Below are 284,015 nucleotides of genomic sequence, written 5' to 3'. Positions count from 1 at the left end.
TGTAATTCTCTACAAATAATTACTCATTTCTTTCTGGTGAACACCATTTTATTTTCGGACACATTTTTTGTGCCTCTTCAGGTAGACTATTACAGATTAGGACACCTCTCACAGTTGGATGCCACGTCTAAGTGCTAGCATCGTTCTTACACACACTACGTTCTGATACACAAAAGAATTAACAGAACTTTGTACTCGACAGATACGCCATCTATCGGCGTGAAGCTGTAACAGTAAATATCCATGCACATTTGGAGAATCTATAGAATGGTTGGTTTTTTATTGGTTTGTATATTCGTATTTATGTGGGATTTACTATATATATGATGGTGCCCTATTAGCACATTTATATGATATTACCATTATGTTATTCGTTGCTTAAAATACCAGCCAATATAGAGAAGATATTGTTACAATGTTGTTCGGCATTTTGTGCTAATAGGGGGTGTCCACAGGCTTCATGAAACAGGTAGCTCTCTGCAGTTTCTTTTTAATTCAGCCCCTAACAACATCGAGAGATTGATTAAGCTTAAAGGAAATATATTTGAACATCTCTTTTCTACAATCATAGTCACACCTTAACGCGCTTCCGTCCACCCACACGTTTTTATCGACTCTGATTGAAAGCATTGCAGAGGTGTGAGCAACCCGTAATGGCGTTATAAAATACATTTTTGATTGAATCGTGGTTGTACTTTTTGATAGAAAATCACACTAAATCATATGGACAGGTCAGTCACAAAATCTTAAACATTACAAGTAAGCTAAATGAAATTTAGCATATGTTTTTGACAAAAGAATTTCAAATGTTTAGCAAAATTTGGGCCTAATCATTCAAGGTCTAGAGATCCAAATGCATTATCAAATCTCTTCACTGAGCTACTATGCTTAACACAATTTTTCCATTCTTAACAGTAAATGTATTGGAGAAATTAGAAGGGAGATTATTTCTGGTGATTTTGAATCAAATTTAATCTAAATTAATGACCGCGCATTAATGGCCTCTAAATTAATGACATCATAATCTAAATTAATGACCACTCATCATCATATACAATAACGTTTTATTAGTTTGCTTTTGAAATCTACTGAGCAAGTTTTAAGCGAATAAAAGTTAAGAAATTGATAATATAAAATAACATGAAATTGCATGATATGCACAATTCCACGTATGATATAGCTGTGACGTTACAAGAAATGGTTTCATTGCAAAACAAACTGTTGGAAAGTTTGGTTAAGGAAATACTAGTCACCTTTAGCGACTAGCTTATTGCATTATACATTGCATAATACATAGCATGATGCAACTTAACAACGATATGCAAAATTCTAAGTATGACATGATTGTGACGTCACATTAAATGGTTTCATTGCAAAACGAATTGTTAGAAAGTGTGTTTGAGGAAATACTAGTCACCTTTAGCGACTAGCTTATTGCATAATACATAGCATGATGCAACTTAACAACGATATGCAAAATTCTAAGTATGACATGATTGTGACGTCACATTAAATGGTTTCATTGCAAAACGAATTGTTAGAAAGTGTGTTTGAGGAAATACTAGTCACCTTTAGCGACTAGCTTATTGCATTAGGCATTGCATAATACATAGCATGATGCAACTTAACAACGATATGCAAAATTCTAAGTATGACATGATTGTGACGTCACATTAAATGGTTTCATTGCAAAACGAATTGTTAGAAAGTGTGTTTGAGGAAATACTAGTCACCTTTAGCGACTAGCTTATTGCATTATACATTGCATAATACATAGCATGATGCAACTTAACAACGATATGCAAAATTCTAAGTATGACATGATTGTGACGTCACATTAAATGGTTTCATTGCAAAACGAATTGTTAGAAAGTGTGTTTGAGGAAATACTAGTCACCTTTAGCGACTAGCTTATTGCATTATACATTGCATAATACATAGCATGATGCAACTTAACAACGATATGCAAAATTCTAAGTATGACATGATTGTGACGTCACATTAAATGGTTTCATTGCAAAACGAATTGTTAGAAAGTGTGTTTGAGGAAATACTAGTCACCTTTAGCGACTAGCTTATTGCATTATACATTGCATAATACATAGCATGATGCAACTTAACAACGATATGCAAAATTCTAAGTATGACATGATTGTGACGTCACATTAAATGGTTTCATTGCAAAACGAATTGTTAGAAAGTGTGTTTGAGGAAATACTAGTCACCTTTAGCGACTAGCTTATTGCATTATACATTGCATAATACATAGCATGATGCAACTTAACAACGATATGCAAAATTCTAAGTATGACATGATTGTGACGTCACATTAAATGGTTTCATTGCAAAACGAATTGTTAGAAAGTGTGTTTGAGGAAATACTAGTCACCTTTAGCGACTAGCTTATTGCATTAGGCATTGCATAATTGATAGCATAAGACAAAATGCAATTGCATAATATGCAAAATTCTACTTATGATATGATTATGACGTCGTATGAAATGCTTTCATTGGAAAATGAATTGTTGGAAAAAATCATTAAGGAAATTCTAGTTACCTTTAGCTATTAGCTTATTTGCTGGATTCATCTGGCTATTAAATTACTTATATTGGAAGCATTTCTTTAAAAATTAACTTTGTTATTTGACCAGACTGAAGAATATGGATTTAATAAAAAAAAGTTTGCTACAATTACCCCGAGTAAAATAAAACTTTATATATTCTAAGAAATTAAAGATGGAGTGAAAATACTGCTTCGGTGAAATATCCAATTTTTTATTTCAATTTTAGTATTGAAAAAAGAATGCTTTTGCAGGTTTGATGGAACAATAAAAATAATTTGGATTTCATCATAACAATAAAGGCATTGTTATTGAATTACGTATCAAATTAAGTATAAAAACTGATTAAAATTAGAGAAAAATTATTATGGAAGTAAGTGATATCTTAATTTTTTTTTAATTTCAGTTTTAAGACAGCGAAAAAATTATATTTTTAAAATAATAATTTTGGAAAATAAAATGGAAAAAATAAATAAAAACTTCTTTGAATTTACAATTGGTTCATATTTGAATTAACTTTCGTAAATTAAAAATTTGAGAGTTACGCTCCATTTATCTTTAAAAGCACGAGTGAAATTTTATTTCAATACGGGAAGAAAATTGTAGATTTGTTTAAAAGTACGCAAACAAACATTAATTTCTATAAATACAAATTAACTCGCTTAACATTGTCCATGATTTATGATTGACTATGAAATCAGAACAACGAAAACAAAAAATAAAATCTTAAAAACAATGTAGAAAAATTATAGTTGATTTTATACGTTATTTGTTTTCTTGACAAATATCGTCTGAAAAACTTCAGCCGATAAAAGTTGTAATAAATAACTGAAAATGAAGGTGCGCTATAAAAAGAAAAAGAAGTAATGACATTGATTGTTTTCTATAAATACTGCAACTAAAATTGAATTATATAAAAATCATTTTTATTATTCAAAAACTGCAATGCTCATGATATGATTAATGTCACCGAATTCAAAATCATAACAACCTAAAATAAAACTAAGAAAAACGGAGTAAAAATATATAGTGTATTTTGCACATTTAATTTTTTCGTTTGCAATCAGTGAACTACAGACGAGAAAATCAGGAGAAATAAATGAAAAGAAAAAATTGTTAAAAAAAAAGACATCGATTTAAAAATAAGTTTTGATTCTTAATTTCGTAGTTTGGTAACTTGTCAGATCAATGTAGAAATTAATTTTTACCCGGCGGATCGATTGAAGACCAGGAAAAAAAAATCTTTGATCGTATCAGAAAAACAATTCATTAAAAATCAGTGAATGAAGATTGTTTGATCTTCTTTCATTTAAATTTGGGTGAAATGCTCGAATAATTATCTCAAAATGTTTGAAAATTACGCCGAAATTAAAATGAGGAAATTTTAATTTGAATTTTCAATTTGTTAGGGAAAAATGGTTAATATTTAAAAAAAAAATTTCTAAATTCAACAAAATTGTCAGAGGTATAAAACAAATATTTTAGGGCGATAATTGTTTTTCCGTTTGATGATATACTGATGTTGTTTTTTTCAATAATTAGAAAAAATATTATTGGCAGATACGGGCGAAAAGTCTTCCAAAACCACTCAAATATTAAATAATTTTTTTTGAATTATAAAATTCGGTCTTTGAGATGCATTGTGTCACTATTACTACTACCTATGTACTAAATTTCATGGCAGTAAGTACGATGGATTTGCCTAGAAATCAGATACACACACTTAAATTCTCGAACACTTTCTTTTATAAATATAGGTTCGGAGTCGTTTTGAAAATATTTTTTATGAAGTTATAAATTATTGCAAGTATTTTTTTCCATACATTTCTCTCTTTATTTAGAGGAATATTAAAAAAAATCAAGGAAAACAAATGCGAAGTATATATATTCCTCATCTGATTTCTATGTTGGTTATTTAATTTGATAGACAATATTACTTTTATATACAGTATCCTTTAAGAATGCTAATTTTTTTTTTTTTTTTTTACATTTAAAGCACTACAAAAATATAACAACATTTCTCAGACAAAAGATAAGAATTTCACTTTCATTTTCTACTCGATTCACCTATATTATTTAAGCAACAAGAATAAGATATTTTATATAGCATGTCGGAAATTGATTTTAGCCTTTAATTGACGTTTTTGTTTTTTCTTAACATAATAAGATAGTTAATAAAATTATACTAGCCATGAACAGTACAGATTTAATTTTATCACTATACTAACAAATTATTGAGTTGCGAAAATATTAGAATGAAACGTTGTTTTTTTAATGAATATCCAATTTTATAAATATGGTACATCAGAGAATGAGTTAAAAATTGATTACAAAATATTTTCTTTATAATCGTGATTGTAAATTTGTACGAACCTAATAAATAATTTTGATTAAAAGGTTTTTAAAAACCAAGGTTTATTCGTTCATAATTTTAAAATCCCTTTTAAAATTTTAAATCCATTTTCCTTCCAAACCACGCCACTAACACTAGATGGCACCACTAACACCACTAAAAATAAAAATAATAATCTTTAATTCTTAAAGTTTAATTATGTTACTTGCTTAACGAATAATTGAGTAGTGAAGATACTAGAAAAATATATTATTTTCTTAAAGAATGCACAGTTTTACAAATCTAAAAATCATTAATTAAAAATTGACAAAGAAAGCATATCTCTGCAATATAAAAAGAGTTAAGTTGGATTAAACTGAATAAAATAATTTTATACTGAATAAAATAATTGAATACTGAATAAAATAATAATTGAATACTGAATAAAATAATAATTGAATACTGAATAAAATAATTTTTGAAAGTACTCTTTTTTTCATATACTAATTAAGTTTCCTTTTTTAATTTTCTTATTCATTTTCCCCAAAACCATTCTTATTCCTTTTCCCCAAAACCATTCTTATTCCTTTTCCCCAAAACCATTCTGATTCATTTTCCCCAAAACCAGAGCTAGATAATGACATGGATTCAGATTAATTGGTTGATTTTAATACAGATACAGATTAATTGATATCATTTGAATTTATTAATTAAAATTTAACTTGATTATTGATTTTCTGATAATAAAATTCCGAAAATATTTAAATTTAATAGCTATCGATTTAAATTTAAAAAATTTCAAAATTCTACTAAATAAGCTAACGAATTATAAATCTATTAAAATATTTAATCCTTAAAATATGAAACAAGACAAGTTAAATAAAATGTTTAGAGAGAACTCGTCACAATCGCCATTGGTACTGTTTTCTTGAAAGAACTTTTATAACTGCCGAATGACGCTTATGTTCATCACTCATTCTTTGGTCCATATGCAAAATATATTCTTTGAAACTTATCTCTTAAATTTATTCCTAAAATCACGCTTTTTTACGTAAATGGGAATCCGAAGAGTTATCATTGACATGATGTGATAAATTTTTTGAAATCCGTGGGAACATATTTGAGTCTTATCGTAATTCCCATAAGGAAACCATCTGCTATTTTTTAAATCAGAAATTTCTCGCAAGGATATTTAAATTTATTTCAACTTCTTATTTATCCAGATCCACCGGCTTGCAAGGTAGGGGCACTACTTTATTTTTCTTCGTAATGGACTTTTCTTTCGTATATTAATCTGAATATCAACGATAAAACAAAATTCATTTACATTAATGATAACAAAAATTGTTTGTTCGTTATCATTTGAGATAAGATTCTACTTATTCAGAAGTTTTGTAATTAAATACTTTTATTTGATTTATATATATATTTTTTTATGTTTACAAGATAGAAATTTTGTAAACCATTTTTTTATTCCATTTCTTATGTAATAAAATTCTGATTTTTTTATGACGATAGCATATAATGAATATTTTAAAACTCTGAACTATCAATTAATTTATTAATTTAATTAAAAAATGATTTCACAAAGGTAGTGGCATATAGAATTTAATTTCAGAAATGTTAATTTTAATTCCATAATATTTGTAACTATTAATTATGAAACATATTAAACGTTCAGTTTAACGTATTAATGTTGTAATTAACTAAAAATAAGTAAAAGAAACTATATCGGAAATTTGATATAAATGGAAGAATAATTTATGATACTATAAAAGTTATTTTTGTTTTATTTTATTTTTAGTAGTTTGGGTGAAAGAACATCAAATTCTCATTTAATTCTTAATTATTAAAAATTCTAATTAAAAGATTCAAAAAATTTACTCCGCGTGATTCAAATTTTCATTTAATTCCTATTTAATTGAATTTCTAATTAAAAGTTTCAAAAAATCTCTCCTTGGTACACATTCTCATTCTCCAAAGCACACTTGTGTTAAATTTTGCCTAATACTTAATAGGTCTGTTGTAACAATCTCTGAAACAAAAACATAGATAGAGAGAGAAAGAGAAACTATGAACTTGAATAAAAATTAAAATCTCATATAGATCTCAAAGAAAATGGATATAACTATATATATATATATATATATATTTGCCAACAATCGTATCTTGCCCCTACAGTCTTTTCCAGATTATTAAAGTTTCGATATATATGTTACCTGCAAAGTATATGCAAGCAATACAGCTTAATATTACCAGCAAACTCTGAAATCCGGCTTTGTACAGAATTCTTAGACATTGTATATAATGCCTAAAATTAACGGTCAATGTATGAAACGATTCATATCAGATATTACCTAGACATTTTATAGAATGCCAAATGAGAAATCACAAAGTATGAAATACATCTGAGGTTCGAAAATAAATTAGGGAAAAAAATTCCCCTCTGCTTCTTTGAAAACTGTGAGAGTTCCTATTTCTGACATTGACAAGGGGTGAGGTGATTTGCCCAATATATTGGTAGTTGTAATGAATATGACAGGGAATAGTTTCTACAGATTTGAAACTTCTGAAAGAATTTTTATACAAATATATGCGAGATTACAATTCATTTTATGCCCTAAGAACTTCTTAGAATTGAAGATATTCCTGACAACGAAATCCAACGGATATTTGCAGTTGCTCAGTCCAGTGGAAGAGGCCAAGGATTCGTTAAATGTATGTGTAAAAATAAGTGTCAAAATATGAAATGCCTTTGCTTCAAAAATGTAATGAAATGTAATTCAAAATGTTATTCAAACTTACCATGTTGCAACAAGTAGGTTAATTTAAAATCCTTATTTTTTATATGAAAATTTTGTTTCCCTTAATAAGAAAGGTAAAAATTTTGTCTTGTAAAATTTTCATTTTTCTTTATATATTTTGAATAAATTTTTTAATGGCACTCTCATCATTTTTTTTTCAGAATAATATTTCTATTTTTGAGGATTACACGCTATGTACATAATAACCTTATCAGGACCTTTTTTCATACTTAGCCTAAGTAGCATTTATCATTCTTATGAATGCCTAGGCATTATATACAATGCCTAGCGAAAGTATGTAACAGTTCTCATAATTCATATTTTTCCTAAAAACATCCGACATTATATACAATGCCTAGGCATTCTATAGAATGTCGGCGTTTTATACTTTGACGGTAACATATCCAATAATTTTCAATTTGGTAAATATGACACAGCGTACAGGAATAACATTCTAAATACTGAAGCGATAATGGGTTGTGCAAGAATAGAACCTGGGACCTTGTGGTTAGCAGTCCAGTAACTAAACCATTATACCAAAACGATCGTTCGGGTAGATGTGTTGTTAACTGGCTTATATGCTATTCACCAAAAACTCTCCCTCCAGTGAGTCGGAGGTGAGACGAACGATATGGATGTTGAGTGGTGATGTACTGACTAGCTGTTGTCTAAATGGGCCTGTACCCTATTTGAGTAGCGCCAAGTGTTATGGCGAGCGTTTTGAGGGTGCTGATGCGCCAAGTGTGTCTAGCGACTTTGGGTTGCTGTGTCAAGTGAGTCTGACGACTTTGGTTGCGCGTAGATGGCGCCACAGCAGCTGTACGAAGGGTGAAGGTTCATTGCCCGAGGTCACCAATGAAGCGATAATGGGATGCGCAAGAATTTGGAACCTGGGACCTTGTGGTTAGCAGCCCAGTAACTAAACCATTATACCAAAACGATCGTTCGGGTAGAAGAGTTGTTAACTGGCTTATATGTTATTCATCACAATACATTATTTTCGCATTAATCTTAATAGAAGGACAAATCTGATCTTTGATCTCTTATTACTCATCAACGTCATTTTGACAACTTTTATTTAACAAAGCAACACATATTCAGAAATAAAAAAAACATGCGTTTGATTTGAAAAAAATTATGATCATTGGACAATGGAATAATAAAAATGCAAAAACGATTCATCCATTCTTTCCAGGTATTTTATTTCTGCCACAATGACCACAAAAACCTGTACTGTCCTTCTGCTGTTCCTGGGTTTGATCCTACCAGCTCTTTCAGACAAATGCCCAGACCCTGACAGGTTACCATCCACTTGTCAATGTGAAGAAGACTTCGTAGAAGATGATGTGGATGTCGAAATCTCATGCAGCGGTTCTTCCATTCAGGAATTGAGGGATGCCCTTCGTCTCATGGATAAGAACAGCAGGCTTGAAGTCCAGCTTGACGATATGATCCTGGGTACCCTGCCAGCGGATATTTTCAATGGATGGAATGTGGTTAAACTGGACATCTCTCATTGCGAGCTGGATACTCTTAAATCACAAGGAAGATTGGATTTGCAGGGTTTGGAAGATAAATTAGAAGTAAGATGGATAAAAATTAAAATTATTAGTTTGTTTTTTATTGAGTTTTCGACTTTATGTTAATAATGTAAAGGAAAGCGCTTTGAAATACTTATACTGAACCTATAGTTTGCTCATTCTCAATACTAATAAAAGTACGAGGGGGATATTAATATACAAATTTCCGAATTCTATCCTTCTTTTGAGAGATTTATCTCTCGATTGATGCAGAAAAAAATTCTGCCATGATAAGACCTGGTAGGTACAGATTTCCTGACAATAATTTTGGTTACAAGAGAGATCATACGATTTCTGATGGAATGAACAAGTCTCGAACAACAATGTGGAAAATACAGAATGGAACTAAATGGCATATTTTTTCCATGGACTGCTTAATTCAGTTATATTAATATCCAGCTTTGAGAAAAATCGATTGCTATTTTGTGACAGACTTCATAATTTTGTTTGTTATCATGTGATGGGAAGTATACTTGGCCTAGTACCCTTTCTCTCCAAATCTCCTACAAAATTGACGAAAAAACTATTTCTCAAACCATTTAAATAAAACATCAATTATTGATTACTAGTACGGATTGGTTTGGTTATATTAACATCCCGTTTGAAGCAACACTAGGGCTATTTTGGGACGGACCTTGTCATTTTGAACCGCGGTCAGATGACGAGGACGACACCTGAGCTGGCAGCCCCCTCTCCACACCACACCAGCGGGAGGACATTTGGTCAGGACGGATTTAACGTGCAACAGACCCCCTTACACGACGATTCTTCGGTGGAATCGGGTCACGAATCTGAAACCCTCTGGTTCCGAAGCCGAGAACTTACCACCAGGCCACCGCAGCCCACCTTTCTTGTTACCTTTATAATTTTTAAATAAGTGAATAAAGGTTAGGGATTTTTTAATCACCACAAAGCCTTATATAAGTTAGTTTCCAAAAGAAATGAGATGCAAATAATTTGCATTTTTCACCAGGTCACCGCGGCCCTGCTAGTACGGAGGATAATACAGTTGTACAACAATTGTAGTTTAATAGGTAATAGATGAATATGAGAAATGGATCATTAGAGAAGCTTGATAGTACAGTTTTACAGCAGCTGTAGTTTAATAGGAGACAGATGAATATGAGAAATGGATCTTTAGAGAAGCTTGAACTGTCCGGTTACAAAATAGAGATCTTAATGTGAAAAAGCAACGAAGTATTTTATAGGTTCAAATATAGATAAATGTGCAACTTAGACTATATCAAAAGTCTAACACAGTTATGCTAGAACCTCTTTATTATTATAGCTGAAATAAAAACATTAAGTTACATGTGATTAAACTCGGATTAGCAAAATAATGCCTGTTAAATAGCAATCTGTTTATATCAAGTAAGAGTGTAGAAAATACTCAGGCATGGATATTTTATACATATTACAAAATATATTTTATGATTTGTGTAATGACGTAAAATCAGTACGTTTTATGACGTATCAATGACGTTTTATCAATAAAAAATATCTGGTAAAAAAAAGCATACCATAATAAAAAAAATCACAACTTCAAATTAAAGGAGCGGTGATATTTTTTATATATAGAATTACTAAACAGGAAAGAAAACCGAAACAAAAACAAAAACGATACATTTTTCAAAAAAAAAACGAAAATTTTAAAATTATTTATCATAGCTTAAATTTAAAGTTAAAAATTAACTGTAATAGTCATACAATTTTAAAATATTCAGATATTTTATTAAAAGATGGTTTAACCCTTTAAAGGGCCATTTTTTTCTAGTCATGAATAATATTAGAATAAGAAAAGGGATTCATTTAGCTTATTAGATCAATTTAATTTGAATAATTAATTAATTAGGTTAATTAAAAATTAAGTAACAAATCAAGGCACATCATTTTGTGTAAGATAAAGAACTGAAGCCTCTAAGTTTCTGTCTTTCTAAAAAAAATTGTCAGAACTGATGCCAACCTACATAAATTCATACAAAGATTGATATAATATTAAATATGGGAAAACAATCCTTATCTTTAAACCTTAATTTTCAAAATATATTTTCACGCCTATATATTTTGGGTTGGGAAACAAAAACCCCACAACTGAAATATATCTTTTATTTCTAAAAAAAAAAAAAAAAATCTATAATCTATGAATTTCTATTTTATGAAATTTTGAGCCTATTTATTAAAAAAAATTTTTTTAGATCTGATATCATAAGTATTTAAAACCATGTTCCCTATCCTTATCCAATCTCTATCTGCAGTAATTTTATTTCCCTCTTAACACTGGATGCCTTCTTTCTTTACTCTGTTCCAGGTATTAGTTATAACTGCCAGTTTATCGGAAGAGAACGGGCCAAATGAAATCATTGTCAACCATTTTAGGCGTCTGAGGGAGCTGGACTTGTCCTTCAATGCCATTGAGGAAATACATGATAACTGGTTTAGTGTGGCTCCACCTTCTTTGACTCATCTGACCTTGTCCAATAACGGAATCGTGAAACTTGGCGACCGGGCCTTTGAGAATCTTAACAATCTGGAATTTTTGGGGTTACATGGAAACAGATTTGGTCCTATCAAAAGAAGTATGCTACCAAAATATGCCATTCGTCTAGAAGAGCTGGAATTTGAGTAAGTTTTGTACTGAAATTAAAAGGCGAGTCAAAAAGAATACCCTGGTTTCAAAGCTTTACTAAGCAACTGTATTGCATTAAAAATTAAGTTCGTCAAAAGGTAATATTATCATGTGAGAACATGGTGTTGTTTAGATTAGAGGTTTTTGAAACCTCAAAATACACAAGCAGAAATAAATGTTTAGCTTTTAAGGTTATTAGAAAATGATTTATCGCCAACAAAATGTTACAACTTGGTGCGAATGTCCGCCGTGTACACGACTCTCCTGCCTGGCCAATAAAGGGAAGAGTCGTAATAAGTTATCGCTTGAAGAAGCACAGAGAAGAAAATGGGAATGAACGTGAAAAAGTGAAGCAGTAGAGAGAATAATATATATATATATATATATATATATATATATATATATATATATATATATAAATTCTAATTTCCATTTAATTAATTTCCAAGATTTTATCTTAATTTAGCCCATCGTAACTTCATTCTGAAATAGTCTCTTATTTCGTGATTCAATTGCATTTTCGGTTTAATTAATCCCTTTGTAAAAATAATGCACCATCAGGACTACGTATCAAATTAAAGTGATACTTTCGTTGCCCTTGTCAGAGGTCAAAACATGTATTCCATCTGCGCATGGTCGGAAATCCTATATTAAGACTAGTGATCATTTGTTTCGCACTCTTCTTTACTTCTGCTTTTGTGCAGCGCTGCGTCTGCTTGTAAATAAATAGCTTTCCCGAAATGGATATTAAAGAGAGAAGAAAACGAAATTAAAAATACAACGTGTCGTCTATGACTTCAAACCTGCATTCTGCTTCAACCAAAATAATGTTACACACACACACACACACACACACACACACACACACACACACACACACACACACACACACACACACACACACACACACACACACACACACACACACACTCACACACACACATATATATATATAGGTTGAAGCAGGGAGCTCAGAGTAGAGAAGTTTGTTTTGATTTTGATCACCTTGCACATATTAACGTTAAAGCTTAATTAACGAAAGCTGTTTGGGCAGATTACTTAGATAATCTGCACTTTAGCTGTAACATATATACTAAAATATTTATCATATAAACTATTTCTAAGCAGAAAATGCTTTTCATTTATAAATCAAATTTCAACGATTTTTATTCGCGAGAACATTTTAGTTCCCTTAGAGATTCGCACAACAAAGATGTATTATTTAGCTTACTTCTTTAACTAAAACACAAACTAATTAAACTTTTAACTAAAACAATTAAAATTATATGATCCTGCACTTCAGGGTGATAAATTGTAATTATTATTTTCTTATTCTTTGCAAGAACACAATTAATATTCTTCTGAAGGATTGTCATTACCATAACGCTTTTGACACATAACTTGCCCATCTAAATAAAATAAGCATATTGCCTTGTTCATTAAGTTATGCTATGAAGACAAATTTCTGAAAATATTAAAATATCAAGTGAGTATATAAATTTTTAACCTCATGTATTAAAGCACAGTAAGAATGCCTTGACAGATGCTTTTAAGACGAGGTGTAATTTATTTTACTTCCTGGTGCTAAAACATTCACAGTACATGGGCATTTCCCTTAGAATATCCAAGTTTTAATCATCTGTCATTGCTATAAAAGGTTTTTAATACTATTACAATTTTTATACATAGTTTGTCTGTCTAAATAAAATAACCACATCCTCTCATCCATGAGGTTACACCATGAACAAAATTCCAATGATATGAAACGCCAAGAAAATATATAATAACATGATATGACCTCTGACATCTTTAAACTTCTACTTTAGTTACAAATTGAATCTACGACTTGAACATTTAAAGCAAGCACCACTGACTCTACAATACCTATTGATTGATTACAGTAATGAACTGACAATTCTTTGATCTGCTGCTTTTGCATTTGGATCAAACAGTACAATTTTTCCGAATCGTAACCTACTCTTTTCTCTTTAGCAACAACGACTTCACAAGTGTACCAGATGACCTGTTTACCAGTATGCCGGCCTTAAAGGAACTCTCTCTTAGGACAAATCGAATAACGCACTTGCAAGAGCAGGCCTTCAAACCAATTTGGGAGCAGCTTGGCGTTTTCGATGTTAGAGGTGAATATTTTGAATAATTCAAGTAAAGAATTGTCGAAGTGACCATAATACATATGTAACGCTTTGGGTTTTTCTTAACACTTTTGATCAAAACGAATTAGAATTTTTTTATTTCTAAGCAGTTACAGTACCTCGTATAACTGAGTTTGATTATCATATGCAACGTTAGTAGGGTATAATAAGAATTGTTGCTCAAAACTATTATTAAAATCTGTCAGTGTGAGAACAAACGGAAGACTTCGCAAGTATTTAAAAAAGGAATGCAAACATCTTTAAAGTTAAATTGCTTTTTAGGTAGATACTTAAAAAATTTAGTTTAGTAAGTGGAGCAATATTGAGAATTTTGAAGGAATTCGTGGCATTGAATTAATTTTACAATCCATTTGTTCTAAACTATAAAATGCATATTAGGAAAAAAAAGCCGTAATAGTTATCAAAATTTCGAAAAAATTGAAATAACAAACAAACAGAACAATGAAATTAATTAACAAATTGATAATAGTTTTGACTTTTATCTTGGAAACCAACACTTTGAAAATTCACCATTAAATTTTAACACCAGGGGGCACCTCGAAATGAGGATGAGATGTTTCCGGCATGGTGGTTGGATCTCGCCACCCTGGAGGGTACACTAATAGGTGGGGGATCTGACTCCTCCCATTGATGACGGGACGTACTTCCTTCGGGGAGGGTTGTACATTGGCCGGTGACGGCCCTTTGGACTCAACCACAGTTCCCGCCAATGTTGCTGTTGCGGCGTTCCGGTCATTCAGTTTTATGGTTTAAATCCGTGTGCCTTCGTGGCGGGTTGGAGAGTTAGATGGTTGACTTACCATTAAATTGTGGTGCAAAGGATATTATTTTTTCTCTCAATGAGATTCAGAATTTCCTCTTTTATGATAACACTTTTTCCAAATTGTTGTAGATTTAGTCCAAATAGTTAATGTTATTAGAAGTATACGAAGTTAATTGAAGTATACTTTGATCATCAAAAAAATTTGAATTCTAAATTTGGACAAACACCTTTCAAATTTCTTTGAATTCGAAAAACAGAATTCTGTAATTCTGTTTTGTATGTTGCTCAGCTCTTGTATGTTGCTTTGTGAGCACTATAATTCAAAAACACCTTGAGTTATATTAGTAACTGACAAATGTTTTCTGGTTTATAACGCAGTCAAAATTATTTTTGTGTGGTTCTTTTCTATGCGATTTTTAGAGATAGATGAATGCTAACGATATTAGTAGTATAAAACCTTTGTAATGTTTTCTGTCAGTGTACATATGTACATCGATAAAAGTAGAAGTTATACAAAATATTGCCACATTGAAACAAGGCAGTCGTCTCTCCATGGCCGAATGTTCACAGCACTGATCTCATAATCAAGAGGTCGTAAGTTCGAATCCCGCCAGAGACAATGCTATTCACAGTCTGTGTAAATATTTGATTTTATGTTTTCCTTTATTTCATGTTCCAGAAGATTCTGGACCTTTCTTTAGTTCACCAGACAAGTGTTCTGGACTTTTCTTACTGTCTCCAGAAAAGTATTCTGGAACTTTCCCTGTTAGTACAAAAGCAGAAGATCTGTCAGTCACTGTGTTCAGAGTTGAGTTAATACATTGGTTTAGTTCTACATCTTGTATGGGTGTCATTGAGTTCCACACTAGACATTTTTTGGTGGAGGTGCCGGGTACTATTCCAGTCAGCATGGAAACGGATTTACGAAGAAGCGATCGCCTTAAAGGCCTTCAACCAGAATTTGGACTTTATAATCCACCACCCAGAAAGACAAGGAAAATGTCTGTGAATCAGGAAACGAAACTGGTCATCCTGACACCAGCACAGCCACAATACATGAATCCATCTGCATTTAAATGATACGTGGGACAGAACCCAAACAAATACATATTGCGTCAGCTAATATCGATATTTTCCAAAGTAAAATAAATAATGCATTCTATCAATATGTTATCTCTAATATCTTCAAGTGATGAAATCGATTTTGAACCAGATCATCATATGAAGATGCGTGTCTACATTATGTTATCTTCATCTTCAGAATTGAATTATGTGCATTTCGAAAATTTCTCCATATTTAAAATCATAAATTAATTTTTCTAAAAAATGTTTTCATTCAATTAATTGTTTTATTTGAAAAACATTTTCTTGCTATTTCTTAAATCTTTGACTTGTTTTCTAGAGACAGGAATTTTATTCGGTCTCTCTCTACTTAATATTTTTTTTTCTTAAAATGTGTAAATAATTATTTGTTATAGCTATACATGAAGTTTATGAATATTCTTTTATGCTGTTTCTTTTATACCACACAAAAGTAGGTTTAATTATATAGATTTAATACTTTCATATAAAATTACGTTTGGTCTTAAGAAAATGTAATCACCCGACAAAATAGAATGAACGGAATCATAATAAACAAGAACAATTGAAATCAATGTATTTTAAGTTTTTGATAATTTATGCAATTCATAAACGTTGTTAAGTAATTGCAGAGTTGTCCGAAAAATTATATATTGGAAGCGGAAATGTTTTCATGTTTTTTCTTGAAAATGTTAACTTTGATACGATTGAATTTATTCAATTTTCATTCGAGATTTTCTGTAGTATAATCTTCTACAATTATAATAGTATATTTAGTTTTAAATCTCCAAATATTTCTTATTAATTATATAAGGCTAATTTTTTAATTCTTTTTTTTTCTTACTATTAGCTTTGTAAAATATTTTGAGAATCTAAACGAAATCATGTTGTTTACCAAATTTGAAAGGATTAATTAAAAAAAAGATTTGAATTCTAATTCAAGCAAATGTAAGAAAATATTTTATGAATTTCTTATCTTAATTAATTCAAGCATGTTTTCTTTTACAATAGGCAACCCTCTTGAATGTGATTCCACAACTGAGTGGATGTTCAGAGCTAAAACTGATGCTTATATTCTCGGAAGATGCGAAGGTCCTCGAGGCAGAGAAGGTATGGACTTAAAGGACTTCATCCGAAACAGAGGACAGTGATCACTATTCCTTCTGAATGCGAATTTTATTATTTTCTAATAAATCAAAAAATGTTTGCTTGGTGATGCAGATTCCTTTATTCACTTTTTATTTTCTCGTGTATGAACAGTACAAAAAGAAAATAGTAATTGTGAAAAAAATTCGAAATCGAAATTTTAATGAATCTTTACCTTTGAGACTAATTCTAGTTAAAAAAACACATGTTTTGAATTATATCTGTCTGTCCGTAAACAGGATAATGCAAAATTTCTTTCAGCTTTTTTGGATGAAATGTGTCATATTTATACCTAATACACAGATTTCCATCAAATTTTGAACACGTCTATCTGTCCGACACCTACAAAATGTAAATAGCTGGATAGATTAAAAAAAGTACACAGAATCATCGTTTGTATTAAAGATCCCGAACAATTTTTGGAACCAATTTCACCAGAGTATTGATTGACTTGCGTGCTGGTCTTTGCTTGCATATAAACGCAAAAATTCAATTTAGTCAAATAAAATTTGGTTCGAAATTTTAGCATCTAAATTGTCAAATTTATTATATTTTGCACGAAATTTGTTAAAAGGTTGGCTGGTCGTCGGTCTGTATAATCTGATGAATGCAAACACGATAGCTTAAAAATGCACGGAACCAAGGAATCATAATGAATGAAATGTTGCAACTATAATTGTTCTATGTCAGATTTTGGTTCCAGTCCATCTTTAATAAAGTGTTCCAAAATACATATTCCAGTTTTTGATGCTTGTGCGTAAACTATATGTCGCTAATAATATCGCTAAAATTCGCAAAAAAGAATCATTAAAATTTGCAAAAAATATCGCTAAAATTCGAAAGCTAAATTCAATAAAAACGCTATATTCATGTCAAAGTTGCATTTTTTTTAACCATTCATCTCCAATGACATTCAGTTATGCACAAGTTTTATGTTCTTTGTTATATTATATACTATACTCTCATGTGTCAGACTCTGAAAATAAAAATCTGAACACTGGTATCATTTCTTGGCATTGCTGAAGGTCCACAATTTTATGTGAAAAGAAGGGGATGTTATAGAAATATGATTATATATTGGCAATAGAAAATATCTATCACATTTCACGAAAGATATGCAGTTAAAGTACAAAGCCGGCTTTCTTTATTATCTTACAAAATATGTTAATATATAGCTAAAAAAGGTTAATATATTTGAAAATGCTTATATTCTATAGCCATCATGAGAAACAAGCAAATTATTGTTGCTCAAAATTAAAATTTCATTAAACTGAAAGTTTTCAGTTTTATCAAAAAAAAAAAATGTGTTAATGGTTTATAATTATGCTTTTTATGCTCAATTTTCATTAAACTGATATTTTTTATTTCATTGAGCAAATAATTTGTGAATTTGAAATATTTATGTTTTCTGTAAATATAGCTTACTAGATAAAATAATCATCATTTCAAGTGAAAATCTAGTCCTAAAGTGGGCTCCTGATAGTATATATGAAAATAAAAGAAATATTTCAGAACATCTATACTTATAATAAAGCTCAATGAGACTGTGTGTGTGTATGTGTGTTTATGTGTTGGCGCTCTACAGGACAGATCGTTTGACCTACAGCTACCAAATTTGGTGCATGTATAACTTGGAGATCGGGAATGTGCATCTCGGAGCCCTTTTTTTTGAATTTTTAATTAGAATTTTAATTAATTAAAAATTAAGCAAAATTTTGCCACTTTTCCGCTATAACTTACGAAAATATTACAGCACAAAATTGATTTTTACATCACGTTGAAGATAAAAAAAATAATCTTTTCAATTATACTTACATTTTAACCATCTAATTAAATTTCTGTTTTTAAGGAATTTTTAAAAAATCTATACTACTATTATTAATGTGAAAGTTTGGATGGATGGATGGATGTTTGTTACTCAATCATGCCAGAACGGCTGAACGGAATTGGAGTAAATTTGACACAGAGATAGATTATAGTCTGGAATAGGACATAGACTACTATTTATCCTGGTTAATTGAGTAGTTAATTTTTTATTAAGTAAAAATTACTTTACCGCCAAAAAACTTTTCATTTCCCACCGCCAAATGAGTAAGCCTTCAATTTTCCCCCCACACTAATGAGGTTAGGCTCAGCATATTTTCGACAGATTATTTCAAACGATTCTGTTTGTTTTCTTAATGTTTGATTCATTTAAAAGTAAACATTGTTAATTAATCGATCTGTTCATGATGAGTCCGAGAAAATTTTGTTGAAAAATTCTTGAGATATTACATAAATTAAGAAAGATATTCTTTAGGGCCCATAATGTTTAATTGGTCAGGGACTCTGTTTTCGATACTCATACTTAAAAAAAAATGCTTTGTTTCAGTAAAAAATGTTCTTATATTAATTGCAGTTAAATTACTTCCACTTTCATTTATAGCATTAATTCTATGGCAGCTAACAGAGAGAGATACATATTACGTTATGGTTGAAGACCTTTATAATATTATGAGTGAATTATATGACTATCAAAATTTGAAGCTTTAAAATATTTTGATGAAGAAGTTATTAAAATAGGAATTACAAAAAATATTTAATTATTAAAATTTTAACATTGCATTAAGATTGGCGAACTGGTTGTTCGCCAAAGGCAGCTATTGTTCAGTAAATACAGTGGCCACAAATTAAAGAAGATTCGAAAATTGAAATTTAAGATCATTGAAAGGAGGCGTAACAAACCTTTAATGGGTCTTTTTTTTTCTAAAATAAATGCTGAAATATTGACACTGGTGTAAAGATTTGATGCAAAGAATTAATAGTGCATAACTGTCTGTCTATTTTGAAAATTGTTGACTATTTCATCTCCAATATCTCATGGCAATATTGCTCCAAAAGCCACTGTAATCTTGTAATTAAATTCTTTCATGTTCCTCTTCAAAAAAATATTAGAATTAAAAAAATTTGAAGACTGGTTCAGCTATAAATATACTTAAACGGTCTAATAATTTTCAGACTTAATTTTGATGCAAACTGAATTCTTAGCAAAAATGAACAATCATTCACAAGTAAATATAACACTGCAAAAAATTTAACTTCGTATCAAGACGTTTCTGATCTGGTCAGATAATTTTCAATACAGTTTATAAAATTTTGATAAAAAGTATTGATATATAGTTTTTACTGAAAAAAATATATTTAGATATTTGTAAATATTTATAAAAAGAATCTGTTAGGGAATTTCATTTTAATTTCACAGTTTTTTAAAAATTTTAATTTGAATAATTTTCAAAAGAACTTACCCTGCAATCTATCAAATTATTTCCGGCATCTACAATACATGTTTCTTGAATAGTTCCTAAAATTTCTAAAATCTTCCTATATGTATTTATAAAGACTTCACTCCAGTTACAGACTGCATTAAAAATGAAAAATGGAAACTCCAATAATAAAATTTATTAGTGAAAATTAATGACTTGATTATTAAAAAACATATCAAATATTTAATAAGTCAATATAAATATAAATATAATCAACATTAATCAGAAAACATTAAAAAGACATAAAAAATTATAACTTGTTAAAAATTATAAGTAACAAAGATAAAAAAAAAGCATTATAAAGATTTAAAATGACAAGACATTTAAACGTTAAACGAATTTTACCTTAAAAAAAAACTTAAAATTTAATTATGGATTCAAAGGTTGAATATAAGCTATCTTAAAAATATTTCAACTTAGAAACCTGAATATAATGAATGCTAAAATAATAAAGCAATGCTAAAATAATCCTAAATTCAACTAAAATGTTGAATTCAAAAATTCAGTCCTAAAAATCTTTAAAATACACATTAAGAATTAAATGTTACAAACATTATATAAATGTTTTTAAAAAAACACGACATATCAAATAATCAAAGTATTTTAAGGCTATATTTAGTGGCTATATTTTATACAATTTATATAAAAAGAATTTGTCAACATAATTAAATTTGGCAGACATCTTTTCAAATAAATCCTTGACTCTAAACTTTCTGGCCGAGAAAGCAAGACATATAGAGATTAGAGATTTTTGATTTTTATAATCATCATTTGAACTTAATAAGTTTAACGAAGCACAGTTTTCTAAAAAAAATCGCGTAACATCCAAACGACACATATGTTCATCACTATCATCCTTTGATCAATCTTTTTAAGATAGTATTCTAAGCTCTTTCTTTCATAAATGAAAATCAGAAGACATATCATTGAAATGATCAGAGGAATTCTCTTAAATCCGTAGGATCATGTTTAGTTCTTATCTAAATTCCCATAAGGGAACCATTTGCAATTTTTTAAATCAGAAATTTTCCACAAGGTTAATTACATTTATTTCGACTTCTTATCTATCGAGATCCATCAGATTTGTCAATATTCTCTTTATAAAATTCATGTACAATAAGGAGGGTAGTTCTTGAACGGATGACAGATATTTTATTAGTAGGCACTAATGAATGCGGATGATTTTGATACTATATGAGGAGATACGTAGGTAATAGTTCTATACATTTGGTATCAAATTATTAAGGCTATAATTTACCACAGCACATTTGTGAAGATTTGTTAATAAGGAATTTCCAATCAGATGGATTGGCATTAGCCAATTCTTCTGCAATGTTGAAAATAAAGCGCCATGTACTTTATTTATTACAAGTAGTCACATTTAGAATCTTCCGTTTCCAAAATTGAGATTTAATTTGTCGCGATTCTGTTTATAAAATTCATGTACAATAAGGATGGCGATTCTTGAACGGATGACAATCTTATTAGTAAGAACTAATGAATGTGGATAATTCTGATATTATAAGAGGAGATACACTGACAATAGCTCTGTACGTTTGGTTTCAAATGATTAAGGCTTCAGTTTACCATACATTAGCGTAATTTTCTAAATAAGGAGTTTCCGATCAAATAAATTGCCGTTGGAGAGACCTTCTACAATGCGGACAATAAAATGCCTTGAGCTGAATCAATTACAAGTATACTGACACAATGTTGAGATTTTACAAAAAATGTACAAAAAAAAAAATGTATCTTCTATAATTTAAAAAAATTTTTGTATTCATTTTTGAAATGCAGTTTTAAAAATTGTCTTCGTAGATTCTAATAAAGGTGGATAATTCTGATATTATACGACGATATACTGGCAGTAGTTATGTACATGTGGTTTTGATTGATTGTGATACTACAGCACATTAGTGAACATTTTTTAAATAAGGAGTTCCCAATCAGATAAATTTGCATTAAAGAAGCCTTCTATAATGCGGAAAAAAGTGCCTTAAGCTGAATCAATTACAATTATACTGACACAATGTTGGGATTTTACAAAAAATGTACAAAAAAATGTATCTTCTATAATTTAAAAAAATTTTTGTATTCATTTTTGAAATGCAGTTTTAAAAATTGTCTTCGTAGATTCTAATAAAAGTAGATAATTCTGATATTATACGACGATATACTGGCAATAGTTATGTACATGTGGTTTTGATTGATTATGATACTACAGCACATTAGTGAACATTTTTTAAATAAGGAGTTCCCAATCAGATAAATTTGCATTAAAGAAGCCTTCTATAATGCGGAAAAAAGTGCCTTAAGCTGAATCAATTACAAGTATACTGACACAATGTTGGGATTTTACAAAAAATGTACAAAAAAATGTATCTTCTATAATTTAAAAAATTTTTTGTATTCATTTTTGAAATGCAGTTTTAAAAATTGTCTTCGTAGATTCTAATAAAAGTAGATAATTCTGATATTATACGACGATATACTGGCAATAGTTATGTACATGTGGTTTTGATTGATTATGATACTACAGCACATTAGTGAACATTTTTTAAATAAGGAGTTCCCAATCAGATAAATTTGCATTAAAGAAGCCTTCTATAATGCGGAAAAAAGTGACTTAAGCTGAATCAATTACAAGTATACTGACACAATGTTGGGATTTTACAAAAAATGTACAAAAAAAAATGTATCTTCTATAATTTAAAAAAATTTTTGTATTCATTTTTGAAATGTAGTTTTAAAAATTGTCTTCGTAGATTCTAATAAAAGTAGATAATTCTGATATTATACGACGATATACTGGCAATAGTTATGTACATGTGGTTTTGATTGATTGTGATACTACAGCACATTAGTGAACAATTTTTAAATAAGGAGTTCCCAATCAGATAAATTTGCATTAGAGAGATCTTCTGCAATGCGGAAAAAAGTGCCTTAAGCTGAATCAATTACAAGTATACTGACACAATGTTAGGATTTTACAAAAAATGTACAAAAAAAAAAGTATCTTCTATAATTTAAAAAAAATTTTGTATTCATTTTTGAAATGCAGTTTTAAAAATTGTCATCGTAGATTCTAATAAAAGTAGATAATTCTGATATTATACGACGATATACTGGCAATAGTTATGTACATGTGGTTTTGATTGATTGTGATACTACAGCACATTAGTGAAAATTTTTTAAATAAGGAGTTCCCAATCAGATATATTTGCATTAAAGAAGCCTTCTATAATGCGGAAAAAAGTGCCTTAAGCTGAATCAATTACAAGTATACTGACACAATGTTGGGATTTTACAAAAAATGTACAAAAAAAATGTATCTTCTATAATTTAAAAAAATTTTTGTATTCATTTTTGAAATGCAGTTTTAAAAATTGTCTTCGTAGATTCTAATAAAAGTAGATAATTCTGATATTATACGACGATATACTGGCAATAGTTATGTACATGTGGTTTTGATTGATTATGATACTACAGCACATTAGTGAACATTTTTTAAATAAGGAGTTCCCAATCAGATAAATTTGCATTAAAGAAGCCTTCTATAATGCGGAAAAAAGTGCCTTAAGCTGAATCAATTACAAGTATACTGACACAATGTTGGGATTTTACAAAAAATGTACAAAAAAAATGTATCTTCTATAATTTTAAAAAATTTTTGTATTCATTTTTGAAATGCAGTTTTAAAAATTGTCTTCGTAGATTCTAATAAAAGTAGATAATTCTGAAATTATACGACGATATACTGGCAATAGTTATGTACATGTGGTTTTGATTGATTATGATACTACAGCACATTAGTGAACATTTTTTAAATAAAGAGTTCCCAATCAGATAAATTTGCATTAAAGAAGCCTTCTATAATGCGGAAAAAAGTGCCTTAAGCTGAATCAATTACAAGTATACTGACACAATGTTGGGATTTTACAAAAAATGTACAAAAAAAAATGTATCTTCTATAATTTAAAAAACTTTTTGTATTCATTTTTGAAATGCAGTTTTAAAAATTGTCTTCGTAGATTCTAATAAAGGTGGATAATTCTGATATTATACGACGATATACTGCAATAGTTATGTACATGTGGTTTTGATTGATTGTGATACTACAGCACATTAGTGAACATTTTTTAAATAAGGAGTTCCCAATCAGATAAATTTGCATTAAAGAAGCCTTCTATAATGCGGAAAAAAGTGCCTTAAACTGAATCAATTACAAGTATACTGACACAATGTTGGGATTTTACAAAAAATGTACAAAAAAAATGTCTCTTCTATAATTTAAAAAATTTTTGTATTCATTTTTGAAATGCAGTTTTAAAAATTGTCTTCGTAGATTCTAATAAAAGTAGATAATTCTGATATTATACGACGATATACTGGCAATAGTTATGTACATGTGGTTTTGATTGATTGTGATACTACAGCACATTAGTGAACATTTTTTAAATAAGGAGTTCCCAATCAGATAAATTTGCATTAGAGAGATCTTCTGCAATGCGGAAAAAAGTGCCTTAAGCTGAATCAATTACAAGTATACTGACACAATGTTGGGATTTTACAAAAAATGTACAAAAAAAATGTATCTTCTATAATTTAAAAAAATTTTTGTATTCATTTTTGAAATGCAGTTTTAAAAATTGTCTTCGTAGATTCTAATAAAAGTAGATAATTCTGATATTATACGACGATATACTGGCAATAATTATGTACATGTGGTTTTTATTGATTATGATACTACAGCACATTAGTGAACATTTTTTAAATAAGGAGTTCCCAATCAGATAAATTTGCATTAAAGAAGCCTTCTATAATGCGGAAAAAAGTGCCTTAAGCTGAATCAATTACAAGTATACTGACACAATGTTGGGATTTTACAAAAAATGTACAAAAAAAAATGTATCTTCTATAATTTAAAAAAAATTTTGTATTCATTTTTGAAATGCAGTTCTTCGTATTGCATTGTCTTCGTAGATTCTAATAAAAGTAGATAATTCTGATATTATATGACGATATACTGGCAATAGTTATGTACATGTGGTTTTGATTGATTATGATACTACAGCACATTAGTGAACATTTTTTAAATAAGGAGTTCCCAATCAGATAAATTTGCATTAAAGAAGTCTTCTATAATGCGGAAAAAAGTGCCTTAAACTGAATCAATTACAAGTATACTGACACAATGTTGGGATTTTACAAAAAATGTACAAAAAAAATGTCTCTTCTATAATTTAAAAAATTTTTGTATTCATTTTTGAAATGCAGTTTTAAAAATTGTCTTCGTAGATTCTAATAAAAGTAGATAATTCTGATATTATACGACGATATACTGGCAATAGTTATGTACATGTGGTTTTGATTGATTGTGATACTACAGCACATTAGTGAAAATTTTTTAAATAAGGAGTTCCCAATCAGATAAATTTGCATTAAAGAAGCCTTCTATAATGCGGAAAAAAGTGCCTTAAGCTGAATCAATTACAAGTATACTGACACAATGTTGGGATTTTACAAAAAAGGTACAAAAAAAATGTATCTTCTATAATTTAAAAAAATTTTTGTATTCATTTTTGAAATGCAGTTTTAAAAATTGTCTTCGTAGATTCTAATAAAAGTAGATAATTCTGATATTATACGACGATATACTGGCAATAGTTATGTACATGTGGTTTTGATTGATTATGATACTACAGCACATTAGTGAACATTTTTTAAATAAGGAGTTCCCAATCAGATAAATTTGCATTAGAGAGATCTTCTGCAATGCGGAAAAAAGTGCCTTAAGCTGAATCAATTACAAGTATACTGACACAATGTTGGGATTTTACAAAAAATGTACAAAAAAAATGTATCTTCTATAATTTAAAAAAATTTTTGTATTCATTTTTGAAATGCAGTTTTAAAAATTGTCTTCGTAGATTCTAATAAAAGTAGATAATTCTGATATTATACGACGATACACTGGCAATAGTTATGTACATGTGGTTTTGATTGATTATGATACTACAGCACATTAGTGAACATTTTTTAAATAAGGAGTTCCCAATCAGATAAATTTGCATTAAAGAAGCCTTCTATAAAGCGGAAAAAAGTGCCTTAAGCTGAATCAATTACAAGTATACTGACACAATGTTGGGATTTTACAAAAAATGTACAAAAAAAAATGTATCTTCTATAATTTTAAAAAATTTTTGTATTCATTTTTGAAATGCAGTTTTAAAAATTGTCTTCGTAGATTCTAATAAAGGTGGATAATTCTAATATTATACGACGATATACTGGCAATAGTTATGTACATGTGGTTTTGATTGATTGTGATACTACAGCACATTAGTGAACATTTTTTAAATAAGGAGTTCCCAATCAGATAAATTTGCATTAGAGAGATCTTCTGCAATGCGGAAAAAAGTGCCTTAAGCTGAATCAATTACAAGTATACTGACACAATGTTGGGATTTTACAAAAAATGTACAAAAAAAATGTATCTTCTATAATTTTAAAAAATTTTTGTATTCATTTTTGAAATGCAGTTTTAAAAATTGTCTTCGTAGATTCTAATAAAAGTAGATAATTCTGAAATTATACGACGATATACTGGCAATAGTTATGTACATGTGGTTTTGATTGATTATGATACTACAGCACATTAGTGAACATTTTTTAAATAAGGAGTTCCCAATCAGATAAATTTGCATTAAAGAAGCCTTCTATAATGCGGAAAAAAGTGCCTTAAGCTGAATCAATTACAAGTATACTGACACAATGTTGGGATTTTACAAAAAATGTACAAAAAAAAATGTATCTTCTATAATTTAAAAAACTTTTTGTATTCATTTTTGAAATGCAGTTTTAAAAATTGTCTTCGTAGATTCTAATAAAGGTGGATAATTCTGATATTATACGACGATATACTGCAATAGTTATGTACATGTGGTTTTGATTGATTGTGATACTACAGCACATTAGTGAACATTTTTTAAATAAGGAGTTCCCAATCAGATAAATTGGCATTAGTGAGATCTTCTGCAATACGGAAAATAAAATGTCTTAACTTAAATTTATTATAAATATACTAACACAATGTTGAAATTTTACAAAAATATTTACAAAAAGAATTGCCTTTCTAAAATTTAACAAATTTAAATTTCTATACATCAATCATACAATACATCAAAATACTATCAACAACATCGAGAGATTGATTAAGCTTAAAGGAAATATATTTGAACATCTCTTTTCTACAATCATAGTCACACCTTAACGCGCTTCCGTCCACCCACACGTTTTTATCGACTCTGATTGAAAGCATTGCAGAGGTGTGAGCAACCAGTAATAGCGTTATAAAATACATTTTTGATTGAATCGTGGTTGCACTTTTCGATAGAAAATCACACTAAATCTTATGGACAGGTCAGTCACAAAATCTTAAACCCTACAAGTAAGCTAAATGAAATTTAGCATATGTTTTTGACAAAAGAATTTCAAATGTTTAGCAAAATTTGGGCCTAATCATTCAAGAATTAGAGATCCAAATGCGTTATTAAATCTTTTCACTGAACTATTATGATTAACTCAATTTTTCCATACTTAACAATAAACGTATTGGAGAAATTAGAAGGGAGATTATTTCTGGTGATTTTGAATCAAATTTAATCCAAAATAATGACCGCTCATTGATAGAGACAAATCATCATATACAATAATGTTTTATGAATTTTCTTTTGAAATCTACTGAGCAAGTTTTAAGTAAATAAAAGTTAAGAAATTGATAACATAAAATAACATGCAATTGCATGATATGCAAAATTCCACGTATGATATAGCTGTGACGTTACATGAAATGGTTTCATTGCAAAACAAATTGTTGTAAAGTGTGTTTAAGGAAATTTTACTCACCTTTGGCGACTAGCTTATTGCATTAGACATTGCATAATTGATAGAATAATGCAACTTAATAATGATATGCAAAATTCTAAGTATGATATGATGGTGACATCACATTAAATGGCTTCATTGCAAAACGAATTGTTGGAAAGTGTCATTAAGGAAATACTTGTTACCTTTAGTGACTAGCTTATTGCATTAGACATTGCATAAATCATAGCATAATGCAACTTAATAATGATATGCAAGATTCTGCATATGATATGACTGTGACGTCACATGAAATGGTTTCATTGCAAAACAAATTGTTGGAAAGTGTCATTAAGGAAATACTTGTTACCTGTAGTGACTAGCTTATTGCATTAGACATTGCATAATTCATAGCATAATGCAACTTAATAATGATATGCAAGATTCTGCATATGATATAGCTGTGACGTCACATTAAATGGTCTCATTGCAAAACGAATTGTTGGAAAGTGTCATTAAGGAAATACTTGTTACCTTTAGCGACTAGCTTATTGCATTAGGCATTGCATAATTGATAGTATAAGACAAGATGCAAATGTATTATATGCACAATTCTACTTATGATATGACTATGACGTCACATGAAAAGCTTTCATTGCAAAATGAATTGTTGGAAAAAAATCATTAAGGAAATTATAATTACCTTTAGCTATTAGTTTATTTGCTGGATTCATCTGGCTATTAAATTACTAATATTGGATGCATTTCTTTAAAAATTAACTTTGTTATTTGACCAGACTGAAGAATATAGATTTAATAAAAAAAAAGTTTGCTACAATTACCCCGAGTAAAATAAAACTTTATATATTCTAAGAAATTAAAGATGGAGTGAAAATACTGCTTCGGTGAAATATCCAATTTTTTATTTCAATTTTAGTATTGGAAAAAAGAACGCTTTTGAAATAATAAAAATAATTTGGATTTCATCATAACAATAAAAATATTGTTGTCGAATTACGTATCAAATTAAGTATAAAAACTGATTAAAATTAGAGAAAAATTATTATGAAAGCAAGTAATACCTTATTTTTTTAATTTCAGTTTTAAGACAATGAAAAAAAATTATATTTATAAAATAATAATTTTGGAAGATAAAATAGAAAAAAAAAAAAAAAAGAAAAAAGAAAAAAAAAAACTTCTTTGATTTTACTATTGACTTATATTTGAATTAACTTTTGTAAATTTAAAAGTTGAGAATGATGTTCCATTTATCTTTAAAAACGCGAGTCAAATTTTATTTCAATACCTGAAAGAAAATTGTAGATTTGTTTAAAAGCACGCAAACAAACATTAATTCCTATAAATACAAATTAACTCGCTCAACATTTTCCGTGATTTATGATTGACTGTGAAATCAGAACAACGAAAATAAAAAAATAAAATCTTAAAAAGAATGTAGAAAAATTATTGTTGATTTTATACTATGATATCGTCTGATAAACTTCAGACGATAAAAGTTGTAACAAATAACTGAAAATGAAGGTGCACTATAAAAAGAAAAAGAAGTTATGAAATTGATTGTTTTCTATAAATACCGCAACTAAAATTGAATTATATAAAAATCATTTTTATGATTCAAAAATTGCAATGCTCATGATATGATTAATGTCATAGAATTCAAAATCATAATAACCTAAAATAAAACTAAGAAAACGGAGTAAGAATATATAGTGTATTTTGCGCATTTAATTTTTTCGTTTGCAATCAGTGAACTACAGACGAGAAAATCTGGAGAATTAAATGAAAAGAAAAAATTGTTAAAAGAAAAGACATCGATTTAAAAATAATTTTTATGATTCTTAATTTCGTAGTTTGGTAACTTGTCAAATCAACGTAGAAATTAATTTTTTCCCGGTGGTTAGATCGAAGACGGGGAAAAAAAAAAATCTTTGATCGCATCAGAAAAACAATTCATTAAAAATCAGTCAATAAAGATTATTTGATCTTTTTTTTCATTTGAATTTGGGAGAAATGCTCGAATAATAATCTCAAAATGTTTGAAAATTATGCCGAAATTAAAAAGTCGTATGAGGAAATTTCAATTTCAATTTTTAATTTGTTAGGGAAAAGAAGTTATTATTTAAAAATTTTTCTAAATTCAGCAAAATTGTCAGAGGTACAAAATAAAATAAAATTAGGGCGATAATTGTATGATGTACTGATGTCTTTTTTTACAATAATTAGAAAAAATATTACGTGCAGATATGGGCGAAATATCTTCCAAAACAACTCAAATATTGAATAAATTTTTTTGAATTATAAAATTCGATCTTTGAAATGCATTGAGTCACTATTATTGCTACCTGTGTACTAAATTTCATGGTAGTACGTACAATAGATTTGCCTAGAAATCGAATACACGCACTTAAGTTCTCTAACACTTTCTTTTATAAATATGGGTTCGAAGTCGTTTTGAAAATATTTTTCATGAAATTATAAATTATTGCGCTTACTTTTTTCCCCCGTACATTTTTCTCTTTATTTAGAGGAATATTTAAAAAAAAATCAAGGAAAAGAAATGCGAAGTTTATGTATTCCTCATCTGATTTCTATGTAGGTTATTTAATTCAATAGACAATATTACTTTTATATACAGTATACTTTACGAATGCTAATTAATTTTTTTCTTTAATTTGAAACACTAGAAAAATATAAATTAACATTTCTCAGACAAAAGATAAGAATTTTACTTTCATTTTCTTCTATTCCACACCATTAATCTCTATTATTTAAGCAACAAAAATGAGATATTTTATACAGCATGTAGGAAATTGATTTCAGCCTTTAATTGACGTTTTTGCTTTTTCTTAACATAATAAGATCGTTAATAAAATTATACTAGCCATGAACAGTACAGATTTAATTTTATCACTATATTAACAAATTATTGAGTTGCGAAAATATTACAATGAAGCGTTGTTTTTTTTAAATGAATATCCAATTTTATAAATATGGTACATCAGAGAATGAGTTTAAAATTGATTAAAAAATATTTTCTTTACAATCATGAATTGCAAAAACGAACCTAATAAATAATTTTGATTAAAAGGTTTTAAAAACCGAGATTTCTTCGCTCATAATTTTAAAATCCCCTTTAAAATTTTTAAATTCATTTTCCTTCCAAACCAACTGGTAGATGGCGCCACTAACGCCACTAAAAATAAAAATAATAATCTTTTACTCTAAAGGTTTAATTATGTTACTTGGTTAACGAGTAATTGAGTAGTGAAGATACTATAAAGATATGTTATTTTCTTAAAGAATGCACAGTTTTATAAATCTAGAAATCATTAATTAAAAATTGACAAAGAAAGTACATCTCTGCAATATAAAACGAGTTAAGATGGATTAAACAGCCTAAAATAATTTTGATTAAAAAATTTTAAAAAGTACTCTCTTATTTTATGTACTAATTAAGTTTCCTTTCTAAATTTTCTGATTCCCCAAAACTAATGCTAGATGATGACATGGATTCAGATTCATTGATTAATTTTAATACAGATACAGATTATTCGATATCATTTTAATTGATTAATTAAAATTTAATTTGATTATTGATTTCCTGATAATAGAATTCGGGAAATATTAAAATTTAATAGCTATCAAGTAGTGAAAATTTAAAAAATTTCAAAATTCTACTAAATAAGCTAACGAATTATAAATCGATTAAAATATTTAATCCTTAAAATATGAAACAAGACAAGTTAAATAAAATGTTTAGAGAGAACTCGTCACAATCGCCATTGGTACTGTTTTCTTGAAATAACTTTTATAACTACCGAATGACGGTTATGTTCATCACTTTCATTCTTTGATCCATATGCAAAATATATTCTTTGAAACTTATCTCTTAGATTTATTCCTAAAATCGAATTCTAAGCTCTTTTTTACGTAAATGGGAATCCGAAGAGTTATCATTGACATGATGTGATAAATTTTTTGAAATCCGTGGGAACATATTTGAGTCTTATCGTAATTCCCATAAGGAAACCATCTGCTACTTTTTTAAATCAGAAATTTCTCACAAGGATATTTAAATTTATTTCAGCTTCTTATTTATCCAGATCCACCGGCTTGCAAGGTAGGGGCACAACTTTATTTTTCTTCGCAATGGACTTTTTCTTTCGTATATTAATCTGAATATCAACGATAAAACAAAATTCATTTGCATTAATGATAACAAAAATCATTTGTTCGTTATCATTTGAGATAAGATTCTACTTATTCAGAAGTTTTGTAATTAAATACTTTTATTTGATTTATATATATATTTTTTTATGTTTACAAGATAGAAATTTTGTAAACCATTTTTTTTTTATTCCATTTCTTATGTAATAAAATTCTGATTTTTTTATGACGATAGCATATAATGAATATTTTAAAACTCTTAACTATTAATTATTTTATTAATTTAATTAAAAAATTGATTTCACAAAGGTTGAGAAATGTTAATTCTTAAATTCCATAATAATTGTAACTATTATTTATGAAACGTATTAAACGTTCAGTTTAACTTATCAATGTTGTAATTAATTAAAAATAAATAAAAGAAACTATATCGGAAATTTGATATAAATAGAAGAATAATTTATGATATTGTAAAAGTTATTTTTGTTTTATTTTATTTTTAGTAGTTTGGGTGAAAGAACATCAAATTCTCATTTAATTCTTAATTATTAAAAATTCTAATTAAAATATTCAAAAATTTACTCCGTGGTGATTCAAATTTTCATTTAATTGTTATTTAATTGAATTTCTAATTAAAAGTTTCAAAAAATCTCTCCGTGGTGCACATTCTTACTCTCCAAAGCACTCTTGTGTTAAATTTCGCTTAATATTTAATAGGTCTGTCTTAACAATCTCTGAAACAAAAACATAGATAGAGAGAGAAAGAGAAACTATGAACTTGAATAAAAATTAAAATCTCATATAGATCTCAAAGAAAATGGATATAACTATATATATATATATATATATTGCCAACAATCGTATCTTGCCCTTACAGTCTTTTCCTTATTATTAAAGTTTCGATATATATGTTACCTGCAAAGTATATGCAAGCAATACAGCTTAATATTACCAGCAAACTCTGAAATCCGGCTTTGTACAGAATTCTTAGACATTGTATATAATGCCTAAAATTAACGGTCAATGTATGAAACGATTCATATCAGATATTACCTAGACATTTTATAGAATGCCAAATGAGAAATCACAAAGTATGAAATACATCTGAGGTTCGAAAATGAATAAGGGAAAAAAAATGCCCCCTCTGCTTCTTTGAAAACTGTGAGAGTTCCTATTTCTGACATTGACAAGGAGTGAGGTGATTTGCCCAATATATTGGTAGTTGTAATGAGTATGACAGGGAATAGTTTCTACAGATTTGAAACTTCTGAAAGAATTTTTATACAAATATATGCGAGATTACAATTCATTTTATGCCCTAAGAACTTCTTAGAATTGAAGATATTCCTGACAACGAAATTCCAACGGATATTTGCAGTTGCTCAGTCCAGTGGAAGAGGCCAAGGATTCGTTAAAACTAAAAAAAAACTAAGTGTCAAAATATGAAATGCCTTTGCTTGAAAAATGTAATGAAATGTAATTCAAAATGTTATTCAAACTTACCATGTTGCAACAAGTAGGTTAATTTAAAATCCTTATTTTTTATATGAAAATTTTGTTTCCCTTAATAAGAAAGGTAAAAATTTTGTCTCGTAAAATTTTCATTTTTCTTTATATATTTTGAATAAATTTTTTAATGGCACTCTCATCATTTTTTTTTCAGAATAATATTTCTATTTTTGAGGATTACACGCTATGTACATAATAACCTTATCAGGACCTTTTTTCATACTTAGCCTAAGTAGCATTTGTCATTCTTATGAATGCATAGGTATTATATACAATGCCTAGCGAAAGTATGTAACAGTTCTCATAATTCATACTTTTCCTAAAAACATCCGACATTGTATACAATGCCTAGGCATTCTATAGAATGTCGGCGTTTTATACTTTGACGGTAACATATCCAATAATTTTCAATTCGGTAAATATGATACAGAGTACAGGAAAAGCATTCTAAATACATTATTTTCGCATTAATCTTAATAAAAGGACTAATCTGACTTTTTATCTCTTATTACTCATCAACGTCATTTTGGCAACTTTTATTTAACAAAGCAACACATAATCTTAAATAAAGTCAGTCATCTAACTCTACGACACGCCACGAAGGCACACGGATTTAAACCATAAAAACTGAATGACCGCAACAGCAACATGTGGTTGAGTCCTAAGGGCAGTCACCGGCCACTGTACAACCCTCCCCGAAGGAAGTACGTCCCATCATCGATGGGAGGAGTTAGATCCCCCGCTTATTAGTGTACCTCCAGGGTGGTGAGATCCAACCACCACGCCGGAAGCATCTCATCCTCATTTCATGGTGCCCTCCGGGGGGATATATTCCAAAATAAAAAAAATAAAAAAATGCGTTTGATTTGAAAAAAAAAATTATGATCATTGGACGATGGAATAATAAAAATGCAAAAACGATTCATCCATTCTTTCCAGGTATTTTATTTCTGCCACAATGACCACAAAAACCTGTACTGTCCTTCTGCTGTTCCTGGGTTTGATCCTACCAGCTCTTTCAGACAAATGCCCAGACCCTGACAGGTTACCGTCCACTTGTCAATGTGAAGAAGACTTCGTAGAAGATGATGTGGATGTCGAAATCTCCTGCAGCGGTTCTTCCATTCAGGAATTGAGGGATGCCCTACGCCTCATGGATAAGAACAGCAGGCTTGAAGTCCAGCTTGACGATATGATCCTTGGTACCCTGCCAGCGGATATTTTCAATGGATGGAATGTGGTTAAACTGGACATCTCTCATTGCGAGCTGGATACTCTTAAATCACAAGGAAGATTGGATTTGCAGGGTTTGGAAGATAAATTAGAAGTAAGATAGATAACAATTAAAATTATTAGTTTGTTTTTTATTGAATTTTAGACTTTATGTTAATGTAAAGTAAAGCGCTTTGAAATACTTATACTGAACCTATAGTTTGCTCTTTCTCAATGCTAATAAAAGTACGAGGAGTATATTAATATACAAAATTCCGAATTCTATCCTTCTTTTGAGGGATTTATCTCTCGATTGATGCAGAAAAAGATTCTGCCATGATAAGACCATGTAGGTACAGATTTCCTGACAATAATTTTGGTTACAAGAGAGATCATACGATTTCTGATGGAATGAACAAGTCTCGAACAACAATGTGGAAAATACAGAATGGAACTAAATGGCATATTTTTTCCATGGACTGCTTAATTCAGTTATATTAATGTCCCGCTTTGAGAAAAATCGATTGCTATTTTGTGACAGACTTCATAATTTTGTTTGTTATCATATGATGGGAAGTATACTTGGCCTAGTACCCTTTCTCTCCAAATCTCCTACAAAATTGACGAAAAAACTATTTCTCAAACCATTTAAATAAAACATCAATTATTGATTACTAGTACGGATTGGTTTGGTTATATTAACATCCCGTTTGAAGCAACACTAGGGCTATTTTGGGACCGGCCTCACAATTTTGAACCGCGGTCAGATGACGAGGACGACACCTGAGCTGGTGCCCCCTCTCCACACCACACCACACCACACCAGCGGGAGGACGTTTGGTCATGACGGATTTAACGTGCAACAGACCCCCTTACACGAAGGTTCTTCGGTGGAATCGGGTCACGAATCTGAAACCCTCCGGTTCCGAAGCCGAGACCTTACCACCAGGCCACCGCGGCCCTGCTAGTACAGAGGATAATACAGTTGTACAACATTTGTAGTTTAATAGGTAATAGATAAATATGAGAAATGGATCATTAGAGAAGCTTGATAGTACAGTTGTACAGCAGCTGTAGTTTAATAGGAGACAGATGAATATGAGAAATGGATCTTTAGAGAAGCTTCAACTGTCCGGTTACAAAATAGAGATCTTAATGTGAAATAGCAACGAAGTATTTTCTAGGTTCAAATATAGATAAATGTGTAACTTAAACTATATCAAAAGTCTAACCCAGTTATGTTCCTTATGCTAGAACCTCCTTATTATTATAACTGAAATTAAAACATTAAGTTACATGTAATTAAACTCGGATTAGCAAAATAATGTCTGTTAAATAGCAATAGCTGTTTATATCAAGTAAGAGTGTAGAAAGGGCATGGATATTTTATACATATTGCAAAATATATTTTATGATTTGTGTAATGACGTAAAAGTTTTATCAATAAAAAATGTCTGGTAAAAAAAGCATACCTTAATAATAAAAAAAAATCACAACTTCAAATTAAAGGAGCGGTGATATTTTTTATACATAGAATTACTAAACAGGAAAGAAAACCGAATCAAAAACCAAAACAATACATTTTTCATAAAAACGAAAATTTTAAAATTATTTATCATTGCTTAAATTTAAAGTTAAAAATTAACTGTAATAGTCATACAATTTTAAAATATTCAGATATTTTATTAAAAAGATGGTTTAACCCTTTAAAGGGCCATTTTTTTCTAGTCATGTTAAAATAATATTAGAATAAGAAAAGGGATTCATTTATCTTATTAGATCAATTTAATTTGAATAATTAATTAATTAGGTTAATTAATAATTAAGTAACAAATCAAGGCACATCATTTTGTGTAAGATAAAGAACTGAAGCCTCTAAGTTTCTGTCTTTCTAAAAAAATTTGTCAGAACTGATGCCAACCTACATAAATTCATACAAAGATTTATATAATATTAAATATGGGAAAACAATCCTTATCTTTAAACCTTAATTTTCAAAAATGATAGAAAAATCCAAAATAAAATATTTGTTGCAGGAATGAAAATGATTTTTAGTTTCGTTAAAATAATTAGATGCCTCATTGCAAAATATATTTTCGCACCTATATATTTTGGGTTGGGAAACAAAAACCCCACAACTGAAAAGTTAAAATGAAGTTTTGATTCAAGCGATTAAGAAATAACTATTTTAAGATAGCAGAAAAATTTAAATTATCACGCACACACATACCACACACGCATATATATATATATATCTTTTATTTCTAAAAAAAATCTATAATCTATGAATTTCAAATTGATGAAATTTTGAACCTATTTATTAAAAAAAGAATTTTTTAGATCGGATATCATAAGTATTTAAAACCATGTTCCCTATCCTTATCCAATCTCTATCTGCAGTAATTTTATTTCCCTCTTAAAACTGGATGCCTTCTTTCTTTACTCTATTTCAGGTATTAGTTATAACTGCCAGTTTATCGGAAGAGAACGGGCCAAATGAAATCATTGTCAACCATTTTAGGCGTCTGAGGGAGCTGGACTTGTCCTTCAATGCCATTGAGGAAATACATGATAACTGGTTTAGTGTGGCTCCACCTTCTTTGACTCATCTGACCTTGTCCAATAACGGAATCGTGAAACTTGGCGACCGGGCCTTTGAAAACCTCAACAATCTAGAATTTTTGGGATTACATGGAAACAGATTTGGCGCTATCAAAAGAAGTATGCTACCAAAATATGCCATTCGTCTAGAAGAACTGGAATTTGAGTAAGTTTTGAACTGAAATTAAAAGGCGAGATAAAAAGAATGTCCTGGTTTCAAAGCTTTACGAAGCAACTGTATTGCATTAAAAATTAAGTACTTCAAAAGCTGTTATTATCATGTGAGAACATGGTGTTGTTTAGATTAGGGGTTTTTGAAACCTCAAAATACACAAACAGAAAAGCGGCGATTTATCGCTTTTGATGAATCAATTTTTAGTTTTTAAGGTTATTAGAAAATGATTTAGAAGGGTGCCGCATTTGGAGACTTATCGTCAACAAAATGTTTACAACTTGGAGCGAATGTCCGCCGTGTACACGACTCTCCCGCCTGCCAATAAAGGGAAGGGTCGTAAGAAGTTATCGCTTGAAGAAGCACAGAGAAGAAAATGGGAATGAACACGAAAAAGCGAGGCAGTAGAGAAAATTATACATATATGCAATGATATTTTAATTCTAATTTCAATTTCATTAATTTCCAAGATTTTATCTTAATTTAGCCCATCGTAACTTCATTCTGAAATATTCTCTTATTTCGTGATCCAATTCCACTTTCGGTTTAATATTTCCCTTTGTAAAAATAATGCACGGTTAGAACTAAGTATCAAATGAAAGTGATACTTTCGTTGCCTTTGTCAGAGGTCAAAACATGTATTCCATCTGCACGTGGCCGGAAATCCTATGTTATATAAGACTAGTGATAATTTGTTTCGTTGTCTTCTTTACTTCTGCTTTTGTGACGCTCTACGTCTGCTTGTAAATAAATTGCTTTCCCGAGATGGATATTAAAGAGAGAATAAAACGAAATTAAAAATACAACGTCTCGTTTATGTCTTCAAACATGCACTCTGCTTCAACCAAAATAATGTTACATATATATATACTTTAGCCTCTACACTGAGTAGTTCGCTATATAGAGAGCTCAGAGTAGAGGAGTTTGCTTTAATTTTGATCACCTTGGACATATTAACGTTAAAGCTTAATTAACAAAAGCTGTTTGGGCAGATTACCTAGATATTCTGCAGATTAATTGATTTGCACTTTAGCTGTAACATATATACTAAAATATTTATCATATATACTATTTCCAAGTAGAAAATGCTTTTCATTTATAAATCAAATTTTAACGATTTTTATTGTCGAGAAAATTTTAGTTCCCTTACAGAATCGCACAACAAAGATGTATCATTTAGCTTACTTCTTTAACTAAAACGCAAACTAATTAAACTTTTAACTAAAACAATTAAAATTATATGATCCTGCCCTTCAGGGTGATAAATTTTAATTATTTTTTTTTTCTTATTCTTTGCAAAAACACAATTGATATTCTTGTGAAGGATTGTCATTACCATAACGCTTTTAATACATGACTTGCCCATCTAAATAAAATAAGCATGCTGCCTCGTTCATTAGGTTATGCTATGAAGACAAATTTCTGAAAATATTGAAATATCAAGTGAGTATATGAATTTTCAACCTCATATATTATGGCACAGTAAGAATGCCTTGACAGATACTTTTAAGACAAGGAGGTGCAATTTATTTTACTTCCTGGTTGTAAAACATTCACAGTACATGGGCATTTCCCTTAGAATATCCAAGTCTTAATCATCTGTCATTGTTGTAAAAGACTTAATACTATTACAATTTTTATACATAGTTTGTCTGTCTAAATAAAATAACCATATCCTCTCATCCATGAGGTTACACCATGAACAAAATTCCAATGGTATGAAACGCCAAGAAAATATATAATAACATGATATGACCTCTGACATCTTTAAACTTCTACTTTAGTTACAAATTGAATTTACGACTTGAACATTTAAAGCAAGCACCACTGACTCTACAATACCTGTTGATTGATTACAGTAATGTATTGACAATTCTTTGATCTGCTGCTTTTCCATTTGGATCAAATAGTACAATTTTTCCGAATCGTAACCTACTCTTTTCTCTTTTAGCAACAACGACTTTACAAGTGTACCAGATGACCTATTTACCGGTATGGCGGCCTTAAAGGAACTCTCTCTTAGGACAAATCGAATAACACACTTGCAAGAGCAGGCCTTCAAACCAATTTGGGGACAGCTTGGAGTTTTCGATGTTAGAGGTGAATATTCTGAATAATTCAAGTAAAGAATTATCGAAGTGACCATAATACATATGTAAAACGCTTTGGATTTTTCTTAACACTTTTGATCAAAATGAATTAGAATTTATTTATTTCTGAACAGTTACAGTACATCGTATAACTGGGTTTGATTATCATATGCAACGTCCAGTAGTGGATAATAAGAATTGGTGCGCCGGCGCCCTGGCATAGGGGTAGCGCGTCTTCCTCGTGATCTGGGTGTCCCGGGTTCGAGTCCCGGTTTGGGCATGATTGTTATTCCGTTATTCTGTCTGTGAATGTGCCCTCTTGTAAAAAGGAGTTGTGCAAGCGAATGAGTGATGTGTGAGTAGCAAAGTCGTGTTCTTGGCCCTAGTCGGCTCTACTATAAAAATATGAGACGCCCCCCGCACCAGCTTAAATCGCTGTCTTCGTAACAGCGGGCTTGTCCATGACAAGTGCCATAAGAAACAACAACAAATTGTTGCTCAAAACTATTATTAAAATCTCCCAGTGTGAGAACAAACAGAAGGCTTCGCAGGCATTTAAAAGAGGAATGTAATGCAAATATCTTTAAAATTAAACTGCTTTTTAGGAAGACATTTAAAAAATTTAGTTTAGTAAATGGAGGAATATTGAGAATTTTGAAAGAATTTGTGACATTGAATTAGTTTTACAATCCATTTGTTCTAAACTATAAAATGCATATTAGAAAGAAAAAAAAAAGCCGTGTTAGTTATCAAAATTTCGAAAGAATTGAAATAGCAAACAAACAAAACAATGAAATTAATTAACAAATTGATAATAGTTTTGACTTTTATCTTGGAAATTAACACTTTGAAAATTTATCATTAAATTTTGGTACAAAGAATATTATTTTTTTCCTCACTGAGATTCAGAATTTCCTCTTTTATGATAACGCTTTTTCCAAATTGTTGTAGATTTAGTCCAAATAGTTAATGTTAATAGAAGTATTCAAAGATAAAATACTTTGATCATCAAAAAAATTTGAATTCTAAATTTGGACAAATACCTTTCAAATTTCTTTGAATCCGAAAAACAGAATTCTGTAATTCTGTCTTGCATGTTTCTCAGCCGATTTATGAGCACTATAATCCAAAAACACCTTGAGTTATAGTATTATCTGCCAAATGTTTTCTGGTTTATAAACATAGTCAAAATTATTTTTGTGTGGTCCTTTTCTATGCGATTTTTAGAGATAGATGAATGTTAACGATATTTGTAGTATAAAACCTTTGTAATGTTTCCTGTCAGTGTACATATGTACAATGATAAAAGTAGAAGTTATACAAAATATGTACATATTGCTTCAGCTAATATCGATATTTTTCAAAGTAAAATAAATAATGCATTCTATCAATAAGTTATCTCTAATATCTTCAAGTGATGAAATCGATTTTGAACCAGATCATCATATGAAGATGCGCATCTTGAACTATGGCAAGCAGTATTGAATTATGTGCATTTGGAAAATTTCTCCATGTTTAAAATGATAAATTAATTGTTCTAAAAAATGTTTTCATGTTTGATTCAATTAATTGTTTTGTTTGAAAAGCATTTTCTTACTATTTCGTAAATCTTTGACTTGTTTTCTAGAGAGAGGAATTTTATTTGGTCTCTCTCTACTTAATTTTTTTTCTTAAAATGTGTAAATAATTATTTGTTATAGCTATACATGAAGTTTATGAATATTCTTTTATGCTGTTTCTTTTATATGGTTCAGAGCTACCACACAAAAATAGGTTTAATTATATAGATTTAATACTTTCATAGAAAATTACGTTAGGTCTTAAGAAAATGTAATCGCCTGCCAAAATACAATGAACGGAATCATAATAAACAAGAACCATTGAAATCAATGTATTTTAAGTTTTTGATAATTTATGCAATTCATAAACGTTGTTAAGTAATTGCAGAATTGTCCTAAAAATTATATATTGGAAATGGAAATTTTTCATGTTTTTTCTTGAAAATGTCGTTAACTTTGATATGATTGAATTTGATCAATTTTCATTCGAGATTTTCTGTAGTATAATTTTCTACAATTATAATAGTATATTTAGTTTCAAATCTCCTAATGTTTCTTATTAATTATATAAGGCTAATTTTTTAATTCTTTTTTCCTTACTAATAGCTTTGTAAAATATTTTAAGAATCTAAACGAAATCATGTAGTTTAACAAATTTGAAAGGAATAATTAAAATAAGAACATTTGAATTCTAATTCAAGCAAATATAAGCAAATATTTATTGAATTTCTTATCTTAATTAATTCAAGCATGTTTTCTTTTACAATAGGCAACCCTCTTGAATGTGATTCCACAACTGAGTGGATGTTCAGAGCTAAAACTGATGCTTATATTCTCGGAAGATGCGAAGGTCCTCGGGGCAGAGAAGGTATGGACTTAAAGGACTTCATCCAAAACAGAGGGCAGTGATCACTATTCCTACTGAATGCGAATTTTATTATTTTCTAATAAATCAAAAAATATTTGCTTGGTGATGTAGATTCCTTTATTCATTTTTTTTTTTATTTTCTCGTGTACGAACAGTACAAAAAAAAAAAAATAGTAATTGTGAAAAAAATTCGAAATCGAAATTTTAATGAATCTTTACCTTTCAGACTCCTTCTAGTTCAAAAAACACATGTTTGGAATTATATCTGTCTGTCCGTAAACAGGATAAGGCAAAATTCCTTTCAGCTATATGGATGAAATGTGTCATATTTATACCAAATACGCAGATTTTCTTCAAATTTTGAAAACGTCTGTCTGTCCGATACCTACAAAACGTAAATAGCTGGATAGATTAAATAAAGTACACAGAATCATCGTTTGTATTAAAGATCCTGAACAATTTTTGGAACCAAATTCACCAGAGTGTTGATTGATTTTCATGCAGCACCTTTGCGTGCACATAAACGCAAAATATCAATTTAGTCAAATAAAATTTCTTCAAAATTTTAGCATCTAAATTGTCGAATTTATTATAATTTGCTAAAGGGTTGTTAATTTGCTAAATTTAATTGGCTAAAGGGTTGGCTGATCGTCCGTCTGTTTAATCTGATGTATGCAAACACGATAACTTAAAAAGCACGGAACCAAGGAATCATAATGAATGAAATGTTGTGACTACAATTGTTCTATGTCAGATTTTGGTTCCAATCCGTCTTGAATAAAGTCTTCCCAAATACATATTCCATTTTTTGATGCTTGTGCATGAACTATATGTCGCTAATAATATCGCTAACATTCGCAAAAAAAATCACTAAAATTCCCAAAAAATATCGCTAAAATTCGCAAAAAAAAAAATCATTAAATTCCCAAAAAATATCGCTAAAATTTGCAAGCTAAATTCTATAAAAACGCTATATTCATTTCAAAGTTGCAATTTTTTTTAACCATTTATCTCCAATGACATGCAGTTATTACACAAGTTTTATGTTCTTTGTTATACTATATATTATACTCTCATGTGTGAGACTCTGAAAATAAAAATCTGAACACTAGTATCATTCTGGGCATTGCTGAAGATCCCCAATTTTATGTGAAAAGAAGGGGATGTTATAGAAATATGATTATATATTTGCAATAGAAAATATCTATCACATTTCACGAAAGATATGCAGTTAAAGTACAAAGCCGGCTTTCTTTATTATCTTACAAAATATGTTAATATATAGCTAAAAAAAGTTAATATATTTGAAAATGTTTATATTCTAAAGCCATCATGAGAAATAAGCAAATTATTGTTGCTCAAAATTAAAATTTCATTAAACTGAAATTTTTCAGTTTTATCAAAAAAAATGTGTTAATGGTTTATAATTATGCTTTTTATGCTTAATTTTCATTAAACTGATATTTTTTATTTCATTGAGAAAATAATTTGTGAATTTGAAATATTTATGTTTTTTGTAAAGATAGCTTACTAGATAAAATAATCATCATTTCAAGTGAAAATCTAGTCCAAAAGAGGGGTGCCTGTGATAATATATATGCAAATAAAAGAAATATTTCAGAACATCTATACTTATAGTAAAGCTCAATGTGTGTGCGTGTGTGTGTATGTGTTTATGTGTTGTCGCTCTACAGGACAGATCATTTTAGCTACAGCTATCAAATTTGGCGCATGCATACCTTGGAGGTCGGGAATGTGCACCTGGGGTCCCTTTTTTGAAATTTTAATTATTAATTAAAAACTAACTTTCTCAGCAAAAAAAATCTTCATTTCCCCACCGCCAAATGAGTAAGGCTTCAGCATTTTTTCCCCACTCTAATGAGACTTAAGCTTAACATTTTTCGACCGATTATTTCAAACGATTCTGTTTATTTTCTTAATGTTTAATGCATTTAAAATTAAATATCGTTAATGAATCAATCTTTCAGATTCATTCTGAAGTACTTTTGAATTAAAATAAAACAGAATAAAGGAAATTAAAAATGTCTAATCTGCATAGCTTTACCCCAACTGGCGTAGAAAAATTCACGCACTTGCGTCACCATAACTGGCGTTGAAAATTCACGCATGCACATTGTGTTCTGGTTGTTGACAACTATTTTCAACGGAAGCGAACTTGATTTCAATTATTTTTAGGTTAGTTGTATGCTTTTGTAGTCAAATTTTATTTATGTTAGTTTAAGTTCATCGTTTTTTAAGTAATTTTTTTTTCACCTGTTTTCGATCGATTATTTTAAACGATTCTGTTTATTTTCTTAGTGTTTATTGCATTTAAAATGAAACATTGTTAATGAATCGACCTGCTCATGATGAATCCGAAAAAATTTTATTGACAAATTCTTGAGATATTATATAAATTTAGAAAGATATTCTTTAGTGCCCATAAGGTTTAAATGCTAATGTTAAGGTTAAATAAGGTCTGTTTTCAGTAATCATATTACAAAAAAAAAAATGCTTTGTTTCAATAAAAAATATTATTATATTAATCGCAGATTAATCCTTTCCACTTTAATTTAAAGCATAAATTCTACGGGAGCTAAGAGAAAATTAGAGAGAAACAGATTACGTTATGACTGAAGGCCTTTATAATATTATGAGTGAATTGAAATTTGAAGTTTTAAAATATTTTAATAAAGAAGCTATTAAAGTAAGAATTACATAAAATATTTAATTATTAAAATTTTAACTAGCATTAAGATTGGCGAATCGGTTTGTCGCCAAAGGTGGCTATTGTTCAATAAATCAGTGGCCTCAAAATAAAGAAGATTCAAAAATTAAAATTTAAGATCATTGAAAGAGGCATAACAAACCTTTAATGGGTCTTTTTTTCTAAAATAAATGCTGAAATATTGACACTGGTGTAAAGATTTGCTGCAAAAAATTAATGGTGCATAACTGTCTGTTTATTTTAAAAATTGCTGACTGTTTCATCTCCAATGGATTCTCATGGCAATATCGCTCCAAAAGCCACTGTAATATCGTAATTAAATTCTTTCAAGACCCTCTTCAAAAAAATATTAGATTTAAAAAATTTGAAGACTGGTTCAGCTATAAACATACTTGAATGGTCTAATAATTTTCAGACTTAATTTTGATGTAAACAGAATTCCTTGCAAAAACGAAGAATCATTCACAAATAAATATAACACTGAAAGAAACTTAAATTCATATCAAGACTTTTCTGATCTGGTAAGATAATTTTTTCTGTTCAGATAATTTTCAATACTGTTTATAAAATTTTGATAAAAAGTATTGATATATAGTTCTTATTGAAAAAATGTATTTAGATAATTGTAAATATTTATAAAAAGAATCTGTTAGGGAATTTAATTTTAATTTTACAGTTTTTAAAATTTTAATTTGAATCATTTTTAAAAGAATTTACCCTTCAATCTATCAAATTATTTCCGGCATCTACAATACATGTTTCTTGAATAGTTCCTAAAACTTCTAAAATCTTCCTATATGTATTTATAAAAGATATTGCGCACTTTACTCCAGTTACAGACTACATTAAAAATGAAAAACAAAAACTCGAATAATAAAATTTATAAATGAAAATTAATGGCAATATTATTATAAAACATATAAAATATTTAATAAGTCAGTATAAATATAAATATAATAAGCCTTAATCAGAAAACATTAAAAAGACATAAAAAATTATAAGTTATTAAAAATTATAAGTAACAAAAATTTAAAAAAAAACATTATAAAGATTTAAAATGACAAGACAGACATTTAAACGTTAAACGTATTTTACCTAAGAAAACCTTAAAATTTAATTATGGACTCAAAGGTTGAATATAAGCTATCTTAAAAATATTTCAGAAAGCTGAATATAATGAATGAATATAATGAATTCAGAAAGCTGAACAATAAATCAATGCTAAAATAATCCTAAAAGCTGAATATAATGAATGCTAAAACAATAAATCAATACTAAAATAATCCTAAAAGCTGAATATAATGAATGCTAAAACAATAAATCAATGCTAAAATAATCCAAAAAGCTGAATATAATGAATACTAAAACAATAAATCAATGCTAAAATAATCCTAAATTCGACTAAAATGCTGAATTCAAACGTTCAGACCTAAAAATCTTTAAAATACACACTAAGAATTAAATGTTACAAACATATAAATGTTATAAAAAAACACTACATATCGAATAATCAAAGTGGTTTAGGATTATATTTAGTGGCTATATTTTATACAATTTATATAAAAAGAATTTGTCCACATAATTAAATATTTCAGACATGTTTTCAAATAAATCCTTTACTCTAAACTTTCTGGCCGAGAAAGCAGACATATATAGATTATAGATTTTTCATTTTTATAGTCATCATTTGAATTTAATGATAAGTTTAACGAAGCACAGTTTTCTAAAATGGATCGTCGCAACATCCAAATAACACTTATGTTCATCACTATCATCCTTTGATTAATCTTTTTAAGATAGTATTCTAAGCTCTTTCTTTCATAAATGAAAATCAAAAGAGATATCACTGAAATGATCAGATGAATTCTCTTAAATCCGTAGGATCATATTTAGTTCTTATCTTAATTCCCATAAGGGAAAAATTTGCAATTTTTTAAGTCAGAAATTTCCCACAAAGTTAATTACATATATTTCGACTTCTTATTTAACCAGATCCATCAGATTGGTCACTATTCTCTTTATAAAATTCATGTACAATAAGGGGGGTGGTTCTTGAACGGATGCCAGATATTTTATTAGTAGGCACTAATGAATGCGGATGATTTTGATATTATATGAGGAGATGCATAGGTGATTCATGTACAATAAGGGGGGTGGTTCTTGAACGGATGACAGATATTTTATTAGTAGGCACTAATGAATGCGGATGATTTTGATATTATATGAGGAGATGCATAGGTGATTCATGTACAATAAGGGTGGTGGTTCTTGAACGGATGACAGATATTTTATTAGTAGGCACTAATGAATGCGGATGATTTTGATATTATATGAGGAGATGCATAGGTGATTCATGTACAATAAGGGGGGTGGTTCTTGAACGGATGACAGATATTTTATTAGTAGGCACTAATGAATGCGGATGATTTTTATATTATATTAGGAGATACACTGGTAATAGTTCTGTACGTTTGGTTTCAAATTATTAAGGCTATAATTTACCACAGCGCATTTGTGAAGATTTGTTAATAAAGAGTTTCCAATCAGATGGATTGGCATTAGACAATTCTTCTACAATGCTGAAAATAAAGTGCCGTGGACATTATTTATTACTAGCCGCCTTTGGCGACCAGCCGGTTCGCCAATCTTAATGTTCGTTAAAATTGTAATAATTAAATATTTTATGCAATTCCTACTTTAATAACTTCTTCGTCAAAATATTTTAAAACTTCAAATTTTGATAGTCATATAATTCAATAATGTTATAAAGGCCTTCAGTCATAACGTAATATGTATCTCTCTAATTTTCTGTTAGCTCCCGTAGAATTTATGCTTTAAATAAAAGTGGAAAGGATTAATCTGCGATTAATATAATAATATTTTTTACTGAAACAAAGCATTTTTTTATAATATGATTACTGAAAACAGAGTCACTGAGCGTTTAAACTTTATGGGCATTAAAAATATATATATTAATTTATGTAATATCTCAAGAATTTGTCAACAAATCTTTCTCAGATTCATCATAAGCAGATCGATTAATCAACAATGTTTAATTTTAAATGCATCAAACACTAAGAAAATAAATAGAATCGTTTAAAATAAACGGTCAAAAACAAGTTAAAATAAACTACTTAAAAAACGATGTACTTAAAACTATAAGCATATACAAAAAATATATAACTAACATAAATACAATTTAATTACAAAAGCACACAACTAACCTAAAAATAATTTAAATCAATTCCGAATCCGTTGAATCCGTTGTCAACAATCAGAACACAATGCGCATGCGTGAATTTTCAAAGCCAGTTACGGTAACGCAAATGCGTGAATTTTTCTACTTCAGTTGGGGTAACGCTATGCAGATTATAAATTTTTAATTTCCTTTATTTTGTTTTATTTTAATTCAAAAGTACTTCAGAATTAATATGAAAGATCGATTAATTAATAATGTTTAATTTTAAATGCATCAAACATTAAGAAAATCAACAGAATCGTTTGAAATAATCGACCGAAAAATGTTAACCCTAGCCTCATCAGTGTGGAAAAAAAAACTGAAGCCTTATTCATTTGGCGGTGGGGAAAATGAAAAGATTTTTTGGCAGGAGAATCAGTTTTTAATTAATAATTAAAATTCTAATTAAAAATTCAAAAAAGGGACCCCAGGTGCACATTCCCGACCTCTAAGGTATACATGTGCCAAATTTGGTAGCTGTAGGTCAAATGGCCTGGCCTGAAGGGCGCCAACACACACACACACACACACACACACACACACACACGTTGAGCTTTATATAAGCATAGACAAGTATTATAAGTAGTCGAATTTAGAATCGTCTGGTTCCAAAATTGAGATTTAATTTGTCTCGATTATCTTTATAAAATTCATGTACAATAAGGAGGATGGCGATTCTTGAACGGATGACAGATATCTTATTAGTAAGAACTAATGAATGTGGATAATTCTGATATTATAAGAGGAGATACACTGACAATAGTTCTGTACGTTTGGTTTCAAATGATTAAGGCTTCAGTTTACCATATATTAGCGTAATTTTCTAAATAAGGAGTTTCCGATCAAATAAATTGCCATTGGAGAGACCTTCTACAATGCGGACAATAAAATGCCTTCAGCTGAATTAATTACAAGTATACTGACACAATGTTGAAATTTTGCAAAAAATTCACAAAAAAAAAAAATGTTTTTTTTCTATAATTTAACAAATGCAATTTTAAAAATTGTCTTCGTAGATTCTAATAAAGGTGGATATTTTTGATATTATACGACGATATACTGGCAATAGTTATGTACATGTGGTTTTGAATGATTGTGATACTACAGCACATGAGTGAAAAGTTTCTAAATAAGGAGTTTCCAATCAGATAAATTGGCATTAGTGAGATCTTCTGCAATACGGAAAATAAAATGTCTTAACTTAAATTTATTATAAATATACTAACACAATGTTGAAATTTTACAAAAATATTTACAAAAAGAATTGCCTTTCTAAAATTTAACAAATTTAAATTTCTATACATCAATGAAATGCAATTTCAGAAATGTCATATTTAAGTTAAAATATCTTATAGCTTCACAGAAAATATTCTAAATGCAAGAAGAAGAAAAAATCTTTTGAATAAATATTTGTTCAGAGAACATTCATTTACAAAAACCGTTATTTTTTTTCTTATACATTATAACTGCTTATTAATAGTTAACTCTGTTTACTATTATAAGCAGAATAATTATCTAATTTTTATTAAACTGTGTTTTGAACTTTAATACTTGAAATGATAGTTAGAACTTTTATCAATGTAACGTAACGTTTTAAATTCATTATCAGAGGAAGAGATTATCAATTTATTTTGTACTCATCTATGATATTTCTGAGCTGATATCTTGACAAACACTTGTTTTTGTAATTGAGATATCTTTAACATATTTAGTTTAATCATGCTTTTTAAAAATTTCGTATCATCAGCTTAGTAGATCTGGGTAAGTATTTTTTAAATGGCAGATTTCATTTGAAAAAAATGCCTTAGTTTATTGCTGTTTTATAATATTATATTGATATTTTAAGAAACTAGATTTCTATTAATTACTAACCTTTAAATGCCTAGATTCAAATTTGATACCAGACTTTTAAATCAAACTGTACACTTGCGATTGATTTGTTTTTAATATTTGACTGTATATAAGTTACCATTGCATAATGTTCTTTTGAACAAAAGTTTAAAAAATAAACGTCAGTTTTCACAATTGTTCAAATAACATGACATTTTGTTTTCCCGCCGTTTTAAAAAAGTAACATATTTGTAGAAAAATTAGTAGAATAAATCTTTGAAATATTTCATTTTTCTGAAAAATAAAAGTCCTTTTGAGGCAGGTGAGTATCTTATTTTTGTTATAATATTATTTTTAGCAAGGGCCTATTGCCCTTGAAGAACTGATACCTGCTTTTTTTCGAAATAAATATTTAAAATATGTATTGTGATTTTTAAAATTATTTTTTCCTTTATCCTTTTCTTTTACTCGGCTACTGCAATGAACACATGGATATTTTTTAAAACTTACTTTGGAAAACCAGACTTCTAAGGGTTAAAGTAGATTATTTAGATATTTAATATATCATTATTATTATTGAGTATTATAAGATTATTAATTAGCTTCTTCCATACATTTTTAGTATTATGTTGCAACTTGATTTGTATAATTAAATTAGTTATAAGTTAGACTATAATTAGTAAATTTCGTTGGAATCCAATTTTATATATTATAAAATGTATAATATACTAAGTTTGAAAACAACAATCATCAGAATATTACAAATTAAAGTTTTTAAATATTTCATATAAATATGCTTCATTATATTCAATAGAATTCAACTAAGTGTAAAAATGCATTGTAAAAATTTTCCATTAAAAATTTTTTTAATAAAATGTTTGTCTACTGTCATATCCAACTAGTCACCTAATACCAATCAACTCTTATAAACTATATTTAACCATATTAAATGAAAGTAATAATTTATATCATATTTTTACAAACTATGTGCACAAAGTGGCTTAATTAATTGGTGAAATCATTCTAGTCGTTGTATCTGGAAACTGCAAAATATATATTTTGTGGTATTTCTTTAAAATTAAAGGTAGAAGGAACCAGGTATTCATTAAAGACACATTTAAACGCCATAAACTTTCAAGTGAAATAAAAATTGGTGAAAATTGTATAGGAGTCGAGGATGACGAACTTTGTAATGACTTTTTTCGCTAGAAAATATACAATGAAATAGAAATTTAGAGAGTTCTATTTAAAATTGGTATGTCTTTGTGTGAAAGTCTGATGATTACTGTTGATATATCGAGACGTCACGAGCAACTAAATAAAATAAAAATTGGCGAAAATGGTACAGTGGTTAGTGCTTCAAAAATCTGTAGCAATTTTTCCCGTACAAAGTGTACAGTGAATTTGTGTTTTTGAGATTTTTCTGGAAAACAGGTGGGGAGTCGGCGACCATTGACGATATATTTAGATAGCATAAGTATTCGTATGAAATAAAAATTAACTACATCTGATCCCTGGTTAGAACTGAAAGATTGTTTTTTTTTGTTTCCTTATTTATTTTATAAATATACATGCATAGATTAAGGGTTTACAATATTTAGATCTTAACTTGTTATAAAAATAGTTAAATAATTAAATAAAAACGTGCAGTTAAAATAGTATCTATACTATTATGCAGTTAAAATAGTATCTATGCAGTTAAAATAGTATCTATACTATTATGCAGTTAAAATAGTATCTATGCAGTTAAAATAGTATCTATGCAGTTAAAATAGTATCTATACTATTATGCAGTTAAAATAGTATCTATGCAGTTAAAATAGTATCTATACTTTAATTTTTAAATTACACTAGAGAATTCTTCCCTCAACTTCCTGGTGAAAAGATATCGTACGTTTTATGTTTCGGGTCGTAATATAATGAAGTCAATTCCACATGTATTTAATAATTCTTTCTTTTGCACGATTGGGTCCAAAGTTAGAGGCATATCTATAATTTCTGAGTTAAGGTTATAAGTTAAACAAATTTCGGTTTTCTAGCTCATTATATTTTTGACTTATGGCAGTTTAATTTTTGTTCAAGATCTGATACAAGTGTAGATTGTAACAAAGAAAAATCATTCGTTTAGCCAGTTAATTGTGGTCTTGTGTTTTAGTGTAGACATAGATCTAGTAATAGTCTAAATGGTGGATGTTGATGAATTTTTGTTGAATATTTGCCAATTTTTTGAGATTTCAAAGAAATTCTGCAACTATAGAAATAAAATTATATTTCATTTATTTAGGCTCATTACGTTAATTTTTTTTCTATTGTGTTTGCATACACATTGACAGAACTTTATCTGCCTGCTGACGGTTTTCACTCCAAATCGGACATAAATTTAAAACTTTTAATATAAAGGCGGCATGCTAAATTTCTCTTTTCTACGAGTTCCATTTTTGCATTAATATTTACATAGACGATCTTTAAAACATGCAATTAACCATTCGTTGGATTTTTCTAAAACTTAATGCAGATCCTCATTCTGGACTTTAAAATTACAATCAAATTGTATCTCTCTTGTTATTTGAACTTTTGAGTTACCATGTTCACATGGATACAGGCGAACGAACAGACAGATTTCCTAAAACGGGGATTTTTCCCAAACTTGGGAGAAGGTTTCAAATATAATGAAAAGGCCTCATATAAAAATTCATGCTTGCCGTCTGTTGTATTTTGGGGTTATCGTGACCAAAAAACGTCAAAAAATGATTCAAAAAATTATCTTATTTTTTACACTCAAGGAGGTTTAACACATGTTGATTCATCAAAATCTTGTGATGAAAGTTTTTGACTTTTATAACACTTTTAGTTAGTACAATTTGTATATGGGAAAGTAAAAATGATGTACTAATAACAAAAATTTTTGTTGATGGTTTGTATATTTGATTGCTGCTTGTTGTATTTTGGGGTTATTATGATTAAGAACGTCAAAAAGTTATTCGAAAACTTATCTTTTTTTTTCGCAGTCATGGATGTCTAACATATGTTGATTCATCAAAATCTCGATTTGACCTTTTTGACGCTTATAATACTTTTGATTTGTGTATTTTGTGTACGAGAAATTAAAAATTCTATACTAATATGAAAAATTTTATTGATAGCTTTTATATTTGATTGCAACTTGAATTTTGGAGTTATTGTGATCAAAAATCGACAAAATATGACTCGGAAAAATTATGTTATTTTTGCACTCAAGGATAACTAACATGCGTTGATTCAGAAAATTTTTGAAGTGAAATTTTTGACGTTTATAATATTTTTAATTTGCACACTCTATATACAAGAAAGTAAAAATGCTATACTAATAATAAGAAAGCATTTTATTCATAGCTTGAACATTTGATTGCCGCTTGTTGTATTTTGGGGTTATCGTGATCAAAAACCGTCGGAAAATGAATCGAAAGTATAACTTTTTTTTCTTACATTTAGTGAAATCTAACGCGTGATGATTCTTCAAAATTTCTAAGTGACATTCTTTACTTTTATAATGCTTTTAATTGGCACCTTATGTACACGAAAAAGTAAAACTGCTGTGCTAATAACAAAAATGCTTGTTGACGGTTTGTATATTTCAACTAATATTTTAATATGAAATTTTTCTTCAAATACTGTAGGAATTTTCTTCCAAGAGATATGGGCATAAAAATAGATTTGCTATTTCTTTTATCGATTTATCTCATCCATTTAAGTATGTCTGCTACATACCCGGATGGTAGCAAACTACCACTTTCTTGTCAATGTCACGATTTCATTCGAGAAGATATTAGCGTGATCAACAACAAAATTAAAAATTATCTTTTTTTTTATTACGTGAACATGATGCTGGTTTGGTTAGGGGATTTTGAAGCTCGAAATCGCTTAGACAATGAATAAAGCATAAATGGTAATTTTCATCATTATCTTTGAATCGCATATATTTTTTACCTGCTTTTACCAGTATTGCGTTATTATTATGTATGCTTCTTTGAAAATAGATGCGTTTTTAAAAGGTTGACCTGCCTTTACCAGTATTGCATTATTATTATGCATGCTTCTTTGACAGCAGATGCGTTTTTAAAAGGTTGACATAAAACTATGGCATCATAGCTGTTATTTCATCTCAAAATCGGTCGAGCTCCAAAACTTTGTTTGCCAGCTAGAAAAATTGAAAATAAAAGTTTAAAAAAATTATCATTTTATATATATATATAAACATTGAGAGAAGAGAGAGAGAGAGGCCGATAGAGACGTCTCGTGATTGTTTCAAACCGGTTTAAACTGGTTAATGACAAATTAATTAAGACAAATAATGTCTGAAAAAGTAATAATGTTCTCACACGATAACTTGAAATTTGCGATCGTAGATTCACTCTTAAAAAAGTTTAATAAGAATTCATCCATCAAAATCTCGAAATGACAATTTTTATATTTATGATACTTTTAATTGGTACACTTTGTATACGAGATAGTAAAAATGTTGTACTAGTAACACACATTTTTGTTGATGGATTATATATTTGTTGTTGTATTTTGGGGTTATCGCGATCAAAAATCCTCAAAAAATAATTCAAAAAATTTTCCTTTTTTTTGCATTAAATGATGTCTAACACGTGTTGATTCATCAAAATCTCGAGATGGTATTTTTAAAGGTTAAATACTTTCTCTTATCTCAGTACTCTAATTGGTACACGTAGCATATGCGAAAGTAAAAATGCTGCACTAACAAAAAGTTTTGATGATGGCTTGTATATTTTGGCTAATAATTTAATATAAAACTTTTCTTTAAATATTTTAGACATTTTCATCCAAGAAATATGGGCATAAAAAGCGGTTCCTTACTTCTTTTATCACTCAATCTTATCCATAAAAGTATGTCTGCTACATGCCCGGATAGTAGCAAACTGCCATTTTCTTGTCAATGCTTCGACTTCATTGGTAGTGGTGTAGAGATAGAGATTGCATGCAGTGGCGCTTCTGTGGAAGAGCTGATTGAAGCACTACAGTTTATTGACTCCAGTGCCAGATTGCAAGTTCAGCTAAATAGTATGAGCCTGCAAACGCTACCATCCAGAATCTTCGCTGAATGGAACTTGGTCAAGCTTGAGATTGCTGAGTGCGATCTGGTCAGTCTGGTGGAACAAGGAGAAGTGGCGCTGTCCGGCTTGGAGAATACTTTGGAAGTAAGTATGGGTTTACGAAAATCTTTTTTGAACAAAACTTCAATAGTAATTGATAATCTCTCGTACAGAAATGATCATTTTTTGCAATTATATTTAGCTACGAATGCCTTCATTCATTCATGAAATGATATCAAACTTTTGAACGACAGTGAGTAAAAAGATAAAGATATAGTATCAGTTAGGTGTTTTAAAATAATTAAATTTATTGCAATCATATTAGATATTTGTATACATAGTCACAGAACTCTTATAAAAGGAAACGGTTTAGATTTCCATTTAACCCTAAACAAAATTTTAACCATAGAGGTTGCGTTGTATGTTCACCGCATTGTTCAGATTGATTTGTCATAGATTACCGTACCGTGGCAATTTTAGTAAGAGAAACTTATTTCGTTACTAATGTTAAATCTCAAATGAAATTTTTAAAAATTTTTACGAGTATGGACATTAGATTTCAACAGAATCTTAGCAGATAATTGTTTTGAAATGCTAAAAACGCTGTTTGAAACAGTGATTAATATGGAACTTCCATATGCTATTTGGTAACTTTTTCAATATATATTTTCTGACATAAAAGTTTAGAAAACGTTATAAAAGAACTAGCAATAATCAATTTGAAGATTTATTTAAAGGAGTTTTATTGCACGAATTATGCAAAGAAATAGTATTGTACAAAAACGACCCTTGGAGATGTCCTTTAGAGTTTCGCTAATCCGAAGAAGGAAAAAAAAAATTAGAAATAAATCTATTTATTTTTCAGTGAGTATAATATATAATAACAATAAAGAAAAATTTATGCATATGTTTGTTTTCATTGATCTGCTAGCAAAGTAATTGATCAGGTGCTACCAAATTTGTAACAAATATATTTTGCAAGATAAGAACGTGCGCCTTTGAATGATTTTTATAAATTTGTAATTAAATATTTAATTGTATACAAATGAAGCAGAATTTTTAGGTTTCTCTGCAATAATTCACGAGAATATTAATGCGATAAATTGTTTTTTACAGTGTTTAAAAAAAAATTTTTAAATAATATCCATTAAATTGCCATGAAAATTTTTCTAAGATTTGACAATTTTTAAAAATGTTTTCAGCCTAATTTTAAAGAATACATTTCATTGTTGCAATGAAATTCAAACCTTTTTTGGTATTGTTTATCAAAAATTCAAACACATGCTTTTCTTCCAATATTAAAATCTAAAGAAAGAAAATCCCGTTTATTATATGTGCAGTTTACATGAGGAATAATAAAGAGAAGTAACAGTTCAGAAAAAGACACACTTGCGATTAAAAGATATTTCCCTGCCAGTTAATTTTTTAATGTAACTAAGATGTCAATATATTTGTCTTCATTAAAGGATTCATTTACACAGTAGAACAAAAATGTGTAAGAAGTATTAAAATATGGGTTTTTAGATCAATCACAATCTGATGCTTAAAAATACTTTAACCCTTTCTAGGGCCGTGGGAAGTATGCTTCCCACCAAATCTATCAATCTTTGTTTGAAATTACGTAGGTTGGCATAAGTTCTGACAAATTTTTTTTAAGTCAGAAACTTAGATGCTTCAGTTCTTTATCTCAGACAAAATGATGTGTCTTGATTTGTTACTTAATTATTAATTAATCAAATTAAATTTATCTAATAAGCTAAATGAATCCCTTTTCTTATTCTAATTCCAAGCCTAAAAATATTTTAACATAATATGACTAGAAAAAAAATGGCCCTTTAAAGGGTTAATGAAATAAGCATGTGTATCAAGTTATGCATAAAATATTTATGGGAAAATTTGTTAAAAATATAATTTATATTTCCACTGAAACATTGATTGTCAAAGACGGCTAGTAATTCAGAAATACAAACAACTTGACCGATGAAAGGCAATCTACACAACAGAAATATAGATCTCTTTTGATTTTGGGTGAAATCCATGAATGGAAAGATTATTTGTTTTTTCAGCCCATAGCATATAAACATGATAACAATTCACTGAGTTGGATTAATGGATTTTGATAAGAGGCTTTATCATAATAATTGTAGATAAATTGCATTGTATTTCTATAATTGTATTTTCGATCAAATGTGCCCGCGATTTGTCCTTATTCGTGTATATGTGATTATGTGTTATTATATATAAATTGTTATTATTATACAAACATGTAAAATTATGTTTGTATAAATATATGATATAGTTTCATAATAAATTTTAATTAACTTTCTGATGCAATAGGGTTTTGCCGCATTGAAAAGAGGCAATCGACTCTCCGAATGATCATAATGACACTGATCTCATAATCAAGAGATCGTAAGGTCGAATCCCGCTAGAGACAGTGCGATTCACATTTGTGTAAATATTCAATTCCTTCATCTTATGTTTTCCTTTATTTCATGTTCCAGAAGATTCTGGACCTTTCTTTAATTTACCAAATAAGTGTTCCGGACTTTTATTACTGTCTCCAGAAAAGTAGTCTGGAACTTTCCCTGCTAGTATAAAAGCAGAAAATCTGTCATTCACTGTGTTCTGAGTTCAGAGTTGAGTTAATAAATTGGTTTAGCTCTACTTCTTGTGTGTGTTATTGAGTTTTTAGCGGATTGCGATGCGCGAGGATAGAACCTGGGATCTTGTGGTTCGCAGTCCAGTAACATGATCATGATACCAAAATAATAGCTCGGGTAACAGAGCAGTTAACTGGCTTATATGCTATTCACTACAGACTCTCCCTCCAGTGAGGCGGAGGTGAGACGAACGATTGCGTGTTCAAATCACGTCCAGGTCACCAATTTAGCGGATTGTGATGCGCGAGGATAGAACCTGGGACTAGGGATTGCAATACCGGTATATAGGGATACCGAATACCGGTATTTTGAGCCATTCGTACAATTTCGTAATACCGGTATTCACAAGTTTAAATACCGGTTTTTCGGTATTTACTATACATTTTTAAAATTGTCTCCACTATATGTTCAGAGATCGCCAACATAGCAAAATAGTATACGTTTTTGTTTTTATGTCCCCATAACGGGCGAAATTAATTAGCTAATTAATGGTTTAATTAATTGCTTCAATCTAAATTAGCGAAACATGGATTACCCCTGAAAGAAAATATTGTATCCATAACGACTGATGGAGCAACAATTATGAAAAAAGTTGGAAAGTTGATTGGTGCAAATCAGCAGTTATGCTATGAACATGGAATTCAATTAAGAGTAATAGATGTGTTATACTGAAAAAAATAAAAAAAACAGAACAATCCAAATATTGTGGATATAGAAATTTCGGATTCCAACTTTGAAAAGAGTAAGAGTGAGAGTGATATTGACAATGAAGATAATGACAATGTAATTGTTGAAGATATTGCTAATGAGGATGAAATATTAACCTATCAAAAATTGCTTCCTATAATTTATAAAGTTCGAAAAATTTTTAAGATATTTAAACGTTTCCCTATAAAAAGGATATATTACTAAAATATATACTAACTGAAAATAAAACAGAATATATGTTAATATTAGATTCTAAAACACGTTGGAACAGTTTACTCCTAATGATGGGACGATTTTTGAAACTGGGAAATCCAATCAAAAAAAGCAATCGACTTAAACCTGTAAATTAATTTTTCAGATAGTGAATTCGGCTTAATATCCAGAACTATATCAGCTCGACTTCCAATAAAACTGACTATTGAGGCATTATGTCGGAGAGATTTGAATTTATTAACAGCTAATGCAACAATAAATTTCATGTTGCAGTCACTGAAAGAACAGCACACATCACTATCTGAAGAATTATATATTACATTGAAAAATCTCACAGAAGAAAGGCATACCGAAATAGAAAATGTCTTATGGTATTTACATAATTATAATGATTTTAAAAATGAAAATGAAAAAGAAGAAAAGAAAATAACCAATTCAAATCTGATTAAGTTTAGAGTAAATTTTCTTAAAATTGTTTACCCACAAACCTATCCATATTCGGAAGAATTCGGTTCAATTATCGAAGATTATGATGTCACTACTGTCGATAGTGAAAAGGAATTATCTCTTGAACAAAAATTAAAATTAGCAATAAATAAAAAAAATTCAACTAACCAAAATACAATACAGAAATCAGCTATATCCAAAACCATCCGACGAGAAATCGATTTATTTGAAGATGAGGCATTTTGAGGTAAATACTTGGGAAAAGTATATCGCGCATTGCTAACAGTACCACCAACTGCCGTAGATGCCGAAAGAGCGTTTTCGACAGCTGGTAATTTTTACACAAAATTACTTTTCAGGCTTAATGACAGTACAATTGATGCATTATGTTTTTTAAGATCACATTTCAAAAATTTGTAAAAGTACCACAGACAGAATAGTAATTTACACTTTTTTGTGATTTAAATAAATAAGAGGTTTCTTTACTTTTTTTGTGATTATATACTGTTATAATTTATAAATTACAAATTATTTTTGTGATATTTACATTCTCTTACAAAACTGGCAAATAAAACAAAGAAACACCTGTGTTTTCTTTCTTTTCTAAAATCTCTAATACCGGTATTAAAACCGGTATCCCGGTATTAAGATTTAAAAAATACCGAATACCGGTATTGAAATTTTGGTCCGGTATTGCAATCCCTACCTGGGACCTTGTGGTTCGCAGTCCAGTAACATGACCATGATACCAAAACAATTGCTCGGGTAGTAGAGCTGTTAACTGGCTTATATGCTATTCACCATAAGTTCTACACTAAAGTACCTACGTGATAATAAATTTTAATTAACTTTCTGATGCAATAGGGTTTTTAAATTTTCCATTACTGTGTATTTATTTTGATTTTCATTATTTCCATATTTCGAGAAATTATCAATCTTTTGATTGTTTTTTTTAAATTGATTACATATTAAAAATTCCTATTTGGAAAAAAAATGGAGGAAAAATTAGCTGAGAATTCCCATATATTTCTAATAATTAATTATAAAATATCTGGAAGACTGAAAAGCAGGAAATAATGATGTTATCTGTCAAATATGTGTATAAATTTGTGCAATTGAGAGTTTCTCATAAACAATATGATAATTAAAGATTTCAACATTTAATTTAGTAAATCTCTTAAATCACTTTAATTTTATTCCAAAAAAATTTGACCAGTGAATTAGAGAGACATTAAGTTTGTCATTAAATTATTCTTTTAATGATAAACTATGGTATATATTAAAAACCAAACTACAGCAATTAATAAAACTAAAAAGTTTTTAAAAGTTCACTTAGTTTACTAAAAAGAGAAAAAAATGTATAAAAATTTCCATCAAAAATATGAATTCAAAGCGGAACTGTAAAAACGTGAGGAGTTGAAACTAATAATATTAAGAAATTCACATCTGAAACATTAAAAATACATGATAATGTGTATAAAATCCTGATATACAGAGAATACGTTTCATGCTCGTGCAATTTTGTTGTAATTTTTGTGAGAAAATTGTATTCTACTTTTAAAAATATTATTAAAAGCATGCTTTTAGAAAATTGTTTTCATTATTTTCTTACCAATTTAAGTAGTTAGTGATATTTCACAGGAGCTGATAATATCATCAAGTTTCACTGAAACTGATCAGCCTAGTAAACTTGATCTGAGCCATCTACGTCGGTTGAGAGAGCTGGACCTGTCCTTCAATGCCATCACAGAACTTAGCAATGACTGGTTCTCTCGAGGTCCGGACACACTAAGCGATCTTGTTTTGTCCAACAATGGCATCGAGAAGCTGGGGGACTGGGCCTTCGCAAATCTGATCAACATCCGGCTGCTGTGGTTGGACGGAAATAGATTTGGACCCATCAAGAGAAGTATGTTGCCAAATCCAGCCCTATGGCTAGAGAATCTGCAGCTGGAGTAAGTACGCTGAGAAAGTGAGATGATAAAAGTAAATTTAACTAATATATTTAAATATTTGAAGACAAGCATATGAAATGATTTATAATTTAGCTAACAAACAGCTTTAGCTAAATGCTGAAACTCAGCTGCACTGGCTCGTAGAGACCAATAAATCCTCTGATTGGAGATTCCACGTATTCTTAATTACCCTTGATTTGTCTTTGTGCCTCCTAATTCTTCTGTTAGATGTGTAATTTAAATAAATATAAATCATTTTATAAGAACTTGTAATGTCACACACACACATCAAATTTCTGATTGTATTAAATTGGCAGGGAAATCATATGGCAGGCAAAACAATGGATAATTTGTCTCAAAATCATCTTTTTTGAACAAAATTGAGCAAAATTAGCAAATTTTTATTTCACCCTTTAAAGGGCCATTTTTTTCTAGTCATATTATGTTAAAATATTTTTAATCTTGAAATTAGAATAAGAAAAAGGATTCATTTAGCTTATTAGATAAATTTAATTTGATTCATTAATTAATTTGGTTAATTAATAATTAAGTATCAAATCAAGACACATCATTTTGTGTAAAATAAAGAACTAAAGCATCTAAGTTTCTGTCTTTCTAAAAGAATTTGTCAGAACTTATGCCAACCTACATAAATTCATACAAAGAATAATAAATTTGGTGGGAAGAATATTTCCCACGACCCTAGAAAGGGTTAACAAGAATTCTTTTGTTGTCTTTTTACACAAAATTTGTGTTCAGATGTGATATCTTTAACGTTATTCCACTTTTAAATTTTACATAATGTTTTTGTCCTTAACTTATTTTAAGAAAGTTACAAATTTGAAAAAGGTGTAAGGTTATAAGCACAATTTTTTGGCATTTGGAAACATGAGGAAATATTTTGGTTTTCTAGAAATGTTTTCTTATCTATGCCACATTTTTCTAATTTTAGATATTGTTTAAAAATTCAACATTTCCTAATTTCAAAAATATGAGTTATAGAAAGCTGATCCAGAATTCTCAATCGAAAACCACATTTGCCTTGAAATCTAAATCGACACTTATCATGGAGGGTTGATAAAATTTATATCAGTATTGTATTCGGTTATCATATCATCATATCAATACTGACGTTTTTTGATAGTTTTTTTAAACGCCCTTCAATTATGCTCTCAGATGATCATTAAATAAAATTAAGAGCATGCCATTAAATTTTAAGTAAAAATTTGGAATTTAAGCAGCTGATAAAATTGAAGAAGAAAATTTATTTATGCTTAGAATAACTGAATATTTATTATTAAAGATTTTTTTTTCAAAATTACGTTTTTCAACTAATATATATATTTTTCAATTATTGCAACATAATTGCAGACTGCAATTATGTTTTATATCATATCACATCACCATATAAAGGGTTGAGTCAAGTGGTTATTTTCCTAAATATTGCGCTTAGAGACATGTTTTCGGTTATAAAAGGTTATTAAATAAGGCGGATAATAGTGTGGAAACATTTTGTCTTATGTGTAGGTTTAAATTAAATAGTTAAAAGAATTAAGTTTTTATATAATCCATAGTGTAAATGTGTCAGTTAGTAAAATACTTCTCTTATTTTCTTCTATGCGCACATTAAGTCTCATACTTCTATGAATATAAGTTTCTAAGACATATTTATTTTAAAATTTAGAAGGGCTTATTACAAATTTAGCTGGAAACATTTGTTGCATTTGAATTACTATGTAAACATTTATTATATCAAAATTTGTGAAATAGCACATTTAAGATATCTTAGAAAAGTCGCGGAATACCGAAAAAGAAAAGAAATATTTTTGCTTGCAACTTGTACTCATCATATTAAGCTTTCCAAAAAAATTAAGGATCTGTCAATAATAAATCGTTTTGAAATTTTTATACTGTATGCAATCATAATATCGTCCTAGTTGCAAAAGAAACTTAATTTCGTTTTTTAAATTTCCAGAATCGTTCTGGAAAATGTATTTACCGAACGGTTACAAATTGAAAAATTACAGGGATCTTACTCTCCAGAGGATGACGAAGTTTTAAACAAGTGACACAAAAATTGACATTTTGGCTTAATTATTATTCAAGTTGCTGTAATACTAACATATGAAGAATAAGTTTAAAACTCATCATTAGAAAAACAACAGTGTGTAGAACACTTCATCATAATTACTGCCATCCATACATCATTCATGGACTCCATAGTTGCAATTAGATCATGATCAATGCCTAGAATTTGACAATTGGGCCTGACTTCAGATGGAATAAAATCTTTCTTTTCTCAAAAATGCAATTCTAAAAGTAGAACATTCCTTTAATCGGGATGGATCGATCAGTCATCAAAGCAATCGCAACAAGCAATCACGAAAAAAGTCCTCATTAGTAGCAATTTTCTACAAATTTGAGGTATGACATTTTTTAGAGACTGCACAACAATATGTTGAATGGCAATATATTCTGTTAGTTTCGAGTGGCACTACGTCTGATATTTCGCTTTTGGTGCATATATTTCGCTACAGATATACTAATAGATTTCTTCAAATGTGGTTAATATATAGCCCTCTCTCTGATCATACGTTAGCTGCAAATCAGTGATTGGATGCCAAATTCCTTGATTAGATTGGTTTACAAAGACCTACTAATTTCTAACTACATCACCTGACATGACCCCTGTAAACTTTTATTTATGGGGTTTCTTGTGTTTTTCTTTGTATAATAATTCTTCTGGAGATGGAACAAATTTTTGTCAGTAAATTTAAGTAGCCTGTCCTGTTATCAAAAGTGTTGAACTGAATTACGTATACGAAAATGCGGTTGGAAGAATACAACTTTGTATAGGTGAGGAAAGTGTTCATTTTGAACAAGTTTATTAAAGTGTTTCAATGAGCAGTTCATTTGACTATTTTTCAAAATTTAATGAAAGTTAATAATCGCATCATTAAGCAATGATTCCAGGCTTTTAATAAGCTTTTGTGATATATATATTATCCCTGAAATAGGCAAAGAAAGAACTCGCTCAAAAGTTTGTTAAAGATATGGAAAAATGGATTAAATGCACTAACTGAGTCATTTTTTTAAAATGGGGTAAGTCCATATCTGACAAAAAGTTTGTTGCTTATAAAACTGAATGCAATTTGCTATGAGCATTTTATCTATCAATAGTTCCAAAAAAATACTTCAACATTTTAAACATTTTGGCAATATAAATTTATGTAATTAATAAAATCACAAATATAATTGGGTAAATGAAGGCGTATTAAGAAATATAGTATCATATCAGAATCTAATCTTATTGCTCAAAATATACAAAATTGATCAGAAAATAATACTATTTAAGAAGACATATAGCAAAATAAAATTCAAAATTAGAGATCAGCTCAGTTATATTAATGTACCGTTTTAAAATAACTCTAGAATTTCTTGGGAGGGATCTCTTAATTTTTAACCGCGGTCAAATGACGAGGACGACACCTGAATTCAAAATTGAAGAAGTAGCCTTTTATTTACAGCGCCTCAAGGTCATGACATCTTACTTGTTTACAGTTATTTGTTTGTCTTTTAACACTCCCTACTCTCCCTTTTGAAAATGAAGTACCAGATTATGGATATTATAAAGTAATTATTTTTCTTTAGCGAATATTCATTTTAACTATCCTCTGTTTCAGCAATAATGCCTTCAGTTTTGTGCCTGATGATATGTTTTCAAAAATGCCTGCTCTGACAGATATATCTTTGGCAAATAATGGCCTCCTCCATCTTCCAGAAACTACCTACGAAATTATTTGGTCCCAACTAATGACCTTCGATATTAGAGGTAAGGTTAAGATAGAAATATTTTTTTCATCAGTGCTCATTCTTACTTTTTCGTGTCAGACTTTATTTTCGTTTTACTTTGAAATAGCCGTCATCTTGGCATAGGGAGTAGCGCGTCTTCTTCGTGATCTGGGCGTCCCGGGTTCGATTCCCGGTTCGGGCGTGATTGTTCTTCTGTGTCCTATTTATGAGTTGTGTGATTGTGCCCCCACGTAAAAAGAAGTTGTGTAAGTGAATGTGATGAATGAAGCAGCGAAGTCGTACTCTTGTCTCTAGTTGGCGCTACTGAAAAAACAAGAGACGCTCACTCGGCTTAAATTGCTGACGGATAACTGTCAACGGGCTTGTAAAATGCCACAAGTAGCAACAACTTTAAGATAATTTTATTCCAACATCATTAAGATATTTTTTATCTTCAATTCATTCATTTAAGATATTTCTATTCTAATTGATATTCGAATATGTAATGTAAAATAAAAAAAATCGTTTTGAATAATAAATAAATAAATTTTATCAAATTTAATTTCATATAGACAAGGAATAAATGCAACATTCAGTTCAATTAATTTAAGCATTAAAGAAAATAAAAAAAAAGTACCTTTCAACATTCATTTTGTCAGAATTTTCTGAAGCTAGTGTATACAGTTATTGACACATTTCTAAATAAAGACAATTTCTTTTTATATCAGCGCTAACTGCCTTTGGCGGCCACTTGGTTTACTGAAATATTGATTATGCTTAATTTCAATCAAGACTCTTACGCATAATATAACATTCGTGGTTCATTTAATAAAGTGATTCAAATTTTCTTTTAAGTTAAAGTCTTCATTTAAGATATCTTATCTTGTTACTTTTCACCAAGTTCTATTCTAAAATTTATGAATAAATCCTCCTCCCTGCATATGTATTTGTAGGCGTATTGGCATAGACCTTTGACTTCCAATAATCCTATAAAAAAAGACAACAGTGTTAAATCACAAGATCTAGTAGGCCAATTCTCGCATTTTCGATCTGTGGCCGCCAGACTTTTATTATTTTTGAAATATCGTTCAACAATGAAAACACATTGTTCTATCGTATAAGCTCCATTTTTATTAATCCTAAACTATCAGCTGCCAAATGGTTTTTTTATTTCCACCATTCGTGCAGTTAGTGTTGCCAACACTTTACTGCACGAATGGTGGAAAATTCAAACCTTCGTTAATTTTGAGACACTCTTTATAATAATTTATTAATTACTCATCAGATATTTTTTACCTGTATACTTCAACCATCCTCCAATCATCCTTTAACCCTCCAGTTGTTACATAGCCCTGATTTAAGGACTTCTCATATTGCAGGAAACCCCATCGAATGCGATTCCCATATTGAATGGATTATTGAGGCTGAGAGTGACGTGGAAGTCTCTGGTACATGCTACGGTCCTCTAGGAAGAAGCGGGATGGATTTGGGAGAGCTCATAGAAAAAAGAAGACAACATTTCTGATTTAAAGGAATCCAGTACAAATCTTCATTTGTGTTTTTTTAAACAATGCTTATTGTTTCTACATTGAACAAGCAAGTTGAGTGTTTCCAGTTCAATGAAAAGAATAATACAGTTTATTCATTTATTTATTTTTGAAGAAATTGTATTTCATCTACATTTCAGGCATTTATTAAAAACATTTAAAATAACTCGCATTTTCTATTTCACTTTTTTTCATTTCAACATAATTGGCAATATGATGTTTTGAGAAAAAAATAGAAAAATTTAATCCATTATTAACTAACTAAATATTGTCAAGCAAAAACGAGTTTCAACAAAAGTAATTGGATAATAGTTTATTATTATTTTATTCAAATTTTATTATTTTATTTTATTCCCTCGAATTGATCACAACAATTTTTTGTGTGTGATATAACAAAATTTCTACAAATATAATAAAATTTACAACTTTATTTGTGCAAAAAGTATTTAATTACATTAGTCAACTTACTCATATTTAGAACAAACGTCGGTGATAGTATAAAATGGCAGATTAATAAATATGCATAACCGCACCAGGATTAGATTATCTAATAAGTGAATAAGTCAATTGTCCATGTAGTTTCGGAGTTCGCAAAACCTCATAAAGTATTGTACTATTTTAATTTTGTGCTTGCATAGGAGTTTGCCGAAGACATTCAAATGAAATTCAAGTAATATTTAAACTTCAGATAATTATTTTATAATGTTTTTTTTTTTTAATTCCATTGCAGGTCAGAGTGGTCAAATATTTTTTTAATTGATTGTTAAGTTTATCCGTATTGCGAAATTTGTATTTGTATTAAGTTTTAAGATAGTTTTTTTTCTTAAAATTAACATTATGTTTAAAACAAAATTAATTATTACGGTAGGCACTAAAGCCAGTATTCGAGAGCTGCCTCAAAATTAAATGTTTCATTGTTTCATTTTCGTAACATTTATTGACTACAAACATAACTGCGACAGCGTTTGACAATAAATATTACAACTATGTTAAGCATTCCCATAATATTTGATGATTTTATATTATATTAAAATGAAGAAAAATGTTTTAGGTAGAGAAAGGAGGTCTTAGAAATTGTATTGCCGTTCTACAAAATTTAATCATGTCCTGAAAATTCCATTAATTAAAAAGTTTTCAGCAGTAAAAATAATTAAATTAATTTACAATTCTGCACAAGAATCTTTAATTTGTGAATAAAATGACAGTAAAAGTCAATTTGAAACTCCATAATTACTGTGAAATTGTATTTATTCATGAGTGTATACACAATGCTTAATCCAACTTTACAAAGAAATAATTTAGTTTCTTGTTTACAAATCAGATGGCAGCACGAGCTCATTTGAAAAACTTCAGAATGTGCTGATGGCTAAATTTTTTTTAGAAAGTTCTGCCCCTTCCTGTGCTGAAAAAATGAGAAGAAAAAGCTATAATTTTTACACAGTCAAAAATGTATTGATGTCTATTAAAAAAAAGAGATCGTATATTCTGAAAATAATAACTTTCTAAGAAATATTTTTTTTAAAGAAATGTTGTCAATAAAGGAAATGACCGATTAACAGCGAAAGATTTCGAACTATAGAAATGACAAGAGCATTTTAAAAAGATGCAAACATTTTGGGATTAATTCTAAAATTAACCATACAGAACCATTTTTGTTCATACATACAATACCAAGCACTCAGTCCTCCAATTCTCAGTTAAAGAAAATGCCGATATTTTTGGATAAGTATAAATAGAATTCCTATTCAGTTTTTACTAGCCGCCTTTGACGACCTTCTGGCACGCTAGGACTATTGGTCATGTTTAATTTTATTTAAATATAATCGTATTATGCAAGATTCTCTACAAAATACAGAGACGTCGTAGCCGATAAAATCAACTAAAACCTTTAAAAGTTTTATACATGTATCATTCAATTGGCTGCCTTCAATATTTAGTAAAAATTGCCAAGTTATCTTTTCCAGTAATGTAATTTCAATTTCTGATTCTGCACGTAAACTGTGCAAATATAAAGCAGAACTTTCCCCTTGGCTTTCAATGATAGGAGACAAAAAGCACGTGAATAAATAATGAAAAAAATGAAAACGCTTCGGATTTCAGTGCAACAATGGAATCTATTGTAGAAAATTATGCACAAAAAATTGTCAAAATTCAGAAAAATAATGCAGGGTCACTAAATTAATATCATTAAAAAATTTAAAATTTTACCAATTGTTAAATATTAATAGTTTTAAATTTTAAAATAGTGCAAAATCAGATATTTTCGGGGCTTACCTCGATAAAACATAAAAATCTGGCTGTATTCCAAAGATACCTATAATAAATTAAGAAGATCTAGGGCAGTCCTGTAGAGCTCTAAAAAACATACTCTCAGAGATACAGAAGAACACATACATTCTTCTTTAATATTATTAGAGATAGTAACAGTATACGAAAAAACTTAATTATAAGAAATGAACAGTCAAGAAATTATAATTATCTTCAGTATCAATTCACGTGAATATACAATTTGACATTTAGTGTTGATTTATTAGATAATGATACGGAAAGAACATTCAGTGACGTTAAGAAGGGGCCTCGATAATTTCCGTATAAATCTCATCTGTCAATTCATGAGAAAATTCAATTTCGAATGTGATATTTATCCAATTACTAATGGTGTACGAAAAATATTTAATGATGTAATAAAGAATGAATAATGATGTATTCTTAGCTCTTTCACGGGGCCGGCCGTTGACGACATTTTTTTGATAATATTGCATTTGTGAAGGACAGGGAAACAAAGAGCGAAGAAAAACTCACTACCTCGGACAGATTTGACCTACATTTTGTGGGTGAAAATATTCTTTTATTAGAGTTCGGTGCCTATCAAATAAGAAATTTTGTGATTTTCGAAAATGATAGTCTTTTAGAAATAATAAAACGATCTCATTGTATATTAACTAGTTAATATACTATTAGAAATAGTAATCCCATCCCAAATAGTAATATGAAGTCCCAGTATCAAGAAGATATTAAATTAGAGATATCGTTTAGATATCGGAGCAATGGTAAAGCCATTGTCCAAGTAATATATTTGTTTCATCAAAGTTGTTCGTTCATCACTTTGTCCTGTATAGGTCCTATAATATTTTGTTGAGTTAAGTTCCGTGGTTAGTTCTTGGTTAGACATATCAACAAAAGTTCGTGATAACTGTCGTTGTCATTGGGTTTGTCGTCCAAAACTGTTCCATTCGTGCTCAATGGGAGAAAGATCTGACGATCCAGCCGACCCAAACAACATGTCGACACTGTCGTGACTTTGAGTGATAGCAATGCTAAGGGAGCAGGCGTTATTCTGCTGGCAAATGTTCCCTATAATGATGATCAAAATTAGTCATTAATTGATCACCTTTCAGATGCGCAAACATGTCTTGCAAATTTCCTTTAATCAGTACTATGTTTTCTTTATGATGGTATTTTAATTTCCCCAGTAAAACTCTGCAGTGTGTAAAGAGATCTGGACACAGACAATTATTGGTACAAAACGAAAAACATTTGGGTGATAACAATGTTAAGGGAGCAAACGTTATTCTGCTGGCAAATGTTCCCTATAATGATGATCAAAATTAGTCATTAATTGATCACCTTTCAGATGCGCAAACATGTCTTGCAAATTTCCTTTAATCAGTACAATGTTTTCTTTATGATGGTATTTTAATTTCCCCAGTGTAAATCTTCAGTATGTAAAGAGATCTGAATATAGACAATTATTTGTACAAAACGAAAAACATTATTAAAAATATATTATTACTTATGATGATTACATCGATAGATGTATATTCATTCATTTCGGAAAATAGCTGCCAAATTTTAGCAGGTCTTGTGGCAAAAGGTAGGAAACACTCTGTGCATGCAAACGATTTTCAATAAATTTATTAAGGCCCAATAACTGAGAATATTTGTAGCGCCTTTTTCAGAATTCCTGTGTTTGTTTCACATTCCCAAAGTTATCCTTTATATATCATTGTGACCCAGTGATAATCCTTTGAGTATCTTTGTATCGACAACATAATCAGCAACGGTGCGATTGAAAGTATGTGATATCGAGAAGTGGTTAAGATGGGGCTCATTTTTTTTATCTTAAAAGTAAAATTCTAGTAATGACTAAATACTAACGTAATTCTAAAACCTGGAATCAGATCCCCTAATTCCGTGATGACTGGCATTTTACCAATTCTGGTACACTATAATACTGATAAGTAGATTATCATTGAAAACCATTGTACGAAATTCTTTCGAGCCATGAGTTCACAGGGTTTGCAATATTTTGTATTTATTTGAAAAAATAAAATTTTTCAGTTTAAACTCTCTTTCTCTAAACCGGGATTGAAAATTATTACATTATATTTAAAAATTCAGCATATATATCTAAGGAGGGAAGAAATATTGTACCGCTGAAAATAATTATTTGTTTAATGAAGCACTTACTTTTAAATTAAAATTGTTCTCAAAAATATCCTTATATTATTATTTTTTGCTGGCAGGGTTGGTTTTTATTATTTTACCATATGCTTAGTCGGAAAGAAGCCAAAGTATTTATTTTACTACTTTATAAATGTGGTTGAAACAAGTTAATTACGCCAAAAAATAGTAATTGAATTTCTAAATCAAATTCAAAAGCTACATAATTTTATTTCGTTGTTTATTAATACAATTTTTAAAAGACAAAAATTCAAAATGAAATTTTTATCTGATTATATTTTATGCTACCATGAAAATGTATTTTCTTTGTCATATAAGTAATACTTCTGTCAGTTTCATTAAATAAGTTGCAAATATTTTGATAGCGATAGATTGCACGTAATATAGAGATTGCAGTGTATCACAGAATTCACTGCCAAAATTATAGGGAGAGACAATACATACCGAATCTAACCATATTCAATGAAAACCATGTGCACAAAACAAACACACAAGACAGCTTCAGATTACTGCATTTTCTTATAACAGTTTTTTCTTTTTTTCAAAATAACAGTTACTCCTCATTTGCTTAAATATGAATACCACATAACAACTCGTGTTACTCGACGATTGATGGGATAGATTACATTTTTCTGGATCAAAACCGTCATCTTTACCCTTCTGACACATGCCCAACAGCAGGACAAAGCATCCCTTATTCTCTATCGCATATTCTTGTGCTTTTCTGCCGTTTGCACCTTATCTGCATTTGCTGAAGTAAAGCGAGAATCGCAACACCTCTTCAACTATTTCTGAAGAAGCGAAAGGGTACAAAGGTCGTCTCTGTTAGTCGAAATGGAGTCTTTCCAACAGGATCCATCTGTGCCATGGCAGGGTACCAACAGTGGCATATTCAACACAGCTGTCCTAATCAGCTTTTAATACCGGGAATATAGTTCGGTGACATGGCAGGAACCGGTAATCCAGAATTTTAAGACTTGACTGGAAACTTTTTGCTTTGTTGGGATTGAAATTTTGCGTGATGATATGCCAAGAATAAGCAATACAGATTTGTCAGATCAGAATTTGTAGAGTCAGGAATATAGTATAGAGAATGGTAGGAATCGGTAATTCAGAATTTTAAGAAGTCAATGAACATTTTTCGCTTTGTTGGGGTTGGGATTTTGTGCGATGATATACCAAGAATAAGCAATACAGATTTGTCAGATCAAAATTTGTGGAGTGAGGAATGTAGTATAAAAATATGGTAGGAATCGGTAATTCAGAATTTTAAGAAGTCACTGAACATTTTTCGCTTTGTTGGGATTGGGATTTTGTGCGATGATATACCAAGAATAAGCAATACAGATTTGTCAGATCAAAATTTGTGGAGTGAGGAATATAGTATAAAAATATGGTAGGAATCGGTAATTCAGAATTTTAAGAAGTCACTGAACATTTTTCGCTTTGTTGGGATTGGGATTTTGTGCGATGATATACCAAGAATAAGCAATACAGATTTGTCAGATCAAAATTTGTGGAGTGAGGAATATAGTATAAAAATATGGTAGGAATCGGTAATTCAGAATTTTAAGAAGTCACTGAACATTTTTCGCTTTGTTGGGATTGGGATTTTGTGCGATGATATACCAAGAATAAACAATACAGATTTTTCAGATCAAAATTTGTGGAGTGAGGAATATAGTATAAAAATATGGTAGGAATCGGTAATTCAGAATTTTAAGAAGTCACTGAACATTTTTCGCTTTGTTGGGATTGGGATTTTGTGCGATGATATACCAAGAATAAGCAATACAGATTTGTCAGATCAAAATTTGTGGAGTGAGGAATATAGTATAAAAATATGGTAGGAATCGGTAATTCAGAATTTTAAGAAGTCACTGAACATTTTTCGCTTTGTTGGGATTGGGATTTTGTGCGATGATATACCAAGAATAAACAATACAGATTTGTCAGATCAAAATTTGTGGAGCGAGGAATATAGTATAAAAATATGGTAGGAATCGGTAATTCAGAATTTTAAGAAGTCACTGAACATTTTTCGCTTTGTTGGGATTGAAATTTTGTGCCATGATATACCACAAATAAGCAATACAGATTTTTCAGATCATATTTTGTAGAGCCTAGTTTATAGCACAGTAATATGATAGGAATTGGTAGTGCAAAATTTTAAGACCATGCTTTAAGTATTCAGATTTGTTGAATCTCAGTAATATAAAAGAAATCAGTGATGCAGAATTTTATGAAAATACTTAACGTTTTTCACTTCACAATTCCTGTAAATTTTGATAGAATCAGTAATCAAGTCAATATTGAAAAGTTTAGATTTTGATGTACCTGCACTTTTACACAATGATATAAATAGAATTGGTAATCCTGATTGGTAAGACCTGACTTATCGAATGCGAAAAACTTTCTCTTTGTTGGAATTGGAATTTTGTGCGATAATATGCCATGAATGAGCAAAACATATTTTTTTTTAGCCTATTCTTTGTAGAATCTAGAACGTAATACTGTGATACGGTAGAAATCGGTAATACAGAATTTTAATACCATGTTTAGAAAATTCAGCTTTGTTGAATCTCGTGATATAAAAGGAATAAGTGGTTCCAAATTTTAAGACAATACATAATATTTTCCACTTCAATATTCCGGCAATTTTGCCTGACAGAATCAGTTATCCAATTCCAAGTCAATATTGAAAAAATTTTTCTTTGATGCGCCAGCACATTTGTACATTGATATAAATAGAATCAGTAATCCAGAACTTTAAAATCTTACTGAAAAATGTCTGATTTGCTACACCTGGTATACCATCCGATTACATGTCAGGAATCAATTATCCAGAATTTGTAAATAATGCTGAACATTTGAATATCTGCTATGCCAGGAATTTTATACCAGAATAAAATTATAAGAACAGGTAAAAAGCAGCCGGCTTCCTGGCTTAGGGGCGACGCGTCTTCTCGTGATCTTAGCGTCCCGGGTTCGTGGCTGGTTCGGGATTGGTTGTTCTCCTTTCATTCATCTCTGTTTTAATGTTCATAGCTGTGGTGGCCTGGTGGTAAGGTCTCGTTTCTGGAACAGAAGGCATACAGTTCGAGACCTGCTTCCACCGAAGAACCATCATGTAATCGGTTCTGGTATATGTTAAACTCGTCGGGACCAAATATCCTCCCACTAGTGTGATGCGGAAGCTTAGAAAGGGGGAGCCAGCTCAGGTATCGTCCTCGTCCTCTGACTGCGGTTCAAAATTCAGTCCCTAAATAGCCCTAATGTTGTTTTAAAATGTATCGTAAATATAACTAACTGTAGTGTTGTTTCTAATGGCACTTGTCATAGACAAGCCCACTTATTTTACAAGTCAGTGGTTTTAAGCCAAGGGTACGTCTCTTATTTTTTCAGCAGCGCCATCTAGGGCCAAGAGTACGACTTAGCTACACACATGTCACAACTCTTTTTACGAGGCGGACTTCATTCATGCATTTCATTCACTGATTGTAATTTAGACCTGAATTTAGAGGTTATTTTATGGCCATACTGTATTATTAAATACTACTAGGAAGTAAAAAACATTTCTTTCAATTACGCATATCCCACTGTAGTAATTTACAATGGGCCACTGCTACTGACATCCTATTATTTGATTTTGATAAACCATTATTCCTAACTACATGCTATAAAAGTTTAAACAAATCTCGCAGTCGCCTACTATTCCTGAGGATGTTGAATTCATATTTTATCTCAAATAAATAAAGGTTTATCTGTCAGTCAATAGCGGTGTCGCCAACTGGAATAAGCCATTCTTGCTCTATTAAACCATAAAAAATAATAAAGAATTTAAAAACTTTTTTTTGGTAAATGATCCTCGATACAAACTTCCTTATGATTTTTTTTTCTTTCGAATTTAGAGGAGCATGTCATTTGCAAATATAAAGGGATAAAAAAAAATTACTGTAATAATTATTTGTTTGATAAGTTGAATAAGACTTTATAAAAGAAAAGTCCTTTTAAGATATAGGAGAAAATGAAAAAATAATTATAATTTTGAAATCTCTTTCAGTAAATTGCAAGATGTGAGAAAATAATTCATATCACTTTAAAAAATTATTTATGAAAAAGAATGCAAGCAAAAATATTTATCTTAATTACATAAAATTTTCGAAAACTAACATGTAAATAGCTCATGGAATTCATATGCACTGTAATATAATATAAAGAAATGAATTTTAATAGATGAGTTTATTAATATGAGGCCAAGTTTAAAGTTTTTTCATTTCTATTTAAATATTTCTTTATTATTTCTTTTCTTTGTATATTTCTTTTAGAAATATTGAAATATTTCTTTTTTATTTTGTTTATCATAAAATTGGGAGCTTTTTTTCTGTACTTTACGCAATTAAATTTTCATAAATATTTTGAGAAATCAGTTTGAGAAAGTCCAGTATTCTTTCACAAATACACAAATTTCTTTATGGACTATTTTTACATATGTCAAAATATAATTTCTAAGGTCAAAATAAAAGAGCGATATAAATGAAAAACAATCTCATTTCTGCTTGAAAATGAAAAATGAAATAAAATATCGATATGCATAACAAAAAAACATAAAAAAAATGCGTTTCCAATACACGTTAAAAATTTGATACATTTAGTCATCAAAAATCAGTGTATTGGATGTATGTGTATTGGATTTACATGTACAATGTGAAAATTATTTGAGAGGGCCGATACAATAAACGATAATCATCCACTTTACTTAGAGTAACATAATTTGATAAATCAGCCGAAATTTAAGTACTCAATAGATGTAATGCTTTAATAACACTAATACATTCAAGAAAAGAATGTCCCGTTACTTTTACCTGTCTGGCCGATCCATTCGAAGGATTTCTTCATCGAAAAAGAAAATGTCCACTAGCTGAGCATGAAGTGGCCTGGGGTTATCATCCGTGAAAATGAGTTCATTTCTGATTATTACAGCTTAAGAGACTACAATAGGTCTGAAGATCTCATCCGTATATCGCTGATTCCTGATAATGCACAGATTGGTACAGCCATTGATTGAAATATCGATCCGACCATTACTCCATCTCTGCTAAATCGGTCACTTTCATACATAAATGCAAGATTATTCCGAGTACTAGGATGCCCCCAGATGAGAATCGGTCTATTGTCAGGTTACCCTAGGAGAGCACACTGCTTCACTTATTTCATCCCCATCTGGGATGTTCTTGGGCTCACATTTATGGGCAACTCTGCGATCCCCAGCCAACAAAATATAAACAATACCCCTGTGAGTATACAAACCCACATAATGGATTCGGTGGCGAAAGGTTTGATTCGAAATTTTGATACAGTCGTTGGCACAATTAATTAACTCTGTGAATCAGTTTTTCGATTGGTAAAAAATCTGTCCCTTTAAGCCATTTCCATCAATGCCAATTTTGTGAAGATGAAACAATGAATAAAAAAGTTACAGAGGTGTACCATTTTTTGTTCTGTAGCAGCAGTTCTTTGAAGCCACTGCAATCCAGTGGTGTTCATAGTGTGGTTTTCACTGACCGTTATTGTTAAATACTGATCATCATTTTGTGTTACTGCAGGTTGTGACCTTGCCCTGATGTTCGGCGAACATTTCTAGTTTCCAAAAGCCGATTTCAAAATCTGAAAATGAGACTTTGAGAAACTTCTAATGCTTCCGCTGCAGAAAAATACATTTGAAGGACATGTAAAAGATATTTGTCTTTTTAGACTACCAATTCAGCTAGGTCATGTTAATGAAATATTATATTCGTTTTTGCAAAACATTCGATAATCCATAATTCCCACTCCTACAATAGAAAAACGGAGGGTTACTTTTCACTCCTTCTCAAAAATACATAGTTTGCTATATCACAGATGAAATTTGAATACTGCAAACTTTGTAAATACTATAATTTTCCTTTCCAGCCTCTTCTACTTCATTTTTATTTTTAAAAAAAGCTATCGATTATAAAGTTGTTTCTTACCAAACTGTACCTCCTAACTGTATCTAAACGGTATCCCCTAACTGTTTTGAGCAGTGTAAAGATTGGAAAAATTAAAGCAATATTTTGGGCTGGAGACTAATCCTTCTTTTCCCTAATTATATTAAATATATAGATATCGTCATCTATATATAATTATAATTATTTAATAATTAATAAAATAATTCATATTAGCATATTGAAAATTTATATACCTTTTATCCCTCCTTTTTAGATATATATAAAATATTTTTTAAATTGCATTACATATTAAAATATTAAAGCCAAACTGGAAGGAAACAATGGAGAGAAAAGGAATTATTTTCGTCATAAACATTAATTTTAAAATAAAAAGTGAAAATAAAATATTCAAAACCTTTAAATTATGACTATTTTTTTATTTATTGTCATTAATTTCATTTAAAATATAAATCAAAATAAATGTAAGAAACTAAATAAACAAACATTCTCGATAAAACGATAATCCTTCTTTTAAGCAAAGTCAAAATGATAAGCATTTTTTCCCCCATTATAGCATGATTTTGGTTTAATAATTTTCTTTTGAAATATTATTCGAAATCATTTCCCAAAATACAGGATACTAACTTTTCGCTTTATGCCATCTAATTATTTTTTAATATACTATTGAGCAGGATGTTTCTACTGTTTCTCATATATACATAGTATAGAGAAAGAATTATAATTATCAAAACCTTCAAACTCGAGATTTTTGACAAATCTCCCTGTTTTTGACCTCTCTGAGTTTGAAAACACATTTTTTAACATTATTATTCGTCAATGTCTGTCTGTCTGTGAGTACGATAAATCAAAAACACATTGAACTGGACAGCTGAAATTTAGTATATGGAATTCGACCAGATTTTCATCAAATTTTGAGCAAAATCCTTTCGCAGAAAATTTGTCTATCTCATTGCTCTTGTACAAATGAAGTCGATAACTCCAAAACATAGATACCTTGCATAGAATTGACGAATAATAATTACGAAATATAGATCATTGGCGTGATATACGATTGATGTGATCATAGGCGAAATATAGTTCATTGGCATGTTTTTACATAATCTGGCTTGTGATTTTTGGCGACTTTTTTTTTTAATGAATCGTATTTTGGAATCGTAAAATCGCGTATGTATTTTGGAAGTTTTTTCCGGAACAATTATTGTAATTACGGGATCACAAATGAAATTTAATTTATTTAAGTCATTGCGTTCCATGCATATGAAAGACCATTAGATGATGCAATTCCAGTCAGATATAATTCAAAATTTATACAAATCAACAGTATTTTAAGCCAGTATACCAAATTTTATCTATCTAACTTATTATATTTTGTAATTATCATGTTCACTCCTATTCGGACAGCCGGACAGTTAAATTTCCTCTGCTTAGAGATTTCGTTCAAAATTCGTGAGAAATTGCAAATTTAGAGGAAACGCCATAACACGAATTTCATACATCTAGCTCACAGATAAATATAATTCCAAAGCGTGCTTTTCGAACACAGTGAGGTCTGGAATGTGAATCTCAAGCTCGGTATTTTGATATTAACAATAGTTTTTTGTATACTTTGTAGACGAGAAAATAAAAATTGATGAAAGATCCTCTGCAAAATCTAAATAAGTATTTTTTTATAAATATAACAATTATAAAAGTAACCTTTTGCATGTCATTAATCATTTGTGAAATATTACTTAAATACAACTCTCTAGTAAGCGGAGTGCAATAAAAATAGCGTAAATCAATTGTCGCCATCTCCCATTACTCTCTTTAAGTGCTGTTGCGTCTGATGTGTTCTAGTTGCCTGCATGGTACATCGATTATTATTATTATTTTTTCAAAAAATGATTATTTTCTACACAACTTCCTGAAAATACAGTGGACAAATTTACTTCAGTTGCGAGAGTAGGTGTAAGGGTCGCCCACGGAACCCTCTTCAGGACTCTTGAAGAAGGGCCATGCCGTCTGAAGAGCCATGACATTCTGCCAGACAGACCAAATTACCGCCCAATAAGAACGGACTGGCAGCAAGCCACGGTTGATTCTCGCAGACAGCGCGTCTTTTTTCGCAGCCAAGGTTAACAGATATTAATAATAAACACCCCCTGAAAAAAATTCATTAAAGCACTGTATCGTTTTGAGATTACACCATTAAACGTCTGCCATTTCCGTAATTTGTTCAAGCTACATTCAACTTGGTGGGAACAGCTGGAAAGGTTTGTCCACATCAGACTGCCAAAAGTGCAAGAGCGAATTTTTCTTTCTTTTTTTCTGCTTGACAAAATGATATTTAGAGTGAGCTTATTTTTCATTTTAGGGTTGTTTGTTGCTCAAGTCGTTTAGGTTGGAGACATATACTTTATCTTGTCAAAAATGTTTTCTTTAAAAATATTAATTTTAATGTTGATTAACTGCAAGTGTAATCTTGGAATAATATTTATATTAATAAAAGTAATATGAAATATATCTTTCTTGATATTAAAGAATAGAATTTGAATAAGGTGTTACATATCTTTTTGGTTAAATATCATATATTTGTCTTCGTCAAGCTACCAAAGTGACAACCTCGATTTTTGATCTATTTTCTTCTCTGTGTGATAAAATGATATTCAAAATAAACTTTTCTTTTTCTTTTTAAAATTTTCTTAAAATTCGTTTGTTGGTGGAAATATAAAGATTATTTTGACGAAAAAATATTGAAAATTAATAAATCTTTTGAGAATTTAGTTTTAGTTAATTACAGATACAATATTTAAGATATATTTTTATTGATAGTAAAAATTTTTTGAAATTTCTTACTATTCTATATTGTATAAAATTTGCTCATTGAATTTATAATTCACGACGCTTATTTTTGAAAGAAAAGTTTTTCCTCATCTAGCCTCACCAATTTCTTCACCTATTAAATAATTATTTGATACTTTTATTATATGTTCTAAAAGTATAAGTTATGATTTAAAAAATTTGTCTTATAGTAACAAAAACAGTTTTATTTAATGTTCACCATAAATGCACACTAAAGGTCACCATTTGCCACTGTATGTCAGAAATAATGATATTTAGCAAAGATTTCGAGCTACTAGAATGTTGCCATACACCAGAGTATATCGACACTTGCCAGATATCACTTTATTACAGTAATACACAGACATTCACCATTATATCAACATTTTCCAGAAATCATTTTTTCACAATAACGTATTAAAAATCATCGGAGTATGTCGACATTTACCATAAATCTTTTTTTTTTACAATAACGTATTGACATTCATCGACGTATTTCGACATTTACCAGAAATCATTTTATCACAATGTGTCGATCACCTGGGGAACCAAATGATCGTTACAGATCAAATTAAAAAGCTTCAAAAAGTAGAAACACGTTTAATTTCACATTTAGAATAAAGTGTTACAGAACGCCTGCAGCAGAGTGCGGCTCAAGCCCATAATAAACCACATAACAGCCGTTGCCAAGAACATAATACAAATTGAACATTAAATTGGTTGCCAGATACAATGTCATACATTTAAATGATGATAATAAAAACACACAGAGACAACACAGAGAAAACAAAAACACACGAGAACAGAACTAATAAAATAAATACAATTATAATTAAAATTACAAATACATCCAACAATCGACGTATATCGATATTTAACAAATATAATTTTTATCACAACCTGTAGATAACAACTTATATTCAGTAAAATAAGCGTTCGAAGCCACAATTTTTGATCACGAATCTGAGAATCCACTACCGCCTTTCCGGGACCAATAAATAGCATATGAAATAACACATATTGGTTTTTATTCTTAATCAATAAAATAAATCGTTAAATCAATAAACAATAATACATACTTTATAAACTAGAATGACCCATTTAAAAACTGCTTGTAAACTTTATATAGTAACAAAAAAATCTCGTTACTGTTATATATTCATTATTCTTGTACAAGAATTAGAAATATACGATTTATATAAATTCCTCTATTTTCTTATTAATGATTTTCCTCCTATCTTAACATTTACATGAGTGTTAAATAATAGTAAAAATGAATAAATAAAAATCAGATAATAATAATCAACTCATTCTTATATTTCGTTTTCAATGAACGTCGAGTCTCTACAAGTCTTGATGTTTGATTATATTTTCAGTTTAATAGTTCAATTTTTTCTTAATTGGTTTTCTTATACATTTTCTATATTCTGATACAGAATTCCATAATCATTTGAATAAAGTAGTCTTCAAATGTTTTTTTTTGCTGAGATTTTTTTTCCATCAGAAATTCAAAACGATATTTGTGACAGTAAAACAAGTATCCTATGATCCATGTTTTGTCATATGTAAACACACTGCTCGATTCGTTTCCTCTTCCTTTTAGTCGAAAAACATATAAATCAGTAACCGTCGCCTGATAAAGCAAAAAGCTTTTGGCAATAAGAGCACAGCCATAAAGTAAACGCAAAGTATTTCCCACACAACCCCTCTGTTAGAAGAAACCCTTGACTCCATAAGACAATTCGTGTTGACTGTGATATACAATACGTTATTTGTTTTTTAAAACCTGCAACAACTGTATTTTCTTTTTTAAACTGTATTTTGAAATTGAATACAGCTGTTAAATGATGTACACAGTTTTGGTTGATGAAATTTTGTGTTGGATACAAAATTGTTGAAATAATAAATTTTTGTATGTAAAATCCGAAAATTATTAGACAAAACCTGGTAACGAATATTTTCTGAGTTGAATTATTTTTACTTTTGTAGCACAATAGCCAAATTTCGTGAATTAATATTCGTATAAGAAATCAACACCGATATTAAAAAATACCATCCTGAATAAAGTTTTAAAAACATATTAATCAAATACTATCTATTTTCATAATCTTCATTTTACGCAAATCTTCATTTTACGCATGCGTTAATCAATTTTGATTTCACCATAATAATTATAACATTAAAAATAGAGGAAGGGGCACTCATATTTTATGACACAATGCATAGAAATGTTCACAAGTTCCGAATTAAAACAAAATAGTACAGTCCGAAAACAAAATCAAAATCGAAGTCGAAAAAGAATAATCAAGAGAACCAGTGGGGGGGGTGTTGCCACAGGTGAAATACTTTCTAATAAATGAGATAACCGAGAGAACGCCAAGTATGGACTGACATACAATAGTACGAAACTTTGGTGTGAATACTTTGTGTGAATTGGTGTACTTTGGTGTGAATTGGCGTACTTTGGTGTGAATTGGTGTACTTTGGTGTGAATTTAACGCTTATACTGAATCTATCGTATCATCCGTAGCAAGTGTGTGTGTGTGTGTCTGTGTTTCTAGAATGCGATTAATAGTATCCGAAAATCAAATTTGTGTTTCAGGCGGGTGTTAGTCCGGACCGATTGAAATAAAAATTTATCCAGACGTTAAATCTGTGTTCCGAATTTTATCTATCTAGCTCTTTTCATTTTGTGGTTATCTCTCGAACAGCTGGACAAACTATTTCGGAATGGATTTTGCTCAAAATTTGATAGAAATGTACAAAATTAGTGCAAAAACTGCATTTTAGACAGAAATTTCATTCGATGAGCCCAAAGCGGTTTTGAGTATTTGTCACAGACAGTCTGAAGAAAGCACATTTTCAAAAAATGTGTTTTTCGAACTCAGGAGGTCTGAAACGTGAAGATTCTTTAAAATTTTGGAATACGAATTTTTTGAAGATTACAATACTTTCTCTATACTACTTATACGAGAAAATAAAAAGGAGCCTAACATGATTTTCCAGAAAAGCGCCCATCTTATTCACTGCACATAACCACTCTGATGAATAGATCCGTCCAAAAATAATAGGTGTACTTTTCCAGAAAGAATGTTCTTATAATAATATTATGATTTTTTTAAAAATAAACACCATAATATTTAAATGAAGGAGTAATGAGATTAATCGCTGCCAACTTCAGAGAATAAATGATTTTTTATAAATTGACAAATTCTGTATAATGATTTCCATTAGTTATTATTTTTTCTATTTGTTTTTGATAAATATAACATACATAATTAAACACAGCTGTAGTTTATTGTCGTAAATTAATTAGTTGTAGTTTTAAGTTAGATACATGCAAAAAATGAAAAAAAAAATTAAACTATTTTCATATTTTTAATGTAATTTTAAATAAATTCCTTTTAATTATCATAGATTCAATTCCATTTTTTAAAAATTCATATTTGCATTTTGCTGGCGAGGCAAATTTTTAGCTGGAAGTGGTGTACAGAAAGTTTTTTCCTATTATATACATATAGCGATTGAAAAAAAAATTTAAGCTGTTCTGCACAATTTCAAAAGGTAGGAGCACTTTTTTAGAATATCTAAAATGCCGGGTCTTCCTAAATGGTATTCCGTAAAAGAAAATATAATTACTTGCTCTCCTATTTCAACCAGAATTTTTTTAAATAATAATTAAGTACCTTCAACTGAAGATAAGCTAGGCAGCATCAGGCCAGTGAACCTATTTCTATGAAATTTTGACAAAGAATGGGAAAATGAATCATGTTTTTTATAAACCTAAATTATATTCTTAAAGTTTTAAATGGATCACTGCTCGATTCCTTAAACCTTATTTACTTATTTATTTATATGTCTGTATTTTTAGAACAGGGCTATTTAAACTTTTTGCTCTAATGACTTGAAGATGGAAATTTTTTAAAAACATTAATTTAACCTACAAGAATTGGGTCGTAACTCAAGCTATAGAAAAATAAATATCAAATATTAAAAAATAATTAATTATAAACAAATATAAACTGAACATAAAATCAAGGATAAATTTTATTTCATGTTTTAGATCAAAATGAATGAAAAAAAAATTGAAGAATATAATAAAGGAAGACCTTAAAATAGTCTTGGACTATCTCATTGAAAGTAATAAACCTTCTGAAATTTTATAAAGAAAATAATTTTATATTGCCATCTAGAATATAAAAACATTTCTAAATTCTTTTGAAGTACCGCTTTGATCTTCGCTTATATCTTCACAGTAACCGATTCTCGCTTCTATTATTTGCATGTAAATTTTACCTCATTAATATTAGCCAAAGTACATTCTTTTGTCAAATTTGTGTTACTAGAAGACGCGTTTCAGTGAAAATTTCCAATTTGTAATTTTAAACTATTTAGAAAATTTTCGGAATGAAATACACAAGCACACAAATAATTTCCACGATATCTATTACACGACAAAATCAATAACCTAAGACATCCGAATTCAAGCATAAGCGGCGCGAGTGGTCCCCCAGAACTTTCTCTCATACACTTCAAATAAAAATATTATCTTAGAAGTATGTTTTGCAAAACATTGACATACAATAGTTACAAAATGTTAACCTTTGAAGTGAATTTAGCTATTTTACTGAATCTATAGTGTAATCTTTGGCAAGTTTTACATGATAGATTCTGTAAAATTACTAAATTCACTTCAAAGGTTAATATTTGATAAGTTTTTTGGTTTCCCTGGTTTGCGATTAATAGTACCTGAAAATCGAATTTGAGTTTTAGACGTATTTTTCTCTACCAACTGAAGCAAAAATTAGACAAAAAAATACACTTAGAGCCCCAAAACCCAACTTCAAATCTGATATCTTTAAGCCACTATAGTATTGAGTTATCGCGTTTACATGTTCCCGCCGCAACAGCAACACTGGCGAGAACTATGGTAGAGTCCTAAGGGCCATCACCGGCCACGGTACATCCCTTCCAGAAGGAAGTACGTCCCGTCATTGTCAGATCCTCCACCTATTTGTGTACCCTTCAGAGTGGCGAGATCCAACCACCATGCCAGAAGCATCTCATCCTCATTTCGAGGTGCCCCCCGGGGGTTACTCTGGAGATGTAAAATAGCTCTTTTCGTTTCGTAACTTTTGGGGTAACTTATAGTCGAACAGCCGCACAGACAAACTTCTTCTTATCGGATTTTTCTTACAATTTGATAGAAATCTAAAAATTTCGTATAAAGACAGTATACCAAATTTCATCTGTCTAGTTTAAAACTTTTTAAAGTTATATTTGTCACAGACAGACGGATATTTTCCAGAAATGTGTATTTTGAATTCAGTGAAGGCTAACACGTGGAGATTCGTCAAAATCTCAATTTGAATTTTGTGACGATTGCACAAAAAACATACTACGTATACGAGAAAATAAAAATAGTAAAATGTTTGATTAGAATAATACAAATACTCTCTTAACAATGATAGTTTTTCCTTTTTAATTATACTCTATATGATTATAGGTATTAAAGTCAAAATTGAGTGATTTTGTATTGCTATATCGTTATTTACATCTAAATAACCTTTTGTATGAAGTTTGTATGATGTTTCAAAATTATTAGTACTTTTGGCTCAGGCAAATTCATATTTGACAAGTTATGGAACATATAAAATTTAAAATTGATTAATGATTATTTATGGCAAATATCATTATCCGTATCTAGATATATTGACCGGAATTTAAGACATGTTATTGATTATTTATGATACAACAATCGTTATTCGTATGAGTATGAGGTCATTCGCAAGTCATGATGGCCGGAAATTTGACAGTTTCTAAATCTGCTCTAGGCGCTTTCAGGCACTCGTTTGCTTATTTTAGGTCGCGTTTTTGCAAGGGACAATCAGGAAAAAGGAAATTGTTCAATCAGAATAGGAAAATATAAATCAAATTCTGACAACGATGTTACGATTTACGGGGAAATGGTCGGAGAAGAGAGGGAAGGGATATTGATGCAAGGACGATGTACCATACACAGCTTCTGAGTTCAAATGTTTTGAACGAAATTCAGCTGACTCAATGGCAACTGGAAAATTTGAATCATTCAAAATTCGAATTATGATAAACTGGTTCTAAAAAAATAAAATAACAGGAAGAAATGGCACTTTTTAAAGCTAAAAGTGTTAGATGTTTTTAATATGTACAATTCTAACAGTTAATTAAATAATTTTTATTTTTTAATTTCACTTGAGGCAGGAACAATGTATTAGAAGCACCTTCAGAGTTTCATTCTACTGAGATTCAAATGATTCAAGAGAAACTTGGTTCATTAGAAATGGGAGGAACTTCATTACAAATTAAATTTATTCAAAAAAGAAAAAAAACTAGAACTGCAAAAAACTGGATCTAAAGATCAGAATAGAAAGAGAAAGTGATAATATTTAAACAAAAAAATTGCAAAGGTTTATTTTGAATTATTAATTAATTGATTAATTTTTCTTTAATCATCAGCATTTTAGCATAGATAATAAAAAAGATAAGCGATAAGGATTTCAAAAATTAAGTAACTAATAATTTAACTTTAAGAATTCAATCGCTTTAACAATAATAATGATAATTCATTTAAAAAATAAAACTATTAAATTGATTACTGGATATTAATTTCAATAAACCAAAAAATGAACAATAACATGAAATGTATGATATTTTGAAAGCTAATATTGTGAAGCAAAATTATAAAATAAAATGAACAATTCACATATCATGCGCTAAAAATGTGTTTAAAAAATATAATCTTTTTTTTTAATTGATAACATTGCCATAGGAAATAAAATAGACACGGTGGATAAAAGATGGAAGATGGAACGTATTTAACTACAAGAAGCTATTCAGAAATAAAAAGAAAGGAATTTCTTATAATTTTATATTTCTTATAATTTTTTATTTTTCTTATATTTTATATATAATTATTTTACTTTTTTAAAACATTTTTCTTATAACTTATATGATTATTTTTTCTTATAATTTATTCATTATAATATTTCTTATAATTTCCTATATTTTCTTATAATTATACTCTTAAATTATTTAATTATTTCTTATAATTTATTTATATAATTTTTATTTTCTATTAATTATATTTTATATTTCTTATAATTTATACTTCTAAGGGGGATTAAAATAAAGTGGGATTATATCACTTTGTTAATGGCAAATTTATAAAATTAAAAAAAAAATCGAACAATCGAAAAATTTGAATTACCAAAAGAATATTATTGTAGCGGTTACATAATTCTACTACCTTCTCTTTTCATGCAACAGATGGCATTACCTTACTAACATCAAGGTCTATTTCTCATGATCCTTCTTGGGTGTTATTATTAGACTGTATTCTAAGTGAGTATCGTGTATTTTCGTGTTTGTTTTGCCTTGTGAAATTCGGAACTTAGAAATAACTGTTCCTGAAACTCGTCTATTATTTTCATTTACCTCATAGTGAAATTATAAAGAATCTCATTCCTCTACATTATCAATTTATCCCGATTCCATGCAATATATAATGTAGAAATTTAAAATTTTTAAAATAAAATTTTATGGCTTATCGAATTTTATTTAATATTCAAACGAATTTAAATTAACTTCTTCCTCCTCTGTATAAAAAACTATCAGACATTCTAATTTAATGAAACTGTTAGATCTCAAATTCGGAGAATGTGATTGACCAATCAGGTGATTTTATTTACTCAATCGAATCCTTTGATAATTTAAATTGTGTTCATCTCTCCTTAAAATCCCTTAGTTCATTCTTTAGTGGGAGATTAGACACTTCGAGACATCCCCCGATAAAGGCAATCTCCCTTTGTGGAAAGATAACAAAGCTGCTTTAGAAACACGTACCCCTAACCCCCCCCCCCCCAATCGGAGGAATGACACATTTCCTGCCCTTTGTGAGAGGGGAGATACCGAAGATTCGAGGGGAGTCAATAACGCTTCCGCTGATAAAAATCAGTTTTGCGTGGGCGGAGGAGTTTTTTTACAAATTCTGATGGATTGTATTTCTTCTCATGCAAATTATCCAAGAAGCCCTACAATTTCCTTTGTTCAACTGTCCCGTCTTGCGTATGATAAGAAGATAGTTATCTTAAGATGAATGTGTATAAGGGTTTTGTTGTATATGTTTCTATGATAAGTTTTGACAAGTTTTTTTTTATTATTATTATTTATACAGATATATAATTTTGCATTGACATGGTCTCGTATATTTTTGAATTTTCATATACGAAATATAAAAACAGGAAAAACTGCAACCTGTCAAAAAACATTCCAACACGAGATTTTGACAAATCTCGGCGTTTCAGACCTGCCAGCATCCGAAAAATACATTTTTGAAATTATGTCCATCTGTCTGTGAACATGATATCTCAAAAACTCTTTGAATGAGAATGAAATTGGTGTATGATCTCGACTCTAAATTTGTATATTTTTATCAACTTTTGAATGAAATCTCTGCGGAGGATTCAGTTATCCGAATGTAATATAACACGATGACTACAAAATGAAAAGAGTTAGATAAATATCAAAAATTGTACAGATTTAAATCTAGAGGGTAGGTATGCATCAGATTTGAAACCAAATGCTTCAAGGTGTTAACCACCTGTCGGTCTGTGTTTTCACAAGCTTGTAAGCACAATAACTCAAAAATGCAATGATTTAAATTTAATTTGGTATGTGATTTTATGACTATAACTGTAGCTCTAAGTCAAAATTTAGTATGTGATTTTATGACTATAACTGTAGCTCTAAGTCAAAATTTAGTATGTGATTTTATGACTATAACTGTAGCTCTAAGTCAAAATTTAGTATGTGATTTTATGACTATAACTGTAGCTCTAAGTCAAAATTTAGTATGTGATTTTATGACTATAACTGTAGCTCTAAGTCAAAATTTAGTATGTGATTTTATGACTATAACTGTAGCTCTAAGTCAAAATTTAGTATGTGATTTTATGACTATAACTGTAGCTCTAAGTCAAAATTTAGTATGTGATTTTATGACTATAACTGTAGCTCTAAGTCAAAATTTAGTATGTGATTTTATGACTATAACTGTAGCTCTAAGTCAAAATTTAGTATGTGATTTTATGACTATAACTGTAGCTCTAAGTCAAAATTTAGTATGTGATTTTATGACTATAACTGTAGCTCTAAGTCAAAATTTAGTATGTGATTTTATGACTATAACTGTAGCTCTAAGTCAAAATTTAGTATGTGATTTTATGACTATAACTGTAGCTCTAAGTCAAAATTTAGTATGTGATTTTATGACTATAACTGTAGCTCTAAGTCAAAATTTAGTATGGGATTTTATGACTATAACTGTAGCTCTAAGTCAAAATTTAGTATGGGATTTTATGACTATAACTGTAGCTCTAAGTCAAAATTTAGTATGGGATTTTATGACTATAACTGTAGCTCTAAGTCAAAATTTAGTATGGGATTTTATGACTATAACTGTAGCTCTAAGTCAAAATTTAGTATGTGATTTTATGACTATAACTGTAGCTCTAAGTCAAAATTTAGTATGTGATTTTATGACTATAACTGTAGCTCTAAGTCAAAATTTAGTATGTGATTTTATGACTATAACTGTAGCTCTAAGTCAAAATTTAGTATGTGATTTTATGACTATAACTGTAGCTCTAAGTCAAAATTTAGTATGTGATTTTATGACTATAACTGTAGCTCTAAGTCAAAATTTAGTATGTGATTTTATGACTATAACTGTAGCTCTAAGTCAAAATTTAGTATGTGATTTTATGACTATAACTGTAGCTCTAAGTCAAAATTTAGTATGGGATTTTATGACTATAACTGTAGCTCTAAGTCAAAATTTAGTATGGGATTTTATGACTATAACTGTAGCTCTAAGTCAAAATTTAGTATGGGATTTTATGACTATAACTGTAGCTCTAAGTCAAAATTTAGTATGGGATTTTATGACTATAACTGTAGCTCTAAGTCAAAATTTAGTATGTGATTTTATGACTATAACTGTAGCTCTAAGTCAAAATTTAGTATGGGATTTTATGACTATAACTGTAGCTCTAAGTCAAAATTTAGTATGGGATTTTATGACTATAACTGTAGCTCTAAGTCAAAATTTAGTATGTGATTTTATGACTATAACTGTAGCTCTAAGTCAAAATTTAGTATGTGATTTTATGACTATAACTGTAGCTCTAAGTCAAAATTTAGTATGTGATTTTATGACTATAACTGTAGCTCTAAGTCAAAATTTAGTATGTGATTTTATGACTATAACTGTAGCTCTAAGTCAAAATTTAGTATGTGATTTTATGACTATAACTGTAGCTCTAAGTCAAAATTTAGTATGTGATTTTATGACTATAACTGTAGCTCTAAGTCAAAATTTAGTATGTGATTTTATGACTATAACTGTAGCTCTAAGTCAAAATTTAGTATGTGATTTTATGACTATAACTGTAGCTCTAAGTCAAAATTTAGTATGTGATTTTATGACTATAACTGTAGCTCTAAGTCAAAATTTAGTATGTGATTTTATGACTATAACTGTAGCTCTAAGTCAAAATTTAGTATGTGATTTTATGACTATAACTGTAGCTCTAAGTCAAAATTTAGTATGTGATTTTATGACTATAACTGTAGCTCTAAGTCAAAATTTAGTATGTGATTTTATGACTATAACTGTAGCTCTAAGTCAAAATTTAGTATGTGATTTTATGACTATAACTGTAGCTCTAAGTCAAAATTTAGTATGTGATTTTATGACTATAACTGTAGCTCTAAGTCAAAATTTAGTATGGGATTTTATGACTATAACTGTAGCTCTAAGTCAAAATTTAGTATGTGATTTTATGACTATAACTGTAGCTCTAAGTCAAAATTTAGTATGTGATTTTATGACTATAACTGTAGCTCTAAGTCAAAATTTAGTATGTGATTTTATGACTATAACTGTAGCTCTAAGTCAAAATTTAGTATGTGATTTTATGACTATAACTGTAGCTCTAAGTCAAAATTTAGTATGTGATTTTATGACTATAACTGTAGCTCTAAGTCAAAATTTAGTATGGGATTTTATGACTATAACTGTAGCTCTAAGTCAAAATTTAGTATGGGATTTTATGACTATAACTGTAGCTCTAAGTCAAAATTTAGTATGTGATTTTATGACTATAACTGTAGCTCTAAGTCAAAATTTAGTATGGGATTTTATGACTATAACTGTAGCTCTAAGTCAAAATTTAGTATGGGATTTTATGACTATAACTGTAGCTCTAAGTCAAAATTTAGTATGTGATTTTATGACTATAACTGTAGCTCTAAGTCAAAATTTAGTATGTGATTTTATGACTATAACTGTAGCTCTAAGTCAAAATTTAGTATGTGATTTTATGACTATAACTGTAGCTCTAAGTCAAAATTTAGTATGTGATTTTATGACTATAACTGTAGCTCTAAGTCAAAATTTAGTATGTGATTTTATGACTATAACTGTAGCTCTAAGTCAAAATTTAGTATGTGATTTTATGACTATAACTGTAGCTCTAAGTCAAAATTTAGTATGGGATTTTATGACTATAACTGTAGCTCTAAGTCAAAATTTAGTATGGGATTTTATGACTATAACTGTAGCTCTAAGTCAAAATTTAGTATGTGATTTTATGACTATAACTGTAGCTCTAAGTCAAAATTTAGTATGGGATTTTATGACTATAACTGTAGCTCTAAGTCAAAATTTAGTATGTGATTTTATGACTATAACTGTAGCTCTAAGTCAAAATTTAGTATGTGATTTTATGACTATAACTGTAGCTCTAAGTCAAAATTTAGTATGTGATTTTATGACTATAACTGTAGCTCTAAGTCAAAATTTAGTATGTGATTTTATGACTATAACTGTAGCTCTAAGTCAAAATTTAGTATGTGATTTTATGACTATAACTGTAGCTCTAAGTCAAAATTTAGTATGTGATTTTATGACTATAACTGTAGCTCTAAGTCAAAATTTAGTATGTGATTTTATGACTATAACTGTAGCTCTAAGTCAAAATTTAGTATGTGATTTTATGACTATAACTGTAGCTCTAAGTCAAAATTTAGTATGTGATTTTATGACTATAACTGTAGCTCTAAGTCAAAATTTAGTATGTGATTTTATGACTATAACTGTAGCTCTAAGTCAAAATTTAGTATGTGATTTTATGACTATAACTGTAGCTCTAAGTCAAAATTTAGTATGTGATTTTATGACTATAACTGTAGCTCTAAGTCAAAATTTAGTATGTGATTTTATGACTATAACTGTAGCTCTAAGTCAAAATTTAGTATGTGATTTTATGACTATAACTGTAGCTCTAAGTCAAAATTTAGTATGTGATTTTATGACTATAACTGTAGCTCTAAGTCAAAATTTAGTATGTGATTTTATGACTATAACTGTAGCTCTAAGTCAAAATTTAGTATGTGATTTTATGACTATAACTGTAGCTCTAAGTCAAAATTTAGTATGTGATTTTATGACTATAACTGTAGCTCTAAGTCAAAATTTAGTATGTGATTTTATGACTATAACTGTAGCTCTAAGTCAAAATTTAGTATGTGATTTTATGACTATAACTGTAGCTCTAAGTCAAAATTTAGTATGTGATTTTATGACTATAACTGTAGCTCTAAGTCAAAATTTAGTATGTGATTTTATGACTATAACTGTAGCTCTAAGTCAAAATTTAGTATGGGATTTTATGACTATAACTGTAGCTCTAAGTCAAAATTTAGTATGTGATTTTATGACTATAACTGTAGCTCTAAGTCAAAATTTAGTATGTGATTTTATGACTATAACTGTAGCTCTAAGTCAAAATTTAGTATGTGATTTTATGACTATAACTGTAGCTCTAAGTCAAAATTTAGTATGTGATTTTATGACTATAACTGTAGCTCTAAGTCAAAATTTAGTATGTGATTTTATGACTATAACTGTAGCTCTAAGTCAAAATTTAGTATGTGATTTTATGACTATAACTGTAGCTCTAAGTCAAAATTTAGTATGGGATTTTATGACTATAACTGTAGCTCTAAGTCAAAATTTAGTATGGGATTTTATGACTATAACTGTAGCTCTAAGTCAAAATTTAGTATGTGATTTTATGACTATAACTGTAGCTCTAAGTCAAAATTTAGTATGGGATTTTATGACTATAACTGTAGCTCTAAGTCAAAATTTAGTATGTGATTTTATGACTATAACTGTAGCTCTAAGTCAAAATTTAGTATGTGATTTTATGACTATAACTGTAGCTCTAAGTCAAAATTTAGTATGTGATTTTATGACTATAACTGTAGCTCTAAGTCAAAATTTAGTATGTGATTTTATGACTATAACTGTAGCTCTAAGTCAAAATTTAGTATGTGATTTTATGACTATAACTGTAGCTCTAAGTCAAAATTTAGTATGTGATTTTATGACTATAACTGTAGCTCTAAGTCAAAATTTAGTATGTGATTTTATGACTATAACTGTAGCTCTAAGTCAAAATTTAGTATGTGATTTTATGACTATAACTGTAGCTCTAAGTCAAAATTTAGTATGGGATTTTATGACTATAACTGTAGCTCTAAGTCAAAATTTAGTATGTGATTTTATGACTATAACTGTAGCTCTAAGTCAAAATTTAGTATGTGATTTTATGACTATAACTGTAGCTCTAAGTCAAAATTTAGTATGTGATTTTATGACTATAACTGTAGCTCTAAGTCAAAATTTAGTATGTGATTTTATGACTATAACTGTAGCTCTAAGTCAAAATTTAGTATGTGATTTTATGACTATAACTGTAGCTCTAAGTCAAAATTTAGTATGTGATTTTATGACTATAACTGTAGCTCTAAGTCAAAATTTAGTATGTGATTTTATGACTATAACTGTAGCTCTAAGTCAAAATTTAGTATGTGATTTTATGACTATAACTGTAGCTCTAAGTCAAAATTTAGTATGTGATTTTATGACTATAACTGTAGCTCTAAGTCAAAATTTAGTATGTGATTTTATGACTATAACTGTAGCTCTAAGTCAAAATTTAGTATGTGATTTTATGACTATAACTGTAGCTCTAAGTCAAAATTTAGTATGTGATTTTATGACTATAACTGTAGCTCTAAGTCAAAATTTAGTATGTGATTTTATGACTATAACTGTAGCTCTAAGTCAAAATTTAGTATGGGATTTTATGACTATAACTGTAGCTCTAAGTCAAAATTTAGTATGGGATTTTATGACTATAACTGTAGCTCTAAGTCAAAATTTAGTATGTGATTTTATGACTATAACTGTAGCTCTAAGTCAAAATTTAGTATGTGATTTTATGACTATAACTGTAGCTCTAAGTCAAAATTTAGTTTCAATAGGCTGGTCAGAAAAATGATATCCAAAATCCATATACGATTTTCGGATACTTGTGTATTAACAGCATCGCAGCGAAGTAATCGCCACACGCTCTGTCGTAACTATTGTTCGCCAATGGTATGCAGTTAATAATATACAAATATATTTATTAGACTGCATGCGATATAATTATTAGACAAATATATAACAACTATACAAATATATTTATTAGACAGTAGAATTTCGGAGTTCTATATAGTTGTACATTCCCAATGAAGAACAATATTTCAATGCTTAGTTGTAAATTAAAGAAAAATTGATAAAAAGATCCCATAATAATGAATTAAGAAATAAATTAGGGACTGAAAAATAGAAAATAAAATGAATTAAAAAATAGATTTCAAAACCTCTATTCTAATTAGCATACTAAAATGCAAAATATAATTTTATTTATCAAAAATCTTGAAATCGGAGCGACCCTGAATCTTTACGAGAAGAAAATTAAGCAGATATGGACATGAAAGGAAGCAAAATTCTGAAACTTCATTAAAAATTAAATTTAACATTCAAATTACTCACATTAAGCACATTTTTAATGTGAGTAAAAATGCTATTAGAGTATTTCTATCAGAAATTTCTCGCTTTTCCTATTTTTGTTTTGGCATTCCAATTTTTGATACATAAAGTTGTTTTCTACTTGGTAGTCTTGATATAAATAAAAGTCGCTGTGGTTATGCATGTGTGTAAGTTATGATATCTCTTAATTTAATTTAAATCCTTATTAATTTTCTAATCCCCCCCTTAATTTAGAACGCATTAACTTCATTTTAAGATATTTTCTTATTTCCTGATCCAATTCCCACTTTTAATAATTACTTAAAGCGTGCTCTAGAAGATAGCCGACTACAGCATGTTCTCAAGCTCCGATTGAAGGGATAAAAATCCCTAATTCTTAAAACATTCTTTTAAAAATACCAAAGATTCCTTTTCGCAAGTTGACACGTGTCAAAGAAATCCTTATCTATATCTCACAGCAAAATTACAGAAGGAAAAAAAATTCTGTTTCTTTTGCTCTTGTGTGGCAATGTAGATTGACGCATTTTGTCTCTTTTTCCTTGTATATAATATGCATTACGTGATGAAATAAATCGAAGTTAAAATTTCAAAAGTTTCTTTTAATCGGTCATTAAACTTTTAACATATGTATATATATATATATATATATATATATATATATATATATATATATATATATATATATATATATGAAATGTATTATTTATCTGAAATAATCGGAACAAATAATCTTAAAAGAAATATTCTAATATATTTTAAAATCAAACTTTTATCTTTCATTCCCCTTTTCAGGTTATGAGAAATTAGTCAATATTTTAACTTTCTTGCACAAAAACGTCGGGGGAAAATAATAATTTTAAAAAATTACATCATCATAAAACGAAAATTTTAACCTTTCAACAATACTCATTTCATTGTTGTACCATTTTTCTTTCAATTTTTATTAATTCTTAGAAAAACTAACGCAGATGATATTAAAATAAGAAAATTTGTAAATAAGTCCCTCTTTGCTAAATAAAAATAATATTTTGAACCAAACTATAATGACTATTGTTTAAAATTTACTTTTTATTTCAATATATATATATATATATATATATATATATATATATATATATATATATATATATATATCTTAAAACGTGATTTGCATATTATGAATTTTATACAAATCAGTTTCCATATTAAAAACATTATATACGTAAAAGTGTGTTAAGTCCAGATATATCAGCTAGAATATAAATAGAAATTCTTATTACAAAAACTATTTTTCATTTTTATTATTTTGTATTTTTTAATGTTTAATTAAAGTTATTTTCAATATTTCAGAGAATTTTCGAATAAAAAGGACTTTTCGATTTTTTATTAGATTTATTATTTAAAACTTACTTTTAATATTATTGAATTAAGTTTTAATTCAGAGATCCGTTCATGAAATTAGATAATAGTTTCTAGCTATTTGTAACAGATATATGCACCCGGATCTATTATATTTCAGCATCTGAGTGAAACATGGAACAATTAATTCTTGCATCAAAATTTTTGGAAAAACTGATGAATCATATTGTAGGCGGTTGTGGTGTTCTAATTTCTTCTCTGTATGAATCATTCTTTGAGGGGGAAAAAATGTCCAAAACATCCTTATTGGATTTTTTCTCCCAACAATTTTGTTGCTCTTGCGTTTCGCTTTCGCTCACCAATGGAGATAACGATTTATAAATATAGCATTTTTTTAGACTCGAGGAACGGCCACAAAATAATCTCTTTTCTGGTGTCTGCCAAAGAGACCTGACGAGCTATTAAAGAGGAACCACTTCTTGAAGAAGGTAGTTCGCTGCTTTTTTTTAGCTTCTGTTAGCCAAGGTCTCCACTAATGTTCCTCTCCTTTTCGACGGAAGTGCCATTTTTGAATCCATCACCGACATCATTTACGATAATGTCGTTTTTTAAAGTGGGTAAGTCTAAATTATCTCTTGCATGGAGTCGCTGGAGTGCAAGGATCGAAATAGTAATCTCAATTTTTCTAATGCATACAATAATTCTAATGTAATAAACAGGAAATTGGATTATGGTGTGAAGTATGTGTTTGGATTTGAAATAATTTTTGGACCGTGACGTCGATTTCGAGGCTTTATATGTGTCTAAAATGACTCTTACTTTTTTTTTTTGTCATTCTGCGATTCTAGTCTCTGTGGTTGAACTACAGGGCAAGGAGAGAAATAGATTTTCAATCTCCAAACATAAGAACGAGGGCAAGAAAAAAAAATTATGGACCCATATTCACTTTTAGTTATCTAAATATAATAGATTAACGAAAATTAATAATAAGTTCTGATTGGCATTTACTTTTGGTATACAATGTCCAACATACCATTTACAGTTTTATGCCATGTCCTGAGTATCTTTTTTATTTGCGTACCATGTCCTATAAGCCACTTACCATTAATACCACATATCCTAGTTGTATTTACCTCCCATGTCCTGGTATTTGCTATTGCTATATTTTGTCCTGGATGTATTTACCTATGCTGTGCTGTGCCCTCTGTCTCTTACCATTACTGCATCATGTCATGGGTGCATTTATTTCGGCGATATCATGTCCTGGATACATTTTTTTGCATTATGTCATCTCCTCGGAGCATTTACCTTTGATATACCATGTCCCAGGTACCATTTACCACTACTGTATCATATCCTAGATGAGTTAACTTTCGTATATCATGTCCTGAATGCATTTACCTTTGCTATATCATTTACATTTACATTTGCTATACCGTGATTTAAGAACTACTTAATGTTACTACGTTATATCGGAAGGGCATTTCTTATATCACATTCTGAGCGATTCATCTTCGTGTACCTAATAATGACTGGGGGAGAAAATATATTATGACAACTGCGACACAATCTAATTATGACAATGCAACGCTTTTCAACAATCACTACAGAAGCAGTTTACTCTTTCATCTGTTCCTCAAAATGTCATGTAATCTTATAGGAATGCAATATATATAACGAAATTCGTAACTATTTTAATGTTATTTGCATCCAATGATGGGTATTTCGGTGCTTTGCAAACGTCCAAAATGAGCGCTTTATTACCATTTGAGATTATAACAAAGGCCGTCATTCAGTTGCGGACTTATGAGAGACGGGGCTGATATAGACTGTGTGTGTCTATTTACTTTATTGTGTCTATTTACTTTTTAAATCAGGTGATATTATGTACTTTTTGCAATTTACCAGTCCTTTGACAATGATGGCAACAAGGAGCGGAAGCATCCCGTTATGGTAATCCATGAGTCACTTGTTGACATTAGAATATTATCACCACATCAGCAGTTGTCACAGCTAGACGCAAGATCGCTAAAGGGAGCCAACAGGAAGTAATTATGGTTAATTTATTTTGAGTATGTATGATTCTCAGGATTTCGAGTTAAGGAGCAAATCTCCTGAGTGTATTTTTCCCTTCGTATCTCTCGTATACTAACATAGTATGGAAGATTTTGAACTTTATAATATGAATTTTAGATGTTCTTAATTACTTTGGATGAAACCAAAACTCGGTGCAGACCTTTAATGACAAAATAGAACGCTGTATTTCATCTATATCAATGAGTTTTTATGTTATAACGTTCAAACCTCACGAATAGACACACAGATAGACAATCAATTAAATGTTTGACTTGTTCTAAAATTTCACACAGCTCTACAATTCTGATGATAAAATCATTCGCTAAATTGAAGCCATCCGGCTATTTGCGTTTTTAAGTTAACGTCTTCACATGGTTATGGGGAACGAAAAGAAAACTTTCTGCAAGCAAATTTCTTTCAAAATTTGGTAGGAATCGCAAAATGTAAATAAAATATCACATATCAATTTCTTTAATCTTCGTCGATATGATCTTCAATAAAGAAAATGTCATATCAACTTCCTGTCTGTAGTTTGCTGTATTTTTTTAATTTCTCTGTTTATGGATCGACAAATAGAATTCCAAATGTAATTCCAAATATGTGTGTTTTGAATTCATGGTTATCAGCAGCACAAAAATTAGCTCGTCGAATTTTTCAACAATTTCAATACTGTTACTTTGTATACGTCGGACACAATAAAGAAAAAAAAAATCGGTACATTTAAATTCATTCGTTTTTGTAGTCGCTGGCATAAGAGTCCAGGCCACTGCACCGCTGCAGCCTATTTTACCTCTGAAATGAACTAAGTAAAAACAGCACTAAAGCGTGGGGCTCTTTTTGGGTTGCTCCAGTGAGGCATAACTAGTAAGACTAGCTAACGAGATATATCCAAAGCAAAACATCTTTGATTCAGCAGCTCCTTTGAACAATCTGAAACATTATGTAGTAGCATAAATAAATGCAAATTTTGTATAAAAAAGTAATGTCACCTCTAAAAATAGCCTTAATGCTCCATTTGGAACCAAAAATATGAGATAGGATCATATTTTTAGAAAATAATAACTTTAAACGAGCAATTCTTGTATATATATAAATTTATTTCGCGTATTTCGGAAACAGCCCTACGATTTGGATCATGTTTTATATTTAGATAAGATTTGGTTTTTAAGTTTATCTGTATAGGTGTATTTCCTGAAGAAACGCGATTTTAAAAACACACACACACACACAAAAAAAAAAAAAACATTTTTTTATAACTATTAGAGCCTTTTCTCTCTCTGCTCTCATGCTGTGTCATGTAACGCCATCTCGTAAATTTTTGTGGTATTTGCATTGTGTTAAGACCCGATTTCACCATGGTAAAACTGAGTGTAAATTCAAAAATATGTAATAATAGATAAACTATAAAATGAATATTCTAAAATAGCAGATTGTTTCGAATCGCAAGTTAAACTAAGTGCATTTTTTATTTAAAGTTCATATGCAAGTAAGATTAAAAAATATTCAAATTTATCAATATGTTTTCTTCAAAAACAAAGAATTTTACAAAAAAAAAAAAAAATGTCAATTGAAGCTGGTCTTTTAGGTACTGATAGTTATAAGATAAAAAGATACATTGCGACTAAAAAAATGAGAATTGGTTGCATGGTCGATTTAAGGATCTATGTTTATCCTTACTGAGCCAAACATATTTTTACACAAGCAAACGCAGAAATTTGATCCAGTAACCACAGGGGGAAAAAACTAGATACAGTACACTCCCGATTATCCGCGGAATTGGGTGGCGCGGCCGCCGCGGATAACAAAAATCGCGGATAATCCGAAAAAAGCAAAAAAAAAAAAAAAAAAAAAAAAAAAAACGGGTATAACAAAAAAGAAAACAGTCATTCCAACTTTGAAAAATCGTTTTATGTACAATAAAACGTAAAATAAACAGCAGGAAATGTTTAACTAACGCTTAATATTTTAGTATATCACTTAAAACTAACCTAAAATGCATTTTGTTAATGAAAACAGAAAAGTGCTTTGTATTTACGAGAGGCGTCAAGGATACACAGAAAAATTAATACATATGTACTATTTTAATACTGTAATGTATTATGTAATTACAAAAGCATAACTGTAAAACTGCAACTTTTTGAAAAAATCAGTCAAAAAAAAAAAAAAAACTTTGTGCGGCAGGCGCGGATAATCGGGAGTCTGCTGTACTGACTAAGCGATTTTCAAACAATGGATAATTAATGTACCACAACAGAATGAACTGGAATCCTCCATAACAACTCGGTGAAATGTTCATTAGTTATTGCTCAAAAACAAATAAACATGCTGGGAAACTTAAAATTTAAACCGCACTTGAAGTCAAAATTGTGGGACCAGACTTCTATAAGTTCTATCCGTATGAAAGGAAATCTAACGATTACATTAAAAAAAAAAATATTTCTCATTTTAAGTTGAATTCATATACTTCTAAAAAGAATTTTTAATCCCTTGCTCGGATATAATTTCTGGATTTATTATTATTATTAGATCCTATATATTAAATATACAAATTGAAATAACTAAAATTATCCAAAAAAAAGTAAATGGAAAATCTACAGTTATGCTTATTTCATATGCTGGAATTGAATCAGTTGACCAAAGTTTTGATAGAATAATTATAAAGCTGAAAATTATTATAAATCAGAAACCAAAATAAGAATTGGAATTCTTTCACACTCTACATCTATCCTTTGTTTACTAAATTTATTTGTAATTCAATATTATTTCATCCACGTTGTTAATCCTTATTATTTCTTCAATTATATTTTACAAAAAGAATAAAGTTCAAAGTAATACATTTTTGCATCGACAAAGAAAATATTAACTCTTTGTTTAAGAGCGTCTTCGTTTATTTTGTTCACCTACCAGAAATCTTTTTCTCAAATATAACATTTCATTAGAATTTTTGTTTCCGTGTTAGCTTTTTAATTTCAGCAAACTGTAAAATACGCTGAATATATTATCTGTTATTAACTATTTATATTTTGGATTTTGTCTGATTTTTTACATGGTTTTCTATGCGAACTGAAATCTGCTATTTGCATTATCTTTCTTTTTTCTAATAAAGCTTAAGCTGAAATATCTACAGTCTTATTGACTGAAAGGCTTTATTGATCGTATGTAGATTTTTGAAAGAAGTTCGACAATTATAAGATAAAATACAAAAAAAGGTTTATAAGAGCATGTCTATACCTATCTTTCCGACTTTCCCGGATATCTTGTCATAAAGGTGTTATCTCCTCTCTTCTGCATAAAACTGAGCACCTTTAATTTTATTTAATTTATTTAATCCATTAGTAATAATATAAGATTAGCATAAAATTTAGATCAAAGAAAAAAAATTTCATAATATGCATAAAGTCTAATGGATATAGAGCCATATATTGGTCTATCAAAACAAATAATGAAACATTATTTAAATTAGAAGAATTTGTAGATTTCGGGTGTTGAGTTTAAACCATTATTACTTTTAAAACCTTACGTTTTGAATAAAATATAAATATTTTTAAACTAGCATTCCATTTGCATTACAAAATTACTTCAAATCCTGGTTTTGAAACCACATCCGTATCATTTTTCACCTTGGTCAAGGAATTTCACAATAAAAAAATGAAACATAGAGTAAAATTTGACAGTTGCAAATGCTCCACTGAACATTTTATAACAAATGAATCACTAATGATGGGAGGAACGATATTTTTCCTTACTCTTCAAACACCTGAAGCTAATTTGAAACTTTTCCGCCTTTTTAAAAGTTCATTTGTAAGAATTATAATATACTTGTTTAGTAGCATTGCTTAGAAACATCGAAATTCCCCAAAATTGTTTTTAAGCATTTCTTATCCACAACAGCCTATTTCAGTTTGTTTGAGCCGCAGAAGTGGAAAGGATTTCAAAATGAATATCGCTAAACCTCGAAAATATTTTTTCAAATGATCTGAAACCATAACAAGGAATTCATCTGTTTGTTGGCATTCTACAAGCCAAACTTAAGGTACTAAAAGGTACCAAATGGTCTTAAAGTACTTAAGGTTCGACTTAAAAGTACCAATTGGTCTTAAGATCTAAGGTACTTAAGGTTCAATTTAAAGGTAACAAAAGGTCTTAAGACTTAAGGCACTTAAGGTTAGACTTAAAGGTATCAAATGGTCTTAAGGTACTTAATGTTCATACCAAACTTAACATAAAAATATTTTGGGAATGAATAATACAAATGATATTTTAAAAGCTAACTAAAATTTTAATTAATGAAAAATTAAATGATACTTATAGTGCATTTTAATTATAGTGATTTTGAGTCTAAATTTCGGGGAAATTTTTTTAAATAACTTTTTGCATGATTTTCAAAAATACTTTTCAATAACTTTTTGCATGATTTTCAAAAATACTTTTCAATACTACTATTGCAATACTTTTTATTGTTTTATTTAAACCATTTTCATTATTTCATCATACATTTAAAAGCATGATTTTCTTCCCTTTTTTAAAGTTAAGAATGAAAGTTAAACTTATTTTTTACGAAGTTCAATTAGGGTTTAGAAAGTACAGTTATAATAACGCGAAAGATATGCATTTAGAAGACAGATTATCAGGACAACTTCGTTTTCAGTGATACTGTGATACCATGGGACCATCTGCTCGACGGAAGAACAAATTTAAAGCCATTAAAATTACAAAATTTAAATGTCTATTACAAATTGATGCTTGAAAATACTTTATTGCAAGAATAAGGAACACCATGCATGTTAATATATTTAATTGAAGTTACATAAAACTATTCTATAACTAGAAACCAGGCTAACCAGCTGGTAAATTAGACGAACACTAATAATCTATGAGTAATGAAAAACTAAATAAACATCATCCACTATTAATAAATTTAAAACATTTTTTTTTATGTTTTGAAAAGAAAGATAATGAAAAAATTCTGAGGATTGTAACCTGACTCGGTGAAAGAAAAGTACACTTATTGCCATAAAGAAAAATGTATTCAACATGCGGGGAAATACAAATATTTTCCATAAAATCCATTCCGATTCTGCTTCTTTTTTTCATCTCTATCTTTTATTCTAATCTTTTAAATCCTCTAACCAGTTATTTTTAATATTTCAAATTTAGCATCAAATGTTAAATATGTAAAATGTTTGAATGTTTAGATTCAATCCTTTTTAAAGAGTTTTAATCAAATTAAAAGCGTTCTACAAGATTTGCTTCTTTTCGGTTGAAACAAAACCTTTACATTCCTTTCAATGTTTAGATTCAACGCTTTTTAAAGACTTTTAATCAAATTAAAAGCGCTCTACAAGATTCACTTCTTTCCGGTTGAAACAAAACCTTTACATTTTTCTGTATTTTTTTAAACAATAGCTTTCTAATTTATCTTAAACTTCTCCCATAAAAATTCCCCTAAGACAAACAAAAAGCGTTCGCCAAGAAAGAATGCTTGTTTTATCTTATCGCATCCATCATCGTTTAAAATGCGTAAAATTTTTAAGATTTTTGTGTGTCATAGACATTTTAAAACAAACAACGATAGCTCGATTAGCGTTTACATATCAGTTTTCAATCCGTAATATATACCAAATGATGCTTATATACTAAATCAAACTGCATTTAACAAGTCTTTATGATATATTTGCTTGAGATGCCAGAAGTCTCTGAAAAACTGAATTACCGAATAATAACAGACCCATAATAATAATTACCATTACAGACAGAAAATTACCATTAATGAATTACCATTAATTTCTTATCAATAATCTCAAATTTTGTCGTAAGTATTCAATCTTAAAATGAATAGATCGTATTAAGAGGAATTCAAAAAATTGTTTGTATTAATTCTTTAAAAGTTAGCATTGAAAAATTTTTTCATAGTTTTTAGTATAAGCAAACAACGGCTATCCTTATGGCTTAGGAATAAAGAGACCAGGAATCCTGGGTTGGCTAGCTATATAAGTTTTGGATTTTTCCCGAATTTTAATTAAATATTCTGAATAATTCAGATTCTTTCTTGAAATTGAGTATATCATATTAAAAGTTATAACAATTTTAGTTATAATATATGTTTAAAAGATAGCTTGTAAAATTTTTTCCTTCTCAACTTTCATTTGACTTAAAAAACGGCAAGGAATAAAGTGAACTTTCCAGATTAGGCAGATATATTGTTCTAGATTGATCTGATTTTTTCCTTCCTTTTTTTATAATAAATAGTAAATATTAAATATATTTTTATAAAAGATGACGATTTAATTAAAGCAAATAACTTCTGAAAAATTCCAGTATTAAAGTAACTATGCATAGAACATGGTCACCCTAAAATAAATAGTGTGAATTGCTTTAAAAAAACGTAGTAATAAAATATAATCTTATTATTTCTTCCTGTCCGCCTTTTTTTTTTTTTTTTACTTTCTATAGTTTAATTTTTTTATTTGAATAATTTATTTTATTCAAATTCTTAAAGCCTCCGAATCTATAATGCATATGCCTTCCCACTCCCTCCCTCCCCCACTCATAAGGCAGAAAAATATTTCTGCGATTTGTGCATTTGGCACATTGTCACTAGTGGCAGATTTTGTACTAGACAGCCATGAACACTTGGTCTAAGAAGGGCCGAAGGCAAATAAAAAAATATAAATAGCCTAGCTACTAAGTAAATTTATGATAAATATGAGTTTGATAAATTATAAAATATTAGGACTACAATGTTTATTTATGAGAGATTACTAAAATTGTCATTAAATAAAGTTTAATTAATTACATACTCATAATATATTGGAATATGAATTTTCATTCAATTGATTATACTATATTTTCCTTGCAAAGTTCTGCAAAATAATAAATTCTGAATCTATATTTATTTGAAGATGATTATTTCTTTATATTAAAAATAAATAAATAAATAAAATTTTAATCCATATATGTTTGAAGTCCATTATTTCTTTATAATCTAACATAGTAATTAGCTGTTTTGATTTGCAAGTAAGAGAATTATTGACTAATAATTATAACTGATACTTATTTCAAGAACTTTATAATATTTTAATACATTTTTTTTATATATACATATTTTTAAAAATGATAATTAAAAGCATTGACCTGTTCACAAAATTACTAAATTAAAAAATTAGACTGAAGCATCTCATTAACATAACTACATCATTAGGTTGAAAATTTGCTGAAATGTGTAATAAATTGACGAGTTATTACGAAGGGCTTCACATACAGTGTACACCTTAAGCGTAATATCTAAATTCTCCTATGAGCGTCCGAATTTAAAACTCAGAAATTTTGAGCACTTACGCTTATCTGATAAACGGATGTAATATTCAATACAATAAATACAAATTGACAGATAATGGAAATAACGCCATAGCACTCTTGTATTTGCATACCTTCTTAGCTCCGAAGGTGGGGGAATACCGCGAGTGTCAACAAAGTTTTCCAAGAAAAATCTCTCCTTATAGCTTCCGGTACTTCCTACTGCGTAACTAGAATCCTTATCAGACGTTGACGGATTAAAGGGTAAACAAACTCTCTTTAGGAAAGAATTACAAGCATACGTAATTTATACTTGCAAATACGGAAATGTCAGTGATTTTGTATGAATGTGGCAAGTGTCACTCTTGTCCTGTGTGCTATATTTGCAAGCGTCTAACTAATGTTTGCAAATAAAGTAATATCTTTTATTGATATGGAATAGGTGCAACTATTGTTCAAGATGCTATCTCAATACAAAAGTTTCAGAATAGTATACTCTTATATTAATTGGAAATTAATAAAAAAAAAACTAATGTTTGTTTCGGAATCAAAACAGAAAACAAACATTCCATAAAACGTAAAATAAAAGTGCAAAGAAATTGCAAAAGAAGTGCAAAAAAATTCAAAATATTTTGATATTAGTGATTTAAAATGCAAAATTCTGGAAGAAAAGCGATTAAAACTCGTATACTGAATTCAGTGCCTTTAATTCTTCTACGAAACTGACACTATCTCTGTGTTATCCATTAATAAAATCTTCATACTAAAAGATTGAACTCAAAATGAAAGAGGGTAGAAAACGCAAAATAATCAAAACGCTATTTTGATATTAATGATTTAAATAACAAAATTCTGGAAGACAGGCGATTGAAATTCTTATGCTAATTTAAGTGCCACTAATTCATCTACGAAACTGGGATGTCTCTTTTATCCGTTAATTAAATCTACGATTTTGACGATTTTAAATAATTATTGCTTCCTTTTTCATTTCTGAGTTTAAACAACCTACAAACATTCCCTATATTCCCTTTTAGCAAATAAAAATTAGATGATGAATGTTGCTCCTTTAACCCTTACAGAAGCAGGTCTGTTTTTTGACATAAATGTGCCTAATTTTAAAAACTAAATTATAAACAATATATTTTTTTAACCTTTTTCCTTTGTCATCATTTGTTGCTGAGTTTTTTTAATTCATTAGAAAACAGCCAACATTACAGTCGAAGACAGTGGCAATGTACGTTGTATGAAAAAAAATTAAAAATGATTGTAACATAAAAATTTAATGAAGCATAGCTATATAATATTCGGACATTTTTGTATTTATCAACTATTATTATTTATTTAAAGTTACATTATGAAATAATTGTGTTGTTATCTAATGCATTTGCATTATTTTACCATTTATTCTTTATTAGAGAAAAATTACACAATTTTGCTTTTTTTTTTTTTTTTTTTTTTTTACTTCTAGGGCAAAATTTTTTGTGTGACAACATGCTTAATACAATTAACAGGAGAAAATCTATTATTCAATAACAGGTAGAAGAAAATTTAAAGGAGAAAACACAGAAAAAGCTAAGTACTCAATAACAGATGGGAGAAAATTTTATCGGAAAACAACAGAAAAAAATTACATATTCAATAATAATTGGAAGAAGGAAAAGGAAAGCACATATGAAAAATTCTAGTAAATATCTGAAAAAATGCAATTATTTCTCACATGCAGACAGTTTAAGATATAAAGTAAAAAAATGTGATTAAAAAAAACTTTTATGAATCAATACTTGAGTATATTAAAACGGGAGGAACTACATAGGATGAAAAATTCAAAGGCCAAGAAATAAAGATATTTAAAATGACTGTTATCAAAAGTACAACAATGATGGTGCAAATTAAGAGATTATTTACAATGATTAGTTCATCGAATACTATAGGTTTGCGCATTTAGCTTCGTATTGCTGTTTAAAATCCCATCATACAGTCTACCAATTGGTATAATCCATTGAGTAATAACAAGGAAATTTCCCATTGAAAAAAACTCAAACCAAGTCAGTGTAGCGGTCAAGACAGAACTTAAAATGGAAACAATTATTGCACTCTGTCGTGACTGTCGTATTAAATATTCATATGTCAGTTTTGAGTAAGCGTCAACATGCTTCCTATACATCATGCTCTCTGTTATATTCAAAAAACAGGCTTTTGACTTGACAACCAAATTCATTTTAAAGTTTAATCCCTTAACTCAGATGAACTTCAACCACCGGAGATTTTTACAGACAGTTTATTTTATTTGAATTAACATCACAATGATGACAGTGAAGAAAGCAGTTGACTGGAAGATGAGTGCGGTTATTGTTAAGTTGTGGTATGATGTTGTGACAAAGACAAACTGAATAAGCGCAAAAATCTTCTGAGCTATTGTTAAATCAAGAAGATTCGTTAATGGAAGTGTAGAATTGAATGCAGGAACATGCATGAAGCTTGTTGTATTCGCAATACATCAATTCATTTTGTTCCAATTTGATACGATTATGCTTTGTTCAATAAGAGTAGTTTACTTATGCAAATATATTTAAATAAAATAACCAATCAAATGCGACATTATCGTTATATATTTCTATTATATTTTTATTAAAATAAAATCTTTGGAAGTATAATATAATATTTTTTGTTATTCAGATGCCTAAACTATAAAATAATACCCTCTAAGTCTGTTCAGAAAAATTCATGACATGATGTTACCTATTTTATCGTTGCTATTTCATTCAATAATACAATGTTGTAAACTATTTACTATCAAATTTTGAATAATATACGCAACCGAAAAATAGTTCAAGGAAGTGCGATGATGGTTTTAGACCTAATGTCATACCTGTTTTCAGGTGTGTAAATACATGAAATATATTTTATCTAATGCATTCAAATATTTAGCCTAAATCGGCAATAGAAGATAAACAATATTAAGAACAACGCTTTTTTAAATTATAATAATGTGAAAACATTTTTTTTACGAAATGGCGAAGTTTTAGAATGATTTCTGATGAGCTAATTTTGGTTTATAATGTTTTTCTTTTTAATTTTTTATTAAAAATTTTTTGAAGTACAATTTAAAGAATTTAAGGCACAAGAAAAAGATTTGCATAAGGGTAGGATGTCATTATTCATAAAAATATTAATTCGCGATAACCATCCAAGCTCTAGAAATAGCCTCAAATTTTTGGCATGGTTTATATACAAGTCGCAGTTATTGAGCGGTTGGTCAGAGCAGCGCCAAGGAACTGCCTTCGATAACAAGAAGTAAGCCTTTCCGTCCTCATTGTCTATTCTTATTTTGATTTTTCGAAAATTATTTAAATTAAATTAACTATTTACAAATATATTAACGATTTATAATATGAACATAATTATTATGCTGCTTATCTTTTATGGACATCTTTAAATATATCCCAATTATTTGAATTATGATTTAACTTTTAACAGAAAAATAATTATAAATATAAATGCACTACTCTAATTTTTTCAAACTTATTTAATTTAAATTAACTATTTACATTTAATTTAACATACTATTCATTACTAAGCACAGGTATTTGGACTTCAGAAAATTTTAACTACCTACATTATGTTGAATTCAATAAAGGATGATATGCTACTCTCATATCATAGCAAAATCCATGAAGTACTGACATATCTGTTCAGAATTTCTGGAAAAACTATAGTTGTAAGCCTGAAGAATTTAAAAGTATAGTTGAGGTTCCATACCTGCTAAATATGCCAACTTTATTTAAAAATGCCGTTTAATTTTTGCTGATTATTCGTAATGCGACTATTTTTTCTAATGGTATTCAAAAGAATACGAAGGACATAGTTCTGACAACAAACAGTAAGAATCAGCTAAAGACTTAAATTAAAAAATCTATAATTATTAATAAAATTAATAAAATTATTTTAATTAATTTCAGAAAATAATACATAATGGTGTAATGGTGAAAAAAAAACTGAAAAATTGATAATAAAATAATTTGGTAAAAAAGGTTTACTTTTTTCTTCTTGTTTTTAGCAAATTTATCGTTTGGATTCTTGCTCGTATTTCGTTTCGGTATTCGTATGTATATACCATCTTGATGTTAAAATAATGGTTTCTGTTTGTAAAAAAAAAAAAAAAAAAAAAAAAAAAAACATTGTTTTCCTAACCTTTGTTTGGATCCGGACGATCATTAAATTTTGGACCATCTGCCAGCGCATCCAATGGCTTAACACCTGCTTTCCACTATTTCCTTTTGAATATTAAAAAGCCAGAAACGTTTGCATATGTATTTATTTAATAAATAATCGGCTGCTCTATTTTCGTGACAGAATTTTGCTTCGTTAAATTAAAAATCCAAATTTTTTTAGTGATTTTAAGATGACATTAGCAATTTGAACTAAGCAGCATCGTTAAAGTTATATTCAAAATTATTTTACCATTTACAAATTAATTTCTTATTATAATTAAAATATCAGGTGAATGAAAATTTCTTTTCCTATAAAAATGAATAAACTAAATTAAAATTATTTTTAAATCTTTAATTTAATTTAAATAATTTTGAAAAAGAAAGCGCAACGGATAACAGAACTTGATGGCAATGATGATTGCCCAACTCACAACAGCAACAGCTGACTAGTATATCAAGTCACATTAAAGTGCTTGAAGGCTATTTTCTCTGATTAGAATTTTGATGAATGAAATGAATATCAGAAAGGCATACATAATACCGTTATACAAAATCTCATCCCGAATTCAGTTTTCTAACTAGCGTCCCAATGTTGTTAGTCTCATTTATTTTTTTTCTTTAAAACATAAATAAATAAGTTCACTTTCAACCATCTAAATTCAAAAGAAATTATCTAAAATATCTAAATTTTTGGCTCAAAAAAGGAAGATGTATGTGATGTAATGGAAACAGTGTAGTGAGAGAGTTTCTATTTGTGAGTGAGTTTCTATTTTAATTGATAAAAGTCAACTTTTGGAGATGAATTCAGAATCGAATTTAAGTTTATAGAGAGAAAATGCAAGGTTTCCCATCCCCAGAGAAAAATTAATAAGATGGAGCAACAACTGAATCTTTTACAGTTTCCATTTCAAAGCATTCCATTATTATTTTTCTTTAAACTTCAAACCTTATACCACTTAAGAAAAACTTCAAATGATATATCTACTCATAACATAAAATGTTTTCATTCTTGAAATCTCATAGATTTCACTTTATAATTTAAATTCTCCTTTGCCATTTCCAAGGTTTTATGCTAGATATCTTTTGAAAAATTTATTAACTTAATAATAAATTTATTTATTATTTTAAATTTATTTAAAAAAATTTCATAAACTTTTATTTTAAATTTTTATCATTTAGATAAAAACTTATTTTAGACTATACGAGTTTTATTACATGTCTGACACAATACGTTAAAGAATGGTTCTCACCCCAATAAACCACTAAACAATCCAAAATCGAATACAAATTTACAATTAAAAAGATCATTTAAAATGCTAAATACTAAGTAACGCCTGTTGCATTTTTGTGTTATTAAATTCACATAAAGACGAAGGCACTGACAGATGTACTCCTGAAGTTTGCTAGAGTTATGAATTTTTGTAGAAAGACTGCATTTCAAATTTCTTTTGTCATAAACATGCACAGTTTCTGAGTTGTAGTGTTAAAAGTTACCAAGATAAAATTCCCAAAGCGCACTTCTCTGGTTAATTCAAGTCTAAAAGTTGCGGATATATAAAAATTTCAATGTTGAAAATGTTTTGAAGAATACAATATTTTCTTTTCCAATATCTTGCGTGCAAAAAAAGGACTTTACACTTGTTCTTTTTTTTTTTTTTTTGAATGATTATAATTTTGTTTCATTAGTGATACTAGATATATCACATCATTTTTGAACTCGTAGCACAGAGTTACTAAAATAATTTTAAAAATTTAAGTCAAATTAGTAATTAAATTAAACAGCAGCAAACACATACACGTTTTAGTTGCGCAGAAATACTTAATGAACACAGTAAGAACGGCATGATAGAATAGAAAAATAATGTCAGGCTCAACCTTTATCTTAAAGAATAAAAACTGACATTTCGAAATTGGGTAGAGCTGGCATTTGAAAATTGGGCCCATACAGGCAGGACTTTAGTACAAAGAAACAAGTGTAATCCATGATACATTCTTATGAACAATGTTAATGGCCGGTTTCTTCGAAACGGAGTTACAATAGCGAATTCAACTAGTAGGGTGACAACACCCATGTGGAGAGGTGAACCTCTGCTGGGAGATGAGCGAATCTGAAGACCAAACATGACGTTCCAAAAAAAGCAAAAGAATCTCTTAAAATCTGTGCCCTTGGTTCTTTCTGCCCCTTTTAATTGCTGTTTGGTTGGAAGCACCCCTCGCGCAGGGAGAGGCGCACGTGGTCTTTCCCCCCTCCCACCCAATCGTATCTCATCTCTCCGACAGCGCGTTCCGTTGACAGAAAAAAACTCCGGTAGACATCTATGACTCCGCAGTGATAGGCATCTATCAGCAATCAGGGTTGCCGGATTTTGAACTTTATCTTCTTTTTGGTGAAATTTGAAATATTTCTTTCCATTCCAAATGAATTAGAGATCTAGTGTATTATAGAACGTTGAAAATGAAAAGAGATCTAGTGTATTATAGAACGTTGAAAATGAAAAGAGATCTAGTGTATTATAGAACGTTGAAAATGAAAAGAGATCTAGTGTATTATAGAACGTTAAAAATGAAAATACAAGTTCATTAGATTAAAGATTTTCTAAATGTTTATCGATACATAATATGCCCACGTATGATTATTTAAAATGAATCACAAACGGTGGCAGATGAAAGAAAAAAAATATTTTATTATCAGTCATAAAAGATTTTTAAAAATTATTTAGAATTCCGGAAAAATATAAGTAATCCGATTTTAACACACTTTTAGCTGTAATCTAAATGGAACAAAAAATCATGCTCCATTTTTACTTGGCTATTTAGTAACAACACATTGCTATTCGAAATTATATGGTTCTAAAATTCCTTAACTTAATATTACACAATGTATGCTAATAGTGATACAACAATTAATTTTGAATTTCGTTATTTTCGGCAAATAAAAAATCACCTCGAGAAAGGGTAACACTTGTTTACTTTTTAGCAAAATTTCCTGGAGGTTGCAGATAAGATAATTTGATTTTAAATATTGAATTTAAAAGATACGAACTCTGGTCAGTTTTTAAAAGACAGATTTTTTTTTCTTTAAACCATATTTTGTTTTAAAATAGTGTTGATCAATTTAATATAGAATAATGGATAGTAAATTCAAATTCATTTTTTGAAAAACAAAAATATTAAATATGTGAAGTACATAATTTTTTTCAATATCAGAATCTTTTCGGATTTAATTTTTAATTATTAAAAGAAAATTTTTTTTATTCCTAAAATTTCGAATTTTTAAATTAGTGGGAGTAGCCTTCACACAATTTTTTCGTATATTCTCTAATATAGGTGTTTCCCCTCTCCTACCATAAAATTAATGACCTTGTATAAAATTAATGACCTTGTACTAAAATTAATGACCTATACTGAATTGTAGCAAAGATCAATGAGCTGAAATGTGCTTTTTTTTTTTGCGTTGATTTCTTATATTTTCACTTTAGGGTACAGTTGAAAGTTATTTTTATTATTTTCTTTCATCAATTTTTTAAAATTTGTATATGGTAAAACATTTTTTTTCTATTAATAGGCCTTTATTTGCTTCTATCTGTTTTTAAAGTTACTGAATTTCATCAATTTATCTAGTTGCATTTTCAATTTTATCTTTCTCACACAACGACTTTGGAACGACTTAATTCCAAATTTTTCGATCTGAAGAAGACCACAATTCTTCGATGTCGAATCTTTAGATGATTACAACATTTGCTTTTCTATTATTTTTTATACAAGGAATTTAAAATTTCATTTAATAATATTTAAACTTGACCCTTTTTCCATTGTTGTGATCAAGATTTTGAAATTAGGTTTATTTTTCCATGTCGAGTACACTTCCGTATAAAATATGCACTTCACAAATTTGATATTTTATTGCCATTAAAATAAAATTTTAAGTTCAGAATAAGCAATGGCGGGAAAATGGAAGAATGTTTCCATTTTAAAATACTGCAGCTTTTACCTGAGATATAATTGTTTATATAAAGATGAAGGCAGAAAAATTAGAGAAATGCAAAGCATAATGAAGAACAATATAAACTTTTGAAATAATGTAAATGATATGCCTAACAAATTTTTTGTAACTCATAATAGCAAGGAACCAACTAGTCGCCAAAGGCGATTAGTATATAATATAAACTTACAATGCAATTATCAAAATAAAACTTCCGCTTTCATATAAAATTATACACATTGAATTGCAGCATTCGTGGAATAATTTAGTTTTCAAAATTAGAACTTTGCCTTTAATGAAACATGGCTATTTCAATAATAGAATAACAAAATATCCATCTTGTTATAATAAGAATAGAAAAGAATTTATTTTATAATTATATAAATAACGAAGAATTCAACTTAATATCAAAAATTATAAAAGATTCAACTTGCAAATATAAAAATAAAGAATTCAAATGTAACCAAGAAATTCGATTTGTTAAAAACATCGGATAACTTATCGTTACAATGTAAACAACAAATAAAAATAAACTACATTTAAATTAATGTTGTCAGCTTAAGAATTAAAACAAATAAAAATAAACTACATTTAAATTAATGTTGTCAGCTTAAGAATTAAAACAAGCTATAATATTAATTCATGTTTCTTTTCTGAAGTAGACGATACTTCAACTGAAAAAGAATTATTATGTAAGATTGAAGTTCAGATTACAAAGCGAAAAAATAAAATAATAAAACATTGAATAATAAAGCAAACAGAAAAGAAAACGAATATGCAAATGTTAAGACGAATTTTTGTTGCTGCCATCTAGTGATCGTATGGGAAGTTTTTAAATATCAATTTAAAAATTCAATTAATTGGATATGAATAATTTGTTTCCGTGGATTTCTTTTAAATATTCAAGCTTCTTTCTATTTAATATTTAATAAAACTCTAGCAAAGATCATTTTTAAAAAGTGGAATAATTTGTTTAAATAAAAGATTAGAGCTAAGCTATGAGCAAAATTCAATTTAAATGGATTTCGAAGATATATTTTTCAAGTAAATTAAAATAATCCCAAACAAAAATTTTACAATTGAAAGATTTCTATTAACTAGTGCTTTACCTAGAACTGAAATTAGACAATTAGTAGATTTAATCTAATAAATTTAATGAAAACATCTTTTGAAAATATGCTATTGGATATCTTTTTTAACTTTTTGATGATTTATTTATAGATAAAATATTATAAAACTGAGCAATATTTTTTTTTCAGAAATCCACTAGTAGTTTTCAACCACTAATACAGAATAAAAATTAAATTAAATTTATCTATAAATTCATAACTAAATTCTGAATGTATTAAAATTCCCCTACTATGCAGAAGCATAAAAATTTCGAAACCAGCATGTCTAGAAACGAGTGAAAATTCAATTTTAAATTTTCGTCTTCATAAACATTAATTAAATACAATTAAATAAAAATGTGAAATAATATGCTAATTTTTAATGTAATCTTAATCGTTTGAAAAGACATGGAATAACAACATCAACAGAAATAAGGAATTAAATTTTGAAAATGCATATAATGTGTCTGCTGGTAATATTTATATGCTATCTATATCTATTCTATTCTTATAATAAAGACTTGATTGCTGAACAACTCTGATTTCTGTACTCATATTTGAAAGAAAAATGCTTGGTTTCAGTAAAAAAATGTTCTTTTATATTAATTGCAGTTTAATCATTTCCACTTTAACTTAAAATTGATATTTTACTGGAACTGATAGAAAATTAGAGAAATACATAGCACATTATGGCTTAAGATCTTTATAATAGTATGAGTGAATTATATAACTATCAACATTTGAAGCTTAAAAATATTTTGACAAAGAACTATTAAAATACAAGTTATATATAATATTTAATTGAAAATTTTAATGTGTATTAAGATTAGCTAACCGGCTGGTCGCCAAAGGCGGCTAGTCAACAATAAAAAATTAAGAAAAACATCTAGAGCTCTTAAGATTCCGAAATAAAGATTCTAGGCGAAGAAGAAGAGGGGAATAAAAGTTCATTGCTCATTTTATTTTCAAAAAAACCTGCTTTCTTGTACCTGACAAAGAAGAATAATGTTTACTTTAGATTCCAATTTCGGTCATTATTATAAAAAGCGAGCATACCTCTCAATTTCCTCGTTTCTCAACAAATGCAATCAATCCAGGAGACTTTCTGCATTATTTCAAATCTTCACAAGTGCAACAGCAATAATAATAATAATAAAACCTCTGAAGTTGATTATACGCAATTTTGAAAAAACTATTCTAGGTTGGTTGATGTTGTGTTGTTGTTGGCAAACTAAGAAATGTTCTTGAACTTATTCGCTTTTGTAAATTTGACAATCATTTTATTTTTAGTGAAGTAATAAATATATCAGTGACCTAAATAGGCTGTATATTGTATGCTTTGAATTTAAGTTACCATTTTAAATGTATTTTTTATAGTTAAGACGTTTAAAATCTGGATTTGATATGCGGATAAAAGTTTTTTTATTAAAGCGAAAAAGCAATCTCCTGCGTGAAAGTAGTCATTTTATCCTATAATAAAAGATTGACTCACATAATGAACAATCTTCATAAACAAGACGCATTCAAAAATTTAAAAAAAAAAAATCGAAAGTTTTTATCATAGTTTTTAATGAGATCCAAGTTAATGTTACATTCCACCATATTTTACATTTATTAAAATTCATTTAAAAATGCTGTTTTTCTTTCATAAATATTCTTTTATATCTATTTAGCAACCACTTGTGACTTCTTTCTTTTTTTTTTTTTTTTGTATGATCTAAAAGACATTTTTTTTTTTTTTTTTTTTGAAAAGCCATTAACTTTTTAGAAAGCTAAAATTATCTTTAGACATGAAATTTTGCTAAATGTAAAATTTTCAATTATTTAAAGGTTGAATTAATTTTTCCAATTACATAACTACTGTTTGTGTGATGTCGTCAAGAATAACAGATGCATCTTTACCTCCAAAGGTTTAAATTGAATATGAATTAGTATCATGAAAATTAAGAATATTTTATTCTATATAACAGTATTTTTTTTTATAATTCCTTAAATTAAAAACTGACAATTCTCGTAACATTTGCAGTATAAATTATTTAAACAATTACTATCTCCATAATTTCTATTTAAATTCGATTTATAAATTAAACTCAAAGTCAACTACATAAATTATTCCAAAAAAAATTCTGAAAACCTAAATACCAATAAAAAAATTAAAATTAATTAATTTTTACCCTATACTTGATTCAAACAAAAACTATCTCCATCATTTTATATTCAAATTGGGTATTAAATTAAACATAGCTTTGATAACACGAAAATGAACTGTTTCTTAATCATCCATTTATTTGCATCCAAAGGACATGAAACGCCTTATTTATGCAATTTAATGCAAATTTAGAAAAAAATGTTTGAATAATATAGGATAAACTATTATGATTTATGATTTATAAGCACAGGAGGCATGCTATACAGTGACAGACTTTAAAAAAAGAAAGGAAAAAGACATTTTTAACCTCTAATTCGAGACATCGTAGTACGCTATTATTTTAGGTTTGATTAATCTACCTTTATTTCACTTTTAAAAACTTAAGCTTGATAATAGCAACGGTAATATGAGCATAAAAAATTATTTAATATCACTTCATAGCTCATACGTATAAATGCCTTTACTAAAACTATAAGAAGAACCATTGTAAATTATTCTTAAAATATTTTTTTAAAAAAATTATTGATTAGGGAAAAAATTTGTATCGATTAAAATAAAATAAATGAAAAGTTTGTTTTATTTTTCTCCCCATTTTAAAGTGGCGTAAAAATGGGTTTTGTGTTATAGCAGTCTCCGTAGTTACTTAGACAAAAGGTATTTTGCTACTATTTTACATTTGACTACAACTATTTTAGGCTAATTAACTTTAAATTAGGTTAAACTTACAACTATTTTAGGTTTGATTCATCTATTTTTATTTGACTTTCAAAACTTAGTCGATAATATTGCAACGGCAATATGAGCACAAAAATTGTATTTAATATTACTTCAATGTTCGTTCGTATAAATGTCGTTAACTGAAACTGTAAGAAACATTGTTGTAAATTATACTTAAAATATTTTTTAAAAATTATTAAATTTAGAGAAAAAATTGCATGGATTAAAATTAAAATTCTTTGGAAAACTTTTTTTTTTTTGTATTTTAAAGTGGCATAAAAATGGGTAATGTGTTATAATATTTCCAGTAGCTATTAAAATAAAACTTAAAGATTTTTATTTATTTTTAATTAAGAAACTAATTAAAAAATATCAAAATGTCTTTTTTGGTAAGTAAAACATTTTATACATTGGTAAGTAAAACATTTTTACATTGGTAAGTAAAACATTTTTACATTGTAAAACATTTTATACTATTTTTATCCACTCATGTCACAGCAAAAATGTCGTTTGGCACACATTAATTGCAATACATCAATGATTTATATTATGTTAGATAATTTCGAACGCAAAACATAAACATTTTAACTATGTCTTTTTACATATTTTAACAAGTTTTCAACAACTTGATTTCATTATTATTTTTAAAAACAGAATTTCGAAATTAACTGTTAAATGAGCTGAATTCTGAAATAATTTGTACTACTATGGTTTGGATGACTTTAAAATATTTTAAGTACTTAATTATCCTTCCAGTCCTAAATTTCATTTAGTTTTCATTTGATATAAATGCGCCATCTAGTAGTAAATTTGGAAAAAAAAAGCTCTATTAATTACTAAATTTCGTAATAAGGATATGAAGTAATAATTAAGAAATATATTAGCGATTAAAATGTAGATTAAATGTATAAAAATAAGGAATTTTTAAGTATGTTTCTATTAGCATATTAAAATGTAGAAAAGAATTTTTTTTAAATCTAAAGTTTGGAGGTCAACAAAAATTATCATAAATAACAAAATATTTGAGCAATTATTACATATTAAAATATAATATGAATGTGAATAAAATGTTAATATATTTAGAATATTTCTACTGCATTTTTAATTTTTCTGTATTTTGAATTTTTTTCCGTTTTTTTTTTCCATTTTTGATAAAGTAATTTGTTTTTTTAGAAGACTCTTAAAATTATTTGTTTCACCTTTCTTATTTTTTTTTATTATTTTAATACATAAAACTCAAATAAATTTTTTCAAGACAAAATTCAAATCAAAACTAGCTTACTTTCAATTACTTACCTTTTTCAAACCCATTTCGATTTAAAATATATTAAAAAAAGAAATAAATTTTCTTCAATCCCAAGAGCACTTGCCAATAGGAAAATGAATTATATGAAAAAAAATTATTACTAGTTAATTAAAATTATTAGTTTTTTAGCTAATTAAGGTTATTAGTTATTTTTAATCGATTATTAGGTATTCTAGATTATTAGTTAATTCTTAGATAATTTTGTACTAGATTTGTGCTTAATTCTCAGTAGTACTAATAACTGATTATTCTGAAGTATTTGTGCACTTGATGTAAATACTGATTACATCAGATGGGATAGTTTAGTATGGGATGATTATAGTTAAAAATCTCGAGCAATAGTTAATCTTCTGCTAAAGGAATGTAGGAATCCTTCAGTAAACATAGTTATAAACTTTATCAGAGACGTCTACAGATTTAAATAGTGCAAATATCCAAGAACTCAGGTAAGAAAACCTTCAGATAATCTCTAACATATGACTGGAAATGGTTCATCTATTTCTATTGAATAGATTGTGGAATTTTACATAAATATGGATAAAATTCTTTCAATTCAAATGTTTTATTTAATCATTGAAGCAAACTTTATATTGCAGTACAGCAAATAAAGTACAACATAAGTACGAAGATGTTCGGATAATAATGAACACAGTGCAAAATACTTTTCTTGAATGACTTGATAACATTAAACAAATATGGACACAGGACGCTTAGATGAATGAGTAGATCATGTGGAACTATCTCTTTGTAAAGCATCTTTCCGTGAGGCAATGGTTTTTCTTTCTAAGATGTTCAGATAATCATTGACAATGAAGGACTTGATAATAGGCCATGAATAGACTTTATAATTTTAAACAAATATAGAGAACAGGGCATAATTTTGTTCAGACGTATGAATCAGTTATGAAGATGAAACTCTGCTTTTCCCTATGTAATGGTTTCTGCTTTCTTTCAAAGATGTTTAGATTATTGTTTACGATACAGGAAGTGGTCAATCTAGCTCTTTTGAACAGAATCAGAAATTTAAGGCTCAAATGGATAAGCCAAAAATTTAGATCGAATATTCAGACCTATGCACTTTGCTATAATACGTTATTCTGTATACTGGATAATTCCTATTGAATACTGTATTCATATTGATATTGTAATAGGGATACTGTACTATTGGATTCTGTATTCCTATTGATATTGCAATATGGATACTGTACTATTGAATACTCTATTCCTATTGTAACATGGATACTATGTCATTGGATACTGTATTCCTATTGATATTGTAATATGGATACTATGTCATTGGATACTGTATTCCTATTGATATTGTAATATGGATACTATGTCATTGGATACTGTATTCCTATTGATATTGTAATATGGATACTATGTCATTGGATACTGTATTCCTATTGATATTGTAATATGGATACTATGTCATTGGATACTGTATTCCTATTGATATTGTAATATGGATACTATGTCATTGGATACTGTATTCCTATTGATATTGTAATATGGATACTATGTCATTGGATACTGTATTCCTATTGATATTGTAATATGGATACTATGTCATTGGATACTGTATTCCTATTGATATTGTAATATGGATACTATGTCATTGGATACTGTATTCCTATTGATATTGTAATATGGATACTGTATTCCTATTGATATTGTAATATGGATACTGTATTCCAGTTGTAATATGGATACTGTAAAACTAGATACTGTATTCCAGTTGTAATATGGATACTGTAAAACTAGATACTGTATCCCAGTTGTAATATGGATACTGTATTCCAGTTGTAATATGGATACTGTACCACTGCATACTGTTTTCCAGTTGTAATATGGATAATGCACCACTGGCTACTGTTTTCCAGTTGTAATATGGATAATGTACCACTGACTACTGTATTCCAGTTGTAATATGGATACTGCACCACTCGATACTGTATTCCTATTGATATTGTAATATGGATACTGTAGATACTGTACTATAGGAAACTTTAATTTCTATTGACTTTCAAAGTAGTTTTAATTTTTAGATCAAAATTCCGTTTGAGTTGGATGGGTAAATCTATAATAAAGAATATTTATTGTGAATTATCGATTTCTACGAACTATTACAAAACACTTGAATTGCACAATTATTACAAAATTGGATTGACTTACACGATTATCACGAAAACATGTGCATAGTAAAATAAGCAAAATCGAATATTAAAAATATACCTTCAAATACTTAAAAATCAAAATAAATCATTCTAAAGATGTAAAAATCGAAACAATGACAGATCCATGATAGTATACGAAGTAATATACATTAAGATATAGTAAAATCTTAGCATGGTGATGGAAGCTTATTAAAGAATTATAATATACTAAAATTTTAAGAAAACTGAAATGGAAAATATGAGAAACTTTTGAATGCAAATCAATCTAATTATGATAAGGCAAAAGATGAACTAAGATCAGGAGCAAAGCAAGATGTGAAAAAAGAACATTGAACAATTTAAGATTGAAAATATAAATATGGATTTCTGCACCAGCAGATTTTGATGGTTTAAGCTTATGCTGAAAGAAGATATTTAGATAACAAATGGACAGAAGAGCATTAAAATTAATTATAAATAATCAGCAAGTAAGAAATTTTTTGGTTTCTCAAAATCTTTGGTTGGCTTATCAAGAACTGAAGTATAACTACAATGTTCAGATTTTTTTGAACTTTGCTCTTAGATTTGTAGAATAACATAAGATCAAAAACAAGCGAAGACAGTCGTTGTTGCAAGCATGAGACAGAGTAACAAAATATTTTAATAAACATTTTTAGATTAATTTTTAAAATCCTTTGCTATACACAACAACAAATAAATAACTTCATTATTCGACATCTTACATAGATATACGATCTCCTAAAATAACATCGAATATATTTGGATTCAATTTAAAATAAGCGCAAATTTTCAAATGGATTTAATAGCGTTCCGGTGTTGCTCAGATTTGAAGTCAAAATTGAGTGAATCTGGCATGTTTGAATTTTGCAAAAGTTTGTCAGCCAAGTTCGGAACATTAAAAAAATAAGCACATGAAAGTATCTCCGTGTTTGAAAATGCATGATACATCACACATTAAATTGGAGTTTGAACGCCAAGTTTGGAATATTAGATAATAAGCATACGAAATTATTTTCATAGTTGAAAATGCATGCAACATCACGCTTTACATTGGAGTTGAGCAATTATTTTCATTCATGAAAATAGCAGCTCACAATAATTACTCACATTTCTTTCGTTTATGAAAGAAATTAAATCTTCTGTCTGTCCCAGAATTATAAGCATTCACTTTCAATGAGTTTTCTTGGATCTGGATAGGATGTTCCTGGAAGTAAGAAAGTCTTAAAGTTATTGGAAAGAAAAAATCAGCGTTGTTCTTGTATTTCTTTTTTACGTTATATTTTCAAAACAAACCAACGTTTCCATAAAAATAAAATTAGGTTGTTTTTTTCGTTAGTGGATTACATAAACTTAACTTTTAAACTAATAATTATACAATACCACAGATCAAAAAGACCTTATTTATTTGGCCAATGCCATTTGAATTTCGCGATCTTTCTTGTTCTAGAACCTTGTATACTTCGCTATTTGCGGTGAGATATCAGTCGACAGAACTTCATTTTATATATAATGTCCATAGTCTGTAGCTCTCGGCTCTGCCCTTTTGATTTGAGTCATTACTGAATGCGAGATTTCTACTTCTGTTTTGACATCTAGCAGTTGAGACAGGTTTCTTTTATGTTTAAATTGACTAATTTATCGATATGCGAATAAACCTAAATATGAATAAATAGCAAAGATCAATGAGCTGAGGTTTGCAATTTTTGTTATTTTATATTAATGCTGGTTCATGATATTCAATCTTCATGGACCAAATTGAAGATTTTTGCCAACATTTTCGATCAGTGCATTTTTTTTTTTTAAAAGTTTGTATTCGGTATCGCATTTTTTAAAATTAGTGAATCACTATTTATTTTAATCTGATTTTAGTGATGAGTTTTGGTTAAGTATTTGTGAATATTATGGATAGAGAAGATCTCATTGCGAAGACGATATTTCTGATGCTATTATACGTATATTTACGTCTAAAGTGTACTTCGAATAATATATTTCTCTTTTTTTTATTTTTTAAATACTCTATTATGTGCATGAGATTTCTTACTACAACTTTTACAATCAGACCTGAGATGTTTTACTTACAATCAGACCTGAGATGTTTTACTTACAATCAGACCTGAGATATCGTTAACAAAATAACAGCTCGTTTGGAAGGATCCATCTTCTAGTATAGACTATGGTGAGTACACAAAATGTTAATGCGTTTTTTTTTTTTTATTATTATTATTTTAAGCTAAATAGGGAAAGAGAAAAAAATGCATGCCCTATGTGTCTTTCTCTTTGAAGATGTACTGTTTCAATTTGGTTTGGTTAGTAATTTTCTAGCGCAAGAGCTAGCACGTCGTTTATGATGTTCAAATCAAGTATTTACTTTTCTTCCATATAAAATAAATTCAAGGAATTCCAAGGAGTTTTTAAAAATTTCAGAGCAACATTATTAAAAATAATTCTTAGTAAAAGAAGGAAAAAAAATCAGAAATTCAGTGTTAAAGGTTGGACATATTTAAATAAGGGATTAATGTCCTATAGATTTTAAAATGGCAAAATAAAGAATATGTGGATCTTTACCAATCAACATAGGAAATGTTTCTATTGTTGTCTCGAAGTGAAACAAGTTTTGAACATTTTAAAAAAAGGCATTCAAAGAGGATTTGAAATACTCATATCCCTCAATTACATTGTGAATATATTAGTATTAGGTTTACAAGTATTGAAAATATTGATGAGAAATCCTTCTGTGTATAGTTCGTAGGCGAGTCAATACCTTGTTTTAATATCGCTTGTATACAATGAAATTCAATCTTCTTTCATAGGTTGAGTAGTATCTAATTTGTTTTGAATATCAAGACTCCATTGATTTTGTGAATTCAAGTAAAACAAAAGATTTTAAATGTTTTTCCAGATCTCTTAATGGAACGCATATTTTTAGAACTTTAGAACTATTTGATTGTTTCAAATGCTTCAGTAACAGAATTGTAAACAGTGATATCTATTTCTACTATTGTAAACAGTTGTAAATTGTAAACAAATTCCACGTGTTTTTGTTTTTTTTTTTGTGCTAGTTTTTTGTCGCTTATTCTCTGTATGAAAACCATGTGACGTAAGTATAAAACATGGTATTAACTGCATTGTTACTTGTCTTTATGACCAAATAATAACACACAATAATTAGAGAAAATGTCAAATTGCTCGAGTTGAAATTCGAGTATCCTAACAGTTTGCAGATCTGAATAATTATACAGAGAAATAATTTTCACAATTAAGAAATATTAAAACATAGAATTTTACAATATTTAAAACGAATCGCTGCAATATAGAGATTGAAATTTGGGACTATTTGAAAATTCTTCAATTTAAAGTAGTTTCTGCGATTCTTACCAGAGAGAAACAAGCGACTAAAATTTAAATTTTATAGGACTGTAGTAAAAATTATGTTTGTTCAAAAATTCCAATTTATAAAAAGTGGAACTTGCAAATATACGTCAAAGGAAAAAGTTAATTTTTGAACTAACGATGGCAGTAAATATTTATTGTATAAAAATTTGATTAAATAATACAAAATTTTAAAAAAATAATTGCTATTTTTTATAAGTAAAATGATAATAATTATAGTTAAAATATTTAAAAAATATCTTAGAAATAATAATTTTAGTTGAATATCTAAATAATAATTATAATTAAATGCATAATTTTAATCAGTGTGCAATTATTATAATGTTTATAATTTATAATAAAGCATATTATAAATGTTACAATAAGTGCTTTTAAGCATACAATGATCATGTGGATGATTAAATAATCATCCACATTAATAAAATATAAATAATAAGCAATACAATTTCGAAACAAAAAAGAAAATTCTCATCTAAGGAGTTCTAAGATTTAAAAAAAAACTGAATTTATGTATTTAATACATTGTGTAACAAATCGAATGAATTAAGGACATAAAAAATAATTTACTTAAAATTACTGAGAATTCAAGAGACTGACAAAATCAATTCAGGAATATTTTTCTATTCTACTGTTAGTTTTGATTCGCATTAATTTAATTAAGTTCGATTTATAGATAATACATTGGCATGTTACTCAAAAATTTAAAAAAAAAAACGAATTAAAAACATTTGAATTTGTCAAACTCGCCTGCATATAAAAGATTTAATTAACGAACAACAATTTTTATCACGCAATAAAAACAGTTTTACAATTAAAAAATCATTTCTATTAATCCTTTCTGTAACACTTCAGACGCAATTCATTAAATGAAAAGTGCCGTCATATCTTAAGTTCAGTTATCCTTTTCGCTGTAATTATTGTGTAAAGAGCCGTCTCCATTTGGCGAGCGAATATTGGCATCGCTTGGCGCGAGACAGCAACCCTCTTTGAAAGCGAGCGCGGCGCGCAACCCAAACAGATGTCGCTGAGTCGCGGAGACACGCATCCTGCAACTAGGACTTCCTAATTAAGAAAGAGAGGCATGTGCCGACAAGAGAAAGGATAACTTTCCTCCGACAACAACCGCACATATTTACGTCTGCAGAATGTTTGCATGTGAGTAGCAACTTATTTTACCTTACTCATTATTTATAATAATGTGCTTTTTCAATTAAACAAATTAAATTTATGAAACTTTTTATATGAAGTCAGTAAACTTTCACTTTAAATTTTTTACTAATGGGAAAACATTTTTTACTTCCAAAAATAAAAAGATAAATAAAATCGGGAAGTCTTCGGTTACAATAATTACTTGAAAATGAAATCTGATTTACAATATTTATTCAGTTAAATTTTAAGGAAATATATCTGAATAAATACTGTAAATCGAATTTAATACAATATTTTCAATTAGAATGTATTTTTTAAATGATTTTTTTGGTTAAAGATGCTGGATTTGAAAATAGATTACGCGAACCTTAGTTTCAGACTTTTATAGTTTTGAAAGCTTTTATTTTCGTGAATCCTCATTCATTTTACATTAAAAAATAGATGCAATTAAAGAAATATCATGAATTCTCCGATATGAAATAGCTTTATAAATGTTAATAGTTTGGCCAAATTCATGATATATCTATTCTCTTTTTTAAAAAAATGAAGCACTAGAGGATTTTATCAAGCATTTATATAGGAAGTAACATATATAGATTTTTAAAACATATGCAAAATTATTACTTTATAACAATCCTATATATTCATTTCATTTTATTAAATGTTCATAAATAAATAAATAAGGAAAATTTATTTTTCTGTAATATCTGTTTGGGTTTACGCTTTCTGAAATTGTACTAATGTGTTGGAGTACAAAGGGATTGTGATATTCCGTTCTCTGATAATTGCGTAAAAACAATAAGAGGCTTACTCTTATTTTCCATAGTCCTGTAATCAAACATTTTCAGTTTTATAATTTTTAATTGATTGAAACATTTTAATTTTGTGAAATGGAAATATCATTTTTATGATCACATAGTATACTTTGAAGGGGATAAACATTTTTGCTTAATCTGATATTCAAATATTAAAAGACAGCAATTCGCTCTACAGAAAGTGTTTCTGAAACATTTAAATTTATTTTTTGCTTACATTACGTATCATAAGATATACATATTTATTTTTCACATTACGTACAATAATTATTTGTAGATAGATCACATTGTTATGTTTTACGAACAAAAGTTAATACTTGTCGGAAAAAAAAATCAGCATTGAAAAATAAAAGAATTAAGAATTGTCATTTAGTACTGTTGTCGATCATATAGTAAGGCAATCATGTACAAGAGCAGTTAGTTTCCCTTAGTAGTGGGAAACTTACTGCCGGAAATAGTAGTGGCCATCTATTATCTATCACTTTTAAGGAACCATGATTCTACTACAAATACACCGAGGTCAAAGAAACTTACTAAGAACAGAGCTTCTGCGATTAACTTTGAAGTAGTTAAAGGAGATTTAACTCATTGCCTACCGTATAAAGGGTTGATTGCCGTATCAAAATAAAGGCTAAATTACAAAGTTATTTAGTTTGCTATATTTGCAAAAGATAATTGTAAAAGTAGGGATTACTATATTAAAATTCTTATTTCACAGCAATTCAGTACTTAAAATTTTTTTTTAATACAATTCGAAAAAAAAAAAAAATATCGCAACGGAAAAAAAGAGCAAAAAGCATAAAGTGTAACATTAAACATTAGATGAATTATGACGGCTATGGCCACCGGCTAAAATGCGAGAGCCGTTATTACTAAGATAAGTAACAGTTTCCATTTGGGATTATCAAGTTAAAAAAAAAAAAAAAAACAGTATTACAAACAGTGCAATGCGAAAGTCAATGAAATGGAAAATAATAAGATTTTACATTATAATTCAAATTTAATTATTAAATTATTATTCTAATTTTTCAAATTTAATTGGAAAAAAAGGCAAAATTTAAGTTAAAAAAACTATTGCATAATATAAAATATATTGCTATCTCCATTGCTATAATGTACAAGTTGCCTCTGGTAAAAGGAATTACAGTTTACATCCAGGATCATTAAATTTGTAAAAATAACATTACAAATCAACAAATGCGAAAATCAATCAAATAAAAAATCTTATTATTTTCAATTGAATATTAATTAAATTATTCAAATTTAATTGGAAAACTGAAAATTTAAGTCTTATGGAAAAGATTATTGCAAATCGTAGAATATGTTATAGCATTCCAGCAACTCAAAAGCACGAGTCGCCTCTACTAAGAGGAATTAAAATTATAGTTTCCATTTTGAATCATCAAGTTCGAAGAAATAACATTACAAACTATCTAATGCGAAACTCAATAAAAAAAAATCTTATTATTTACTATTTAATATTAATTAAATTATTCAAATTTGATTGGAAATTGCAAAATTGAAGTTAAGGAAAAAAGATTATGCACACCGTAGAATATGTTATGTCACCCCTACAACTATGAAGCACAAGTCGCCTCTACTAAGAGGATTAAAGTTTAAAGTTACAGTTTCCATTTGGAGTCGTCAAGTTCGTAAAAATAACATTACAAACCGTCGAATGCAAAAATGAATCAAATAAAAAATCGAATCATTTACTATTGAATATTAATAAAATTGTTCAAAGTTAATTGGAAAAATGCAAAATTAAGTTTAATGGAAAAAAATTATTGCTTGTTGTGGAATACGTTATGGAAGCCCATACGTACGAGTCATCTCTACTAAAAGGAATTAAAGTTACAGTTTCCGTTTGGAGTCATCAAGTTTGGAAAAATAACATTACAGATCATCGAAGTATGTGAAATTCAATAAAATAAAAAATCTTATTGCTCACTATTAAATATTAATTAAATTGTTCAAATTTAATTGAAGATGTGCAAAATTTAAGTGAAGTGTCGTTAATTGTTGCACACTGTATAATATGTTATGGCAGCCTCATATTTGCGAGTCACCTCTACTAAAAGGAATTAAAGTTGTAGTTTCCATTTGGAGTCACCAAGTTCGTAAAAATAACATTACAAACTGTAGAATGCGAAACTCAATAAAATGAAAATTTGTATAATTTTCTAATAAATATAAATTAAATTATTTGTATAAGTAAAATTTTTTTAATATTTAAGTTAAATGGAAAATATTATTACACGCTGTCATGGCACCCCCATAGCTATAAAGTACGAGTTGCCTCTATCACGAGGAATTAAAGTTCCAGTTTCCATTTGAAGTCATCAAGTTTTTAAAAATAACATTACAGATCTTCGAAAGTAAAGGTCAAACTGTAAGACTCACTCAGAAAAATAAATAACTTTTCCCAGCAAAACCGAACTGATAAATCTGAGTAAACCAACGAATAAGTTCATCCCTGTTCTTTATCATTCTGGCGGACGTCCTTGGTTGTAAATAGTAGATGAATGAATTTCTCGTATGTAAATGTTTCGATTTCATCTTTTAAAAGTAGATCGTCTTATCTTTGAGCATTTTCTTGAAACTCTTATCTGGATCAAATTACGCCACTTAGTCTTGGCATTTCCTTTTCGGACATGTTCAAGAAATGTCTTTTCATCAGCAATTTTGTTATCACTCGTCGGTGATTTTTTTTTCCTGGATTTTCAAATCTATGTTGAAGTGCTACTCTGTTAGGATATTCTTTAGTTCTTATAAATTCAAAATAAATAAATCAAAGTTAAGAATTTGAAAATGATTTTCTTGATACAAAAATAGAAGATAAATTCTATTTTTAAGTCGAAAATATGCATGTGGAATAAATTAGCTTCGTGTGTAGTCACGTTTTTTTATACATTTTCGTTCATTACAGAGACATTGATTTAATCTTTAAAAATAATAATGAAATTTCATATGTTAGAACTTCCTGCGTCCGAAAATTATATTTAAAATTTTTTCCTGCATATTTTTTAACTCGATAACTTAAAACTGTTAGAAACCATAAGTGTGGGATTTAATATTTGCCAGCACACCAACACTGTTGATTTGTTTCAAATTTTGAATATAATCTACCAAAGAAATATCTGTCTGTCCGTGTATGTGTGTGCATGTGATCACAGAAAAAAGAAAGAAAAAAAAAAAAATCTGGGAAGACAAATTTCAGGAATTTATTATCAAAATTCAGAACAGCAAGCATTTATGAATTGAATCAGTCGGTAAGTCGAAAGTGTAATGATACAGACATTCTGTGGTGTATTTTTTGCATTTGATATCATCTGGTTATAATTTATGCATCATTTAGAAATACAATTGTTGAAAAAGGTTTCATACAAATTAGTAAGTAAGGTTTCATACGCCGGCGTCCTGGCCAAGAGATATCGCGTCTTTCCCGTGATCTGGGGGTCCCGGGTTCGAGTCCTGGTTCGGTCATGGTGTTTCTCTGTATTCTATCTGTGAGGTGCGTGACTGAGCCCCCGTGTGAAAAGGGGTTGTGCAAGCGAGTGTGTGCATGTTTCTTCTTCATATGAGCTAGAAGTCAGACTTCTGCCCTCGGGTACTCAGGTGTCTTTACCCTCAGAAGCTACTGTGCAAAAACTTGGCTTAAAATAGTCACACGACAAAAAGAAAAAAAAAAAGGTTTCATACAAATTAGCTAAGTAATTATTTAATCTTGAGAGGGATTTGTTAAATTTTCAATGTGCGTTTCAAAATATATTAAATCCAAAATGAAGCGTCAGATTTCATCAGTTTGGTCGAAAATTGAGTCCCTCTGTTTGTCCTCTGGATGGAACTACAATGTACTGCTAGCTTTAATACATTATCTTTACTTCCTATCCGTGAATTTTCTAGGCATTATCGACTGCTTTCTTATACAATATCATAGTATAACAACGTAACAAATTATAATGAAATATTATTGAAAAATATTTTAAATAGATAAAACTTATTTCAGAAAATTTTAAGAAGAGAAAGAGAGATTACCGTAAAAAGTATAAAAGAGAAGGTACCTATTCGTCAAAAAAAAAAAAAGAAAAAAAAAAAAAAAAAAAGATTTTGACGACTTTCAAAACTTTTCTGAACCTGAAAAAAAGCCCATCATCATTTGTGAAATTATGTCCCTCAATCAGTCTACGGAGGTGATAACTCAAAACTGTAACCAGCCAGATAGATGAAATGTGTCATATGATTTTATCACCAAATAATTAAGGCTACGCCAATTCTGTTAAATCAATTCATCAAAAAAAAAAAAAAAATAGCAATCGTTCAGTTATCTTATTTGATAGCGAAAACCACAAAATGTGACCAGTTTCACGAAAGTAATTCGGCATGTGGTCTTGACATCCCAAATTATAGAATGCCAAATTTTGAACCAATCGATTAAATCATTTATGCATAAAAGGTGATCTTACCAACGCTTTGAATTCAATTATGTGAACATACCAATAACTCGATGGGAGATAGTAGTGTGCAGTAATTTATAGACGTGTACCATTTTGAATCCAGTCGATGAAACAAATGATGTATAAAATGCGAGCTCAGTTTTTTTTTTTTTTTTTTTTTTTTTTTTTTTTTTTTACCACAGTACGAAATTTATTTCTGTAAGTATACCAGAAACTTGAGGGTAGATAGTATTCAGCAATTGGGTACAAAAGTGGCCCTTTACCTTTACGGATATGGTCGTAAATTTGCTATCTAACCCATTGTAGGATCAACTTTCGTTTATGGACGTCGATCAGGAGCTTTCTACACACTGTCGTTAAAATGAACAGACATCAAAGAACCCCGGAAAACCACAAACGAGGGGATAGAGAGCAAAATGCTCCGAACCTGGGTCGGAATGGGGCTTAATAACCCTTCATCTTTCTGAATCCCACTCCTAAGGTAGTCTCAAGATCCTTTTAGTCTCAAGATCCTGAAATGAACAATATACACTAACTTTGAACCCAGTAGTTGGAAGACCTGAATATAAAATGCCAATTCTTTTTCTCCACGCTAGGAATTTAATTGTATAAATACAGCAGAAAAACGAAATGAGATAGTAATATGAGTGTTCTGTAGATATGTATATAAATTTTGAACCGATTTGTTGAAAGAGATGAGTATAAAATTCTGACTCGGTTTTCTTCCATAGGAAATTTAACTCTTTAATATACCAGAAAAACAAAGGGAAATAATAGTTATTATGAGAATTCTTCCAAAAATGCCAAGATTATTATTGTTCGTTATCTCAAAAATAGCGAACAGAAGTAGGGCGAGCAAGAACGTGGCAACACACACACACACACACACACACACACACACAAAAAAAAAAAAATAGAATTCCACTTGGATTATGAAAAATTGATACATACTAAATACCAAATTTCAAACTTAATCCGTCAAAGCCAAGAGATATAAAATGCGAATTCAATGATTTTCTAAATCATATTATGAAATTCAATTTTGTTTATATACCGGAAAGCCAATTGAGGAATGCATTAGCTGAACCTATTAAACAGTTTTAATAAATAATCATAATCCAAGTAGAATTCTAATTTTTTTCGTTGCCACGTTCTAACTCGCCCTACTTCTGTTCGCTATTTTTGAGATAACGAACAATAATATTCTTGGCATTGTAGAGAGAATTCTCGTAATAACTATAGAGACGAGGGCGGGCGAAAAGCATCTGTCTCCCACTTTTCGGTGCTGGAAATCTTCCTGCAAAATGTCTCTTCCGATTGAAGATGACACTTAGCATTCGGGTTCGCGTACATATTGTTACGCAAGACCAAGATGTCTCGGTCCCGCAGACAGTATTTTACGCCTGCTGGTTTCCGTGTTTATGCAAACGAAACAATGCTCTTTCTGTAAGCAAACAGATTATTTGCTTCTTTCGCTAGCTCAAAGATGAAGGTCTTCCGTTTTTTACAAATTTTTAAGTGTGAAAATGAATGCGAAAGTGAGTATATTTAGCTTCTGATTTTTTGAAAGTTTAATTTTGTAAACGATTCTTAAATTATCGATTACAATTCATATTATCTCTGCCAGATTTTATTTCTGTTTATGGTATATCTTGCTATTAGGTGGCCCTAACCACAAAAATCGAAGCTATACATTAATTGAAAATAGGAAGTATTCATCGGATGCGATAGATTAGGGATGCCACAACAATAGGAGGATTTCTTTGAAGCAAATTTCTCATTTGTTCATTGGATTTCCGTGCGAATTTACGCTGTAACTTAGACGTGCCACATCAATAAAAAATATTTCATTAATTAAATACATTATACGTTAATTGAAAATATGATGTATTCATCGAATTTGATAGATTAGGAATGCCCCCAAAATAGGAGAATTTCTATAAAGCAAATTTGTCCTTTGTTCATCGGATTTCCATGCGACTTTACGCAATCCTTTTTAGGTGCCACAACAATAAAAAATATTCCATCAAATGAATTTGTTATCTTTTCCATTTGGCGACTCAATACGTTTGTGTAAGGGCGTCACAAAAATAGGACGCCTTCTATCATGTTCATCTGATTTTTGTTTGACGACCCTGTAATGTCAACTAGAGAGGTTACAACAATGAAGAATCCGACCACCAAATTGTCATGAGATCGTCGGACCACTATTAGACGATCAAAAGCGAGCATTAAGGGATAATCGTTTAAACAAAACTGTTATGTGTTCGTTGGATATCCATTTCCCATCATAAATACCTAATTGCATACCGAGTTACATACTTATGTACATTTACAATTATGGTTCAATACACATTGTATTGAACTATAACTATAAATGTATCATGAGTTATGTCACTTAATTATAGTCACTTAAAACGCTGGTTAGTAATTATTAACTACATTTTTTTTCTTTTTATACATTTAAAATGTTTTGTTAATTAAAAATTATCAAATTTGTTTGTATTGTGGTAAGTTATGTTTAGCTGTGTATGACAATAAGCATTGATAAAGGGAAAGTAAATTTTCTTTGCATAAGGGATCCATGAATTTTTCCTTGCATAAGAGTGTCAGCTATCCTTGCATCTTTCCCTCATTTACAGGATGATTCAAAAGTCTGTAGCAAACTAAAAAAAGAATAATTATTTTGTAAATGAAGATATAAGACGCAGTCTACACTGAAAGGATTGATATTTTTTTTTCTTTCCATGGTTTACAATTAAAATCATAAGACAGTACTGGAATAGTCAGATGAAGAATCTCGCTTTATCCCAGCAATAAGCTACATTTTTTTGCTGCTTTTTTATTCTATCATAATATTATTCACTTTATTTAAATTACCTACAATGTGATAAGAGACTTTTCAGATAAACTCCATAAGGGGAGCAAAACTTTAATGATTTAGCAGTTCAACTATTGTATCTTACCGCTCACGGAAGAAAAACATATTTTCTGATACAGCATCTGTTAACCTGTAAGGAAATATTTATAATCATGTGCAAGAAGGGCGCATCAAATATTACGTTGCAACACGATAAATGCAATAAATATGAGTGTTGCAGAATGAAAGAATTTATATTGTGTAGAAACGCGGTTAATGCATTTAGAACGAATGTTGCAAGATGAATACATTAAGCATATATGTTATACATATATTTTCTGATACAGCATCTGTTAAGCCTGTAAGAAAATATTTATAATCATGTGCAAGAAGAACGCATCAAATATTACGTTGCAACACGGTAAATGCAACAAGTATGAATGTTGCAGAATGAAAGAATTTATATTGTGTAGAAACGCGGTTAATGCATTTAGAACGAATGTTGCAAGATGAATACATTAAGCATATATGTTATACATATATTTTCTGATACAGCATCTGTTAAGCCTGTAAGAAAATATTTATAATCATGTGCAAGAAGGGCGCATCAAATATTACGTTGCAACACGATAAATGCAATAAATATGAGTGTTGCAGAATGAAAGAATTTATATTGTGTAGAAACGCGGTTAATGCATTTAGAACGAATGTTGCAAGATGAATACATTAAGCATATATGTTATACATATATTTTCTGATACAGCATCTGTTAAGCCTGTAAGAAAATATTTATAATCATGTGCAAGAAGAACGCATCAAATATTACGTTGCAACACGGTAAATGCAACAAGTATGAATGTTGCAGAATGAAAGAATTTATATTGTGTAGAAACGCGGTTAATGCATTTAGAACGAATGTTGCAAGATGAATACATTAAGCATATATGTTATACATATATTTTCTGATACAGCATCTGTTAAGCCTGTAAGAAAATATTTATAATCATGTGCAAGAAGAACGCATCAAATATTACGTTGCAACACGGTAAATGCAACAAGTATGAATGTTGCAGAATGAAAGAATTTATATTGTGTAGAAACGTGGTTAATGCATTTAGAACGAATGTTGCAAGATGAATACATTAAGCATATATGTTATACATATATTTTCTGATACAGCATCTGTTAAGCCTGTAAGAAAATATTTATAATCATGTGCAAGAAGGGCGCATCAAATATTACGTTGCAACACGATAAATGCAATAAATATGAGTGTTGCGGAATGAAAGAATTTATATTGTGTAGATGCATTGGTTAATGCATTTAGAACGAATGTTGCAAGATGAATACATTAAGCATATATGTTATACATATATTTTCTGATACAGCATCTGTTAAGCCTGTAAGAAAATATTTATAATCACGTGCAAGAATGACGCATCAAATATTACGTTGCAACACGATAAATGCAATAAATATGAGTGTTGCGGAATGAAAGAATTTATATTGTGTAGAAACGCGGTTAATGCATTTAGAACGAATGTTGCAAGATGAATACATTAAGCATATATACATATATTAATATATGTATATACGTTAAGCATATATTAATCATGAATACTGCAAGATGAAAACATTAAAAAGAAAGTAGCATGATAGGCGCATTAAATATGTACGCTGCAATACGATAGATGAATGCAATTAATTAATTAAATAATAATTTTCTTTATTTAAATATAAGTAAATATTAAAGACACTGATTAAATTTTTTACAATGCTGCTTTAATGAGGATGTTGTTTCGAATGATTTTTGATTTATGTTTTTGACTGTGCATTGAAAATTGTCGATTATTTTTCTTTATTTCTCCGAGAAATAACATTTAAAATGCATGATTTTTTTTTTTATTTCAAGTTAACATAATATCCAGAAATTTTGCATTTTAATGATAAAGCAAAATCTATATCTGATATGTAAAGGGGAAAAGTAATCTCGAATATAAAAAAACACATTATAAAAACAGTTAAATGAAGTGTTTTTATATCACTCATTTCAGACACTTGATCTACTAATGAAAAAGAAATTTAATTTACCTTTTAATTAAAAGTGACTGAAACTTGTCTAGTTTTTTTAGCGTTAACCCATTTGCATCGGGAACAATAATGAAAATTAATGCCCCACATCACCATCATGTGATTAATAGGCTTTAATAATAATAATTAGTGCCAATGAGTGAATATAAATGTATATCATGTTATGACTAGAAAAGTGAAACAATATGTTGCTTGAAATAATATGCGTGGATATGAAAAGTTTTGAATGCAAATGGGTTAAATTTGTCGTTCCCAATTATTTTTATTATTTATTTATTTTTTCCTTATTTCAAGAGTCAACAGTTTCTAATAATGATTTAGGCTTATTCTCATTACATACGTTAAAAGTGGTATATGCGAACTTAAGTTTATTAAAACATAAATATTTTAACTGTGAAAACCATGAGATAAGATTTAACATTCTAACTCATAATTTATTTGAATTGAATCATTTAAAAAATATAATAAAATTTTTAGCATTTTGAAAATACATGTTGTTGAAATCGTTACTCCCTATATATGTAACGGTCTTTTGCACTTAAAGGATTATATCTTGTGATTTGAAAAATAATTATTCATTAAAAAAGTATTTTTTAATATATATATATATATATATATATATATATATATATATATATAGTATTTCCACCTTTTTTTTTTTAATCTAAATAATGCTATACTAGCTCTGTAAAATTGTTTTAATCCGCACTTTCACACGCTCCAATTGAATGTAAAAATATCTTTCAAGCTAAGCAATTTTTTTAAAAGATACTTATATTTCCCTTTCCTAAATAATACGTGTCAAAGAATTTCTATCAGAAACTCATAACATAAAATCACTGGGGAAAAATATTTCGCTCTCTTATGGCTCTTTTGCATTTGTATCGTGATGTGAACGGGCATCAGTTTCATCATCGCTTCTATCTTATACATAATTTTTGCCTCCCGGGAGGGGGCATCATTATTTGTTTTGGCATTGTTTCATTATTATTTATGCGTTTTTACAATTATATCCCTGATCTAGTATTTTAATAAATGAATTTTTTAAGAAACATTTTTATAATTTTACCATTTGATTGGCGCAGCATAGCCAAATATGGCTCTTGCGCCAGAATCCCCCACAAAACCAAACCAGACCCGGGAGGGAATAAAGTGAAGTTTAAGCGTAACATTTTTCCTCGATTTTAATAAAATTGATAATGAATTCAGTTTTCATTTATTCTATTTTTATTTCCAAGAAAAGTTTGTTTCTTTAACTTTAAATCTTTCAAAATCAATTTTAAATCCAATTTGGGATAATTCTTTTTATTATTACAATGAAATTCAAATAATTCATTCATCTGCTTTTGCCAATGTTAATGCTGTGATTTTAAAAATTCGATTTTCTTTCGCATTTAATTTCAAAGCAGAGTTTTCGCTTTTCTTTTGACAACTTAGCGGTTTTATATTAGCCTTATTTTTGTCTTTTGCGTGATATATAAATTGTTACTCACAAAAATGCAACTACTGATGCAGTCAAGATAGCGGAATTGAACCTAAAACATTATTAAACCATGACGTTCAAAACTATAGATTCAAAATTTAAATTTTAAATCAGAATTAGAATTAACTAAAATGAAACATATTTACTGAAATAAAATTATTAAAAAAAATTTAGTTGTATAAAATGCACCAAATTTCGATCATTTTAAATGTGTTTCAAGTTTAAATAACTATATATATATATATATATATATATATATATATATATATATATATATATATATTGAAATCTTTCTCTGTTTTCAGTCATAAATTACTGCAAAAGAATTCTAAAGAGATAAATAATATAATGAATATGTTAAAACAAAAATACAAATATTTGATTCCACCTGAATTTACAAATTAGTGGTCTGAAACAACAACAATAGGTGCATACTGTTATTATATCACTAGCGTAAAAAAACAAATCTTTATTTTCATTTGAAGCTAGACTAATGTTTGGATATCCTCTCAAAGACGATATATGGATCAAAATTATTTAAGATTTGAAAATTCAGCAAAAAATAGTACCAAATTATCAACTACCCTCGTATTATTAAAGAAAGAATAAATGAATGCGAACCATTAAATACTTACTTCTCTGTATGTTTTTATAAATAAAAGTATAAACAAAAGCAATTTATTTCGTTAAAAATGTTTTTATCAGCATAAAGTCATTACAGTCTAGTATGCTACTGACAATCTCACAAATAATAGATAAGGAGGGGAAAAAACATTCTAAATGACTCACTGTTGCTTCTTCCCAGTTTTTGGGTATATACAAAAAGGAAAGAAAAATATATAATAAATCCTCAGTTTAGGGAAAAAAGGCGATATATAATATTTTTTTGTCGCCAAAACATCGTCATTTTTCGGGCCAAATCTTGCTTATCCTCTCGATCGTCGTAAATTTGAGAAGCCCTTTTTTTTTTCCCTCTGGCGCTTATTTATCTGTTTGCTTCTGCCAGGACAAGGGCCAGCCTTGTTCGTCGACAGACCAAAGGTCGGCCCCGTGGGGGGATGGATTCGGAAATCTGGCCAACATCTGAGCATACGGTGAATTCCTTTGGCACATAGCTCCGCTGTCTACTGCAGTTTCGTTGAATTCCAAAGTACATTCTTGAAGTTTGGCTGTAAAATAACTTTTTCTGTGGGAAAGAAATCTGCCAATTGTTAAATATCATGCCAAATGCGTTTTAGAATTCTCCTTATTTTTACTCATAAGTTAAAGTCTTTGCTTAAAAGTAAACAGCCATAAAATATTAAAATTAAAATGCTACCATATATAGTTATATCAAAAAATATCCCCGATTAGTAAAACATACAAAAAAGAAAAGAAAATACAAAAAATAGTAATGATCAAATACTAATACAGAGAAAGTAATACAAAGCACATTAATAATACAAAATAAATACAATTTGCTCGTGTAAATAATTTCATAACCTTGATACATACAAGAAATTCATTTGAAATTCAGTTAAATATTCATTTCAAATTTATATGATAACAATAAGTCATATTATAATCAAATACACTGATATAAGCAGTAATTCAGTACAGTTAAATATTTATCATAATTCTGTATGCGAACAATAAATCATTAAATAATTAATTGTATATATATATAAGATTATTATGATACAAAAGTTAAAAGATATTAACTTGCATCAGAACCACATCTTCCCCAAAGACATTAAGTCTCTGGTGAACATTCTTGCAATCCCTTAATCATAATAATTTTTTCTGGCTATAATATATTTAACAATTTTTTTAATTCAAAGAGTACCATAATTCGTTGGAAATATTTAATTCTTATATCTTTGACCATACTATATTCATAGACGTAGTGGGTAACTATACCCTTATGACGTCTTCATAAGGGTACAGTTATACGTAACTGGTAACGTCAGGTAACAGTTATACATAAGTTATACATAAGGTATATGTATATAAGCTATACATAATTTATACATAAGGTATATGTACATAAGCTATACATAAGTTATACATAAGGTATATGTACATAAGCTATACATAAGGTATATGTACATAAGCTATACATAAGTTATACATAAGGTATATGTACATAAGCTATACATAAGTTATACATAAGGTATATGTACATAAGCTATACATAAGTTATACATAAGGTATATGTACATAAGCTATACATAAGTTATACATAAGGTATATGTACATAAGCTATACATAAGGTATATGTACATAAGGTATTATATATAAGGTCAGTATAACTCCAGACAGACAGACGCGCTTCGCATTGAGGAATATTTACAATTTGAAGTTAAGACCTGACATTAAAATATAATGCGTTTAGCTTATTTATTTTAAATTGAAAAAAAAAATTATCCAAGAAATTTAAAATGTGTAAATTTATCAGTAATGTGATGGTCAAATTTCTTGAAGGTTCGAATATCTTTTCTTTGCATTGTATTCAAGATAAAAACAAGATCAATAGTCCATGGCATGATAATTAACTATCAAACAACGGTTGTTAAATGGAACAAGGATTTCTAAAATATGAATAATATCTACATTTTGATGTTAAGATCTAACACTAAAATATAATTCCTTTAGCTTATTTATTTTAAATCGACAAATATATCTTTTTTTTTTACCCAAGAAATTTAAAATATGAAAATTTATCGAAATGTGATTGTCAAATATCTTGAAGATTCGAACATCTTCTTTTTGCCTTGTATCCAAGATAGTAACAAGGCTGATGGCCCAATAAATGATGGTTAATTATCAAGTAACAGTTGTTAAATGGAACAAGGAACAAGGATTTCATAAATATGTAAGATGTCTACAGTTTGATGTTAAGATCTAACACTAAAATATAATTCTTTTAGCTTATTTATTTAAAATCGACAAAGATATCTTTTTTTTTTATCCAAGAAATTTAAAGTATGTAAATTTATCGAAATGGGATAGTCAAATATCTCGAAGATACGAACATCTTCTTTTTGCCTTGTATCCATGATAGTAACAAAGCTGATGGCCCAATAAATGATGGTTAATTATCAAGTAACAGTTGTTAAATGGAACAAGGAACAAGGATTTCTAAAATATGTAAGATGTCTACAGTTTGATGTTAAGGCCTAACACTAAAATATAATTCGTTTAGTTCCTTTATTTCAAATAGAAAAACTATCTTTTTTTTATCCAAGAAATTTAAAATATGTAAATTTATCGATAATGTGATGGTCAGATTTCTTAAAGGTTCGAATACCTTTTCTTTGCATTGTATCCAAGATAGTAACAAGGCTGATGGTCCATGGAATGATGGTTAACTATCAAACAATGGCTGTTAAATGGAACAAGGTCTTCTGCAACAGAGCAATTTTATGTCATTGCTTTAACCACAACCATAACATCGCATTTTACCTTCCAAAAATATAATTATTTAAAACATTCAAAATAAAATATAGAGAAAAAAAATTGCCATCAAATCTTGATCCTCGTTGCCAACCTGTTCGTGGCGTCCCAACAACAACGGAAATGCAAACGGAGAACTTGAAAGCATAATCGTTTTTAATTTAGAACGGGAAAAAACGAGACCGCTAAAGAAAGGGGGAAAACAAGTGGAAAGTGAATTCCATTTTCATCTATCCTCATTATGTTTTCAAACATAAGAAGTCGAATACAATTGGAAAAGAAACTTTTTTCTTTTCTTCGTCTTGTGCCGCGAATCATTAAGTGCTTAGGACGGATCGCTTGATGACTTGTCATTAAAAGTTCTTTAACTTTCTCTCCCTCTCTGTGTTTTCACTTGGGTCAATACACTTTTTGCTTTATCTATTTAGTCAAGTACGATAAAAGCCTGTAGATATTTTTGTATCCAGCGAAATTGTGGATTGAAATTTATGTCTATTTTTCTTTGATTTTATTGTAGGCCATCATGCTCTTTTTTTTTATCGTATCCATTTTGTTGGTTACTCTAAAGTCTATATTTTTCGTATCCAACGAAATTACAGAAAAACATTTATGTCTAAATCGCTCTGTTTTCATTCGAGGTCAATACACTTTTTGCTTTATTTTGTTTGGAAGTATAAAGGGTTTTTTTTCTGCAAAGAAATTTTGGAGAATGTTTTACGTATATTTATTTTATTATACGAAGCTTTATTGTTATATCTTGTAAATTTTAATCGCTAAATGCAGTAACTGTATCTGAACAATATGCAATTTCTGAGAATCTCTGAGAAGTCTCTGAGAGTGAGACCCTACCTTAGGAAATTAAACTTTTCTCTAACATTAATTATAAAAATGCTTTGCTATTTTTATTTATCTGTATTTTCTCTTATATGAAGTGTAGATGAAGTATAGTAATCGTCAAAAAATTCGAATTCCTTTAAATATTTTTGTATTCCGCAAAACTGTGGATTGAAATTTATGTCTACTTCTCACTGATTTTACTGTAGGTCATCATGCTTTTTTTTTTTGGCCATATCCATTTTGTTGGTTACGCTAATGTCTGTATTTTTCGTTTTCAACTAAATTATAGAGAAAGATATCGCTCTGTTTTTATTTGAGGTCAATACCCGTTTTGTTTTATTCAATTTGTTAGGTACGATAAAATCTTTCTTCTGTGTAGAGAACTTTTGGAGAATGTTTTGCGTATACTTATTTTATTATTAGAAAATATATTGCTATATCTTGTAAATTTTAATAGCTAAATGCAGTAACTGCAATTGATGTAACTAAAAAATATGAGATCCCCTGAGAAATATTTAGAGTGAGATCCTATCTTAGGAAATGAAACTTCTCTCTAATACTAATTATAAAAGTAAATAGCTAATTTTTTTCTACTTTCTCGTGTTCGAAGTAAAAAGGGAGTATTATAATCATTAAAAAAAAATAGAATTCATTATTTTGACGAAATTCCACGTTTCAGACCCCCTCCACCCCCCCAAAAACATTTTTAGTATCATTTCACTTTATTGTTGTACACAATAACTTATAAATTCTTTGAACTGGGAGAATGAAATTTGGCATATGGACTTACAACCGAATTTGTAGATTTTTATCAAATTTTGAATGAAATACACTCGATGAAAGCTTGCTTATTTGTCTGCCTGCCTGTTCGAGTACAAGAGAACTCGGTAACTAAAAACTCAAAAAACTAAATAGATAAAATTTGATACACATATTAAATCTCTAAAATATAGATGTAGGGTCGTATTCCCAATCGAAAGAAGACTACACGTTTGTCTTTTCCATATTTGAATAGACGAACACAGGACTACACGAGCATTAAGCAAAAGAACAAAAGTATAGGGTTGGTTGCAGTTTAGGGGGACATAGAATGGCTGTTATCCCTCAACTTCGACGCTCACACTCTCCCGCTCCAAGCGTCTCCTCTCTGCCGTTTTCCTCGCTTCCCCGTCTAGAACACTACTGCCATCTGCAGGCGAGGGTGCGAGAGTAGCCTAGCGGCTCATACTACATAGATTCCTATCAAATTTTGAATCAAATCAAATTTTAAATTGTGGTTGGGGTCTCTTGGTCTATACTTTCGCGGGAATGTAAACGCAATAACTCATAAACACAATGACTTAAATCAATGATATTCTGCGTGTGATCTTGTGACTAGAATTATCATTCTGCGCCAAATTTTAGTTTCAGTCGGTGAGCAACAAGGCGTCCAAAATATCTATTTGTATGTTAGATTTTCTTTTTTTAAATGCTAGAATCACACCAAGCATTTATATTTCAAACATTTAACTATCGTTCATCAAGGTCATTCTCGGAATTACCTAAGCTCCATGATTTCATAATCAAAGAAGTTATTGGAAATTATTGGTGATTATACAATAAAGTTTCCGAGAGACCACTCCGGCTGATTTTTTTCAGACATAGGTAAATACTTTTTGTTGCCATTTGGGTGATTTAAAAGGTTCTTGTAATTAAGAAAGAGTAGAGACATGAATTATTCATTTTATTTTCATTTTTTTTTATAAATTAGCGATATTTTACAATTGATTTAAAATTGTTTATTTTGAGCTTTCACGTCATTATGATTGCTTCTGAATTTTTCGAAAGCAAATGTTTGAGCGAAAGCATGTTCAAATAATAGTAAGGACAAATTATACAAAATCCTCAGGTTGTATTTTATTAATTTTAGTTTAATTATGAAAAAATCCCTTTTTTTTTGTCTTGAAAACAGGAATGCTCTAAAATAACATTGAAGCAGTACACTGCCAGACAAATTTTTTATAGCTTCCGGTATGGTGGTTGGTTCTCGATACTTTTATAGGTACAGAAATAGTATGGAATTGGCTACCCGCTTATAGATGACAGAACTTGTCTCCTACTGGAGAGGTTGTATTGTGGCCGGTGATCCCCTTATGATTCAACCATTGTCGTGGTATTCCGGTTATTCAGATTTATCCAAATACTTTCGGAAGGAGTGCAATAATCTTTTGTGATTACCTAACACTGATTATATAAGGCTGGTAGAAGGTTGTAATTTAATTTTTGTGATACAGCATTGATTTTATTCATTATTTACTTATTTTTCAAACATATAGTGTTGGCTAGTAATAATATCAACCTGCCTATACAACTGTAACTTCTAGAGTTGGGAAGCGGTAAGATTTTGGTCATTTGGTATTTTACCAATTCTGCTACCCTAAAGTTATATCATCAACTTGAGAATTTGTCATTAAAATATCCGTCACTCTCTGCTGAATTTTGGATACTCAATCTATGCCATTGGATGTGATAAGAGTCTAGACTTTTCTATATCCAACGAAACATTTTAGAACAATTTTCGTAAGTTAATAATTATATTTTGGAGGGATAATTTCTGTTATCATGTATAAATATACAACAGTATTTCTAATCGTTCTTTTAAAGAAGAAGATGATGACTTTGTTTTGTAGATCCGTTTATGATCTTTACAGAAAATCCTTTTCAGAGTTCTTTTTTTAATCCTTTACAGAGAAAATCAAAATTATATTCGCACTTTTTTAAAACAAGAAAAAAGAACACCATTATCAAGAACGATAAAAAAAAAAAGAAGAAAAGAAAAGAAAAGAAGAAAAAAAAAAAGAAAAGAAAGAAAGAAAGATAAATGAGAAATATCAGAGAGATGTCTGCATATTGTTCAAAATTATTACGCAAAAATAATTTAGAGAAACATTCTAAAATGAAAAATCCTATGAAACCTTTTCAATTATTTAAATTCGTTTTACCGAATAATGCCTTTGGCACTTCAACTCCCTCCTAGTTTTTCCTGCTTTTCCCGATTGTACCAATTGTTTTCTAGAATATTAATGGAATAATTTTTAGTGGTAAGATACTTAAGACAGACAATCGAAAAAGCTCTGCCGATATAAAAGTGTAAAAAAATAAAGCATGGAAGCACCAAAACATGTAAGTTTTAAGATTTCCTTTACATAAATGATTTGCATTTAGATCCGTTTTTGTACGAAGTGAAACCTTCAGCATTTTTGTTGGTGAATTTGTGAGGTTGAGACCTCTTTTCTAAGTAGAACAGCTTAGCTCATTCTTTAGCGTACTTGCCAAGTTTCCGAAGTGCAAGATTTATCACTTACTTTTAAATTTGGGATTTAAATGCATTATTGAATCCTCAAATTCCATTTTGTGACCTATATAATGTTAGAAGCATGTTCGAACTTATTTTGGTTATGAAACATTTTCAAAAAACCTTATATTCTATTTTCATCATATTAAAAAAGTAACATGGCTAGATAAGCCCACAACATTTCTTTAAAATGAAAACTTTTAATTGTCAATTAGTTTTTACGATTTCACATTACGGTTAATCCTTTTTTTAAGTAAATTTAAGTTTAAAATTATCTTATTTTTAATGACAAACCTGATTTTCAGGATGTTATTTTAATCATTCAGTGTTCATGTGAAATCTTTTATAAAATAGTAATTTAAACCATATAATATTGTCTCATTCTTGGGTGAACATCTTTCAATTAGATATATATAATATTGTATACATATATATGTACAATAATTCAATTTGATACATATACAACAATATTACATGTATTAGAAACATCAGTTTCTTTAGAAAGAATGAATATCTTTCAATTTGATATGTATAATATTGTATACATATACATTCAGTAATTCAATTATATCATTCAGTTTGATAAATATATATACAATATTATATGTATTAGAAATTTGATACATATAATATTGTCTCGCACTTGGGTGAACATCTTCCAATTCATTTTCCTTTTTAAAATGTTGATGCTTCATATAGCGAGTACTTTGTAACAATGACATTTAGATTAAAACAAATGCGAGATTTGTTTTCATTTTTAATTATTTAAAAGACAATGTGCTAAATTTGAAAATATATATTGTTGGTTACTTAAATCTCGCTATTGAAATTACATTATAGCTTCTTTTTGTGAAAAAAATAACTGGCCATTTTTTTGAACGAAAAAAAAACTCTTTTTTTTATGTATGCATGTAGTATGTCCAATCAGTGGTGCAGCACATGCATAAATATTTTCAATGATTGTCTTTCTTTTTCGCTTTTTTTCCTTCTCTCTCATTGATTCCGCTTACGCAGTTTTTCTCATTTTATTCTTTTTTTTCCATTTGTTTGGAATGAAAGAACCTTCATCACTTATTTATTGGCGCTTTAACTTTTTTTCTCATTTATATTCCGAAGAGCAATGTCTTTACCCTAGCTGGAAATGATTCAGTTCTCGATGTAGCTCGCGAAAGGACATATAAAAAATCTTTAAAATTCTGCATTTTAACGAAATTTTTAATTTTTTTTTTTTAATTTTAGTTCCATGTTTGTCATGTCGTATTTTCCGAAGATTTATTTTTGCTCACAGACACCATCTACTTCCACATTTTTTACAAATTCGAAAAATCATAGCTTGTAAAAGTGCAACTATTTCAGTAAATTTTGAAATTATAAATATGGACTATATAGAATATTATTTTTCCTCTTTCAAATATATATTTCTTTCTGTAGATTTTAACTAGCATTTTAACACACAGATAACTACAACAAAATAATTACTTTAACGTTATTACAGCAGTTGAAACATTAGTAAAATTGCATTACTTTAGCTAAAGTGAAAGTAAATGAAATGATAATTAACGTAAGAATAAAAAGTGACGTACTCACAAGCTTGCTTAAAACGTAAGTTTTGAAGCACCTGCCTCCTTTAGTTACCAGCTTGTTCATCTAGATTATTTACTTTTTAGGCTGTAAATGATTATATGGAAAGTATTTTTTTTAGTAATAAACTTAATATGACTAAAAATATAAATTCAATTGTATCAGTTTACTAAAAATTAAAAAGTGTACACATTATGAAATAAAATCTGAAGTGAAAATCCTATGAAGGACAAAAGAACGCGATCAAATATTTTGATGGGTTAGTTTGAATTCGGCTGTAACAATTAAAAACATTATGTATCAAATTGAACTAAGCAATCTTATTAAATTTAAGAGAAAAAAAAAAAGGAATGTGTGACCTGTTGGATAAAACGACATGGTGCTTCATGCCGGCGACCTGGTATAAGGGTAGTGCGTCTTCCCCATGATCTGGGCGTCCCGGGTTCGAATCCCGGTTCGGGCATGGTTGCTCTTCTTCTGTGTTCTACCTGTGAATGTGCCTCTTTGTAAAAAATGGGTTGTGAATGTGACGCATGAAATAATGAAATCGTACTCTGGGCCTTAATTGGCGCTACTGAAAAAAAAAGAGACGCTCACTCCACTTAAATCGCTGACAGATAAACAGCAACAAAAGAAAAATTTGAAATTGAAATGAAACTGATTTCATTAAATAGGTAATTCTTACTTTTTCATATACGTAATGTAGAAAAAATGTTGTAATCGTCAGAAAATTCGACCTAAAGATTTGGAAAATACAAGGATAATCGAAACCCGGAATTCAAAGATCTGTAAAATAGATAACTGAAAATACTTTAAGCTTGATGGATGAAATTTGGTATACGGTCTTTACACCAAATTTATAGATTTCTATCTAATTTTGAAAAACATATGTTCAAAAGAAGTCTGTTTGTCCGGCTGTTCGAATATAAATTAACACGATAACTACAAAACGAAGAGAGCTAGATAGATAAGATTCGGTACATAGATTTAGCATTTATAATGTAGAAAACTATTAATTTTTGAGCCAAATCAACAAGGGGTGGACCGTATATCGATCTGTATTTTCAGAAACACATGAGCGTGATAACTCAGAATCACAATGACTTAATATATCAAATTTGTTCCGTGATTTTTTTAACTGCAAGTGTAATTTTGTGTTAAATTTTTGTTTCAATCGGTCTGTAAAAACGTGTCTAAAATACAAATTCGTCTTTTGAAAACTATTAACCGCAATCCGGGGATTAATCATTTAAAAATTCGCCAAGATTACACGATGGATTCAGTAAAAAAGCTAAATAACTATTTACGTCAATACCATGTAAAGCTTTCTTTGGGATAATACCTTTATTAGAGAGTGTTCGAGAAAGTTTCAGGGAGACAACTTTTGCTGGCTTTAAATATTAACATGATGCAAAGACAACTTTTGTTACTGGCTTTAAATATTAACATGATGCAAAGACAACTTTTGTTGCTGGCTTTAAATATTAACATGATGCAAAGACAACTTTTGTTACTGGCTTTAAATATTAACATGATGCAAAGACAACTTTTGTTACTGGCTTTAAATATTAACATGATGCAAAGACAACTTTTGTTACTGGCTTTAAATATTAACATGATGAAAAGACAACTTTTGTTAGATTTTTGTAATTGTTTTGGAAGATATGAACATCAATTTCCACAGCGGTTACCTTTCTATTGGCGGTCAAGCCTATTTTTGCGCTTGATTAAATTTTGTTTGAAGCTTATTTCTGGATTTCGTTTACAGCTTGTTACCTCTAACCAAAATGGACTTACATAAACATAGTGTTTTATAACATAATTTTTTTGTCCCCATTTTATCAGCTATTTTGCAGTAATTCAGTCAGAAAGCAAGTATTTACACCCTTTTTAAATTCAAAGGTTATTTAGTTGAATAAATGGTTTTTAAAGGGATATAAATTTAGAACGGTTACGGAGATGTACATCAACTAAGTCGAGTGTTTTTACATAAAATGAGCGAATCCAACACTTAACGTGACGACGAATCTGAAGAATCAGATCTTTGTCTAGATTTGAGTCGGAAGAGTTTTATTTCCCTCTCTCTTTCTCCAGCATCTGGGAGGTCCTGCTAATTACATCAGAAAAAAAGTGTGAGAAAAAATGTTGGGGTTTGTTTTATTGCAGGTAAAGCCCACTCCACGCTCCATTGCTGCTTTCCCGTCCTTTCATTTGGCGCCTGTTTTGCAGTGAATGAGCTTTAAATGCGAATTTGGAGGCAAAGAATAGATTTCAGAGAATAATTTTGATTGTCAACAACACCCCTCAGACAGCTAATGCGGCTGTCGAATGTGTAAAAGTCTATTGTATCTTTCAGGAGAAGGCAGAGATCCAAGCCAGTGTCATTTACTAGGAATTAGAGCTTCATTTAATTCTTGGCGGTTGTAAAATGTTTTGTTGATGTTCCCGGAAAAGATCTTGCGATCGTTTTTTTTATTTTCTTTGTCTTACTTTACAGGGTTTGTAATACTTTTTCTTTTTTAAGAACTTGAATTATTGATGGCTTCTGATTTTTCTTTGTTGAAATTTGCAAGTTGGGTATTTTAGGTATGACTCAAATGGGTGGTGAACCTTTTCAAAGAATTGAAAAGAAATGTTAGAAACATCGCATTTTGACTTCTACACATGAATCAAACTGAACATGCATGACATTAAACGCATATTATCGGATACAGTTCCCACTTTCAGGTACCTGGAAAAAATCTTGCAATCTTTTTTACTTTCTTTGTTTTACATTTACAAGCTTAGTAATGTGATTTTTTTCTTTCTTAAGTACTTAAATTATTGATGGTTTCTCATTTCCCTTTGTTTAAAAAAGAATTTGCAAGTTTGGTATTTTAGGTGTGACTCAGATGGGTTGGGAACCTCTTCGAAGAATTGAAAAGGAATCTTAAAAACGAAACATATTTGACTTCTTCACATAAATCAAACTGAACATGCATGCAATTAAACGCATGCTATCGAATATAGCTCTCACGATTCTAGTTCCTGGAAAAGACATTGTATAAGACTTCGCTTTGCATTTCTTAGGTGTTTATGGGATGATTAGATGGGCTGGAGTTGTTTTCATAAAATATAAAAGGAATTTTAAAAACTAAGCATTTTACTTCTCATAAAACAAATTTTACGAGCATGATGTTAAGTGTATGCTATCGAAATTACAATTCCCATTTTTAGTTTCTCTTATAATAAGTCGAAAACTTAAAAAACAAAGAAACTTTGCTTTGCATTTTTTCGCTTTAGTACTTCTTTTATCGGTAGTTAAGATTTTCTTCATTAAAAAAATATCAGATTAGCTATTTTAAAAAGATCCACATAGTATTTTTGATTACATCTCAAGAACCAAATTATGCTTATTTAAATGATGTCGAAACTAAAATTTTGAAGTTTTAAGTTCTGGGGGAAAAATATGGATTATCTAATTTTTTTTTTAATATTTTGGTTATATTATGGCCAGTTTTGAAGAAAAGATAACGATTATTTTGAGATAGCTTCGTAATTTTAAATTGGAGTAAGATGACAAAGGCGATAACTGAGCTAATTTAATCAAACATGCTGTGTTAGAAGTCCGCAAAAATATTCTCCTCACTGATAGCCTTTAATCACCTTTGGTTGGTTGGTTGGCTGATGGAGTTTATTGGCGCAAGAACCATTTTTGATTAAACTGCGCCAAACATACGGTAAGATTTAATCCTATTTTAAAAGTTTAAAAAAAATTTCTAAATTGCATCATTTGCCTGAACTTGTCAAGCTGTAAAATCTATAAAGAGTAATAGAATGGTAAAACGGAATCTAAGAGTTATTTAAGAATCAAATCGAAAAGTAAAAGCCAATCATTTTTAAAAAAGGTAAAAAGGTGGGGATGGGGAACTTTATGAAGAATCTTTTAATTTGATTTGAGGAGAGTATATTAGTATTTTGGTATTGTATTAGTTGAGATAAAAGGATATTGACAGCAGGAAAGGAGAAAAAATATACAGTGTTCTTACAACTACTGCCACAAACTTGGTATCTAGATTTAATAGGCCATATGCTACAAGATAGCGATTACAGCGATACCTAGCAGCAAACAATAGAGTTAGTGTTCCTCTCTTAAAAATGTACAAAATAGAGAAAAAAATCATTTATAAAATTGTAGAGCTTATTCAATTTTATACGACATGACAGCCTGAACGTAAAAATGCTAAAAATAAAACGTGTTAAAGACACCCTTGTTTAGTTGCGGTTTCCAGCACTTTAGTGCTGGAAAATCGCTAGAAATAAAAATAGAACAATTAGTTTTTCAGCAGATACTTTTACTTTCGGTGTTCTAAATACTCTACACCACCGGTCCACGTTTATTATTAAAAAAAATAATGTTATTTTTCCTGTTGTCTCGAATCACCATACAATGCTGTAACCGATCTCATTATATAGCGCATGAGCACTTTACTCTATCAAGACATCAAGTTTGTGGTAATAGTTGTCGTCGTTGTCAAGTTAATGAGGAATAAAAAGATTTTAATGAACACTCTGCATATGATAATATTACTGTACAAATAAAACCACTGGCATCGTTGGATTAAGTTAATATGTATTGCTTGGGATAGTATTAATTTTTATTTTCTCTTAAATTTTAAAGAAATAATTCATTTTATAGTTTACTAACTTAAAAAAAAAACCTAACCTCTGATACCTGATTCATTTGTAATTAATTTCTCGTATACATGGTGTAGAGGAAGTATAGTGATCGTCAAAAAATTCAAAATCAAGATTCTGACTGATCTCCGCGTTTAAGACTTCCATGAGCTCGAAAAACACATTTTTGGAAAATGTCTGTCTGTCTGTGACAAAGATAACTCAGAAACACTTTGAGCTAGACGTCTGAAATTTGGTATATGGTCTTTACACCAAATTTGAAAATTTCTATCAAAATTTGCACAAAATCTCTTATGAGGAAATTAATCTATCTGACTGTTCTAATATATTTTAACATTCTGCTATAACAATTACAAAACGAAGAGAGCTAGATAGGTAAGATTCAGTACACAGATTTATGATCTATAATGTAGACACATGTTAAATTTTGAGCAAAATCCAATATTAGGTTGATTGTCTGTCTGTCTGAACTTTCAGGAACATGTAAATAGGATAATTCGAAACACTATGAAAATATATCAATTTTGGTATGGTATTTTATGACTACAAATGCAGTTTTATATCAAATCTTTGTTCCAATCGATTGAGGAAAACGTGTCTAAAGCGCAAATTCGAATTGTCGGTTACTATTAACCGCATGCCAGGAATTAATCCCCAAAAAACTCATCAAGGATGACACGATAGATTCAATAAAAATACCGAATTCACGTCAAAAGCAAATATTTTGTAATTATTGTTACATGCAAGGCTTTCTTTGGCATGACAATTTAATTAGAGAACATGCGAGTTTTGGGAAAACCGCTTGTTACCGGTTTTTTTTTTTTTTAAATTTCTTATTAGCAAAAAATGAAGTTGACAAAGGAAATAAGGTACAGAATTTTCCAATTCATTTACGTGTTTAAGCTTATTCATGCGAAATATCGCAGTATCTAACTGTCAACATACTTGGACAATTCTGGTCAGTAAACTCATTAAATCTCATAACTGTCCTTTTTGCCCAACTATTATCTCTATTATTATCTTGAGTTGACAGATGAGATTCCTAACTCAACTTTGATAAGATGAACTTCTCTCAGTAAATAAGAAAAATAAACAAAAAAAAAAAAAATGGACTGAAAGTTGATAGCAAAAAAAGAGGGAAAAAAAACTTTGTCAAGTATTTTATAACATATTTTGAGAAATCATCCTTCATACAAAGAAAAAAAATATATATGTATCAAAATAGCAGATATCGTGAGGACAAGAGTTTACATAAGAGTTTCTCAATATCTAAGAAATATGAAAATAAATGAGGATTAGATTTTAAGTAAGTATTTATCAAAATTTGAAAAAAATAACAGTAGGAAGTAGATGACTCTATTTAGGAATAATCAAATGTTATGTTGTTGAGTCTACGCAAGTCCAAAATTAAAATACCAAGATGGATTAGAAATAGTTTATTTCATTTGCTATCACTTTAAAGGATGACACTTTTATATATAGTTATAATAAATAATATATCACATTAAAAACAATCAGTCAGTTTCTAAAGAGGTTTTCATTTTTTTTTTTACTTAAGAATTCCTGTTTATTTATAAAATGATTCTAAAATCAAATTTATGTTATGACAGTGCATGAAATAAAAACATTCCAACTCCATTAAATCAACATGAATGGAAATTAATTATTTTTAATAATTTATATAAAATGACTTTCTTTTCTGGTGAATAATGAAATTGAAGTGAATCTATTTTTTTTTTCAACTTGGAACTTTTAAATTAATTTAATTTTCAGATATTATTTTTGAAAAAGATTGGAATAATAGAAATTGTTCTGGTATGCAGTAATGGAAAAATGTCAAAATCCACCAAACCAAGTTGTATAAGAAGGGTGAAAATGATAAAGTAGATTAGATTATTTTGTCCGAAATATCATAGTTGGATGTAACTGTCTAGTCTTCATCTAATGTTACTCTATTGTTGCACAGTATGCACAACGAATTTTACATCATGAAATTTATGAAAAGAATAGCAGACTATATCATAATCCTGCAAATATACGAGATAGTAAATATTCCATTTTCAAATTAATGAACAAAGCAAACGATTTTTGTTTTTCTATAACGTTAACGTTGATATATATAAGCGAATGAAAAATTTATTTCGCCAATAAAATTGTTTCTAACTTTATTATAACAATAAAAAAATGCACTGCAAATTTTGTGCAATGTTAATTTTGAAAAAAAAAAAAAATATTAAAAATAAAAAAAAAAGTTTCACACAAAATGAAACCATATCAATGGAAAACTAGATTTTTATATTTTAAAATAGAACAAAAATGCTTTCGCTGCTACAAAATGTCATAGATTTATTTAAAAATCAATTAAATAGTTTTGAAAATAATTTATGCAGCAAAAGCACTATCTATTTCAATAAAAAATGCTTAATTTGGTCATCAATAACAAAGTTTCATGGAAGTGAAGATGTATATTTAAATAAATACACGGAAGTGAAGATGTTAAAGTAACGCTGCTTGAATGATTTCGATGTCATTCAGAAGCACATACGACGGCAATCACTGGAATTGAAGTATTTTATAGTTTCCTACATAATATCGGCTTGATAATAAATAATAAAGGTATAATGCCCCTCCTTTAGCATAAAATTGTGGAAATTCACAAATTAGGTCGCGAATTTCTTGCATGCCATTGGCTAAAAATACTTATGAAATACAGATCTTTTGCGTGAATCCAGCATTTTTATTAAAAATAGTATGCGATCTTTTTTTGGCGATTAATCCCTCATACGCAGTTACTTCACAAATATATATATATATATATATATATATATATATATATATATATATATATATATATATATATATATATATATATATATATATATATATATATATATATATATATATATATATATAAATTCTAATTTCAATTTAATTAATTTCCAAGATTTTATCTTAATTTAGCCATCGTAACTTCATTCTAAAATATTCTCTTATTTCGTGATCCAATTCCACTTTCTGTTTAATTAGTCCCTTTGTAAAAATAATGCGCCATCAGCACTACGTATCAAATGAAAGTGATACTTTCTATGCCCTTGAAAAGGTGTCAAAGATCACCACGTGTATTGAATTGGCGCATGGCCAAAAATCCTATGTTATATAAGACTAGTGATCATTTGTTCATCCCTTTTTTCTTTTTTACTTCTGCTTTCGTGCCGCACTGCGCCTTCTTGTAAATAATCATGTTTGTCACTCGGAAGAGAATAAAAAATTAAAGATACAAAGTCTCTTCACCGCTTGTTAAACACTGCTTCAACCAATATAATGTTATATATATATATATATTGACTGAAATCAAAATTTGACATAGAACTCTAACTATAGTGTAACAAAAATACATATCAGTACAACAGTACAATACAATATCAGTCATTGAATTTTTTGAGTTTTGTGTTTATATACATGCGAAAGTATAGACTAATAGACGGTCAAAATTTGACTGATTTGGTTCAAAATTTCACGAATATCTACACCTTAAATTTAAAAGCTATAAACCAAATTTATTAATTTCTTTTTTGAATTTTTGCTTTTACATGCAAGCAGAAGTACAGACCGATAGGTAGTCAACGACTTGACGGATGTGGATGACAATTTGTTATGGACTACATTTCAGACGCTTAACTTGATCATAGCCAGCCAGACAGATTTCATCTGAATAAATTTCGATTGAAATTTAATAAAAATCTATAGATTTGATGTTAAGATCATATACTAAATTTCATTCACCTAGCTCAAAGTGTCATTGAGTTACCGTGCTCATAGACAAACGGACATAATTAAAAAAAATGTATATTTCAGATTCAGGGAAATCTGAAACTTGGAAATTCGTCCAGTTCTCGCATTCAGGTTTCTTGACGATTACAATACTTCATATGCGAGATAGTAAAAAATGAAATAAAATTTAAAATATTTAATAAATTCTACAATTGGCATTAGGTTAATACGAATTCATTGTTTCTTAGGCTCAATCTAAGCCTTTATCATTATTAGTAATAATTTCTTTTTGCTTATTTTTGCCTGGGTCTTATGTTATATGGGACAGATAAAAATAGAAATACGAATCTAGGTAAAAATACCTAAGCACCTCTGGTCTATGTCATAGACTTCGATTCTATGGATGATAACGATATAAAAATAGATTGAATAGATAGAAAATTACAAAAATGGAACAGAACATTAATTAAAACTGCTTCCCTTCAAAATTAAAGATTCATAAAATAAATTTATATAATTTTTTTCAATAAAATGCATGAAGTGTTGACACCATTAACTAGCACACTAGGTGACATTGAACTGACGTCACTATTTTGCTTTTGTATCGAATGATCAGTAATGAATTGTCGTTTGTTTGTGGTAATATTACCGTGATGTTTTCAACAGTGCGTGAGTGTTGGCAGCTTTCTTGCGGTTATTTAAAATTGTCTTTTGAAGGCGCTGTATTAGTGAACGCGTGCGAGATATGCGACCTTGAAAAGATGGATAGGTCAGAGGGAAGAAACTGTTCCGTTTCTATTGTTAGTGCCTCTTGCCTTCATCATTCACTAACAAGAGCGCCTCTCCTACCTTTTCATTACAAGCTGGCAAAGGTTCCGATTGCACACCTTATCTGATGCGGAGATCGGAATTCCGGAAGACAGATCTAACTATGTTAACGAGTAATTGAATACAAGGTCCCTAAATATCCTGAGGAATATTTTAGTAAATGCCTTGTTAAATAGAGAGACTCAGGTCTTTAACGGCTATCTTAGAAATTTTTTAATTCAAAGATATATATCCCATGTTAAACTTGCGAGAAGTAGAGATTGGTATTCTGAGAGATATATTTAATGAGTATAATAATAAATAATTGAATACGAATTCACTGAATATTCTGAGGAATATTTTAGTAAATATCGTGTTAAATAGAGAGACTTAAATGGTAAATATCTTCAGAAATTTTATTTCAAAGATACATTTCCTTTGTTAATTTTTTCGAATTCGGAAAAGTAGAAATTGATATACTGAGAGATATATATAGCAATTATAATAATAAGTAATTGAATAGGAAATCCTTAAATATCCTGAGGAATATTTTAAGAAACATGTTGGTAAATAGAAAGATTTGAGTCTTTAATGATTATCTATTTTCGAAAATTTTAATGCAAAGACATTTTTTATATTTCATATGTTAAGGTTTCCCATCTCAGGAGAAGTAGGGATTAGTATTTCGAGATATATATCTAACCCTTATAATGACAAATATTTGTATACGAATGACCTAAATATCCTGAGGAAAATTGTAGAAAATATTTTGTTAAATAGAGAACTTTAAATCTTATGGCTGACTATGTGCGAAATTTTTATTTCAAAGACACATTTTTTAAGTTAACATTTTTGAATTCTGAAAAAATATAGATTGGTATTCTAAGAGATATATCTAGCCATTATAATAATAAGCAATTGAATCCGAAATCCCTAAATATTCTTAGTAAACATCTTGTTAAATAGAGAGACTCAAGTCTTTAACGACTATCTTCGAAAATTTTAATTCAAAGATATATCTCCCATATTAAAGTTTTCTAACTTGCGTGAAGTAGAGATGAAAGATATATCTAACCATTATAATAATAAATACTTGAATACAAACTCCCTAAATATCCTGAGGAATATTTTAAATATCTTGTCCAAAAGAGAGATTTAAGTATTTAACGATATCTGTCTTCGGAAATATTAATTTGAAGATACATTTTTTTTGTTAAAGTTTTCGAATTTGCGAGAAGTAGAGATTGATATTCTAAAGATATATCCGGCCATTGTAATAATAAGTAGTTGTATCCGAATATACTGAGGAATATTTTAGAAAATATTGTTTGAAAGGAATTTAGAAGAATTTGTTTGAAAGGAAGACTTGAGTCTTTAACGATTATCTATCTTCGAAAATTTTAATTCAAAGATATATTTCATATGTTAAATTTTCCCATCCCGAGAGAAGTAATTGGTATTTTGAGAGACATATATAATCATTATAATAATAAATAATTTAATACAAATTTCCCTAAGTATCCTGAGGAATATTTTAGTAAATATCTTGTTAAATAGAGAAGCATGAATCGATCCTTGAAAATTTTAATTCAAACATATATTTCCTATGTTAAGGTTTTACAGTTCGCAAGTACGTATTTTTATTTTGAGAAATATGGCTAATTACTATAATAATAAATAATTGAATTAAAACCCTCTAAATATCCCAAGGATTACTTTAGCAAATAATTCTTAAATAGAAAGACTTAAGTCTTTAACTGTTATCCTATGTTCGGAATTTTTAATTCATCGATACATTTTCTATGTTAAAGTTTGGTATTCTGTGAAGTAATTTTATATGAAATCTAATATACTGAGAAATATTTTAGAAAATGTTTTATTAAATAGAAAAAATTAACTTTCTACTCACATTCTGCCTTTAAAAATTTTGATTCAAAGATATTTTTCTTAACTTAAAAGTCTCTCAAAAAGCAGAGATATGAATTCTGGAAGATAGATCTATCCATGTTAACGAATAAATGAATGCAAGCATTCTAAATCTCCAGTTGAATATTTTACTAATTTTTTTTAAATGGAGATATTTATCTTATGTTATCTTTCTTAACATAACTTTTCCAGAAAGACAGACCGCAATTCTGGAAGATGTATTTATCCATTTTGTAATGAGTATTTGATTTTAATTCCCCTGAATATTCATAGAATATTGTAGTATTTAAAATAGAGACAGAGGCTTGATCCTATGTTTAAAAAGCCTCTCTCTAAACGAAATTTATCATTAAGTTCTATGTCAAATTTTAGTTTCAGTATGGTAGGGGGGGGGGCGTTCAGAATGCGCATGCTGTTTCGATAACCTGTGTATTAACCGTTGAAAATGATTAATTGCTAAAAGAATTGAGGAAGATTGCATGACAGATGTATTGAAGATGGTAGGTTGACACCAAAGATAAGTCTTATCACTGACTCTCCGACCTGCCCGAAGGCACACGGATAAATAATACTGAATGACCGGACCGTCGTAACAGCTATAGGGCCATCACCGGCCATGGTACAACCCTTCCCGAAGGAAGTATGTCCCGTCATCGATGGGAAGAGCTAGATCCCCCACCTTTTTGTGTATCCTCCAGGGTGGCGAGATCCAACCTCCATACCGGAAGCATCTCCGGTATGGAGGTTCATTTCGCACCTCATTTCGAGGTGCCCCCTCGGGCGCTTTGACACCAAAGATAAATAATTTATAACTATTGTATGGCAAAGCATTCGCGACCTTATCCAAGGACCACAATTTTATGCGGGGGAGGGAAAACAACACCTTTATTAAAAAGTACAAGAGAAAGCTTGGGAAGATTGTTTTGTTTTTTGCTATCCTATTTATGAAAAAAAAAAATTTCCTTCCGCAAATCAGCATTAACATGTGAAAAAAAAAAATAGAACAACAAAAGTTTATTTAACGTTAAACAAGAATGCTTAAATAAATACTTGTTTTTACATTCAAAAACTGTTTCATGTTTCGAGTTTTCATTTAAGAAGCAGGCAGATATTCTTCCTTTTCACTGATTTTTTTTTTCAAATTTCGATGTTAATATCAAATGCAAAAATTTTTTCTGTCTTGTTCGTTGAATATTTTTATTATTTTGTTCGCATACACCTGGATAGACAAGCAGTCCATTTTTTTGAAGGATAGAGTCCGACAAATATCTTCAATTACAATGTAAGGACAATGTGTCTAATTTTTATCAGTATATCTTAATGTCTTTGAATGCAGGCACAGATAGATGGTATTTTCTTTGCGAGATTTGATCCAACAGATATAGAAACGGACTTATTATATCAGGATCAAAAATCAATTTTTATATCTCATTTTTAAGTCAGTTTGCAAGTTCACATACAAACAAACATAATTCCATGATTGTTTTCATTTTTTGATTTGGAAAGGTCTAAAAAAGAAAGATTTATCAAAATTGCAAAGTCAAATAATTTGATGATCACCATATTTTCATTCTTCATTATATGCGAAAAAGGAAGAAGTGGAAGTGATCATCCCGAAGCATTCTCTCATATTCTCCAATAAAGATTTTGTATATCGTTCGAATATGTAATTTGAATTGGAATTTATTATAAAAGCAGCATCAAGTGACCAAATCTAGTGACCATTGAAACCAAAATCTGAAACGGAACTACAGTTGTTGTCAAATATACGAATTTTATATATTTAACGAATGTAAAAACCAAAAATGGTCAATTTGACAGATTTGGTTCAAAATTTAATAAGAATCTAGAATATATATTTAATGTAAAACATACATACCAAATTTTATCTACCGAGATCTTTGCGTTTTGTATTTATCGAGTTCACTTGTACTTGAATAGCCAGACAGACTTCCTGTGAATGAAGTTGGATCGACATTTAATAGAAATCTAAAAATATGGTTGTAAATCCATTTACCAAATTTCATCTGTTCTAATTCAAAGGGTTTTTGAGTTATGACAGACAGATAGGCATAAAACCAAAAATGTATTTTTCGGACTGAAAGCTTTTGAAAAACGCATTCTAAGTGTTTTTTAGTTATGATAGATAAACAAACGTAAAAACAAAAATGTGTTTTTGAGTTATGGTAGATAGACAGACGTAAAAACAAAAATGTATTTTTGAGTTATGATAGATAGACAGACGTAAAAACAAAAATGCATTTTTGAGTTATGATAGATAGACAGACATAAAAACAAAAATGCATTTTTGAGTTATGGTAGATAGACAAACGAAAAGACAAAAATGTATTTTTGAGTTATGATAGACAGACGTTAAAAACAAAAATGTAGTTTTGAGCTATGATATATAGACAGACATAAAAACAAAATGTGTTTGTCGAACTGAGAGTAGCCGAAAAATATATCCGAAGATTTTTTGAGTTATGACAGATAGGCAGACACAAAGCAAAAATGCATTTTTTGAAATTAGAGCGTTCGAAAAACATATTTGCATGAAACGTAAAGATTCATCAAAAAATCCATGCTCGAAATTTTTACAATCAAAATACTTTCTTTCTTTATATTTATTTATATATATATACGGGAAAGAAGAAGAAAAAAAGATTTTTTTTTAGTCTTTAGAAATTAAAAAAAAAATTTTCTTTGAAAGCTCCGAGTTTCATTTATCATTTTTTTTTATAAATGAAAACTGAAACATTTTATTCAATTCCGGGACAGATACAAAACATCTGAGCAATATCTACAAATCCAGGACGTCTTGCCCCTTTAAATAAACAATTTCTCAGAAAATATTTTTTTAGAAATAAAAAATATTCTTCCTTTAAAAACAAATCAAATTGGAAAGCTCTGAATTTCAGTGATCAATTTTTTAAACTTGAAAGTTGGTGCATTTCATTCAATCTCGTCACAAACACAAGGCATCTGAGAAATATCTGCCAATCCAGTGGGTCTTGTCACTTTACACGAGTACTTCGTGGTTTGTCAAAGTTCAGGAACGAAATTGAGTTACATTTTTGGCGAGCGAAAGTTCACGAGGGGTGGTCTTCACGCTTTCGAAGAAACGAGTTCATTTAAGCAAACTAAAGCCTCTCTTGGCAGGTGGGTGTATTGAAAAGAGCCACTCGGAAGGGTAGGGACTGAAAGGGTGATTGATGAAGGTGGAGGACAGTCTATTGAAAGCAAAATTCCTCGGGACGAAGTGACTCAGTAACATATGCAACTATTTCAAGTTGGAATCGTCAGTCACTTCACACATTTCGTTTTATTCAGGGTTTTATGTGAGTGTACGTCGTTGAGCTGTTGTTACAAATTGTTAGCGATGTTGTTGCTTATTTTCAGCTAAGAAATACTTTAAAAAGTTGTGGTAAGTGCTATATCTTTTATAATAACAATGAAATGCCCGTTCCCTCATTATTTACATAAATTATGTAGTGTGTATACCATATTTTAATATGCATATTGAACCAATCATTTAACCAAAAATTGTTCTTGGGACATAGGAGGAAGATTCGTTCATTAGCAGTATTATAAAGATTTACAAAAAAAAAGGTACTTTTTAAAAAGCTCTTGTGGTAATTGCTATGCTTTTTATACTAATAATGGAGTGTCAGATGCCTCTTTAATATAAATATTTACAAAGAAGTGTTAAAAAGTCCTTGTCATTTTATTGTGATTTTTATATTAAAAATGTAGTATCTGATGCCTCTTTGTTTGCATAAATATTATAGTGTGAATACTTTATTTTAACGTGCATGAAGAACTCCAACGTGTCAAAAATTGGTCTTGAAGAAATAAAAAGAATTCTTGTAAATGAAAAGTATTATAAATATTTACAAAAAAAAGTACTTTTTAAATAGTGCTTGTGGTAACTGCTATACTTTTTATACTAATAAAATAGAGTGCCAGATGTCTTTTTAATATAAATATTTACAAAGAAGTGTTAAAAAATGTTTGTATTGCTACAATTTTATACTAATAATGGAGTATCTGAGGACTCTTTATTTACATAAATATTGTAATATTTACAAAGAAGTGTTAAAAAATGTTTGTATTGCTACAATTTTATACTAATAATGGAGTATCTGAGGACTCTTTATTTACATAAATATTGTAATATGATTACTTTATTTTATATGCATAAAGAATCCCTTTTCACCAAAAATTGATCTCGGAAATTGTACATGAACGGAAATTGTACGGAAATTGTACATGAAATTACTTGTACATGAACAGTGTTATAAATATTTGCAACAAAAGTGTTTGTGTTAATTGCTATACCCTTTATACTAATAATGGAGTGTCAAATGCCTCTTTATTATAGATATTTGGAAAAAAGTGCTAAAAAGTGCTTGTGATGTTCTACCTTTTATATTACTAATGGAGTATCTGATGCCTCTTTGCTTGCATAAGTGTTGTAGTGCGAATAATTTATTTTAATGTGCATAAAAAAACTCCAATTGGCCAAAAATTGGTCTTGGAGGAAATAAGAGGAACACTTGTACATGAACAGTAAATATTTACAAAAAAAAAAAAAAAAAAAAAAAAAAACTGCTAAAAATTGCTTATGATAATTGTTATACCTTTTATACTAATAATAGAGTGTCAGATGCCTTTTTATTAAAAATATTTACAAAAAAGTACTAAAAAACGCCTATGCCTTTTATTAATAATGGAACGTCTGATGCCTTTTTATTATTTATACAATATTTATTATTCAAATAAATATTGTATTATAATTGACTTATTTTAATGTACATAAAAAACCTTTTCTCCAAACATTTCTTTCGAAAATAAGTGGAATACTTATACATAAAGAGTATTATAAATATTTATAAAAAAAATTATCTAAATTCCTCGGAGTTCAAATTTTTGTAACTTGTAACACCACAAACGAGGGAATTCAGGAAGCTAATAATTATTAATACTTGTATCTGGGTGAAGAAATAATGTTCATCTTACCCATCTTAACAAACGGACTGTAACCCAGAAGCACTGTTGATCAAGACGCATCTAAAGATTACGATACTGTTATTGTTCTGATTTCAAACCAAAATATTTAATTATGATTTTAAATATATTTTAAAATGATATGATATGACAATGCAATTATACAATTATCGATGTTGCTGTTGTTGTTTCTTATTGCACTTGCCACGGACAAGCCCTCTGTTACGAAGGCAGCGATTTAAGCCGGAGGGTGAGCGTCTCTTGTTTTTATAGTAGCGCGAACTAGAGCCAAGAGTACGACTTTGCTACTCACGCATCACTCCTTTGCTTGCACATCCCCTTTTTACAGGAGGGCACATTCACACATCTCACAGAAAGAACAACGGAAGAACAACCATGCCCAAATCGGGACTCGAACCCGGGACACCCAGATCACCCCTATGCCAGGACACCGGCCAATTATCGATTTTGTAATATTATATGAATATGCATATTTGTTCAGTATTCATTCAGTCAACTTACAGATACATTTATATCTATAATATAACAATAAAAAATTATGTGATTAAGTAATAGGAGAGTGGAAGCTGGCTTGCGTAATCATAATTTAAAATTTTCGATTTTCATAATTGTGAGATGTTAATCAGCAAACAGGTGATTTTTTTTCTTCTACACAATTTGTTTCAATATGTAAATATTTTAGTTGGATCATAGGCTAAAACTTGTAGAAACTTCAAAGCAATAAACAAATGAGCCAGATTGTTTAAATGTGATTTTGAAGATACACACATTAATCAGTTCTCAAATAACAGTATTTCTTATTGTAGCTGTTTTTTATCAGGTTTATCTACTTTCAGTTGGGCCGGCGAATTACTGATAAATTCATCAAACTTGTTTAAAGACTTAATTTGAATATTTTACAAAAATTATTTTTCTATCCTGTCTAACGATTCAACTAGTTAATAACTTTTTTATGAAGAAAAAACTATTTTTTATCCATGATTGGTGTAATTTAAGTCAGCAAAAAATATGTGAAATTGTATTTGTAATGCGCTTTTTCTTCTCACTCGTAAGGAAATCTATTTCATTGGGAATTAATAAAAACCGGTGTTGCTTTCAATGCATTTTATGAAACTGATATGTATATATGTTGTTTGTTTTGAAATCAGCTCTCACTGATTTCAAAATAACAGTTAGGGAAAACATAAACAGAATGCATTCTGCATTTGCTTTTCTACCTTTATCATTTCGTATAACATTTGCGTTTAGACTTCTTGATACTATTCGCTTTGATTTATGAAACAAAAGAAAATTTCTAAAAACTACAATTTTATAAACTCGTTCTATCTTTAAATGGATCATCAAATGACAACTACAGTATTTTGTGCCTTTAAAAATTTGCATCAAGAAAACAATCAATATATTTTAAAAGAAATAAATAACATTTAAAATCTGAACTTATTTAAACCTGCTTTTCAAAATAATGCTCGTCAACTGGCCATTGGGGAAATATAAACAAAAATAAAGAAAGTGAAGTTCATTCTTAAAAGACACAATTATTGCAATCGTATCAGATGGGAGTTATTTCCACCTTGTCAAAGCATCTGGGGAAATTCCATGACCGCCATAGAGACAGTACGATGGTAGGACTTAAAGTTAATTCTCAATAGGCTTCTCCGTCTATCGTGCAAACTTTCTGATTAGAAATACGTCCCGTCATTGGGGTGAAGGTAATTCGACACCACAACAATTTTATATCCGATAGGAAAACGAGAACCAACAACTGAACCTTAACTTTCTCATTCATATATGAGTTCCTCTTGTGGAAGTGATTGCAATTTTACAGAGTATTTCAAAAGGTATTTTGATAGGTATAAAGAAACGTCATTTTTTTTTGCCAGATGATGAGGCACAAATGTTTAGGCTATTGTTACAGCTGTGTCTTTATAAGTGGATCAAGTAAAAGAAAAAGATATACCAGATAAAGCATATTCCCATATTTAAAAGAATAAAAATTTTAGTAATTCGAAAACCAGTTGAGGGAATAACAACATCCCAGCATGTATAGGTTCAGACGACAATTTTTCTGGATACTTCCTTTAAATACTCTAAAAGTTTGTTGCTCTTACGGCGTTCTATTGACCTCTGTATCAGCCAAACTACACATAACTTGATGTATTGTTTGTTGCTGATATTGCGTTGAATTTGCCACTATGTCACTTAGACTACGTATACCTGTATTTTTATTCACTGTGTTTTTGTGCCTATTAAATTTATATTTCATTAAACCTGCATTGAACAATTTACAAGGGGTGTTCAAATGAAAAGGTACGAAACGACACTGTGGGTATAAATGAAGACTTTATTCAAAGTATACATCATAGGCCTGAGAACAACGATCCTATTGATTAACGAGCCGAAGGACGCCTTGTTCCTAGAATTCCTGTAGCCGTGACGAGACATAGTCCTTCACAACGTCCTTGAGTTCGCCGTCCGAGTTGAAACGCGTCCCTTTCAGATGTTTTTTCAGAACCATTAACTCCGATGTGTACTGTGAGACACTTCGAAGACTACGCAGGTCCATCAAGAACAAAAGACCGGGATTACTCACGGAGGGTGTAGTTCTGCTCCATGATAATGCGCATCCACACGTCTCCGGGGTCACATACGCGGAACTGGCCGAGTAGGAACTGGCCAAGTGGGAGCAGATGGACCATCTGCCCTACAGCCCGGACATGTCGCCCGGCGATTTTCATGTGTTTGGTCCCCTGAAAAAACATTTGAAAGGGAAGCGCTTCAACTCGCATGGCGAACTCAAGGAAGCTGTGAAGGACTGGGACTCGTCACGGCCACAGGAATTGTGGGAACAAGGATTTCTTCGGCTCGTTAATCAATGGGATCGTTGTACTCAGGCCTAGGGTTTATACTTTGAATAAAGTCTTCATTTATGCGCACACTATCGTTTCGTACCTTTTCATTTGAACACCCCTTCTATATTTTTTAAATTCAATTTTACTTTTAATTAATTTTGTGGTAACCTGCCACAATAATCCCTAATAAGGGGGGGGGAAATCTAGGGGCGTCTTCCCTATCAGATGGGGAATTCAGTCAATCTAGATTAAAACATGGCTGATTTAATATGTAATTGATTAATTTTAAATTGACCTTATGTATCCTTATGTTTATGACCTTATGTTTAATCCTTGTCGTCCAGTGTTTAAAATGTTTCCGATGAAATGAAGCAATTGAAAGGTAAAAGGATTGATTATTTGATTCAAGCTACAAAAGAAAGGTGTATTTGATAGAAATTCACTATTAAACTGTTCCCTGTAGCGATCGCTCTTAGCGTTTGAAAACCTTTTCACTATGGTAAAAAAGACTTGTTTCTTTGAACGACCTTTTGACCTGTAGATTCTTTTTTTTCTCCCTTTTTGCAAGCCTTTTTTTATATATCCTCCCCCCCCCCCCCTCCTAGTCCCATGTGTTCGTAGTTAATACGAGTTGCGGTGGGTGGTTGTTAGGTTAGAGCATTTTTTTTATGATTGTTTATTCGATGCCTTTCAAACATCAACAAGCAGGACAGGACAAATGTAGATTTGGACCACTTTAAAAAAAAAATCAAAATAGCAATAAATTAAATAAGTGATTATTTTCCTATTTTTTTTATCGGACTTTTTAAAAATAATATAAAACTTAGAATTGATGGCTTTTTAAATTGACAGGAATATATATATACTGTCAATTAATTTTTCCAATTTGATTCACAGTAAGAGAAAATTTATGACGTCACATATCATGTTTTTAAGCATCTTGCATTATTAAGCTTTATTTGAGACGAGATATTTTTGTTTCAATTTTTTTCCAGCAGGTTTGTTTCATAGAATTTCATAAAATAGAATATCTAATGTATGGTAATAATCTGAGTACCGTTGAAAAGTTTTTTTTTCTTTTCATTTTAAAGTCATTTAAAAACAATTTTTATACAATGCTAACCTTCCGAATTATTGAAAAAAAAATCCGTGAAAATTACGATTAAATTTTTATTTATTAAATATCTAATTAAAATTATCTTTAGATTAAAATTAAAGATATCTTTTTTTTTAACATCGATTCCTAAAAACAATCTATGCTTGAAATGTCTTAGCTCTAGTTCTAGCTATCTACACAAAAGAGCATTGAAAACTATGGCTTGCCATTTAATATCACGAAATTTATTTATTCAAAATTTTAAAAAATGTCTTAAAATCAATTATAAGAACCACAATTCACAAATTTTAATAAAAAAATGTAATGTTTTTATTTGTTTTAATTGCCGTATATTTTACCATGTGATATCTTTGATAAAATATCATTCATTGTTTATTTAATTTTTTAACTAACAAAATAAAATAAACTGTTGATATTTACTGGAAAGATCTGCAAGAGATCTCAGATCTAATTTCTCTTATTCTCGCACAATATATCAAAATTTGAATTTAGATTCGTAGTATAATTGTTAGAATAGTGTATGTACTTTAGGCTTCTTCTATTTAATCAAACATAACCACAATTTGAAACAGATAAACAATTTCTATCAAGACAATGTACCAAAACTCATTTAAATAGCTTGTTGTTTGGTTTCTTTTTTTCCGGCTACCTCTCTTTCTCCCCATTTCCCCCCGTTTTCATGTAAACGAAAAAACGGACCAATTGAAAGCCAAGCCAGTGCCAAATTTGGTCCGAAATTTGAAATAAACCATAATTCTGAAGGCAAACTTATATACAAAATTAATCTGTTGTGCTTTTTTAGTTTTCTGTTCTCAGACAATCACTCTGTTGGGATAGTGCCGAAATTTTGAGAGGTTGGGGTGCCAGCTCAGGTGTCGTTCTCATGATCTGACCGTGGTTCAAAATTACGAGGGCAGTCCCAAAATAGCCCTAATGTTACTTTAAAACGGGAAATTAATATAACTTAACTAAACTAACTCAAACATAATTCCAAATTTATATTTTTCGAATTCAGAATGGTCTAAAAAAGATTATTAAAAAAAAAAAAAAATTGAGATCGAATTTTTATACACTTACAATATTTCATCCTGTATTCCTCGTATGTGAGATTATAATATATAAATATAGAAATTTACAAGTGCAGTTCCTTGCTCATCATTGAACAAAAGAAGGAAAAATTTTCCTATTTCATTCTATATAGCCATATTGACTGCACGCACCAATTTTATTGTCACGTTTTTCCACTGCACAAATTTGCAAAAGCTTTAAAAAGCTAGAAAAACCCCATTTAGCATGTTAACCTTGTTGTGAAAGACAATACTTTCCGGCAGTTCAACAAATGAAATACCTTTCAAGTTAGTTTAGTTTAGAGAAACGTGTTGACATTAAACTACTCATTTTAACGAAAATATTGCCGCTTCGTGACGCTGAAAGCTAAAATGACTTTAAAATACAAAAAGAAAATGAAAAAAAAAAAAAAAAAAATTGCTTGAGACCTCCAGACTAAGTCTCGGCAAAACCAACTAGTATAAAACAATTTCGCGCGATAATAACAACAACAAAAAAAAGTGTCCTAGAAACTTCACTGTTTTAAAAAAAAAAATCGGACCAAATGACGTGTAATCCGATCCTAAAACAGCCCAATAACCTTTATTTCCCTCTTTCGGCCTTAAAACAATGAATCAACAAAATGAGCCAGAGATCCATTCAGCACCAACTGCGTCGTGGCCCGAGATGACAAATTGGTTCTTCAAGTTCAAGGACTTGTTTGGTCTCGTGTTAAGAAAGATCTCAGACGAATTACGTGTAAAAAAAAATGAGTCCGTCCTGACCAACAAAGGGATTAAACTCAATGTCATTTTTTTTTTAAAGAAAGATCCCCCTTTTTTTTTCTGTTATTTTTTCATTCATTGTAATGGTTTCTTAAACCGCCCACACAAAGGGCTTCCGTTTTAGTAGAATCTTCAGAATCAGATTGTGTTCTATTGCGCTTTCTCAGATGTATTGTTTTCCTTTTTTGTCTAGATGAGGGAAATAAGTTTTCTTCTTTTTTTCTCTCTCTCTCTCTCTTTTTTCCCCCCTTCTTCTTTTCTGTCTTAAAAAAGATGTGGGTGACTATTTTTTTGGTGCAATTTTAATGCGTTCCTCGTGAGATGTTTTGATCAACTGGTAAGACCACTTTTGATTCCTACTTTCTTGTAATCGAAGAACACAAAAATAAAGCATTATGATTGTTAAAAAAATCTTTTTTTAGTGTTTCTTTGTTTGAGACCTTCTAATTCTGGCAAAATTATTTTTGGAATAATATCTGTAACGTAAAAATTCAGTAAGCTGGATGAATGACTATTATTAACCCTTTCTGGGGCCATGGGAAGTATAATTCTCGCCAAATTCATCAATCTTTGTATGAAGTTATGCCAGTTGGCATACATCATCAATAAAATATTTCAATAAAGCAGAAACATAGATGTTCCAGCTTCTTATCTCAAACAAAATGATGCAACTTGATTTGTCATATAGTAATTAATTAACGAAAATAATTAATGAATCAAATTACATTTATTAGTTAAATTGAATGAATTCCTTTTTTTTAAGTCTATCTGAATTATGAAATTATTTTAAAGTACCATTATTAGACTAAAATGGCCCTTTAAAGGGTTAAAATCAAAATTTTACACTTCTATAAATTTTAGAGAAAATCCATTTTTTGGAAATCTTTCCGACTCTATGTGTACATTCGTATGAATATATCTAAAAAAAGTAACAATCTATTTAGATGAAATTTGGCATGTGGTATTGTCGCCCGAAATGTCGTTTTGCCACCAGAACTATATCAAAAATTTGAACCAACTTTATCTAAAGCTCTCTGTGGTGTAGGGAGGGATGCAATAACTGAAAGATGCAATAGAATATTTAAATGAATTTCGGTATGTGGTCTAGATACAAAAGTTATTAATTTATCATTTTAAATTTTGGATCGGTTTAATCAAACAATTGAAATTTAAAATGCATACTTTTTTTTAATATTCTGAAAAACTAACAAAAACACTACGCACTATTGTGTCACTTTTTTGTGGCACACTTTCCACTTCACACTATTGTGGAATTAAATGAAAATTTTAAACAAGAAAACTCCAGAATTTTTATCTTTATATTAGCATTTTATTTTATGTTGTTAACTATAAACACATATGAAAAATAAAATGCATGCTATTTATAAAGAATTTCAGTTACAAATAAAATATAAAATAATTCAAATAAATGAATAAGTGCTGCATTTTTATACAATCATGTAATTTTTTTTTTCATTGTTACTAATTTTAATACGATGATATTTTTAAAGATGGTATATTTGCAGCAAATTGCTTGATGTTAAAATCTGACATTAGTAAAAAATATAGTAATTAAAAAAAAATAAAAATTGGTAATTTAAAAAAATTAAAAATTAATTAAAAATATAGTGATTAAAAAACGAAAAAGGTGCGCTCCTTTTTTTTAAATGCAACTATATGATTTACAGTTGTCTATCTGTCATTTTGTCTATCCAAGCATATGTGAATACGAGAATTCTGAAATACAATAACTTAGACAAGTAAAATTTGGTACTTGGTCTTATCAAAAATTTAGCTTTATAAAATTTTGGATCTCATTAGATAAAATACTTTCAAAATATATATTCGGTTTTTATTTTCTCATACACCGAGTATAGAAAGAGAAACTATCGTAATCGTTAAAAAAATTAGAGCTCTAGATTTTGATTTTCCACTGCTCAGACCTCCCTGAATAAGGAAAACACCTTTTAGAATTTATGTCCTTCTATATGACTGTAAACACGATAGCTCAAAAATGTCTTGAGCTAGAATTTGGAATAAGTCTTGAGAATTTGATATCTTGATAATTTGGTATATGAACTTTACAGCAAATTTATAGCTATTTAATACACCCCCGAAATTTGGAATGCATCAAATTTGTTTCTATCAAATTTTGAGCGAAATCCATTCGGAAGAAGTATGTTTATTTGTCTGACTGTAAACACGATAACACAAAAATACCTTGAGCTAGACGGATGGAATTTGGCATATGGACTTTACACTAAATTTGTAGTTATTGAATAGACCACCAAATTTGGAATACTCCAAATTTGTTTATCAAAATTTGAGCTACATCCATTCAGAGGAAGTATATTTGTTTAGCTGTCCGAATACAAGTGAATACCGTAAATACAGGGTGATTCATAATGAATGGGACAAAAAGAAAACATGATTGTGAACGTTGTCATTAATATATTTAGAAAATTCAAATTTACCTCAAAGCACGACAAATTTACACAACAAATGTCTACATGGTAATCAAGCTCCTGCCACACTTGTGAAAGCATATCCCCTGTGATGGAGTTCAACACTGCAATTATCCACTGCTTCAGTTCCTCTAAGTCCTCAGAAAGTGGGGGCAAAAACACCTTGTCTTTAACGAAATCCCAGAGGAAAAAAAATCACAGGGCGTTAGATCTGGTGATCTCGGCGGCCAATGAAGACATGTCAAATCCTATGGCCCAGCATGGCCAATCCAGCGATGGGGTAGACGTTCGTTCAGGAACTCACGTACGTTGTTATTCCAATGTGGGGGAGCACCATATTGCTGCAAAATGAAATCAGGAACAGCATCTTCCAGCTGGAGGAGCAACTACTCTGAGAGCATGTCTTGGTAAATGTCTCCATTAATCGATTTTTCAGCAAAGAAAAATGGACCAAAAACACAACTGTTTGATAAAGCGCAGTAAACGTTCACCTTGGGAGAATCGTGCTGATGTTCAAATGATACATGGGCATTTTCCGTGCCCCAAAATCGCAAATTATGGCGATTAACTTTGCCACATAAGTGGAACGTGGTTTCATCGGTAAACACCAGTGTGTTCTCGAAACCATTCACGTCGAGCTTTTCTTGAAATTTCACACAGAAGTTCTTACGCAACGGTTTGTCAGTAGGTTTTAAAGCCTGGACCATCTGATATCTGTACGGCTTGAATTGGAGACGCTTCCGCAAAACACGCCACACCGTTGTCTGAGGGACAGCCAGTTCTGCACCTGCACGTCGCATTGATTTTGAGGGACTCCGTAAAAATGAATCACGTATTTTTTCAACCACTTCGGGTTTTGTTTCTTTTCGTCCTGGGCTTTTGTTATTGCATAAGCAGCCGGTATCCTGGAACTGCTTCACCCACCTGCTTATGTTATGCTGATGTGGGGGCTCTTTACAAAATTTCGTGCGAAAATGTCTTTGCACAACAATTACTGAGGAGGTTTTGGCATATTCGAAAACGCATTACGCTTTCTTCTGCATGGACGACATTTTGTTTAACAGTGGCTCTAGCGGCGAATTCGTCATTCGATGATTTTTCCCTGTTGCCAAATAAAACTTGTATAATTGTAGTTACAGAATAAATTTGTTTCGGCTGAATAAATCCATTACGGCAGTCACACTGCGCTATTCTTTTAGGCCCATTCATTACGAATCACCCGGTACAAAATGTTAGAGAGATAGATAACATTTGGCACACTGGTTTATCATCTATTATGTAAATGTTTTTAAAATTTAGAACAAAATCCGACAAGGATTGACCGTTTGTCAGTCTGTATTTTCATATAGATCTAACTACGATAACACACTTAAATGAATGAAGCTTTATATGTTGAAGTGACTGCAATTAATGGCTGCAATGAGCCGGAAAGAACCGCGCAAATAATATATACTATATAGTTGATATCTTTATTAACGGGCATGACAGAAAGTTTCGGAGAGACTTTTTCTCATAGTAAATAAGAAACTGGAGGTGATAATATTTCTGCAGATACTTTCTCTTTTTTAAGAAAGATATGGTTGATTTTTTTGAAAAATAATTTTAGTCTAACATTATTCTATCTAGTCATTCCATCGTGGAATGTTTTCGTAAAAGTAAACTGGTGAGACAGCTTTTCACTTTTTCTCATTATATAAAACTTTCGTGATTTCTCCATTAAATTTGATGATTCTAGAAGATGAAAAATAAATAAACATCTCTAGAACTTTCAAGCTGTTCGTCACCTTCGCATTAAAAAGTTTTTAACATAAAAAAATATTTAGATTCGTTTGTGAAAATTTGACGTTCATGTGCGCATAATTTTGTAGTTGGAGAATTTGATTTATCAGAGGTAACGAAAAACGTTTGTTAAAAAATAAAGATTAAAATCTGTATTAAGAGATTTTTACTATACAAAATAGAATAATTTTTTATAATTGTTAATATTTACATGAGGTTGATCAATAAAATCTAATTTAAATAGCTATAAATGTATTCACTTTAACTGATTTGGAACTATGCATCTGATGTTTTGAATGATTGAGTTATTAATTGCAAAAATTATTCTGCATGCAAGTTAACCCTTTAAAGAGCCGTTTTTTTCCAGTCATATTATGTTAAAATATTTTTAGGCTTGAAATCAGAATAAGAAAAGGGATTCATTTAGCTTATTAGATAAATTTAATTTGGTTAATTAATAATTAAGTAGCAAATCAAGACACATCATTTTCTCTGAGATAAAGAACTGAAGCATCTAAGTTTCTGATTAACTAAAAAAAAATTGTCAGAACTTATGCCAACATACATAATTTCCTACAAAGATTGATAAATTTGGTGGGAAGCATACTTCCCACGGCCCTAGAAAGGATTAAACTTGTTTTTACTTTCTCGTATATGTAGTATAAAGAAATTATATAGTAATCGCAATAAATTCGAAATAGAGATTTTGACGAATCTCCACGTTTTAGATCTCCCTGAGTTCGAAAAACACACTTTTGTAAAATGTTCGTCTGTCTGTAAGAAAGATAATCCAAAAACGTTTTGGGCTAGACGATTGAAATTTGGTATACATCAAATTTGCAGATTTATATCAACTTTTGAACAAAATCTATTCAGAGGAAGTTCGGCTATTCGAATAAAAGTAAATACAATAATTACAAAATAAAGATCTAGAGAGATAAGATTTGGTACACATATTTAACATCTATAGTGTAGACACCTGTCAAATTTTGAGCCAAATCCAAATATGGGTGGACGTTCTGTCTGTCTGTACTTTTAGAAATAAGTAAACGCGATAATTCAGAAACGCATTGAATTAAATATATGAAATTTCGTATGAGAATTTGAGACTATAAGTGCAGTTTTGTGTCAAATTTTTGTATCAATCCGTTGAGAAAAAATGTCTAAAATACAAATTCAATTTTTGGATATTATTAATGCATGCCAGGTATAATTCGTCAAAAAACACGCCAAGGTTGACACACTAGATTCAATGAATTCAAGCCAAAAGTTAATAATAACAATTACCCATCACCATGTAAAGCGTTCTCTGGTATGAGAAATTTATTAGAGAGTATGCAAGAAAGTTTTTAGGAGACTACTCCCGCTAGTTTAAATAAAAAAAGAAAAAGATTAGCTGGGAATAATTTTTTTTTTTTAAGTGGAATAAATATTCATTAGATTTGCTTTTAGTTTTAATGTTTCTCATTAGAATCCCTAATCCTGTTTACTGCAGTCTCATCTGGAATCTTTATTTTAAAAACAAATTCTGAATTCCAGAAGGAATACAAACTAAGTATACGAGTTATTTGCATTTGAGAGATAACCATCTTTATTCACTTGACATAACTTCAGCTTATCTAAGTAAAGATTTTGGCATTTCTAGTTTAAAAACTCAACATTATCTTTCGTATGTTCTGTTTTTTATAAAATCTAAAGTTATTATTAAAATGATGCATTGCAATGAAATATTAAATAATAGTTTGCTATACCAAACAGAAGATTTAGAGTCAACAGCTTGTTTGAGAACGAGTTTAGCAGATTTAATTGTGTTGTTAAATTATATAAATTCTATCACCTGTTCAACAAGTTTTTTACAGACCTTGATATTTTAAATATGACATTTGGTGTTTTTAAAATTAACTGTTTATGACTCTTAAGTTCCTAATGTATGTATCAAAGTATTTTTGGACTGAATGTATTCGAATTCTAATGTTCCAATGTGCCATTTGATGTTTTTAAAATTGATTGTATTCAGCTTTTGAATTCCTAGTATTTTCAGATTGATTATATACATCTTTTGACTTCTTTATGTGTGTTTATTGTTTCTGAGGTTGAAAATATTTATCTTTTAAAGCTCTTATACATTTTTTAAATGTTTTTAGGCTATGGACTTCACAACTGCTAGCTTTTGGTATATTTTTTAAATAATTTTAGATTATTTGTATTAGCTTATAAAACATCTTAATATGTTTTATAATTTTTTATAACATTATTTTATCTATTTAACATTATATTATTACTTATAACATTTGTTTTTATCTGTGTTTCATGTTCTCTTCCTTTTGAACTCTGTAACTGAAGTTTTTTTCTGTGGTATGTATTTTCTTTTTAAACAGCTAGAGATTTTTCTGTTGTATACATTTTCTTTTTAAATAAATAATAATGGAATCGTTATAATAATGGAATTTCCCAATATAATTTACTTTATCTGCATTAAAAGATAACAGCAAATAAGAACATTACGGTTATTTAGAAATTAGAACAGAATTATTTAGGATACTTTTTAACTGAAGTAATATCAATAACTTTATGCAAATTTTTATTCTTCATGTTATATTATAAAGAGAAAAAAAATAATTTATTAACTGAAGCCGATTAAAAACTATTGCAGATCCGCATTCATCATATTATAGTCTAATTTGAATTTGACTGAAACCAAAATTTTACACAGAACTGTAAAGAAGTCACAAGATCACATAAGAAATTTAATTTAAATCATCGCATTTTTGAGTCCTCATGTTTTCAATGTATTTTCTGTCTGTGAAAGTACATATGGATATAGGGTTAACTTTTTGCGGAATTTAATTCAAAATTTGATAAAAATCTGTACTTTAGATGAAAAAATTGTGACCTAAATATCCTTTAGCCAATTTGTTAGGTTTTGAATCATCGCGTTTCCATGTATACAAAAATAAGAAACAGATAAATGGTCGACCCTTAGATGAATTTAGTTCTAAATTTGATAAGGATCTCCTATATAGATTCTTAATATGTGTACCAAATTTTATCTATCTGCCCCTTATATTTTATAGTAATCGTATTCAACTATATTCAAAGAGATTGACAGACTTTCTCTGAATGGATTTCGTTCAAAGTTTTTAGGAATCTATAAATTTGGTGTAAAAATTATATTTTGAATTTTATTTTCTAGCACGAAATGTTTTTGAATTATCGTTTTCTTAAAGAGATAGTGACTGATGGACATCATAAGAAAACCATATTTTTTGGGAGGTCTGAAAAGTAAAGAACTGTCAAAATCTCGAGTTCGAATTTTTGATGATAATAATACTTTATTTTTCTGTATTTCATGTATGAGAAAATATTAGAAAAAAAATCTGATGTAATATTTAAAAATTATCAGATAAAAAGACAAATGTGGACAACCTTAATTTCAACTGCAGAAATCTCCATTGTTCCGTTATTGTATTTCCGTATAGGAAGTATTTTTTTCCCACCATTAGTAACAAGATAAAAGTGTAACAATTTTGAAATTATATGCAATTAGGTTAATTCACCAGATAACCTAAACAATTCTAGATTGTTATTCCATACGTTCGGAGAAACTATTAAATGTATTGAATTTTTATTTTGAATAAAATGATCCTAGTATTACTTTTGAGAAAATTAGTCATTAACAAAATTAAAAATAAAATAATTATCTTTAATTTTTAGGAAATTATCTTAAATATCACTTCTTTTTCCTAGACTTCTGTGAATAGAAACTGGCTCGATCTAATATTTTAAATAATATAGCTAACGTGTAATATTACTTCCTGTTTGATTTGTCCCGTGGCGCCCTCTATAACTTTAATTTACATAATCATGTTCATTCAAATCTAATGACTGTCTGGGATTTTTATTGTCTTTTGCGTTTGAAAATGCCGGTTGATACTTCTGAAGAAAAATAAACCATAATAAATTTCATCGTTATGTTGGAATTGTTATGCGTTTTTCTGAACCCCTGAAACTGGTGAAATGACAAATGAATCATCAAACTGAAGAATTATTTTTTACAGTAGAACAGTGCAATCTCTAACTTGCATTTTTTCCATATTGATACAGTAGAACGATAAAAAAAACTTCAATTGCAGGTTTTTGAATTTTTATCTAGACTCTCATTTCTCCAATTTAGGAAAAAATATCTTGGTTTAAATTACAAAAATTTGGATATTTTACTTAATTGCAAAGTTGCTTTATTTTCAAAGAAAATTTTAAATATATTAAATTTTAAGTTTTTGTGCGATACAGTACACTGCCGATTATCCGCGGAATTGGGTGGCGCGGCCGCCGCGGATGACAAAAATCGTGGATAATCCGAAAAAAGCTAAAAACGGGTATAGCAAAAGAGAAAACATTCATTCCAACTTTGAAAAATTGTTTTATGTACAATAAAACGTAAAATAAACAGCAGGAAATGTTTAACTAATGCTTAATATTTTAGTATATCACTCAAAACTAACCTAAAATGCATTTTGTTAATGAAAACAGAAAAGTGCTTTGTACTTACGAGAGGCGCCAAGGATACACAGAAAAATTAATACATATGTACTTTTTAATACTGTAATGTATTATGTAATTACAAAAGCATATCTGTAAAACTGCACCTTTTTGAAGAAATTAGTCATTTGTGTTAACTTCTTGCTTTGGAAGCAAAAAAAAAAAAAAAAAAACTTAGTGCGGCAGGCGCGGATAATCGGGAGTCTACTGTATATAGAGTGAAATAAAAAACGAATAATTTTAAACCATCAGATAGCTTTTTTTTATATATATATAATTACCAGACGCTTTTTGGCTACCAATTGGTCCATCATCTGTATATTTAAAATAATTGGAAAAACTTTCTAACGTAAAGAATTGATCAATTTTTATTTGAAATGAAAACTCACGACCTCTAGAAAACGTCATGAAACGTCACCCGTCTTTCCCACCTCAAATTTTGAGAGAGAGTGTGAAATAAACAGAGACCCAATTTCAACAATTGAATCGATTTCGCCAATTTTTCAAACGCAGCTAAAGTATCATAGTGATCTACCAATATTAAGCAGTTAAAATTTAAAATAATAATTATTTGATAAGCTGTATTTTATCAATATTCGTTGACATAATTATATTAATATCATTAGTATGGTTGCCGAAGACGGTTAATGTTAATAAGATTAATTTATTGAAGTCAGTCAATTTTAATAAATCACATCTAAACAAACAAAAGTTTAATAAAATTAATCATAATATTTGTAAAAGTTGCACCATAATGATGGACCATTCTGGTTGGTAACTGCAATTAAAAATGGTGAAGCTGAAAATTCATAGGAAACTGGCAAAATCGTTCCACTTATTGGGAATGAGGATTCTGTCAAAGTTCTGAGATATCTTTCATGATGGAGAGGAAGAGTGTAGATGACCAATGACAATGTATCGGGGGATAATGATTTTTCTTATAAAACTAAAACTATGGAAATCAATTCGCTGTTGAATTCCGTCATAAGATTACTCCAAGGAAAATATATTACGAAATTGTGTTCTTTAAATCTCCCTTAAAAATGCAGGATGGATGAAAGCAGTCAATCCTTGATGGCATATCTAGAAGTTATAAATTTTCATTTGGAACAAAAACTGGCGAAAACGAACCAATAATTGCGGGTGGGGCGATTGATTCATTGATTTTTCCTTACTATTTTAATTATGTAGATGGTCTATTTTTAGAGTTGAAATTGGTTTCAGAAAGAAAATTCATTTCTATTATTAGAAGAAATCAATTTTATTTCTATTAATTTGATTGCTTAATTAATATAACAAGACTCTTAATTATAATTTGACATAAGAAATTGAAACTTTCAAAAAATTTATTTAGTCGAAGTTACTGAAAAATTTAGAAAGATTTTTCACTGTTTTCTTTCCAATTTTAGGTGTTCACATATTACTAATTCATTTCAGTTATAATAATTATTATTACTTGACAATTAATTAGGTTGTGCTAACTACCTTATTTGGCTAAAATGTTTATTAATTTTTTTAATAATTTGTGAAATTATTGAGGGTATTTATTACCTATAATAAGAGGTGGTAAAATAATGTGCCACGGATATTCAGGAATTGATAAATATTGTGGTAAATACACTTTCTCCGACCGTGTAAGGGTTAATCCAATAAAATGTTCCAAGGAGTAACATTTATTTTGAAAGTATTTAAGTGATGGAGCATAAAAGGAGTGTTGTTATTACAAGAAAAAAAAAAGAAAGGAAACAAAATTGACATGTCTTATTAATAAAAGATAAATGAAGATAATGAAGACAGGAAGTTAGAAAGTTCAAAAATGTCGCGAAACCCTTCAATTAAATATAAAAGTAAGTAGGTAGTTTCAGTTGAAACTGAAAAAAAAACCTGTACATAAAAGTGAAGCACTTCAGTTATAAATAAAAAAATAATAAATTGAATGTTTTCATTTAAGGATGAAAGATTAATTTGCTCGGTAAAAAAAAAAAAAAAAAAAAAAAAAAAAAAAAATCCCTTTTGGCTTTATAAAATAAATACCCAATTAAGAATTTCATAAACCAGATGGTAAGCCGTTGACAGCTTGATCATATCACAACTTAAATACCTTCTCCCCTTTCTAAATTAAAACATTTCTGGTTAGTTATTAAACAATTAGCTGAATATGCGAGACGATTTCTTTATTAGCATCTTAATATTCTCTGATCCGTATCTTAATTTAAATTTATGCTACTGTTGTGCCACAAGCGGAACCGCAAAGACATAATATTATCTTCTCATTACATAAGTAGTTATTTATGCGATAAAATTTTTCGTTTGGCTTAAAAAAAACATTTTTGCCGAAAGTTCCGACAGAAATATTTAGATACGGGTTATCAAGATATCGTTTGCCGCGTTAAATGCATATCTTTATAGCGAGATGTTTTTCTCGCTTGGAACAATTTTGTTTACTTTTTAATTCGATAAGATATAGATGATTAATCAAATGATCTTTTTTTTTAATCAAAAGAAACTGTGTATATTAATGTCTCGGAAAACTAATCTGATTCATTATCTAAACCTAACTTATTAACAAGTTAAGCCAATTTGCTTTCATTATTACTTTTTTTATAAACTGGATTTGTTTCATATTCCTACGCTTATTAATGTTTCACTTTTTTTTTTCTGATGCGTTAGATTTTTGAAATTTAATATAATTATATGATCCCTGTTACAATGCAATATTTTAATAATTTTAGAATTTAATTGTTAATTAGTTGCTGAGATTTGACTAAAGTTTGATTTCAAATGAATGGCATCATCTCGTAGCGAACTTAAGAAATATTATTTACAAAATTTCATAATAAATACAACAAGAATGAAGACTAATGAATTGAAATGCCGTAAATAGTACGTTTACATAATTTAACAATTTAAATAGAAATACGAATTTAAATATCTGAAAACAATTTTATAGAAGAATTTCAAACTCCGAATAGAATTTAAGGTTGGGTTGAAAAACAGGGATTATCATGCATTTTAGTTTTTTTTATTGTTAAAAAATAAAATTTTCCAGTTCAAAATATTACAATATATGTATAGTCTAGGTGTATAAACATTATTATGTTAAAATTATTTTCTTTCTTTTATTAATAATTTTTAACATTTTTCACAAAATATTATTTTGGATATGCTTGCTTCTTTGCGACATTCCGTTCCTTCAATCAAAACTTTTGCAAAAGCAAGTTAATATACTTGGCGTTATTTTGGGGTTTAAAAAACTTTTAACGATAATATTTTTAATGCAAAAATGAATTTTATTTAAAAAATTATAATGTTTATAATTTTACTCCATGCATATATATTCAAATAAAAGAGGAATTTAAAAAAATAGTATTAGAGTAGTTCAAATCTTAATATTGCCTAGTATAGGAATATCTGAGAATTTTCTTATTTCAAAATTATCTGCCTTAAATTTTTAAAAGAATTAATAACTGAATAAAAATTTGCATAAAAATAAAAACTGATATCACTAGAAAGGTAAAATTTTTAATTTTCTGATGATTTTAATTTTTTTCGAAATAATTTCATTTGAAGTTCCTTATGAGAAATATAAAAATATTAGTGGATTTCTCATAGCTTGAAACGGCATCTGTCGACGAGCATCCACTTCATTTATTTCCAAGGGCTTTGTGTTTCTTGCCTCTGAACGTCTGACCTAGTCTTGGTTTTAGGCATTGTGAAATCATTACTTTGAATCAAATTCGAAGTTGATAAAAGAAATGTATTACAAAAAACAGAAAATAAAAAATAGCGGTAGAATAGTTTAAAGTGAAATTATTTCAATCTGTTTAATTTTTTAAAAAAATGATTGCAACCGAATAAAATATTGTGTAGTAAGAAAATTAATATTATTGAAATTTTTATATGGTATTAAATTTTTTTATAAATATATTTGATTCGAAATTAATGCTGAAAAACTCTCTAAAAATAATATTAATTTCTAATTGAATATTTAATAAATTTTTACCCTTTGAAAAGTTGACGATATTCTTTCTATTATACTAAAAACTAAATATGCAGTTTCGTTGAAATCGACCCATTTGATTAGGAAGAAATGTGTAGCATATATACATACATAAACATAAGGACTTTAATTTATATTAAGATTTGAACATGTAGGCTTAAATATTTGAGAATAATTTTCTTTTCAATAACTTTCGATTTTATTAACGTGGTAAATATATATTCATGATTTACACGAATCAGCTTGTTGACTGAATTGATCGTGACATCAATTCACGTGACATCAAAATATTAGTTCAGTTCCTCGTTTTTTCTTGAATACCCATATTCCCGAGGATAAATATTTCATCCGTCTGCGTCCCGCAGCTAGAATGTGCCTGTCCAGTTTGATGGATAGGGTTTTAGCCTGCACAATAGCGGACACGCCTTCTCCGCTCACTTGACATACTCTCTCCACGTTAAACTGTCAATTAATTCTGGTTTACATAATCTCTGTCACTATCGTTTCGCCTCGCGTGGCTCGCTATGCCGTGGAACTTTACGCCAGTGGAAGAATGCTTTACTTTTTTTTACGTCATTATCCTGTTAAGGCTACTGGGAACAAATCGGTGTAAAACAAAGAGAAAAAAAAAACATTTTTTTTTTTCTTCTTCGTCTACTCTGTAAATTTTTGACTAGTTTCAAGTATGTGGACGGGGACATATTAACCCTTTCACTGTCATTTACGAGAGATCCAGTAGGAAACTGCAGTCAAATTAAGAGTCTATAAAATTTCTCTGGCAGTGAATGGGTTAACTTATTTCAAAACGCTCTCTAATTACCAGCGGAAGTGGCCACCACAAAACTTTCTTGCATATCTTCTAATAAAGGTGTTATTCAAGACAACGCTTTGCATGATATTTCGTAATTTATAATAATTACGAAATATTAACCTTTTTGCGTGAGTTTTGCGTTTTTAATGAATCTATCGTGTGATCCTTGGCGAGTGTTTTGGCGATTAATCCCTGGCATCGAATAATAGCATCCGAAAATTGAACTTAGGTTTTAGGTACGTTTTTACCAAACGACTTTTTCCCAAATTTGACTCGGAATGACATTTATTGCCACAAACCAATTTGATAAATTTTTACTTTCGCGTTATTGCGTTAAGATAATTCTGAAAGTACAGACCGATAGACGGCCACCCCCTTGTTGGATTTGGCTCAAAATTTAATAGATGTCTGCACAATAAATGTTAAATTTGTGTATCGAATTTTATCCATCTAGCTCTCTTTGTTTTGTAGTTGTACAGCTGGACAGACAGATTTCCCCTGAACTGTTTTTTTTTCAAAATTTAATAGAATTCTATAAATTTGGTGTAAAGACCATATACCAAATTTCGTCTAGTAGCTCAAAGATTTCTTGAATTATCTTTATCAAAGACTGATGGACTGACAGACAGATGAGCGGAAATTCTGACGGACGGACGAACAGATAGACATTTAAAAAATATGTTTTTCGAATTTAGAGAGGTCTGAAACATGGAGATTAGTTAAAATCTCGAGCTCAAATGTTTTGGATTATTACAATACTTTTCTATATTTCGTATACAAGAATCTAAAAACATTAAAAAAAATCTATCTTTTTACTTTCTTTTATGTGAAATATAAAGAAAATAATGTAACTGTCGGAAAATTCGAACTTGTGGTTTTTATGAGCCAAAATGGGTTAATGAGTTTGACTTGTATAAATGATTTTTTATATATGATTGTATAAATGATATATAAATTATATATTATTGTATTGCCGCATTGAAAAGCAACAGTCGGCTCTCCATGCCCGAATGGTCATAGCACTGGTCTCTTAATGAAGAGATCATAAGTTCGAGTCCCGCGAGAGACAATGCGATTCACAGTCTGTGTAAATATTTAATTCCTTGTTTTTATGTTTTCCTTTATTTCATGTTCCAGTAGATTCTGGACCTTTCTTTAGTTTACCAGACAAGTGTTCAGGACTTTTCTTACTGTCTCCAGAAAAGTCTTCTGGAACTTTCCCTGCCAGTATAAAAGCAAAAGATCTGTCAGTCACTGTGTTCTAAGTTCAGAGTTAAGTTAATAAATTGGTTTGGCTCTACTTCTCGTGTGTATCATTGAGTTCCACACTAGAGTACCTACGTGACAGTATAATGAGTTTGACTTGTATAAATGATATTTTATATATGATCTTGTGAAAGATTGTATTTCTGTATCAAATTCTGGTTTCAATCAGTCAAAAAAGGTGCTCTAAAAGCTCTTATTTTGGAGTGTCATATTTTTATAAAAATTGTCTTTGATAATTAATGTCTAACTATTTTACAAGGTTTACATATAATGCTAATATTTAAAAAATAAAAAGTCATAATTCTTATTATATCAGTATCGAAATATTCTTCAAAAGGCATTACTTGCTTGTCTCATATCAAATGATTCACTTCAAGTGATTAATTAATGTTCATTCATTACTTTGCTTTGATTAATGCAATTTAAAAGCATTTAAAGTACCATAAAATTATATTTAAAGTATGCTGCCCCAATAAGCAACTATCGAAGAAGATTTAGTTCATTGTTTGTCGAGTTATGTGTTGCCTACTTTCTGACATTTCTCAAAGGGAGCTTCCAAAATTAAAAGTCTTAGATTCTTGAGTTGTTTCCATTAGGAAAATGATAGTTCTTTGTTAGAAAGTCTTCAGATATATATCAATTTCATTTAACCTGGTGTGCAATCAAATTAGAATTTAAAAATTTATTTTTGTTTATCAACTCCCAAATAGTGTTACCTAACTACTGGCTTGCAAACAATGCCATCATTTCAAATACTACATTTCCCTATTCTTTTTATATCTCAGACTGTTTGCGAGTTTTATGAAATGAAAAATGTTTCAAAACTCGCAGCCTGTTAGATACATACGCAATGACTCACTTCAAATGTCAAAAACAGCGTTACACCCCTTTTTGTGTTTCAAAAAAATTAAGCATATTTGAAATGTTTTCAAATTTATATTTAAAATATGTAGACTCATTAATTAACGTTGAAATATATACTACCAGCTTACTGGCTTAAGCGCAATGGCAGCTTTTCAAATTAAAAATTCTGAATTCTTCAAATGTCTCCACTAGGAAAAGGATCATACTTCACAAAACATACATCAACTTCACATACTCTGGAGTACAATCAAAAATTTACATTAAAAAAATGCATTTCAATTTATTAACGTCTAAACTGAGTTACCTAATTTCTGGCTTGCACACAATGCCATCATTACGGAAATAAAAATCCACCATTCTTATTATGTCTGAGACCGAAAAATCCTTCAAAATCCACAGTCTGTTGGACGCGTACCCAATGACTCGCTTCAGGTGACAAATCAGTGTTCCACCCCCTTCCTTCCCGTGTCATTAACGGAGGGAGGGACAAAATTTGCCTTCCCCCCGACAAAGATTAATTTAATTAAGAAGCAAGCCATCCATCATCCTCGACTGAAGCGCTTGCGCAAGGAGGTTGTCACCGCGCGCAAGGAATATTTTTCTAGGAAGGAGAACTCGGTCGGGAGGAGTGATGACAATGTTGGGTTTTTGTCGACCCGACTCGACAACACGCACATTCCGACAGCATATAAGTAACAATGGAGCCATGACACGTGGGTAATATATAACTAGTCGAAAAATAAAAGTTAGTTTTTTTTTATGTAACTTTTAGAAAGAACATTTGTAGGTCATCGGAGACACGTTTGATAGGTTCTTGTTCCGGATTTGTTCTTTTTTTTTATGTATATAATGCAATGGCAACGTGGTATTATTGTGGATACTGAGGAGAGTTTTGAGTTGTTCATAATGCTTTAACAACTTAATTTTTATAAATTTTTTTTCATAAAAAATGACACGAAATTCTGACAGTAAATAGCAGTAGTATTTGTTACTACCTACTGTCTTGATAGTGCTTTTTGATTTATGGGCAAATTAAAAATACTTTGTTTATATATATATGTGACTTTATGCTTCTCATAAGTAAGAGTTTATTAAATTCCATAAATTTTTGGCTTCATAGATTTAAAAAAAACGTGATTTTTCGAAATTTTGTAACAGATATTTTTAAAAATATATGTTTTTACGTTGCCATATATATTTCGAGCTAGGTCATTCAAAATTTATTTAAAAAATCAACCATTAATCAAATTAAAAAAAAAATTATTAAAGAGAATAGAAATTCAAACTTATCGCTTATTGTTTTTCTGGAAATATCTAGCTGAGAAGAGTCAGAATTTACAAACTCTGAATTTGTACCCCATCGAGGAGTTTCCATAATTGTTTGATTATTTTCAATACATTTTTGTATGTTAGTTATTTTGTTCAAGTTCAGTATAACCATTTGAAAAACAAAACATAAAACTACTGAATTTCAAATGGAAATTGATTAAATTAAATCATATACACAATAAGGAAATGGAAATAAAGATTTATTAATTTTTTATTAATTAATATGAGGGGGCCGCTATCAGGTAGATTAAAAAACTTTATTTTCTTAGTTTTAAATAAATAAGGAATCAAAAAGAAACTGGAAATCTATGAAATTATAAAATATTAAGATAATATTAATATTTTATCAATTATAATTGATCAAGTATTTATCATTTCAATTATGTTAATTTAGTATTAGAATATTTATAAAATGGAATATCTGCTACAACAATATTGCTTATAAACATGGATGACAGACAATTTGAAATCGTGACAGATAAATAAAAACAAATATATATTCAAAAAGTTAATAAAATCATATCATTAAGATATTAAACATGTGCATTCAAAAAGATACCTCATAATATGCACTGCTTTGAGCCTCAAAATATTTGATTACATTACTAAGTATAATTGATCAGATTTCTATATTTTTCATTATGTTCATTTATTTATTAGATAATTAATAAAACTGAAATCTGCTAACTTATTGTGTGCAACATATATGCTGGGAGTCTGGAATCATAATTGATGAATAATAACAAGCACATACCTATATATATATGAATTATATTAATATCATTTTTAATAAATCCTATTATATTATTAAAATATCAAAAATATTATTCTAAATATTAAAATAAAAATCATATGCTGAAATTATATAGTAAATCTACTATCTTTTTCAAAGAGAGGTCCAGCCTAGAATACAAAATACTAAAATTCTCCAATTGATTACTCGCATTAGATTCATAATTCACATCATTTTTATTTTAAGTCGTTTTTACTTTTACATAACACCAATTAAAAGAAATAACAGAACAGCAACCAATGATTTTCCGGTCTCCGGTCAGACTTAAAAAAAAAAAATCTGACAATCAGTCTCAAATAAAGCTGTAATGAGATTTCTTACTGATTATCAGTAAATAAGACACGGAAGAAACTATTTCGCGAGGTTAGGTTCTGAAGAAAAATCGAGCTCTTGACTAATTAGTCTGGCTTGGGGAAAAAAAAAAAAGGACATATGTCAGTTAACAATCTTTTTTCGTGTACTTTTCACTTGAATTTTGTTTATTATTTGGGTCTCTGATGGGATCCTTGGTCGTACAAAGAGAGAAACCCTCACCGAAAGCTGTTCTGTTCTCATTTACTGAGGCTTAAGGTCGTTCGGTGTTTCCTGGCATCAGACTTAATTTAATTTCCGCGCTCTTTCTCACTTTCAGCGACAACAAAGAAATCCGGAGAGCAGAATCTCGCCACGGTAATTCTAAACGAAAATGGCGACTTGACAGTTTGAGGTCTTCAGAGTGTTTTTCTTTTCGCCGCTTTTTTTTTCTTTCCCACCCCTCTAGACCTCGCACCGGGCTTTCAACAGTCGGTGTCGCAATTGATTTCGGTAACAGCCTGATACGTTACCATGCCATGATACCTTTGTTCAAAAAACGGTATAAAGGCGATGAGTACGTGTTTATTTTATATAAAAGAGCCTTCTGTGGATTGATTTCACAAGTCACTCAGAAAACTTAACAAGTGGTTTATATAAGTTCATGAGCCGAAAAGAAAATAACACAAATCCGACATCTGAGAACATTCTTCTGTTTAGGTCATGGAATTATATTTGAATTCTTGATTCTTTTAAAGTAATGTTCCGCAAACTTTTCCACTCTGAGCCCAATTTAATAATAATTACATTCCAGCTCCCCAATTTTGAAAGGTATAATTTTTTTTCTCGATGAAAATGGGGAATCAAAACGGATTCTTCAGTTAATTTGTCTAATATCGTTGAATTACATTACAGAAGCAGTTTAGTGTCATCATTGATTACAGTAACACCTTGATACGTTACCATGCCGTGATACCTTTCTTCAAAAAATTGTATCTAGGTGATTAGTATGTGCATATTTTATATAAAGAGCTCTCTGTGGATCGATTTCACAAGTCTCTCTCACTTACAAAAAACTTAACAAGTGGTTTATATAAGATGAAAAGTAAATAGTATAAATTTGATGTATGAGAACATTCTTCTGTTTAGGTCATATAACTATATTTAAATTCTGGATTCTTTTAGAGCAATCTTCCTCAAATTTTTTCCACTCAGTCCCCAATTTAATAAGATTTATATTACAAGTCCCCAACTTTGAATGAAATGCTTTTTCTCGACGAAAATGATGAATCAAAGCTGCTTCCTCAGCTACATTTATTTGATAATGTTGAATTGTATTACAGAAGCAGTCCAATTTCGTAACTGATACGTTACTATGCCATGATACCTTTATTCAAAAAAGTGTATCAAGGCAATGAATATTTGTTTATTATATATAAAAGAGCTTTCTGTGGATCGATTTCACAAGTCTCTCTCACATCGATTTCACAAGCCACTCTTCTGTTTAGATCATAAGACTAAATTTGTTTATTTTATATAAAAGAGCTTTCTGTGGATCGATTTCACAAGTCTCTCTCACATCGATTTCACAAGCCACTCTTCTGTTTAGATCATAAGACTAAATTTGTTTATTTTATATAAAAAAGCTTTCTGTGGATCGATTTCATAAGTCTCTCTCACTTACATAAATAAGAAAATTCTTCTGTTTAGTTCATGAAGCTATATTTGAAGTTTTAATTCTTCTCAAGCAACATTTTATAAACATTTTCCACTCGGACTCCAATTTAATAACATTTACATTCCAGATCTTCAACTATGAAAGATATCTTTTTATCGCGCCGAAAATGATGAATCAAGACAGATTCCTCAGCTTCATTTGTTTGATAATGTTGAATTACATTACTGAAGTAGTCGCTATCACTATTATGTGTGATCATAAGTTTTGACTAATAACTAATGACTTGGAATCAATGTCCGTAGTTTAAATAGTCTTGATGTAAAGAATTATTTAAAGGCTATATTTTTTACCTTCTTCGTTACATGGTAACCATACATAGCTACACTGTCCCGTCTAATTAAAGACATTCGGATTAAATTTGAATTATCAGACCGCCACGTCAGCATCGGTGGGAACTAAGGTTGAGACCTAAGGCCATCACCAGCCACGGAACCACCTTTCCCGTGGGAAATACGTTCGATCTCGATTGTAGCTAGTACCCACCAGGTTAGGGAGAACCCATCACTATACCGGAAGCTTCTAATCCTCACTTCTGAGGTGCCTTCCGGTGAGAGTAATTTCGAAGTAAAGAGGAAATTAGTTACAAGGTAGAGAGTTCGTTAAGAAGTAGAGAGTTAGTTAAGAAGTAAAGAGGAAATTAGTAACGAAGTAGAGAGTTCGTTAAGAAGTAAAGAGGAAATTAGTAACGTAGTAGAGAATTAGTTAAGAAGTAAAGAGGAAATTAGTAACGAAGTAGATAATTAGTTAAGAAGAAATTAGTTAGTAGAAGAGAATTAGTTAGTAACGAAATAGAGAATTAGTTAAGAAGTAAAGAGGAAATTAGTAACGAAGTAGAGAATTAGTTAGTAACGAAATAGAGAATTAGTTAAGAAGTAAAGAGGAAATTAGTAACGAAGTAGAGAATTAGTTAAGAAGTAAAGAGGAAATTAGTAACGTAGTAGAGAATTAGTTAAGAAGTAAAGAGGAAATTAGTAACGTAGTAGAGAGTTAGTTAAGAAGTAAAGAGGAAATTAGTAACGAGATAAAGAGTTAGTTACGAAGTAAAATTCGAATTCGAGATTTTGATGAATCTACGTTTTAGACCTCACTGTTTTTGAAAAGGCAATTTTGACATTTTTCCTGTCTATCTGTGACAAATCAAAATCTTTACATATTTCTTTAGCTTTTTAAATTCCTGAATTTCTAATAATTTCCACATGTAATTCAGAATTGATTACTGAAAAATTGAATAGTCTTAACAGCGGAACTCTTTTATCAGAATTATGATTTAGTTAATTTATATGAATATTTTATATATTTTGAAAGAATTGTTTTTATTTAAGAGATGCAAACTTTGATAATCTAGGGAAAAAATTTTAATACCTTATCTGAAACTTCAAATCAAGAGACGATGATTGATGATGAAGAAATTAGGATTATTGTTTTATATAGTTAGAATAGGTTAATTGAATTCATCATTTGAGCGAATCAATCCTAAATTCAGAATAAACTAGAATTAAAATTCTGCACAAATATAACCTTAGTGGATTCAACAATAATAAATCATGTTTGTCGATGAGTTAATTGATTATTATTTTTGTAAGAAGAAAAAAAAAAATCAGATTCCCACTCAAGTTGAATTTTGATTATTTATTAGAAAAATAGCAGTTAGATTAAATGTTAAGCAGTGATTCTACTTTTAAATTATAGCTATTTTTTAAGTAACGTTATGTAGAACAAGCAAGATTTTAAAGACTTTATGTTTATAAAAATTAGTTTGAACAGTTTAAACTTATAATATCAATATATTCGTTTAAGGTGTAATATGTTATTAGCTGAGAATAATTACAAAATATAGATCTTTTACATGAATCTAGCATTTTCCTTGAATCTATCGTGTTAATATGTAATTTGGACGACATTTTGCATCCGATTATAAACAAAATTAAATACGCAAGGTTAGTTATAGTCTAAAAGTCAAATATCGAATTTCATCGATTTAAGTCCTTCTGTTTACGATTTATTGCGTTTACATGCATGTAAAAATACAGACCGACAGATGATCTATCTTTTGACAGATTTAATGCAGAATTTGAGAAGAAGCTATATTTTACTGAACCTGTGTACCAAATTTTATCTAACTAGCTCTTTATCTTTTGTAGTTATCGAGAACTCACTTGTCCTTAAACAGCCAGGCAGACAGAATTTTCTCTGAATGGATTTTGTTTAAAATCTGATAGAAATCTACAAATTTGGTTTGGATACCAAATTTCATCCATCTAGCTTAAAACGTTTTTTTAGGTAAGGCCTTAGACAGACGAACATAATACCAAAAATATGTTTTATGAACTCAGGCAGGTGTGAAAAACTGAAATTTAGCAAAATCTCGAGTTAGAAATTTTTATTTATTATAACACGTTTCTTATATTTCGCATGGGAAAGTAAAAATAGCAACCATTACTGCTAACAATGATAATATTGTTAATAAATAAAATGGAATACTTATTAATTGACCTACAATGCTCCACTTTATATACTATAAGTTGAATTTAATTCTTATATAATTATTTAGCTAATAACATTTTTTTTTTCATTTATATATTCGGGAATTTTCGTTCTTTATATGAAAAATAAATAAGTAATTAGAATTCATTTAAACTCGAAAAACATTTTTGAAAGATAAGCTCAGAAATGTTGAAATAGATATTTTGATGAGAAATTTTGCTTTTTTTCGAAACTTTTTATACCGCACCCCGTTTTGTTTGATATTTTCCTTCATTTCTGCAGGATTTTCCACATATCAATTCTATAAAATTCATGCCCGTTGTTATTGCAAAATAACAAACATTTAATTTCTCTGCATATTCAATTGTTTAATTGCATTTAAAAGCGCACAAGCAGAAATTTGAATACTGAAACTTCCACTAGAATAATTGACTGTTAAAATAAATTGACCTAATTTTAACATTCCATCGTGCATTTCTTTTCACTTAAGTCAAGCAAATTAATTACAGAAAGGATTCAACTGAATTAAAACCAAGGCACTTTTTGATATATTTCCTGCTTTTCGATAAATATTTAATTTTTCATCAGATTTTGAAATAGTTAATTATTTTCCGAGTACAAAAATATTTGATGGATTTAGAGGTTAAAGCTTGCGTTAGGTATAATTATCGTTCTATGCATTAATTAAAACAGTCAACAAATAGCAAAGAATGTTGTTTACCTTGTGCAATCCATCATATATTATTTTTTATTGATTATTATTAGCAGGCATATTTTGATGGCGCATTTCAAAAACTTTAAGCAAAACTATGGAGCTTAATTTATTCGAACTGGAAAATTTAATTTATCCAAACATTCGAATTGATACTAAAATGAAAGAAAATGCCAGTTTTTTTGTTAAAAATTTCTGTGGACATTAATGTATAAATTTTTAATAAATAATACATAACAAATGCTATTTATCAATAAATTTCCACCGAATGTGTTATTTAAGAATATATATATATCTATATCTATTATTATTAAGATTATTTAAGAATATATCTATCTATCTATATATATATATATATATATATATATATGTGTGTGTGTGTGTGTTGGCTCTAAGCAAGACTTCGAAAAATCAAATTACGTATACATATATAATTTGGAGGATAGAAATTGGCTTAAAGATTTTTTAGATTTTAATTTATTGAAAATTAAGTAAAATTTTGAGAATTTTTTCCACCATAACTTCCGTGAATATAACAGTGCAAAAACTGTTTTTACATCATCTTAAAATTTGTTAACTTTCGAACTATACCAGTTTTGTAGCCTTATAATTTTTAATCTATTTTTAATTATTTAAAAAAGTATTTTTAAGTTTATTTTACAGTATATTTCATTTTTGACATGAAATTCATATTAATTTCATTATAGCACAAATATTTCATCGTGAATTTTTCTTTCGTGGCTTTCTTTCGCAAATAAACTTTAGGTTAAAGAGCAATTAACGACATAGGTAAAGACTATGGTAAGACATAATAGATAATAGATATAGGTAAGACATAATAGAGACATAGGTGTTGTAAAGCTAAACATTGTTGTAAGACAAACAATTAATAATATTTTGAAATTTTGTTGCACTTACGAACAAAATTCATCTGAAAAAATAATTGAAAATTTTTTAAATGTTTAAATTTTAAGTGACTAATTAAAATGAGTTAATTGGGTTTGAGTTGAGTTTTGCCGTATTTAGTGTAAGAATCAAACAGCATAAGATTTCTGAAACAGAGCGAGCTTCATGTCTAACAAAATTTGAAATTTAAAAGTACTTTACAGAGTGAGTCATTAAAACCAAACTGCTTAAAATATTTTATTGAAGTCTTTAATAAAACATTTTTAGCCAACCAATTGGTCACCAAAGACGGTGAATCTTAACCCTTTCACTACTGACCCTCCTCAACCAGCGTTGCAAATTCTATTTTGTGGAGCCAGTTTAACTATTTCAAACAAGGTTTGCAGGTTGTAAAGTGAGTACAACTTTGTTGATGACTCGTTTTACATCCTGTATTAATCATTTGAAACAAGAACCAACATAGAATTTCCACTGCCTATTGGCCGTGTCAGTTGTGATAGAGTTAAATATGGCGAAACACTAAATAATAAATAATTCTATTAATTAATAAATAATTCTGATTAAAAATAATATTGATAATCAGATACATAAAAAATTTACATATTAATAAATATTGCATGTGGTGGAACAATAAGCACTTTGAATAAAATGATAATAATTAAAAATAATATGAATAAAAAAGTATATAAAATCATAATTCATAAGAACAAACTTTTAATAAATAAATGGCATACAACATTTTGAATACAACAATTGCACGACAAAACTTTAAAATATTCACTGCAATTAACATCTAACATTTTCAAAGCTTTTTTAGAAAAATGGGAATTGAGAAAAAAAATAATGAGAAACTTTCAGAAAAAAATTAGATACTTTCAGTGTTACATAATAACTGCAGGCCTTATTTTTATGGGCTTGTTTTATGGCAAAATATTTCTATCCAGATAGTTGCTCTGAATCTTAATAATGTGTCCGTCTTACAAGCAGTGGGCGTTTGAGATAAATTTAAAAATGAGCTCAACTATGTAACACGAAACAACTTATCTTTGGTTTTTTGAATACTATATTTTTGTAAATTATAATTACGTGTAAAATATGTTTTTTTTAAATTTAAAGAACAACTCTACTTTGTAAACTATTTATATTGCAATAATTAATTTTAAAATTATATAACTCTTTGAAAAATTCGGATTATTAAAAAATTCGCAAGAGAAAATGTTAGGTATACTTTTATTTATAATTATTAGGAGTTTCAATAAATAATACATAATTAATAAATTAATAATAATTGATTTGATGAAATAACAATTATTATAATTAATTTTAAAAAAAAAACCTTAAATAACAAAACTTAAAACTCAATACAATTTCAAAATAATCAATAAATATTGTACATATATGATATGCTAACTTATATAACTTATATGGCATAAAAATCGCTCTTTTTACTTATTGGCGAATGGCAACAATCAAGTATAAGTCAATCTCCGTACTTTAGATTGCTTCGTTGAACGTGTTTATAGCTGCTGCCTTTCGTTCAACGCTTTACGTAGTAATTAATAGAGCTGTAAAATATTATTGGAAATGCTTGGGAGGAGACTCGTGTGTTACCAAAAATTTCATTCAATCAGAGAAAAGAAGGTGTATGAGAACACAGCGGCAGAAATAAGTGTGTGTCAAACAAATAGTTTAATCGTGCGCAATAATAATCTTAACCACCGCCTGATAAGCTGACCTGCCTATCTTCCAAACAATTATCTCAAAAAAATTTTTTTTTTAATTCTAAAAAAAAAAAACCTAAAAATTATCTTTTTAATTATATCAATTTCATTTTCTTTCATTTTTCTTAAATTTAATTTTATATACAATCAATAATTATGTTTTTAAGGTTATGATGAAATACTAATTCATCTAATCAAAAATTCCATTGCTTGTTTTTGTCAGTCGTTAATCTTGAAGCAGGTTTTTTGCTTCCATTTTTATTTTGTATGATTGCACTTCTTAATTTGCATGCTTAGTAATTTGTAGAAAACTGATTCAATAAATACATATTTTCAATCGCATCAATTAGGTGAATTTTTTTAAAAAAAATCTATAATAAATTAATCTTTTAACAGCCTAAACAAAAATAAATAATCTGGATAAACAAGCTGATCACCAAAGACAGCTAGGTTTAATAAATAAGCTAATTATAACCATAAGAAAAAGTTGATAATTTCAATAAGTAAGTAATTTTGATTAACAAACATAATATAGCAATTCGAAAATAGTTGTACACTATAACTTAAATTCATGTGAATGTTCAAAATGTTTTTAAAAGGGCACATTCGAATCAAGCAAGCTCGATTGAGTAAGAATTTGTCCGTAATTTTTTGAGAAATTAAATATATTTCAATGTTACTGGAGCAGATTTCCTTTTCGATTATCGGAATAATTTATGTAACATGCCCAAAATATTTTTAAAAGATGACTACATTTTATAGCATTAAATTAATATGAAATTTAAAGACCAGAGAAAAAAATTCTAAATATCGAAGTATTCTACTTAAAAACATCCGAACTAAGCAAGCTCTGATGAATAAAAAGTTTTCCGTAATTTTTTGGGAACTAGATATATATCACCATTACTTTTCGATTACTGGTGTCCAAATAATATAGTTAATAGGTAGTATGTAGTTTAAAAATTTTAATTAAGTCGATAATACTGAATTCATTTGGAACTTAAAATTTGGATTTGTTTTAAGTTCATTTGAAAATTAATTTGAAATTCCAAGAAAGTACAGAGGGTAAGGAACTAAGAAAGATCTTGTATCCTCTTTTGGAATTCCGCCTCGAGACCTTGCAGGTGCAAAATAACAAAATTGGAATAACTTAAAAGTTGAAATAAACTCCTAAAAAGGCAAATATTCATCTCACGATTACAAACTTGTTAAGGTAGGAGGAGGTTGACAAAATTTAAATCTTGGCATCTCTTCCTCTGCCTTCATTTGTGTGACGTGTCTTCAGATGACAGAAATTGTTGATGTTGAGATAAAGGAAGTTTTACAGGAAACACGAAAGATAAATTTATTTTTATTCATTGCTGTTAGATGTAAACTGATATTTAAGAAAAAACGATTATTATACAACATTTTTTCACTTTCATGTCAAAATATCGTATGTCTGCTGAATTTGCCAAAACATTTCATTATTTGTATTTGTATAGAATTGTATTTGTATATAAAATTTTGTATAGATTAATACAATTAGTACAAATTTTGTATGTTTTTAAACTGTTATATGTGATTATTATACGTTGTCAGAAAATATTACATGCCGCTGGTATTCCTGCTGTTATAATAAAATTTCGTATGGTTCGCTGTGTTTTTAACAAACGACCTTATGATATAACTGTGAAGATATATCATCGTGGAACTGGATCATTTATATTAAAGCAGATTCCGTAAGGAAAAATACGAAAGTAAAAATGGAAGTAAAATTTTAAAAAATGGGAAAAGATTAAAAAAAAACTGAAATCTGTTATCGCAGATTTCAAGTTATCATATGAGATAACTTGTTTTTTTAAGTCATATAGTATCAATCAGACAGAAAAACATGATGTTTCCACATGACTCATATTTCGCAATCACCAACATTTAAAAAAGCGATGGTTTTTGACCATCTCAAAACCGTTCGAGCTAATTTTTAAAAGCTAAATTATATATATATATATTGTCTAGACTAAGGAAATATCGATTTTCATATGGATATTTAAGCGAATACTGGAGAATTTTTCAAATAAGATATGTTATATAATTCGCTGAACATTTTAAAGTGTAGGTTGGACTGCAGTGATGATCGCGTGGAATACTAATGGAATCACGGAAACATATACATGGCCTTCTTTTATTCATCTTCTAAAAAAGCTAAAATGATCCAGCATTTTGTCTTGGTTTTAAAAAAAGTTCTCACATTGCCCATTTCGATACTTTTAAGTAAACAGTTTGTATTCAACAATTAAAAAAATCATAAGTTAGATTTAATTCTTGAAAATCATATGGCCCCCTACTTTAAATTTACTGTAAATAAAGTATGGTTATGTAATTTTTTGAGAATAATAACATTTTAACAAAAATTCAATTGAATGTTATTAATTTCTATTATGTGTGTATGTTTGACGGTATGATTCAAATATGAGATGAAGTGACCATACATCCCACCTTTGTACTTCCTCTCTCATTTCGTTCCAATTTACTCCCCTCCCTCATTTCAATTAATAGCAAGAGTGTTTCGAATTGAAAGCTGTTTAATCCATTCACTTGTAGCTAAGCCACCAAACTGATAAGCTAAATATAAAACAGTAATAAAACATTTTCATAAGTTGTAAAGTCATTTTTGAGATGAAATTTTATTAATGTTAACCAACTTGTTAGAACGGAGTGAAGCTAAAAAGAATATTTGTTCTATGATTCTTGCAATATTCTTGGATATGATTATTTTCCCATGTATGTACACTTGCTCTATATCACTTTTTGAATCTTTGTTTTGACTTGACCTTTCCCATTTCCGATATATTTTTAGAGTTTCGAGTTGAAATCCAGTAACTGCTCTAATGAGCCAAATATGAAACAGTAGGAAATCATTTTCATAAATCGTGAAGCCATTTTTGAATTAAATTGCTCTTATGCTTGTTATTCAACTTTTAAAAACATTGTTAAGCCACCAAATAATATGTTTGTTCCATGTTTCTAACAATAGATATCATTAAAGTTCCCGTATCTGTATACTTGCACTATATTATGTCATAAAATAATGGAGCATCCCATTTTTGCATATATACTCTCGCTTTTTGATTGTTTGATCTGTTTTTATTTTCGCTTCTTCCCATTTCCAAAATATTTAGAGCGTTTCTAGTTGAAATCCAGTAAAGCTAGCCACTTGCAGTTAAGCAAGCACATTAATGAGCCAACTATAAATCAGTAAGAAATCATTTTCACAAGTCATAAAATCATTTTTGAGTTGAAATGTTGTTAATGTTAGTCAAATTGATAGAGTGATGTTAAGCCAAAAAGAGTATTTGTTCTATGATTTTAGTAATTATTTTGGATATGATTCATTTAAATTAAGCACTCTTATTTGTACACTTGCAATATATTATGTCATAAAGTAACGGGACACACTGTCTCTGCACATCTAATCTCTCTTTTTCATTGTTTGTCCTGACTTGATCTTCCCATTTCTTAATATCTAGAGCGTTTCGAGTTAAAATCCAGTAAAGTTAGTCACTTGTAGTTAAGTAATTGCTCTGATGAGCCAAATATATAATAAAAATAAGAAATCATTTTCAAAGTCGTAAAATCCTTTTTGAGCTAAAAGTTATTAATGTTAGCCAACTTGTTAGTGGTTTCGAGTAAAAAAGAATATTTGTTCCATGCATGTTCCTAGTAATTCACTTGCTGGCGTCCTGGTATAGGGGTAGTACGATCTGGGCGTCCTGGGTTCAAGTCCTGGTTCGGGCTTGGTTGTTCTTCATCTGTTCTATCTGTTCTATGTGTGAATGTGCCCCCCACCCTGCAAAAAGGGGTTGTGCAAGCTAAGACGTACTTTTGGCCCTAGTTGGCTCTACTAAAACAAAAGACGTTCTCTTGTCTTAAAATCGCCAACTTCGTCAGCTAGCTTGTCCATAGCAAGTGCCATTATAAACAAAAACCGTAATTCTCTTGGATATGTTTAATTTTTCTTATATTTACACTTGCTTTATATTCAGATTATGTCATAAAATAGCGGGACACACCTTCTTTGCATATCTACTCTCATTTTCTGCTTGTTTGCCTTTACTTGACTCTTCATCTAATTTGACTCTCCCCTATTCCCATTTCCTAAATATTTAGAGCGTTTCGAATTGAAATCCAATGAAGCTGGTCATTTGCAATTAAATAACTGCTCTAATTAGCCAAATATGAAACAATCAGAATTCATTTTCCTAAGCCATGAAGTTATTTTTTGAGTTGACTGGTTGTTATTATTGTTAGTCAACTGGTTTGAACATTGCCAAGAAAGGCCAAAAGCCAAAAAAGTGTTTGTTTCATGCTTCTAGCAATGAGATTAGATATCATCAATTTGCTTTCATGCACATTTGCGTTTTGTTATGTCATAAAGTAACGGCCATCCCATCTTTGCATATCTATTTACTCTCGCTTTTTAAATGTTTGTCCTGACTTGACTCTCCCTTCTTACCATTTCTTAAACATCTAGGACATTTTGAGTTGAAATCCAGTCAGTTTGGTCACTTGTAATTAAGTAACTGCTCTGATGAACCAAATGTAAAACAATAAGAAATCAGTATTACGAGTCCTGGAGAAATTTTTCATCCAATTTGTTTTTCAAGTAGAAAAAGTAATTATTCTATCTTACAGCAATGCCCCTGGATATCCTTTTTCGCTGTCTGTATACTTACCGTAAATTTAAACTATGTCATAAAATAATATACATTTCATCTTTGCATATTTACTCTCACTTTTTCATAACTTGTCCTTTCTTGCTTACCCCCCCCCCAAATATCTAGAGCATCCCGAATTGAAATCTAATAAATCTAGTCACTTGTAGTTAAATAACACCACTAACGAGCGAAATATAAAATAATAAGAAATCAGTCTCACAGGTCGTAAAGCCATTTCTCATCCAACTTGTTAGAGGGATGGAAAGTTAGAAAGAGGAAATCGTGCCATACTTGCTTAAGCGTGAGCCGACTGTAATCCATTGTTTTATTATGCAAAAGAACCATTAATAATTCAGTGATTAGTGTTCCGAGAGAAAAATTACCCGATTACTTCTTTGTGCTCTTGTAAAGTAGGATAATTTGGCTGGAAACAACTATTTCGATGACAGTTTGAAAAGTTATCAGGTTTTAATCGCCACTTAGGGAAAAAAGAGAACAAGTACTCATGTGTTATAACTTTTGGGCGAATTGTTATTCTTTTTAATCCTGTTTCTAAGAATTCTCTAAAAAAGAAGATTCAAATCTTTTCCAGTAAACGAGAGCACGAAGTGTATGCGTATACATATGCATGTCTTCTAAAATCTGCAAGATGTCTGAAGAAGTCTGGTTTTAAATCTGATAAAGCAATCTGTTATTGTTAATCTTACACAAATTGTTAAAGGGTATTATTAATTTTATAGAAGTTTTAGGATAAAAAATCAAGTTGTTTTTATAATAAATTTTAGTCCTAATTTATTCAATTTATGTAAATATCTGAACAACATTAGTTTACTTATTAAATTTTGAACTGCTAAATGGTGTCCCAAAATTTACGCAAGATTTGAATTTGCATCATTCATGTAGTAAAGTGTTGGCAACCCAAAAAATCATTTGACAGCTAATAGTTTAGAATCAGTAAAAATTGAATGTTGAACGATAGAACAACATGTTAACGTAAGATAAGAATTAAATAAAAAACACAGTTTTTTTCCTTTAAATTGTTATATTTTTATTGAATCGTAAAGTGCACAGGATAGGGTTATGTATGGAATAAGACATAGCGCAAATCGCTTCCACGGCTTTACTGGCACATACACGCATTTTTGTAGAAATTTTCCATGACTTTTTGCATTTAGTTTAGTTTAGTTAGTTTAGTTATATTAACGTCCCGTTGTAAAGCAACACTAGGGCTATTTTGGGACGGACCTCGTAATTTTGAACTGCGGTCAGATGACGAGGACGACATCTGAGCTGGCACCCCCTCCATGCCTTTTTGCATAAATATGGCTGAATATCGTTGATGCAGAGTTGAATTTCCACCTTTAATGCACGCATGCTTGTGGGATTGTTGGCATAGACATTTTACTTCAAACAATCCCATAAAAAGAAATTCAATGGTGTTAAATCACATGATCTAGAGGGGCAATTCTCAAATTTTCGAACTGTGACCGCCAGACTTTCATTATTTTTGAAATGTTCTTCAAAAATGAAAACACGTTGTTCTATCGTGTAACGCTCAATTTTTACAAACCATAAACTATCAGCTAGCAAATGTTTTTTTTAAAATAGGATTGTTAACAACTTACTGCACGAATGATGGCAAATTCAAATCTTTCGTTAATTTTGGGACACCCTTTAGAAAGAAAAAAGTGAGGTGTTCATAACTTAATAGTTGAAGTCTATTAAGTTTAAAATAGTTTTTAAATTTTGATTTACCTCTAAAATACTTTTTAGCTTTTCAATTTAAATTATCAATCTGAAGATTTTGAGGGCAATAAATGTCCACTTTACAGGAAATAATTGAAGCAAATGAAATATTTATCATTTGCACCAATGCGTGCTTCAAATAGGCTAGAATTCGATTGCACATATATAAGTTCTCAACAGAATGCTAAAAAGTATATAATAAATTTTAAACTAAATTTTTATTTTTAGTTTAATATTTTCCTATTGGTTACAAGAATCAAATGTTTATCGATTTGCAATGAATGTTTCATATTAATTAGAATTACTTAGAATTATACATTCTTTAAATACTTTGCTGAGTATTGAAAAGAATATAACAAATTGTGTACCAAATTTTTCATTTGACCAAATATTTTTAAATTAGTAACTGAATGCATAATGAATTCTTTCTAAATAAATGAATAGTTAATTCTTTCTAATTTAGAAACAAATATTTATTAATAATTTAATGTCTTAGTACCAATTAAACCGGTTTCTAAATACTTTTAGACATAAGAGATAAAAACATAATTGATTATTTCTCATTTCTATAAACAGCTTATCAGCGCCTCTTTGGTTGCATAGTTAATGGCAATCTTCGCATAACGAGGTTGTTAATGGCCTAAGAACTACCATTTTATGTGAATCTGTCTGACAAATGGAGAAATAATGTAAAAAAAGTTGTTGATTTTAAAAAATGCAAATGGATCTTATTATTAAGAGATGTGTTTTGAATGAGGCAACATTTATTAAAGATATGATACTTTGCTCTCTACATAATTAAATATCGTTTGTTATAATGCATTATTAACTCAAAACTTTGTCTTTCGCCATCCGCTGAGCCTTGATTACTTTCGGTAATTTTTGCCAAATCTTTGCTAGTTAAAATAGTTTGCTTTAACAGAAAGATATTTATAAATTTTATTATTAGATGATAAAAGTTAATTAAAAAATTTTCACAAACTCCACTATTTTTACAGAGACAGAATTTGATTTAGAGAAAAAATAATAGCAATATCTCGGTTAGATCTAAGACTTTTTAAAAACAATATTTTGATATGAGTTGCTCTGACATAATCAAAGAATTAAGAATTTTAAGTTTATTTCATTCAATTATATTCGTAAATAAAGCTTTTATATTGTAATAAAATATTATTGATGAAGTCTGATGCTTCGAATGAACTTGCCTCATTTTAATCAGTTTCGCTGTGTCAGGTTTTATCTCCATTCACGTTATAACCGTGCGCTGTATTTATTTTTAACTAGCCGCCTTTGGCGACCAGCCGGTTCGCCAATCTTAATGCTCGTTAAAATTTTAATAATTAAATATTTTATGCAATTCCAACTTTAATAGATTCTTCAGCAAAATATTTTAAAACTTCAAATTTTGATAGTCATATAATTCACTCATAATATTATAAAGGCCTTCAGTCATAACGTGATATGTATCTCTCTAATTTTCTGTTACCCCTCGTAGAATTTATGCTTTAAATTCAAGTGTAAAGGATTAATCTGCAATTAATATAATAATATTTTTTACTGAAACAAAGCATTTTTTTTAATAATATGATTACTGATAATAGAGTCACTGAGCGTTTAAACTTTATGGACACTAAAGAATATCTTTCTTAATTTATATAATATCTCAAGAATTTGTCAACAAAATTTTCTCAGATTCATCATGAACGGATCGATTCATTAACAATGTTTCATTTTAAATGCATCAAACACTAAGAAAATAAAATGAATCGTTTAAAATAATCGGTCTAAAACAGGTTTAAAAAAACTACTTAAAAAACGATGTACTTAAAACTATAAGCATATACAAAAAATATATATAACTAACATAAATACAATTTAATTAAAAAAAAGCATGCAACTAACCTAAAAATAATTTAAATCATTGAAAACAGGTTTAAAAAATCACTTAAAAAACGATGTACTTAAAACTATAAGCATATACAAAAAATATTTAACTAACATAAATACAATTTACTTACAAAAGCATGCAACTAACCTAAAAATAATTTAAATCGTCCGTTCATAACGGTTGTCATGGCAACAATCAGAACACAGTGCGCATGCGTGAATTTTCTTCGCCAGTTACGTTGACACAAATGCGTGAATTTTTCTACGCCAGTTGGGGTAACGCTATGCAGATTTTACATTTTTAATTTCCTTTATTCTGTGTTTTTTTAATTCAAAAGTACTTCAGAATGAATCTGAAACATGGATTAATTAAAAATGTTTAATTTTAAATGCATCAAACATTAAGAAAATAAACAGAATCGTTTGAAATAATCCGCTGAAAAATATTAACCCTAGCCTCATTACTGTTGGGAGAAAATAAAACGGAAGCCTTAGTCTTTTGGCGGTGGAGAAAATGGAAGATTTTTTTGGCGGAAAAGTTGGCGGTGGGAAAAATGGAAGATTTTTTTGGCGGGAAAGTTAGTTTTTAATTAATAATTAAAATTCTAATTAAAAATTCGAAAAAAGGAACCCCAGGTGCACATTCCCGACCTCCAAGGTATACATGTACCAAATTTGGTAGCTGTAGGTCAAACGGTCTGGCCTGTAGAGCGCCAACACACACACACACACACACACACATTGAGCTTTATTATAAGTATAGATATAGATTAACAGCATAGTTCAATGACCCTTTTATGTGAAATGATTATGTAAAATAAACAGCGAATTATACGAAAGTGAATGTTATTTCATCAAAATTAAAGCATATGTTGGCATATTTGACACACAACACACACAAAAATGTACCTTAGATTTTAGCTCTTGGTTTTTAAATAGGTTTCTTTGAGCTGTTTTTAGAGTATCGAAATTTTCTTTGATTCGTTATATTATTTTATTGAAAAAATATTTAAAATGCAAATAATACTTTGATTTAAAGCAACGAAATATATTTAACTTGCATTCTATTGCAATTCGTTGCTCATAACATCCATATATAAAACCAGCGGAATAGTCTTCCCGAGATTTTCTCGCATAATCTGCGAGAATCTGTTTGTTGTTTCTTACGGCTCTTGCCACAGACAAGCCCGCTGTTGCGAAGACAGCGATTTAAACCGGAGGGGGAGCGTCTCTTGTTTTTATAGTAGCGCCAACTAAGGCCAAGAGTACGACTTTGCTACTCTCGCATCACTCATTCGTTTGCACAACCCCTTTTTACAGGAGGGCACATTCACACTTTTCACAGATAGAACAACGGAAGAACAACCATGCCCAAACCAGGTCTCGAACCCCGGACGCCAAGATCACGGGGAAGACGGGCTACCCCTATGACAGGAGGCCGGCTACGATAATCGTTATCTCCCTGCCTCTGCATAAAATTGTGGACTTTGCCAAATCCAAGAATGGTATTGGTGAACGATAGTTACGAATTATATTGTAGATCTTTGGCATGAATCTAGCAGTTTTTATTATATTTATGACGAGAATATGCATTTTGGACGTCTTTTTACTGAGCGATTAGCACCAAATTTGGCATAAAACTGCAATAGTAGTTATAAGATAGCATACCAAATTTCAATAACTTCAGTCATGCGTCGCGTTTATGAGTTATTGCGTTTGCATGCATGTACAGACGATAGATAGTCAACCATTTGATGGCTTTGGTTCAAAATTTGATCAGTACGTATATTGTAGATGCTAAATCTGTACCAAATTTTATCCATCTACTCTTTGTATTTTGTAGTTACCACGTTCACTAGCACTCGAACAGCCAAACAGACAGATTTCTTATGAATGTATTGTGGCGTGTTGGATTGAGCGAGGATAGAACCAGGGACCTTGCAGCCCAGGAACATGACCACAATACAAAAGCAATTGCTCGTGTACCGAAGCTGTTAACTGACTTATAAGCTTTCACCACAGTATCATTCAGAATTTGATAAAAATCTACAAATTTTGTTTAAAGTACGTGTAACAAATTTCATTTGTCTAACTTAAAGCGCTTTGGAGTTATCTTTGTCATAGAAAGTCAAACATGATGTGCTTTTTGGACAGGGAGGTATAAAATGTAAAGATTTGTTGAAATCTCGAGTTCGAATTTCTTGACGATGACAATACTTCCTGCATACTTAACATACGAAACAGTAAAATCGGAGATTTGATTGAATTTCTTTTATACAAATTTGCAATTTTTTTCCTGTCTGGATGAAATTTTGCTCACATGTTTTCATGACAAGAACGTGTCAAGACATGCTATTCCTCTCCGAAATCAGAAAATAAATAAAAATATGTGTAAAGATTAAACGAGTTTTGGTGTTTTCCTGCTATATCTTCCAAAAAAAATTTGCTTCACAAAAATTTATTTAAAAAATAATTTTTGTGAAGGATAAAATTTCGTGTGTGGGCTAACAACTTAATTTGTAGATTTCCATCCATTCCCAGGAAGTCTATCTGATTGTTCGGATACAAATGAACTTGATGACTACAAAATGCAAAGAGATATATAGATGAAATTTGGCACATAGCTTTGGCATCTAAAATGTAGATTCTTATCAAATCTTGAACCAAATCTGTCTAATGTTTAGCCAACTGTTTATCTGTACTTTCACATGCAAGCAAACGCAATTATCCATAAACGCAATGGTTTAAATCCATGAATGCTATATGTATCTTGTATATGCTATTTTGGTATCTTGTATATACTGTCTTGGTATCTTGTATATGCTATCTTGGTATCTTGTATATGCTATCTTGTAATACTATCTTATGCTATCTTGGTATCTTGTATATGCTATCTTGTAATACTATCTTATGCTATCTTGGTATCTTGTATATACTATCTTGGTATCTTGTTATGCTATCTTGGTATCTTGTATATGCTATCTTGGTATCTTGTATATGCTATCTTGTATCTTGTATATGCTATCTTGGTATCTTGTATATGCTATCTTGTAATACTATCTTATGCTATCTTGGTATCTTGTATATGCTATCTTGTAATACTATCTTATGCTATCTTGGTATCTTGTTTATACTATCTTGGTATCTTGTTATGCTATCTTGATATCTTGTATATACTATTTTGGTATCTTGTATATACTGTCTTGGTATCTTGTATATGCTATCTTGGTATCTTGTATATGCTATCTTGGTATCTTGTATATGCTATCTTGGTATCTTGTATATGCTATCTTGTAATACTATCTTATGCTATCTTGGTATCTTGTATATACTATCTTGGTATCTTGTTATGCTATCTTGGTATCTTGTATATGCTATCTTGGTATCTTGTATATGCTATCTTGTAATACTATCTTATGCTATCTTGGTATCTTGTATATGCTATCTTGTAATACTATCTTATGCTATCTTGGTATCTTGTTTATACTATCTTGGTATCTTGTTATGCTATCTTGATATCTTGTATATACTATCTTGGTATCTTGTATATGCTATCTTGTAATACTATCTTATGCTATCTTGGTATCTTGTATATACTATCTTGTAATACTATCTTATGCTATCTTGGTATCTTGTATATACTATCTTGGTATCTTGTATATGCTATCTTGTAATACTATCTTATGCTATCTTGGTATCTTGTATATACTATCTTGTAATACTATCTTATGCTATCTTGGTATCTTGTATATACTATCTTGTAATACTATCTTATGCTATCTTGGTATCTTGTATATACTATCTTGGTATCTTGTATATGCTATCTTGTAATACTATCTTATGCTATCTTGGTATCTTGTATATACTATCTTGTAATACTATCTTATGCTATCTTGGTATCTTGTATATACTATCTTGTAATACTATCTTATGCTATCTTGTGAATACAATTGTAGTTCTGTCAAATTTTGGATTTAATCAGTCAAAAAAGGCAACAAAATTCATATTCGCTTGATAGATTTAAGAAAAATTGCTATATTGCCGTAAAAGTCCTATATTTCGAACTATCATTCGCAAGTTCCTTGTAAGACATGACTTTATCCAGGTACAAACAAGGCAAGAGCCGGCGTCCTGGCATAGGGGTAGCGCGTCTCCTCGTGATCTGGGCGTCTCTGATGCGTGAGTAGCAAAGTCGTACTCTTGGCCCTAGTTGGCGCTACTTATAAAAACAAGAAATGCTCCCCCTCCTTAAATTGCTGTCTTCGTAACAGCGGGCTTGTCCGAGGCAAGTGCCATTAGAAACAACAACAACAATGCAAGAAGAAGTGTATATAAAGGTTATTGGAGAATATTCAAGAATGTTTCGGAGTGACCACTTCCGGTGACTCTATATAATATTCTTGTATTAAATATGTATCATACTTTCTTCCACTATTTATATTAGTTGATGAATGTTATAGAAAGCACGTGAGCAGTTGTTATCATTCTTTTCAAGCAACAAGAAATAAAGCTTTCTAGGATCCAGTGTGAGTGCAAAACGCCCATGTCAAACTGGAATTTTTTCTCGAAAGAATCACTACTGTTACCTAATCACTGTTTTGAAAAGAACCCCGTGTCATTTATGAAATCATAATTACTACTTACAGCCCAAAACAAAGGATTTCTTTCATTTATCTAGATTCTCTTCTCTTCTATTGACTTGGGAGGTACAACATCTTCTCTGTGGCAACCCAGGGAAAATTCCAAAAGACAGTTAATCCTTTTTTTATGGTTTAAATGAACCTTATTTTATTGTTTCGGAGAGCAGAAAATTATGACTTAATCACTTTATTCTTGTAATAGTAAAAGATTATTTCATGAATTTTGATATTTTTATGATAATAATTTTATGGTACCATATTATATGTAAGTTGCATGACGCGGAAATCGTTAACAGAATCAATGTTCCGTTTTATCTATGTTAAAAATTCAGCAAATAATGACCTTTTGTATAGCAAATATTCATTAAGAATACGTTTTTTTTTCAAAACTTTAATTGTTTTTTTAATAAATAAAAATTAAATTGAAATGCCAATTAACCAAAACCAGTTTAATTACATTTTAAAATTCCAAAAATGAACTTTTCTGTGAACTCCAAATTTGACTTTTCATGTGTAAGTTGTACTTTATTTTTAAGAAATTATTTGAGATTAATTTTAAACAATTGTAGCAATAATTTTAGCTATAATGAATTTGAAGTTTTATTCAATTATAAATAGATTTAAATAATAGCGGTTAGTATTTAAAATTTAATTCACCTTCTCCGGAAATATGTCAGTGACTCACACTGGACTCAGCATGCAACTATCGTTATGAAAAAGATATATAAATAAGACTTATATGCAATTGCTTTTAATCATTTCTAATAAAAAAATAAAAGTTTATTACCAATGTTTCAAAGTAATCCACTATTGGTTTCCGTTTGCTATTTATTCCGTTCTGATACTTGGTTTGGATGAATATCGTTGAATAGTCAAATGTCTTGCTATGATTTCGTTTACGTGACATTTTTAATAACATTTGTTTGGCGCATTATAGCCATATTTGGCTCTTGCGCCATTAAATCTCAAAATACCAAATACCAAAATACCTATGATTTCGTTCTGTTATTTGGTTTGGGTACATATCGTTGAATAGTCAAATGCCCATGCTATGATTTAATTCTGACACTTGGTTTGGGTGCACATAGTTGAACAGTCAAATGTCTTGCTATGATTTCGTTCTGGTATTTGGTTTGGGTACATATCGTTGAATAGCCAAATGCCCATGCTATGATTTAGTTCTGACACTTGGTTTGGGTGCACATAGTTGAACAGTCAAATGTCTTGCTATGATTCCGTTCTGGTACTTGGTTTGGCTGTGTGTGTTGATTTGGGTATATAACGTTGAACAGTCAAATGCTTACTATGATTCCATTCTGATGATTGGTTTAGGCGTATATGTTGGTTTGGATACATATCTTTGAACAAATACAAAATTATTATTTTGCCATGATTCAAAATTATTATCTTGCTATTTATACTAAATTATTGTCTTGCTATGATTCCGTTCTGATACTTGATTTAGGTGTATATGCTGTTTTGGGTACATATCGTAGAACAGTCAAATGTCTTGCTATGATTCCGTTCTGATGCTTGAATTAGGTGTATATGTTGGTTTGGGTACATATCGTCGAGCAGTCAAATGTCTTGCTATGATTCCGTTCTGATACTTGGTTTGGGTACATATCGTTGGAACAGTCAAATACCATGCTATGATTCCATTCTGATACTTGGGTTGGGCATATATGTTGATTTGGGTACATATCGTTGAATTGTTAATGTCATTGCCTTAATAATTCACCTTTCTATCAAAAACATATGATAACTAATGAATTTATATACCGTAGTTGATACTAACTGATTGAAACAATTGATGTCGGTTTGAAAACTCAAAACTGTTTGAATGACATTACCTTGTTGAGTATTCCTTTCATTCTGAACATAAATTCCAAATGAGCTCAAATAAAATGCCGATTAAGGAAGCGTTTGAGACATAATATAACTGGCATAATTGTATGAATACTGATTTTTTTCTGAAAAAAAATCCTCGTATACAAAGTTATTGTGATTCGAGTGAATTATTCAAGCAATATATATATTTTTTAAATTTTATATGAGATACATTTCACTTCATTTCAAGATGTAATCTAACTGACACTGAATGAATTTGCCAATATATGCATATATTCTGTTCATAAAAATCAGTAATTTCTTCCTCAAATTTAGAAAGTTTGTTAATTTACAAGCGTCCAACAACTTTTAGTTTTTCTAGAAAAGCACTTCTTTGTGATAAATTTTCAGAAATAGTGATTATTAACTATTGAGAACTCGTATATAATTTTAAATCATTTTCATTATTTTCAGACATAATTACAGAGGCTTAACAATCTAAAATGTAGTCAGTTGTGAATGTAATTACTGTTCGATGGAAAATTAGCGGGAAAAACTTACTTGAAGAATTATTATGGACTTATACTAACATAGGATTCTATTGTTTGATGGTATAAATAAGCCCTTTCTTTTGATCTGATGATGGATATATTTCCTCATTCGAACAAAGTTTAAGATTTGAATAATTCTGTGCAAACAGTGATATTTTTTCTTTCATGGTGCACGCATCGAAGGAAAATAAAAATCAACAATTTTTTGAACTAATAATTGAAAGGCTGTTGTTTATGTTTAAGTCATTCTAAAATGTGTTTTCCCATGTTTGGGCTTTTTATAATTCCATTGTCCATTCAGTGAAAGTGCTAGTACGACTGTTTTCTCATCCATGCTGGCCTTGAAGAATAGGGCGGTTTTCAAAGTAACAACGAATTCTTTGGTTAATGAATCATGTGTTTACTGAAATTTCTGCATATTTGTTCATTTTTTTTCACTTATTCAATTGTTCTTGTCCTTCAAATTTAATTTATGTCATGTTTAATTCTGTAATTTTTTCTTCCTTCTCTTAATTTGTCGTTGTTGTCAATTACGGTCGTTAAAGGATACGGTAATTTGTCGTTAAAGGATAATTTGTGAAAATTATTTTTAGTGATTTGCAGTCACCTATGTGAATTAATAAAAAATAGCAATTAAGAAACATATATTATAGAAGCGTAGAGTTAGATGAATTATATCCATTTGGGTTTACACTAGGGCAGATAGAAAATCAAATGATGTGATTCTGTGGTCACATAATGTGCACTATAATAGAGTGCTGGTGTTTTACTCTACAATTTTTCTATAACATTAGTATAAAAGATTCTTCTTGATCAAATATAATGGATATTAAAGTGAGATTTTTGATAGAAATCATTGTTCAGCATATGTTTCTTAAATGGTTTTATAGAGTTTCTGCCATCAAATTATTGTCGCCGCATTGATAAATGATGATAAAAAAAAACTGTGACCAGATAATGTATAATGTTCAAACCGTAACCACAAAATATGCAATTTTTGATCACATAATGTGCAATTTAATGTGTAATACCTGAACCACAATGGCCACAATTTATGAATTGTAACCGTATAATGCCGTATCCGTATATTTTTTGTAACTGTATAACAGTAACCGAACCGTATATTTTTGCAATAAATCGCAATAAAATCTAGATGTAACAAGTACTAATGTGAAATCTTCAGTAACAGGCTGTTCTTGGTATTCTCAAATGGTGGTTTAAATGAATTTCTGCCATCAAATCATCATTTTTTTGGCAGGCTGATATGATAAATATGATAAGCGTATGATGACAGATATGATAAACAGAACTGTGATTCATAATGTTTAAATTTGACCACATAATGTGCTATTCTTCAACTAATATCTTATAATGCGAAAATTTTACTTTATTACCATAAAATTTAAAACACAATAGAAAATTGGTATCATACTCTCTTATTATCCACCGCGCACCCATCAATGTGAAAATATGACTTCGATTAGTTTATTGGACACTCTAATGGACAAAGAACAAAATTCCTAATAAATGCCTAATAGATTCCTAGTAAATGTCTGCTAGGCGTAGATTTTCTAAAGTAAATAACAGAGAAGCATTTTAAGCTTCTCATAAAAAAAAATGAATGCTAAGTCTTTTTATATTATTCGGTCTGTTAATAATGTGGAGTGTAAAATAGCTACACAAAGCTAGTGGATAATATAAAGAAAGACATATTTCAAAATGTATTGTTATTCCATATTTATTAGAAAATAACACAATAAAAACGTTTATAGTATATTAATATGCAAAAAGAAATAGAGGGTATATTAATTCCTTGAAAATAATCCTTTTCCTACTTCCTCTCAGTGTACATTAATTAAAAAGTAATTTGAAGTGAGGCTTTGCGAGAGTTTTTCTGAATAACATTACCATAAGAAGAAAAATATCCCAAATTAATAATAATAATAATAAAAAAAATCTTTCAAGAATTTGGGGGGAAAATGATTCGTTTAATAAAATGAGTCTTTTTTTTAAAGGAGAATTTGTTCTAATTGCAACAGCGATTTCATATATTTTGTTAGAGAACCGTAAAAACATTGTTACTTCTTTCTTTAATCTGATTCTTCAATATTTAAAACTATTTTTATTTCTAAAATTTTCATTGAAGCCCTAACTAAGCATTTCATTGAAAGCTGAGAAATAACCTTCCATAAAAAATTTTTTATAAGGCTCATACACAACATCGTTGAAAACATTCTAGGAAAAATCGTGCATGTCAAGAATAACAACTTTTGGAATAGAACATGAAGTTATAAACGGATACTTCAATGTGTGATTGATGATTGATTACCATGAACTAAGTAAAGTAAAGAATACAATTGATAAGTTATATAATTCAGGATTAATGATATACTATTTGACAGTATCACAAATGCACGATTCTATGAATAACAACACCCAAAATATACACATCTTTCCGAGCAATAAGCCCTTTGAGACCTTAAGTTACTCTAAAAAGTTGTCGTTGCATCTGCTATTTTTGCTTTGATGTTAAAGAATATACTATTAAAGTTTTTTTTTCTGTTTTATTTTTAAAAACGAATAATACATCATTTCATTCGAATGTTATCAGAATGAAGTACTTATTATTTGCCAGTAGTAGATATTTCTTATTATCCTTATCTGTTTATAATAATTATAAAAAATTGTATGAACTAAAGAGGTTTGATTTCATTGCCACTTTTAACGTTAATACTTATGTAATTGTATTTTTGCAATGTTGTGGATTTGTATTCCTTCAATTATGTGTTGAATATTTCTTTAACTATGTGTTGTACACTTTATATTTGCATATTTTTCATTCATGTAATTCACTTCAAAATACCTTTTGTTGTGGTCACTTTTTTGCGTGTGTTATTCATGATTTATAATATAAAGTTTATAAATAATTATATTTATAAAGTTTTATTTTTTTGTCTTGATATGTACGGTCATTCTTAGAAGTATTTCGGGGGAGCTTCGAAACACCCTGTAAATAATTCATGCCTTAATTGCCTACTGTATTTTTCTAAATATATGCCTGGAGGAAAAGTTGAAGTAATTGTTGAAAAATTGTGTTTTAATAATCAATCATATGGTATTTAACTGAACTGAAAAAAACTAATTGTAAAATTTTCATAAATGTTTTTTAACCCTTTCTAAGGCCGTGGTAAGTATGCTTCCCACCAAATTTATCAATCTTTGTATGAAATTATTTAGATTGGCATAAGTTCTGACAAATTTTTTTAGAAAGTCAGAAACTTAGATGCTTCAGTTCTTTATCTCACACAAAATGATGTGTCTTGGTTTGTCACTTAATTATTAATTAACCAAATTAATTAATTAATCAAATTAAATTTATCTAATAAGATAAATGAATCCCTTTTCTTATTCTAATTTCAAGCCTAAAAATATTTTAACATAATATGACCAGAAAAAAATGGCCCTTTAAAGGGTTAACAAATGTTGAGCAGTTAAAGATGTAACACCCCCACAGAATCTTAATTTCAAGTTACTCGATTCTTTAGGTGAATAATAATTGATTAATTAATAAATAATATCTTATTGAATATTTGGGTAAATCGATTAGTTTAAAATATGATTGGTAATAAATAAATTAATGATGGTAAATTCTGAAACTTTTGATCTTATTTTTGTAAAAAAATTAATAGAAAGCTTATGACATAAAACTTTTGCTTTAAATAGGTAAATAAAAAAAAAATTCTATAATTTTCAAAATTAAGAAAATTTATCTAGAGAAAAACTATTTGCTAAACATATGAAATTTGACCCCAAATTAATTGTATGTTTGACACTATCTAATGTCCACAATTCAATCAGGTAGCCACTAAATTTAAAAACAAAAAGATTATTCGGAACGAAAGATAATGGTCCTGAGTCTATAATTAAAGAGTCAACCTTTACCTTTATGTCCGAGACCTTTCAATTGCACAGCCGACCTACAATGATCTGGATTGCGCAATTCACACAAAACAAATACAAAAGGAAGGTTATTGAATACTAAAGAGATAGTTCAAGTCAAAATCACAGATGTCTTATCTTGCGCTTTAAAGCGAAATTTGTTCTACAGAGTTTTAATTTAAAAAACATATTGTTTATAGGAACGGGTTTGAAAATAAAGAAGTTTTTCAACAACTAAATATTATCATTGATTATAGAATCTAGCGCAACATTTACTTTGTGCGAAATTAACTCGTTTAGTGTTCTGAAACGAAACAAATGTGTAAATTGTTGCTCTATTTCGTGTTGCGATTCTTTGTAGTTTTGAATTAGCATTAAGGTTGAATTTATATGTATCGTGATTACATTCTTGACCTCATGGTCAATATTCAGGTCTCGAATTCAAAACCAATTTTATATTCTGTTACAAAGTCTCCTTTTTGAAAATTGTATGTTACCACACTTTTAGTTTTCACCTGTTGAAATGTGAAAATGTTTGAAACATTCGAATTTAAAATCTTTTTTATTTCCAAAAATTATTAGAATTTAACAATACTGCTTTTCGGATTCGTGTCGATATTATTCATTTATTGTCGTGGCAGCGATATAAAGAATATATCTAGAAAATAATCGGGCCAATGCTTTTAAACTCCTTTAAATTTATTTTGATAATTTTGATATTATTTTCCATCTGGCTTTCTTCTCTAACCACTTGATACGAATTTTTCATTCTTCAAATCAGTGCTTCACATCAATTCCTAATACAGCTGTTTCTTCCAAAAATTAATAGCTGTTTATTTCAAATAGCTATTAGCTGCAGTTAATAGTTGCAAATAGCTGTTAGTTAGTAGCTGTTTTTTCCAAAAATGATTGGAATTAAACAATATTGCTTTCCGAATTCGTGGCGATATGTTTATTTATTATCTTGACGACGATATAGAAAGTGTACCTACAAAATAATCGGCTAATGCTTTTAAACTCTTTTTTAATTTATTTTACTTACTTATTTATTTATTTTTACAATTTTGATATTATTTTCAATCTAGCTTTCTTCTTTAACCGCTTGATACAAATTTTTCATTCTTCAAGTCAGTGCGTCACATCAATTTCTGGTATAACTGTTTTTTCCAAAAAAATAATACCTATTTTTTTCCAAATAGCTGTTAGCTGTAATTAGTAGCTGCTAGTTAGTAGCTTTTTTCCCCAAAAAATTATTGGAATTAAACGATACTGCTTTTCGGAATAGTGGCGATATATGCTTTTGTTATCTTACCGATGATATAAAAAGTGTATTTAGAAAATAATCGGACTAATGCTTTTAAAGTCTTTTTTTTTATTTCATTTTTTTATTTTTTTACTATTTTGATATTATTATTTTCAATGCAGCTTTATCTCTTTTTCTTACCACTTGATACGAATTTTTCATTGTATAAATTAATGCTTCACGTCAATCCCTGATAATCAAGTCAATCCTTGAAATTTACACCATCTTTCCGATTTTGTATTCGAACGATTTCACTTCATCATGTATAAAGCTAGGTGCAATTTACAGATAACTTGCAAGTCTATAAACCTTATCATATTAAAGAAGGACCATACATTCAGTCATAATTTAAATTCTTTTTCTTAGATAATCGCTGGGGGAAACAAGTGGAAAGATTATTTTCTACATTTCAAACCTATGCCTATAATGAAGTACACATATCTTATTCAGACAATGTTAGAGATTTCTGTCATCAAATATCTGTTCTTTCTTCCAATATTTCTCCTAAAGACTGATCGAATAATCAATCTGTCAATCTCTTTCTATATAATCAAAAAATAATTTCAGTCACCCTTTGAGGGTAATATTTTCATACATGAAACGATCCATATTTTCTTAAAAATGATCAAGACAAAAATCTTCACACTGTCCCTAGATATGATAATTGAGTCTCCAGTATCTAATATAAACTCATTATCGATCGTGATAATTTTAACAAAATATTACAATACCCAGAAAATTTTTAAAAAATGATGGAAAATATTTCTAGCCTTTTATCAACAGTTTGAAGATTCTTTGAACTGTTGTTGGCTGTTGTTCTCTTATGCCAAAGATGGATAGTAAAGGAGCATAGCAGTCAATCACAATAAGTCCCGGTTATTCGGCTTAATTCTGTGCTAAGGGGACGATTGACTGTAATTAAGAAAAGTATACGGAATATGATAATTCGTATTGCAAAATGACGGATGTATTACTTGATTAGCATAGTGCGTACTACCTTTTATGCACTTAGAGTTATTGTATAAATCAGCTGGATTTTGTTATTACTAATAGAATAGATACGAGGAAAGATGTAAAATTCTTGCTATATCATCTCGCGGAATATTAACTACTGTAGGTATATATCATCGTCTGATGCATTACTTTTATTTAAAGAATAAAGCTAGAGTATCTTCAGTGTAAACAATTATTGAATTCGATTTAGGTAAAATATCGTTTGCTATAAATATATGAATAGGAATAGAAAAAACACCAACTAAATAAAAAGACAAACCAATAACAACAAAAAATATATATCAAATAAAATCGCAAATACTGTTTAAAGGTGCTAAAAGAATTTGTTGAATAAATGGTAAATTAGCAAAATAAGCCTTTTTCAAGGGAAAAATAAACTACTCAATAATAACATACAAGATTTCGCGTATATCGAACTGTTTACTATGCATCTTATGTGTGGTGAATATTGCATGAGACTGAAATAGGCTGAAAGAGGCACATGAAATGCACATGGAAATGTCGAGATAGCATGTTATTCAATGCTACGTGAATACTATACATGCATGTGTGCTTTCAATGTGTGCATAAATTTTTTACCATCTCTCGACATGCTCTTGTTCTATGTGTATGACATGTGCTAAATGAGATTTAAATAGTTTTTAACTGTTTGGTGGAGGCTTGATGTTCTTGTTTTAAGTACTGCCTTAAAAGATGTATAATGCTCCTGATGCACTTCTGCAACTCTATGCTTTTTATGACTTTTTTTTTCTTCTACATACGACATGCTCTTTTAATTTGGCGAAGTTATTTTGTATCACCCCGCAGAGTATTTTCTTACAGCATTATCATGAACAATTCATTATGTATCTTAAATGATATTAGTTATCCGATCAATGCTTCTTGAATTCTATACATGTATGTGTGCTTTCGTCAATATTTTTTTTTATTAGTCTCTTGATATGATCTAGTTCTATGTGTATGACATGTGCTTAAAAGAGATCTAAATAATTTTTGATGGTTTGGTTGAGGCTTGATGTCCTTGTTTTAAATATTGCTTTAAAAGACCTATAACGCTTCAGATACATTTTTCAACTCTATGTTCTTCGACGATTTTTTCCCCTCTACAAATGACATGTCTTTTTAATTTTTCGACGTTATTTTGTATCACCCTGCAGATTATTTCCTTACAGCATCATCACGAACAATTCCTCATGTATCTTAAATGTCATTAGTCATCCGAACATAAAAGTTCTTTAATAAATTCACCTTTGGCGAAGCCTGCCAAACCGGAGCAGTTAGTTATGCAAAAACACCTGCGGACATTTATTCTTAGCACAGGGCGCTTCCTCAACTATTTCTTTGGATATCTTTAGATAAAAGTTATTAGGTGATGAAGGTGAGAACTGTTAAAATGTTCAACGTGTTGCAATCCCAGAGGAATGTGTTATTTTTTTCCTGGAAGAATGTTGCTTTTCTGGGATAGGAAATGCTTTTCTTATCTGATCGTTATGATTCTCTACTTCTGAGTTATTTGAACTCAACCCTTCTTTCTCACTCACGTTTCGCTCGAAAACATGAATGAATACGTCATCACTGAGCTGTCTTTTCCGCGGTGCACCACCCCTCCCCTTCGATGATATCGTCTGCGCTGAGAGAACGCTTTCCGTTGAGGGGGTGGATCAACTCTATTTTTAGAAGAGGGAGACCTTGCAACACTCTGTAATACATTCGGAAGTTTTTTTTTTTTTTGTGTGTGTGTGTGTGTGTGTGTGTGTGTGTGTATTAAGTGCCGTTTTCCCTCGTCGATTTGACTTCGGTAAAAATATCTTCAGAGGAACGAAAAGTTTAGAGTTTATGAGGTACAAATGCGTTTCACGGAGAATGTTTTTGAAAAATGAGGACGTTCCTTTTTCGAAAAGAACATTCATCTCGTATGTTTTTTTGTCCAATGAAAATTTCCAACTAACTCTTGAATTATTACTTCTTGAGCGTATCAAGGCAGAAATTTTTTCAAAAGTCAAAGAGTGTAATTGTTATAAAAAGCTGGCGTGATATTTCAATGTACTGATCAGTCAAACAAACTTTCTGGATTTAGCATTTAATTATTTAAGCATTTAATTATATTTCTGTATCATAATTTCACAATTCGCTATGCTTAAATCCTCAGCGCTGAAACATATCTGTTTTTAGAAACATATTAATCAACTTGGAGACTTAATATCGGTCGATGAATTTTTAAGATCTTTTTTATGCAGTAACAATAATACACTGTAATATATTCGGAAGGCGTGTTTTCTTATTTTTTATTATTATTATTATTAAAGATTAAGTACCATTTCCCTCGTCGATTTAACTTCGGTAAAAAAAAAAAATATCAGAGCATAACAAGTCAAAGAGTGCACTTGTTATAAAAAGTTGGCGCAGCATTTCAACGCACTGATCAGTCAAACAAATTTTTAGGGACATTTTAATTATTTTCTGTATTTTATTTTCTAAATTCGCTGTGCTTAAACCACCTGCGCTCCAACATATCTGCTTTTAGAAATATATTAGTCAACTTGAAGGCTTAGTATTGATCAAGGAAATTTTTAAAACCTATTTTTTATGTAGTAACAATAATATTCTGTAATATTTTCGAAAGTTTTTTTTTTTTTTGAAGATTAAGTGCCACTTCCCTCGTCGATTTAACATGGATAAAAAAAAAAAGAAAAAGAAAAGAAAAAAGGAGGAGGAGCGAAAAGTTTATGAGGTTTTACGGAGGATATTTTCGAACATTTCTAGATGCCCATTCCTCTTGTAAATTTTTTGACTCCCAAAAAAAATGTCAACTTCACTTTTAAATTATTGCTTTTAGGATGTATCAAAATAGAAATCTTTCGAAAAGTCAAAAAGTTTACTTGTTATAAAAAGTTGGTGCAGTATTTCAACGCACTGATCAGTCAAATATGTTTATAAAATAAAATATTTATAGGAGGAGTTATTACTGACAAATATTTTGGAACATTTTAATTATTTTCTATATCATTTTTACTCAATTCGCTGTACTTAAACCATTTGAGCTCAAACATATCTGCTTTTAGAAACATATTAGTCAGCTTACAGACTTAATATTTGCCTAAGAATTCTTTTTTATGTGCTAACAATATTACTCTGTAATATATTAGAAGGCCTTTTTTTTTTTTTTTTTTTTTTTTGAAGAAATTAAGTTCTATTTTCCTTGTCTATTTAACATGGGTAAAGAAAAAAAAAGAGTAGCGAAAAGTTCATGAGGCTTTACGGAGGATATTTTTGAGTTCTTCTAGATACCCACTCCTCCTGTAAGTTTTTTGACTCCCCAAAAAAATTTCAACTTCACTTTTAAATTATTGTGTCATATCTTGCAATATTTTTCAATTCATTTGCTAACGTGATCTATCTCCAAACATCTCTGTTAAAACATATTAGCAAACTATGATTTGATATTCATCAACATGCTTTTCTCACATCTTTTCATGCAGTTCTAGGAATTTTCTGTAACACATTCAGAAGTTTTTTGAGGCTTAATTGCCATTTCCTTCAACGATTTGACTCAGTTAAAAGAAAATTTGAGAGAAACAAACAAGTTTAAACTTTATGAGGTTCCACGGAGGATGTTTTTGAAAAATGAGAGTATCCCTTTTCCGAGACATACATTCATCTTGTATGTTTTCTTTCCAAAGAAAATTTTAACAGCCATTTTTGAATTATTGTTTTTAGGGTGTGTTTAAACTAAATTAGTTTCGGTCAAAGACCACATTTATTATAAAAAGTTGGCACAATATTTTAAAATAAACATAAGTTAAAGCGAATTTTTAGAAACATTTGAATTATTTGCCGTGTCTATTTTAGCAGAGCTAGACAATTGTCTGTTTTTATATTATTTAACTCAAAATATATCGGAATTATTATTCAACTTTAAGACTTTTCTGACTCGTCAAATTTTTCTCGTGTCTATGCATGCAGCTATTTCTATTTAAAAATTAGGAAAACTAGAGTTTATATTTTCTTGTAAAAAATACATCCGTTTTCTGACGAATATGATGTTCTCTCTATTCTGTTCTTATGTTTTTCCATTTCAGATTTCTAATCCATTATTGAATTATTATTTACAAAGCGCAACAACTAGCAAATATAACAAGTGGCAAGTGAAAACTGGTACAATATCACAAAGAAAAAATCCTCCAAAGGAAGTTTTAGAGCAATTTGAATTATTTGCTGCATTACTTTTTAAAAAGGTTCAACAAACCATTGTTTTTATATAGAGCTTATAAACTACTTATAAATGCCCCGAGAGTCAATATTTGAGACTGCTATGGAGTAAAAACTCGAGTGAATTTATATTTTTAAACCAAAATACATCTAAGCGATGAAAAAATAACACAATATCTCTAGCATCTTTTACCCTGATGGTGATTAAGACCGAAAAGGTCATGTTATGTCAAAGACGCAACTTCCCGTTTTTATACTATTGACAGTCTTATGGGATACACATTTCTGTCTATTGAAGCTCAGTTTCGCTGTAGAAAAGATACTATATCTGTGTCCTATAAATAAAAATCTTGAATTTTAATATCAAAAGTTTATTCATTGGATATCCTATAGTTGAAATCAAATGGAAAACGAGCTGCGAAATGTTTGCCAAATGGAGAATCAATCTCATTATCGAAGAATCTAAGCTCATGTGTTTTCCAGAACATTCTGCCATCACAGTATCAAGATTATGACATTAAAGAATGTTTTTAGTTTTTAAAACAATAGATTATTCATTTTACAGTCTTATGAAATTCAGTATTTGCTTTCATTCTTTACAAGAATCAACTGAAAAAGGAGTTGTGAAAGGTTTACCAAATAGTAAATCTGTCTTATTGATGAACAATCTAAGCTCATGTATTTTCCAGAATATTCTGTCATGACTGTATTAAGATTACGACATGAATGATTTGTTTTAGTTTTTAAAATATCATTTTATTAATTTTACAGTTTTCAGAACGTCAGTATTTGTTTTCATTCTTTGCAAGAATCAAATGGGGAAAGAGTTGAGAAATGTATACCAAATAGTGAATCAGTCTTATTGACGAAGAATCTAAACTTATGTGTTTCCCAGAACATTCTGTCATCATAGTATTAAGATCATGGCATAAATAAATTATTTTAATTTTTAAAATATCTGATTATTAATTTTTTAGTTTTACGAAATTCAGTATTTGCTTTCATTCTTTGTAAAAAAAAAAAAAAAAAAGATTGTTATGGAATTAAATTTAAAAAAAAAAATTGGAATTTGATCCTGTAAGATAAATGGAAGGGCGACTTTAATGGAAAACTTCCTTTTGTCTGTCTTAAACACCCGACAACTACCGAATTTTCTTAAGAGTCTGGGCTTGAGCATTTAATGAAGGTAATGAAATGTAAATTTTTCGGTCGTGATTTTCTTGCGTCAACCAAAAACGCGAATCACTTAGCGGCCATCCAGCTAACGATGATGAATGGTCATTCGATCCGAGCTCGCCTACGCCTGCCTCTTATTTGTCGTTCAATCACCAAAATGCAAACATTCCCGAATTTCAGAAACTTGTACAGAATGTGGAAGATGGATCACATAAGAGTGAAGTGTTTTCTCGATGCATGTGACTGGTACCAATCCCGCGTGTCCTGTGGATGACGGATAGATGCTAGCAAATTGCTTCAAGTACCTGCTTAATATTTATAGGATCGCTCTTAAACTTTTTTTCTTATTCCATATCAAGATTAAATGAGGTATATAAAAAATTCTTCGCGAACCAGTAGACGAGGCTTGGTTCCTTTTTATCTACACGAAGATTTGTAAAATGCTCGTAAATCTTAACATGTTTAGTGCTTTTTCTGGTTAAGCAACCTTTCCTTCGATGTCCAATTTCATTGATACATTGATGGCTCTAGATCTGTAGAAGTTTGAGATAAGGACGCAATGTCATACTTCCGGTTAGTTTTCTTGCACATATTTATGACAATTTGTACCCTGCATTGTTTTAAAGTGCTTTTTCGTCAAACAATTGTTTAAGGTTCCGATTCGATGTCCAATTTCATCGATGCATTCATGGCTCTAAATCTGTGCAAGTTTGAGATAAGGACGCAATGTCATACTTCTGGATCGTTTTCTTGCACATATTTATGACAATGTGTATCCTGCATTGTTTTAAAGTGCTTTTTCCTCAAGCAATTGTTTAAGGTTCCGGTTCGATGTCCAATTTCATCGATGCATTGATGGCTCTAGATCTGTAGAAGTTTGAGATAAGGGCTCAATGTCATACTTCTGGATAGTTCTCTTGCATATATTTATGACAGTTTGTACCCTGCATTGTTTTAAAGTGCTTTTTTGTCAAACAATTGTTTAAGGTTCCGGTTCGATGTCCAATTTCATCGATGCATTGATGGCTCTAAATCTGTGCAAGTTTGAGATAAGGAGGCAAGCAAAGCTGTGCTTTCTCATCAATCAGTTGTCTGCGATTCTAATTCCAGTATAGTTCAATAATATTCATTAAAAAAATTTGGGGGTAGCAAAAAATATTTAGATGACCCCCAAATTATTTATAATTTATTATTATATATATAATTATTTAATTTGTATATCATCAGTCAACAGTGAATGGTGTGACCTGAACAAAAAAATATATTCTCAGTTCTCGGTGAAGAACGCGGCTTGGTTAAAAAGTGTAATAAAAATCATCGTTGATTGAAGTAGTATTGACAAAAACCATGCTATCAGTTCCTGATTACTGATATTTCCGGAACAAAAAATATACTGCCAGTCATAAGCGACTGATGAGGTTTGGACTAAAAATATACTGTCAGTCACTGGTATCTGACTCGGTCCGGTCGGAAAGGCTACTCAAAGTCGATGATTGACCTGGAGCGTAATATGTTAAATAAGAACAATTAAGCATTGTTAGAATAATATAAGAACTACATGTATTAAATGTAAGGATATCGGTTCAACTAATTAGGAATGACAGCTATATATATATATATATATATATATATATATATATATATATATATATATATATATAAACTTAAGGTTGAGACATTTTCCTTTATTTTGAAAAAGTCATTGGAAAATGAAAATCGCCAACTCGCACTGTTAACTATTTCATTGAGGTGAATATCCAAATTACAAACTCGCCAAGATTTTTTCTTCTAGCTACAGGTACTTCTAGCTTCGTTACTAAATGTAATCAAACTTAGTTGTGAAAACAAATCTTTCATATTTCGCCATTTTTGTCACAGGAAAGCAAACTTTTCTTTTTCACATACGAAGTTTACAGAGAGAAATTATTGTAATCGTCAACATATTCGAATTTGTGATTTTGAAGAATGTCTTAAGTTTCAGGCTTCTCTTAGTCCGAAAAACATATTTTTAGAGCTATATCTGTCTGTCTGTGAACATGGGAACTAAAAACAATTTGGGTTAGACGAATGATTTTCAGTATATGGTCTTTACATCAAATCTGTAAATTTCTACTAATTTTGTACGAAATAAATTTTTAATTTTTCAAGTAATTTTGAACAAAATCCCTTGAGAGTTTGTCTGAACGGCTTTCAAAATGGAAATAAACATGGTATCCGCGAAATTCAATGAACTGATAGATGATTTTTAGTACAAAGTTTTAGCATTTTAAATGTAGATCCATATAAATTTTCTATCCAAATCTGTCGAAAAGTTGATAATTAGGCGTTCTGTACTTTCATATGCATGTAAACATAATAACCCAAAAAAGCAATGCCTCAAATAAATGGAATTTGGTATACGATCTTATAATTCTGTATAAAATTTTAGTTTCAATCGGATGGAAAAACAAATCAAGTCCAAAATACAATTTGATCTTCTCATAATGGTTAATCGCCAGAGACAGAAGGCTAAATCTGGTGAAAACGTTAAATTCACGTCGAAGTTCGATCTTTTGTAACCATATCCAGACCATTAATTCAGGACTATCGGTTTTCTTTATAATATTATGAAGTACACAACCCTAATATTTGAAAATGATAATCTGGGAACTCGAAGACTTCATGGTCTCGCACAATATCCACAACTTTACTACCCAATTCTAATAAGGTGATAATACCATTACTAGAAAACGCACGAGGAAGTTTCGTGGAGACAATTACCCAGTAATTTTTAATGTTAGTAGGCCAAATATATTTTTTTAATTATGATTGATAGGACCATGAGATTGTAAATAAAGTCAGAATTCATTCATTGACACAAATAATTTAAAACATGATAAAGAATTTTTTCATTTAATGTATTTTTCCAGTAGAAATATACGCGCGTCTCTAATTGTTGAAAAAAATAATTAAAATTAAAAATTGGGCCATGATTAAAGTAGGGACTTTGCTTGTCTCATGAAATTTTATTAACAATTTCAATATAATACAGGGTGTCCCAAAAAATGTATACACACTTTAAATAATTGTAAATTTGGGATTTATTATAATTCAAATAATTTTCAACATGTAAAAGATTCTACAAATATCATTCTATTGTCTTGCTATCGCATGTTCTCGAACTGATGTCCGTTCTGCTCCAGACACTGCTGACAACGCGAAACGATGGAATAGCACACATGATGGAACAATTCCCTTGGGATATTCGTACATTCATGTTCAATGGTGCCCTCAATTGAACAACTGTTGCAGGTTTATGGACGTCTTGAACAGTTCCATCAGCTTCAAACATCTCTAATTCGAGTGATGGTAACTCGTGTAGGTGGTTCCCTCTTATATTGTCTTTGCACTTCTACTGCATTTTCATACTTCCAGTAGCATTTTAGAATAAATTTCCTTTCTTCAAATTCAAGTCTGTCTGCCATCACTCGGTTCAATGGGTTCAGTCCGTAAAGAAAGAAGAAATAACTTAGTTATCAGCTGCTAAAATGTGTATACATTTTTTTGGGACAACCTGTATTTAAACAGATAGTGATAATTATTTTTAAACATCTGCGCATGTATAAAGCATAACATTTCATTAGTTGTATGTGTAAATTTTAAAATTAGAGATAGCGCAAAAAAAGCTTATAATTTAAGAATATATATATATGCTATTATTTAATCTTAAAAACAGCAATATACTTTTTTTATATTTTCGCAGATTCGTGGGAAAGATGTTCTTATTAGATTATTATTTTTAAAAAATAATAAACTGGTCGTTTTTTTATTTATATCGAAACATCAACATGATAATCAGTCAAGCTTAACTCAAGATAAAAAGATTATTTGTGAAAGAATTTTAATCTCATTTAATTACTATTCCTTTTCCACTTATTTTTTCGAATTTAAAAGAACTGGAACAAGAAACAACGAATAAATAGATTTGAATATTTAAAAGCGAAAATTATTTTTGAAAGATCGGAGAAGTAAATTCTATGATATTACAATTAGCGCAATTCCAAGCTAAAAACTCCATTCTTTTCCCCATTCTTTTTACGATAAATGTGTTGATAAATGCCGTCGAAAGGACTTTTATTTAAGTTGATAAATGGCATAATAGAAAGGCAAAATGATCAGCCGAGTTGATAAAAACTTAAATTTTCATGAACCGGTAACAGAATAAACGGAATCCAAAGTTACAAGTCTTTATCTCTTTTATTTAAAACCCATTAATCCAGGTAGATTATCGAGATAAGGCAAAATACCTCATTCTCAGCAAATGACCGGTCCACTTTGAGTCCATTTATCACCGTCGGCAGCATAAAGGGCTATTCATTACCATTGTCCAGCCAGGGCGTGTCGATTCCCCCCTCCTTTGATCAACAGGTCATCACAACAAGCCTCCTTTCAAAAAATCAACACTGTGACATAAAACGACAAAACAGAACCTATTTCTGATACCGCGTAATGCGACTAATTACATTATTTTGGACTATTAATCAAAACTAGAAGTAAAAGCAATCATAATATTATTCGTACAAATCTTGAATCGGGTCACAACTGGGGTTGACCGCGTTTTTGGGAGGGAAGAAAGGGGTGTGCGAACGTGACGTCACTGGAACAATAAAGTGCGCGAGTTTTCTAACGTTTTTTTTTTCCCATCTTGTTTCTTGCGGCGGCTTTTTGGGGTTAGCCCTGACCCCAAAGGGAAAATGTTGCCGCCACGACTTTAACCGCGATTTGAGGATTTGCATTCTTAAAAAAAAGAAAAAAGAGATTCGGACAAGGAGAAGGTTTGTTTCATTGTTTTCCAGTGTTTTTTCTTCTTCTTCTTTCCAGAATCAGAGGTAACTGAACGAGTTGTGATGTGCCTTCCGATATTAAAGCATCGTAAATTAACTTCCTAATCTTACTAGCCCTACTTACGTGATTTATGTTCGGATTGAGGTTTTTGAGAGTGAGTAGAAGCACAATGAGTTCACAGTTCTGGAACCGATTCATGAGATGAGCGAGTTGCCTAATCCTGATTGAGGAGGAAACGCTAATGAAACATATGTGGGCTACCAATATCGATATGCATAGATTCAATGGAGCAGCTTTAACAAATATCTTTGAACACGGTCATTTGCGTGAGCGATTCTAACCTTCAAAAGACAAATTGTTTGAGAGTTCAAATTTTATTTTTATGGCCGAGTTGTTACGCATTTTTCAATCTACTAATTGCCATTTCAACTTATTAAAATAAATTAATTACCAGAACTGCAATTTTTTTATGCATTGTGGATTTCATAGTAAACGCATTTTCATGTGAAAAAAAAAATAATCTTGATGTCAAAATTTCATGTTAGCGTGAGATTATTTTCAAACAGCAACTTCTTGCGCTAGTCCCTGAATTTGGAAGAGTCAGAAATTTTGGTGCTTTTGGACAGAGCTCGAATCTGTAATATTATTTTCTGTTTTATTTTTCTTGCTTGTTTCGTACTTTGTTCTGGTCTTTAAGGACTAATCCTGCAATGATTAGCGTACTGAGTAAAACCCGTGAATCAAAAACTCATGGACAGAACAGTTCAAAAAGTTTGATTCATCAAAGAACCTGAACAGTTCAAAAAGTTTGATTCATCAAAGGACCTGCACAGTTCAAACAGTTTGATTCATCAAAGAACCTGAACAGTTCAAAAAGTTTGATTCATCAAGGAACCTGAACAGTTCAAAAAGTTTGATTCATCAAGGAACCTGAACCGTTCAAAAAGTTTGATTCATCAAGGAACCTGAACAGTTCAAAAAATTTGATTCATCAAAGGAACTGGAACATCTAATTAATATCTGATATAGAAATCTGACTTCGCTGCAAAATAGGAATGCAGTTTATTTTCCCACCCCCAGAAAATTTCTAATAGTTAATCCGATCTCAGCGCACATGACAATCCTACATCAACTCAAGTCCTATAACCACACCTAGCTTAACTCTCACGGCCTTTTTATTAAATTACAGCCAGTTACCCCATTACCCCAGAACTAAACCGTATAAACAGGAATTATTGTGACTGGCGGTTGTGCTCATTAACTATCCAAATTTTTGCATAAGAAAACAACTACCAACAAAAGTTTAAAGAATCTTCAGACCGTTGGTGAAAGGCTAGAAATCTTTTCCATCATTTCTTTTAATATGTTTAAATTCCCAGAGTATTGTAATATTTTATTAAAATTACTATCCATATTAATTTCCTCTGATCTCTTTGAGTTCGATACATTATGTTATGTGATGCTGGACAGAGCCTATTTCCCAACCTACACATGTGTTGTCTTGCATCCTTCCGAATCTGTAGAAGTATTCTGGAAATCTTCCTTGTCCCGATATAATTTGCACTATCATCGGGTGAAATATTCTTTTTATAATTTTTCTTTCCAGTATGAATTCGTATGTTATGCGTCCTTTGCTCGACATTATCCATCTATCCTGCCACTACATAGTCATATCTCTTCTATCTTATGCCCAATGATGGATAAATTGGATTTATTTTTTAAAGTTTTGAATTATACAGGAAATAAAAGCAGCAATATATATACATATATTGTTGTTTTATTTAAAGGTCGGAAATGTATGAAAATTATAATATTTTGAAACTTATCGCGCTGCCTAACATTACAATATATAATTTCAATTAAATAAAGTTATTTTATTTTAGCTCTTTGATACTCTTTTGTTATGAAAATTTCATAGTCTTTCGTCGATTCGAAATAAAAACTAATTTTGTAATTTCGTATCCTACAAAGGTTAAAGTTATGAATCAGCATAAATGAGTGGTTTGCTCTGTCTTCCACATTTTTCCACTATAGCATGCACGAATGCTTTCAGCTTGTTTTCCCAAGGTTTCGAAAACAACAGATTTTTACAATACCTTGCATTAACATAAAAATTGATGTTAAAAATTATTACGGAAAGCCTATTGTTTTATTTAAAAGCAATTTGATTCACACGAAACATGGCTTTTTATGATTTCTCTTATGGTAACGATATTAAGTAGATAGAAATACCAATCATTAAACATTTTTACATATTTAAAAGAGTTACTGAAGTTTTATCAGTTGTAAAAATATGAGCACTTATTGCCACGCTTTTTTTTGGACAGCATTTTTAATAAAACTGTATCCCCCCCTTTTTTTGTACAAAAATGTCAAATTTGGAAATCTGAATTCCACTTATTCGTTTCTTCTTTTAATTTGTAAGTAGTTCCTTGAAATGATTTCATAAACTCAAAAGAAAATTAATCATATTCAGGTAAAGAGAAAAAAGGAAAATGTTATAGATTTCTACTACTATACTTGATTATTGAATGAAATACAAGTTTATGATATAAGCTCGTACTCATTTTATTTTTGTACAATTAATTTGTAAACTTGATATCAACAAATTAAAATAAAATTACATCTTTAAGGGAAAAAAAAAGACAAGTAATTATCGTAGAACTAAAAAAAAAAAAAAAATGTGAAATTACAAAGATAAGCTTAAAAATTAATTTCATTTAATTGAAGTCTTCCTATGAGCTTAAAAATAAAATATCTTTAAAAATATTAACTTTTTCTCGAAAAAAAATTCATTAACAAAATCTTAACAGGAAATTAAATCATTTAAAATGTTTGCTGATCAGTGGCACTGAAATGAGGGAAAAAATAAAATTATTAGAGATATCTACTGCTTTACTTGAATATTGGATGAAATACGATTTTATGATATGAACTCAAGGTTTTCATTTTTTATACTACCAATTCATAAAATAAACTTGACATCAACAAATTAAAATTAAAATCCACATTAAAGAAGAAAAATGATTATCGTAGAATTAAAAAAACAAATAAATAAAGCGAAATTACAACGATAAGTTTAAAAATTAATTTCATTTAATTGAAGTCTCATTATAGGTTTAAAAATAAAAATCTCTGAAAATATTAATTTTTTTAGAAAAAAAAATTTATTGTCAAAACCTAAATATGAAATAAATTCATCTGAAATGTTTACTGACAAAGCAAAAGTAATTTATAAATATTCTGCTAATTAAAAATACTATTTATGATACTTAAAATTTCTGGACACTATCAGCAGGATGAACTAGAATTATACAATACAGAGTAATAATTTACTACTAATGAAATAATATATGCATATATTCAGGCATATTCGTGTTTTTATATTATGTTATTAAAAGCTAATTCTCAGCAGCAATGGGAAGCTAATTTTAGACATATAGCAAACATCAGCCAATTAGGAAATGCCCTCAATGTTTGATAACTTTTCGTTTACAAACACTACCGATATATTTTATCTGGCCGGACGGTTCATCAAAGAGATTTGACAGAAAAAAAAAATAAAGCAAACATAAAAGAGTCTTAGTTGGCGTTCCATATCTGGCAATTCATCGCCAATGTATAATGAATAGAGCGGACTGAATAAAAACAAATCTCTCGCCTCAGACGAGTTGGCTGGCGTTGCAGAAAAACAAAATCAAAACTTTAAAGTAGAATCTGAAGGGGTAAAATTATAACAGAAGTCACAGAGGTCGTGTTTTAAAAGCTCGTTTTTTTCTTTTTTATATTTCTACTTTCTGTGCTTGCGTATGGTGTGAAGTCAGAATTTTTATCTGCTGGTGCATTTCTTTGCTTTTGTTTTGGGCGGGTGTAAATGTCAGAGCGACAAATTTCCGCGGGTTTCATCAGTGCTTCCGGATTGGCTTGAGAAAATGCAGCCTTGTCAACCCAAAACGTAAGATTTAGGGACGTTGTTACTGCCACGAAAGAGGATCTACTTAATACGGGTAAACAAAGTGAGGCTGTCAGATTTCGGGGTTTCCATCTTTTGCTGAGAAAAAGTGTTTCTTAAAACTTCAAGTAGTTTAGTATTCTTATCGCACTTTTGGGAAGCGAATTTTTTTCAGTAGTTGTTTTTTCATAGTTGGAGAAGTGTAAAAATAGATGTATCCTTAACCCTTTTATAATTTTTAATTTAACAAATAAATCTTCACTTTCATCTTTTAAAAACAAGCACTTAAATATTTTTTTTTCATTTTTAAACTCGAATGGATTTAAATAGGTTCGATAAATGTGTTTCTTATTTAATGTAAATAAACAATTTCTACTTTTTAAAGTTTTATTTTTAGAGACAAAAGATGTTTGATTAGATGTTTATGAGATATAAGAGTTAATTCTATATTTCTTACATTTCGAGTATACTTTATTCTTTTCGTGTTTTTGCATTACAAATTTAATCCTTTTTAATTTATTAGAAAAAATATTTATATATAGTATTGAGTAAAAACTTTTAATTTTGTGAAAAATTCAGCTTCTTCTTTTAAAAGCTTTATTGTAAAATTTTGATTATTTTGTAGTTAATAGTTTTTTTTTTATTTGCAAGAAGTTAATTTTACATATATTATTTTAAACTGATTTCTTTTTATAGTCGTAGAAAATAATCAGTTCCTGATAAGAGATGCGCTAAAACTTTGTTAGCCATCATCGTTACGAATTGAACTTGAAAAAGAAACAAATTCGCAGATTCCTTAGTTGATTTTGTTGATATTCAAAAAATAAAAAATTCTATCATTTTTATAATAATCTTCAACATTTAGACTTTTACCAACTATAATTTTTTCCTATTAAATTCGATTTTTTATTAAAAAATATTAAATCACATTTTATTATAAAAGTGGAATGTAAGATAGAGGATCACCATAAAGAACTCTCCCTATATGGAGATTCTAGTTTACAACTGAATGATAATGATGGATGAAACTGATTAATGAAAGCAAATGAAAGCAAATTTCATACACATACTGCGGAAGATATGTGGATATGAATTCGGCAATATATATAAATATATATGTAATGATATTTTAATATCTAATTTAATCTAAATTAATTTCCTAAATTTTTGCCTACTTCGACCTATGTCGGGGTGATTCTAAAGTGCTCTCTTGTTTCCTGATACCATTTCACGTATGAAGCTGTGTAAAAAATTACTGCGCAATCATTTCTATGTCTCAAGTGAAAATGATACTTTCGGTGTCCTTGTCAAAGATCATCATGTGTATTGAATTGGCGCGTGGCCGGAAATCCCATGTTATATAAGACTAGTAATCATTTGGTTCGCCCTTCTTTCTTCTTTACTTCTGCTTTTGTGTCGCGCTGCGCCTTCTTGTAAATAATCATGCCTGCCTCCTGAGAGAGAATAAAACAAAATTAAAAAATACAAAGACTCTTCACTGCTTATCAAACCTGCATTCTGCTTCAAACAAAATAATATTACACACACACACACACACACACACACACACACACACATATATATATATATATATATATATATAATATCTTCTACACAAAGATTAAAATGTAAGCTTAAGGTCGATAAGTAAAAGAAATTTTTTGTCAGTTTCATACTGCGTGTCATTCCTTTTTGAATGTGCATTTTTTACCATTCGAACTTAAATGAAATTTTGCATAATTCAATTTTCTGGTTCTGATAGAGCTGAGTAATATTCTAACGGCGACTGTTGTTATTTTTTTTATTAAATTTTTTTCCTCGATTTTTTTTTTTTTTTTGAAATTTGTCAATCCATGGCTTTCATTATCTTTATATAAAATTTGGTTCATTTCAATCATTAATTTTAGCTACAAATGCTTCCAAGCATAGAAAATTATTTTATGACCGCATGTATTTTCACCATAAATTATCTTTAACTATTAGCTTTGCTAAATATGCAAATCATTTTAAATAAAATTAATAATACTTTATTTTGATAAATTTATATTTATTTGAAGTATCTTTATATATATTTCATGTGCAATGAATTTTCTTTCTATTTCAGTTCCGTCGACAACGACCATGCTGTTGGCAATTCTTTTCCAACTTCTCCTGATCTGTGGTTACTCTTCCGCCAAAGGGCCGCCAGAATCATATAGATCCTTGTATCCCAAATACAATCATGAGATATATTACAATACAATGGTTCCAGAGGATACCGAAGTGGATGTCATTCTTAGAAAGAATCATCCACAAAAGTAAGAAAATTCTCCATATCACACAGCTGGATCACCGTTTCATGTTATTTTGTTTAAATATATTTTGCTATGAATCCAGTACTGCAACAAGGAACTGGCAATCAAAGTGCAGGGACACAAGAATGGTTATTAATAAAATTTAACTACTAGATTGCTATTAACAGCTGCGTAAATAATATAATCCAATCAGAAAAAAGATTTCAGTGGAAGATTAAAAATTAAAGCTGAATTAAAAATCTTTCAGAAAACATATTCATTTTTCTATTAATTGATTTCAGCGATATGTTAAATTTTTTTGATAAAAACTGTTAGAAAATTCAATTAATTCTATAGAAATAATTATAATTATATATAAAAAATAATTTTGCTAATTTTTGATTTCCTTGTCAGATTTACAAAGAAATTAAAGCATAATCAACATATAATTCTAAATTTGGAAATCCATTCTTGGTAGATCTGGTGTAATATTAAACAGTATTTTAATATGAGAAATCAATCATTCAAATTCATATCACTATATATTTAAAAAAAAATGTAGGAGATATCTTTGTTTTATGGAAATTTAACGAAACAATGGGTAACCACTTTTTTACTTTCTCGTATATGCAGAGTATATTTCTCGTATATGCTATACTTTCTCTATAGTGATAGTAAAAAAAAATAAAAAAAATTCGAATTCGAGAATTTGACGAATCTTCACGTTTCAGACCTCCATGTGTTCGAAAAACACATTTCTGGAAAATGTCTGTGACAAAGATAACTCAAAACTGCTTTGAGCTAGATTGTTTAAATTTGGTATACGGTCTTTGGCAAATTTCTATCAAATTTTAAGTAAAATCCCTTCTGAAGAGCTTCATCTGTCCGGCTGTTCGAATATAATTTAACACGATAATTACAAAACGAAGAGAGCTAGATCGATAAAATACAGTACACAGATGTAACATCTATAATGTAGACTCCTGTCAAGTTTTGAGTCAAGTTAAATAAAGGCTTGTCTGTATGTCAGTCTGTACTTTGAGAAACAAGTAAACGCGATAACTCAAAAACAAGATGACTTAAATACATCAAATTTGATATGGGATCTTGTGGCTGTGTGTTCAGTTTTGTATCAAATATTTGTTTCCATCGGTTAAGGAAAATGTGTCTAAAACACAAATTCGATTTTTGTATACAATTAACCTTATGCCATAATATCGCCAAATAACTCCCTAAAGATGACACGATAGTTTGAGTAAAAATGTTAAAGTCACGCCAAAAGTTAATATTTCGTAACTATTGTGCGATAATGCCATCTAAGGCGGTCTCTGGCATGACAAGTTTATTAAAGAGTATGCGAGAAAGTTTTGGGGAGACTACTCAGGCTGGTTTTAATTAGATTTTACTAGATGATAGTATTGTCTTTATTTTACTCATAATTCAACCTTTTCTGCTCAAAAATTTATTTATTTATTAATTCATTGTCAAATTTAGCCCTTTTTTTTTCCAATTATTCTCGCCTATAAGTTTTAATCTCACAAACAAAATTAAGAGGGGAATTCGCAAAATTAAGAGGGGCCCTGGTGGTACGGTCTCGATTCTTGAGCCGTAGGGTTTCAGGTTCGAGACCAAAGAGCCGTCGTGTAAGGGGGTCCGTTGCTGTAATTCCACTGGTGTGGAGAGAGGGGTGCCAGCTCAGGTGTCGTCCTCGTAATCTGACCACGGTTCAAAATTACGAGGTCCGTCCCAAAAAAGTCCTAGTGTTGCTCTACAACGGGACGTTAATATAACTAAACTAAGCTCGCGAAATTAAGAAAGAGTGGGAAAATGCTTTCCCATTGTCAGATGTTATGTAAAATTTCCATGAACTACTATGTGGGGTCGTTAAGAGATTCAGTAAAAAGTTCAAATTAGTGCAACAGTTATTTATTTACAGGTTTCCTTATACACAAATGATTTACTTACAAGATTTTGGAATAATTTTAAGATAGATGTAAGAGTATGCAGTATATGCCGTCGTCTGACCTGAATTGAGTCATAGAGCCACAAGGCTTCAGAGGGTGCTGTCTCTGACGTCATCAGTCAGTTATGGTTAGTATTAAAACAGTGGCTACAACTGTGAATTTCTTGCAAATATCTAACAAAAAAAGTTAACCGAGATCCGTTTCCGTCAATGTAGAATTGTAGACTTTTCGGAGACTACGATTCTTGTAACAAATAGACAGTACTGCCATTATTCTTCACTATATTTTCACCCACAAAGTCAGCATTTTATGTGGTTCAGTGGCGTCAGATCTCCTCTTGAAAGAATTTTCTTTGTATTATCTGTTTTACGGAAATGAATTGAAAAATGAAATGCATTTTTTTCCTCGCATATCTGTATTCGTCTAAAAATTTCCATTCCGAGATTTTGATAAATCTTCAACATTTTTAAATCTCTCTGAGATCAAATAAGTCATTTTTACTTTCTCGCAAACGTAGAACAGAGAAAGTATAGTTATTGTCCAAAAATTTGACTCGAAATTGTGACATTGTGACTCGAAATTGTGACCAATCTCCACGTTTCAGATCTCCCTGAGATCAAAAAACATATTTTTGGAAAATATCTGTCTGTCCATGTCAAATATAACTCAAAAGTGCTTTGAGCTAGACAGTTAAAGGTTGGTATGTGATCTTTATACCAAATTTGCAGATTTCTATCTATTTTTCAGTAATATCTGTTCATAAGAAGTTCGTCTGCCTGGCTGTCCGAATATAAGTTAAAACTTTAACTACAAAACGAAAAGAGTTAATTGGACACAATTCGATACACAGTTTTAGTATCTATGGAATAGACACCTAACAAAGTTTTAGCTAAATCCATCCAGCGATTGACTGTCTATCGGTCTGTACTTTCAGAAGCGCGCAAACGCAATAATTCAAAAGCGCTGTGAATTCAAAAGCACTTAAATATATTAAATCTGGTATGGGATTTTGTGACTTTTATGTCAAATTTTTGTTACAATCGGTTGAAAAAAAACGTGTCTATGACAAAATTCGATTTTTGGATACTATTAACACTTTCTAGGGATTGATCTACAAATAACTCGCCAAGGATGGCAGGACAGATATAGTAAAAATGCATAATCCTTTCAAAAGTTAATGTTTCCTAACAATTGTGCGCCATTGCCATGTGAAGTTTCCCTAATATGGCGAGTTTATTAGAGTGTATAAAAGAAAATTTTGGGAATAATATTCAAGCTGGTTAGAAGTATATCCATCTGTATGTAAACGTAATCAATGAAGCTGTATTAACAAAATTACGTATGCAGTCTTAATACTACAGTTGTAGATTTCCGTATAATTTTGGGTAGTTTATTAGAGTGTATAAAAGAAAATTTTGTGAAGAACATTCACGTTGGTTAGAATTATATCCATCTGTATGTAAACGTAATCAACGAAACTTTATTAACAAAATTACGTATATTGTCTTAACACTACATTTGCAGATTTCCTTATAATTTTGGACCTTTTCTTAGAAGTTTGTCCGTTCGTTTATATGTGATCATGACAATCGAAGAACGTAATGATTTAGATCAATTTAATTCGGATCACTACTGAAATTTTGTATCAAAATATGAACCAAATCTGTCAACTAGTTGACTTTCTGTTTGGAATACTTTTTATTGTACGTATGTATGTATCCAATAATTCGGAAAAAAATCGGGCTAGAATGATTAATTTTAATAAGCGAAATATACGCTATAATTGTTGATTTATGTCAGTTTTATGTGAGATAGGTCTAAAGAAAGAAGAACTGTTTCAGAATGCAAACGCATCCCTTTGGACACGAAAATACAATACAATGTACAAGTAAATTAGAAGGCTGGAGATAGAGGGGCGGATGTCAGACTAGGCAGCTGCCAAAGACCTCTAGACTAAGAAGGAACATCAAGCAGGTCATTTAAAGAGATATTATTTGTCTAGTTTACAAATGAATTTGTAAAAAATTTAAACTCTATTTATTATTAGGATATTATTAACACTTTATCTAATGTGAACTATCATATTCTTATCTTTTTACTTCATTCATTTTATAATTTGTATATTTATAAGAACCGAGTAACCTGCTTAAATAATACTATGTATGACATGTACAAATGTGTATGTCTCGCAGACATAAGTCATAATAAATCAATAATAAGATATTCATTTTTACAAAATTAAAAAATTAATTCAAAATAAATATTAAATGCGTATTGAATTAAATATTTGGTAATTTATTAAACTAAACTGACTTATTGAAAGAGAACCTCGTAATGTGTCTGCATAAGGTTGCAAAATGTGACTGAAGAGGAAACTCTTGGGATGGTTTTCAACACATTTCTTTTTAAACTCTTTTATTTAACTTCGTATGTTTCATGTAAAAAAGGGGTGGAATTTTTTTAATTATTTTTTCCCTCACGTCATGGCATAGAATTGTACCTAGAGTACCGAGCTCTAGTACAATCAAAATTAGTAGTTCCCGATTGTTATAGAATATTTTGATAACAGTTGATCTCTCAAGCTATCAAATAAAATATTAATTTACCTAAAATATAATTTTAAAAATACCTTCTTGAAATTAAATTAAGAAGTTAATTTTTAGAATTCATAATATTTGCAAGCTTTCAGTTTGAAAGATGTTAAAGACTAAGTAGAAAATAATAATAAATATAATTTTAAAATACTTAAATCGATGCATTAAAAAGGAAAAATATTTTTATGAGAAATTTGGAAATTAAAACAAAAATTGCAATAACTTGGCGCATAAAGCAAAAAAAAAAAAAAAAAAAAAAATGAATTCTGATGCCACAACAAATGCTGAAAAATACTGAACAATCATTGTATTAAAATTATAATGCAACATGATTGCTTGATTAACTTGAAGCTTCAATTAATTTTAACTTCAATTAATTTGAAGCCCTATTTATCTGTCCCACGCGCTTTTAAAACTTTGTTTCGATTTCTTGATTTTCAATAAAAAGTTTTTTTTTCTTCTTTTTAATACATTAATGAAAAAGTTTTTTCATTTATACATTTATTCTTTTAGTTTATGGCAAGCCGTAAAAGTAGAGAGTCGAGACTGCATGCTCCAAGAATACAGGCACAGGGAAGGTGCACAAAAATGAATTAATGAAGTTTATATTAAATCAGTATGATCTACTGCCAAATAAATAAAAGAATTATGTTATTATATTTCCGTGATTGCTTAAAATTTTGGAATAAATATAAAACCTTTTAGAAACAAACGAGCGATTTGTATTTTATTTCCATCTATGTTCATAGTAGAACAAATAAACATGGATGAAATAAAATACAATTCTAGAATTATATAAACATAGATATATAGTATATAATTCGCATACATGTAATAAATATATGGAATATTATGAACATAGATGTAATAAACATATAAAATATTATGAACATAGATGCAATAAATATATTTATTTGCATCTATGTTTATAACATTCTTTGGAATTTATTTCGGAATTAATTTTCAAATTTATATAATCATGATTAAACTTTTTTGCAGTAGTAAAAATGCTAATCTATGTAAAAAGAGGTAGAGATAAAAGATGAAGAAAATTATTTGGATATTATAATAAAGGATGAACAATTAAAAAGAATGTAACGTGTACGATGAAGATACTGTTCTGGCATTTTTTTTGGTGGGGGGGGGACGCAGAATCACCTCGATTTGACCCTGAGTTTTTATTCCTTCACTATTTTACTTTGAAACTTCATTTGCACATTTTGCTATGCCATCGCACAAAACGATCAAATGCATATTTCTAATGCAAGTGCTAAGCATAGTTTATTATATCCACTTTTATATTCATATCTCTACCATATTTCTCATTGAACTTAAGTGGGTAGTAAAAAAAAAGTCTGAAAAAACTTGATGCATGACTAATTTTCATAAGGTTCATCTGTTGCCTTGCTGACATAAATTAATGTTTTATTTACAAACAAGTGTCAACGTTAGTGTTTACTTCTTTCTGAGCAAACACAGAGTTCTTGTCTGTCAAAATTATTTACTTATTTTTTATAGGTTTTTTTTTTTTGTATAATCATAAAAAAAAAAAAAAAAAAAAAAAAACTTTTTACTATATTTTTTAATCTTTGAAGTGTTTACAATTTCCCAAATTGGATAATAAAGGATTTCGAATTAAAAAAATCCTCAATTTTTAATAACATGAAAAAAAGAAATGATTGCAGCAAAAAATTTCGAAATTATATTTTTCAGAAATGAATCCTTATTTAAACTTGATTCATGCGAAATTCTTTTTTGTTGTTTATAATGGCACTTGCCATGGACAAAATCGGTGACGAAGCAATTTTAAGCCAAGGGAGCGTCTCTTATTTTAGTAGCGCCAACTTGGTCCAAGAGTACGTCTCAGCTACTGACTCATTACATTCGCTTGCACAACCCCTTTTTATACAGGGGCACATTCACACATATCAGAGATAGAACAGATGAAGAACAACCTTGCCCGAACCTAGGACACCCAGATCACGGACCCAGACACGCTACCCCTATGCCAGGACGCCGGCGCGAAATTCTTTAATTCTTACAAGCGAATTAACTTAGGGTTATAGCTACAGAACTAACTTAATTCATAATTGTAATTCAATTCGTAATTCGCATTACGTAATTGATAAGTGCATAAAACCAGTGGCGTATTTAGGTATTTTGAAGTCCTCTTAGGCATCGTATCTTATGTAACCTGCAAATTGAAGAACTAGGGTTAGTTAATTATTTTTATTAGTAACTTCGTGAAATTGTAAGTTTTTTATTTATTTGTTTATTATTAATCACGACTCAGCGGTATTCACGTTTGAACAAAATTATATTTAAGCAGATACTTACTTTTTTATATTTGCAGTAATAACTAAATGAACATATTGAAAGTATTGAACGTATTAATTAAATGAAGGTATTGAACATTTTCATATTCGATCTGTATGTGGTCCTCTCTCAAGTCAGCTACCGTAGGCAGTAAGTAGCATAGTCTGCCCAATCGTAAATTTGCTATTTCCTAATAGACTCTACGTTATAAACGCATACGCATTCTCACCATTTAAACGTGTACTACCTCTTATTATAACTGCTTAAATGAGAACGAGAAAAAAGAAAAATATATGAATAAATAGAAATATTTCCTAGGAAAAATGATTTTAAAAAATGGCGTTTTCTTCTTTTAAAAAATTACAAAAAAATTCAACTATTTTTTTTTGGTGAAAAAAATACTTTAAATGATGATATTCTTAATTAGAAAACTTTACAAATTATGAAATATTCGTTTTTGTGACTGCATAGTTGAATTGCAATTCAGAAACATTTTTAGATAATTATTTCACTTAGAATTGTTTCAGGAATTATAAAATACTCGCACATTTATGCCATTTTTATCCTAAAGTATAGTTTTTATGCATATGTAATCTTTACAAATAATAAGATAAAATATGTGTATGTAAATTTGTTGGTCCTTTAACAGTACATCCAAGTGAGTAACAGTAGATCCAAGTGAGTTGGCTTCTCACTTGGATCTATTGATTTGATATAAATATACTTTGGAGGATTAAAATGTGCATATTCATGCGATTAAAAAATTTAATTTAAATTTAATTTAATTTAAAATTAAGTAGGATTTTGGTATTTTTCCTCTTTTTTGATTGATCTGATATGAATTTAATAGATATTTACGTTTTTAATGTTAAATCTGTTTACTAAATATTATTTCAGTTCACTTGTACTCTTACAACAAGACAATTAAACTTCCTCTGATTGGATTTAGTTCAAAATTTGATAGAAATATATAAATTTGTTTTAAAGTCAATATACCAATTCTCATTCATCTAACTCAATGCGTTTTTGACCTATCGTGTTCTCAGACAGACAATCATAGTACCAAAAATGTATATTTTGTGTTCAAAGAGTTTTGAAATTTGGAGATTCGTCAAATCTCGAATTCGAATTCTTTGACGATTACAATATTTTCACTATATTTCTCTCCATTTTCTCCTTACACATATTTTGGCGCATTTTGGGTTAAGCTTCCTAACAGTAACGATAATCGTGCATACATTTGCACCTCTTCATTTTGGACAATTAAATCCAAAACTTGTTATATATTTGGATGATTATTTATATGTCTAGATATATAATTTACTTGTAAATAATGTATGCCTAGTTATATAATTTATTTGTAAATACTCTATGATATTGTTACGAATCTGTGATGCGGCTTCCCAGCATAGTTGGTTCCATAGGAGGTCCCAGAGCTTGGTGACAAACTTGGCTACCATTTGGCGACTTGGCTACGAATTTGGGGCCAAAATAGGTTATACCTGAAACATCGAGAATTTTCCCGAGCCGTCCAGTAGGAACCGAGTTACGCCTCGAACGCTCCTGATTGGTTGAGAGGCTTCTGGCCCCGCCTCCTGAGACCTATAAAAGGAAGCAGCCGCAGCTGCCGGGTAGTCGTGAACCAGTGGAGTGCGAGAATAGTCGGAAGCGACAGAGATGAATAGGCGGGATCGACGGTGAATTGAGCGCGAGAGTAGTCGGAATCGACGCTAAAGAACTGGCCTTCCAGAAATAAGCGGAGCAGCGACGGAGTGAAACTAGTGCTGAACTAAGCTGTGCGCTACTGTCTGCAGTAGAGAGTCTTGTATGCTGCACGTCTCGGCTGAAGATAATCGTCTTCTGTGATGTATATAGTTGTCGTCCTTGTGCTGTCTTGTGTGTCTTCATGTAAATAAACGTCGTTGTTTTATTTTCTACTGCCGCCTGCTGATTGAGCGTTCTCCACACCATATAACTCCCACTATCCAAACGAACCCCCGGTAAAATTCGTAACAATATGTCTAATCTTGATGTCAAGAACGCGTATCAAATTTCATTTATTTAAATGCTGCTTTTTTTAGTTATTCTGTTCATATGTGCGCATGTTTAGCAAATTGGCAGATCTATTTGCAGACATGCGTTTGTAGATGCGCATAGTAGAGATAAATGTATATACTTCTAACGATGTATAGACTTATAATTTAACGTATAAACTTCTAATAAATGTGTAAATTTCCAAGGAGCTTTTATTTCAAATAAATTGTAAATTTTGATATATTAGGCCTATAATAGATTCATCATTTTAGCTCGTTGCAGTTTTAGTTGTCTTACTCTCAGATAAGCATTAACAACTCCATTGTAAATCAACGAACTCAGAATTTCTGCAGTTAGGTGATACACAGACCACTCGGTTGAGGTAGATATATTTGGATAAAGACCCATAACTCATGCCTCCAAGGAAGAATATAAGTATCCTTGAATATCATCTGCTGTCACCAGACCATCCGAAATTCACAGCTAGTCAGGCAGTTGGACAGGCCCACTGATAAATGCTAGGATAATATAATCAAAACATTTCAAATTGTTCTCTTTGTTTTATAATCTTTTAATTTTAAACAAAAATTCTGTATAATCGAATTTCTGCAAATGTTATGGTAGTTCTAGGTTAATAAGTAACATCTTTTTGCAGTCCACTGACTGTAGAAGTATGTAGAACAAGAACTATTAAATTCAAGAATCCTTTAAGTTTCTGCTGTCACCAGACCATCCGGAATTCACAGATAGTCAAGCAGTTTGACCGGCCCACTGATAAATGTTAGGATAAAATAATCAAAACATTTCAAATTGTTCTCTTTGTTTTATAATCTTTTAATTTTACACAAAAATTCTGTATAATCGAATTTGTGCAGTTATGGTAGTTCTAGGTTAATAAGTAACATCTTTTTGCAGTCCACTGACAGTAGAAGTACGTAGAACAAGAACTTTTAAATTCAAGAATCCTTTAAATTTCGAGTAACACACAAATATAATTCCAAGCATGCATTCTTTAGATTCAAAGAGGTCTGAAACTCAGAGACTAATCAAAATTTCGAGGTCGAAACCTTTACCGATTACAGTACCTTCCATATTCCATTAAACAAGAAAATAAAAAAATAATACTCATTAAATAAAATAAAGTACTAGAGAAGTAAAAGCAATGAAATTTGCTAAATGCTATTAATTTCCTTTGATTACTTCCTTTACTATAATATCTGTCATAATAATTATCGAATAATTATGAATGTTTGAGCTTCTAATGGTAATTGCAAGTATTATACTCATGAAATTGGAAGCTTTTAAGGTCATTACCATCCCTTCATTGCACCATGATTCTATTCACTACTCTGACATGATAAAGCCTTAGCTTCAGCACGAAAATTAATGCTTGTCATTATAATTGGTATTATGGTTGGTTTGAGTCAAACTTACTGTAATTAGCTGAATTAGGGATTGGATGAAAGACCTCGGAGTCATTAGAGGACATTTGAGATATATTATTAAGTAGACGTCGCGCATGCGCTCTCATGAAGGCTACTGAAATTCAATAAGCACCAGTTTTGTCTTTGGGAAGATTAAAGGATTTAATTTTTGATTCAAAGCTGGAAATATAAACTAGCGTTTACTTTACGAGTCGAATTAATAAGAGAACAAAACAAAATAAATGGCGTTTTTCCATATAGTGATATATTATATATTTATAAAATAATTAATAATTTAAATATATATAATATATTTAAAAATGAATATTCTTGAAGTAGTTTTTACTATCCGGTAAACGTCACATCGATATATACTTTTAATGAATTTTTTTCTCATCATCATATCGTCAGTGTTATATCAAAATGTCGTATAACGAATTTGTCAGATTGCATTTATTTTAACAAAATAGTATAAGTAAACTCTTTCTTGAAAAGTTAACTTCGGATGCAACTGAAATATTTTTGTCTAACTATTTCTGTTTTGTCATCACATCATCCGTGTTGTATCAAAATGTTTCAAGTCAAATTTTCAAATTTTTTTTTTATCTGCTCTATGTATGATATCAGATTGTCTGAACGTCACTTGATGCGATATGTCTGGTTTCCATTATTACATCAAAATGCCAAATGTGTAACTGTATTAAATTTGCTGAAATATAAGGATTTATTCCATATATATGTGATGATATCTCTTAATCTAATTTAAATACTAATTAATTTCCTAATTTTTATCTCAATTTAACCCATATTAACTTTATTCTATACTGTTCTCTTATTTCCTGATCCAATTCCCACTTTATTTATTTAATTAATTAAATCCTTACTATGGTAAACAGCTGTCTTCAGCATTTTCACACGCTCCGAGTGAAGGGGAAGCATTTCACACGTTCCGAGTGCAAAACCCCTAATATTTACAACATTCTTTCAAAAAATACCTAAGATTCCCTTTCTTAAGTCGACACGTGCAAAAGAAATCCTTACCAAATCTCATAGTAAAATCACTGAGGGGAAAAGTTTCTCTCTCTTCTGCTCTTGTGTTGCATCTCTTATTCTTTGTATGAAAATTGTGCCTCCCTAGTAAAAAAAAAAATTAATTAAAATTTCAAATGATTCTTCTTCTTGGCCACGCATCTGCCTAAATTATATTTACATATGTGGTTGTCGCAACGTCACTAAATGCGATATGTCACTAATGACTCCCACTATTATATCAAATTTCCATGTGCTTCATTGTATTGAATTCGCTAAAATATAGGTAAACTTTATATGCTCTATAAATGATATGTGATAGTCAGAATGTCACACACTGCATATATATCGATAAATAAATGTCACACACTATCAAATATATCGCTAATGGTTTCCCTATTATATCAAAATGTATTATATCAAATTTACTGTGTTAAATTTACTAAAATATAAATATCTGCTTTAAATATGATATGTGATGTCATAAAATGCGATATGTCACAAATGATTCCATAATGATTCAAATTTCCATGCGCGCCATTGTTTTAAATTCGCTAAAATATAAGTAAACTTTAACTGCACCATATATGGTATGTGATTGTCAGAATGTCACAAATTGCGATATGTCACTAATGGTTCTTCTTATTAAATCAAAATACCATATATGTTACTATACACAGTTGTTATATACGATATTTTGATTTAGTAGTGGCGATATTTTGTAGAAAGGTATTTTAAACTACGAATTACAACCACAATTGATGTCGAATAAAGTACTAGTGAACCTTATCTTACAAAATGTTCAATATTTGCAAACAAAAATAGTTAAAATAATTATCCCTTTTAAAACAATTTCATCATATTTGTTGGTCGATTAGCTGGTTATGAGTTAATGGTGCAAAAGCAAAATTTGTCTAAGGCAAACAAAAATGCGATATGTCACTAATGATTCCCACTACAATATCAAATTGCTATATGCGCCACTGTGTTAAATTCACTAAAATGCTAGCATACTTTATCTTCTCTTTAAATTATATTAATATTGTCAAAATTAATATAATTATATTAAATATTGTCAAAATGTTACAAACTGCGATATGCCGTTAATGGTTTCCATTATTAAATCGAAATGTCATATGTGCTATTGTAAACGCTTGTTATATCCGATATTTTGATAAATATTTTATAGCAGGGCATTTTAAACTTTGAATTACAACCGCACTTAGAATCGGATAAAGTTCTAGTAGAGTGGTAAAACTTTATATTACAAACTTTTCAATATTTGTGAGCAAAAATAGTTAAAATAATCATCTCAGTTGAAACAATTTCATTATATTTATTGATTGGCTAGCTAGTCATGAGTTAATGGTGCAAAAGCAAAATGTGTCCAAGCCAAACAAAAGAAACAAATATGAGGCAATAGCACTTTCCTCCTTCTCTGTAGAAATTATGAACTGTTAATCTAATCAATCTTTAAGGCGAGAAAAAATGAATTCTCGTTGATGGAATTACTAACTACAAACAATCCACGCCTCTCGCGTGCATTTCGTCGACTCTAAAAGATAGCACTCGAGGAAGTGGGGTATTCTATCTTTCCCAGAATTCCTTCAGTGAGTCAATCTGTCTTCAGGGGGAAAGGAAAGAAAAAAGCGGCTAATGTTAAGTGTCCAGTGACAGCTGACAAAATAAATTGAAGAATTATTGAGAAATATATTTATAAGCTCGCACTGATTGTGAAAAGAAATTACATATAATAATGAGAACAGCTTAAAATCTTAATGAAAGCAATTCGTTACAATTTTCTTTAGTTGTAATAGTTACTTTGACAGCGCTCCTTCAGAGTTGTTTACTTATGCAGATGCTTCAATGAATGTTCTTGTGTGGTGATTAATAAATTCTATGACAGAATCGTGCTAATGCTTTAATGTTGTTTCAGACTCAGCATCAACATAATATCAATGTAAATTTTTACTACATGAAACCGACATATCATTCAATTTTACATAGATCATGTAGTAGTTACGTGTAACCTGTCTATATATCTATATATCTGTATATAAATGGATATTTATTTGTCTTTTCATACGAGTAAGAAGCTTTTGTCCGATCTCGTAGAATTTAAACACAAGTACTCTTTAACCTTTCCTTGGGCCATGGGAAGTATACTTCCCACCAAATTCCTCAATCTTTGTAGGAAGCTATGTAGGTTGGCATAAGTTCTGACAAATTTTACAAAAGACAAAAACTTAAATGCTTCAGTTCCTTATTTTACAGAAAATGGCGTGTCTCGATTTGTCATTTAATTATTAATTAACCAAGTTAATTAATTAATTAATTAAATTTATTCAATAAACTACATGAGTAAATTTTCTTAAGCCAACCTTAATCCTAAAAAATATTTAATATACCATGACTAGGAAAAAATGGCTTTTTAAAGGGTTTAGAAAAGAGGAAGAACATTGTCAACAGTACAAAATGCAAAAATTTAATAAAATATATTAATTTAAACTTCTTCCAGTTTTTATGCTTTTTCATTATACACTCCTGAAGGCCGCGGTGATTTCATGTAAAAGGTCTCGACTTCGGAACCAGAGGGTTTCAGGTTCAAGACCCAATACCATAGAAGAACCATCTTGTAAGTGGGTCTAGTGCACATTAAATACGTCGGACCAAACGTCCACTCACTGATGTGAGGCAGAATCTAGGAGAAGGGTGTGCCAGCCCACTTGTCGTTCTTGTATTCTGACCATGGTTCAAAATTACGAGACTCGTCCCAAAATATCCTAGTGTTATTTTTATAAACGAGGTATTTATGTTACTGAACTGAGCCATTGTACATTCTGAAAATATTATCTGACAAAAATTATTGCTACATTATATTAAAACTCAAAAACTATTTTTTAAAGATATGAGTCTCATTTCTTGTCTGATTTTAATGTGTTTAAGTCTATTTGCTATGTAATCTGTAAAACTCGTTTAATTTCTATATTTGTACTCGCGTAATCTGCAAAAATATTAAATATAAATTTTTGTACATCATTGCTCGTATATTATTTGTTCTAATCAGAGAGTTCAGAAAATTAAGTTAGTCTTTGATCCATAGTTTCAAACATTCAGTGAAACTTTTTTATTTATCAGGGAAGAATCTCTGTTTTATTTATTTTAATTTTACATTTTATTTATTTTAAATTACTAACTTGTTTTATATGTTTCTCAGTTGAGTTTGCCAACTTTCTGCCATTTCTCAAATCTGTATAACTTCTTACAATTATCACATATTGCCACATTGAAAAGAGGCAGTCGGCTCTCCATGGCCGAATGGTCATGGCACTGATCTCATAGTCAAGAGTTTGTGTGTTCGAATCCCGCTAGAGACAATGCGATTCACAGTTTGTATAAATATTTAATTCATTGTCTTTATGTTTATCTTTATTTCATGTTCCAGAAGATTCTGGACATTTCTTTAGTTTACCAGGCAAGTGTTCTGGACTTTACTTACTGTCTCCAGAAAAGTAGTCGGGCCGCGGTGGCCTGGTAGTAAGATCTCGGCTTCGGAACCGGAGGGTTTCAGGTTCGTGACCCGATTCCACCGAAGAACCGTCTTGTAAGGGGGTCTGTTGCACGTTAAATCCGTCATGACCAAACGTCCTCCCGCTGGTGCGGTGTGGTGTGGTGTGGAGAGGGGGGGTGCCAGCTCAGATGTCGTCCTCGTCATCTGACCGCGGTTCCAAATTACGAGGTCCGTCCCAAAATAGCTCTAGTGTTGCTTCAAACGGGACGTTAATATAACCAAACCAAACCAGAGAAGTAGTCTGGAACTTTCCCTGCTAGTATCAAAGCAGATTTGTCAGTCACTATATTCTCAGTTCAGAGTTGAGTTAATAAATTGGCTTTGCTCTACTTCTTGTGCGTGTCATTGCTTTCCACACTAAAGTATCTACGTGACAATATTTTTATTTGATTATATTTATTGATTGATTGTATTATTTAATTTTTGCTATCTTTGTTTATAAACTATAATTGTCTGTTTCATCTTTGTTTAGAAAATCTAGAGGCCATGCTTTTAAAAATTTTCTTTCGGGCCTATTATTTTGTTTGATTAGTTTTTAAAGTCTTATTTATCAATCTTCTCATGTTTAGAATAACTTTATGTAGAAGACATTTTCTCTTCCTTTTTTTTATAATTTTATTTAATTCGCTATTTTATTAATTTATTTCTAATTCTGTTTACTTTACTTCTGCTTTACTTTTTCTTTCTTTATGTTCTTTCAAACATTTTTTTCTTTCTAATTTCTCTCTCTCTCTCTTTATGGAAATCGCTGTTTTATTTTTATGGTTCAAAGCCAGATTTATCCATCTTTTTTTAATTGACTATTTATTTTTTAACAAAAACAATTTCTTCTTCCTTTTACTTTACTTTAATTTATTTTTTTAGTAATTTATTTCTAGGACTGTTTACTTTTCTTCTACTTTAGTTTATCTTTCTTAATGTTCATTCCCTTTTTTATTTCTTTCTAATTTCTCTCTTTCTTTTTTATCAAATTCACTGCTTTGTTTTTACGGTTTCAAATTCGAAGTTCCATAACGCAGAATTTATAAATATTTCTTTATTTAATCATTAATTATTTAACAAAAAAAAAAACCCCAGTTTCTTCTTTCTTTCATAAGTGTTTGCTCAAATTCACTATTTATTTGATTTGCACCTAGAAATCCTTTTGTGTCAAACTATTATATAGTGAATTTTTCATTTCTCTCGTTTAATACCATTGTTTAGTTTGATGTTTCTAAACCGAATTTATCATTTTTTATAGCATGCATAAAGGGTATTTTCCAATTTTTTTATTTGCTTTAAAAAAAAAAAAAAAGAATTTGGATTTGTTTAGTCTGTCTCTTCTTGAGTACAAGATTTAGAAGGCTTTTTTTTTTTTTTTTTTTTTTTTTTTTGAAATTTCTGTTTGTCATTTGGTGAATGATACATAGTATTGAAACGTTACCATCCCTTCATAGAGAATGAAGGCCATTCCAGCTAAGAATAGGCGATTCGAAACAATCCCCTCTTGTATTCTATGGAAGAGATATCAGTCGAGTGAGAACTGATGGGAGGGGGGAGGGAGAAATCCGAACTGGGGAAAGCAGAGATGCCAAGGGTGGATCATCACCGATAATTAACTGGATCCATTAGTGAGATCTACGGCTCTGATTCTTTCTGTGAATTCGCAGAACGTCGTTGGAATTCACCACTGGATGGCTGAGACGAACTCTGGGGAAGCTACTGTGCGCGCGCCACTTACGACAAGCCAGGGTCGTCTAATTTTAGGAAGCTGTTGTTTTGCAGACGCCACTGGCACACTTTCAGGGCACTGGGGTCATTCTTCATTTTATCGCGACTCTGTTTTGGGGTGCAGTTACCCTCCCCTTCCCAACCTTTTTGTACTCGGATCGTGTTCTGTGTTGTCTGGAATCGTGTGAAGTCGTGCCAGCTAAGGCGAGTTCATGGGGTTTACACAACCCTCTAGCGCCCAAAAGAGAAAATGAGTCGAGAATTAAGTTTTATGTGCTGCGAATCGTGAATGAATAAAAGAAAAAACTTAACTCTTTCAAAAAAGATATGTGAATTACTTTATAATATGAACATGAGTGATGACTGTGATGTGGTTGTTTATGACAGGGTGGCTGAAGCTTTTATTATTTAATGACTTCTTTTAGCTTTCTCCTTCAATATATAATAGAGTAAAACTTTTAATTTTTTTTCTTCTAAATTTTAATCCATTGTCTCATATTTTCAATTAATATTATGTTAATATAAGAATTAATTTTATTTAATTCAAACCTTTTTGTACTTTTTGAGTGAAAAAACTTATCTCTCTCAGGAAAGATATGTGAATTGAAGAAATGTCATAAAAACGTTAATAAATCTTCTTCATCATCGTATTAATAAATTTTAATAAATAATAAATAGAATTCAATATGTAACATTTTTTTCATTTCATGCTATAAAATTTAAACATCAATTACTAATACAAAAGAAAAAAGGGAATAACAAAAAATTTAATTGAAACTATTTTTTAAAAACACATTTTTATGACCTCGCTAAATTACAGAATTTCTAATTTTATTTATTTTGTAGTTTTTAATCTTGAATATCTGTTAGTTCTCAAACTTAATATTAGTTTGAGTAATTCATGAGTAACTGTTAATTAACTTTCAAAAATATTAAAATAGTATATTTTCTACAAAGATATATAACTATACAAAACTTCAAATTTGAAACGCATCAATAAATAAAAATTCGATTATAAATTTGCATCTTTTCAAACATAAACTAGTGAACAGAAATAAATGTTTCATAAAGTATTAGTTCCTTAGATTTTTTAAACCAATTTTAACTGTATCAATCAAGAAAGTTTTCTGCAAAATGGGATATTCATTATGTTTTTTTTAAATCGAAATATTATGCATATTGGATTTTTTACTGTGATATGATAAAAGAAATAAAATACAAACTCTGACATAAATTATTTAATTTTTTTGCTATTCACAAAAAAGTAAATTGAATGCATTTTTTTTATTTCTAAACCTTTTGTCACAAAATGATTCATGCAATTTTTAACACACTTATTGGCGGAAACATATCCCCACAAAAACCTTTTTAAATTTTTAAAAGCAATTGGTTTTTATAATTTCATTTAGCATTTCAATTTATTGCCAATTTTACAATGTTAGATGACATGGACTTTCAATTTTATTAATCAGTTTCTAATTTTACAGGATCTTACATAAAAACGCCTTATTTATTTTAACCATATGACCAGCGCAGTATAGTCAAATTTGGCTCTTGCGCCACTAAATCCCACTATCCATCCATCCATCCATATCTGATGGAAATTACACAGTAGATTTATCACGACTAATTCAATTAAATAACACCTTATGTAAAAACAATTCATAGTTAAAAAAAACTCTAGCTGTGTTTCAAGCTCACTTAGTCTAAAATATTTAGCAAAATCTATGAGACAGCATACCAACTTTTAAATATCAATGACTCGGATAAAAATTATTTAATGACTGGACCGCCGCAACAACAACACTGACGGGAACTATGGTTGAGTCCTAAGGGCATTACCGGCTACGGTACAACCCTTCCCTAAGGAAGTACGTATCATCGTCGATGAGAGGAACCAGACCCACACCTATTCGTGTACCCATCAGGGTGGCGAGAACCAACCACCATGCCAGAAGCTTCTCATCTTCATTGCGCGGTGCCCCCCGGGAAGGATACCAACTTTTACATTCTTAATGAAATTAAGTATCGAAAAATAGTTTACATAAATTTATCTCGGAATCTTTCACTATGAAATGATTTTCACAATTTCCAAACATTGATTTTGGAATCCATTCATCTGATGGAAGACTTTTCTCTAAACTAATTAATCAGACAGGTCTACTAAATTGCGTCTTATAAAATAGCAATTCAGAGATTTTCTCAATTTTAAAACATTCATTGTGGAATCCATTCATCTAATGGAAGTCATTCATTCATCTGATCTGACTTGTCAGATAGTTCTATTAAGTTGAATCTTATAAAATAACAACTCAAAGATTTTCGCAATTTTAAAACATTTATTGTAGAATCCATTTATCTGATGAAAGTCATTCATCTAATCTTTTTAATCATATAGTTCTACTAAATTATATCTTATGAAATAACAACTTATTGTTTAGCAAACTGCGATGATTGCAGTTTTAATCCTACATGTTCTAGTATATTAACTAGATTTCTGAATCATGAATTGATGATTGATATATGATATCTTCTTTGATTACGCTCAAGGTAGAAATCTGATGATTTGATTCTGCGTATTTCCTTTACCTTCCTACATGATTTTCAAGAGAGCAGAGTCAACATTGGAAATAAAGCAAATTATATCACCAGCAGTTAGGCCAATCAGCACAATAGCTCATTGCTAAACCTCAGTTTATTAGATATTGAAAATTCTTGATTAAGAGCATAATCGGAAGATAGAAACCACAACCTATTCATGTTTCTTAATCAAACTATGCCTCATCTCACTGACGTATACATAAAAACTATTGTAGAACCTTCAATTTTTCAATCCAGTTATCATTCATAAGTTTTTAAGGCACAGTAATTCACCTAACTTCTTGGTAAGCATTTCTGATAAATACTACAGAGGATTTTAAGTTATTGTTTCTATTTTTAGACGGTTCTTCGTCCTGGAGAGTGGATACAGACCTTTATCTGTGACTGTAACTCCTTGCTTCATGGATGGTGTTCTTGAGTGGAAGATATCGCATAGCCTGTACCATCAAGGGTCTCTAGACTCCAGCTATCGCTCTAGTAAGTAAGCCATATGGTTTCAAAATCCAGTATAGGATTGATTATAAAACATACAAACCATCGGATGTATTTTTAAATTTTGATTTTTTTTGCCTTATATGTTTTTACTATTAATTTTCAAAAATTTCTAGTAACTACAGCATGATTAATATTAAAGAAGCTTTCGATTGTCGCAGTTTTAAGTCAAGTGGTATAAAACTTGAGCTCTAATGCCGTCAGGGTTTGTGTTGTCAAAAGAAATTGAATAACAAAACTTCTGATCTTACAGTTACAGTTAGATGTGAAACATTTTGAATAGATCTTTCCGAAAAAATCTGTTCACTATTTTTCTTACCTTCAGTAGCTAATATTTTGCTATAATCAAATAAGGGAATTATTAATAATATTGAAAAATTTCTTCTAAATATAAAAATACATGTTGGCTATTTGAGTTATTTTCATTAACCAGTATTTAACGTATAAATTTATATGGTTATTATAAATATCATGGAAAAATTTCTTCTAAATAAAAAAAAAAATCCGTTGGCTAATTTTATTATTTTTAATAACCAATATTTTGCCTATAAACCTATATGGATATTATAAATATTACTAAGATATTTCTTCTAGATAAAAATAAAAATCTTCTTGTTTTAAAGGCGAAGGTAGATTCCTTTTTCTCAAAGGGAGTGAGCGTTATACTGCTTGAAATTAAACAAATTACCTTTTAAATTATTTTATTCTGCAATCCTTAGCTAAAATTAATATAGTTAAATCAATCAATATTTTTCAGTTAATAATACCGCACCATTTTATATCGTATGTGGTTGATGAGGAAAAGTCCAGAGCCTTCACTTCACTTTCAAAACTTAAGCGCTACACTCGATGACTAATGATATCTTTTTACCAAATTCAACATACAAGATTGATCTGCCATGTGATGAAATATCCAACGACCCTCCAATCTGGAACCTGAGAGTGCATCGAGACTACTGGGGCATCTTTAAATTGATAGAAGTGTGTGTTATGTTATTTCTATCTATAACTGGGATCAATTCAGTTCAATTATATTAATGACCCATTTTAAAACAATACTACTAAGGCTATTTTGAAATGTCCATCGTAATTTTCAGAGCTGTCAGAAGAATAGGATGACATCTGAGCAGACATCTCCTCTCCTAGCTACCGCACCTCACCAGGGGGGAGGGCGGTTGTCTCGGCGGATTAACGTCCACCAAACCGCTCAGGTTTTTTTTTTTTTTTTTTTTTTTTTTTGTGGAATCGGGTCTTGAATTTGAAAGCCTTCGAAGCCAATACCTTACCACGAATGGACCACGGCCCTTGTAAGAGGGATCTCCGACTTTAAATTTCAAAGAAGAGGTAGCTATCAAACAATTTTAAAGACAAAAGCTGCTCATTTCGCATGAAGTAGATACTTGTATAAAAGTAGGTGCCTGATTTGAATAATCTTTCTATCTTCAATAATAAAGCAGTTATAAAAGTGAAAATTACAACCGGTGCCATTTTATTCTTCTTTCAACACTAAATCTATTCTTTAAGTTAAAGTTAGAAGGTCAAATCTATTCTTTAAGCTAGATGGTCTATCTTCAAATCTATTCTTTAAGCTAGATGGTCTATCTACAAATCTATTCTTTAAGCTAGATGGTCTATCTTCAAATCTATTCTTTAAGCTAGATGGTCTATCTACAAATCTATTCTTTAAGCTAGATGGTCTATCTTCAAATCTATTCTTTAAGCTAGATGGTCTATCTTTTTCCTCCTTTGTCCTTCCTTTTCCCCTACAAATTATTCCATGCTATTCAAGCTTAATCACAAATTTATGAGGGTAAAACGTTATATGTAAAAATGTTGGAAGTCTCAACCATGAAAACCATTGCTATTTATATTCTTCTTAAAAGCAATCTACCTAAATTAACTACGTTGTTGTGAAATGAGATGATAAAGCATAAAATTACTTCACTTCCTCTAACAATTTATCATGAATGTCTAAAAGATATTCTCTTGAAATATCTGAAAAAAAATTCTTCCCGATTCTGCAGAACCTTGGAATTTTCGGTGTCGAAAAATAATTCGCTTACAACCTTGGCATTACTTATTGATAATTACTGTTTCTGCAATTTCATTTCAGTTTATAAAGCCAGTTTCAAATTCAAAAAATATTGTAATTATCTTGACAAATCCGTCAAGTATTCACAACAACTGTAATGAGATTTCGAATTCCAGAATATTTTAAATTGCGACAGTAATCAAAATTTAAAACGTGAGTGTAAGCAATCATAATTATTTCTGACATAAACCCATTAAAATCTATGAAAATAAACTTTACTTCTTTTCTATGGAACAGAACTAACTGAATACCTACTAAACGATCCTGTGTTTCAAATGCCAGAATTTCCTAACACTTTCAAATTTCAGAATTTCATTTCATTTTAAAAGGTCAGTTTCAATTTCAAGGAACCTTTCAAAGATCTTGACAAATTAGTCAAATGTTTACAACAACTGTAATAAGAGGACGAATTCCATAATATTTTAATTGCAAATGCATTCAGAATTTAAAATGTGAATGAAAATTATCAGAACTATTTCTTACGTGAACCCATTAAAATCTGTGAAACTAAATTTTGATTCTTTTTCTACGAAATAGAACTAATTGAACACTCGCTAGGTAATCCAATATTTCAAATGCTCTATTTATTAATTTTAAAGCATTTATCATCATTAATTTTTGTGTTTTTTTCACTATTTGATGAATTTTTTCTTTTAAAGACAGTATCTTTTAAATAACATCGCATTTAAATTGCTGATTATTGTTTAATATTTTTTTTTATTTCCTAATCAAGTTTTGCTTATAGGCAACAACAATCCATACACTGATTTTTTTTTATTGTTCGTGTTGCAAACAGGAGAATACTAATGAAATCGGAATTAATATTTCGTCAAATAAAAATGAGATTCCTCCTAGATATTTTTATCTAACATATCATTATAATGATAAAAAAAACAACAAAAAGCAAATAAATAGAGTTATTTTTACCAAGCTCTTTCAATCAACAATGGAAGATGTCATTGGTCTCGGTTTATGACAATATCTAATTAAAGAGACTTATAAACTACCTATCTTGGCTTTCTTTTCTAAGAGACTTCCAATAAATAACAGAAAACAAAATGCAGAATTTGTCAGAGGCTTCATCCTCTAATATATTCCGGCCAATTTAGAAGTATTTCTTATCTATCTACTTTTCTAGGAGAGGCTGCTCGTAAAATATTTAAAGGAACTACCCTTGTTTTTATCTAAGCTATAACTAGTCTCAATAGCTTATCATTATGTGAGTGCAAAACAATTGAAGAACAGATCAGTTGCGGTGATTTTTAAAACTGTTTATGAGTGACAGATATTTTAGTAATTAATTTTTTTCCCTTCTCTTGTGTTTTATAACTCTTTGATATACGATTTAAATTTTCTCAATCATATGCGGGTTCTGTGACCGGTTAAATGTTTTTTTCCCGTCTTCTTTTTTTTTCCGTTCCGTTCAAAGACCTTCGCATTTTAATAGAAATCTGCATAGATTGATGCTTAAAAAAATAATTAAGAACATATGCTTCTTTTATGATTTTTTATACGAGGAGTTTTTAGTAATTTCTATCGTTAAAACATAAGACTGAATGCATTAAGATACCTTAAATTGAGGATCATGAATCACAATATCTATCTATATATATATGTGTGTGTGTGTGTGTAATGATATTTTAATTCTAATTTCAATTCAATTAATTTCCAAGATTTTATCTTAATTTAGCCCATAGTAACTTCATTCTAAAAATATTCTCTTATTTCGTGATCCAATTCCACTTTCAATTTAATTAATTCCTCTGTAAAAATAATGCGCTATATGTACTACGTATCAAATGAAAGTGATCCCTTCGGTGCCCTTGAAAAGGTGTCAAAGGTCAGCACGTGTATTGAATTGGCGCGTGGCCGGAAATCCCATCTTATATAAGACTAGTGATCATTTGTTCGTCCCTTTCGCCTTCTTTCTGACTTCTGATTTTGTACCGCGCTGCGTCTGCTTGTAAATAAATTGCTTTCCCGAGATGGATATTAAAGAGAATTAAAAATACAACGTCTCGTCTATGTCTTCAATCCTGCCTTCTGCTTCACTCAAAATCTTTACATATATGTATATATTTCAAATCTGCGTGTAAAAAGTTTAAAAAAAATTACATCATGCCCAGTATATACCGGACATTTCAATACAACAGCTGTAAAAAGCGTAATATCACGGAAGGATAGGGAAGTTGCTATTTTGTCAATTACTTTGCATCCAACAAAATTTTATCTTTTAACTTTAGTTTAATTTACTGTTTTAATATACTACATTCTGAATATAACGGACATTATTTTCTTAAAAATAAAATATTTTTTAAAAAATATGACAATAGAAAGCTCCAAAACTGAAAACTTATTTACACTTTTTGTGCAGTATAGAAGAATGCGAAATATAAATTTTCCTGGTCTCTATTGCCTCCATTAATATTGCTTATTTCCAATTTTATTACTTTTTTCCAATTTGCAAAAAAATAATTCATCATTTGTAGCTCTCTGAATTTTTTGTCAATTTAATGAATATGAATTTAATGAATTTGGAAAGTTAGATAACTAAAACTAAAAGAATTTTAATTAAAATTATAGTATATTTGACGAAGTTTAATTAGTAGAGAAACAAGGACTCAAAACGAAAATAAGAGTCTGATTGATATCAAGACTAATACATGTACCACAACATGTTCTACGTTAAATAATATTTCATAATATTCAACATGTTACATTAAATAATATTATACAATATTGGTCAGCAATGTACAACACTTTTATGCTTCGGGGAATCAAGGAACTGGAAAGTGAATCTTTGTATTGAAACTGTTAATTGACAACAAGTCTGATGCATTTTCTTAGAAGTAAGAGCAAGAGAATGCGTAACAATGAAGAGCTACAATTCAAATTTAATTAATATTTTTTAACACTTTTTTCGAATCAATGGGTTAAAGTTATCATTTTTTTAAATTTAACATTTATTGATTATGTTTACATGCTTACTCTTGGCAATTTCAAATGAATTTTACAAGCAAAAAAAATTCAGAAGTGGAAAAAAAAAAAGAAACTAAAGGGGCCTTAATTTAAATTGTTGTGCAGCTAAGAAAGTATAACCAGTAAAAACAACGGTTCAAAACAAAATTAAAATGTTTTACGGATATCAAGACGAACCCATGCACTACAACATGCTCTACAATATAGTGCAATATTGATAAACAATATTGTACAATATAGTTAATCAGTGTTCAACATCTTTGTGCTTCGCGGAATCAAGAAACTGAAAAGTAAATCCTTGTATTGGAACTCATAATGGACCAGAAATCCGATGCATTTTCTTAGAAGTAAGTGCAGCTAGTTGCATTACCGAATGTTGAGACAGCTTAATAACAAACATATGCCCGTTAAGTTGAAGGTCAATGTTTCAAGGTCAATTTTGTCATATCATTCGCAAGCGACAAAAAAAAAGTTTTTTCAGATCGCAATACGTAATTTTTCGAGAAATAAGAACCAAAGCACCCATTACTTAAATGTCTCACTTCATTCCCACTTTCAAGACGGAGGTGAGTGAACTCGCTGATGGAAGAAAATAATATGACGATGAAAAGAGTAAGGGACGAGAGTAAAAAAGAAAGAAAGAAAGAAGGAAAGAAAAAAAGAAAAGAAAAGAAACTGCACTGCGAAGCAAACTAAACGTTTAAAAATATGATCCATCCATTTTGCCTTAAACATAATTCCAGACAGAGAAATAGAAAGAAGAAAGTAGAATGAGAGAATGAACGAAAGAAAGAAGAAAGAGGCAGAAGTAAAAATTGTTGTCGCTTCGTTGCCAAGCGTAAAATGTTCTACTCAAAAAAAGAATGGGGCAGAGGACTAAGAAAACATTAAAAAACCGTCGGGAGGTGATGGCTGCCTTCTTTTTTTTTATGTCTCTTCCGAGCCCTCGAAGGTACCGTGAGGTGTTCGGTTCTCTCAACCTTCATCATAAAACTTCTTGTTTTACACTTGTGCAAAGGGGTGGGGAGGCGCGGGACAAATGATTATGGGGCTAATTTTAGAAGGAGGCGTTCACCCCCCCCCCAGCTACTTGAGGCCCACCCAATCGGAAAGGAATTGCCACAGGAATCATTCCAGCATCTGTACTGGGTGTAAGACACATCAATCCTCCGCGAATGCAAACCGTTTAAAAGGTCAAAAACTCGCCGAGGAACGGGGCTTACTGTTGACGCGTGTAGCACGAGACACTCTCTTAAGAAATGGAATAAGATCAACCTTTCTTTATTTTATCTTGTCAAAAATAATTGTGAATGATGTGGAATTTAAAAATATTTCATTTGCTTAAAAATTATGCCAACTATTTTGTAAAATTTCGCATAGTACTTTTTTTTATATTTCTGGAATCGGGGATTGTAATGATTTAATGTTATTAAAAGTACTTATTATGTTTGTAGCATAAAAATGTCTCAGATTTCATTTTAGGGTCGCATACCCATCAACACTGACAGAAATTTGATGAAATCTACGGAATTACGGATATATAGTAAAAAACTACGAAAAATTATAGAAAACAACGAAAATGCCCTCTTCCCAAATTCTTTCTCACATCACTGCTGTAATGATTTTTTTTAACAAGGTTATAAAAAAATAAAAACGGAATCCTGTTCCGACATGAATACAAAAACTTTGGAGTCTATTCGTCATAAGTCCACCCGGTTGTTTTGAGGTTAAACTGAGCAATAATAGAAAAAAAAAGCAAAAGTGTTTGCTAATTAATGAAAAAAAATTAAAATATCTAAGAAATAGTATTAATTTGTTCAATTAAATTGCGTTGTGTGTGATTTAAAATAAACTGTTTCAGTTATATATTTTATCATTAATAATAAGTGCATGTTAAATAAATTTAAATAATGTTTGAAAATATTTGTTTTGATTAATTAAAATTCTTTGGAAATAACTAAAAAAATTTCAATACTACGTTATATGTAATATATTGGTAGTAATTGCTAAAGATGACTGAGCAGTCAATGTTGGAAGATATGAATTTGTCTAACTCTTAATAAATTGAAGTTGTTTTTAATAGAACAAACGCAAACCAGTCACACAATGTATAAAAGTTACTAAAAGATGGTCCATTTTTTTTCTTTTGTAAATAAAAGAAGAAAAATTATAGATTACTTTTATGTTTATTTTTAATATTACTACAGAAATGTGAAGAACTACGGCGTTAGTTTAAACAAACAATTAGATTTATTAGAATGAAACAACTCATAACAGCATGAGACTGAGAACTTACCCATCATTGAGAGAATTCAGCTTTTATACACATATAAAATGTTTGAGAACAATCCATTTTGAATATTTAAGAAAGATCTAGAATCTTCCAGAGCTTAAACAAACAATAGAAAATTTGAAATAAAAAAAAATCTCAGTTTTTGGATAAAATATCATTGGTTGGGAAGCGAACCATGGGCCAACCAGTCAGAAATAAAAGGCTTTACCGATTGCGCCTCGGCGTCTTCTAGTTGTTCTTATTTGTGTTTCAATATGTTTATATAGGAATATAAGTAAGAATTTTATATAAAAGCTTTTGTCCTAACACTGCAATTCAGATGATATGATGCTGATTCTTGATTATATTTTTTTCTACTGTATACAAACGTTTCTATTTTACCTGAGAAATAATTTTTTTTCTTGATTTTTTCTTTAATTGTACCAATTGTAAATATTACCAGAATCAAACCAAAGAGAGTTTATCAATGAAATGTCGAACAAGATATTCACACAATAAGGCTGTAAAAAACAAATACTGATATATTTCGACAATACATTTATTACAAAGTGGAAGCTAATTTGGACAATTCTGAAATTTCGATACTTACTTAAATTTATCGAATATCGTACTAAATAAATTCACAATTATATGATGCAGTTTTATATTCTGCAGTAATATTTAGAAATCTCAATAAAAAATAAAATCGAATGATTAAAGCAAATACAAGCTAAATTCGTGAGTTATTTGTTTTATAAAAGCAATCATCTTTATTCGCATGGCACATCTTATCTATATAATGAATAAAATCATTTCATGAATAAAATCTCAATCTGATCCTTCTTTTGTTCTCTCGTGATCTTTTCTAACGTGACCATTAACATGATTTATTCAGTGACATAGTAAACTGTATATATTTTGCTGCCCTATCCAAAACTTTTAGAGTCAATAGTTTATATCAAAATATGTTTTTCATATTTCATTGTATAGATTAATTAGTGTTATATAAATTTTATAAGAAGTTTTTTAAAATTTTCTTCTTGAGAAATTTGGTTAAATTAAGATTAAATGCTAATAATTATTAAATTCCTAATGCGTTTTAAATATTTTTTTAACAGAGAGAATATTCATCATTTAAATCGTTTTTCTTTTTTTAAAATATTTTTTATGATTATCTGCTTATACCTTTTATTCATTGAGTGTTTAATGGTCCTTTTGTGTCACGTATTCTGTAACTGGAATTCTATAGTGTTTATTATTTTTTCTTTTAAATATATATTTACTATACAAGATTATGTATTTAAGAAAAAGAAAGGAATTTCATCAAATGAAGACATAATATATTTAAGGATTCATAAGGCTTAAAACAATAATTCCAATAAGAATTAATTAAAAAAATAACCAATTAAGAATATAACAATAATTTGTTTGAAAATATTATTAAAATTTGAAAAATGAATTCATCAGTTTGCAAAAATTATGTTAAAAGTTTATTTTTAAGAAATTTGCCGTTTGTTTTTATTTTCTCGTGTACTTAATACAGAGAATATAGTAATTGTCAAAAAAAAAAAAAAAAAAAAAACCTCGAACTCAAGATTTTGATATTTTGTACTAGACACATTTTTAGAACATGTCTGACTGTCTGTCTGCCTGTGACAAAGATAATTTTAAAACGATTTGAGTTAAACGATTAAAATTCGATCTTTACACTAAATTTGCAAATTTCTATCAAATTTTGAGTAAAATTTGTTCAGGGGAAGTCCGTCTGTCTGGCTGTTCGAATCTAAGTTAACACGATAATTACAAAACGAAAAGAGCTAGGCTGATAACATTCGGTATGCAAATTTATCATCTCTGGTATAGATACATGTCAAACTTTGAGCGAAATCCAACTGCGGGGTGACTGTCTGTCGATCTGTACTTCCAGAAATAAGTAAGCGTGATCATTCAAAAACGTAAGGACTTAAATATTTCAAATTTGGTACGAGAATTTGTGACTATAATTGTTGTTTTGTGTCAAATTTTTTGTTTCAGTCGGTTGAAAAAAACATTTCTAAAAGATAAATTCGATATTTGGATATTATTAACGGAAGCCAGGGATTCATCGCCAAATAACTCGCCAAGTATCACACGATAGGTTCAATAAAATTGCCAGATTCAAGCCAAAAGTTAATATTTCGTAACTATTGCTCGCCAGTGCTTTATGTGAGGTGTTATCTGGTTTGACAAATTTAATTGAGTATGCGAGGTTTTGGGGAAATCATTCCAGCTGGCATCCATTCATTGCATTGTAATTAAATCCTCAAATGAATTAAAAACTTTAAAAATTTTACACTTCCGATCATTGAAAATATAAAGCTCAAATAAATTTAATAAACAAATTATAAGCAATGTTTTATAAATTTTAGTATTTTAATGAAAAATAAATTTCAATCATACATTATATTTTGTCACCATATTATAGAAAATTTAAGAGACCAGAAAGCATATTTCCGATCAATTCGGTTTTAAAATATTTTATTTTGTCTAATTTCTCAATATATTAAAATGTTATTTTTATATCTGAGTTAAATCATGGTATATACAATCTTTTACAGTAGAACTTTTCCATCATCATCCTTTTGTCATCAACAAAAATCAGTAAAACGAAAATCGGCTTCTCGAAGAAGCATCGCAGGATAAACACCAAAAGATTTACGACGTTTGTCCAAACTGAAGTCGGGAGGCGTTTGTAATATTTATTCAAGGACATGACAGGCCGAAGACAGAACGTGACGATATCTTTCTGCACGGGGTGCAGTTGGAGACCTTGACAGTGAGGAGAAGTGTCCCGCTCTGTCTAAATTTAGGGCGGCGTCACGCTTCAGTGTTCTGGTAGAGAAAGGGACCGCGTTACCCCTAAAAAGCCCCCCATATGGGACAAAAATACTCGTTGGGGCTCACAACTGCACTCAGCACTTTGAGTCTTTGCTTGGAAAAATAGTTTTATTAATGGATATAATAGTTTTGCAGAAATGACATCTTAGCGAACATTTTAGAGATAATTTTTTCTCTTTTATTTTATTACCAGCAGACAATGGCTACCAGCTTGTTCATTCGGAATCCTAAATAAATATATTTCATATTAGTAGCTTAAAATTTAACCTTATTATTTGATAAGGCATAAAAAACATGAATTTAATGGAATCAATATACTACAAATTATTACATATACAAATTTTTTAAAAAATGTGTGCGCTACGAAATAAAAGTGAAAGTGATAATTTCACTTCGGAATTAATGTCCAAGTTAAGCATTTCTTTTTAATCTTAATTCTAATTGTTGCAAAAATTTATGACTGAAATTTTTTCAGAACAATGAAAATTATTTGAATGTTATCATCGTAATAAAAAAATTATAACAAATTATGTATTAAACTGAACAAAAAATTATTAAGAATGTGTACACTACAAAATAAAAACGGAGGTGATAATCCTACTTCATATTTAATGCCCCAAAAAAAACATTTTTTAAAAATCTCAATTCTAATTGTTGCAAAAATCTTCGACTGAAATGTATGCCAGAATGATGGTTATAATACCGCCGACTTGACGAAGGAGTAGCGCGCCTTCCCCGTGATTTGAGCGTCCCGGGTTCGAGTCCTCGATCGGGCATGGTTACTCTATTCTGTATTATATCTGTGAGGCGTGTGAAAGACTCCACCCCACCTCCTGCAAAAAGGGGTTGTGCATATGAGCTAGAAGTCAGACTTCTATCCTCGGGTGCTCAGGAGCTTTGTCCTCAGAAGCCACTGGTAAAGTGCCATAAGTAACAACAAAGCATTATAATAGATCATGCATTAAAAAGAACAAAAAAAAATTATTAAAATTAGAAAAAAAAATTCGCACTAAAATTATATTATTTTACTTTGAAAACAAATCTAACGTTGCTACCAATAAAATAAAAATTAATCTTTACTTTGCTACCTTGTAGCATTACATTCAACTCTACTAATAATAAAGCTTAATGCGTGCGTTGACTCTCTACAAGCCAGATCATTGACTGGAATTACCGAACTCGGCGCATGTATACTTTAGAATATCGGAATGAGTAACTGGGAAGGAATTTTTTTGGGGGGGGAGGGGACTTTAATTAAAATTTTTGATATTAAAAAATGAAGCGAAATGTTGTCATTTTTTCCTTCGATAATTGCCTAAAAAACTGCAACACAAAAATAAGTTTTGTCAAAAAAATTATCTTTTTAATTATACTAATTTTTTGTTGTGTATTTTTTTTTTTATTTCTCATTCATTTTTAAAAAATATTTAAGCTTATTTTACAACAAATTCTTTCGTTTTTGAAATGAAATTTAAATTATTTTCATTATTGCTATTAATATTTCATCCAGGTTTTTTTCCCTTATTATTGATGATCAGTATATGATTAATCGGTTTTGTTTTCGATGTTGAATAGGTTTTATTTTAAGGCATGCTTTTAGTAATATTTTTGAAAATTATGTTGGTAAATATTTTTGAATTTGCAATTAAAGTTTAATTTCAGTATCTAGAAATGGCAAAAAAAGTTAAATTATTAAATTTGAGAAACAAATTTAAAAAAAAAATTCTTAAAGGGCATTTAAATTCATGTGATTAATAAAAAATGATCTATTTTCTGAAAATAAATAAATTAAATTTTCTGTGTGGGTAATAATTTTTTTTCCATATTTGTGGTAAATTTTGTGTAATGAAGTTTTTTATTATCCGTATTTATATAGAAAAACAAAATAAAGGTCTTCAAAGGTTAAAATTGAAATCCGATGATATTAGACTAAGTAATTTAAAAGGATGTATATAGATACAGTAAGTAATGTAGTAAGTAATGTAAGTAAGTAATGTATACAGATATATTATGTGTTGATATTTACAAAACATTCTAAAAGATTCTGGAATTTGAGTTTGAATAATGGCCCATGAAAGAGTGCCATTTTAAAATTTATCACATAGGAAGTATAACAAACACATTAAGTTGGTACAATTATTTAAAAGTATTATGACAAAAATGTTTTTGCATATTTGTTGCAAACTGATAGAAAATAATTTCTTTTTCAACACTATTATTTATCCAATTTATGATGGCATATTTATAAGGACAACAAGTCACAGAAATGCAATTGGAATATTATATCCAAAGAAAAAATTAGAATATTAAAATTCTTCATGATTGATCTGTATAAATATCCAACTTTCCAGTGTATACTAGTTATTATTTTAGTTATGAATGTTTTCGTAAACATTGTAAATAATTAAAATAATGACTTTAATATTGTAATAATTAAAGCTATGGCTATAATATGTGTGTATGATTATAATATTGCAAACAATTAAAGTTATATAACTTTGCAAGTATATCAATATTCCACTCTTGTTATATTATTGCATAAAATAGTTCACAATGAATTCCATTGCATATTAGTGTTAATATCTATAATTCGTGTGATTTTATTATTTAAAGGTCTCCCAAGATTAACGCAAGATTTGAATTTGCCACCATTCGTGCAGTAAAATGTTGGCAACCCTATTAAAAAACATTTGACAGCTGATACTTTAGGCTTAGTAATTAAAGGAGAGTCGCACGATAGAAAAACGTGTTTCCATTGTAGAAAAATATTTCAAAAATAATGAAAGTCTGGTGTCTACAGCTCGAAAATTTGAGAATTGGCCCCCTAAATCGTGTGATTCAACACAATTGGATTTCTTTTTATGGGATTATTTACAGCCAAAGGTCCATGCTAACAAGCCCACAAGCACGCGTGCATTGGAGGAAATTCACCATTACATCAACGAAATTCAGCCACATTTATACAAAATTTCGACAGAAGAGTGCGTATGTGCCAGCAAAGCCATGGAGGCCATTTGCCCTATGTGTATTTCATACATAACCCTATCTTGTGAACTTTACGATTCAATAAAAATATAGTAATTTAAAAGAAAAAACCTGTGTTTTATATTTAATTCAAATCTTGCGTTCTATCGTGTAACGCTCCATTTTTACTAACTCTAAACTATCAATTACCAAATGGGTTTTTTTAATAGGGTTTCCAACACTTTATTGCACGAATGGTGACAAATTCAAATCTTACGTTAATTTTCCACCACCTTTTATTTCAGTTATGATTTTAAAACTATGATTTTCTTTTGTAAGAAATACTAATTTTTAAAGCCAAGCATCAGGCATTACTAGCATATTAAAAATCATACATATTAAGTTACTGCTCAAAACAGTCCACAATCATAGCCTTTTTGTAATATAAAAAATTATGGCCTTTATTATAAATTCCATTATATAATAAAGGCAATAATTTTTAAGGTCAACTTAAATTCAGTTTTATTATATGCAAAATTATATGTAAGTCTTAATTCATAATAATATAAAGGATTTTAAATTCCATGATTTCATTTCTAGTATCTCTCGGATATTCAATGAAGTATCAATTTTTACAGAAATTTTCGCGAAGTATTTAATTGATAATATTTCTCAATTATTCATTGAATGGTCTTTTTCAAAGTAATTCAAATTTATTACTGGTGATAATTTTCCTAGCTAAATTTGATCCAATAACAGCACCACTTTTCAGAACATATGTATACATTCAGATCACTGCTATTGAATCCATGGTGTTAATAAAATGAGAAATATTTCTGCAGAAAATTTATTGAAATATTTAATTGGCAATATTTCTCAATTCTTTATAGAAGGGTCTCTTTATAGTCTGTTTCAAAATAATTTCAATTTACTGCTCGTGATAATTTCCCTAGATAAATTCGATCCAATAACTGCACCAATGTTTCCAAATATATCCAGTGAAGTCATTGCTATTGAATCTATGATATTAATAAAATGAGAATAATTTCTACAGAAAATTTCTTGAAGTAATTAATTTGCAATATATCTCAATTCTTTATAGGATAATCTTTTTTTTATGGTCTGTTCCAAAATTATTTAAATTTATTACTCGTGATAAAATTTCTAAATTCAGTTCAATAACAGCACCACTGTTTCCAAACGTTTTCATTGAGGTCATTGCTATTGAATTCATGGTATTATTAAAATGAGAATCCTCCGCAAGCATATTAGTAAAAACGCCAGACGCTCACTCCCCAGGATATTGGCCTTTGCTTATTTAAGATTCTTGCAGTATTTATTCTATGCGGATCTTTCGAACATTTACTGCGGGGCTTGGGGAAGGACTGCTAGGCGTGTAGGGCCTGACCATGAAATACGAGTGCAGCTGGTTCGATTATTCATTCATGACTTCCATAAAAGAACGAACCTCATATTTCTTGTCTGCCGAGAACGCCCTCGACTTTGGGATTTCACACGTTTCCTCTTCCGTCTGTGACTTTGACACCCTGAGAATAATTTATGATATTGAAACGAGGGATTTCATTACGGCTTCAATAGGACTTTTGAATCAGTTTGTGCTTTGGTGCGATTTTACGGCGCTCTACATTACGTTCATTGCGCCATTGTGTGTCACTATTAACGCGGGTACCGATGGTTTCGTTTTGAGACAATGATATTCATAGAAATGGGTTGCTTTTTAGTGCAGGAAAATGGAATGTTAGGTAATATTCTGATGCATATAGATTACTCTTTAAACTTGACCTTACAAAGTAATAAATTGGTTGCTATATTTATTGTGAATTATTTAAATAAGTAGGATAAAACTGTTGTAAACCAGCGACCAATTTTCATGTTTCCATTATAGTACCAAACAGACTTTGGGATCGGTTTATGTTTGGTGTGATTTTAGGGCGCTCTACAATAAATTCTTTATCTGCCACTATTAACGTTGATACCGATGGTTTCGTTTTGAGACAGTGATATTCATAGAAATTGGTTGCTTTTTAGAGTAGGAAAATGGAATGTCAGGTAATAGTCTGATGCGTTTATATTACTCTTTAAAATTGACCTTACAAAGTGGTAAATAGGCTTATGTATAAGCATGCTATATTTATAATGCTGTAAACTGGCGACCAATTTTCATGTTTCCATTATAGTACCAAACAGACTTTGGGATCGGTTTATGTTTGGTGGGATTTTAAGGCGCTCTATAATAAATTCTTTATCTGCCACTATTAACGTTGATACCGATGGTTTCGTTTTGAGACAGTGATATTCATAGAAATTGGTTGCTTTTTAGTGTAGGAAAATGGAATGTCAGGTAATAGTCTGATACGTTTATATTACTCTTTAAAATTGACCTTACAAAGTGGTAAATAGGCTTATGTATAAGCATGCTATATTTATAATGCTGTAAACTGGCGACCAATTTTCATGTTTCCATTATAGTACCAAACAGACTTTGGGATCGGTTTATGTTTGGTGGGATTTTAAGGCGCTCTATAATAAATTCTTTATCTGCCACTATTAACGTTGATACCGATGGTTTCGTTTTGAGACAGTGATATTCATAGAAATTGGTTGCTTTTTAGTGTAGGAAAATGGAATGTCAGGTAATAGTCTGATGCGTTTATATTACTCTTTAAAATTGACCTTACAAAGTGGTAAATAGGCTTATGTATAAGCATGCTATATTTATAATGCTGTAAACTGGCGACCAATTTTCATGTTTCCATTATAGTACCAAACAGACTTTGGTATCGGTTTATGTTTGGTGGGATTTTAAGGCGCTCTATAATAAATTCTTTATCTGCCACTATTAACGTTGATACCGATGGTTTCGTTTTGAGACAGTGATATTCATAGAAATTGGTTGCTTTTTAGTGTAGGAAAATGGAATGTCAGGTAATAGTCTGATGCGTTTATATTACTCTTTAAAATTGACCTTACAAAGTGGTAAATAGGCTTATGTATAAGCATGCTATATTTATAATGCTGTAAACTGGCGACCAATTTTCATGTTTCCATTATAGTACCAAACAGACTTTGGGATCGGTTTATGTTTGGTGTGATTTTAGGGCGCTCTACAATAAATTCTTTATCTGCCACTATTAACGTTGATACCGATGGTTTCGTTTTGAGACAGTGATATTCATAGAAATTGGTTGCTTTTTAGAGTAGGAAAATGGAATGTCAGGTAATAGTCTGATGCGTTTATATTACTCTTTAAAATTGACCTTACAAAGTGGTAAATAGGCTTATGTATAAGCATGCTATATTTATAATGCTGTAAACTGGCGACCAATTTTCATGTTTCCATTATAGTACCAAACAGACTTTGGGATCGGTTTATGTTTGGTGGGATTTTAAGGCGCTCTATAATAAATTCTTTATCTGCCACTATTAACGTTGATACCGATGGTTTCGTTTTGAGACAGTGATATTCATAGAAATGGGTTGCTTTTTAGTGTAGGAAAATGGAATGTCAGGTAATAGTCTGATGCGTTTATATTACTCTTTAAAATTGACCTTACAAAGTGGTAAATAGGCTTATGTATAAGCATGCTATATTTATAATGCTGTAAACTGGCGACCAATTTTCATGTTTCCATTATAGTACCAAACAGACTTTGGGATCGGTTTATGTTTGGTGGGATTTTAAGGCGCTCTATAATAAATTCTTTATCTGCCACTATTAACGTTGATACCGATGGTTTCGTTTTGAGACAGTGATATTCATAGAAATTGGTTGCTTTTTAGTGTAGGAAAATGGAATGTCAGGTAATAGTCTGATGCGTTTATATTACTCTTTAAAATTGACCTTACAAAGTGGTAAATAGTCTTATGTATAAGCATGCTATATTTATAATGCTGTAAACTGGCGACCAATTTTCATGTTTCCATTATAGTACCAAACAGACTTTGGGATCGGTTTATGTTTGGTGGGATTTTAAGGCGCTCTATAATAAATTCTTTATCTGCCACTATTAACGTTGATACCGATGGTTTCGTTTTGAGACAGTGATATTCATAGAAATTGGTTGCTTTTTAGAGTAGGAAAATGGAATGTCAGGTAATAGTCTGATGCGTTTATATTACTCTTTAAAATTGACCTTACAAAGTGGTAAATAGGCTTATGTATAAGCATGCTATATTTATAATGCTGTAAACTGGCGACCAATTTTCATGATTCCATTATAGTACCAATATGACTTTGGGATCGGTTGATGTTTAATTCGATTTTAAGGCGCTCTACAAGAAAATCATTGTCTATCACTACTAAAGCGGATGCCATGGTTTCGTTTTGAGGTAATGATATTTATAGAATGTTGTTTTTAGTGCTGAAAAGAAGATACTAGGTAATATTTTGAAGCGTAAATATTAACCTTTTGATTCTGTAATAAGAATTTTCCTTAAACTTGACCTTACCAGACAGTATATAAATTTGTTTATAAACTCTCATGAATGAATAAAAAATTTTATTACTTAGAGTTAAAACTGCAGTAAACTTGGAACCAATTTCCGCAACTTTATTATGATTGCAATCAGACTTTGGGATCGGTCTTTGTCGGATATGATTTTACGGCGATCTACATTACATTCATTACGTCATTATTAACAAGGGTGTCTCTGGCTTCGTCTGGGAACAATAAGATGCATTGAAAATGGCTATTTTTAACACATGAAAGAAGAATGTAATGCAATAATTCCGATTCATAAAAATTATTCTTCAGTTTTATTGCAAGAATTTTCATTAAACTTGACCTTACGAAGAAATAAAATATTTATTTGTAAATGTACTATATTTATTGCAAATGAATAGAAAATGTAGTAGGTAATTATAGTAGGTAGAATAAAAGTTTCATTATCATACAACCAATTTTAGATTTACGATTTACGAATCGAATTTACGATTGTTTAAAAATAAAATTAAACTCGTTAGATTATTGATACAGAATATATTATTAGATTACTGATTCTATTAACAGGATATATGTTCTGTGTACTCAAATCACAGTGTTATTTTTTAACTTCCTGATCAAAATTTGCGTACAATTTGTTCTATATATTATCGTACTAAATTTTAATGAATAAAAAATATAAATGTTTATAATAATTTTAATTATACTACCAATCAAAAGTTTGAATTTTTGTGTAAAATCAAAATCAAATGAATATCTTATATCAGATGAACAATTCTGACAATATGTATAATCGATGCTTTCTGATTGAAAATGAAATTTGAGGCTTCAGTTTTCATCAGAAACTTGGATCAAATGCATACACAATGATTGAAAATAGAATAATGATATATGATTGTTAATGGTAAGTAAAACATCAAATATTAAGCAGTTTTATTTATGTTTAATCAATTCTTTAAATTCATTTTTGCTCACTTTAATTGAAAAAGTTAAGAAAATATATCCTTGTTAATTATAAATTAAGAAGTCTGTATTTATCTTACAATTTAAAATGCACATTTAATCTCACATTTGAGTTTGAACATTCATCATATTTGTGCAAATAATTTTTTTTATATTGTTCTGGTACCTTAAGTAGTTTCAATTATTAATCTTTTAATTGCTTTTCTGAATATTTTTTCAACTACTAACAGTATTAATTGATATTTAATTACATTAAAATTATTGTATTAAATATTTAATGGATTAATACGGAATATTTTCATTGGCGTTATTTTCCGCCATTTAATTCATCTTCTTGACTGTTTTTTTTTTCTTTCGATTGTCAGGATGTTCAAAAACGTATGTTTATTTCAAAATGTTTCGAAACAAATTATTTTGCTTGCAATTTTTTTTATCTAAGAATTAAATTAAAAAAATTTTAATTGATCTATTTTTATAATAAAAATTAATATCAATTGTAGAACAAAATTTCACAATAAAAATAAATTTACAAAAATTTCTTTTAACTGTACGTACACTAAAATACTACAAGGACGGATTTCTACCTTGTCTATGAATAGTTTGCCGTCTCAACTGGAGTAAGAAAAAAAGATTTAGAGAGACAGGGGAGAAAAAAAGATTTAATTTAGCTATCGTGTAATTTTCTTCTATTTTTTTTTTCTTTCTATTTCTATTTTCTAAAATATTTTTTTCCATATTATTTAACAGTATATTTCATTATTGCAATGGAATTCTAACTTTTTCATTGTTTCATCAAATATTGACAGACAATTTTCTTCCAGTGTTCAAACCTAAGGAAAATTCTATTTGTAATCTACAAAGTTTACTTGAGGAATCTGAAATATTTTGCACCCAGATGAATTTTTACTTTTATGATACGGCAAATAGTCATAAAACCCCGAATCGGTGCCCTAAGAAGTAAAACAGGATCGGGCAAATTTTCTCAGAAGTATTTTTAATACAACCGTCTTTTCCAGTAGCCTGCTGATCTTGGACCTTTCTTACATAGCACGTAACACCCCTAAATCCGATGCGATAAATCATAGAGCGCAAAGAACTCTGAATCGATTTATTTTTAGCACTTTTCCGAGTGCTACTGGCTTTTGCACGTGCCTGAAGGTGATACGACTAAATCCCAAGATCGAGTACTTTCACTCTAGTGAAACAATAATGACTTTTTTTTTAACTATTTTTTTTTATATTCGAAGTATATTAAAAAATATAATCATGGAAAAATTCAACTTGTCAATTTTACGTTCAACTTATCACGTTTACTTGTCATTTTTACGTCAAATTTACGTCAATTTTACCATGTTTTAGATAGCTCTGTGCCCAAAAATGCATTTTTGAAATTATCGTTATCTTTCTAGTGGTTCGCAAGAACAATAATTTATAGGGGCAACAAATATAAGCATTGTCAAAAATGTAATGAATATAATCTGCTTCTGTATCCACAATCCAATCAATTGCACCGCTTCCTACAAGCAGATAATTGTAACAATCTGTGAATTCTTAAACTGGATTGTACAAACTGTGAGTATAATACATATACAAACTTTAATGTATAAGTATTATATAGAATGTATTGAAATGCAGCATTTTACTCTCTCGTATACATAGAATAGAAAGAATATAGTAGCCGCCAAAAAATTCGAACTAGAGATTATGCCGAATCACTACGTTTTAGAATTTCTTCAGCACTTCAAAAAGCACTTTTTTAGGAAATGTCCTTCCTCCTGTCTGTTTGTCTATATGTGACAAAAATAACTCAAAAGCGCTTTGAGCTAGACGGATGAAATTTAGTAATCGGTCTTTACTTCAAATTTGCAGATTTGTATCAAATTTTGAGCAAAATCTGCTCAGAGAAAGTTCCTCTGTCCGGCTGTTCGAATACAAGTTAACATGATAAACACAAAACGAGGAGAACTAAATAGATATGATTCTGTATACAAATTTATCATCTATAGCATAGAAACTTGCTAAAAGTTGAACCCAAACTAACAGTGGTTCATCCTTTATCTATCTGTACTTTCAGAAACATATACACGCGATAAATCAGAATCTTGAAACCTGACTTTGGATGGTTTTTCTCTACGAAAAAATGATAGGAAGTAAGATTAATGCATTTCCAGGATTCTTTCTTATCTTTGATCTGGACTTCCCTCTCTTTAGCCATATATTCTTTTATATTATTCCTATTTTGTTAAAATAAACGCTTCCTGATGGATGCACAAAATCATGGAAGGTTTTTGTGTCTGAGAGTTAACGATATGGAGATGAAATGGTTCCAGTATGATGCCTGTTTCTTATTTCTTGGGTTGGTATATTGAGGACTCTGGGACTAAGTTATTTCCATCTCTATGAATGGATGGATAGCACCGTAACCAGTGATGGTGGTCTTAGTTCCTGTCTCCAAAAAGTCGTTCAGATTGCACCGGATACTTAAGTAAGGTGGGGGGGGCAACTCTGGTTATCTTATGAAATAAGTGCTTATCTTTTTATAATTAAAGATTGTATCGCGAATTAAAATGTTTTGTTTCTCCCATTAGGTGTTTGGTCAAATAATCTGGTACTTCCACCAGCCTCATCACCATCAGCGACATACGCTGGTCGATCCCGTCGGTCGTACAGCACACCAGCAGCACCTCCTGGCACTTACTCCTTGGAATTGCGATCCAACACGGAGGGAGCTGCGAAGGTGTTGGTGACGACCAGATCGACTAGCGACTTGCCTTTCCACCCACCTCTGCCCCCAGATCCTAACCTCCAAATTGTGAAAGTGAAGCGAAATCGCATCCTGGTGTCATGGCAACCGAGTCTCACTACTCGGCCACATCAATATTGTGTTTCCTCCAACAATAGGTAAGTTAACCCTTTCTCCTAAAACGAGGTGTCTGTTTTTAGTTAATTTGGCCAATGTAAGTAATTCGGCCGTTTTCTTTCTCTCAATAAAACCATTTTTGTTTGATTCTATTTCATACTATCTGGTACTTGGTACGTTACTGCCATAGAAGAAATAATTTTGGAATCATCTTTTGAAATTGTTTTTGACTTTCCGTCTGTCGCATGTTGGTCTTGAGATTCTGAAGCACGTGAATTTGTAATTCGTAAACGATGTGCTCGCTTGTTGTTTCTCGTTTATTTGAGAAACCTGAATTCGTTTATTTCTACAGTGCTACGCTGGTAGATCTACTGAGTGGCGAACGTTTGGGAGGCATATTTATTGACGAAGTAATGAACAGGATATACGCTTGTATAACCGAAATATCATTTGCCGAATCACTGAGTAAATAGATAATTTACTGTTTGCACTGGAAGCTTTCCATTATATATAACTTATTTGATCGGCATCGATAATAATAATTCTATTTTGTATGTGTGAGATAAACTTTGAGTAATATGTGTGGCTCTCCGCAACCAAAATATTGTTCACGCTGAAATGACAACATCCTATGTAGATGATTATTCATTAATCCTATCCTATGTAGATGATTATTCATTAATGAGAAGAAAAAAAAAATTCCTATTTCATTTCACTCACATTGAAAGGCATCGATGATAATTTTATTTTGTTTCATACATGCGCGATTAACTCCGAATGACATGTGGCATTTACCGTTTACCCTTTTGTTGATTATCAATTTTTGTTGAATAATAGAAAAGTATGAAAAGATTTGTTTATTAATTTCGGATTACTAAACTAATTTTACTCTTTGCACTGGAAGCTTTCCATTATATATAACTTACCTTGATCGGCATCGATAATAATAATTCTATTTTGTATGTGTGAGATAAACTTTGAGTAATATGTGTGGCTCTCCGCAACCAAAATATTGTTCATGCTGAAATGACAACATCCTATGTAGATGATTATTCATTAATCCTATCCTATGTAGATGATTATTCATTAATCCTATCCTATGTAGATGATTATTCATTAATGAGAAGAAGAAAAAAAAAATTCCTATTTCATTTCACTCACATTGAAAGGCATCGATGATAATTTTATTTTGTTTCATACATGCGCGATTAACTCCGAATGACATGTGGCATTTACCGTTTACCCTTTTGCTGATTATCAATTTTTGTTGACTGATAGAAAAGTATGAAAAGATTTGTTTATTAATTTTATTGTGTTCAAAATAAATGATAATAATTGTACTATGCCTATAACCTTCGCGCAAGTGCAAGCAACAGGTTGACCAAGTTTCATCTCTATCGATTGAACGGTACGGCAGGACATAAAATACAAATAAACAAAAATTCATTTATATATATTAGATGCATAAAAAAAGAGAAAAAATAGCATAACTCGTTATTTTGGTAAATATTTGTAAAAATAACACAATTATAAAAGAAGAGAATTAAAAATTTTAAAAATATTCCAATATTCTATGAAAAATTCAAACGGTTAAAAAATTTAAAACTGTTATCCGAAACAGGTACACAGAATAGGGCATAATAAAAATTTAAATAAATGAAATCTTGAACTTCGAAGTATTGACAGCATGCTTCTACACAGGTGAAAGCCCTAACGGCCTTATTTCTCTTTAGGTAGATTTACAAAACCTTTTATAATTCATGCAAGAATCATAAACGTTTTAAGGAAATTCTTCACCTGTTATTGAAGAGCATTGAAATTCCTACTGATTCAATATAACATAATATTTTCTTAAATTCAACTTCTGCACCAAACAAGAGTGCTAAACTTCCCACACTGAAATAACAACGATTGCTTTGCAATACAAGCAAATACACATTTCCGCACTCCAGGAAAGATGACTAAACTAATTCAGTTTGGTGCCCTGCTGTGATACGTTCAACTTTATTTTCAAGACCTTATAGCCCATTTTTTGGTAAAAGTTTAAACTAACACTATTTACGTCAAACCAATTGCATTAGCAATACTGACCGAGTTGCCTTTAGGTACCTTATATATAATTTGGTTTAACATATATTAAACCATTTACTTAATAATCTCATTGACATGCATTTACTCAACTCACCTGTTATGTCCGAAGGTTAAGAACCTTAAATTCTAGAACTGCGTGATACTCCCGGCAAAACACACACACACACACACACACACACACACACACACACACACACACACACACACACACACACACACACACACACACACATATATATATATATATATATATATATATATATATATATCACTACTTTTCTACATATAAATCAGTTATTCTACTCGTAAATAAAATTGAATAGACTTCAGATTTCATTTTTACATTTCTGAATTAAACAAAGACGGGCGTCTTCATCAACGGACCCACTAATTTAAACAATAACGTCTGACGGAGATGTAGTTTTTTAAAAAATACATTACTAATTTGAGATAATAAAATGTCCATTACTAATTTGAGATAAATAAATGCTTCTCCTTTAACGATATTGAAACGCAAAAGAAAAAAAAATCGACACATGCTCTATCAAGTACAAAGTAGCATTTTATGTATTTTAGATTAGCTTTTGCTCATTGTAGTCAATTTTGTAAAAGTTTGATTGTCAATTAAATTGGTTTCCGTCTGTTTCAGATCGAAATATAAAAAATAATTTAGAAAAAATACAGCATTCAATGTTAGAATTTTTATTACAATAAAAATTCTAACGAAAATAAAGATATATTTCGTCTGCAGCATTCATTCTCATTTGCATGTCTATATTAAATTCAAACATCCGATTGGAAACAGTAATATGAACTAATAAACAGGTCTTTTCTACTAGTTGTATAGTTTTCAATACTTAAAAACAATATAAATTACTGTAACTTTTTTTGTAGTTGGTCAGTGGCTACTGAGTTAAACAGACTATTATCATCATGTAACTTCTATCAAAAATTTTCAAAACATAAGCAATATTAATGTGAGGGAATTGCATTGGAAACATATAAAATATCATTAAATGCATGAATCGAAAATTTATTTCATCGTTGCATTTTTTTTTAACCTCTAACCTCTTTTGCCCGTATGCCATACGTGCATCGATTTATCGAATTTTGATAGTTGTAAGCAAAAAATAAACCATTCATAACGATTATAATTCAATATTAAAATTACTTCGAATACATAGATAAGTCAAGTATTCAATGGATTTCCATTCGAATAAAAAAAAATTCCTAAAATAGAAGATGTCATCTTATTAGATAGTAAAGAAAATAAAATAGTTAAATGGTTACATAGAATCTTGGATGAGAATATGCATACTCACAATATCTTTGCATTACAACAAAAATTATTAAAGCTAGAAGTGACTCAGAAATCCAAAGTAAAAGTCCAAAGTAAAAACAAATGAAAGTAGCCATCTCGAGATTTTCTCGCCTGCTTTGTAATAATTGTGTATTATTAACAATTTGCCACTCGCAGACTATAGTTACAAAAGTGAATTATAATGCGATCTTTGATGGTTTCTTTTGGTGATTAATCGCTGAAATGTGGCTAATACAAATCTACCAAAAAATCGAATGTATCTTTTGAATGGCTTTTTCTGACCGATTGATATAAACATTTAACATAAATGTACGATTTTAAGCACAAGATCACATAATAAATTTCATGTACTTAAGTCAGTGCCTTTTTTTTTATTTGTCATGTTTATACGTGCTTGTGAAAGTGAAGACCAGCCGACGGTCAACTCTTTGAAGGGTTTAGTTTCAAATTTGATACATATTGACACTTTAAATGTCAAAACTGTATATTAATTTCAAGTCATATAGTTTTTTTTTTTTTAAATTTTATAGTTTATTTTGTTATCTATATTCGAAGAGCCAGGGTGGATTTCGTTCCAAATTTTTTGAAAATCAATAATATGGAGTAAGGATCATATATCAAATTTTTTCCGTCTAACTAATTGTTTCGAGGTATCGCGTTCGTAGACAGACAGACAGAATTCCTAAAACGATCTTTTCGAACTCAGGGTGGCTTGAAATATGAAGATTCTTCAAAATTTCGAGTTCAAATTTTAGTAATTTCTGCTTATTTACTTCCTGTACCTAAATGGAAATAAATAAAAAGAACTAACTGGGTTTCAAACCGGTACTCTGCAATCTGCAGTGGCCGCGGTGGCCTGGTGGTAAGGTCTCGGCTTCGGAACCGGAGGGTTTCAGGTTCGTGACCCGATTCCACCGAAGAACCGTCGTGTAAGAGGGTCTGTTGCACGTTAAATCCGTCATGACCAAACGTCCTTCCGATAGTGTGGTGTGGTGTGGAGAGGGGGGTGCCAGCTCAGGTGTCGTCCTCGTCATCTGTCCGTGGTTCAAAATTACGAGGTCCGTCCCAAAATAACCCTAGTGTTGCTTCAAACTGGACGTTAATATAACCAAACCAAACCAAACCTGCATTCTGCAGTGTTTCTACCTCACTTAACCTGCATATGGGCTAAATTACTGAATCAAAGACTCATTATACGGCCATATTTGGAAAATACCACGCTTCTATGTACTCTATTCTTCAGCTATTGATTAAAACAACTTTGAAGCACTTGAATTAGAAGTCTAAATTAAGTTTTATTCTAGTAGGTTGCCTTCTTTGAGAGCCATATTTGTGTTCCACGAAGGCCACTTCTAGTAGCCAGTTTGACTATATCGAACAATCTTTTCTGAAGCTCGATCTACCAGTTTTTGATTAATAAGAATTAAAAAGGTTAAGAAGTTAATAAGAATTAAATAATTAATAATTAATTTTTGATTAATAAGAATTAGAAAGGTTAAGAAAGGTCCCTCTGTCAGAGGGAGCAACTTATTACTTTCTTCCTTCGATTTGACGTTCCTAAATCATATATAAAAACTTGTGGACCTTATAATGAGTATTCAAGATAAATCAATAAACAGTTGGCAATTTTAACACAATATTACAATAATCTGAAAATTTAAAAGTATTAGAAAATGATGGAAAAGAAATCTAGGTGGAAAAGAAATCTTCTATCAACAGTTTCTTTGAATTTTTGCTGGCAGATGTTTTCTTATGCAAAAGTTAGATAGTTAATGCGCATAACAGCCATTCACAATAATTCTTGCTTATAAGGCTTAGTTTTTGATAACGGGGTGACTGACTGTAATAAAAAAAAGCATTTGGCAGTGATTGACCATACTTTACATAATACTTACATAATATATATCTTATTAGCACAAGGTATTATACGATATCTTCACTACGTTGGTTGATATTTTGAATGCTATAATATTATAATGAAGATGCCAAAACAATAAAAGAAAAAAATACTTAACAATTGAAGAAGAAATGTATAATTTAGTCACAACATTTAAAACGATCAGTCATTATGTAAGAATTTGTAACATTTCATACGAATTTAACATTTGATTTTTCCCTTTTTCATTGTCTTAGGGGAAACTATAATTCCCTCTGCTCTGCCGAAAGTGACTTGCTGATGCGCAGGAATGGAGTGTCAGTGACATGTGTTGGACGCAAGACATGGCACCTCTTCAAGGGTTTGAAAAGAGGCAGTACTTACTACTTCGATGCGTTTGTTTTGGATGCGGCCACCAATGCTTCTTCAGCCTATATTGGAGTGAGCGCGACCCTCAGAGGTGGGGGAGGAGGAGGAGGCGTTGCAGTTCCTCGCCTTAAGGACGATGCCCTGGCCACATTTGCTTTGGACGAAGCCAATGGACATACTGTCAATATTAAATACCATCCGGGAAAAGCAACAAGTAAGAAAAAATCTTATAACATTTTCTTTTTTAAGAGCGTATCATCAATGGATTCCACATTTCTTTTTTTCTTTCTTTCTTTTTCATCTTCATCAAGAATATTTTTTGTCACATTACTATCATCATAAAAGTATTCGTTGAAAAGGTAAAGAAATGCGGAAAAATATTTAAAATGCTGACGAAACTCAAACAAATCGAGGCACAGTTCTAGTTTATTACTAGAGATATTGGGATATATGTGCCCTTCTATCTTTCATATCAATGTGAGCATTGGGGAATATACAAATAGGGCATGAAATAATCTTAATATTATGGAGACATTTTTTTAGATAACCTAATAAACGAAATGGAGCCAAATTTGCATAAAGATTGTGGATTCCACAGACTATGGAGGAAAGAAACTCAAAAATAAAGTATCCCCAAAAAATATGCGAAAAATTTTGGCACTATAGAAACGTTTTATTTATAAAGAATGTACAGAAAATGGATTATACAAATGCCATGAATTTTAGTGTGAAAAAATACACATACAGAAATGAATGTCATACATTATGAAATCACAGCAAATAATCATTTATTAATTAATATTTGGGTTCCTTGGTTCCACGTATAGCACTTTGAATGTGCTGGCCTTCCATGTGCATGAGATGTATTGGCGACTTGGGATACGTTTTTCATTTCTGAAAGTCTTCACCAGACTGCAAAAGATAGCTGGCTTAATTCCTTAATTAGCTTTAGGAACAAATGTATCCAAATTGAGAAAAAAAAATTGTGGGCGGGAAGCATTCTGTACTTACGATTCAAGTAAGTTTTTTCAATCCTGACATTAATATACGAATTTAACATTGAACAATAAAAACTAAAGTGTTTTTAAAACATGCTTTATTGATATATATATTTTAAAATAGGTATAAAATAGCATAACTAAGATTTTTCATTGTATAGTTTCAATTAATCATATTAAAGATGCAAAGTAAATCAATTTAATCAAAAAGAAAATCAAGCAAAATATGTCAGCTGTAGAAAACAAAATCCTTAACAAAAATGAATGATGTTATGATAAACGCCAAGCATATCAAAGCAATAAATCTGCAAAATATTACATCATTAAGAAGAGAGAAATCAAAACCATTAGCCAAACTTTTGAACATTTACTCATTATATACGCCATTCAAAATAAAATACCAGTAAACAAATAGAAAAATAACCATCCAAAATAAACTATCTCAAAATATTTTATGTCTGAAAAAACCATGCATTATTTTTATTATTTATTGATACTTAGCGAATTTTCTGTTCTCATTATAAAATAATTCTTTTCCAGGTCCCATATTAATATTCGCACAGTCATGCACCGGGCCTGGTCCAGTCAATCTCCATATTGCCCGAGGTGGACCTCTGAAGCAAGACATCATGTCCACCACAGTCATGGATGTTAAAACCTTACATCTGCCTCCCACGAATGCTTCTTCTCTTAGCCTCTCTCTACGCTCCACAACACATCACAAAAGGAAAGTTCGTCTCTGGGTGAGTTCAAGAAAACACTCTGCCCCTTTTCCTGAGATGCCAGAAGACAAAAGCGTTCGAGTGTTCGACAGCCTGACCACTTGTGATTCCATAACCATTGGCTGGAAGATATCAGTGGACGAGCGAGTTAAGTACTGCATCTACAGGCGTTTAGGTGGGCAGAGCTTAACGGAGCCTCAGAACTTTTGTGAAACACGCAATCAAGGCATACAGGTGTTGTGCAGAAGGTATCATCGTTTCAGCAAGAGGCGATTCAACAACGTCATCATGCAGAGGGTGAAGGGCCTGAGGCCTGGCACAACGTACCTTTTTGAAGTACAAGTGACCAAGGTGAAGGGGGAAATGTTACCTTATGAACAGGTGTGGGCCAGGACGCGCGCTGCGTGTTCCAAACACAATAGGTGATGTACCTAAGTGAGTACTTTCTTTCATAAAGCCCTCGTGGAAATTAGCAGACTTGAAAATGACAATTATGACTGACACTGTACGACATTTTTATGTGAAATTTGAGTTATTTCCACTGTTATAGTAAACTGGATTGATATAATGAGACCTACGCCTGATGGTTTGGAGTCAAGATTATTGCCATAGCGTAATGCCTGATGAATGAATGTCTACACTAAAAGCGACTCTGTCTATTATGAAAAAATGCATGGTCAGTGTAATATCATGTAAATCAAGGCCAATCTAATAATGACATGTAAAGCACGCGACTGATGACTTTTATGTACACATATTTTTCGCCAGAGGGCATAGAATCTTATAGTTTGAACTCTACAAGCAAAACATTTATTGTTCACATTTTGGTGAACAATACTTATTTCCATGCAGAGCTTAGAGAAATATATTGTTTTAGAGACATTGTCCTGTAGAATTACTTGTCTTAGTCTTGTAGAACGCCTGTTTGTATAAGCGTTTGTCTTGGAACTAAATGGCCGTTATGTCACCAAGCATTACGGCTTATTAACCAGCATTAATTTTTACCAATGGCCAAAATTGCTTTGTGGATAGTCAAATGTCATATCATTGTGATTGTCTTTTCTTTTTATGTATTTGTCATGAATATATGAAATTACTTACAAACATACCTGCCCATATATGGAATATGCGTCAAAATTCACGATTCGAAATGTTAGGAATAAGTGTATATCGAGTCGTGCAATTCCTGCATAAAACGTGTGGTCTCAATTGCTGCCAGAAATCAGGAATTAGAGACATCTTTGTCAGTAAATGCATTATCAGAGATAATATTTCAGGAATTCATGGACACACTATATCTCTGTGATTGTATTTAATAATTTGATTGCCTTTTAGACGGCATGCTATAATGAAGATATTGCTAAGTTCAGTGCACTCTCGCTATTCAGGCATAAATTTTGGATATTCCAAGAAAAAGCTAAATAATATCATCCGTTACATTTTCGTTTCGAATATAATTAAACGTATTTCTATTAATGTTTTGAAATCCTTGTCCATTTTTTGAGCATTTTAAACATCCTTCCAAAATGAGAGTATAATCTTAGAATAAATTTTGACTTCCTATCCAGTACTGCATGAAATTTTATCTAATTAATTAAATTTTATTTTTATCTTCATTTTGAAAATTGAATATTATGGTAGTAAATGAGAAGATATTTTTATTTATTAGTAAAGTTAAATTACTAGGAATTTAGTTGAAGAACAGTGGTTTTTCTATAACTTATTTTTTCCAAAAAAAACTCTCGCATAAGGAATGCTAATGTAAAAAATGTCAAGATCTGTCTTTAAAATTCTTTTTAGTATTAAGTTAGATTTCTAAATATTAGTTTAACGAATGTTGAAATTTTATATTTTAATAAAAATTTAGATTAAATCTGATAAAATTCATTTTAGTCAATCAGAAGAAGAATTCACAGAATTTAACGAAACCCAATTGTTTAAGGATAAATTAGCATGTCAATTTTTATAGGACAAATTTAAATAACGTAGCTCTTTATTTCACAAGATTTAAATATAATTTAAAACTATCAACCTTTTTGCATTTGAAGTTCAACAATTTTATATATTTTTGAAATTTTCCAAAACGCAACCAAAAAAATTGAATTCATAGATTTCAATATATTAATAATAATTGAAAAATTTTTAAGAAACTGCGAGTTTATAAGAAAACTTTAATAGCCAATTATTAATCGTTTTTACAAGAATAAAGCAATGTGACAAAAAATATAATTTTTAAGTATTAATAATTTTATAAAATACCAATTATGCAATCAAAGGAACCGAATATGTTTTCAGTTTGATATGGTACACTTGAAACCTTTCCGATAACATTTACAATAATTTTTTAAGAATTTTGACATTTTATCGTTTTTTTACTAATAAAAACGCCCGTCGTGTTAAACTAATTAAGAAATATTACCTACCAATCAATTTAACAATTTATGTAGGTGCAAGCTGTGCACAAATAAAACTGGGATTGAGATTCTGTGGGTCATATTCCGCGTTGTAAATTGTTATTTATCAGGTAGCTGTTTGTATATACTTGACAAAATATGGTATGGAAATTATTGGCAATGTGCCATTTAGTGAAACAATTGGGACAAAATAAGTAATGCCATACCGTTTTTATCAGCGGAAGTTCAATTTTCTGTCTTCACAATGATTTTAAGACTAATGACTAAGTGTGATTGGCCTGATGGTATCATATCGGATATCCATGCCTGATAAAATCTGGTATATAACGGTTAGTGAATGTCATTGAGCAAAGTAAAAGTGACAAAACAAGTAGGATCGTACCACGGGTTTCGCCAAACAGACTCATATAGGATTATAATGGTAATCCTATTTCCATTATAACAACATTCTTGTGAAACCGATTTTACAGCCGATTGTGTGTGAGACTGAGTGCAAATCTCAAGATTCATTTTTCTGACAGTTCTACTGATTTTTACATTAATGCCTAAGTGTTATTGGCCTGATAGTGC

At 29.6% G+C, this 284,015-nt stretch overlaps 4 protein-coding genes across 7 annotated transcripts; all 4 read left to right on the top strand.

Moving 5' to 3' along the window:
• The first annotated feature begins 6,050 nt into the window (after positions 1-6,050).
• On the top strand, positions 6,051-17,134 carry LOC129980946 (protein artichoke-like). Its single transcript, XM_056091454.1, has 5 exons — positions 6,051-6,133; positions 8,893-9,280; positions 11,586-11,899; positions 13,896-14,044; positions 16,932-17,134. Exons 2-5 carry the CDS (start codon positions 8,912-8,914, stop codon positions 17,069-17,071), a joined length of 972 nt encoding a protein of 323 aa, XP_055947429.1. The 5' UTR covers positions 6,051-6,133; positions 8,893-8,911; the 3' UTR covers positions 17,072-17,134.
• A 15,118-nt stretch (positions 17,135-32,252) lies between these two features.
• LOC129981401 (protein artichoke-like) lies at positions 32,253-42,537 on the top strand. The gene is made up of 5 exons (XM_056092233.1): positions 32,253-32,375; positions 34,871-35,258; positions 37,597-37,910; positions 39,868-40,016; positions 42,335-42,537. The coding sequence occupies exons 2-5, from the start codon at positions 34,890-34,892 to the stop codon at positions 42,472-42,474; spliced, it is 972 nt and encodes a 323-aa protein (XP_055948208.1). The 5' UTR covers positions 32,253-32,375; positions 34,871-34,889; the 3' UTR covers positions 42,475-42,537.
• Positions 42,538-50,048: 7,511 nt separating this feature from the next.
• On the top strand, positions 50,049-66,807 carry LOC129981359 (chaoptin-like). Of its 2 annotated transcripts, none has more exons than XM_056092180.1 (5): positions 50,049-50,160; positions 55,046-55,430; positions 60,998-61,311; positions 64,995-65,143; positions 66,483-66,807. In XM_056092180.1, exons 2-5 carry the CDS (start codon positions 55,065-55,067, stop codon positions 66,626-66,628), a joined length of 975 nt encoding a protein of 324 aa, XP_055948155.1. In that variant the 5' UTR covers positions 50,049-50,160; positions 55,046-55,064; the 3' UTR covers positions 66,629-66,807. The 2 variants fall into 2 exon arrangements, with proteins under 2 accessions (XP_055948155.1, XP_055948157.1); XM_056092182.1 differs by lacking the exon at positions 50,049-50,160 and adding an exon at positions 50,532-50,551.
• Positions 66,808-96,655: 29,848 nt separating this feature from the next.
• Positions 96,656-282,659, top strand: LOC129981598 (protein NDNF-like). 3 transcript variants are annotated; one of them, XM_056092506.1, is made up of 6 exons: positions 96,656-96,861; positions 232,281-232,473; positions 252,033-252,169; positions 273,383-273,695; positions 279,200-279,525; positions 280,850-282,659. In XM_056092506.1, the coding sequence occupies exons 2-6, from the start codon at positions 232,298-232,300 to the stop codon at positions 281,455-281,457; spliced, it is 1,560 nt and encodes a 519-aa protein (XP_055948481.1). In that variant the 5' UTR covers positions 96,656-96,861; positions 232,281-232,297; the 3' UTR covers positions 281,458-282,659. The 3 variants fall into 3 exon arrangements, with proteins under 3 accessions (XP_055948481.1, XP_055948479.1, XP_055948480.1); XM_056092504.1 differs by having other exon boundaries at positions 96,656-96,865; XM_056092505.1 differs by lacking the exon at positions 96,656-96,861 and adding an exon at positions 125,678-125,816.
• The last annotated feature ends 1,356 nt before the right edge of the window (positions 282,660-284,015 follow it).

Source organism: Argiope bruennichi, chromosome 8, assembly GCF_947563725.1.
Source record: "Argiope bruennichi chromosome 8, qqArgBrue1.1, whole genome shotgun sequence".
In the NCBI taxonomy this organism is placed as follows: domain Eukaryota; kingdom Metazoa; phylum Arthropoda; class Arachnida; order Araneae; family Araneidae; genus Argiope; species Argiope bruennichi.
The sequence above is the reverse complement of the archived record's forward strand: the minus strand, read 5'-3'. Positions and strand labels throughout refer to the sequence as shown.

Coding starts and splice junctions, on each gene's coding strand:
- LOC129981598 (XM_056092504.1), top strand. CDS start 96,784: ATGTTCCTCTCCTTTTCGACGGAAGTGCCATTTTTGAATCCATCACCG. Junction 273,696..279,199: donor TGTGTTTCCTCCAACAATAG/GTAAGTTAACCC, acceptor TCATTGTCTTAG/GGGAAACTATAATTCCCTCT. Junction 279,526..280,849: donor CCATCCGGGAAAAGCAACAA/GTAAGAAAAAAT, acceptor ATTCTTTTCCAG/GTCCCATATTAATATTCGCA.
- LOC129981359 (XM_056092180.1), top strand. CDS start 55,065: ATGGGCATAAAAAGCGGTTCCTTACTTCTTTTATCACTCAATCTTATC. Junction 55,431..60,997: donor GCTTGGAGAATACTTTGGAA/GTAAGTATGGGT, acceptor GATATTTCACAG/GAGCTGATAATATCATCAAG. Junction 65,144..66,482: donor AATGACCTTCGATATTAGAG/GTAAGGTTAAGA, acceptor CTCATATTGCAG/GAAACCCCATCGAATGCGAT.
- LOC129981401 (XM_056092233.1), top strand. CDS start 34,890: ATGACCACAAAAACCTGTACTGTCCTTCTGCTGTTCCTGGGTTTGATC. Junction 35,259..37,596: donor GTTTGGAAGATAAATTAGAA/GTAAGATAGATA, acceptor ACTCTATTTCAG/GTATTAGTTATAACTGCCAG. Junction 40,017..42,334: donor TGGAGTTTTCGATGTTAGAG/GTGAATATTCTG, acceptor CTTTTACAATAG/GCAACCCTCTTGAATGTGAT.
- LOC129980946 (XM_056091454.1), top strand. CDS start 8,912: ATGACCACAAAAACCTGTACTGTCCTTCTGCTGTTCCTGGGTTTGATC. Junction 11,900..13,895: donor CTAGAAGAGCTGGAATTTGA/GTAAGTTTTGTA, acceptor TTTTCTCTTTAG/CAACAACGACTTCACAAGTG. Junction 14,045..16,931: donor TGGCGTTTTCGATGTTAGAG/GTGAATATTTTG, acceptor CTTTTACAATAG/GCAACCCTCTTGAATGTGAT.